Here is a 240,791-nt window from a genome sequence, read left to right as displayed (position 1 = left end):
TAAGACAAGTAACTTTAAGTGATGCATCTCTTAAAGTCAGTTATATGGGTTACAAGACCACTGCTCCCCACAATATAGATTTGTTACAGTTAGCCCTCATTGAAATAATTAGAACACTTAACCAGAATCTTTTTATGTAAAAATATATTCCTGTAGTTATATACAAAGAATATACAAAAATTACATCGAATAGGGTTAGAATCAGCATTCAAATATAACATATTAAACATAAGGCATTGGTTGTCAACGTTACATTAGCAAAATATAATATTTAAAGGGACTCTGAGCAGTGCAGAAACTATGGAAGGATGCATACCATTTTGAAGCTCTCTTTCTCCTCTTTCAGACGACACATAAACCGCCACCCTATGCCTTTTAGTTTTCGATATTTTCGTGATCGAAATTGCAGCTGCCGCGATTTTGATCGCGAAAATATTGAAAACTAAAAAGGCGTAGGGTGGCGGCTTATGTGTCGTTGGAAAGAGGAGAAAGAGAGCTTCTAAATGGTATGCATCCTTCCATAGTTTCTGCACTGCTCGGAGTCCCTTTAAAGGGAACCTAAACTGAGAGGGATATGGATTTTTACTTTCAAAATAATACCAGTTGTCCAACTCTCCTGCCGATCCTGTGTCTCTAATACTTTTAGCCACAGCCCCTGAACAAGCATGTAGATCAGGTGCTCTGACTGAAGTCAGACTGGATTAGCTGCATGCTGGTTTCCGGTGTGTGATTCAGCCACTACAGACAAAGAGATCAGCAGGGCTGCCGGGCAACTGGTATTGTTTTAAAGAAAATATCCATATCCCTCTCAGTTTGGGTTCCCTTTAACATTACTAGCCCCTCTGTTACTCTGACTGTCTGTCTGTCTCTTTTGCTCTCCTTCTCTGGCCCTTATGCATTTCGCTTTTTCTCCTGATAGTTCTTTGACATAAAATGCCTTTTAAAACACAAGCAAGCAAGAAAATACTCAAAATAATTTTGGCATACGTTTTTCATCTACTTTTTTTTATTTTTATAATTTCACAGTGCTAAAAAGTTTTTTTTTAAAGAAAATGAAAAAATATCTCCTAGGAGAAAACCTAGGGAAAAAGGGAATTGAATAAAGGCTCTCTTTCAGTCTCATTTCACTTTCTGAATGTATCAGTCCCCACTGAATTTAACTTTCTATCTTTATACTTGCTCCATCAAAAGGATACTTTGTTTCAAATCAGGAAAAAATGGCGCAGGAGCCCTTACGGAAGAAAAAGCGCCCCATAGGCGCCTATGATAAATGGCGTGATTAGAGGCAGAAAGGGAAGATTTGTACGCATGGTGGCAGCCAATATCAGACTTACAATTTTTGACTAGAATTGTGTGTACCGCACAGCAGCGATAAGTGGCTATGATGTAGGTCAATTTGGGTGCCTGGAGTTGCCCAATTACTGACAAAAGGGGGACATTTAGCACACAAAAACTTGCAGAAAAGAAAATGGCTTGCAGATAACTAAATTGCAGCATTGCAAAGCAGGCGAGGAGCACCACCAGGGGGGAGTCTTAAGGTTAGGCACCACTGGGGGGGGGGGGAGGATTAGGGTTAGGCACCACCAGGGGAGGGTTCTGTGTGAGAGTAGGGTTACATTAAAGAGACACTGAAGCGAAAAAAAAATATGATATAGTGAATTGGTTTTGTACTATGAATAATTACTAGAAGATTAGCAGCAAAGAAAATATTCTCATACTTTTATTTTTAGGTATATAGTGTTTTTTCTAACATTGCATCATTCTATATTATGTGCAGATTACACAACACTCAGCATTCAAAATGAGTCTTTCAGAGCAGTCTGTGAAGTAATGAACTCTCCTCTGCCAGAGGAAAAGTAAATAGTCCAGGAACAGTTGAGATAATAAAAGTCAGATAACAGCCCTCTCCATGACTAACTTAGTCGGCGAGCTTAATGGCTTGTTTGCATAGAGATAACAACTGGAGTTTCTCAACTCTTCCTGTACTGGAAACAATTACACTGATGTATCTGATCTTAATGTTTTATTTCTTAGCTGTGCTACACATACAAATCATAATATCATCATTTTTTTTTCGCTTCAGTGTCTCTTTAAGCCATGCTAAAATATCGGCAAATATTACCGATATTCTACTATGCAAATTCCATAGTTGAATATAGCTATTCTCAGCGCCATTCTACTACTGACAAACCCTGTGCCTTTTTTTCCAGGCACCTTTTTTCATGAATACACTTTGTTTCTAATAACAGACTTGCTACTTTAATTTCTCTTACTTTTCCACACTCTTATCAAGCTGTCCCTGATTCAGTTCACTTTTTTTTTACTAAGTATTCTCCTAGGTGACACTTTTACACCTTAACAATAAAATGCTTTTCAAGCCTCAAGCGAGAAAGAACATTCTCAGAATAATTTGGCACTACTTTTGCCCCTACTTTCTGGCACTTTTTCAGTTGCAAAAGGCTGAAATGTATTTTAAACAATGAAAAATTATCTCCTAGGAGAACTTAGGATAAAAGGTGAATTGAATGGCATTGAATGGCAAGGGTCCATATGCAATTCACATTTTCTCCTGGCTTTTCACTTAGATTATATTTTCGCAAGTTGTAAACAAGATGCCACCCTAAGCAAAGAAATACTATAATTTTGATAGTATTTTTTCGGGGCGGCGGCGATCGGTGTGCTGACGTAGCTAGCAAAGTGCTAGCTGCGTGCAGCAAAAAAAAAAATTAAGCAAATCGGCCCAGCAGGGCCTGAGAAAACCTCCTGCGCAGCTTACCCCGAACTACGTTCGGGGTTACCGCCAAGAAGGTTAAGGAGAAAATGAAAATTATCTCCTAGGAGACAACTCAGGAGAAAATGTTAATTGCATAGAAACCAATCAGTCATTCAGAAATGTAACTGCTAAAGCCACGATTCTCCCTCTGCCTGGGAGATGCAGAACTTTTTTTTACAGGCTGGCTATTTTCACACTGATTTATATAAATCAGTCAGACAGTGTTTTAACAATGTTACAACATTTTGGAAAAAAGAAAAACAATAAAGCAAAAACCATAACAATAAAGAATGATAATACAATATTTCTGACACTTGGATTCATATGTTTATGCATTATCCCAGTCACTCTTAAAATAACTTAAGGGTTAATCTATGCTGATTTCGATTTTTTTTTTTGCAGAATCGTATTATGCTGGGAATACACGGGTCGATCCGGTGGCCGATTAGCCGCTGGATCGACCCCAGCCGCGTCCCCGCTCGTCCGTGCGGATCGATTACCGCTCGTCCCCGCCGGCGGGGATCGAGCGGGCGATGGTCGAGCGGCTTGATCGGGCTAGCTGAATATTATCAGCTGGCCGGTAGGGATGTTCATTCAGATTCCGCGGAAATGCAATTTCCGAAATTGCGATCGGAATTTGCATTTCCGCATCGGAATGCGGAAATCGGTAATGCAAGTGTGTTAGGCGGATTTCCTGTGTTAGGCGGATAACTAAAGTCGGCGGATTTTTACTGTAAAGTAAAATGCAGAAAATCTGCATCTGCCTATTTTCTGCATTTATATTACTGTAAAAATCCGCCGACTTTAGTGGTTAATAGCAAAGCCCCCGTAGGTCCTAGAAACACCAAATTTTCAGGGTTTCTTAAACAGAATCTTCTGAACAAGATGCAAAAAAAGTTTTCAAAAAGACCTTATAGTTTTTGAGAAAATCGATGTTAAATTCAGGCGGAATTTCCACGATTTCCGGTGGAAATTCCGCATTGGAATGCGGAAATTGGTACCAGAAAGCGGAATCGGTAATTGGCAATGGCGGAATGCAGATTTACCACGGAATCAGAAATTGGCATTTCCGACCATCCCTACTGGCCGGATGAGCAGGTCGATACACGGTACAGAAACCGTGTATCCCCAGCATTAGTCTGATAATAAAATTTAAGCTTTGGCAATTCTCTCCAACTCCATCAATTTGTTTGATGTTGCTTAGATTGCGGGTAAAAAAAAAAAAAAATCACTACAAATTGCAAACATTCATTTGCAAACATACAAACAACAGCATTATCATGCCGACTCGTTTAATCCTGTTTGCTAAATCCAGTGTCCTTCTTTAAATCATTATTCCAGGTTAGGTCTGTGTCAGACCAAAGAGTATTGCTGTAGAGGTCTGTCATGTCTTATTTTCAGGACTGCTGCGCGATACACACTTCTCTGCTGTGTGATACTGAATGATGAATTGTGGAGCGACTTTGTAGCTTTTACCAGTAGCAAACCTTCCGTAGATAGGAACCTACAACAGAATGTTTTTCAGGGTGAGAAATAATTTACAATAAAGAGATTAGTACTCAAGATAAATTATGTTAACCCAATTAATCTCAAATCCCCAAAAATAAATGAATTAACATCATTGCTTAAATTATGCTATCAGTGTGAGTAGGATGGAGACACCAAAGTGAAGTGGAACACATGAAATAAAAGTACAATTGTAACATTGTAAAAAAAAAAAGATATTCATCTAAGAGGAGGAAAGGCTCTGGATCACTTAGAGCAGGGGTCCCCAAACGTTTTGGGTCGAGGGCCGGGTCAACATACTTCAGACTGCTGGGGGGCCGGAACATACATAAAATTATGTCTTTGTGGGCCAGATAGTGAAGCATACCCAGGTGACAACCTGCAGTGGACAGCAGTGTCACCTGATGTGGAACTTGATTGGAAACCAGCGAATTACTGCTTTCTGGCTTCCATGTGGAAGGGTGGTGTCAGCACTGCTATTCTATATGCGGACCACCAATATTTAAAGATGTAACTGAGCACATCTATAAGTAATACATTTTGTGTGTGGGGGGCCGGTAAAAAAGCCTTAGGGGGCCACATTAGGCCCGCGGGCCTTAGTTTGAGGACCACTGACTTAGAGCCTTTCTGCTCCTCTCTGTGTCCTCTTGTTCCACCCCAGGGCCCCCCAATACATCCTACAACTTGAATGACACTTTGGATCTCCTCGGACTCCCTGACTTGCGCGTAGTACAGTACAGAGCCATTTTTCTTCGGAACAAATACAGAAGTACTTAGAGTACCAAGTGTTGTCCGTCACCACCCAGCACCCGTCCCTAATATGTTCCATGTATTACTTTTTGTTTGGCAAAGAAACTGCACAGTGTTGCCTGCCTACAAGTCTGCCTTTGCACAACGAAACAATAAACATTACTCATCAGCAGTGCCAGTATAACATACATCTCTCTCTTTGTCATTATACTTTAATGTTCTACATGCTTACAGTATATTTTACATTACACTTAAAACACACAATGCAAATGTTCAACCCCATTGCAGTGTGATCCTAACAACATGCATAGTGTGGAAGCTGCCTAATGGTTTTGCCTTGATTTCAGCTTTAATGCACTAATCCCAGACTCTAGAAACATTTTTTATTGTTCCTCCCTCAAAGCATGATCTTAATATACCATTAAACATGATTTATAAAATGTTTAATACTTTATTTTGTTTGTCCAACTGAGTTAACATTACTGGTATAGCACATCTATCTATCTATCTATCTATCTATCTATCTATCTATCTATCTATCTATCTATCTATCTATCGATCTATCTATCTATCTATCGATCTATCGATCTATCTTGGTCTTATATTTATCTTTGTCATGTAAGTTTACTAAACATATAGAGCAGATACTAAGCATTACCATTACTGATGAGTGAAAATGCTGATTTTTTTTTTTTTGCATTCATTCTAAGGACATTAATGTAAAAGAAAAAAAATTCTTATAAAGGAGTGATTGTTCACCTTTTTGCGATTTTTCACTTTAACCACTTCAGGACCACAGGCTTATAACCCCCTAGTGACCAGGTTATTTTTTACAATTCAGGCCACTGCAACTTTAAGGGCTCGCTGCAGGGCCGTACTACTCAGCACACAAGTGATTCCGCCCCCTTCCTGCCCACCAACAGAGAATTCTGTTGGTGGGCTCTGTTCGCTCCTGCGATGTTATATATATATATATATATATATATATATATATATAATTTTTTATAAATATGGCTATTTTTCTATTTATTCATTTATTCCATCCCCCCGTCATAGGCATCAGCCTATGAGAGCCAATCACTCTTGTGCCTCCCCGGGGACAGCCGAGTAACACGCCTGTCCCCAGCACAGCGCTGCCTTAGATCGTAGCGCTGTACATTGTAAATAGATGGCGGCTTTGTCATCTGACAGTCTCCTAGCGACGATCGCCGCTGGGAGACTGATGATGGAGCTCCATCATTCAAGCAGAGATACACATCGGCACATGCAATCTCCTGCAAAACACGCCCCTACGACTTTACTCTAATTGGCGTTAGGAAGTCCTGGAGAGCCGCCACGTTAACACCAATTGGCATGAGGTGGTCGGAAAGAAGTCTAGATGTGTAATTTGCTCTCAACTCAAGAATGACAATTTGAAGTTTTGGCAAAAATTTACATTGTTAAATGACAATGTATATTCGCGAATATATATTTGGAAACGAAAATATAATTTTCGATGCAAAAATGATTTGGGCAAAAATACACAAGCAGCACTAATTACCATTATCATCTGCGTTGGCCAGGCATCATTGTGTTGTACACAGCTGTATCTTCATGCTTCAGTTGCTGATAAAAGAGACACAAGATTTAGAAAACAATTCATAGAGAAAGCTATACCAAGAAACTGCAGGGGCCAGAGCCATTTAAAAAAAAAAAAGAATACACAGGAAATCCTTTGTAGGAAGTGAAAAGAGATACAAGTGTACCCTTGTACTAATTTATCGGGATGGGGAAAATTTCTGGGGGGGGGGGCATCTTTTTTTTAACGGGAGTTTCCAGATCCCATTATAAGCCCCCTATATTTTTACTCTTACCCCTACTTTGACAATAAAAATGGTGAAGAGTCCCTTGTCCTTAGCAGTAGACAAGATTTATTTGCAAAAGGTGTTTAGGATGAAGCAGGTAAAAAGGGCGCCAGAGGAGCATCATTAAAAACTGTGCCATCATACGTGGAAATGTTAAAAGCTGTGATTAGCAGCTATAAACTGTAATTTCAAAGACTGTTAGGGTCAGACGGCAGTTGTGGTCCATAGTGTTTTAGGCATTAAAAGGGGAGGGGTTAAGGTTGGGCATTACCAGGGTGATCTTACACACACACACACACACACACAAACACACACACACACACACACACACACACACACACACACACACACACACACACTGGTCGTTAGGTTTAGGCATCGCTAGAGGGAAGGTTATGTGTGAGAGTAGGGTTAGGTCATAGTAAAATATTGGGAAAAAAATCAATATTTTACTACTGAAAACAGATTGTAGACTATCAGTAATTTACCATTATTCTACTGGTAGCTATTTCTGACCCCTTTTTCACCAGGCTTTTTTTTTACATGTATGCTTTTGGGACCCCCCCCCCCCCCCCCCTTAAAAAATTACCTCCCCTCTTTTTAAGAACTATGTGAGCTGATACTGTCCAAGTGACAGAGCCCCACATTAGCATTACTATTTTAAAATTAGATAATGCAAAAATACACTTGCATGCATTACGCTATCACTAACCTTAACATCATTGAGCTTTGTAACTGACTCAGGCCCAAACTAAGCAAATATGCATATTTATAAGTTACAATATTCTTGGCACATTAATATATTCTCTAACTACACAAATCCCATAGAAAAGGTGTGCAATACCCACTTTCACTCACAGTTTCATTTTTTTTCTTTTTAACAATTAGCAGTGATCAGCCATATGTAACATGTTCCACTCACCTCGTAATGTGATTCTGGTGATTCAGCTGCTTTGTCCATCTGTTTAAAGAAAATGAATTACTATGATTTTGTAGCATATTTTGTGCAGTTTGCCATTAAAATCCCATGTCAGCTTAAAATGCAATTATATTTTTTTCAACTGTAGTGCCCACCCATTATAGTATAAAGTCACAGTTAAAATATTAAAGAAAATAATACTAATAATAACAATAATAATAATATATCTATAGCCATAGTTATTCAGGTTGAGAAAATACATAAATCCATTGAGTTCAACCATAAAATAAGGTATAACATGCATCTTCCCCTATCTCAGTTGATCCAGAGGAAGGTGTGAAACCCTTACAAGCCCTAAACTAATCAGCCTTAAAAGGGAAACAAGTTCCTTCCAGATTCCAGACGGCAATCAGGTAAAATTCCCAGATAAAAATATTTCTACATTTATTTTGGGAAGTTTGCTGGGAAAAAAAAAAATCATGCATTGTTGTTTATCACGGCCAGTCCCACCTTACACTAAAGTCCAAATTTTGGAAAAGCCACCAATGGTCCCCAGTGGACACAGTTTTTTGGTCTAGTAGTAATTATGAGCCCAAGTTGAAACTCCCCTGTTGAGTCCTTTTGGTCCAAGGAGGCATCTACCCTACGCCTCTGTACAACATGACCATTACTTTCTTACAGTATAATATACTAAGTGGTTCCATTTCAATGATAACACTTGATGACCACCTTTTTAAATTGTTGCGCCCTTTAAAGAATCTGGTGGAAACATTCTCTGAAGTCCACATTACCAGTAACAGTAAGAATAGTGTGGTGGACGAGTCTCTTAATACATTTTAATCTCAATATTTTTTATTGAAATTTTTTCAAATAAATGAACATACAGTCAAATTAATGACATAACATATAACAAATAGTTTTGTACATACAACATTTTGATCATATGCTTACTGGGTAAATAATAACATTCTGTATATTATGGTGACATTTAAGTGTTACACCATGTATTGTACCTACATATCATTAATAAAACAGGTAAATTAGTAGAAATATTGTTGTTGTTGCCAGATTTTCTCTAGCTGTTGGGAGCTGTACCTCCAGGAAATGGTGGAATAAAACCTACCTACAGAGATCCTGAACAGTGCTGGGCCGAAATTACGCATTAGCGTAATTACGCATCGTAATTCACTACAAATGCACCGTAAGCGTTACATGTAAGGTTACGGTATTACGCGTAATTAATTACGCGTAGACCGTGGGGTTACGTTTTACGCGTAACAAATTACGCGTAAGACAGTAAACTCCCATTGAAATTACACAGTTTGCCATAATCGCGTAATATTACGCTCCCGTATAATATAAAAAAGCCACCGACTTTAAGGGTTAATAGCAAAGCCCCCTTAAGTGCTAAGAGCCTCAAATTTGGAGAATATATTAAGGAGATCAGAAGGAATAAGAGGAAAAAAAAATTTTCAAACAGACCTTATAGTTTTTGAGAAAATCGATGTTAAAGTTTCAAAGGAAAAATATATACATTTAAAAACCCGTCGACTTTAACGGTTAATAGCAAAGCCTGCTTAAAATTTAGGAACACCAAATTCACAGGGTATATTAAGGGGATCAGTGGGAATAAGAGGAAAAAAATTTTTTCAAAAAGACCTTATAGTTTTTGAGAAAATCGATTTTTAAGTTTCAAAGGCGAAAATGTCTTTTAAATGCGGAAAAAGTCAGTTTTTTTTGCACAGGTAACAATAGTGTTTTATTTTCATAGATTCCCCCAAGTGGGAAGAGTTTTACTTACTTCGTTCTGAGTGTGGGAAATATAAAAAAAAACGACGTGGGGTCCCCCCTCCCAGACCTCTTTAACCCCTTGTCCCCCATGCAGACTGGGATAGCCAGAATGCGGAGCACCGGCCGCGTGGGGCTCCGCACCCTGACTATACCAGCCCGCATGGTCCATGGATTGGGGGGTCTCGGAAGGGGAGGGGCAGCCAAGCTTTCCCCTCCCCCTCTGAGCCCTTGTCCAATCCAAGGACAAGGGGCTCTTCTCCACCTCCGATGGGCGGTGGAGGTGGAAGCCGCGATTTCCTGGGGAGGGGTTCATGGTGGCATCTGGGAGTCCCCTTTAAAAAGGGGTCCCCCAGATGCCCACCCCCCTCCCAGGAGAAATGAGTATAGAGGTACTTGTACCCCTTACCCATTTCCTTTAAGAGTTAAAAGTAAATAAACACACAAACACATAGAAAAAGTATTTTAATTGAACAAAAAACATAACCACGAAAAAAGTCCTTTAATATTCTTAATTAACCATTAATACTTACCTGTCCCTTTAAAAGCCAGTTCCCACGCAATATCCTCGGAAATATACTAATCAGTTACAATGTAACAAAGTTATTACAATGTAACAACTTTGTTACTTTGTAACACCACCGCATCCGACGTCACTCGCCGCTCACCCGCCGGCCGCCGCATACACGCTAAGTCCCCGCCGGCTCCCGCCGTCCACTCCGCCCACACCTGTCACCCATATACATGCTGGCACCCATGGGTGCCAGCATGTATATAGGTGACATGTGGGAGAGGCGGGGAGGGCAGCGGAGCCGGCGGGGACTTAGCGTCCCTTCACCCGACAGAGCTCTGAGCTATATTAGCCCAGAGCTCTCGAAAGCATCTTTGTATGTGGGCTCCAAGGAGCCCCATTGGTCCTTAGCAGACCAATGGGGTTCCTTCAAATCAGAAGGAACCCCATTGGTCTGCTAAGGACCAATGGGGCTCCTTGGAGCCCAAATACAAAGATGCTTTCGAGAGCTCTGAGCTAATATAGCTCAGAGCTCTGTCGGGTGAAGGGACACTAAGTCCCCGCCGGCTCCGCTGCCCTCCCCGCCTCTCCCACATGTCACCTATATACATGCTGGCACCCATGGGTGCCAGCATGTATATGGGTGACAGGTGTGGGCGGAGTGGACGGCGGGAACCGGCGGGGACTTAGCGTGTATGCGGCGGCGGGCGGGTGAGCGGCGAGTGACGTCGGGTGCGGTGGTGTTACAAAGTAACAAAGTTGTTACATTGTAATAACTTTGTTACATTGTAACTGATTAGTATATTTCCGAGGATATTGCGTGGGAACTGGCTTTTAAAGGGCCAGGTAAGTATTAATGGTTAATTAAGAATATTAAAGGACTTTTTTCGTGGTTATGTTTTTTGTTCAATTAAAATACTTTTTCTATGTGTTTGTGTGTTTATTTACTTTTAACTCTTAAAGGAAATGGGTAAGGGGTACAAGTACCTCTATACTCATTTCTCCTGGGAGGGGGATTGGGCATCTGGGGGACCCCTTTTTAAAGGGGACTCCCAGATGCCACCATGAACCCCTCCCCAGGAAATCGCGGCCTCCACCTCCACCGCCCATCGGAAGTGGAGAAGAGCCCCTTGTCCATGGATTGGACAAGGGCTCAGAGGGGGAGGGGAAAGCTTGGCTGCCCCTCCCCTTCCGAGACCCCCCAATCCATGGACCATGCGGGCTGGTATAGTCAGGGTGCGGAGCCCCACGCGGCCGGTGCTCCGCATTCTGGCTATCCCAGTCTGCATGGGGGACAAGGGGTTAAAGAGGTCTGGGAGGGGGGACCCCACGTCGTTTTTTTTTATATTTCCCACACTCAGAATGAATTAAGTAAAACTCTTCCCACTTGGGGGAATCTATGAAAATAAAACACTATTGTTACCTGTGCAAAAAAAACTGACATTTTCCGCATTTAAAAGACATTTTCGCCCTTGAAACTTAAAAATCGATTTTCTCAAAAACTATAAGGTCTTTTTGAAAAAAAAAATGTCCTCTTATTTCCACTGATCCCCTTAATATACCCTGTGAATTTGGTGTTCCTGAATTTTAAGCAGGCTTTGCTATTAACCGTTAAAGTCGGCGGGTTTTTAAATGTATATATTTTTCCTTTGAAACTTTAACATCGATTTTCTCAAAAACTATAAGGTCTTTTTGAAAAATTTTTTTTCCTCTTATTCCTTCTGATCTCCTTAATATATTCTCCAAATTTGAGGCTCTTAGCACTTAAGGGGGCTTTGCTATTAACCTTTAAAGTCGGCGGCTACCTAACATTGATCCATGCGTCAACTTTTCCGCTTGGCAGCATGACCTTACGCATTAATTGCTAGTAGGATTTTACGCGTAAGCCTATAACGTAATAACCTGAATTACGGTATACTTACGCGTAATTGCGTAAGTGCTATGCGTAATTACAGACATGTTCCGAAATTGAATGTCTATGCCGTAAGCATAATTTCGTAATGCGTAATAGCGTAAAATTACGCGTAATGATCCGTAAGCGTAGCTTTCTCCATTACGACCAGCACTGATCCTGAAGGATGCATCCCTGATATCTATCTAATCTCCTTAAAGCAACAACTAGGATATAGTATAGTATATTCTGTTTTGTGATATCTGCACTATGGATATGTCACTAATGTGCAGTAAATTGTTTCTTTTATTATTAAAAGATTAGTAGCATTCAGGTATTTCAGTTAACATTAACAAAACTAGTTTACACTAGTCTAACTACACTACACTAATCTACACTACTCAAAGAGTGGAATGACTCTCTCTTATATTTAGCTTTCACTTAAGGTATCAGGTTTTGAAGCCTTTGTTACGGGTATCATATAGTATCTAATACAGCAGGATTAGCCATCTATCATATCATAAATGTGAGAAGAGTCTTAATACATTTTAAAGGTAAGTTGTACATCAAGCAGTACAATCAAAATATACATGGCAGTTGTGTAAATTTCTATAAGCTGTGCAAAGTCAGCACAAGATACTACTGATTTTGGCTGTATGAAGTTAGGAACTGGGAACTGGTTCCTCCAGGATGCTCGTCACATATGGGCATTAATAGAGGAAAAAACATGTGGGATTCATTATAGTCCCTCCTAAACTAGCTGGACCTGGATAGCTACAATGCCAATGCCAATCTTTTTAAACATGAACACAAGATGACAGGACCCAAAGAGAATATTTCTTGGAGTGATGACAGCATGTACAACATAAAACATGGCAGTAATAAATAGAAGCGCTCACAAATGCAAACGTTGCTGTTCGTTTATTACCGAACCAGAAAGCCTACCACATACAGACATTGCTGCAAGATCTGCACATACTGGTTCCAGCAACCCCCATTCTCCGTCATCATCTGTATACTGAGCCCACAGAGCATCTAGACCAATACCAGCTGCTGCAACTCAGCAAGGAGATGGAAACTGACAATGCAGGCTGCGCATGTGCATGAGGAGTTAAGGCATACAATATGGGGGATTTTTCCATCCTGGATCAGGGATGAGATCAAACAGCCAAGTTTCCTTTTGTGGGACCTTCTATTAAAAAAAAAAAAAAAAAGCTAGACGTTGTTCATTGCCACCATTGTTGGAAAGTCCAACATTCTAAGTAAAAAGGCAAGTTATTCCCACAGTCAGCCACTTTGCGTATTGGGTGGCTATAACTCAAGTGGCCATTTTCGGGGTTCTGGCTGTAACACACACACACACACACACACACACACACACACACACACACACACACACACACACACACACACACACACACACACACACACACACACACACACTTATATACAGAGGGTGGTACTGCTTGCTTGGGAGTTGGCATCAGCATGGTTTCTCCACAGCCACAAAGGGATGATGGAAACTGCCATAGCCATGGCTAAAACACTACAGTGTGGGGTTTCCCCTAAATATCATCTACATGGACATCCCTGGTGAACTACTACACAAAAGGTAAGGAAAGATTTATTGTGGGAAGGGGGGGAAGGCTACATATTGGGTTGAATTCAATTCTTCTTCCAATTTGATGGATACAGTAGTATTTATGTCTAGTTTTCAAGATTGAATCAGGCAGTTAAATAAATGCAAGAAAAAAAATTAAAACTTATGGATTTTCAGTTTTCAAATGTGTAAAATGCACACTATTTATTGGCCAACTCTTGGAAACTATGTGATTATTCACCTTATCTATATATTTTCATACAGCAGTAGTTCCAGAAAAATTCCCTTTTGAAAATTCTGTGTCACATGGCCCAGAGATTTGTACACAGAGTATGGTGCCCAAAGCACAAACCCCTCACCTGGCTTTTATTCCTCCCCAGCCCCATTTTTGGATCAGGGTCAGCTTTGAGCACACCAAAAAAGACTGATTGCTGCCCCCTTCCACCTTTTTGACTAACACCTGTGGGTGATCAAGTGTTACAGGGCAGACTCTAAATAGAAAACAGACTGTCATTCAGTTCAGCCAAGCTGCATCTGACAATCATACCGGAAGTCACCACAACAAATACACATAGGACAGAAGTCCCGTGTGTCTCATGTAGAGAACAGTTGGCCAAAAACTTGTGTCCTTTGTGTCCTTAGCATGTGCAAGAATGAGGACTTGGGTTAAAGGTTACCACAAATATCTATCTTTGCAAATGCAAAAGGCTTGACATTTTATATTTCTTTTACACATTTCAAGATACCGTATATACTTGCATATAAGCCGACCCGCATATAAGCCTATCCCCCCACTAGGGATGCTCATTCGGATTCCACGGAAATGCAATTTCCAAAATTCCGATCGGAAATTGCATTTCCGCATCGGAATGCGGAAATCGGCAATGCAAGTGCGTTTCCGCCGGAAATCACGGAAATTACCGCCGGAAATCGCGGAAATTCCGCCCGACTTTAACATTGATTTTCTCAAAAACTATAAGGTCTTTTTGAAAACTTTTTTTTGCATTTTGTTCACAAGATTTACTTTAATAACCCCTGAAAAATTGGTGTTTCTAGGACTTACGGGGGCTTTGCTATTAACCACTAAAGTTGGCAGATTTTTACTGAAATGTAAAATGCAGAAAATCTGCTTCTGCCTATTTTCTGCATTTACATTACAGGAAAAATCCGCCGACTTTAACGGTTAATAGCAAAGCCCCCGTACGTCCTAGAACCACCAAATTTTCAGGGTTTATTAAACAGAATCTACTGAACAAGATGCAAACATTTTTCAAAAAGACCTTATAGTTTTTGAGAAAATCGATGTTAAAGTCGGGCGGAATTTCCGCAATTTCCGGAATGTGGAAATTGGTAGCGGAAACCGGAATCGGTATTTGGCAATGGCGGAATGTGGAATTACCACGGAATCGGAAATTGGCATTTCCGACCATCCCTACCCCCACGTTTAGCAAAAAAAAACAGTAAAAAATTATTCACCCCCATATAAGCCAGGGGTAGGAAATGCTGGCCGCCTTATTCTCCTAGTGTGCCCCAGTATAGCTAGTAAAGTGCCCAGTATAGCTAGTATAGTGCCGAGTATGGCTAGTATAGTGCCCAGTATGGGTAGGTAGTGCCCCAATATATCTAGTATAATGCTTAGTATAGCTAGTATAGTGCCCAGTATAGCTAGTAAAGTGCCCCAGTATAGCTAGTATACCCAGTATAGGTAGGTAGTGTGCTCATAATAATCACCTCTATAGATACTTTGAATAGTGGTAATCATTAACTAACTGTTACCCATCCCCTTCTTGCACCTCTGACACTGTAGTTGCCATTGGCATGTTTTGGTGCGCCGTATCAATTGTTATGTATAGAGTGCTTGGGCGCTCCATTGTAAAACTTCTTAGCTACACCACTGCGGATACCTTCATGAAAATGGCAATTGGTAAACACTGACAACAAGTAAGATTTAAACTAGCAGGTAGATGATATGTTGGTGCTATTGATAAGTTGGTCTCTGTGTGTGTAGAGTTTGTTAGGGAAGTAGCAAATGCATGATGGGACATCTTACTTCAAATGCTGGCATGGTCCTTTCATAGATGTTCGGAGGCATGTTATCTGCATTCTCGTAAATAGATCCCTTGACTGGTTCTGCAAAATAAATTAAATGAAAAATGTGTTTTCAGAGAATAATTTATTCAATGGCTAGTTATACCTAACTAGATAAAGAAATAGAGATAAGTAATTATAAGCAGTACAATCCATTAACTTCAATGCTATGTAAATCAGAAATCATGACCCTTCCTAACCCATAAATACAAAACCCTCTTCTGAAATCACTAGTAGGTCAAATAAATGAGTCATCATACATTTGTAATAAGTGAAATATATTCCAAAGACACTCATTAATTTCACATAGGAGACAAACTCGGGCTAGCACATGACTTAAAAGAAGCACAGGTGTTTGGTAAAGGGGCCCTATGGTGGAAATTGTAAAATTTAAAATATGTGCAAACATATACACATAAGAAGTGCATTTTTTCCAGAGTAAAATGAGCCATAATTTCCTTTTCTCCTATGTTGCTGTCACTTACAGTAGGTAGTAGAAATCTGACAGAAGCGACAGGTTTTGGACTAGTCCATTTCTTCATGGAGATTCTCAACAAGGCTTTCATTCTTTATAAAGATATTCTCTAAAAAGGATTTAAACAATGATGTTGGCCAGCATCCCTGCTCACTAGACAGTTTTTTTGGCAGTTGGACAGAACAACTGCCATTCAGTAAGTGCTTTTGACAAGAAATAAATCCCAGAGAATCCCCAACATAGGAGAAAAGTAATTTATGGCTCATTTTACTCTAGAAAAAACGTATTTCTTATTTGTATATGTTTGCACATATTTTAAATTTTGCAATTTTTCACCACAGTGCCTCTTTAAATGGATCAACTACTACAACAGTGTTTAAACCTGCCCTCGTGACTCCCCAGTGGTGCATGTTTTGCAGGCAGCCTCCTCTATACACCGGTGCGTTAATTGGTATCTCAACTTGGTAAATTCCATGAAGCTGAGATACTAAATATCTCACATGTGCATAGGTGAGGTTGCCTGCAAAATATGCACCATTGGGGAGTCACAAGGACAGGTTTGAGAAACACTGCACTAGAAGCTTTACTTTCTAATACCAGCTTGTGCCTGATTGGTAGCGCTTAAGCATTTTAGGTAATGTTTTTATCATAATTATTCCTCAAGTTAAAGCTTATCTCCAGGAAAATTGGGGTCAGAACCTTATTTAATTTTTTTCCCTTTCTGTGTCCTCATTGAGGAAACTTTGTGTCCCTTGCTCTTCCTGAGATCTCCTTGGCTTGATCAGGAACCTGATAGTCCTGGATACAATAAATGAGAAACATCAATAAAAACTTGGTAGGGGCTCTAATTCTGAGGCATGTGGTTTTGGTGTAGTGGCAGTAGTCCCTATTCACTACTTCCATAGACTGCAATGTAAAATAGCAACTATGGTGCACCAGTGGTTATTTTGGATGTAGGGATTTGACTATGATATAGAAGAGTGTATGAATGGTATTAAATCCAAAATCACACTGGCAGGGTCAGGGCATGGATCAGTTCGGAGTTTGTATAGGTGTGCTCAATAGGTCAATCTCGATCTACAAGTAGATTGCGACTGCCTCCTGAGTAGATCACAGCAATGTGGCGGCATTCTGTCAAATTTTGCTGCTGCATAGCCGCGGCTGTCAACATTTGCTACCGGCATCATCTCCTCCCCCTTCCCACTGTGTGAGACATGCACAGTGATGTGGCCAACACCCCCTTTAACCCCCCCCCCCCCCCAGGTCAGGAGAGGAAACAGAGACTGAACGTATTTCTGGTCTTGGTGGTGGGTCCGGGAGAGTGAAAGGGGGAGATTCGTTGACTCTGTATGCCAATATATATGGTTGTGGTGCAATTCAAACTGCAGAATCCAAGAGATCTAACAACATTTTAAATGTTAAACTTAGCACTTATAATGTTGGTATATTACTATATAAGTGTAACGCTCGGTGAAGCACAGAGAGGTCTGATTACCGGTGAACTGCAGTATCACGGGAAATACAGACGTATATCAGATTATATGTGATCTGCAGTATCACCGATAATCCAATATACTAGCTAACCTCTGGCCACCTGAGTAGAGTGTAGTGATTGGTGCAACAGTAATATGGAGGACAAGCCTCAGTGCAGCAAGGAGAACTGCACAGATTCCTTCCACAGGTCTGAGCTCTCCGAGACGGGAGGAGTCAGACTTACAGTGGGAAGGAAAGTCCGAAAGTGACACTCAGGCGCAAGTGTCACTAACGGGACAAGGAACCGCCTCCAATCGTGAGGTCGGTTCTCGAGGTCGGGCAAGCCAAGTCGTAAACACACTGACAGATAAGGTACAGATACAGTAGGCAGAGGCGGAGTCTAGGTGCAGGCAGGGTTTGGCAACAGGTATCAGAACTATCGGAGTACAAAATCAGGAGGCAGAGGTGGAGTCTAGGTACAGGCAGGGTTCGGCAACAGGTATCAGAATAACGAGGTACAAGGTCAGAGTTCAGAAGGATAGTCGAGGCAGGCAAAGGTCATAACATATAATCACAATCAAACTAGTACTTTAAGCTATCAACAAAATCTAGCTTAGTGTAGGATTACAGCTCCAGCTGGTCCCGGCACACTAACGGATCTGACTAACGGATCTGGGTGCTCCCACGTATGTGAACGCAACGCCAGACAAGGAACAAATGAACAGCTGGCAATATATATACCTAAATGCCTTTCAGCACCTCCCTAAGTGCTGAACGAATAGGGAGAGGTGCTGGCGTCAGCTGACCAGCCTGGTCAGCTGACTCTCCTCAGGAAGTCATAAATTATGTCTGAGTGCGCGCGCGCGCGTCACTCTTACTCCTGAGGGACTACATGTCCCAGCTCCAGCTGCCCCGCTCTGCGGAGTCTCCGCAGCGGGGTTATGGGCAGCAACCGCCGCGTCCCACGCGGCGGTTTCTGCGTGCCCTGCCGACGCTTGCCCGGAGAGAGCCGCCTCATGCAGAGGAGAGGCGGCAGCCTCTCCGTGTGTGGCAAGCATCTGTACGCGGAAGGAGCCGCCTGCCGCCGGATCATGGCGGCGGCTCTTCCGCGTTCTCACAGTACCCCCCCCCCCCGAGGAGTGGACTCCGGACAGCTCCTTCCAGGTTTCCCTGGATGTAAAGCATGAAATTCCCTAACCAAGTCATCCGCATGCATACGGTTCCCAGGTACCCATTGCCTTTCCTCAATGCCGTACCCCTTCCAATGTACGAGATACTGCACCGAGTACAGTACAGTACGTGAGTCAATGATCTTCTCCACCTCATACTCGGGTTGGGCATCGACTAAGACAGGAGGAGGAGGAGTGGGGCCCACCTGGACTGCGGGTTTGAGAAGTGATACGTGAAAGGACCTCACTCCACGCATGCTGGTAGGAAGATTAATGGTATATGTGACATTGTTGATCTTCCTATTAACTGGGAATGGGCCCACGAACCTGGGACCAAGTTTGTCAGAGGGTTGTTTCAGGGTCAGGTGACGGGTTGACACCCAAACCAAATCTCCTGGTTGGAATTTCCACTCTAACGAGCGTCTCTTGTCAGCCTGACTTTTCTGACTCTGAAATGCTCTCACAAGGTTGTCTTTTATGGTCCTCCACATGACCCTAAATGTCCTCTGCCAGGCCTCCAAGGCTGGGAACGGACTGGACGCAACCGGCAGCGGAGAAAACTTAGGTAACTTCCCGGTCACTATCTGGAACGGACAGAACCCCGAGGAAGAACTCTTTAAGTTATTGTGCGCAAATTCTGCGTAAGGTAAGAATTTAACCCAATCATTCTGTGCTTCAGCCACGTAACATCGTAAGAATTGCTCTAAAGACTGGTTGACCCTCTCAGTTTGGCCATTAGTCTGTGGGTGGTAACCCGACGAAAATGACAGTCCCATGCCCATTTGGCGACAGAATGCCCTCCAAAATTTTGAGACAAACTGGACTCCCCGATCGGAAACTATGTCCTCCGGAATGCCATGCAACCGGAAAATATGAGTGATGAACAGGTCGGCCAATTCCTGGGCCGAGGGGAGTCCTTTCAAGGGCACGAAATGGGCCATTTTACTAAAGCGGTCGACTACCACCCAGATGACCGACATGCCCTCCGACCTCGGAAGCTCCCCTACAAAATCCATGGACAAGTGGGTCCATGGCTCACTCGGGGTGGGCAAAGGCTGTAAAGTACCAACAGACGCCAGCCGGGAGGGCTTGCTTTTTGCGCACACCGCACATTCCCTGACAAACTCCTTGCAGTCGGCTGCCAGAGAGGGCCACCACGCACACCTTGCCACGAGATCTTGTGTCCTAGACGTAGTGTTGGGCGAACAGTGTTCGCCACTGTTCGGGTTCTGCAGAACATCACCCTGTTCGGGTGATGTTCGAGTTCGGCCGAACACCTGACGGTGCTCGGCCAAACCGTTCGGCCATATGGCCGAACTAAGAGCGCATGGCCGAACGTTCCCCGAACGTTCGGCTAGCGCTGTGATTGGCCGAACGGGTCACGTGGTTCGGACCCGAACGCTCTCTGATTGGCCGAACGGTCACGTGGTTCGGGTAAATAAATACCCGAACCACGTCATATCTCCGCCATTTGTCTGTGGGTTTAGCTTTGGGTAGGCAGGCAGGGTAGTTCGCGCTCCAGCCACGCTAGCCAGGGTCCCCCCTGTCATTGTGTCACTGCTGGGAACAGTAGTACACCGCTTGCTCAGCCACACTATATAGCATTCTGTTTACTGCCACTCTGTGTACCTCGCTCAGCCACACTATATAGCATTCTGTTTACTGCCACTCTGTGTCTGCTGGGAATAGTAGTACACCGCTTGCTCAGCCACACTATATAGCATTCTGTTTACTGCCACTCTGTGTACCTCGCTCAGCCACACTATATAGCATTCTGTTTACTGCCACTCTGTGTCTGCTGGGAATAGTGGTACACCGCTCGCTCAGCCACACTATATAGCATTCTGTTCACTGTTCTGTGTCTGCTTGGAATAGTGGTACACCGCTCGCTCAGCCACACTATATAGCATTCTGTTTACTGTTCTGTGTCTGCTGGGAATAGTGGTACACCGCTCGCTCAGCCACACTATATAGCATTCTGTTTACTGTTCTGTGTCTGCTGGGAATAGTGGTACACCGCTCGCTCAGCCACACTATATAGCATTCTGTGCACTGTTCTGTGTCTGCTGGGAATAGTGGTACACCGCTCGCTCAGCCACACTATATAGCATTCTGTTCACTGTTCTGTGTCTGCTGGGAATAGTGGTACACCGCTCGCTCAGCCACACTATATAGCATTCTGTTTACTGTTCTGTGTCTGCTGGGAATAGTGGTACACCGCTCGCTCATCCACACTATATAGCATTCTGTTCACTGTTCTGTGTCTGCTGGGAATAGTGGTACACCGCCCGCTCAGCCACACTATATAGCATTCTGTTCACTGTTCTGTGTCTGCTGGGAATAGTGGTACACCGCTCGCTCAGCCACACTATATAGCATTCTGTTCACTGTTCTGTGTCTGCTGGGAACAGTAGTACACCGCTCGCTCAGCCAGAGTATATAGCATTGTGTTTACTGCCACTCTGTGTACACCGCTCAGCCAGACTATATACCATTGTTTACTGACACTCTGTGTACACCGCTCAGCCAGACTATATACCATTGTTTACTGACACTCTGTGTACACCGCTCAGCCAGACTATATACCATTGTTTACTGCCACTCTGATTCTGCTGGGAACAGTAGTACACCGCTCGCTCAGCCAGACTATATAGCATTGTGTTTACTGCCACTCTGTGTACACCGCTCAGCCAGACTATATACCATTGTTTACTGACACTCTGTGTACACCGCTCAGCCAGACTATATACCATTGTTTACTGAAACTCTGTGTACACCGCTCAGCCAGACTATATACCATTGTTTACTGCCACTCTGATTCTGCTGGGAACAGTAGTACACCGCTCGCTCAGCCAGACTATATACCATTGTTTACTGACACTATATAGCAGACTATATAGCATTGTGTGTACACCGCTCAGCCAGACTATATACCATTGTTTACTGACACTCTGTGTACACCGCTCAGCCAGACTATATACCATTGTTTACTGCCACTCTGATTCTGCTGGGAACAGTAGTACACCGCTCGCTCAGCCAGACTATATACCATTGTTTACTGACACTCTGTGTACACCGCTCAGCCAGACTATATACCATTGTTTACTGCCACTCTGATTCTGCTGGGAACAGTAGTACACCGCTCGCTCAGCCAGACTATATACCATTGTTTACTGACACTCTGTGTACACCGCTCAGCCAGACTATATACCATTGTTTACTGCCACTCTGATTCTGCTGGGAACAGTAGTACCCCGCTCGCTCAGCCAGACTATATAGCATTGTGTTTACTGCCACTCTGTGTACACCGCTCAGCCACACTATATAGCATTGCGTACTCTGCCAGTCAGTGTGTATATTGCTGGGATCAGTAATACTCCACTCACCGTCAACCACTATATGAGCTCAACATGAGTTCCCCAGAGACCTCCGCTGTGAGCAGCACTCCCAACAACAGCAACAGCCAACGCCCCACGCAAGCTATAACATCCACCCCAGCAGCCAGTGGTCAGCAGCAGCCCTCCCCGGAGGAGAACGTTGTGTCCATCAGTCCGTCGCCAGAGCGATTAATGAGGGCTGCCATTGAGGAGATGATGGGGCCTGATGTGGAGGAGGAGGTCTGGCTCAGGCCAGCATCCCAAGTTAATGTTGAGGACGATGAGGGGTCTGTGTCTGGGGATGTTGGGGTGGCAGAGGTGGTGGGTGGGTCAGACTCAGGAGAAGAGTTGTATGATGAGGATGATGATCGGGACCATCTGTATGTGCCTCAGAGTCCGACCCCGGAAAACATGTTGTATCGTGTGTTTAGGTACTAAAATCTGCGTTCCCTCCCAGTAGTGTTGGGCGAACAGTGTTTGCCACTGTTCGGGTTCTGCAGAACATCACCCTGTTCGGGGTGACTATATAGCAGACTATATAGCATTGTGTTTAATGCCACTCTGTGTACACGGCTCAGCCACACTATATAGCATTGTGTTTACTTCCACTCTGTGTCTGCTGGGAACAGTAGTACACCGCTCACCCGCCACTGTATAGCATTGTGCTCTGTGTCACTGCTGACAATAGTGGTACACCGCTCACCCACCACTGTATAGCATTTCTGTACTGCCACTGTACTGCTGCCAGTCAGCGTGTACTTTAAGGATAAGTGAAATGAGGAAGAAATCCGGTGAAAGAGGGAGGGGCAAGGGAAGAGGTGTTTCCCCTGACGGTTCACGTACAGGCCACAGGGGAGCACCCAAGAAAACCCACTCAATACTGCCCATGTTGTCCAGGACAACAACCCTCACAGATCCAAAAGAACAGGACCAGATAATTACTTGGATGACCTCTCAAGCGTCCAGCAGTGGGTTAAGCAGCACCAGCACATCACGCACGAGGTCCGAGTCCTCAGCCAGTTAAAGTCTGGGCTTTCTTTGAAGACTGCACTGAGGATGTTACCATGGCGATTTGCAAGGTGTGCAAGACCCGCCTGAGCAGGGGGAAAAGTATTAACAACCTCTCCACCACCAGCATGAGCCGCCACATTCTATCCAAACATCCCACTCTGTGGGCAAACGCGGCAGGACAGGGTACCACCAGCAACACTGCCTCCCTTGGGTTCACCAGACTCACCACCAGACCCGCCTCAGCAGCAGCAGTAGCCCAGCCATTGCGTGGTTCACAACATTCACAAACATCAGACGATGCTGACACTGTCACTTTCCGGACTAGTGCTCTTGAGGTCTCCCAGTGTTCATCAAACACAACAACCAACAGCCCTTCGGTGTGCAGCGCTACGGTTGAGTTGTCTGTCTCTGAGATGTTTGAGCACAAGAGGAAATTGCCAGCAAATGACCCCCGGGCCGTGGCAGTAACAGCCAGCCAGCATAGCCAAGCTTCTGGCCTGCGAAATGCTGCCATATCGAGTGGTGGAGACAAACAGCTTCAAGGGCATGATGTCAGTGGCCATCCCACGTTACGTTGTTCCCAGCCGCTACCACTTTGCGCGCTCTGCAGTGCCTGAGTTGCATGAGCACGTGGTCAGCTAAATAACCCGAAGCTTGAAGAATGCCGTTGCCTGCAAGGTTCACCTCACCACTGACACCTGGACGAGTGCGTTCGGCCAGGGTCGATACATCTCCCTTACCGCGCACTGGGTGAACCTTGTGGAGCCTGGCAGCGATTCCTCACCTGCTACGGCGCGGGTGTTGCCCACGCCGCAAACAGCTGGATAACAACAGCAGCACCTACCTCTCTGACTCCTTCTCCTCCAACGCATCTCAAAGCTGTACCTCATCCGGAAATGCTAACCCAGCACCAGCAGCAGTAGGATCGTGGAAGCAGTGCAGCACAGCTGTTGGCATGCGTCAGCAAGCGTTGCTGAAGCTGATCTGCCTTGGGGATAAGCAGCACACAGGGGAGGAAATTTGGAGGGGAATAAAGGAACAGACGGATTTGTGGCTGGCACCGCTGGACCTGAAACCGGGCATGAAGCTAGACACCTGGCACGAACTGGCAATGTACGCAATAGAGGTGCTGGCTTGCCCGGCAGCCAGCGTTATGTCGGAACGCTGTTTCAGTGCTGCCGGAGGCATCATCACAGATCGGCGTATCCGCCTCTCCACAGAAAATGCAGACCGTCTGACTCAAATTAAAATGAATCAATCCTGGATTGGAAACGACTACGCAACACTCCTGGACCCCAACCAAGTAACATGACCGATGAACATCTGGGATGGTTTAGCGTTTCCGGTCCCTGTTTATTGAACCTCTCATCTGTATTACATTTATGACTGCATGGCGGCAAAAAGCATTGCTGCTATATCCGCACGCTTTTTGTCCTCATGCAAGGCCTGGGTTGTTGTGTCTCACAAAGCGTGGCCTTCTCCTCCTGCGCCTCCTCCTGTTCCATCACGTGTGCTGCTGCTGCTGCTGCTGCTGCTGGGTTACCGTTGCCGCGTGGTCCCTGTTTATGGAACCTCTTATCTTTATTACATTTATGACTACATGGCGGTACAAAGCATGCTATCCGCACGCTTTTTGTCCTCATGCAAGGCCTGGGTTGTTGTGTCTCACAAAGCGTGGCCTTCTCCTCCTGCGCCTCCTCCTGTTCCATCACGTGTGCTGCTGCTGCTGCTGCTGCTGGGTTAGCGTTGCCGGTCCCTGTTTATGGAACCTCTTATCTTTATTACATTTATGACTACATGGCGGTACAAAGCATGCTATCCGCACGCTTTTTGTCCTCATGCAAGGCCTGGGTTGTTGTGTCTCACAAAGCGTGGCCTTCTCCTCCTGCGCCTCCTCCTGTTCCATCACGTGTGCTGCTGCTGCTGCTGCTGCTGGGTTAGCGTTGCCGCGTGGTCCCTGTTTATTGAACCTCTTATCTTTATTACATTTATGACTACATGGCGGTACAAAGCATGCTCTCCGCACGCTTTTTGTCCTCATGCAAGGCCTGGGTTGTTGTGTCTCACAAAGCGTGGCCTTCTCCTCCTGCGCCTCCTCCTGTTCCATCACGTGTGCTGCTGCTGGGTTAGCGTTGCCGCGTGGTCCCTGTTTATTGAACCACTTATCTTTATTACATTTATGACTGCATGGTGGTACAAAGCATGCTATCCGCACGCTTCTTGTCCTCATGCAAGGCCTGGGTTGTTGTGTCTCAAAGCGTGGCCTTCTCCTCCTGCGCCACCCTCCTCCTGTTCCATCACGTGTGCTGCTGCTGGGTTAGCATTACCGGTCCCTTTTCCTGGAACCTCTTATATGTATTACATTTATGACTGCATGCCGACAAAAAGCATGTTACCTGTGCAAAGAAAACAGACATTTCCCGCATTTAAAAGACAGTTTTCCCTTTGAAACTTTAAAATCGATTTTCTCAAAAACTATAAGCTCTTTTTGCTAAATTTTTTTTTCCTCTTGTACCCACTCCCAAGGTGCACATACCCTGTAAATTTGGGGTATGTAGCATGTAAGGAGGCTTTACAAAGCACAAAAGTTCGGGTCCCCATTGACTTCCATTATGTTCGGAGTTCGGGTCGAACACCCGAACATCGCGGACATGTTCGGCCTGTTCGGCCCGAACCCGAACATCTAGATGTTCGCCCAACACTACCTAGACGCCCCAGGATGTCCCGCATTCTTGTGTGAGTGAACCAACTCCAAGATCTGGAGCCGAAAGGGCAGCGGGATAAACAAAACCCCCTCAGGTTTTCCTTCTGGGACATCCTGCTGGAAAGGACCCAAAGTTTCCTTCCAGTTCTCCCACGTCTCGGTAGCGGCTAGCACCAACTTCCGTGGAACAATGGTCTCAGGAACAGAGGGCTGTGCTGTTTCTGGTTCAAAACACCTAGAGAGTGCATCTGCATTGGTATTTTTACTACCAGGAGTGTATGTAATCAAGAATGTGAACCTCGAAAAAAATAACGACCATCGAGCCTGTCGGGGGCTTAATCTTTTAGCCCCCTCGATGTACTCGAGATTCTTGTGGTCGGTATAAACCATGATCGTGTGCTCCGCTCCTTCCAGCCAATGACGCCACTCCTCGAAGGCTAATTTGATGGCAAGGAGCTCCCTATTACCTATATCATAGTTTTTCTCTGCCGGAGAGAACCTTCGGGAGAAATAGGCACACGGGTGTAATCTCCCCTGAAGACCTGAACGTTGGGACAGCACAGCCCCCACTCCAACTTCTGAGGCGTCTACCTCAACTATAAATGGAAAAGAAGTGTTCACATGCCTCAATATGGGTGCCGAACAGAACAATCTTTTTAGAACGGTGAATGCCTGTACGGCCTCGGGAGACCAGTGAGTGGTGTCTGCCCCCTTCTTAGTAAGACTGGTGAGGGGTGCAACTACTGTAGAGTACCCCTTAATAAACCTTCTATAGTAGTTTGCAAACCCCAAGAAACGTTGTAAAGACTTTAACCCCACCGGCTGCGGCCACTCCAAGACTGCGGAGACCTTAGCAGGGTCCATAGACAGGCCCGAGGTAGAGATTATATATCCCAGGAAAGCTACCGACGTGACCTCGAAAATGCATTTTTCCAACTTAGCATATAATAAATTCTGCCTCAGCTTGTTCAATACCCATCTGACATGAGTTCTGTGATCAGAAAGATTGTTAGAAAATATAAGAATGTCGTCGAGGTAAACCAGAACGAACTTCCCCAACACTTCTCTAAAGACCTCATTAATAAGTTCCTGAAAAACGGCCGGGGCATTACATAACCCAAAGGGCATCACCAGGTACTCGTAATGCCCGTCCGGAGTATTGAAGGCCGTTTTCCATTCGTCACCCTTTCTGATCCGTACAAGATTGTATGCCCCCCTTAAATCCAGTTTCGAGAATATCCTAGCCTCCGTGACCTGTGTAAAAAGGTCATCTATTAAGGGCAACGGGTAGCGATTCTTTACTGTGATCTTATTAAGCCCCCGGTAGTCGATACATGGCCGTAAACCCCCATCTTTTTTCTTAACAAAAAAGAACCCTGCCCCGGCGGGTGACCGAGATGGCCGAATGAAGCCCTTGGCTAGGTTCTCACGAATATATTCTCCCATGGCCACTTTCTCGGGTCCCGACAAATTATACAGATGGCCCCGGGGAGGAACACAACCTGAACGGAGGTCGATGGGACAGTCGAATGGCCGATGTGGGGGCAGTTTGTCAGCTGCCTTGGGACAAAATACGTCAGCATATTCAGAGTACTGATCTGGCACACCTCCCACCTGAACTTGGGTTTGCCCCAATGTCAATTTTCCCAAACACTGTTGGAAACACTGCGGTGACCAGGAGGTTAACTGCCCCGTGGCCCAGTCTATTTGCGGCGAATGGGTTTGCAACCACGGCATGCCTAGGATAATAGTGGAGGTGGACATGTGTAACACAAAAAAACGTAATAGTTCCCCATGCAGTACCCCTATGGTGACTTTCACCTCCGGAGTCTGTGACAGTGGGCATTCCCGTTGCAGCGGGGAATCGTCCACTGCCGTGACCTGAATGGGGGGATTCACTGGAATGAGGGGAATACCCAACTCCTGAGCAAATGCAAGATTCATAAAATTAGCCGCTGAGCCGGAATCAATAAATGCTTCAGTGGCTACTGACTTATTCTCCCATGTAATCGTACAGGGGAGAAGCAGTTTTTTCTCCTTAAGGGGTGAAAATTGTGTGCCTAGGGTGTCACCCCCCACTACTCCTAGGCAGACCCGTTTCCCGACCTGTTAGGACAGTTTCGCACCCTATGCCCTGCCTCTGCACAGTATAGGCACAGTTGTTCCGTCATTCTCCTCCTCCGCTCCACCTGGGTCAGCTTAGATCGACCAATTTGCATTGGCTCTGGTGGAGGCAAGGCCGGAGAGGTCGAGACAGACGGAGTTGTTGTTACGGGGGATGCAACAGCCGGTACTGTGTACGAAGTCACCCTGACCCGGTGACTACTCCTAGCCTGCCTCTGATGGCGTAGCCTGCGATCTACTCGAATGGCTGACGATATGGCTTCGTCAACTGTCTTGGGCTCGGGCACAGTCAACATTAGGTCGGAAACCTCTTCCGACAACCCAGACAGGAAGTAGTCCATGAGGGCAAAATTATCAAATCTCGAGGTGACCGACCACCTACGAAACTCTGCCGCATAATCCTCGACCGACCCTCTGCCTTGCCGTAAGAGTTTGAGCTTCCGCTCTGAGGACGCAGCAAGATCAGGGTCGTCATAGATTATGGCCATGGCCTTAAAGAATTCCTCCACTGAGGTCAAGGCAGTATCGGTAGCGGGCAGGTTGTATGCCCACGACTGGGAGTCCCCAGTCAACAAAGTTTTAACGAAAATGACCCGTTGGGTCTCAGTCCCCGAGGATCGGGGCCTTAACTCAAAATATGACAACACTCTACTCCTGAAATTCCGGAAGTCAGACTTGTGGCCGGAAAATTTATCAGGGACAGGCATACGGATGTCATCACTAGGAGGGGATCGCACTTAATCAACTGATGTCTGGAGGGTTCTCACAGAGCCTGATAAGGCATCAATTAAGGCTTTATGCTGGCCTAGTGCTTGATGAATGCTATCCACCGAAGTGGCAAGCACAGTCAGAGGATCAGTGCGTTCCATCAGTATTTTTGGTCTGGCGTTCTGTAACGCTCGGTGAAGCACAGAGAGGTCTGATTACCGGTGAACTGCAGTATCACGGGAAATACAGACGTATATCAGATTATATGTGATCTGCAGTATCACCGATAATCCAATATACTAGCTAACCTCTGGCCACCTGAGTAGAGTGTAGTGATTGGTGCAACAGTAATATGGAGGACAAGCCTCAGTGCAGCAAGGAGAACTGCACAGATTCCTTCCACAGGTCTGAGCTCTCCGAGACGGGAGGAGTCAGACTTACAGTGGGAAGGAAAGTCCGAAAGTGACACTCAGGCGCAAGTGTCACTAACGGGACAAGGAACCGCCTCCAATCGTGAGGTCGGTTCTCGAGGTCGGGCAAGCCAAGTCGTAAACACACTGACAGATAAGGTACAGATACAGTAGGCAGAGGCGGAGTCTAGGTGCAGGCAGGGTTTGGCAACAGGTATCAGAACTATCGGAGTACAAAATCAGGAGGCAGAGGTGGAGTCTAGGTACAGGCAGGGTTCGGCAACAGGTATCAGAATAACGAGGTACAAGGTCAGAGTTCAGAAGGATAGTCGAGGCAGGCAAAGGTCATAACATATAATCACAATCAAACTAGTACTTTAAGCTATCAACAAAATCTAGCTTAGTGTAGGATTACAGCTCCAGCTGGTCCCGGCACACTAACGGATCTGACTAACGGATCTGGGTGCTCCCACGTATGTGAACGCAACACCAGACAAGGAACAAATGAACAGCCGGCAATATATATACCTAAATGCCTTTCAGCACCTCCCTAAGTGCTGAACGAATAGGGAGAGGTGCTGGCGTCAGCTGACCAGCCTGGTCAGCTGACTCTCCTCAGGAAGTCATAAATTATGTCTGAGTGCGCGCGCGCGCGTCACTCTTACTCCTGAGGGACTACATGTCCCAGCTCCAGCTGCCCCGCTCTGCGGAGACTCCGCAGCGGGGTTATGGGCAGCAACCGACGCTTGCCCGGAGAGAGCCGCCTCATGCAGAGGAGAGGCGGCAGCCTCTCCGTGTGTGGCAAGCGTCTGTACGCGGAAGGAGCCGCCTGCCGCCGGATCATGGCGGCGGCTCTTCCGCGTTCTCACAATAAGACTTATATAGTAATACTATCTGATTGCCCGGCGTTGCCCGGGTATGTATTTGGCTGGTGTTGGTTCCGCCTACTTTTTCTAACCCTAACACACAATTACTCACTGACCAAGTTTGTGAGCTTTGTGGTCTTTGGTATCAATAATCTGCATTGAAATGAAACAAATCTGATTGGCTGTGTGGCTCCACCCCCTTTTCTGAATTTGAACCCCAGTCACCCAATAACCAACTGTACCAGGTTTGAGGCCTGTGCCATTAACGGTTCAAGAATGGTAGCAATTAAATATTCCCCTTGAAAAGCAACAGGTGAAGTTTGATTCACTTTTGTAGGCTCCACCCACTTTTCTGAATATTAATCCCAGTCACCCAGTGACCAACTGCGCAAAGTTTAAAAACCCTGCCATTAACAGTGTAAGAATGGCTGCAGTTTACATTTTCCCAGTGAAATTTGTATTGTCTCCACCCACTGATGACCCGGCGTTGGCCAGGTGTGTATTTGACTGGTGTTGGCTCCACCCACTTTCTAACCCTAACACACAAACACTCAATGACCAAGTTTGTGAGCTTTGGGGCCCTTGGCATCAATAATTTGTATATTCCCATAGAAATTAAACAAATCAGATAGGCTGTTTGTGGCTCCGCCCCTCTCCAGCATTTGAACCCCAGTCACCCAATGACCAACTGTAGCAGGTTTGAGGCATCTGCTATTAACAGTGTAAAAATGGAAGGAATTTAAATATTCCACTTGAAAATCAACAGGTGAATTTTGATTGGCTATTATAGGCCCCACCCACTTCTCTGAATATTAATCTCAGTCACTCAGTGACCATCTGGGCAAAGTTTGGGAACCCTGAAATAAACAGTGTAAGAAGGGCTGCAGTTTACACTTTCCCAGTGAAATTTGTTTTTGGCTCTGCCCACTTTTTGTAACCTGGACACAGAGTCACTCAATGCCCAAGTTTGTGAGTTTTGGGGTCCTTGGCATCAAGAATTTGTATTTTCCCATGAAATGAAACCAATCTGATTCACTGTTTGTGGCTCTGTCCCCTTTTCTGAATTTGAACCTCAGTGACCCAATGACCAACTGTACCAGGTTTGAGGCTTGTGCCATTAACAGTGCAAGAATGGCAGCAATTTTAATATTCTCCTTGAAAAGTGACATGTGATTTTTGATTGGCATTTTTAGGCTCCACCCACTTTTCTGAATATTAATCCCAGTCACCCAGTAACCAGCTATGCTAAGTTTGAGAACCCTGCCATTAACAGCGAAGAAGGGCTGCAATTTACAATTTCCCATATAAATCTAGTAGTAGCAGTAGGGTATTGTACCGTGTTAGCCATCAGTAAAAGCAAGAAGTTTTAAATCAGGATGATACCATTAATTGGCTAACTACAAATGAATAAGAATAAACAAGCTTTTGGCCTTGCAGCCTTCGTCAGGTTTATATCCTGTTAGTTTGCAAGCTGGTGGTACAGACAGCTTATATACATGCAACATCAAAAAGGGAAAACAGATATTTTTTTCAAGCATAAATACATCATTAAGATGCCTTAATACAAACAGACCATCTAAATGGGGTAAGATAAGGATCCTTGTTTACTTTATTGCTCACAGAGCTGGTATTAGGATTGACCCAGAGGTATCGTAAATTCTTAGTTCACAAGTTCAGCTAGGGTGGCTGAGACAGTTCATATATCATCAATCTCATACCAATATAGAAAGTTGTTGTCCTTATTCAGACCCTTCTGCACAGCTTTGAAACAATTTATAAATGTTGTTTCTGCTATTAATCGGTCATTTGAGGTTTTGAAGCCGCCCTTCAGGGCAGTGACACGAAGATCATCCATGCTGTGTCCGTTGGACTGAAAGTGTGTAGCAACTGGGAGTCCAGGACTGAACTCCTGAAATGTAAGCAAAACCAGAAAGAGGAACGTGTCCCTTTGGTTGTCACCTACAACCCACACCTGGAAATCTTAAGGAGGATTGCTAAGGAACTTCATCCCATTTTACACAAGGATCACAGACTGAGAACGATATTCCCTAAACCTCCACTCTTGTCATATCGGCAACCACACAATCTAAAACAGATGATTGTCAGGAGCTCTTTGAATAGGCCTCAACAAAACGGAACATCACCCTGCTGACAAAAAATATGTGGGACCTGCAGACACATTTACTCCACTGACAGGGTAACGATACCAGGTTCACAACAGGAGTACAGAATACAAGGTAAATTTTCTTGTGGGTCCACCAATCTGGTATATCTGATCATGTGTGCTAAATGCCCCAATGTTATGTAAGTGGGAGAAACTGGACAAACTCTGCGCAAACGTATGAATGGACACAGGCACACTATTAATGATACCAAATCTGGACTCCCAGTTGCTACACACTTTCGGTCCAACGGACACAGCATGTATGATCTTCGTGTCACTGCCCTGAAGGGCGGCTTCAAAACGTCAAATGATCGATTAATAGCAGAAACAAAATTTACAAATTGTTTCAAAGCTGTGCAGAAGGGTCTGAATAAGGACAACAACTTTCTATATTGGTATGAGATTGATGATATATGAACTGTCTCAGCCACCCTGGCTGAACTTGTGAACTAAGAATTTACGATACCTCTGGGTCAATCCTAATACCAGCTCTGTGAGCAATAAAGTAAACAAGGATCCTTATCTTACCCCATTTAGATGGTCTGTTTGTATTAAGGCATCTTAATGATGTATTTATGCTTGAAAAAAATATCTGTTTTCCCTTTTTGATGTTGCATGTATATAAGCTGTCTGTACCACCAGCTTGCAAACTAACAGGATATAAACCTGACGAAGGCTGCAAGGCCGAAAGCTTGTTTATTCTTATTCATTTGTAGTTAGCCAATAAATGGTATCATCCTGATTTAAAACTTCTTCCATATAAATCTGTTTTTAACTCCACCCACTTTTTGTAAGCTTGACACACAGTCACTACTCAATGACCAAGTTTGTGAGCTTTTGGGTTCCTGGCATCAAAATTGTGCTAATGGAAGCAGTTTATTAAAGAAATCTGGCTGTTTTTAGCTCCGCCCTTTTACTGAATTTGAACCCCATACACTTAATGACCGACTGTAGCAGGTTTGAGGCCTCTGCTATTAACAGTGTGACAATGGCTGCAGTTTCAATATTCCCCTTGAAAATCAATAGGTGAATTTTGATTGGCTCTTGTAGGCTCCACCTACTTTTCCGAATATTAATCCTAGTCACCCAGTGACCAACTGTGTGAAGTTTGAGAACCCTGCCATTAACAGTGTAAGAAAATCTGCAGTTTACATTTCCCCATGTAAAAAGTTAGTTGTTTTTGGCTCCGCCCACTATTTCTAATCTTGACATACAGTCACTTAATGACCAAGTTTATGAGCTTTGGGGTCTTCGGCATCAATAAGTTGCATTTTACCATTGAAATTAAACAAATTTGATTGGCTGTTTTTGGTCCACTCCCTTCAGAATTTAAACCCCAGTCTCCCAGTGACTGACTGTAGCAGATTTTAGGCCTCTGCCATTAAGAGTGCATGAAAGGCAGCAATGTAAATATTCCCCTTGAAAATCAAAAGGTGAATTTTGATTGGCTGCTGTAGGCTCCACCCACTTTTCTGAATATTAGTCCCAGTCACCCAGTGGCCAACTGTGTCACGTTTGAGAACTCTGCCAATAACAGTATGGCTGAAATCAATCAAACAAATGTGATTGGCTGTTTGTGGCTCCACCCCTTTAGTGAATTTGGACCCCAGTCACCCAATGACTGACTGTATCAGGTTTGAGGCCTCTGCCACTAACAGTGTAAGAATGGTAGCAATGTGAATATTTCCCTTGAAAATCAATAGGTACATTTTGATTGGCTGTTTTAGGCTCCACCCACATTTCTGAATATTCATCCCAGTCAACCAGTGGCCAATTGTGTAAAGTTTGGGAACCCTGCAATGTAAAAAATGAAGTTGTTGGCACCGCCCACTTTTTCTAACCTTGACATACAGTCACTCAATTATCAAGTTTATCAGCTTTGGGGTCCTTGGTATCAATACTTTGTATATTTCCATTGAAAAATAAACAAATCTGGCTGTTTGTGGCTTCGCCCCCTTCCTGAATTTGGACCCTAGTCACCCAGTGACCAACGGTACCAGGTTTGAGGCATCTGCTTTTACCAGTATAAGAGAAGCAGATGAAATATTCCCTTTGAAAATCAAAAGGTGAATTTTTATTGGCTGTTGTAGGCTCTACCCACCTTCCAAAATCTTAATCTGTCACCCAATGACCAACTGTGCAAAGTTTGAGAACCCTGCCATTAACGATGTAAGAATGGCTGCAGTTTATATTTTCCCAGTAAAAGTTGTTTTGGCTCCGCCCACTTTTTGTAACCTTGACACACAGTCACTCAATGACCAAGTTTGTGAGCTGTCAGGTTCCTGGCATCAAAAATGTGTGAATGGAAGCAGTTTATCCACCAAGGAACTCTGATTGGCTGTATGTGGCCCCACCCCTTTAGTGAATTTGGACCCCAGTCACCCAATGACCAACTGTAGCAAGTTTGAAGCCTCTGCCATTAAAAGTGTAAGAATAGCAGCAGTTTAAATATTCCCCTTGAAAACCAATAGGTGAATTTTGATTGGCAGTTGTAGGCTCCACCCATTTTCTTGAATCTTAATCACGTTCACCCAGTGACCAAGTGTGCCAAGTTTGAGAACCCTGCGATTAACAGTCTAAGAATGGCTGCAGTTTACATTTTCCCATTTAAAATGAACGGCTGAAATTTGATTGGCTGTTTTATGCTCCGCCCACTTTTCCTGGATTTGTAACCTCGGTCACCAAGTGACCAACTGTGCCATGTGTGGGGACTCTGGCTTGATTACTGTGAGAATGGCAGCCTTTTACATTTTTTCCATTGACTTGAATGGGTGGAATCTGATTTGCTGTTTGTAGCTCCGCCCAGGTGTGCAGGGGGGACCCAAGACCCCCATAACCTATCATCCCAGGTAGTAAGGGATCTGTGTACCAAGTTTCGTTCAAATCGGTCAAGCCGTTTTCGCGTGATCACGGCACACACACACACACACACACACACACACACACACACACACACACACACACACACACACACACACACACACACACACACACACACACACACACACACACACACACACACACACACACACACACACACACACACACACACACACACACACACACACACACACACACACACACACACACACACACACATCCGATTTTATATATATAGATACCAGCATTATAAATGCTAAGTTTAGCATTTGAAATGTTGGTAGAGCTCTTAGGACTCAGCAATTTGAATTGCACCACACTACTCCAAAAAGAGGTATCCCCCAGAGTGGGGTGTAACTATCCCACAGGTCCCTAACAACAACTAATACCGATAAAAACAAAAATGTAAAATTGACTCGTTGGTGGTGGGGTTGTACAATTTTCATAAATTTAGTGACCCACCACAAACTACTAATGAGACAATTACACTGAATGGCTTGTCAGCCGGGGTGGTGTAGTGCAAAGTGCCACCTACTGTACATACATATATACACTATAATACACATTATATCCCACACAGCATATCACCACCTGACGATGATGCCCTTTGGGGTGAAACATGTTGAGTCACAGGTTTTGATGGCGCCCTTCAGGGTGAAACATGTCGAGTCACGGCCAGGTTTTATTCTCTGTTCACTGTATATATGTATGATGAGCAAGTTGAGTATTTGTGTATCCTCTACACCTCATTAGTAGTTTGTGCTCACTAGACAAAGGCCTATTTGTCTAGTGAGTGCCACAAACTATCCATGTATACTGAATGTCTTCTAAGAACTAAACAAGCCCCACAAGGTGCCTTCACTTATGCAGTATATTTATTTTGTTCACACTGTGTGACATTACACGTTATTAAAACTGAAATATACAATAATGTATAAGTAGACTATCCTTTACAGCTTGAAAGGCTGCCCACAACTTGAAGAACCTGTAAATGAACTTGTGTTGCTTACATGGCCAGAATGGGTTAAAGGGTGTCCTCTGTGGGATGGAGACATAGAAAAAGAAACAATCTTATATACTTTAACAGCTCTGGTTAGGTTGTCATACGTTTTCTTCTTCTTAGTAAAAACAGCACAAGGAGGATGATAATGGTGATAGCCGCTAACACTCCAATTACAATTCCAGCTATTGCTCCACCATCTAGTCCTCCAGAAGGTTTAGGAATAGGATTTGCAGCTGTGAAAGAAAGAACAAAGCAGTAACTTAGGAGTGTGTTCAGTGGCGTAGCTAAGGAGTTGTGGGCCCCGATGCAAGTTTTACAATGGGGCCCCCCAAGCACTCTATACATAACAATTGATACGGCGCACCAAAACCTGCCAATGGCAACTACAGTGTCAGAGGTGCAAGCAGGGGATGGGAAATAGCTTGTTAATGATTACTACTATTCAAAGTATCTATAGAAGTGAGTATTATGAGCACAGGACCAAAAGAGAGCAAATACTGCAGTTGAGGGAGGGCCCCGCGGGGCCTCCCTAGCCCAAGGGCCCCGATGCGGTCGCAACCTCTGCACCCCCTATTGCTACGCCCCTGATTTCCCTGCATGGAGAAAAAAGCCAGTTTTTTTAGAATATATAATAGGGATATTGAATTCCAGTCTTCAATAGAGATGGGCCGAACCTCCGATTTTAGGTTCGCGAACTTTCGCGTAACGTTCGGTTTGCGTTAAAGTTCGCGAACCGCAATAGACTTCAATGGGGATGCGAACTTTGAAAAAAAAAATAATTATGCTGGCCACAAAACTGATGGAAAATATGTTTCAAGGGGTCTAACACCTGGAGGGGGGCATGGCGGAGTGGGATACATGCCAAAAGTCCCGGGGAAAAAATCTGGATTTGACGCAAAGCAGCGTTTTAAGGGCAGAAATCACATTGAATGCTAAATGACAGGCCTAAAGTGCTTTAAAACATCTTGCATGTGTATACATCAATCAGGTAGTGTAATTAAGGTACTGCTTCACACTGACACACCAAACTCACCGTGTAACGCACCGCAAACAGCTGTTTGTGTAGTGATGGCCGTGCTGGACTGGTGCGCACCATGGCGAGAGTGCAGGTTTTGGTGGCTTTACAGCCCATATGGTCGCCTGGCTGATGTAGCTGAATGACAGAACAGTGACTGTCCAGCTGATCAAATTTGGTCTGACCACAATGAAGCAACGACCTTATTATCTTTTGTGTGCCCCCCGAGACACTCATCTAGGCGCCGGTCATTGCTTCATTGTGATACGCAAGCCCCTTTACCACGGCAAGGTAATGATCACGAAGGGGAATGGGCGCATGTACATGCCTTTTCTTTTGTTGTTGCAGCTGCCCGCAGTGCAGCCAGAAAAATTAGGCGGTCATGTACACGCACCAGAAAAATTATTACAGCGGCCGCTGCTAGCAGCGGCCTAAAAAATTCAGCAATCCGCCTGGAGTCCCGGACCCTGTTGGTGGTGGCGGAGAAGGTAGTCAAGCGGCCTGCAGGCAGACATGCTGTGTGGAGGGACTGGGAGCGACTTAGTCTTCTTGGGGCAGGCCAGGCAGCCAGTCACACGGCGTGCAGGCAGAGATGCTGTGTGTGCGGGGACTGACTTAGTCTTGGGGCGAGCAGCAGCCCTCCGGGATCCATGCCTCATTCATTTTGATAAAGGTGAGGTACTTAACACTTTTGTGATTTAGGCGACTTCTCTTCTCTGTGACAATGCCTCCAGCTGCGCTGAAGGTCCTTTCTGACAGGACGCTTGCGGCAGGGCAGGAGAGATGTTGGATGGCAAATTGGGACAGCTCTGGCCACAGGTCAAGCCTGCGCACCCAGTAGTTCAAGGGTTCCTCATCGCTGTTCACAGCAGTGTCTACATCCACACTTAAGGCCAGGTAGTCGGCTACCTGCCGTTCCAGGCGTTGGTGGAGGGTGGATCCGGAAGGGCTACGGTGAGGCGTTGGACTAAAGAACGTCCGCATGTCCGACATCACCATGAGATCGCTGGAGCGTCCTGTCTTTGACTGCGTGGACACGGGAGGAGGATTAGTGGCAGTGGAACCTTGCTGGCGTTGTGCTGTCACATCACCCTTAAAGGCATTGTAAAGCATAGTTGACAGCTGGTTCTGCATGTGCTGCATCCTTTCCACCTTCCGGTGAGTTGGTAAGAGGTCCGCCACTTTGTGCCTGTACCGAGGGTCTAGTAGTGTGGCCACCCAGTACAGCTCATTCCCCTTGAGGTTTTTTATACGGGGGTCCCTCAACAGGCAGGACAGCATAAAAGACGACATCTGCACAAAGTCGGATCCAGTACCCTCCATCTCCTCTTGCTCTTCCTCAGTGATGTCACGTAAGTCAACCTCCTCCCCCCAGCCGCGAACAATACCACGGGAAGGTTGAGCAGCACAAGCCCCCTGCGACGCCTGCTGCGGGTGTTCTCCTGCCGCCGTCCCCTCCTCATCCTCCCCTCCTCCTCCTCCCCCAAAGAAACACCTTGCTCATCATCCTCTGAGTCTGACTCGTCTTCTGCACACGACTTCTCTTCTTCCTCCTCCTCCCCCCTTTGTGCTGCCGCAGGTGTTGAGGAAACAGCTGGGTCTGATGAAAATTGGTCCCATGCCTGTTCCTGCCGTAACGGTTCCTGGTCACGCTCATTCACAGCTTCATCCGCCACTCTACGCACAGCACGCTCCAAGAAGTAAGCGTAGGGAATTAAGTCGCTGATGGTGCCCTCACTGCGGCTCACCAGGTTGGTCACCTCCTCAAACGGCCGCATGAGCCTGCATGCATTTTTCATCAGTGTCCAGTTGTCGGGCCAGAACATCCCCATCTTCCCAGACTGTTTCATTCTACTGTAGTTGTAGAGGTAGTGGGTGATGGCTTTCTTCTGTTCTAGCAGGCGGGAGAACATGAGCAGGGTCGAATTCCAGCGAGTCAGGCTATCGCAAATGAGGCGTCTCACCGGCATGTTGTTTTTCCGCTGAATTTCTGCAAATCGTGCCATGGCTGTGTAAGACCGCCTCAAATGCCCACAGAACTTCCTGGCCTGCTTTAGGACATCCGCTAAGCCAGGGTACTTTGCCACAAATCTTTGAACAACTAGATTCATGACATGTGCCATGCAGGGTATGTGTGTCAGCTTCCCCATATGCAAAGCGGCAAGCAGATTGCTGCCGTTGTTGCACACCACGTTGCCTATCTCCAGGTGGTGAGGGGTCAGCCACTCATCCACCTGTTTCTTAAGAGCAGCCAGGAGAGCTGCTCCAGTGTGACTCTCTGCTTTGAGACAAGACATGTCTAAGATGGCGTGACAGCGTCGTACCTGGCATGCAGCATAGGCCCTGCGGAGCTGGGGCTGTGTAGATGGAGAGGAGAACTGCCACTCAGCCAAGGAGGAGGAGGACAGCGAAGAGCATGTAGCAGGAGGAGAGGAGGTGGCAGGAGGCCTGCCTGCAAGCCGTGGAGGTGTCACAATTTGGTCCGCTGCGCCCTGCTTGCCATCGTTCACCACCAGGTTCACCCAATGGGCTGTGTACGTAATGTAGCGGCCCTGCCCGTGCTTGGCAGACCAGGCATCCGTGGTCAGGTGTACCCTTGACCCAACGCTCTTCGCAAGAGATGACACCACTTGCCTCTCAACTTCACGGTGCAGTTGGGGTGTGGCCTTTCTCGAAAAATAAGTGCGGCCTGGCATCTTCCACTGCGGTGTTCCGATGGCCACAAATTTACGGAAGGCCTCAGAGTCCACCAGCTGGTATGGTAACAGCTGCCGAGCTAACAGTTCCGCCACGCCAGCTGTCAGACGCCGGGCAAGGGGGTGACTGGCCGAAATTGGCTTCTTCCACTCAAACATTTCCTTCACGGACACCTGACTGCTGCTGTGGGCAGAGGAGCAGGAAACGCTCAAGGGCAGAGGCGGAGTGGAGGAGGGTGCCTGTGAAGGTGCAAGGGAGAAAGCGGCAGAAGCAGATGATGCACCTGAAGGAGGAAGAGGAGAAGGAGGGTGACTTTTCTTTTGTGTGCTGCTGCTGCTTTTGCTCAGGTGGCCATCCCATTGCTGTTTGTGCCTTTTCTCCAGGTGCCTTCGTAAGGCACTTGTCCCTACGTGAGTGTTGGCCTTTCCACGGCTCAGTTTTTGTTGGCAGAGCGAACAGATGGCTTTGGTCCGATCTGAGGCACACACATTAAAAAATGTCCACACCGCTGAGCCACCCTGGGATGTGGGCACTATGGGGATCTCAGCAGCTGATGCTGAATGGCAAGTTGGCTGGCTGTACATAGGTGGCGATACATGGTGCCGGACACTGCCACCAGCTGTTTCTGACGAAGAGCTGCCCGAGCTTCTTTCAGCAACTTCTCTCCTCCTACTACTCTCTGACTCCCCCTCTGAACTGTCCCCCTCTTCATCTCCTCTATTGGGAACATACAGAGGATCCCTATCATTGTCATCATCGTAATCATCCTGCCCAGCTTCGCTTGCCTCAGACAAATCCAAACATGCACCATCAGTAGGTCCTTCATCCTCCTTACACGTTACATCCATAGTGTTGCCGGGTAACTCAAATATATGAGCTGGTGAAAATTCATCTGGCTGTAACAACAATGGCTGTGCATCAGTGATTTCAACACTAAATAATTCTTGCGAAGTGTCAAATGCAGCGGAAGTGGTGCTAGTAGTAGCGCTGGTGGCTGAGCAAGATGAGGTGTTCTGTGTCGCTAAATACTCAACCACGTCCTGACAATCTTGGGAGGTGATGGGACGTGCCTTCTTCCGAGCACTGTACTGTGGGCCAGGTCCACACGAAATTACATTTACACGACCTCGCGCAGACCTGCCGGGTGGCCTTCCTCTGGCTCTGGCACTACCTCTTCCTCTACCTGTTTTGTCCATATCGGGTATGCACGGAGTGGTATATCACACTGCGTGCACTCACGTAGGTAGGTGGGTTCACTTAACTGCACAGGTATGTGCACTGATGCGGTGGGTTCACTGAACACAACAGGTATGCAGTGGCGGGTTCACTGAACACAACAGGTATGCAGTGGCGGGTTCACTGAACAGGTATGCAGTGGCGGGTTCACTGAACAGTACAGGTATACAGTGGCGGGTTCACTGAACACAACAGGTATGCAGTGGCGGGTTCACTGAACAGGTATACAGTGGCGGGTTCACTGAACACAACAGGTATGCAGTGGCGGGTTCACTGAACACAACAGGTATGCAGTGGCGGGTTCACTGAACAGGTATGCAGTGGCGGGTTCACTGAACAGTACAGGTATACAGTGGCGGGTTCACTGAACACAACAGGTATGCAGTAGCGGGTTCACAGAACAGGTATGCAGTGGCAGGTTCACTGAACACAACAGGTATGCAGTGGCGGGTTCACTAAACAGGTATACAGTGGCGGGTCCACTGAACAGAACAGGTATGCAGTGGCGGGTTCACTGAACACAACAGGTATGCAGTGGCAGGTTCACTGAACACAACAGGTATGCAGTGGCGGGTTCACTGAACAGGTATACAGTGGCGGGTTCACTGAACAGTACAGGTATACAGTGGCGGGTTCACTGAACACAACAGGTATGCAGTGGCGGGTTCACTGAACAGGTATGCAGTGGCGGGTTCACTGAACAGTACAGGTATACAGTGGCAGGTTCACTGAACAGAACAGGTATGCAGTGGCGGGTTCACTGAACACAACAGGTATGCAGTGGCGGGTTCAATGAACACAACAGGTATGCAGTGGCGGGTTCACTGAACACAACAGGTATGCAGTGGCGGGTTCACTGAACAGGTATACAGTGGCGGGTTCACTGAACAGAACAGGTATACAGTGGCGGGTTCACAGAACAGGTATGCAGTGGTGGGTTCACAGCACAGGTATGCAGTGGCAGGTTCACTGAACAGGTATGCAGTGATGGGTTCACAGCACAGGTGTGCAGTGGCAGGTTCACTGAACAGGTATACAGTGATGGGTTCACAGAACAGGTATGCAGTGGTGGGTTCACAGCACAGGTATGCAGTGGCAGGTTCACTGAACAGGTATGCAGTGATGGGTTCACAGCACAGGTATGCAGTGGCAGGTTCACTGAACAGGTATGCAGTGATGGGTTCACAGAACAGGTATGCAGTGGTGGGTTCACAGCACAGGTATGCAGTGGCAGGTTCACTGAACAGGTATGCAGTGATGGTTTCACAGCACAGGTATGCAGTGGCAGGTTCACTGAACAGGTATGCAGTGACGGGTTCACAGAACAGGTATGCAGTGGTGGGTTCACAGCACAGGTATGCAGTGGCAGGTTCACTGAACAGGTATGCAGTGATGGGTTCACAGCACAGGTATGCAGTGGCAGGTTCACTGAACAGGTATGCAGTGATGGGTTCACAGAACAGGTATGCAGTGATGGGTTCACAGAACAGGTATGCAGTGGTGGGTTCACAGCACAGGTATGCAGTGGCAGGTTCACTGAACAGGTATGCAGTGATGGGTTCACAGCACAGGTATGCAGTGGCAGGTTCACTGAATAGGTATGCAGTGATGGGTTCACAGAACAGGTATGCAGTGGTGGGTTCACAGCACAGGTATGCAGTGGCAGGTTCACTGAACAGGTATGCAGTGATGGTTTCACAGCACAGGTATGCAGTGGCAGGTTCACTGAACAGGTATGCAGTGATGGGTTCACAGAACAGGTATGCAGTGGTGGGTTCACAGCACAGGTATGCAGTGGCAGGTTCACTGAACAGGTATGCAGTGATGGGTTCACAGAACAGGTATGCAGTGGCAGGTTCACTGAACAGGTATGCAGTGGTGGGTTCACAGTACAGGTATGCAGTGGTGGGTTCACAGCACAGGTATGCAGTGGTGGGTTCACAGTACAGGTATGCAGTGGTGGGTTCACAGCACAGGTATGCAGCCAGCCAGGAACAAGTTAAGCCTAACTAATCTTTCCCTGAGAGACAGTCTGCAGCAGCTCGCCCTACTCTCACTAACGCAGGCAGCACACGAGTGACCGTAATGGCCGCCGCTGCCTGCCTTATATAAGGGGGGGTGGGGCTCCAGGGGCTAGTGTAGCCTAATTGGCTACACTGGGCCTGCTGACTGTGATGTAGAGGGTCAAAGTTGACCCTCAAGGTGCATTATGGGGCGAACCGAACTTCCGCAAAGGTTCGCCAGCGGGACGCGAACGCGAACCACCGAAGTTCGCGTGGAACCGTTCGCCGGCGAACCATTCGGCCCATCTCTAGTCTTCAAGGGCTGAGGTCATATCGCATTTTTGGCACAGTTCAATTTCATTGATAGGGCTGAATCAGGACAGGCAAGGTTGATCAGGTAGAACACATTTCTCATTGTTCTGTTTATCCTAAACACTGGCATGGATATGGCTCTCTAGGATTGGAATTCAGCTTAATCTTTTAAGGCATCTATATGCTCCCAAAATCTAAATTCTGTCTTCCACCAAGACTCAAACCCAAACTGAGGAAGATATCCTCAGCAATAGAAACACAATAATGCTGCCCCAGGACATGAAGTAGCTATACACTGATAGGCAATGTCACCAGAAGAAGGTGGGAACAAGTGGGTGGAGGACAGAAACTCCTATGGGAGGGTAGCAATGAAGTGGCATCCAGCCAATGTGTTATCTGTGGGTCCTTGCTGATTAAAGCGGTATTAAACTCTGACATAATATTCAATAAACATGAGTTTTACTACTTTTTATAGCCCAAACAGTTATCGTATTTGATTTTGAGCACAATTATTATTATTCATTTAGAAATTACAAGTTCCTAAAGTACAGTTTATTTGCTCTGAAAGCTGCCATTGCATTTTATTGATTACTGGTGTATTTATATTGTAATGTACGCAGTAATGATTTCTGAGCTGGTGTCTGTGTTCTGGACACACTAGAAGGAGTTTCTGCACTGCCAGGGAATTCCTTTCTTGCTACAATTAAGTAAACACAAGATGATGTTATCACCTATTCGGATTCAGAGCTCACTGCAGGGAGCTTTCCATTGAAAAAGTAAGTCCTGTGTTTAACTGTTTGAATGCTGTTCGGCTTAAAAAAAAATGTTGTAGTATATTATATGCTGTAAATAATCTTTTAGAGCAGAGAAGAAATGCTGGATTCCATACCACTTTAACATAGCAGAGGGCGAGGAGCTGACACATCATAACCGCACAGTGCTGTGTAAGAAATATAACTTCCTCTCACTGAATTTGTCAGCTGTGAGATCATAGCTTAGTCCTATATGTAAATTAAGATTTTGGATGGCTTACATCTGGTATGATCTGTGGTTCATAGTTTTAGTTAACAATACTGATATTGAGGTCATCTCTCTCTACAGACTTTGTTTCTCAGCGCAGGTTATTTATTTTCCTTTGTGATGTGAAGCATTACAACCTGAAGCAGACATAAGGGAGTATATTGGTGACCCAGAATCATATTTGTATGTTTGTATTACACTCTCTTTAGATTGTAAGCCTTTGGCAGGGCCCTCCCACCTACTGTATCCTACCTGATCGAGCATCCTGCCCACAGAATAACGTTACCTTGAATTACTGAGACTACTTCTCCAGTGCTTGATCCCCCATTGTGTACCTAGCTGCTCATTGCCTGTATTGTGTTGTCCTTCACCCCTATTATTATTGTCTGCAACCTTATTTATTGCCCAGCACTGCGTTATATGTCGAGGCTATATAAATCCAATAAATAATAAAAAAATAATAATGCCTTTTTTTTCTGTTAAAGGACACCTGAACTGAGAGGGATATGGGGCCTGCTGTATTTATTTTGTTTTAAACAATACCAGTTGCCTGGAAGTCATGCCTCTAATGCTTTCAGCCATAGACCTTGAACAAGCATGCAGATCAGGTGTTTCTGACTGAAGTCTGTGGCCGGCTTGGTGCGGTGTAGCGCCCGCACCACATCACCAAAAACAGACCTTCAGGGATCCCAGCGTTAGTAAGCTGTAATCCCCTTCTGGCATCCAGCCAAAGAGGAAGTGACGCTCACTTCCTGTTTGGCAATCTGATCACGTGCGCAGAAGCATATTTCTAAAATAAGCTTCCGTGCCTGCACGGCGCTGATAACTGATTTTTAAATGTACCCGTGTTACCATAGTAATGTATATCATTTTTAATCATTTTGCAATAACCTCTTTTTAATTGTCAGTATTGAATTGGTATGTTATATTGGTGGAAAGTGCGAGTTCTGGCATAAAAGTAAACTATAACAGCCCGAAAAGATTGTGTTTACTATTTCAGATTTTTTTTTCAGTTTTCTTTATACAGCATATAAAATACAGATATTGGAAAAACAGATTGTATGGTATATGACCAACATTATAATGATGATGTGTTCAATGTGTGTTCCAAAAAATATACATTATTTTTGGAAATCATAGCTGCGGCATCCTCTGGACTAAAAAGGAGGAAAAACATTTGGTGGGTTATTAGTATGGATGAGCAGGTACATTTTGCCACAAAGAACAGAACATTTGTGTAAATGAGATTTTTTTGTGAATAGGAGACCAAAATTTGAAGATGAAATTGCATAGAGAGTTGGCTAATTCCTTTTTTACATCCAACAGAGTGATAGGCTGTGGCATAAAATACTGATGGAGTTTTTAGAGAAAAATATAAAACCTATACGTGTATTGCAGATTGTTTCACATTTCAAACAATACATTCAATATAGAAAATTGATTTCATTTAAATATCTAAAGATACAAGAAAAATGTTGTATGGTATATGGCCTCCTTTAGCCTAGTTGTTTTACTTGCAAATTGTATTGTCATATATACCTCTTATAGTATTTTCTTACTTTTGATATGATAACATTTTAGTGATCTAAGGAACTTTATTTATTGAAGCTTCCTACGAAAGACCGGATTCATGTAATGTTTTGTACCTTGCTATTGTTTTTGACCAACCTACCTTTTTCAGTGATATTCACAGTGAAGAAAAAGCTTTGAGTTCCAACAACGTTATTAGCTGTACATTCATATTTTCCAGAATCATTCACCGTTGCATCAGCAATCTGGAGACTGGAGCTATAAGAGGTGGACATCACTATGTAAGATTTTCTGGTGCTTTGCATGGGACCAGGGTTTAGAGTGAAACGGTACCAGCTGAACTTAGAGGGGAGTCCTTCTCTCAAGACAACAGTTAAGATGACTGTATCTCCAGCTTCTGCTTCTGTGATTGAATTATTGTCATGTCCAATGGCCTCTGGAGGTTCTGGTGAAGAAACACAAATAAAGGGCACATAAGTAAATCACATTGTTACACCATAGTTTTTTCATGTTTTACGGTATGAAACTCTTTGGGCATAATCAGTGGCGCAGCTAAGGGGCTATGGTCCCCGAAGCAAGGTTTACATGGGGCCGCCACAAACACCCTATACATAAAAATTGATACGGCACACCAAAACCTGCCAAGAACAACCGCAGTGTTAGAGGTGCAAGAAGGGGAAGGGGAACAGTTTGTTAATGATTACTACTATTCAAAGCATCTATAGAAGTGAATGTTTAGGCACCCAAACAGCGATGACATTTAATGATAAAGTGGGAAATGTTTTGTCAATCAACCCCATAATGTTTTCTCAGGTATACACTACTTTATGAAAATTGGGCATAGATTTGCTGTAATGATTGATATTGAACCTCACCAAGTGGCAATGTACATTCAGATGTTCTACCCAGCTGATCTCCATGGCAGGTGAGATTTGATCCCTGGATGTTACTACTTGTGGACACACTCCTGGTTACGTTGTTCTGCTCTGTTGTTGTCTGATTGTTGAAGATCAGGGACACATTAGCAGCTGGATTACCTCCTAGCCAGCTACACATAAGGTTAACATTATTACCACTGGTCTCTGCAGAGCAGCTTATGTTTCCTTCTGGTCTCCCTGTAAAATGAAGAATGATAGCAGCACAGCTTGTAAATTTTATTTTAGGTGTTATACATTGTCAGCTCATATATAATGTTCAGTAGTGTGAATAGTGTAGATGCAATTACTGTATATTATCTACTGCAAGATGCTACAGAGAATTTCTTAAAGCATCAGGGTCAGCCATACTATGCAAGGATAAAAAAAAAAAAACTTTCTGCACAGGTCAACTGAGAACCAATGTTATTCAAATGGCTAGTGCTCACTTGAATGTGTTTTTCCCAAGTAGATAGAAACTAACAGCAGTGAAGCACTACACGCATTTTCTCTACCTATTACATTAGCTTCTGTGATAAAACATGCAAGCTTTCACACATACAGAAACATGTGGTGTGCAGAAAATGCATGCAGAAAACCAACAGATGAGTGTGCTCCCAGCCTCAGCTTATTACACTCACTCTGTCCATCTATGATGGAGCATAACTGGCTCTGCAGGCTTACAATCTAAGGGGAGGCTGAGGGACACATAAGGTAGGGCTGTGGAAAAGGGTCTCGGGTGAGAGAATTAAAGTTTGGTAGATGGAGGGTGGGCCATTCTAAAGAAGTGTGTTTTGAGGGCTTGCTTGAAGGTGTTGAAGGAATGGGTGAGTCTGAGGGGGTGGGAGGGAGTTCCATAGGGTCTGGGCAGCTCTTGAGAAATCCTTTAGGCATGAATGGGAGTGAGAAATGTGTGGATAGGTCAAGTGGGGATCACTGGAGGACCGGAGGGGGCTGGCAGGTATATATCTGTGATTGAGCTCAGAGATGTAGTTTGAGCAGGTCTTGTGTACAGATTTGAAGCCCTGTGCAAAGCAAAGATGTGGAGGTGTTACATATTTATAGTAAAGTATCCAAGTCTTTGAGAAGGTTTTTTGCATACCAATTCATACAGAAAAAAAAACTGCCCGGTTCACACTGACCTGGTTCCACTGGATTAAGAACTGATACGTGGCAAAACTCATCCGGGAAACGGATGCGTTTTTATTAAGCATCAGTTTTTGATTCATTTGTTAATGAGCACTCAATGTGACATGTCCTTCGTGCCAAAATTATTAAAGCCTCCTCAAACTTTCAGTCTGTTCATCAGAACTTGTATAAATGGATCCTTTCTAATGTACCAATGTAAATGGGTCCATGGGTTAACATTAAATCCATTTGCATCCATTGAGATTCATTCGAGCATGGTCCGCTAAATGGACCGTTTTAACTGTTCATGTGAACCGGGCCTTAGTGATCCTAAAAAGTTTGTGCAATACTTTTGTCATTGCTTTCACTGATAAATAAATGGATGTACAAATAAATGCAAAATAATTACTCACAGCCTAGGTTAAAGGTTGTACTTTTGCTTTCCTTGCTGATGAGATTTGATGCTTCACATGTGAAAGATCCAGTATCATTCTTAGAAATGGGGCTGATGGTAAGATTGGAGGATGGGGGGGAAACACTTGTTGTTATATGATAATGAGGATCATTGGATAATGGTTTTCCATTTAGTGTCCAAGAGAAGTGAACTTCTGTACCCTCAGCTGAGCAGTGTAGATACACAGAACCCTCTTCAGCCCAAATACGTGACTCTCCTGATGGGTTACTAGTCAGGTTCACATTAGAGACCTTAGCTGCAAAAAAGAACATACATTGAGACAGGGGTTTAAACTAGAAATCATTGGGCCCACCTTCAAAACTTTGGATGCCCCCCCATCCTCTTCCCTCAAAACAGAAAATGGAAAAGCATGAACCGCCATAAACTTCAATGGGCAGGAGAATTCTAAAAACTAGAGCGACTGTTTCTGACCCAAAAAGTTATGGAAAAGTTGTTTCAAGGAGCCTAACACCTGGTTTGTGGCATGCCAGAGGGGGATCCATGGCAAAAATCCCACCAAAAATTACATAGCTTTCACAGGCTTGTGTTTTAATCACTAAAGGGCAAAAATCACATTACATTCCAAAATTGATGAAATAAATGCTTTAAAATGCCCGGCATGCGTACATGTCCACCAAGTAGTGTAAAGGTCAGGCCCGCTTCACACTGACAGATGAAATGCAGCGTTTAATACACCACAAACAAACACAAAGACCTTTAGTGATTACGTCAGATTAACATATCTTTGTTTTTACTAGTTGATACCTCCAGGACATAAATGTTAGTCTTCTTGGTGGCATCTTTATATAGTGGCTGCCATGCTTGTGTGTACATTCATGGGAGTACAGGCAATCAAGGTTTCCCAGCCTTTATAGTCAGGCTGAGGTAGTTTACTGAAAGTTAAGTGACCAAAAATACACTGATTCTGCACTGAGGCCTTATACAGGGGCAATAGTGGATACTAGATGCCAGTAGTGGTGGTAAAGGATTAATGGGTTATGGTTGGTACACTACTAGGACCAGCAGACCTGTCTCCAACAGCTAACATGTGCACTGGACCCAGAAAGGCAATACAATAGCAAGGAAAACAATGCATCAGCCTTAAGAAGGACTTAGCTGTTTAGGACAATGTGGTAGCAGCAAGAATCTGCACTGAGGACACAGAACACAGGCCTACCTGACTCTCTCCCTGTCAGTATCACACTGTCCCTGATCTGCCCAGCACATAAACCAAACCCAGACTGTGCTGGCGTTCTGATAGGTGAGGGGGGCAGTCCAGGTGGGAGAGATAGCTGATTGGCTCCCATGTGTCAGCTGACTCTGGGGTGAGGGGTCAAATTTTGGCTTCATTATAATGTATAGGGGGCTGGGCTGGTCACATGCCAAGTGTTTGCCTGCCGATGTGAATGTGAACACCCCTTGTTCACAGTAAACTATTCACTGGGCAAACAGCTTGGGCCATCTCTAGATAGGTATAGGTGCCCCCAGTATAGGTAGCCAGATATAAGTGCTCCCAGTATATGTAGCCAGGTACAGGTGCCCCCAGTATAGATTAGCCTGGTATAGATACCCCCAGTATAGGTAGCCTGGTATAGGTGCCCCAGTAGAGGTAGCCTGGTATAGGTGCCTCCAATATGGGTAGCCTGTTATAGGTGTCCTCAAAATAGGTAGCCTGGTATAGGTGCCCCCAATATAGGTAGACAGGTATAGGTGCCTCCAGTAAAGCTATCCAAGTATACATAGCCTGGTATAGGTTCCCCCAAGGTAGATGGCCTGGAGGGGGAGCAGCCGGCACACACATTTGATTTCACAGGGGCATAACAACCACCTCCACAGTGGATGCAACTGCAGGGAAGCCCTTGGGGATAAGCCTGGGTGGCCCAGCAGCTCTGGGGCCCACCCAGGGCCATTTTTAGGGGTGGGCAATGTGCAGCGCAGGAGGGGGGAGCAGCGGACACACAGGGCACACATGCCATGGGGAGGGGGGCCTGACTCCCCCCTACCTCAGCTCAGGCCCCCCATCAGTGCCCCTCTCCAGAAATTCGCACACAGACTCGCCTCTTCCTGGTCCCATGTGCTGGAGCTTCATGGTCTTCTCTGTCTACAACGCCGTTCACTCTGTCTCACGCTCATGCTGGAGACAGAGGAGACTGGCAGCGCGTGAAGCTCCAGTGCATGGAACCTGGAAGAGGTGAGCCTCCCTGGATGCAACAGCAGGAGGGCCGGGGGGGGGGGGGGGTGAGGGAGGGGCGCTCCTGCATTGAGAACTATGAAATCAACTTGAAGAGAAAAAAAAAAAAACATAAGATTTTCTGCTATTGCTAGCATAAACTTTTATCCAAAGTGTATATTGTACATTTAAGAGCTGGACAATTCTTTGCCATACAGTATGTAATATGTAAGGAAAGCCCTCCAGCTCATGTAAATATGAGATGCAAAAAAGTAGAGGGAGCCAGGAACATCCATTAGATAGAGACGCCAGTTCAAAAGGACCCATAAAATAGTCGGTAGTTGAATGTTAGTAAATTTACTGATATTCTACTACTTCATTCTTTTAGTAAAATATCAATAATTTACTGATATTTTACTATGAACTAACCTCTGCCTACTCTCACACAGAACCCCAGCCCTCATGGTACCCAACCTTAACCCCTGGTGTCCTGTTGAAAAAATTAGTGAGGGGAAGAGCTTCAAAAAGGCGAGGTCCGTGGCAAGAACTTTTTGAAAGGTAAGTACTTTTTTACCCTGTATATAAGTTAGTGGAGAGGGGTTTAGCCTCGATCCACCAAAAAGTAAGAAAGTTCAAGAGACACTACACAGAAGCAAGATCAATCATGGAACATATTGATCAATCTAAATTGTAAAAATGGAAGGTCCGCAGGGCTAAGCCCAAATCATTAATACAAATTGATTTGTTTGGGTTTCTGTTTCAGGAGTTTGGAAATATAGAACCGAGAAAGCTGAGTTGCTGGCAGCATAGGCAGAGATGGAGATGTCAGTCGGATAAACGAAAGTTTCCAGAGGCTATAAAACGCAAGATAATACTTCAGATTCCTGCTTTGCTGAGGCACCCTTAAATACATACTGTATGCTTGCATTCCCTTTCTGATGTGCATCTGTATTGCTAAATAAATCTACTTAGATATTTGAAGACATTTGTGAGTTGCCTCCATTGTCTGATGCTTCTGTGAGGATGTCAACTTATCACACTATCTGTGATATGGTGCTGAATGGTGTGTAACTCCTAGAAACCACCCATTACATTTTAACACTTTGCATAGAATTTGGCCCTCTACTATAGCGGGTGCCCTTTTCAACACAACGCATCTTTTACCCTTTTTAATTGCTCTCGGAGCCAAGTAATATGCAATCCTATGACTTTATTCTTGCAGCTGAGAACAGCATATAGAAATGCAGGCTGTGCAAACACAATATTAGTGTAGTGCAACCGTCAAGTTAGGCATGGGGGGAACAACATCAGGGATGCTTGCGCATGTGTTGTGTAGGCTCTGTTATGTGGCACTTGATTTCTTTAAACAGCTGCATGTAGAGCAGGCAGGGGTGCTACTAGAGGGGAGCAGCACCTGTGATTCCAGAAGGGCCCAGAGTCAAGGAGGGCCCCAACTACAAACCTTCCCTTCCCAATACAGGTGGCTATACTTCACCAGGTTCATCAGGTGTTTTTGTGGCTACACATGTTATGGGTGTGAAGATCATGATGGCCCCACTTGTTTTATGACCCTTGTGAGATGGGCCTCCAGGCTGTGAAGGGCACCAAGGGGAGGCAAGGGAAGGGGTGTGACCATTGAGGGGCCCCATCAAAGTTTCACTGGGGGGCCCATAAATTGTAGTTACGCCACTAAGAGCAGGGATGTATTTAGTGGTTATGCTGTTGTAGATTAGTCTTAACAATAAAAAGGCTATATGAGAGAATGAAGAGCAACAACCTGTGCAAAATGTGAGAGTGGCGAACATACACAAAAATAAAATAAGAGGTTTAAGAGCAAGTTAGGACTGGCATGATGATACATTTAGTAGGTGACCCTTCCTTCAGTTTTGTGGTGGTGCAATAATAAAGTTGTTATGCATCCTAGTTTATGGGCTTAACATATACCATAGGTTGGGAAAAGTGCATATGCATATTAAGCTATTGATTTCCAGTTTAGTCATAATAGAGGGCGTCTCTGCTAATATGACATCCATTTTTTCCTAGTACAAGACACACACTTGCAAGTAATCACAATTAATTTAAGAAGCTTGAATAAACTACCTCTGCATTGGAGTGCCGGAGTCCGTTATCCTTCATTTCAGATTACAATTAATTTAATGCTCACCTGCCAGACTGAAGGTTAGATTGTTGCTGGTCATATTGTTTATCCAGTTTGAGGCTGTACATGTGAAAGGTCCATCATCATTATCAGAGACAGGACTGATTGTAAGCACTGAGTTACCCTGTGTGAGCTGGTACCGGGGGTCCTGGGGTAGTGGCGCCCCCTTCAGGCTCCATGTGTAACTGACTTCTGTGCCAAGAGCTGAACAAGTCAGAGATGTTGCATTTATTCCTGGCCAGAGATATCCGGATGCATTACTGGTTAGCCTCACATCAGAGACCGGCACTGCCAAACCAAAGAGAAATGTGTGACTGCCACAGAAAACAAGTAGTGAAATTACAATTATTATTTTTATTATTTTTAAATAATAGTCTTCTCTTTCTGTCCTCTTTCTGACCTTTGGATACTGAGTCTTGATTTTCTAATTTTGCAAATGCTCTTATACTTTTACTCCATATATGTTTTCAACCACAGGCCTAAAGTCTGTATGTTTGGTAAAAATGTGCCCCCTACTTCTAGTGCTCAAAATATGAGACCATCAGAACTGTCTGATCTCAGTGCATCTATTTAACTTTGCAGATGACTTAAAATTTCAGCTCATGGGCAGGGTGTTAGTGGAATATACTGTATATACTCGAAAATAAGTCGACCTCATGTATAAGTCGACCCCAACATTTTACCCCTTTAACCTCTTGAGGACCGCGGTCTTAAATCCCTCTAGTTTAACAAAATAGGCCACTGCAGCTTTAAGGCCTCACTGCAGGGCTGCACAACTCAGCACACTAGTGATTTCCCCCCCCTTTTCTGCCCACCAACAGAGCTCTCTGTTGGTGGGGTCTGATCGCTCCCCAGATGTTGTTTTTTTATTATTTTATAAATAAATGTAACTATTTTTTAATTTATTTTATACCCCACCCTCTCTCCCTCCCCCGCCATCCAATCAGCGTGTTAGGCTGTCATAGGCTTCAGCCTATGACAGGGGATCACTTTTTTGCCTCCCAGGGGGACAGCCGTGTCTCACGGTTGTCCCCACTCCCCAGTACAGCGCTGCTGTAGATCCCAGTGCTATACAATGTTAATAGATGGTGGTTTCACCGTCTAACAGTCTCCGAGCGGTGATAGCCGCTGGGAGGCTGAAGGTGGAGCGGCAGGGGCGTAGCAATAGGGGGTGCAGAGGTAGCGACCGCATCGGGGCCCTTGGGCCAGAGGGGCCCCGAAGGGCCCTCCCTTAACTACAGAATTAGCTCTCTATTGGTCCTATGCTCATAATAATGACTTCTGTAGATACTTTGAATAGTGGTAATCATTAACAAACTGTTCCCCACCCCCTTCTTGCACCTCTGACACTGTAGTTGCCACTGGCAGATTTTGGTGCGCCGTATAAATTGTTATGTATAGAGTGCTTGGGGGGCCCCATTGTAAAACTTGCATCGGGGCCCACAGCTCCTTAGCTACGCCACTGTGGAGCGGAGCTCCGTCATTCATGCGGAGATGCATGCGCATCGGCTAGCATGCTCTCCTGCAATCCCCATTCCAGGCCATTCACGCCAATTGGTGCGGAGTGGTCCTGGGGCTGCCACGCTGCTCACGCCAATCGGCATGGAGCAGTTGTGACTCGTTAGGCAGTTAAGCTGGACTTTTTAAAAACTCAAGTACTGTATTACTGGCTCTTCACTCGGGGAGGGATTAATGTCCGCACTTTGGGACCAGGAGAGGCTAACATCTGTACTGCAGATATTAACCCTTCCTGGTCCTCAAGTGAAGACATTAACCCCTCCTGATCCCATCCCCAAGTAAAGACATTAACATCTCCTGGACTGGTCCCCAATTGCAGCCAGCACCTGTCCAGTATTGATCCCATGCCCTGTATTGCTGCAGCTGTGTCCTCCCTGCTCTGTATTCTGTGTTCATCCTCCAGCCTCTCTCTTGATCAATCCCCCACCTCTCTCCCCTGGCTCCTGCCTCTCCCTTTCCCCGACACTTGCTTCTTCCTTTCCCCTAATAATGCTGCAGTGGACCAGGTCTCTCTTTTCTCCCTCCCTCCCTCCTCCTTGTAATTGCAGGAGTGTTTGCGTGCCTATAAAATGCCCCCCCCCCCCCACACACACACACACACACACACTCCCAGTCACCAGTGTGCACGCCTCTCCCTTTCCTGCCTCACTCCCCCAGGTGCCGTGTAGATACGACTAGTGCAGTGTTGCAGATATACGTTACCAAGTCCACCCAGCTGCATCCTCTGCTCTCCTCTTCACTCATGCCGCTGCCCGTCCATATAATAGCGTTTTTCCAGCTCCCGGTGTCCTGTGACTCCCGAGGACATATGACACCGGGAGCTGGAAAGACGCTATTATACGGACACAATTTAAAACCAGGAGCCATCTTATCTCCTAAATCATATGCTCTTGTTTACATGGAAGTTGGTCAAATCAATTGACTCCCATGCTCCATGCATCCAAGGTTTATTCCCCCCACCCCCAGGCAATTCACTCAGCACACAACCAGCAGCTGCCTCACTCTGAGGGCTGGAACCCACTAGAGCGATTTTGTGAGCATTTAGGGAGAGATTCAAACTGCTATCGATTTCCCTAAATGCTCAACTAATGTTAATGAATGGGCCAAATTCCACTGGAGAGATTGCGATTACCAAAATCGCAAACGCAGGATATGAGCATTTTTGAGCGTTAGCGTTTCTGCAATGTAAAGTATATAAACGCTGGCATAATCGCTCGTCAAAACCTACACAGAGCGATTTGCTAGCATTTTACATTACTGCACACTGTAACAAAATTAAAATTAATTGAAAGGACCAATCAGAATTAAAAAAAGTTAATCGCTAATCGCTACACAACCGCTGGCAAATTGATTACACTTTTTAAAATTGCTACTGAAAATGCTCATGAAATTGCTTAAAAACCGCCCATACAAAATGCTAGCGATTGCGATTAGAGATTTTGTAGTGGGCTCCAGCCCTTAAAGGGATAAGTGCTTATGTTTCAAAGTAAGTGTGCATATTTAGGTTGGCCGGCTATTTTGCAAAAGCAGGTAGCTTCAAACCATAATTCATGCAAAATGCTTCTTTCCCTTATGAGGTCTGGCTGGCACATATTTAAATGGATATAGCTTACCAGCAGTGTATATAATGTATACTTGTGATCAGGGGTCTAGTCCTGGGAAAAGAAGTGAGTGGACTCACTTGGAAAACCCCTGCGCCGCGCGTAGCGCACAAAAATGGGCGTGGTCAAGCATACAGTGGGAGTGGTCATGGGTGGGGCCAAATATACATAACCTTAGCAGTGATGTAAAAGGTCTGCCGAGGAAGTTTGAGCTCTGCCGTAGTGTATTCCCCAAAAATAGATGTAATCTGACAACATTTCACCAAAAAGACGCATAATCTGGTAAAAGGTCCTCCAAAATACAGATAATATGGCAGTGCTTCCCCCAAAATAGACAATGTGGCAGCAGCAGTTCCCCCAACATACGAATAATTTGGAAGCAGTTCCCCAAAATACGCGACACCTGGCAGCGGAACACCCAAAATACACGTAACACCCCAAATGCATATAATCTGGCAGCAGTGGTCCCCCAAACATACACAATCTGGCAGCAGTTCCCCAAAATACACGTAATCTGGCAGCAGCCGTTCCCCTAACATACACATAATCTGGCAGCTGTTACCCAAAATACATAACAGCGGTTCCACAAAATGCAGCAGTTCCCCCAAAATAGGTACCCCCAGCATAGGTAGCCATGACTATAGGTGTCCCCAGTATAAGTAGCCATGAGTATAGTAGTCCCCAGTATATAAAGCCAGAGTTATAGTTGCCTAGTATATGTAGCCAGGGGTATATGTGTCCAGTATATGTAGCCAGGGGTATATGTGCCCAGTATATGTAGCCAGTGGTATATGTGCCCAGTATATGTAGTCAGGGGTATATGTGCCCAGTATATATAGCCAGTGGGATATGTGCCCAGTATATATAGGCAGAGGTATATGTGCCCAGTGTATGTAGCCAGTGGGATATGTGCCCAGTATATATAGGCAGGGGTATATGTAGCCAGGGGTATATGTGCCCAGTATATATGGCCAGTGGGATATGTGCCCAGTATATATAGCCAGTGGAATTTGTGCCCAGTATATATAGGCAGAGGTATATGTGCCCAGTATATGTAGCCAGTGGGATATGTGACCAGTATATATAGGCAGGGGTATATGTGCCCAGTATATATAGCCAGGGGTATAAGTGCCCAGTATATGTAGCCAGTGGGATATGTGCCCAGTATATATAGGCAGGGGTATATGTAGCCAGGGGTATATGTGCCCAGTATATATGGCCAGTGGGATATGTGCCCAGTATATATAGCCAATGGGATTTGTGCCCAGTATATATAGGCAGAGGTATATGTGCCCAGTATATGTAGCCAGTGGGATATGTGACCAGTATATATAGGCAGGGGTATATGTGCCCAGTATATATAGCCAGGGGTATATGTGCCCAGTATATATAGCCAGTGGGATATGTGCCCAGTATATATAGCCAGTGGGATATGTGTCCAGCATATATAGCCAGTGGGATATGTACCCAGTGTATATAGCCAGTGGGATATGTGCCTAGGCCCGGCCCGCTCATGAGGCGGGGTGAAACTTTTGCCTCAGGCGGCAAATTTCCAGGGGCGGCACCCACCCGTCCGTGGGTGCGGGGAGCCGGCCGCCAAGCTGGAGGGGTAGCTGGCAGGATGGGGGTATTGGGCCTAGCGGCGGGGAGGGGGGTCGGACCGCTATTTGTAAGAGGCACGGGCGGGGAGGACTCACCTCTTCCTCGTTCCAGTTTTTTCTAAATTTGCCTCAGGCGGCAAAAAGTCTAGGGCCGGCTCTGTATGTGCCCAGTATATATAGCCAATGGGATATGTGCCCAGTATACATAGGCAGAGGTATATGTGCCCAGTATATATATCCAGTGGGATATGTGCCCAGTATATATAGCCAGTGGGATATGTGCCCAGTATATATAGGCAGAGGTATATGTGCCAGTATATGTAGCCAGTGGGATATGCCCCCAGTATATATAGCTAGTGGGATAGGTGCCCAGTATATATAGGCAGAGGTATATGTGCCAGTATATGTAGCCAGTGGGATATGTCCCCAGTATATGTAGGATACTAGTCTGGTCTTCTAGCCGCACACAGAGCGGAGCGTCCCTTGCGGCTGGAAGAAGGCGGTAAGTCTCCGGCCACTTTCGCCGCCGGCCCGACACTTGAAAACACCGGAGGGGAGAGGCAGGAAGGGGAGCACGAAGGTGAGGGAAGGGGGGGGAGACGTCCGCCCTTCCCCGCTGTCCCCATAGCTTGCCTTCTCTGCGCTGCTCCCCTCCACACAAGCCAGCGTGGACGACGTTCAATCTCTGGAAAAAGTAAGTGGACGCCGTCCACCCGCGTCCACGCAGAACTCGACCCCTGCTTGTGATACTTCAGCTTTGCATGACACCACTCTGCTTTCAGGATGAAACAGCATTGAGTTTCATTGCTCCCTCCCATGCTACAGTGGCAGCTGGGCCTCCCACTGTGAGTCCCAGATTGAAATCTGAGCACCTTACTGGAGGCATGCAAGGCAAGTGGTTACCGCAGGGCTTGTCACCAGGTTTGTGTAGTGTCAACTTGTGGGCTTAGCGAGCGGAACATGTGCATGCTTGCATAGATGGCTCCTCCCAGCTACGTGTTTTGCATTATCTGACACTTCCTCTGGGTGTGGTCAGTGCTAGAGATGGCCCGAACCTCCGATTTTTGGTTCGCGAACTTTCGCGGAAGGTTCGGTTCGCGTGAACTTTCACAAATCACAATAGACTTCAATGGGGAGGCGAACTTTGAAAACTAGAAAAAATTATGCTGGCCACAAAAGTGATGGAAAAAATGTTTGAAGGGGTCTAACACCTGGAGGGGCATGGCGGAGTGGGATAAATGTCAAAAGTCCCGGGGGAAAATCTGGATTTGACGTAAAGCAGCGTTTTAAGGGCAGAAATCACATTGCATGCTAAATTGCAGGTCTAAAGTACTTTAAAACATCTTGCATGTGTATACATCAATCAGGGAGTGTAATTAGAGTGTAATTAGAGTACTGCTTTACACTGACACACCAAACTCACTGTGTAATGCACCGCAAACAGCTGTTTGTGTAGTGACGGCCGTGCTGGACTGGTGCGCACGATGGCGAGAGTGAAGGCCGTGGCGGTGTTCAAGCCCATATGGTCGCTGGGCTGTGGTAGCTCAATGATAGAACAACAGTGACTGTCCAGCTGATCAAATTTGCTCTGTCCACAATGAAGCAACGACCTTATTATCTTCTTGTATGTAGGTAGGCATAGGTAGGAGTCCCAGTATAGGTAGGTAGGCATAGGTAGGTGTCCCAGTAGTTAGCTAGGCATAGATAGGAGTCCCAGTATAGGTAGGTAGGCATAGGTAGGTGTCCATGTAGTTAGCTAGGCATAGGTAGGTGTCCCAGTATGGATACAGTGGGTTGCAAAAGTATTCGGCCCCCTTGAAGTTTTCCACATTTTGTCACATTACTGCCACAAACATGCATCAATTTTATTGGAATTCCATGTGAAAGACCAATACAAAGTGGTGTACATACATCATTCCAAACATTTTTTACATATAAATAACTGCAAAGCGGGGTGTGTGTAATTATTCGGCCCCCTGAGTCAATACTTTGTAGAACCACCTTTTGCTGCAATTACAGCTGCCAGTCTTTTTAGGGTATGTCTCTACCAGCTTTGCACATCTAGAGACTAAAATCCTTGCCCATTCTTCTTTGCAAAACAGCTCCAGCTCAGTCAGATTAGATGGGCAGCGTTTGTGAACCGCAGTTTTCAGATCTTGCCACAGATTCTCGATTGGATTTAGATCTGGACTTTGACTGGGCCATTCTAACACATAGATATGTTTTGTTTTAAACCATTCCATTGTTGCCCTGGCTTTATGTTTAGGGTCATTGTTCTGCTGGAAGGTGAACCTCCGCCCCAGTCTCAAGTCTTTTGCAGTCTCCAAGAGGTTGTCTTCGAAGTTTGCCCTGCATTTGGCTCCATCCATCTTCCCATCAACTCTGACCAGCTTCCCTGTCCCTGCTGAAGAGATGCACCCAGAGCATGATGCTGCCACCACCATATTTGACAGTGGGGATGGTGTGTTCAGAGTGATGTGCAGTGTTAGTTTTCTGCCACACATAGCGTCTTGCATTTTGGCCAAAAAGTTCCATTTTGGTCTCATCTGACCAGAGCACCTTCTTCCACATGGTTGCTGTGTCCCCCACATGGCTTGTGGCAAACTGCAAACGGGACTTCTTATGCTTTCTGTTAACAATGCCTTTCTTCTTGCCACTCTTCCATAAAGGCCAACTTTGTACAGTGCATGACTAATAGTTGTCCTATGGACAGAGTCTCCCACCTGAGCTGTAGATCTCTGCAACTCGTCCAGAGTCACCATGGGCCTCTTGACTGCATTTCTGATCAGCGCTCTCCTTGTTCGGCCTGTGAGTTTAGGTGGATGGCCTTGTCTTGGTAGGTGTACAGTTGTGCCATACTCCTTCCATTTCTGAATGATCGCTTGAACAGTGCTCCGTGGGATGTTCAAGGCTTTGGAAATCTTTTTGTAGCCTAAGCCTGTTTTAAATTTCTCAATAACTTGATCCCTGACCTGTCTTGTGTGTTCTTTGGACTTCACAGTGTTGTTGCTCCCAATATTCTCTTAGACAACCTCTGAGGCCCTCACAGAGCAGCTGTATTTGTACTGACATTAGATTAAACACAGCTGCATTCTATTTAGTTATTAGCACTCATCAGGCAATGTCTATAGGCAACTGACTGCACTCAGATCAAAGGGGGACGAATAATTATGCACATACCACTTTGCAGTTATTTATTTGTAAAAAAAATGTTTGGAATCATGTATGATTTTCGTTCCACTTCTCATGTGTACACCACTTTGTGTTGGTCTTTCATGTGGAATTCCAATAAAATTGATTCATGTTTGTGGCAGTAATATGACAAAATGTTGAAAACTTCAAGGGGGCCGAATACTTTTGCAACATACTGTAGTTAGGCAGAGCCTGGCTGGCACAGTAATAACAATTACCAAGGTCCAGCTGCAACAGAGAGGGCTGTATAATGTCAGTGTCAGTGGGCAACACAAAAAAAAAACACATCAGGAGGACATTAGCTCTCAAAAGAGCTGTTGAGGGGTGCTATTATAGCAATAAGATTCAGCCAGGAGCAAGCTAACAAGCCAAAAGCCTAACTAATCTTTCCCTATGAGAAACAGTCTGAAGCAGCTGAGCTCACCCTACTCTCACTATTGCCGGTACACGAGTGAGTGTAATGGCTGGCAGAGCCTGCCTTATATAAGGGGGGGAGTGGCTCCAGGACTGACTGTAGCCTGATTGGCTACAATGTGCCTGCTGACTGTGATGTGGAGGGTCAATGTTGACCCTAATGGAGCATTATGGGGCGAATCGAACTTCCGGGAAAGTTTGCCTTCGCCGGCGAAGGCGAAGCACCCAAAGTTCGCCTGGAAACGTTCGCCGGCGAACCGTTCGGCCCATCTCTAGTCAGTGCCTGACACGTATTTCTTTTTGTAGTCCTCCGTTTCCCCTCCTTCATTTTACTTTGCCTTTTATGGTAATTACACTATCAGCAGACACTTGATAGTCTTACACTGTAACAGTTTCTTCTAATGCAAATAATCATACATCACACCGTGAGTGCCTAAAGACGTATTGGGTACAGGCTCTTCCCAACACTTACAAATCACTGCTGTGTATATTTTGAGTAGTGGTGATCGTAATCAGCTAATTATGATTACACTAAATTTCACATACATTTTTGCAGTTACGCCTGTAACTGCTAAAAATCACTTGTAAACCCAAAATCACATGTAACCAGCAAGTCATTCAAGTTGGTGCATCGTTTTTCTGCCATATGGGGATGGTCACCCATAATGTGCTTCAGGATAGGATTTCTGTAAAGTAAGTGCCAGTGTCTTCCAAGTATATTTCATACTTCATTATAGTGGGTGCCATAGGTGGTAACCATGCGTGTATAACCAGTAGGCTTCAAGGTGCATTATTTATCCTGCCTTTTCCTATTTTTTCTTATTTTGAGGGTATCTTGAGAGGAAAAAATACAAACAAAAATAAAAATTGCTTTAGACCATAAAAAAGACTAGGAGAAAAACAGGAAGGAACTCCTTGTGGATAATAAGAAAAATAGGAAAAGGCAGAATAAACGATGCAGGTAATTATGACAAAGAACTCCTTAAAAAAGAATCATACTGGATTTATAAATGCACTGCCATGCAAACCGAATGGTTTAAATAGCGATATGAACTTAAAAGTATTTCTATATACAACACTGGAGGGAGCCTGTTTGTTCTCAATGGAATTATCTAACCTTTTAAAATGTTTGTTCCTTTAACTAACGTCACTGATCCCCGCTCAACATTATAAAGAGAAGGGGAGGGATTGTGATGTCACGTCTGATGAAACCCGAAGAACGGGTGAAACGCATCACGTGCGGCTGCAGTCATGTGACTAGTCCCTACATCGCCTCTGCTCTCTACCCGACATCTGAATTCCAAGTACCTTAGTTGGGCAGAAAATTGAGTTCATTTGAGTAAACGACAGGCACGCAGGTAACCCGTCTTGAGAGCTGAATGCTGTACCAGTAGTAACCGCCTTTTCAATGCTGACTGTGAGCTGTAAAGGACACGTGAGTCCCGGCGAGTGCCGGTTTGCTACAATTACAGATTGCCGGGTATGCTATAGCTAAGGCTATGCAGGTAATGAGGAGCCTGTTGATGAAATAGAGGCTAACCTTGACATTTACTTATAAGATCTTATAAGGGGACAGAAGAAATATATATATCTACTAGGCCTAAGGCCCGTTTAGAGGCCCCTAGTAAGGGGGTTTATTTGTAAGTTTCCCGCCTCTTTTAAATTTCTCTGAAGAATAGCAACATGGGGGTCTCAAAACAACTCTCAAATGACCTGAAGACAAAGATTGTTCACCATTATGGTTTAGAGGAAGGATACAGAAAGTTTTCTCAGAGATTTCAGCTGTCTGTTTCCACAGTTAGGAACATATTGAGGAAATGGAAGACCACAGGCTCAGTTCAAGTTAACCCACAGACCAACACCAAGGACCTAGAACATCATCTTGCTGCAGATGGAGTCACTGTGCATCATTCAACCATTCAGTGCACTTTACACAAGGAGATGCTGTATGCGAGAATGATGCAGAGGAAGCCTTTTCTCCGCTCACAGCACAAACAGAGCCGCTTGAGATATGCTAAAGCACATTTGGACAAGCCAGCTTCATTTTGGAATAAGCTGCTGTGTACTGATGAAACTAAAATTGAGTTATTTGGGCATAACAAGGGGTGTTAAGCATGGAGGAAAAACACAGCATTTCAAGAAAAACACCTGCTACCTACAGTAAAATATGGTGGTGGTTTCATCATGCTGTGGGGCTGTGTGGCCAGTTCAGGGACTGGGAATCTTGTAAAAGTTGAGGGACGTATGGATTACACTCAGTATCAGCAGATTCTAGAGACCAATGTCCAGGAATCAGTGATAAAGCTGGAGCTGCGCCGGGGCTGGATCTTTGAACAAGACAACAATCCTAAACACTGTTCAAAATCCACTAAGGCATTCATGCAGAGGAACGAGTACAATGTTCTGGAATGACCATCTCAGTCCTCAGACCTGAATATAACTGAAAATCAGTGGTGTGAGTTAGGGCTGGTTCAGACGGACGTTTGGAGGCGTTGCGTTTGCTGGCGTCGCGTTCAGCAGCGTTCGTGTGCGTTTGGATGCGGTCGCGTTTTTTCTTCCCCTAGGGGGACATTAGCCGTCGCGGTTAACCTCCCCTGGAAGCTACATGTAGCTTCCAGGGGCTCCTTGAAAGCCAGGGAAAATCGGGACCCAAACGCCGCGTTTGTGTAAACGCGCTTGAAAGCTTGGTACAAACGCTCCCATTCACTTGAATGGGAGCGTTTAACACCAAGCCCTGAACGCTGGCTGTAAACGCTCTGCAAGCGTCCGTCTGAACCAGCCCTTAAAGAGAGCTGTCCATGTTCGGAAGCCATCAAACCTGAATGAACTAGAGATGTTTTGTAAAGAGGAATGGTCCAAAATACCTTCAACCAGAATCCAGACTCTCATTGGAACCTACAGGAAGAGTTTAGAGGCTGTAATTTCTGCAGAAGGAGGATCTACTAAATGTTGATTTCATTTCTTTTTTGTGGTGCCCAAATTTATACATCTGCCTAATTTTGTTTAAACACTTATTGCACACTTTCTGTAAATCCAATAAACTTCATTTCACTTCTCAAATATCACTGTGTGTGTCTCCTATATGATATATTTAACTAACATTTTTTTATCGTAACAACCAACAATTTATATAAAAAAATCATGACGATTAACAAAATTGCCCAAACTTTCGCATCCCACTGTATCTGTTTCATCTTTTCATATCTATTTTTATCCATATATTTGCAATACATAGAAGTATATTTTTGTTAGATCCCTACTATGCACAAGGCATCACTCATTTTGGACATGATAGATTGTTTACATCCACAGACAGGCAGACATCCTTTCCCAATGTCCCTTACACTTTGTATTTTTTTATATATCTTTTTCTCACACCATTTAACAGGTGTTTCATGCAATAACATCCTAATGATAGGACACTAGATACATATCACACCTATCCATAGAGGTCCACCAATGGTCAGATATCCATTAAATAGATGCTCTTTTGTTTAGCGATTATATGTCAAGGGGGTTAGATCGAGATTGGTATTGAAACCATGTGGCTCAAGAGTGTTTAATCTGTATAGCCGCATGGTGTCTATTGATTAGAGGTGTAGCGAACGGTTCGCCGGCGAACGGTTCCAGGCGAACTTCGGGGGTTTGCGTTCGCCTGCACCAGGCGAACTTTTGCGGAAGTTCGATTCGCCCCATAATGCACCATGAGGGTCAACTTTGACCCTCTGCATCAGTCAGCAGGCACATTGTAGCCATTCAGGCTACACTAAGCCCTGGAGCCCCACCCCCCCTTATATAAGGCAGCCTCCGGCGGCCATTACAGTCACTCGTCTGCCTGCTATTAGACAGACTAGGGAGAGCTGCTGCAGACTTGTTCTTCTAGGGACAGATTAGTTAGGTTCTTGGCTGCTTAGCTTGCTCCTGGCTGATTGTTATTGCTTTTATAGCACCCAGCAACAGCTCTTGTAAGAGCTCATCCTGTACTTTTTTTTTTTTTTTCTGTGTGTCAAACTGACACTTTTGTTGCATGCACAGCATTGCTAATTGATAGTGTGTGTGCCACTGCCAGCAGCCCAGCACATTCAGTGACTACCTGTGTGTGTGACAGGGAGCTGCACATTGTACTACCCAGTACTGCATATACCCCAGTACCTGTTGTGTATACTTAACCCACCTCATCACTGCATATACCTAGCTTTGTGTTGAGTGAACCCAGCTCACTGCATCTAAATACCTGTTGTGTTGAGTGAGAACCCACCTGGCCACCTCACTGCATCTAACTACCGGTTGTGTTGAGTGAGAACCCACCTCACTGCATCTTAAGTACCTTCACTGTTCAGTGAACCCAGCTCACTGCATCTAACTACCCAGTACCTGTTGTGTATACTTAACCCACCTCATCACTGCATATACCTAGTGTTGTGTTGAGTGAACCCAGCTCACTGCATCTAAATACCTGTTGTGTTGAGTGAGAACCCACCTGGCCACCTCACTGCATCTAACTACCGGTTGTGTTGAGTGAGAACCCACCTCACTGCATCTTAAGTACCTTCACTGTTCAGTGAACCCAGCTCACTGCATCTAACTACCCAGTACCTGTTGTGTATACTTAACCCACCTCATCACTGCATATACCTAGCTTTGTGTTGAGTGAACCCAGCTCACTGCATCTAAATACCTGTTGTGTTGAGTGAGAACCCACCTGGCCACCTCACTGCATCTAACTACCGGTTGTGTTGAGTGAGAACCCACCTCACTGCATATAGCTAGCATCCCCCCGAGATGGACAAAATGGACAAACCAGGTAGAGGAAGAGGTAGAGGCAGGCCCAGAGGAAGGCCACCAGGCACCGGCTGGTCTGTGCGAGGTGGTGTTTCTGTGATTTCGTGCAGACTTGTCCCAAAATACAGTGCTCAGAAGAAGGCACGTGCCATCACTTCCCAAAATCGTGAGGAGGTGATTGAGTTTTTAACACAGAACACCTCATCTCCCGCAGCCACCAGCGCTACAACAAGCACCACATCCGCTGCATTTGACACTTCGCAGGAGTTATTTGGTGGTGGTGGTAAAATCACTGATTCCCAGCCACTACTGCCATAACAACAAGAAGGCGCAGGTACACCACCTCATACGTCTGAGTTAGGTGGCGATAATATGGACGTAACGTGTGTGGATGGGGATGATGGTGGACCACCTGAAGTTGGTGCACTTGAGGAGGTGTCTGATGAAAGCACAGCTGGCCAGGAGGATTATGATGACGATTATACGGATACCACATATGTTCCCGGTAGAGGAGATGACCAGGGGGACAGTTCAGAGGAGGAGTCAGAGAGGAGTAGGAGGAGACGACTCCATGATAGAAGCAGAGGGAGCTCATCCTCAGAAACAGCTGGGGGCAGTGTCCGGCGCCATGCATCGCCAGCTATGGCCAGCCAGCACACATGCCCTTCAACGTCAGCTGCTGATGCCACCGTAGCGCCATCAGCCCAGGGGGGCTCAGCGGTTTGGAAATTTTTTCACGTGTGTGTCTCAGATCGGAGCAAAGCCATCTGTTGTCTCTGCCAGCAAAAATTGAGCCGTGGAAAGGCCAACTCTCACGTAGGGACAAGTGCCTTACGAAGGCACCTGGAGAGAAGGCACAAACAGCTATGGCAAGAACACCTGAGGAAAAGCAGCACCCCTCAAAAAACAAGCCACCCTCCTTCTCCTCTTCCTCCTTCAGGTGCATCGTCTTCATCCACTTTCTCCCTTGCACCTTCACAGCCACCCTCCTCCACACCGCCTCTTCCCTTGAGCGGTTCCTTCTCCTCTGCCCACAGCAGTACCCAGCTGTCCGTGAAGGAAGTATTTGAGCGGAAGAAGCAAATGTCTGCCAGTCACCCTCTTGCCAGGCGTCTGACAGCTGGCGTGGCGGAACTATTAGCTCGCCAGCTATTACCATACAAGCTGGTGGAGTCGGAGGCTTTCCGTAAGTTTGTGGCCATTGGTACACCGCAGTGGAAGATACCAGGCCGCAATTATTTTTCTCAAAAGGCCATACCCAAACTGTACCGTGCAGTTGAGAGGCAAGTGGTGTCATCTCTGGCACACAGCGTTGGGTCAAGGGTCCACCTGACCACGGATGCCTGGTCTGCCAAGCACGGGCAGGGCCACTACATTACATACACAGCCCATTGGGTCAACCTGGTGACCGATGGCAGCAAGCAGGGAGTACGTGGCTGCGCAGCAGACCGACTTGTCACACCTCCACGGCTTGCAGGCAGGCCTCCAGCCACCTCCTCTCCACCTGCTACCACCGCTTCGCTGTCGTCATCCTCCTCCTCCTCCTTGGCTGGTGCCACGATCTCCTCTCCAGCTACACAGCCCCAGCACCCCAGGGCCTATGCTGCATGCCAGGTATGACGGTGTCACGCAGTGTTAGACATGTCTTGCCTGAAAGCAGAGAGTCACACTGGAGCAGCTCTCCTGGCTGCTCTTAACAAACAGGTGGAGCAAAGGCTGACCCGCACAAGCTTGAGATCGGCAACGTGGTGTGTGACAACGGCAGCAATCTGATTGCTGCGTTGAATTTGGGAAAGCTGACACACATACCCTGCATGGCACATGTGCTGAATCTGGTCGTGCAAAGATTTGTGTCCAAGTACCCAGGCTTAGAGGATGTCCTGAAGCAGGCCAGGAAGTTGTGTGGGCATTTCAGGCACTCTTACAAGGCCATGGCACGCTTTGCGGAGATTCAGCGTAGAAACAACTTGCCGGTGAGACGCCTGATTTGTGATAGCCCGACTCGCTGGAATTCCACCCTGCTGATGTTCTCTCGCCTGCTAGACCAGGAGAAAGCCGTCACCCACTACCTGTATCATTACAGTACAAGGACACAATCTGGGAGGATGGGGATGTTGTAGCCCAACAACTGGACACTGATGCGAAATGCATGCAGGGTCATGGAGCCCTTTGAGGAGGTGACCAAACTGGTGAGTCGCGATGAGGGCACCATCAGCGACTTGATCCCCTACGCCTACTTCCTGGAGTGTGCTGTGCGTAGAGTGGTGGATACAGCTGTGGAGGAGCGTGAACGAGAAGAGTTACGGCAGCAGGAGTCGTGGGAGCCATTTACACACGAACCCGATGTTCCCACAACACCTGCGGCAGCACAGAGGGGGGGAAGAGGAGGAAGAGGAGGAGGAGGAAGAAGAGGAGTCGTGTGGGGAAGGAGAGGAGTCAGACTCTGATGATGGTGATGATGAGGAAGGTGTTTCTGTGAAGGAGGAAGAGGCGGCGGAAGAAGAACAACCGCGGCAGCCGTCACAGGGGGCTTCTGCTGCTCCACGTTCCCGTGGTATTGTTCGTGGCTGGGGGAGGAAGAGGAGTTGCGTCCCGTCACTGAGGAAGAGCAAGAGGAGATGGAGAGTACGTCTGCATCCAGCTTTGTGCAGATGTCCTCTTTCATGTTGTCCAGCCTGTTGAGGGACCCCCGTATCAAAAAACTCAAGATGAATGAACTGTTCTGGGTGGCCACGCTACTAGACCTTCGGTACAGGCACAAAGTGGCGGACCTCTTAGCAACTCAACAAAAGGCGGAAAGGATGCAGCACTTGCAGAACAAGCTGTCGATGATGCTTTACAATGCATTTAAGGGTGATGTGGCTGCAAAACGCAATCAAGGTACCACTGGCAGTAACCCTCCTCCTCCCAAGTCCACGCAGGCAAGGACAGGATGCTCCAACGATCTCAGGGTGATGTCGGACATGCGGACGTTCTTTAGTCCAACTCCTCGCCATAATCCTTCCGGATCCACCCTCCAACAACGCCTGGAGCGGCAGGTAGCCGACTACCTGGCCTTGAGTGTGGATGTAGACTCTGCGAAAAGCGACGATGAACCCTTGGACTACTGGTTGCGCAGGCTTGACCTGTGGCCAGAGCTGTCCCAATTTGCCATACAACTTCTCTCTTGCCCTGCCGCAAGCGTCCTGTCAGAAAGGACCTTCAGTGCAGCTGGAGGCATAGTTACTGAGAAGAGAAGTCGCCTAAGTCACGACAGTGTTCAGTACCTGACCTTTATCAAGATGAATGAGGAATGGATCCCGGAGGGCTACTGCACGACCGAAGACTAAGTCAGTCCCCACACACCACATCTCTGCCTGCAGGCCACTTGACTGCCTTCTCCGCCACCACCAACAGGGTCCAGGACTCTAGGCGGATTCCTGAATGTTTAAGGCCGCTGCTAGCAGCGGCCGCTACACTAATTTTTCTGGTGCGTGTACATGCCTGCCTAATTTTTCTGGCAGCACTGCGGGCGGCTGCAACAACAAAACAAAAGGCATGTACATGTGCCCATCCCCCTTCATGATCATTACCTTGCCGCGGTGAAGGGGCTTGCACATCACAATGAAGTAATGACCGCCGGCTATTTGAGTGTCTCGGGTGGGGGTGGCACACAAAAGATAATAAGGTCGTTGCTTCATTGTGGTCAGACCAAATTTGATCACCTGGACAGTCACTGTTGTTCTATCATTGAGCTACCACAGCCCGGCGACCATATGGGCTTGAAAAACGCCACGGCCTACACTCTGGCCACGGTGCACACCAGTCCAGTACGGCCATCACTACGCAAACAGCTGTTTGCGGTGCGTTACACAGTGAGTTTGGTGTGTCAGTGTGTAGCAGAACTCTAATTACACTCCCTGATTGATGTATACCCATGCGAGACGTTTTAAAGCACTTTAGGCCTGCAATTTAGCATTCAATGTGATTTCTGCCCTTAAAATGCTGCTTTGCGTCAAATCCAGATTTTTCCCCGGGACTTTGGGCATGTATCCCACTCCTCCATGCCCCCCTCCAGGTGTTAGACCCCTTGAAACATCTTTTCCATCACTTTTGTGGCCAGCATAATTTTTTCTATTTTTCAAAGTTCGCATCCCCATTGAAGTCTATTGCGGTTCGCGAACTTTTCCGCCAACCGAACCTTCCGCGGAAGTTCGCGAACCGAAAATCGGAGGTTCGCGACATCTCTACTATTGATAGAAGGATGTAATCAAAATCCCGCCTCCTTTCTGAAAGATTCAACTGATATCGTTTTTATCTTTGTGCCCTTGAGCGAGGCTCCATGATGCTCCCTATAGTGCTTGTATAATGGCATTTACATTTTTCCTTGTTCTATTTCCCTAAAATGCTCAAGTATGGGCCAGTGCACATCAAAAAGCGCTAGCGTAATTGCAAACGCTTACCGCTTTTTGAAGTGATTTTTCTAGGTGATTCTAGGCATGTGACCTAGTGATTTTCTATGCATGCCTAGCGATATTTGGAGCATTTTGGTGTAGCGTTTTTTATTATTTGTTACAGTAGTGCTGTAACTGAACAGCCTCTGTAACACAAACACTTGGAAAATCGCTCTGATCTAGCGCTTTTCAGAGCGATTTTCCACTTTGCGACACTTAACGTTGAGGCTGAATTGCTTCAGGTATCAGTGCAAATGCTGCAGAACCTGTATTTGCGCTTGGAAGCAAATCACATCGCTCTGGTGTGCTCTATCCCATTTAAATACATTAGCCAAGCGCTTTTCAAAGTGCAAGCATTTTAAAAAGCACTCAGAAGCGCTCTTGGTGTGCACCAGCCCTACCCTTGCTTTTAAATCCCTCTTAGTTTTACCTACATGCAGTATCTTGCAAGGACGCTCTATAAGATAGACTGTTCTTTATGTATTACAATTCATGAAACTGTTTATTTTATACACAGGTAGTCCCCAATTAACAACCAAGCTAGGTACCGTATGATCATTCATAACCTGAATCCGTTCTTAAGTCGGAACGCCATATCAGTTTCCTGTACCTCATTTGTACCCCCAGTGCCTCTAGTGTCCCCACCTGTGCCACCTCTGCCTCCACTGTGTCCCTCTACCTTCACTGTGTCCCTCTGTACCACTTCTGCCTACCTTCTGTCTCCATTTGTGCCTCTTTCTCTCCAAGTGATGATTGTAATGTGCTAATTTCGCTTACGAGCCAGAGAGAGATTAATCTACCTGGCTATCTGGGGTTCTCTTTGGACAACTGTTGAACACAAAAGGCAAGGCCATGCCTGGCTACAACTCCTTAAGCAGTGGCTGGATGGTGTAATGGTTAAGGGCTCTGCCTCTGACACAGGAGACCAGGGTTTGAATTTTGGCTCTGTCTGTTCAGTAAGCCAGCACATATTCAGTAGGAAACCTTAGGCAAGTCTTCCTGCTACTGCCTATAGGGCGTGCCCTAGTGGCTGCAGCTCTGGTGCTTTGAGTCTGCCAGGAGGAAAGTGTGGTATAAATGTTATTTGTCTTGTCTAATTTTTCTCTTGGATTGAGCATAAATGGTACATGCTAGGCTAGCTTCAGCTTGTAGTGTTGGTGGTATAATGGATATGGATAGTTACCTACTATACACTGAGACCTGGGTTCAATTCCCAGCCACGGTATGTAAGCTGGCTTTTGAAATACTATAATTCCCTGGCAGATGAGTCCCTCCTCCCTCTGGTAGGAGTGAGTAGGGATGGTGGAGGGCCTTCCTCCATGTATTAGATCTCTTGAAATGTGTTTTATATCATTTTTCCATTCAGTAGAAATTTTTCTAAATTTTTAAATTCGCCTCCCCATTGAAGTCTATTGCGGTTCGCGAATGTTTTCGCAAACCAAACTTTCTGCGGAGGTTCGCGAACAGTGTTCGCGAACTGAAAATCGGAGGTTCGCGACATCACTAAAGGTGTGTACCAAGTTTGGTGAATACTATGTTTAGTCACCAAGGTGGTAACAGAAACATATGACTCACAATCCTTATTAAAGACGGTAGTGGATTGTGCCCATAGTCCATCTAGTTCTTACCTGATACAGTCAGCTGCAGGGTGTTGCTGGTGTTGAAACTGACAGGATTCTGGATGACACAGGTGTAGCTTCCACTGTCACTCGCTGTGATTGGCTGGAAGTAGAGGTAGGAATCGCTGCAGGCCACATTATGCCCGGAACAGATATCCATCCCATCTCGAAAGAAGATGTAACGAGTTATAGACTGACCACTCCCATCACAATGGAGAGACACATAGGTATCACTGACAAGTTTATTGTCAGTGCCATTACTTGTGAGGATAGGGGCATTGAGGGGAGCTAAAAAAATAGAAGAAATTGTATGTTAAATTTATATGCATAAAGTGACCACAAGCAAATTTCCCTTTAATGCCCACAATTATCGAGAAATAATTTTTCTTTAAGTAATAGCATAAACAGCATGTTGAAGAGATGCTCAGCTGGGAACTAAGGGCTGGAACCCACTAGAGAGCTTTTTTGAGCATTTAGGGTTCGCTTTAAATTGCTAACGATTTCCCTAAACGCTCTGCCAATGTAAATAAATGTAACAAGTTCCACAGTAGCAAAAATTGCAATCGCAGGACATGCAGCATTTTGGGAGCATTTGCACTCCAATGTAAAGTATTGTAACGCTGGCAAATCGCTAATGAATCGCTACACATAGTGATTTGTGTGTGATTTTTAATTAATGCAAAGTGTAAAAATATAACAATTTGAAATGACAGAATTAAAATTGCAAATCGCTACACAAGCGCTGGCAAAAAGCTTACCCTTTTTAAAATCGGTACCAAAATTGCCAAAACAACGCTCATGAAATCGCCTACAAAACACAAATTCAAAACGCTAGCGATTGTGATAGTGATTTGCGATTTGCAGTTGGTTCCCGTTGCCCGATTAATTTGGTTTGGACTTGGCAACTATCCAGTATTTTGTGTAGGCATATTTCGATGGTAGGTGCACACATAACGTAACATGGAAGGCCACGTTTTATGTCATGCGTATACTTTTTTGTGTGCGTTTTGTACTGCGTTTTTGGTGCATTTGCGTTACCGTTTTTTTTTTTTTTTTACTGCAGATGTGTTTTTCAAGCATTTTGTGTGCTTTTTAATGTGTTTAATGTGTTTGCGCATACGTGTTTTGTATGCGTTTTTCATACGTTTTATGCAAATAATAGGAAGACAACAGGAAGCAAAAATACATTGCAAAACTTTTTTTTTTCCCAAAAAAAAGCATATAAAAACACATGAAAACCGCATACCATTGCGTTTCCATTGACTTTCATTATGTGCGTTTTTGATTCGTTTTGCATATTATGCAACAAAAACAGCCGTTTTTGAAAATGCACGCATAGTGTCAGACTGGGAGGTGGAAAAACTGAGGAAATCCACCTGCTGGCCAAGCAGGAGTAACCCTGTGATATCACTACCAATAGAAACCTGCAGCAAGGCTTCACTGTGAGCAGCAACACCTGATTACTGCTGCTTGGCCAGCAAGTGGATTTCCTCAGCTTTACCACCTCCCACTCCGACACTGCGCACGCATAGAAAACATATATGAGTTTTTACATGCATTTTTCCTGTGGCCCATAGATTTCTATTAGCGGCAAAAAGGCAGTGTTTTACGCAACGCTAGCATTTCTGCTAAGTGTGCACTTAGCCTGAGACATTTCCTGCTACAAATTGGGAAAATTGAAATATACCGCATTAGATTTTCTATGCTGATTGCTGTTGTTTTCTCTAACACAGAGTGGCAACAAGCACCAGTTTCTGTTTGTCACACTTCCAGTCACTGCACATTGCAATGAAAAGACAATTTCAGCCAAGAAGATAGGTCCTTATGCATAGTGGGAAAAAATTAGGTTTGCGGTTCGTGTTTTGCGAGAGCTAGCAGGATCCTGCCTGCATATCATTAGTGATGTCGTGAACATGAAATTTTCAGTTCAGAAACTCTAACTTGCTGCAAACATTACCGAACCGGCAAACCGCCATAGATTTCCATGGGCAGGTGAGTTCTAAAACCTATAGGCAGGCTGGCTTTACATCACAGGAGCCTATAGGCACAGATGTCCTGGTACATTAGACTCTATCCTCCATGGTCCTACAAACCCCCACCAAAATGTACCACAAGTGTGCTGGCTGCCCAGCTGTCATCTCTCCCCTACTTCACCTGCCTAGAGTACGTAGCCACAGGTGCCCCTTAGTATTAGAGTATTAGGTAGCCAGAGGTACCCACAGTATTAAGTAGCTAGAGGTGCCCCTGTGAAATGCCAAGAGCCAGGTGAGTAACCTTATTTATACTCTGCTCAGGACTCTGTATAAGTAAGGAGGGAGCAACTCAGGGAGGGAAGTGGACCGCCTTTCCATCAGGTGCCTGTAGGCACGAGCCTACAGTGCCTTATGGTAAATCCGGCCCTGCCTTTAGGGGCTGTTTCTGGCAACAAAAGTGATGGAAACGTTGTTTCAAAGGGCCTAACACCTGGACCGTGGCATTCCAGAGGGGGATCCAAGTCCCACCAAAAATTGCGTACTTGACGCAGAATCGTGTTTTAATTTCTAAAAGGCAGAAATCCCATTACATTCCTACATTTGTGGAATAAAGTGCTGCTTTAAATAAACTGGTGTGTGTACATGTCCATCAGGTAGTTACATATAGTTACATATAGTTATTTTGGTTGAAAAAAGACATACGTCCATCGAGTTCAACCAGAGAACAAAGTACAACACCAGCCTACTCCCTCACATATCCCTGTTGATCCAGAGGAAGACGAAAAAACCCCCACAAGGCATGGTCAAATTAGCCCCAAAAGGGAAAAATTCCTTCCCGACTCCAGATGGCAATCAGATAAAATCCCTGGATCAACTTAATTAGGCATTACCTAGTAATTGTAGCCATGGATGTTTTTCAACACAAGGAAAGCATGTAAGCCCCCTTTAAATGCAGGTATAGCGTTTGCCATAACGACTTCCTGTGGCAATGCATTCCACATCTTAATCACTCTTGCTGTAAAGAACCCTTTCCTAAATAAATGGTTAAACCGTTTTTCCTCCAGATGAAGATTTTTGATCCAGAGGAAGGCGAAAAACCCTTACACGGCATGGTCCAATTAGCCCCAAAAGGGAAAAAAATCCTCCCTGACTCCAGATGGCAATCAGATAAAATCCCTGGATCAACATCACTGGGCATTACCTAGTAATTGTAGCCATGGATGTCTTTCAACGCAAGGAATGCATCTAAGCCCCCTTTAAATGCAGCTATAGAATGTACCATTACTACTTCCTGTGGCAAAGCATTTCACATCTTAATCACTCTTACTGTAAAGAACCCTTTCCTAAATAAATGGCTAAAACATTTTTCCTTCATGAGCAAAGCATGTCCTCTAGTCCTTTGAGAAGGCCTAGGGACAAAAAGCTCATCCGCCAAGCTATTATATTGCCCTCTGATGTATTTATACATGTTAATTAGATCCCCTCTAAGGCGTCTTTTCTCTAGACTAAAGAAACCCAGTTTATCTAACCTTTCTTGGTAAGTGAGACCTTCCATCCCACGTATCAATTTTGTTGCTCGTCTCTGCACCTGCTCTAAAACTGCAATATCTTTTTTGTAATGTGGTGCCCAGAACTGAATTCCATATTCCAGATGTGGCCTTACTAGAGAGGGGCAATATTATGTTAGCATCTCAAGTTTTTATTTCCCTTGGTGTAAGGGTTAGGCCCACTTCACACTGACAGACAAAACGCTGTGATTATCGCACCGCAAACAATTGCAAAGAGCTTTAGTTTATGAAGTGCGCCCAGTAATGCGGCAAAAAAATCCCCAGCGCTGCAGAGCCTGTCTTAGCACACAGGTCATACAGATACTCATCGATGGCTCATTCTTGTTCTAACATCATGAGTAGGGATGGTCAGAAATGCAAATTTCTGCTTCCGCAGAAAATCCGGTTTCCGCCATTGCCATGGGGCTGGTAGAAGCCCCAGGTAAGTGAAACTCATTTTTTTATTTTGCTCGGACATTCCCTTTAATAGTAAAGCCCCTGTAGGTTCTAGAAGCACCAAGTTTTCAGGGTTTGTTAAACAGAAGAGTGTGAACAAGAGGAAAAATAATTTTTTCAAACAATTTCCACAAAAATCCGCCTAACACACTTGTATTACCGATTTTTGCATTCGCATGTGGAAATGCAATTTCCGATTGGAAATGCAGAAATTGCATGCCCGAAGAACGAGCATCCCTAATCATGAGTGCTGAATTGCAGCGAGTCTGGCTTTTGCAAATTAAGCACCTAACCTACATAAAAAAATATTTTTTTAAATATTTGTTGCAGCTGAGGTGACACTGACAAGAGATGCGGTGACTTGTCTCTGCACACGGTACAGGTTTACACATACAAAATTTTCATTTTGAAAAAAATATTTTTTTGCAGCCACTGTAGCAGAGGCCAGAACAATGTTGTCATGGCATATACATTTTAGGGAGGGGACCGTGTGGGAGATGTGCCTACACGGGGCGTCCCTGTTAAACAACGCAATTCACGATTGCGTCCAACCGAAGCCTCCCACCTGAATGCTAATCTATGTAATTCCTGCTAGGTATGGTACAGCAGGCAAAGGGTGTATGACAGTGCACCTGATTGGCTGACAAGCGTCTGCTGGCCAGATAGAGGCAGGATATTGCTCTGACTGGAAGTTAGCAATTGTGTTTGTTGCAGTTGGCATTCAGTTTAGAGGTGGTGAGGTGAGTTCCCTGGAGGTGAGAGGTCCAGGGCTTGCCCGCACTTCCCTCTAGGTGTCGCATGGTGGTTTGGGGGCCCCAGTGAGTGAGAGAGACCTGGGGCCCCTGGGCTGTCATGTGGACCAGTGTTTGTGATTTTAAATTTTATTTTTTGCAGCTTCTACGATGCGGTTGACAGGTGAGTGGTTAGGGAGGGGACCGTGTGGGAGATGTGCCTACACGGGGCGTCCCTGTTAAACGACGCAATTCACGATTGCGTCCAACCGAAGCCTCCCACCTGAATGCTAATCTATGTAATTCCTGCTAGGTATGGTACAGCAGGCAAAGGGTGTATGACAGTGCACCTGATTGGCTGACAAGCGTCTGCTGGCCAGATAGAGGCAGGATATTGCTCTGACTGGAAGTTAGCAATCGTGTTTGTTGCAGTTGGCATTCAGTTTAGAGGTGGTGGGGTGAGTTCCCTGGAGGTGAGAGGTCCAGGGCTTGCCCGCACTTCCCTCTAGGTGTCGCATGGTGGTTTGGGGGCCCCAGTGAGTGAGAGAGACCTGGGGCCCCTGGGCTGTCATGTGGACCAGTATTTGTGATTTTAAATTTTATTTTTTGCAGCTTCTACGATTCGGTTGACAGGTGAGTGGTTAGGGAGGGGACCGTGTGGGAGATGTGCCTACACGGGGCGTCCCTGTTAAACGACGCAATTCACGATTGCGTCCAACCGAAGCCTCCCACCTGAATGCTAATCTATGTAATTCCTGCTAGGTATGGTACAGCAGGCAAAGGGTGTATGACAGTGCACCTGATTGGCTGACAAGCGTCTGCTGGCCAGATAGAGGCAGGATATTGCTCTGACTGGAAGTTAGCAATTGTGTTTGTTGCAGTTGGCATTCAGTTTAGAGGTGGTGGGGTGAGTTCCCCGGAGGTGAGAGGTCCAGGGTTTGCCCGCACTTCCCTCTAGGTGTCGCATGGTGGTTTGGGGGCCCCAGTGAGTGAGAGAGACCTGGGGCCCCTGGGCTGTCATGTGGACCAGTGTTTGTGATTTTAAATTTTATTTTTTGCAGCTTCTACGATGCGGTTGACAGGTGAGTGGTTAGGGAGGGGACCGTGTGGGAGATGTGCCTACACGGGGCGTCCCTGTTAAACGACGCAATTCACGATTGCGTCCAACCGAAGCCTCCCACCTGAATGCTAATCTATGTAATTCCTGCTAGGTATGGTACAGCAGGCAAAGGGTGTATGACAGTGCACCTGATTGGCTGACAAGCGTCTGCTGGCCAGATAGAGGCAGGATATTGCTCTGACTGGAAGTTAGCAATTGTGTTTGTTGCAGTTGGCATTCAGTTTAGAGGTGGTGAGGTGAGTTCCCTGGAGGTGAGAGGTCCAGGGCTTGCCCGCACTTCCCTCTAGGTGTCGCATGGTGGTTTGGGGGCCCCAGTGAGTGAGAGAGACCTGGGGCCCCTGGGCTGTCATGTGGACCAGTGTTTGTGATTTTAAATTTTATTTTTTGCAGCTTCAACGATGCGGTTGACAGGTGAGTGGTTAGGGAGGGGACCGTGTGGGAGATGTGCCTACACGGGGCGTCCCTGTTAAACGACGCAATTCACGATTGCGTCCAACCGAAGCCTCCCACCTGAATGCTAATCTATGTAATTCCTGCTAGGTATGGTACAGCAGGCAAAGGGTGTATGACAGTGCACCTGATTGGCTGACAAGCGTCTGCTGGCCAGATAGAGGCAGGATATTGCTCTGACTGGAAGTTAGCAATTGTGTTTGTTGCAGTTGGCATTCAGTTTAGAGGTGGTGAGGTGAGTTCCCTGGAGGTGAGAGGTCCAGGGCTTGCCCGCACTTCCCTCTAGGTGTCGCATGGTGGTTTGGGGGCCCCAGTGAGTGAGAGAGACCTGGGGCCCCTGGGCTGTCATGTGGACCAGTGTTTGTGATTTTAAATTTTATTTTTTGCAGCTTCTACGATGCGGTTGACAGGTGAGTGGTTAGGGAGGGGACCGTGTGGGAGATGTGCCTACACGGGGCGTCCCTGTTAAACGACGCAATTCACGATTGCGTCCAACCGAAGCCTCCCACCTGAATGCTAATCTATGTAATTCCTGCTAGGTATGGTACAGCAGGCAAAGGGTGTATGACAGTGCACCTGATTGGCTGACAAGCGTCTGCTGGCCAGATAGAGGCAGGATATTGCTCTGACTGGAAGTTAGCAATTGTGTTTGTTGCAGTTGGCATTCAGTTTAGAGGTGGTGGGGTGAGTTCCCTGGAGGTGAGAGGTCCAGGGCTTGCCCGCACTTCCCTCTAGGTGTCGCATGGTGGTTTGGGGGCCCCAGTGAGTGAGAGAGACCTGGGGCCCCTGGGCTGTCATGTGGACCAGTGTTTGTGATTTTAAATTTTATTTTTTGCAGCTTCTACGATGCGGTTGACAGGTGAGTGGTTAGGGAGGGGACCGTGTGGGAGATGTGCCTACACGGGGCGTCCCTGTTAAACGACGCAATTCACGATTGCGTCCAACCGAAGCCTCCCACCTGAATGCTAATCTATGTAATTCCTGCTAGGTATGGTACAGCAGGCAAAGGGTGTATGACAGTGCACCTGATTGGCTGACAAGCGTCTGCTGGCCAGATAGAGGCAGGATATTGCTCTGACTGGAAGTTAGCAATTGTGTTTGTTGCAGTTGGCATTCAGTTTAGAGGTGGTGGGGTGAGTTCCCTGGAGGTGAGAGGTCCAGGGCTTGCCCGCACTTCCCTCTAGGTGTCGCATGGTGGTTTGGGGGCCCCAGTGAGTGAGAGAGACCTGGGGCCCCTGGGCTGTCATGTGGACCAGTGTTTGTGATTTTAAATTTTATTTTTTGCAGCTTCTACGATGCGGTTGACAGGTGAGTGGTTAGGGAGGGGACCGTGTGGGAGATGTGCCTACACGGGCGTCCCTGTTAAACGACGTAATTCACGATTGCGTCCAACCAAAGCCTCCCACCTGAATGCTAATCTATGTAATTCCTGCTAGGTATGGTACAGCAGGCAAAGGGTGTATGACAGTGCACCTGATTGGCTGACAAGCGTCTGCTGGCCAGATAGAGGCAGGATATTGCTCTGACTGGAAGTTAGCAATTGTGTTTGTTGCAGTTGGCATTCAGTTTAGAGGTGGTGGGGTGAGTTCCCTGGAGGTGAGAGGTCCAGGGCTTGCCCGCACTTCCCTCTAGGTGTCGCATGGTGGTTTGGGGGCCCCAGTGAGTGAGAGAGACCTGGGGCCCCTGGGCTGTCATGTGGACCAGTATTTGTGATTTTAAATTTTATTTTTTGCAGCTTCTACGATTCGGTTGACAGGTGAGTGGTTAGGGAGGGGACCGTGTGGGAGATGTGCCTACACGGGGCGTCCCTGTTAAACGACGCAATTCACGATTGCGTCCAACCGAAGCCTCCCACCTGAATGCTAATCTATGTAATTCCTGCTAGGTATGGTACAGCAGGCAAAGGGTGTATGACAGTGCACCTGATTGGCTGACGAGCGTCTGCTGGCCAGATAGAGGCAGGATATTGCTCTGACTGGAAGTTAGCAATTGTGTTTGTTGCAGTTGGCATTCAGTTTAGAGGTGGTGAGGTGAGTTCCCTGGAGGTGAGAGGTCCAGGGCTTGCCCGCACTTCCCTCTAGGTGTCGCATGGTGGTTTGGGGGCCCCAGTGAGTGAGAGAGACCTGGGGCCCCTGGGCTGTCATGTGGACCAGTGTTTGTGATTTTAAATTTTATTTTTTGCAGCTTCTATGATGCGGTTGACAGGTGAGTGGTTAGGGAGGGGACCGTGTGGGAGATGTGCCTACACGGGGCGTCCCTGTTAAACGACGCAATTCACGATTGCGTCCAACCGAAGCCTCCCACCTGAATGCTAATCTATGTAATTCCTGCTAGGTATGGTACAGCAGGCAAAGGGTGTATGACAGTGCACCTGATTGGCTGACAAGCGTCTGCTGGCCAGATAGAGGCAGGATATTGCTCTGACTGGAAGTTAGCAATTGTGTTTGTTGCAGTTGGCATTCAGTTTAGAGGTGGTGGGGTGAGTTCCCTGGAGGTGAGAGGTCCAGGGCTTGCCCGCACTTCCCTCTAGGTGTCGCATGGTGGTTTGGGGGCCCCAGTGAGTGAGAGAGACCTGGGGCCCCTGGGCTGTCATGTGGACCAGTGTTTGTGATTTTAAATTTTATTTTTTGCAGCTTCTACGATGCGGTTGACAGGTGAGTGGTTAGGGAGGGGACCATGTGGGAGATGTGCCTACACGGGCGTCCCTGTTAAACGACGCAATTCACGATTGCGTCCAACCGAAGCCTCCCACCTGAATGCTAAACGATGTAATTCCTGCTAGGTATGGTACAGCAGGCAAAGGGTGTATGACAGTGCACCTGATTGGCTGACAAGCGTCTGCTGGCCAGATAGAGGCAGGATATTGCTCTGACTGGAAGTTAGCAATTGTTTGTTGCAGTTGGCATTCAGTTTAGAGGTGGTGGGGTGAGTTCCCTGGAGGTGAGAGGTCCAGGGCTTGCCCGCACTTCCCTCTAGGTGTCGCATGGTGGTTTGGGGGCCCCAGTGAGTGAGAGAGACCTGGGGCCCCTGGGCTGTCATGTGGACCAGTGTTTGTGATTTTAAATTTTATTTTTTGCAGCTTCTACGATGCGGTTGACAGGTGAGTGGTTAGGGAGGGGACCGTGTGGGAGATGTGCCTACACGGGGCGTCCCTGTTAAACGACGCAATTCACGATTGCGTCCAACCGAAGCCTCCCACCTGAATGCTAATCTATGTAATTCCTGCTAGGTATGGTACAGCAGGCAAAGGGTGTATGACAGTGCACCTGATTGGCTGACAAGCGTCTGCTGGCCAGATAGAGGCAGGATATTGCTCTGACTGGAAGTTAGCAATTGTGTTTGTTGCAGTTGGCATTCAGTTTAGAGGTGGTGGGGTGAGTTCCCTGGAGGTGAGAGGTCCAGGGCTTGCCCGCACTTCCCTCTAGGTGTCGCATGGTGGTTTGGGGGCCCCAGTGAGTGAGAGAGACCTGGGGCCCCTGGGCTGTCATGTGGACCAGTGTTTGTGATTTTAAATTTTATTTTTTGCAGCTTCTACAATGCGGTTGACAGGTGAGTGGTTAGGGAGGGGACCGTGTGGGAGATGTGCCTACACGGGGCGTCCCTGTTAAACGACGCAATTCACGATTGCGTCCAACCGAAGCCTACCACCTGAATGCTAATCTATGTAATTCCTGCTAGGTATGGTACAGCAGGCAAAGGGTGTATGACAGTGCACCTGATTGGCTGACAAGCGTCTGCTGGCCAGATAGAGGCAGGATATTGCTCTGACTGGAAGTTAGCAATTGTGTTTGTTGCAGTTGGCATTCAGTTTAGAGGTGGTGGGGTGAGTTCCCTGGAGGTGAGAGGTCCAGGGCTTGCCCGCACTTCCCTCTAGGTGTCGCATGGTGGTTTGGGGGCCCCAGTGAGTGAGAGAGACCTGGGGCCCCTGGGCTGTCATGTGGACCAGTGTTTGTGATTTTAAATTTTATTTTTTGCAGCTTCTACGATGCGGTTGACAGGTGAGTGGTTAGGGAGGGGACCGTGTGGGAGATGTGCCTACACGGGCGTCCCTGTTAAACGACGTAATTCACGATTGCGTCCAACCAAAGCCTCCCACCTGAATGCTAATCTATGTAATTCCTGCTAGGTATGGTACAGCAGGCAAAGGGTGTATGACAGTGCACCTGATTGGCTGACAAGCGTCTGCTGGCCAGATAGAGGCAGGATATTGCTCTGACTGGAAGTTAGCAATTGTGTTTGTTGCAGTTGGCATTCAGTTTAGAGGTGGTGGGGTGAGTTCCCTGGAGGTGAGAGGTCCAGGGCTTGCCCGCACTTCCCTCTAGGTGTCGCATGGTGGTTTGGGGGCCCCAGTGAGTGAGAGAGACCTGGGGCCCCTGGGCTGTCATGTGGACCAGTATTTGTGATTTTAAATTTTATTTTTTGCAGCTTCTACGATTCGGTTGACAGGTGAGTGGTTAGGGAGAGGACCGTGTGGGAGATGTGCCTACACGGGGCGTCCCTGTTAAACGACGCAATTCACGATTGCGTCCAACCGAAGCCTCCCACCTGAATGCTAATCTATGTAATTCCTGCTAGGTATGGTACAGCAGGCAAAGGGTGTATGACAGTGCACCTGATTGGCTGACAAGCGTCTGCTGGCCAGATAGAGGCAGGATATTGCTCTGACTGGAAGTTAGCAATTGTGTTTGTTGCAGTTGGCATTCAGTTTAGAGGTGGTGGGGTGAGTTCCCTGGAGGTGAGAGGTCCAGGGTTTGCCCGCACTTCCCTCTAGGTGTCGCATGGTGGTTTGGGGGCCCCAGTGAGTGAGAGAGACCTGGGGCCCCTGGGCTTTCATGTGGACCAGTGTTTGTGATTTTAAATTTTATTTTTTGCAGCTTCTACGATGCGGTTGACAGGTGAGTGGTTAGGGAGGGGACCGTGTGGGAGATGTGCCTACACGGGGCGTCCCTGTTAAACGACGCAATTCACGATTGCGTCCAACCGAAGCCTCCCACCTGAATGCTAATCTATGTAATTCCTGCTAGGTATGGTACAGCAGGCAAAGGGTGTATGACAGTGCACCTGATTGGCTGACAAGCGTCTGCTGGCCAGATAGAGGCAGGATATTGCTCTGACTGGAAGTTAGCAATTGTGTTTGTTGCAGTTGGCATTCAGTTTAGAGGTGGTGGGGTGAGTTCCCTGGAGGTGAGAGGTCCAGGGCTTGCCCGCACTTCCCTCTAGGTGTCGCATGGTGGTTTGGGGGCCCCAGTGAGTGAGAGAGACCTGGGGCCCCTGGGCTGTCATGTGGACCAGTATTTGTGATTTTAAATTTTATTTTTTGCAGCTTCTACGATTCGGTTGACAGGTGAGTGGTTAGGGAGGGGACCGTGTGGGAGATGTGCCTACACGGGGCGTCCCTGTTAAACGACGCAATTCACGATTGCGTCCAACCGAAGCCTCCCACCTGAATGCTAATCTATGTAATTCCTGCTAGGTATGGTACAGCAGGCAAAGGGTGTATGACAGTGCACCTGATTGGCTGACAAGCGTCTGCTGGCCAGATAGAGGCAGGATATTGCTCTGACTGGAAGTTAGCAATTGTGTTTGTTGCAGTTGGCATTCAGTTTAGAGGTGGTGGGGTGAGTTCCCTGGAGGTGAGAGGTCCAGGGCTTGCCCGCACTTCCCTCTAGGTGTCGCATGGTGGTTTGGGGGCCCCAGTGAGTGAGAGAGACCTGGGGCCCCTGGGCTGTCATGTGGACCAGTGTTTGTGATTTTAAATTTTATTTTTTGCAGCTTCTACGATGCGGTTGACAGGTGAGTGGTTAGGGAGGGGACCGTGTGGGAGATGTGCCTACACGGGCGTCCCTGTTAAACGACGCAATTCACGATTGCGTCCAACCGAAGCCTCCCACCTGAATGCTAATCTATGTAATTCCTGCTAGGTATGGTACAGCAGGCAAAGGGTGTATGACAGTGCACCTGATTGGCTGACAAGCGTCTGCTGGCCAGATAGAGGCAGGATATTGCTCTGACTGGAAGTTAGCAATTGTGTTTGTTGCAGTTGGCATTCAGTTTAGAGGTGGTGGGGTTAGTTCCCTGGAGGTGAGAGGTCCAGGGTTTGCCCGCACTTCCCTCTAGGTGTCGCATGGTGGTTTGGGGGCCCCAGTGAGTGAGAGAGACCTGGGGCCCCTGGGCTGTCATGTGGACCAGTGTTTGTGATTTTAAATTTTATTTTTTGCAGCTTCCACGATGCGGTTGACAGGTGAGTGGTTAGGGAGGGGACCGTGTGGGAGATGTGCCTACACGGGGCGTCCCTGTTAAACGACGCAATTCACGATTGCGTCCAACCGAAGCCTTCCACCTGAATGCTAATCTATGTAATTCCTGCTAGGTATGGTACAGCAGGCAAAGGGTGTATGACAGTGCACCTGATTGGCTGACAAGCGTCTGCTGGCCAGATAGAGGCAGGATATTGCTCTGACTGGAAGTTAGCAATTGTGTTTGTTGCAGTTGGCATTCAGTTTAGAGGTGGTGGGGTGAGTTCCCTGGAGGTGAGAGGTCCAGGGCTTGCCCGCACTTCCCTCTAGGTGTCGCATGGTGGTTTGGGGGCCCCAGTGAGTGAGAGAGACCTGGGGCCCCTGGGCTGTCATGTGGACCAGTGTTTGTGATTTTAAATTTTATTTTTTGAAGCTTCTACGATGCGGTTGACAGGTGAGTGGTTAGGGAGGGGACCGTGTGGGAGATGTGCCTACATGGGGCGTCCCTGTTAAACAACGCAATTCACGATTGCGTCCAACCGAAGCCTCCCACCTGAATGCTAATCTATGTAATTCCTGCTAGGTATGGTACAGCAGGCAAAGGGTGTATGACAGTGCACCTGATTGGCTGACAAGCGTCTGCTGGCCAGATAGAGGCAGGATATTGCTCTGACTGGAAGTTAGCAATTGTGTTTGTTGCAGTTGGCATTCAGTTTAGAGGTGGTGGGGTGAGTTCCCTGGAGGTGAGAGGTCCAGGGCTTGCCCGCACTTCCCTCTAGGTGTCGCATGGTGGTTTGGGGGCCCCAGTGAGTGAGAGAGACCTGGGGCCCCTGGGCTGTCATGTGGACCAGTGTTTGTGATTTTAAATTTTATTTTTTGCAGCTTCTACGATGCGGTTGACAGGTGAGTGGTTAGGGAGGGGACCGTGTGGGAGATGTGCCTACACGGGCGTCCCTGTTAAACGACGCAATTCACGATTGCGTCCAACCGAAGCCTCCCACCTGAATGCTAATCTATGTAATTCCTGCTAGGTATGGTACAGCAGGCAAAGGGTGTATGACAGTGCACCTGATTGGCTAACAAGCGTCTGCTGGCCAGATAGAGGCAGGATATTGCTCTGACTGGAAGTTAGCAATTGTGTTTGTTGCAGTTGGCATTCAGTTTAGAGGTGGTGGGGTGAGTTCCCTGGAGGTGAGAGGTCCAGGGTTTGCCCGCACTTCCCTCTAGGTGTCGCATGGTGGTTTGGGGGCCCCAGTGAGTGAGAGAGACCTGGGGCCCCTGGGCTGTCATGTGGACCAGTATTTGTGATTTTAAATTTTATTTTTTGCAGCTTCTACAATTCGGTTGACAGGTGAGTGGTTAGGGAGGGGACCGTGTGGGAGATGTGCCTACACGGGGCGTCCCTGTTAAACGACGCAATTCACGATTGCGTCCAACCGAAGCCTCCCACCTGAATGCTAATCTATGTAATTCCTGCTAGGTATGGTACAGCAGGCAAAGGGTGTATGGCAGTGCACCTGATTGGATGACAAGCGTCTGCTGGCCAGATAGAGGCAGAATATTGCTCTGACTGGAAGTTAGCAATTGTGTTTGTTGCAGTTGGCATTCAGTTTAGAGGTGGTGGGGTGAGTTCCCTGGAGGTGAGAGGTCCAGGGCTTGCCCGCACTTCCCTCTAGGTGTCGCATGGTGGTTTGGGGGCCCCAGTGAGTGAGAGAGACCTGGGGCCCCTGGGCTGTCATGTGGACCAGTGTTTGTGATTTTAAATTTTATTTTTTGCAGCTTCTACGATGCGGTTGACAGGTGAGTGGTTAGGGAGGGGACCGTGTGGGAGATGTGCCTACACGGGCGTCCCTGTTAAACGACGCAATTCACGATTGCGTCCAACCGAAGCCTCCCACCTGAATGCTAATCTATGTAATTCCTGCTAGGTATGGTACAGCAGGCAAAGGGTGTATGACAGTGCACCTGATTGGCTAACAAGCGTCTGCTGGCCAGATAGAGGCAGGATATTGCTCTGACTGGAAGTTAGCAATTGTGTTTGTTGCAGTTGGCATTCAGTTTAGAGGTGGTGGGGTGAGTTCCCTGGAGGTGAGAGGTCCAGGGTTTGCCCGCACTTCCCTCTAGGTGTCGCATGGTGGTTTGGGGGCCCCAGTGAGTGAGAGAGACCTGGGGCCCCTGGGCTGTCATGTGGACCAGTGTTTGTGATTTTAAATTTTATTTTTTGCAGCTTCTACGATGCGGTTGACAGGTGAGTGGTTAGGGAGGGGACCGTGTGGGAGATGTGCCTACACGGGGCGTCCCTGTTAAACGACGCAATTCACGATTGCGTCCAACCGAAGCCTCCCACCTGAATGCTAATCTATGTAATTCCTGCTAGGTATGGTACAGCAGGCAAAGGGTGTATGACAGTGCACCTGATTGGCTGACAAGCGTCTGCTGGCCAGATAGAGGCAGGATATTGCTCTGACTGGAAGTTAGCAATTGTGTTTGTTGCAGTTGGCATTCAGTTTAGAGGTGGTGGGGTGAGTTCCCTGGAGGTGAGAGGTCCAGGGCTTGCCCGCACTTCCCTCTAGGTGTCGCATGGTGGTTTGGGGGCCCCAGTGAGTGAGAGAGACCTGGGGCCCCTGGGCTGTCATGTGGACCAGTGTTTGTGATTTTAAATTTTATTTTTTGAAGCTTCTACGATGCGGTTGACAGGTGAGTGGTTAGGGAGGGGACCGTGTGGGAGATGTGCCTACACGGGGCATCCCTGTTAAACAACGCAATTCACGATTGCGTCCAACCGAAGCCTCCCACCTGAATGCTAATCTATGTAATTCCTGCTAGGTATGGTACAGCAGGCAAAGGGTGTATGACAGTGCACCTGATTGGCTGACAAGCGTCTGCTGGCCAGATAGAGGCAGGATATTGCTCTGACTGGAAGTTAGCAATTGTGTTTGTTGCAGTTGGCATTCAGTTTAGAGGTGGTGGGGTGAGTTCCCTGGAGGTGAGAGGTCCAGGGCTTGCCCGCACTTCCCTCTAGGTGTCGCATGGTGGTTTGGGGGCCCCAGTGAGTGAGAGAGACCTGGGGCCCCTGGGCTGTCATGTGGACCAGTGTTTGTGATTTTAAATTTTATTTTTTGCAGCTTCTACGATGCGGTTGACAGGTGAGTGGTTAGGGAGGGGACCGTGTGGGAGATGTGCCTACACGGGCGTCCCTGTTAAACGACGCAATTCACGATTGCGTCCAACCGAAGCCTCCCACCTGAATGCTAATCTATGTAATTCCTGCTAGGTATGGTACAGCAGGCAAAGGGTGTATGACAGTGCACCTGATTGGCTAACAAGCGTCTGCTGGCCAGATAGAGGCAGGATATTGCTCTGACTGGAAGTTAGCAATTGTGTTTGTTGCAGTTGGCATTCAGTTTAGAGGTGGTGGGGTGAGTTCCCTGGAGGTGAGAGGTCCAGGGTTTGCCCGCACTTCCCTCTAGGTGTCGCATGGTGGTTTGGGGGCCCCAGTGAGTGAGAGAGACCTGGGGCCCCTGGGCTGTCATGTGGACCAGTATTTGTGATTTTAAATTTTATTTTTTGCAGCTTCTACGATTCGGTTGACAGGTGAGTGGTTAGGGAGGGGACCGTGTGGGAGATGTGCCTACACGGGGCGTCCCTGTTAAACGACGCAATTCACGATTGCGTCCAACCGAAGCCTCCCACCTGAATGCTAATCTATGTAATTCCTGCTAGGTATGGTACAGCAGGCAAAGGGTGTATGACAGTGCACCTGATTGGATGACAAGCGTCTGCTGGCCAGATAGAGGCAGAATATTGCTCTGACTGGAAGTTAGCAATTGTGTTTGTTGCAGTTGGCATTCAGTTTAGAGGTGGTGGGGTGAGTTCCCTGGAGGTGAGAGGTCCAGGGCTTGCCCGCACTTCCCTCTAGGTGTCGCATGGTGGTTTGGGGGCCCCAGTGAGTGAGAGAGACCTGGGGCCCCTGGGCTGTCATGTGGACCAGTGTTTGTGATTTTAAATTTTATTTTTTGCAGCTTCTACGATGCGGTTGACAGGTGAGTGGTTAGGGAGGGGACCATGTGGGAGATGTGCCTACACGGGCGTCCCTGTTAAACGACGCAATTCACGATTGCGTCCAACCGAAGCCTCCCACCTGAATGCTAATCTATGTAATTCCTGCTAGGTATGGTACAGCAGGCAAAGGGTGTATGACAGTGCACCTGATTGGCTGACAAGCGTCTGCTGGCCAGATAGAGGCAGGATATTGCTCTGACTGGAATTTAGCAATTGTGTTTGTTGCAGTTGGCATTAAGTTTAGAGGTGGTGAGGTGAGTTCCCTGGAGGTGAGAGGTCCAGGGCTTGCCCGCACTTCCCTCTAGGTGTCGCATGGTGGTTTGGGGGCCCCAGTGAGTGAGAGAGACCTGGGGCCCCTGGGCTGTCATGTGGACCAGTGTTTGTGATTTTAAATTTTATTTTTTGCAGCTTCTACGATGCGGTTGACAGGTGAGTGGTTAGGGAGGGGACCGTGTGGGAGATGTGCCTACACGGGGCGTCCCTGTTAAACGACGCAATTCACGATTGCGTCCAACCGAAGCCTCCCACCTGAATGCTAATCTATGTAATTCCTGCTAGGTATGGTACAGCAGGCAAAGGGTGTATGACAGTGCACCTGATTGGCTGACAAGCGTCTGCTGGCCAGATAGAGGCAGAATATTGCTCTGACTGGAAGTTAGCAATTGTGTTTGTTGCAGTTGGCATTCAGTTTAGAGGTGGTGGGGTGAGTTCCCTGGAGGTGAGAGGTCCAGGGCTTGCCCGCACTTCCCTCTAGGTGTCGCATGGTGGTTTGGGGGCCCCAGTGAGTGAGAGAGACCTGGGGCCCCTGGGCTGTCATGTGGACCAGTGTTTGTGATTTTAAATTTTATTTTTTGCAGCTTCTACGATGCGGTTGACAGGTGAGTGGTTAGGGAGGGGACCGTGTGGGAGATGTGCCTACACGGGGCGTCCCTGTTAAACGACGCAATTCACGATTGCGTCCAACCGAAGCCTCCCAACTGAATGCTAATCTATGTAATTCCTGCTAGGTATGGTACAGCAGGCAAAGGGTGTATGACAGTGCACCTGATTGGCTGACAAGCGTCTGCTGGCCAGATAGAGGCAGGATATTGCTCTGACTGGAATTTAGCAATTGTGTTTGTTGCAGTTGGCATTCAGTTTAGAGGTGGTGGGGTGAGTTCCCTGGAGGTGAGAGGTCCAGGGCTTGCCCGCACTTCCCTCTAGGTGTCGCATGGTGGTTTGGGGGCCCCAGTGAGTGAGAGAGACCTGGGGCCCCTGGGCTGTCATGTGGACCAGTGTTTGTGACACTAGGATCTTTGCCCGTGATAGCTTTGGCTGTGTGCTTGTTGCTGGGTGCTCTATTATTATTTTGATTGCTTGTGTACTGACCTCGGCCTGTAAAATGACTACTCTGATTTCCACCTGTATTGACCCTTGCCTGGAAACTGACTACTCTCTGATTGCCGCCTGTATTGACCCTTGCCTGGAAATCAACTACTCTTTGATTGCTGCCTGGATTTACCTTGGATTGGCTGACTCTGAAATTTCTTTCTCCTAGTGTACATCAATATCTCTGATCTTACATGTATGACCTTGGATTGTTACTGGACTTTGCTCTTTTTCTCCTTTTTGGGTTCTGATGAGTTATCTAGTTCACTCTACGTTCAGCTCCTATACCTTGCACCTACAACGCCTGGGTGTAACTGAAGTTGGGCAGGTGTTATTTCCTCACCTCCCATTCAAGCGGGATGCGCCACATAGGGTGAAGAAGGTGGAGATAGATTGGGGCATAGGAGCTGAGCTGTGAACTGATATCTTGTCAGGTCTGACCAGGGCTGGATTACTGACCAGGCAACAAAAACAGTCGCTTGGGCCCCATTCAGAGTTAAAGGGGCCCCATCAGCACATAAACTAGCCCTCGCCATCCTGTCAGCGGTGGCTGGATGGTATAATGGTTAAAGGGACTCTGAGCAGTGCAGTAACTATGGAAAGATGCATATCATTTTAAAGCTCTCTTTCTCCTCTTTCCAATTATATATAAACCGCCCTATGCCTTTAAGTTTTCGCTATTTTCGTGTTTGAAATTGCAGCCACTGCAATTTTGATCGCGAAAATAGCGAAAACTAAAAGGCATAGGGTGGCAGTTTATCTATAATTGGAAAGAGGAGAAAGAGAGCTTCAAAATGATATGCATCTTTCCATAGTTACATTGTATTACGCAGGATGACTTTTCTCCAAAGTCGGCAGCTCGATTCAGCACAATGCAATGAAATATAAGGAACCCAGGGGGATATAATTACAAACATCATGCTGGTAGGTGTGAGGATGTAATTAATTAGTTGTGGGTATGCTTAAAGGCATACCCACAGGCACTGCTCGGAGTCCCTTTAAGGGCTCTGCCTCTGACTAGAGATGGGCCGAACGGTTTGCCGGTGAACGGTTCCAGGCGAACTTCGGCGGTTCGCGTTCGCCTGGACCAGGCAAACTTTTGCGGAAGTACGATTCGTCCCATAATGCACTATGAGGGTCAAATTTGACCCTCTGCATCACAGTCAGCAGGCACATTGTAGCCATTCAGGCTACACTAAGCCCTGGAGCCCCCCCCCCCCCACCCCTTATATAAGGCAGGCTTGCCGGCCATGACACTCACTCGTGTGCCTGCTAGAGACAGACTAGGGACAGCTGCTGCAGACTTGTTCTCCTAGGGAAAGATTAGTTAGGCTCTTGGCTTGCTCCTGGATGATTGTTATTGCTAAAATAGCACCCCTCAACAGCTCTTTTGAGAGCTAATGTTTTCCAGATGTGGTTTTTTTTGTGTGTGTTGCTCACTGACATTATACAGCCCTATCTGTTGCAGCTGGACCTTGGTAATTGTTGTTACTGTGCCAGCCAGGCCCTGCCTAACTATCTATACTGGGACACCTACCTATGCCTACCTAACTACTGGTGCACCTACTTACCTATACGGGGACACCTAACCACCTACCTATACTAGGGGACCTACCTATGCCTACCTACCTATACTGGGACTCCTATGCCTAGCTAACTACTGGGACACCTACCTATGCCTACCTACCTATACTGGGTCTCCTACCTATGCCTAGCTAACTACTGGGACACCTACCTATGCCTACCTAACTACTAGGGCACCTACTTACCTATACGGAGACACCTACCTACCTACCTATACTAGGGGACCTACCTGTGCCTACCTACCTATACTGTGACTCCTACCTATGCCTACCTACCTATACTGGGACTCCTACCTATGCCTACCTACCTATACCGGGACTCCTACCTATGCCTAGCTAACTACTGAGGCACCTACCTATGCCTACCTACCTATACTGGGACTCCTACCTATGCCTACCTACCTATATTGGGTCTCCTACCTATGCCTAGCTAACTACTGAGGCACCTACCTATGCCTTCCTACCTATACTGGGACTCCTACCTATGCCTACCTACATACAAGAAGATAATATGGCCGTTGCTTCATCGTGGACAGACCAAATTTGATCAGCTGGACAGTCACTGTTGTTCTATCATTGAGCTACCACAGCCCGGCGACCATATGGGCTGGAAAACTGCCACGGCCTACACTCTCGCCATGGTGCGCACCAGTCCAGCACGGCCGTCACTACGCAAACAGCTGTTTGCGGTGCGTTACACAGTGAGTTTGGTGTGTCAGTGTGAAGCAGAACTCTAATTACACTCCCTGATTGATGTATACACATGCAACATGTTTTAAAGCACTTTAGGCCTGCAATTTAGCATTCAATGTGATTTCTGCCCTTAAAACGCTGCTTTGCGTCACATCCAGATTTTTCCCTGGGACTTTGGGCATGTATCCCACTCCGCCATGCCCCCCTCCAGGTGTTAGACCCCTTGAAACATCTTTTACATCACTTTTGTGGCCAGCATAATTTTTTCCATTTTTCAAAGTTCACATCCCCATTGAAGTCTATTGCAGTTCGCGAACTTTTCCGCAAACCAAACCTTCTGCGAAGGTTCGCGAACGGGTTCGCAAACCTAAAATCGGAGGTTCGGCCCATCTCTACCTCTGACACAGGAGACCAGGGTTCGAATCTCGGCTCTGCCTGTTCAGTAAGCCAGCACCTATTCAGTAGGAGACCTTAGGCAAGTCTCTCTAACACTGCTACTGCCTATAAGGCGTGTCCTAGTGGCTGCAGCTCTGGCGCTTTCAGTCCGCCAGGAGAAAAGCGTGATATAAATGTTATTTGTGTTGTCTAGTCAAATGATGCCATGCGCTGCTGATTGTCTTCTGAGCCAGGCTCTCCTCCTAGGTCCCCCTCCTGCTACTTTGCGCTCTGCCGCTGCCCACTCCTCCCTCCCTTCCCACAGAGAACCCCAGCTGCAGCAAGAATGATAGCAACAGATGGCAAACGCTCACTCACCTATCCATGATCCAAGCGATAGAGATCCCATCATCTGAAACCCATCTGTCTCTTCTACAGTGCAGCCGCTCGCTCTGAACTTCCTGATTCTCAGATCAGACAGGAAGTAGTAAGTAGTAAAAGTAGTAGTAGTAACAGAGCGGCAGCACTCTAGAGGAGACAGATGGGCTCCAGATGACAGGACCTCTATTGCTTGGATCGCAATAGGTGAATGTGAGTCATCTGGTGCTGTCATTCTCCCCCACTGTGGCTGCCTTCTCTGCTGGACTATCGTATTCACTGGGATGGAGGCTGCATGGTGGCTGTCTAGTTTGGGAGGAAATCGGTTGTTCAGTTGTGGGGGTGGTTATGTAATTCAGTCTGGGGAACGGCTTCTGGTTTGGCGGTGTCCAGAGCTTTCTGCTATTGCCAGGCTGGAGATGCAGGGGGAAAGTGCTGCTGCTGTGATATCTGGCGCCCTCTTCACAGGGGTGCCCCAGCCCTTGAGTGCAAATCAGTGCTGGTCGTAATGGAGAAAGCTACGCTTACGGATCATTACGCGTAATTTTACGCTATTACGCATTACGAAATTACGCTTACGGCATAGACAGTCAATTTCGGTAAATGTTTATAATTACGCATAGCACTTACGCAATTACGCGTAAGTATACCGTAATTCAAGTTATTACGTTATAGGTTTACGCGTAAAATCCTACTAGCAATTAATGCGTAAGGTCATGCTGCCAAGCGGAAAAGTTGACGCATGGATCAATGTTAGGTAGCCGCCGACTTTAAGGGTTAATAGCAAAGCCCCCTTAAGTGCTAAGAGCCTCAAATTTGGAGAATATATTAAGGAGATCAGAAGGAATAAGAGGACATTTTTTTTTTTCAAAAAGACCTTATAGTTTTTGAGAAAATCGATGTTAAAGTTTCAAAGGAAAAATATATACATTTAAAAACCCGCCGACTTTAACGGTTAATAGCAAAGCCTGCTTAAAATTTAGGAACACCAAATTCACAGGGTATATTAAGGGGATCAGTGGGAATAAGAGGGAAAATTTTTTTTTTCAAAAAGACCTTATAGTTTTTGAGAAAATCGATTTTTAAGTTTCAAGGGCGAAAATGTCTTTTAAATGCGGAAAATGTCAGTTTTTTTTGCACAGGTAACAATAGTGTTTTATTTTCATAGATTCCCCCAAGTGGGAAGAGTTTTACTTACTTCGTTCTGAGTGTGGGAAATATAAAAAAAAACGACGTGGGGTCCCCCCTCCCAGACCTCTTTAACCCCTTGTCCCCCATGCAGACTGGGATAGCCAGAATGCGGAGCACCGGCCGCGTGGGGCTCCGCACCCTGACTATACCAGCCCGCATGGTCTATGGATTGGGGGGTCTCGGAAGGGGAGGGGCAGCCAAGCTTTCCCCTCCCCCTCCGAGCCCTTGTCCAATCCAAGGACAAGGGGCTCTTCTCCACCTCCGATGGGCGGTGGAGGTGGAGGCCGCGATTTCCTGGGGAGGAGTTCATGGTGGCATCTGGGAGTCCCCTTTAAAAAGGGGTCCCCCAGATGCCCACCCCCCTCCCAGGAGAAATAAGTATAGAGGTACTTGTAGTACCCCTTACCCATTTCCTTTAAGAGTTAAAAGTAAATAAACACACAAACACATAGAAAAAGTATTTTAATTGAACAAAAAACATAACCACGAAAAAAGTCCTTTAATATTCTTAATTAACCATTAATACTTACCTGTCCCTTTAAAAGCCAGTTCCCACGCAATATCCTCGGAAATATACTAATCAGTTACAATGTAACAAAGTTATTACAATATAAGGTTAAACCAGGGCGCTCTACAGTAGACAATTACACTATTCCTCAACCATAAAAATGGACCTAATTAGACCTAATTAAAATAAAATACAGCATAAAATGGACATAGAGAGACCATATATAATAAGTCCCTGATGTTGAAGTCAAATAACAGTCCACAGGTTTCTTCCTCCAGACCTGTTTAGTGCATAGGTAATTTCCAACAGTTCCTGAATATTATAGTAACAGTATACGCTCACCAGATTCCACAGCTGCCCTTCTCAGGATCAGCCAAACACGCTTCTGGACAAGCCAGTACTCTCTCGATGTTCCAGCCTTTTCCTCCTCAGTAAGCCATGCAAACATAAGAGATAAAAAGCTCCAATAGTGAAATACTGTATGCCTTAGATCTGCTCCAATGCACCAGTGCTCCAACAAAAATAGTGTCAGCGCCTTGTGTTTCAGTGTGCTCCACCACCAAATGATCAATAAAGCCTCTCACCACATGAACTGGCTGACCCAGTACAGACCAGCATCAATCACTTTTGCCGCTTGCATCAAGCTCATGTTTTCATTGACAGCCTTCCTGGAACTCAAACAGGGCCATATATAGTGTAAAACCTTCTTTTATTAAAAAGATTAAAACGTAGTGCACTTACAATGTAGTAGAATCAAATGCGCATACAAAAAATCCTTGTGAGCTCTTTCCAGCGTCCCTCACTCCTCAGGCCACGCCCTACTAGTTTCGTCCTATGACTCATCAGGGGCTAGGGCCAATAGGAGCGAGAGGACGCTAAATACTTTTCTCCCAAATCACATGGTCAATGGAGGTCAGCATGGTTCACTCATCTACGCCTCAGCCTCCGCAATAGGCTAAGAATACTTGCGCTCCGCCCTCCCCACCGAAAGCGGGCTCATCATAGGTTACTCTCCGACTAAACTACATCTCCCATGATGCTGTTCACCTTCCCTGTCTTGAACGCGATAGGGTAATCGTTCTACATGTGATCTTCCGTGTTGACACGGAAAGCAATACCCATACAGCAGTTTCCGCCCATCTAGGACTACATTACCCATCTTTCCTCAGAATTACGGTGGCCCAAAGTTCTGACCTTTTAGAATTGAATTTTTACATAAACTAAATAGCTGAACTGACAAAACATCAGGTAGAACACCCACAGCTCCAGTTTTAAGACGGTGGTTGAACTCACTATGAAATATAGTATTGAGGAGATTGATTTTTTAGATATTGTAGTGATGAAGAGAAACGGGATTTTGGGGAGTAAAACTCACTTCAAGAAAACTGACAGGAACTCATATATACCTTTGCAGAGTTGCCACCACCCCAACTGGATGACTAATATTCCTAAGGGTCAGCTAAGTAGGATACGTAGGAATTGCTCCAACACCAGTGATTATATTATGCAGGCAGAAATGCTAATAGAGAGGTTTGTTGAAAAAGGATATAATAGACAATGGCTGGAGTCCATATCAGAGGATGTGATGCAGGAGAGGAGGCAGAAGTTTCTACAGAACTCCAGGAATGCTAATAGTTATAACAGTAACAAGTCCAGTGCCTTTGAACATGCGGTGTTTTTACAATTCAATTCTCAATATAAACAGGTTGAAAGAATATACAAAAAACATTGGGGTCTATTAAGGAATGACCCCGTTTTGGGGAAAGTACTCCCAGAACGACCAAAATTCATTTATCGGCGGGCGCAGAATCTGCAGCAAAGATTGGTTAAAACATTTGTGGAGGGTCCCAAGATAAACAACAAAACAGATGCATGGGGGAATGTGGGGTTTTACCCCTGCCGACAATGCACCACGTGTGAGATAGCACAGGGAGTAAAAATGAAAGAAATAGTCTCAAACCAGACAGGGAGAAACTATAAAATAGATGAATTTATTCACTGCTGCAGCACACATGTGGTTTACCTATTATGGTGCCCATGTGGGCTGCAGTACGTGGGGAGGACAAAAAGAGCCCTAAAAAAGCGCATAGGTGAACATATCGCTAATATAAAAAGAGGTTTCGAGGCACATAGTGTATCAAAACATTTTCGAGAAAAACATGAACGTGACCCTTCTTTATTGAAATTCTGTGGGATACAAAAGTTGACAACAAAGTGGCGAGGTTGCCACAAGATTAGAGAAATCTCACGAATGGAAACGAGATGGATCTATGAGTTACAAACAATGGTGCCGGGGGGATTAAATGTCGAGCTAGACATAAATTGCTTCATTGCTGACGACTAGAAACTGCGGTGATGTATTATCCACCACTGTACCCAGATGCCATCTGCAATGTGTGTTGGGGTGGCGGTACTCTGGAGTACAGGTGTGGAGAAACCACACATGCTGTAGATGTCTGTATGCAAATGAAATGAAAAACTACACAGGATACTGATGTATCCGAGGAAAATTTTTTGGCCTGCAGGCCGGCTACTACAAATCACCATCAGCCACCATGGAGTGAGGAGGTGTTCTCTTTGGGGTGCTATGGGAAAGGAATGTAAGATGGTTCTGCTAAGACTTGAGGACCTGCCAATAAAGTATATAAGGATCTGTTAATATATGAGGATGTGGTAAAAACTATGGGAGACATCTGCGCATGTGTGGTGAATATGCCCTAAATATGTGGAGAAGGGGAAACACTGCTGATATTGTACATATGTGAAGAGTTATTCAAACTGTTGTAAAATGGGGTTCAGCAGGGTTTATGAATCATGCAGCTGTGGGTGGCGATGCCACCGTCTTAAAACTGGAGCTGTGGGTGTTCTACCTGATGTTTTGTCAGTTCAGCTATTTAGTTTATGTAAAAATTCAATTCTAAAAGGTCAGAACTTTGGGCCACCGTAATTCTGAGGAAAGATGGGTAATGTAGTCCTAGATGGGCGGAAACTGCTGTATGGGTATTGCTTTCCGTGTCAACACGGAAGATCACATGTAGAACGATTACCCTATCGCGTTCAAGACAGGGAAGGTGAACAGCATCATGGGAGATGTAGTTTAGTCGGAGAGTAACCTATGATGAGCCCGCTTTCGGTGGGGAGGGCGGAGCGCAAGTATTCTTAGCCTATTGCGGAGGCTGAGGCGTAGATGAGTGAACCATGCTGACCTCCATTGACCATGTGATTTGGGAGAAAAGTATTTAGCGTCCTCTCGCTCCTATTGGCCCTAGCCCCTGATGAGTCATAGGACGAAACTAGTAGGGCGTGGCCTGAGGAGCGAGGGACGCTGGAAAGAGCTCACAAGGATTTTTTATATGCGCATTTGATTCTACTACATTGTAAGTGCACTACGTTTTAATCTTTTTAATAAAAGAAGGTTTTACACTATATATGGCCCTGTTTGAGTTCCAGGAAGGCTGTCAATGAAAACATGAGCTTGATGCAAGCGGCAAAAGTGATTGATGCTGGTCTGTACTGGGTCAGCCAGTTCATGTGGTGAGAGGCTTTATTGATCATTTGGTGGTGGAGCACACTGAAACACAAGGCGCTGACACTATTTTTGTTGGAGCACTGGTGCATTGGAGCAGATCTAAGGCATACAATATTTCACTATTGGAGCTTTTTATCTCTTATGTTTGCATGGCTTACTGAGGAGGAAAAGGCTGGAACATCGAGAGAGTACTGGCTTGTCCAGAAGCGTGTTTGGCTGATCCTGAGAAGGGCAGCTGTGGAATCTGGTGAGCGTATACTGTTACTATAATATTCAGGAACTGTTGGAAATTACCTATGCACTAAACAGGTCTGGAGGAAGAAACCTGTGGACTGTTATTTGACTTCAACATCAGGGACTTATTATATATGGTCTCTCTATGTCCATTTTATGCTGTATTTTATTTTAATTAGGTCTAATTAGGTCCATTTTTATGGTTGAGGAATAGTGTAATTGTCTACTGTAGAGCGCCCTGGTTTAACCTTATATTACTTGCAGAGTGGTACACACACTTTTTCAGGTGCGATCCAGGAATTGTTTAAAACGTTTTTAATCTGGTATTGTTACAGTAACTGTGAGGAGCGCACAAACAGGTCTTGTTTATTAAAAGTTATTACAATGTAACAACTTTGTTACTTTGTAACACCACCGCACCCGACGTCACTCGCCGCTCACCCGCCGGCCGCCGCATACACGCTAGTCCCCGCCGGCTCCCGCCGTCCGCTCCGCCCACACCTGTCACTCATATACATGCTGGCACCCATGGGTGCCAGCATGTATATAGGTGACATGTGGGAGAGGCGGGGAGGGCAGCGGAGCCGGCGGGGACTTAGCGTCCCTTCACCCGACAGAGCTCTGAGCTATATTAGCTCAGAGCTCTCGAAAGCATCTTTGTATTTGGGCTCCAAGGAGCCCCATTGGTCCTTAGCAGACCAATGGGGTTCCTTCAAATCAGAAGGAACCCCATTGGTCTGCTAAGGACCAATGGGGCTCCTTGGAGCCCAAATACAAAGATGCTTAGAGAGCTCTGAGCTATAGCTCAGAGCTCTGTCGGGTCCTGCAGCACAGACGCGGTGGCGGCGGCGGCGGTGAGTGACGTCGGGTGCGGCGTAGTTACAATGTAACAAAGTTGTTACATTGTAATAACTTTGTTACATTGTAACTGATTAGTATATTTCCGAGGATATTGCGTGGGAACTGGCTATTAAAGGGACAGGTAAGTATTAATGGTTAATTAAGAATATTAAAGGACTTTTTTCGTGGTTATGTTTTTTGTTCAATTCAAATAATTTTTCTATGTGTTTGTGTGTTTATTTACTTTTAACTCTTAAAGGAAATGGGTAAGGGGTACTACAAGTACCTCTATACTCATTTCTCCTGGGAGGGGGGTGGGCATCTGGGGGACCCCTTTTTAAAGGGGACTCCCAGATTCCACCATGAACCCCTCCCCAGGAAATCGCGGCCTCCACCTCCACCGCCCATCGGAGGTGGAGAAGAGCCCCTTGTCCTTGGATTGGACAAGGGCTCGGAGGGGGAGGGGAAAGCTTGGCTGCCCCTCCCCTTCCGAGACCCCCCAATCCATAGACCATGCGGGCTGGTATAGTCAGGGTGCGGAGCCCCACGCGGCCGGTGCTCCGCATTCTGGCTATCCCAGTCTGCATGGGGGACAAGGGGTTAAAGAGGTCTGGGAGGGGGGACCCCACGTCGTTTTTTTTTATATTTCCCACACTCAGAACGAAGTAAGTAAAACTCTTCCCACTTGGGGGAATCTATACAAATAAAACACTATTGTTACCTGTGCAAAAAAACCTGACATTTTCCGCATTTAAAAGACATTTTCGCCCTTGAAACTTAAAAATCGATTTTCTCAAAAACTATAAGGTCTTTTTGAAAAAAAATGTTTCCTCTTATTCCCACTGATCCCCTTAATATACCCTGTGAATTTGGTGTTCCTAAATTTTAAGCAGGCTTTGCTATTAACCGTTAAAGTCGGCGGGTTTTTAAATGTATATATTTTTCCTTTGAAACTTTAACATCGATTTTCTCAAAAACTATAAGGTCTTTTTGAAAAAAAAAATTTTTCCTCTTATTCCTTCTGATCTCCTTAATATATTCTCCAAATTTGAGGCTCTTAGCACTTAAGGGGGCTTTGCTATTAACCCTTAAAGTCGGCGGCTTTTTTTATATTATACGGGAGCGTAATATTACGCGATTACGGCAGACTGTGTAATTTCAATGGGAGTTTACTGTCTTACGCGTAATTTGTTACGCGTAAAACGTAACCCTACGGTCTACGCGTAATTAATTACGCGTAATACCGTAACCTTACACGTAACGCTTACGGTGCATTTGTAGTGAATTACGATGCGTAATTACGCTAATGCGTAATTTCGGCCCAGCACTGGTGCAAATGTCCCAGCCATTCATCTCTCACTCTGCATTTTGCCGCTACTATTCCCTGCATTGTGCACCCACAGAGGAAAGTGGAAAATTGAAAAGTTCATATACGCTCTACCCCCCCTCACCTCCAGCTAGTCGGTGCAGGATCTGGGAAGCCAAACCAGTCCAAGAGTACAAGCAAAGAAGGATCCGCAGGCCAGACCAGATAGAAGAAAAAAGCTGAAAATTTTTATTTGAAAAATTCCACAAACAGTGCAATAAATGGAAGACAGGATAAGCTAACGCGTGAGCCCGACACGTGTTAGCTTATCCTGTCTTCCATTTATTGCACTGTTTGTGGAATTTTTCAAATAAAAATTTTCAGCTTTTTTCTTCTATCTGGTCTGGCCTGCAGATCCTTCTTTGCATGTACACAGAGGAAAGTGGGCTGTTGCCATAATTGATTAGGCAGGCAGGCACACTACATAAGGCAGCATTCCCTTACCCTCATCAGTAATAAAAAAGACCACACAGAATGATGCTTCAAATAATTTTTATTAACAATACATCAGGGTGGGTAGTAAGGGTGCTGTCCTTCCGACTCCTGGAAAAGACCTTACCGCAAGTAAGTTTGTCTTTCCAGGACGTCTCAGGACAGCAACCCTGAGATGATAAACAAGACATAATTAGGGAGGGATTACAGCCTGCAAAACTCTTCTACCAAAAAATAAGTCAGAGTTAGAGGTTAAAATCAAGTCTATAATGCTTAACAAAGGTATTGTGGCTTGACCAGGTTGCCGCTTCACAGATTTATTAATAGTAGCCCCTGCTCTCTCTGCCCAGGAAGTAGAAACCGCTCTGGTTGAATGACCTTTCGCTAGTCCTGATAACTGCTTGCCCTGGTGCAAGTAAGATAAAGCAATAGCTTGTCTGATCCATCTTGCAATCGGTTTCTTTAGAAGGCGACTTTCCGGCAAAGAGAACCAACAAAGCATTGGACTTCCTCCAATTCTTGGATCTCGGAAGATTTTCATTCAATTAGACACCTTCTTAACACCTAGACAGTGCAACCTTTCTTCCTTTTGATTTGATGAATTACTGCAAAAAGATGGTAAAAAGATCTCTTGAGATCTATGGAATTTAGATACAATCTTAGGTTAGATAAACGTTTGTACATTTGATCAATAGGAAGAAGTCTTCTTGTTCCTTGGTAATGCCCATAGCCCTATGCATAGCTTCAAATAACTCATTCATAAATTCTGTGGAAAAGCAAATTTCTGAGACTTAACGCCTTTACCCTCAGATGCGTCTACTTCGCCCTGTGGTAACTCTTCCAATAATAGATATCCACTCTCCCTTTAGACGTCAAATTTATCTGAATCAACCTCGACTCTCTACCTCTTGAGGAGGTCTGTTAGGAGGATTTAGAAGGACCAGCAATAGGTGCATCAGAAGTAGAGGGGGTAAATGTCGGTGTAACATCTGAATTAGAAAGTATGAAAGCAGATTCTTCAATATCTTTAATAGCAAAGGACATCTCTGATCTCAACCATCCCATCAAATCTTTAAGCTATGTAGGGGATTCATCTTTCACTACCTTTTCGGTGCATAATTCACACAGGTGTTCTGCAGAATCAGGCATACGGTCACTGCACATTTCCTAGATTTAGACACCGCTTCAGAAGACGCTGCATGCTTATCAGGTTTGACAGCTTAGTCTTATCCAACTTGCCATTCTTGGAATCCGTTTTAACAGCTTCCTAACAGTTTCTCCTTTAAAGAGAAACCATGACCAAGAATTGAACTTCATCCCAATCAGTAGCTGATACCCACTTTTACATGAGAAATCTTTTCCTTTTCACAAATGGATCCTCATCAGGGGGCTCTGTATGTCTAATATTGTGGTGAAGCCCCTCCCACAGGAGACTGTGAAGACTATTTTCCTGGCAGTTTCCTGTCTGTGAACCTCATTGCATTGTGGGAAATAGCGGTTTACAGCTGTTTCCAACTGCCAGAACAAGCAGCATGTACTTCCAGCTACATCACCTGCCAACCGTAAAAACGTCACCATCTGATAAATGTCAGAATGTAAATAAAAGAGAGGGCAGCTTTTAAAATGGGCAAACACTGACTAAATTTATACATAATTATTGTCAAAATGAAGAATTTTCACTGGGAGTTCCTCTTTAAGTGGAAGACAACACCCACCGCTATGATAGCTCTAGGCTAGGATCACAGTGGATAAGCTTATAATGCAAGCATAGTAATGCAACATTATGAGTGTGAACTGCACTGGAGACCAGACATGGCCTTTTTACAAATCTGCATGCCGCTTTTTAGAATAATGCAATCAGGTACAACCCAGCACTGTGCACAGACCCATAGATTTATATGGGCAGTGAATTTCCATGCTGAATAAATCTGCCACACGACTAAGCACTGCCCTTTGTGCAGATTCAACAATTACTTATAATACTGGAAAAATATATTGTCCACATTGCTTAAGATTCCAGAATCTTGAAACCCTCTGCTTTACATTTACCTTTGCCAGAATATAGAGAGGGGATAAAACATACAGGGGAAATTACACGCTAAAATACTAAGAGTGTATCAACCTGAAAAATTGTCAATCTCTACAGCCAGTAGAGGTTTAAGTGCAGGCTTGACAAATCAAACAAAATTCAAAACAAATGCAATGCAGATCTGAAACCAATGCAGATCTGAAACCAATGCAATGTAGATCTGAAACAAATGCAATACAGATCAGAACAAATGCAATACAGATCTGAACCAAAGTAATGCAGATCTGAAACAAATGCAATACAGAACTGAACAAATGCAATGCAGATCAGAACAAATGCAACGCAGATCTGAAACAAAAGTAATGCAGATCTGAAACAAATGCTATGCAGATCTGAAACAAATGCTATGCAGATCTGAAACAAATGCTATGCAGATCTGAAACAAATGCTATGCAGATCTGAAACAAAAGTAATACAGATCTGAACCAAAAGTAATGCAGCTCTGAAACAAATGCAATGCAGATCTGAAACAAAAGCAATACAGATCAGAACAATGCAATGCAGATAAGAACAATGCAATGCAGATCTGAAACAAGTGCAATGCAGATCTGAAACAAATGCAATGCAGATCTGAAACAAATGCAATGCAGATCTGAAACAAATGCAATGCAGATCTGAAACAAATGCAATGCAGATCTGAAACAAATGCAATGCAGAACTGAACCAAATGCAATACAGAACTGAACCAAATGCAATACAGATCTGAACCAAATGCAATACAGATCTGAAACAAGTGCAATGCAGATCTGAAACAAATGCAATGCAGATCTGAAACAAAGTAATGCAGATCTGAAACAAGTGCAATGCAGATCTGAAACAAATGCTATGCAGATCTGAAACAAATGCAATACAGATCAGAACAAATGCAATACAGATCTGAACCAAAGTAATGCAGATCTGAAACAAATGCAATACAGAACTGAACAAATGCAATGCAGATCAGAACAAATGCAATGCAGATCTGAAACAAAAGTAATGCAGATCTAAAACAAATGCTATGCAGATCTGAAACAAATGCTATGCAGATCTGAAACAAATGCTATGCAGATCTGAAACAAATGCTATGCAGATCTGAAACAAATGCAATACAGATCAGAACAAATGCAATACAGATCTGAACCAAAGTAATGCAGATCTGAAACAAATGCAATACAGAACTGAACAAATGCAATGCAGATCAGAACAAAGGCAACGCAGATCTGAAACAAAAGTAATGCAGATCTGAAACAAATGTAATACAGATCTGAACCAAAAGCAATACAGATCAGAACAAATGCAATGCAGATCTGAAACAAAAGCAATACAGATCACAACAAATGCAACGCAGATCTGAAACAAAAGTAATGCAGATCAGAACAATGCAATGCAGATCTGAAAGAAATGCAATACAGATCTGAACCAAAGTAATGCAGATCTGAAACAAAGTAATGCAGATCTGAACCAATTGCAATGCAGATCTGAACCAAATGCAATGCAGATCTGAACCAAACGCAATGCAGATCTGAACCAAACGCAATGCACATCTGAACCAAATGCAATGCAGATCTGAACCAAATGCAATGCAGATCTGAACCAAATGCAATACAGATCTGAACCAAATGCAATGCAGATCTGAACCAAATGCAATGCAAATCTGAACCAAATGCAATGCAGATCTGAACAAGTTTGAAACAAGGAACTCCTTGAAACTACCCCGAGATTCACTTCCTGAAAATTTCCATAGATTGTCAATCACCATCGCTGCAGTTCAGGCTTGACAAATCATCTTATTATAACCCTGGGGAAGCCTATTGCTGCAATGGCAACAATTCACCTTCGCCTGCTGCTTTGCACCCACTGCTAGATTGCATGGACACAGAGGACAAGTATAAACTTATACCAGGGAAACATCACTCTCAAATCAACCATGTGAGTGCACATCCCTGCATTGATTGTCAGTCTCTACAGCTAGCATAGGTTTACTGCAGGCCTGACCAAATCAAATGGGAAGCAAATGACTCCTTGCAACTATCATTACCCTGAAAGTTTCCATTAGCTTACTAGATTATAGAGGAAACAAGAGAGAGGGTAAAACACACAGGGGAAAATCACACTCTAATGTGAACTATATGAGTGAATATCCCTGCTGCTGGAACAAGCTTGGAAGCTCTTGTCTGTGATCCCATCTTTCCAGCATAGGGGAGAACGTCAGGAACAGTACCATTTCTTATGCTGTCTAGTTCTCCTGTAATGGACTCCCCCACCAGCACCAGTCTCCCGACCATGGCTTGTGGCCCAGGGATTTCATGCATGAGCAGTGCTGCCAAGAGGACATCCATCTGGCAAAATAAACTCAGCAGTTATTCCTCTTGGGTGTTTCCAGGATGGAAACCCAAGTTAAAATTGAGGAACCAGGGGAGGGTGCTTGATAACCCTCAAATAATGGCCGGTATAAAGACATAACCAAAGACACATACCAGAGAGGGAGTGGAGCTTGACTCCTCAGAACTATGGGAGCAAGAGCCTGCGGACGCTTCCATGGCCAGCATACACAAGACTGACCAGGATGCACAACCCTTGAATAGGTCACCTGAAGGTTTCCGCTCAAACATAATGAAAAGGTTTGCTTTACCTTAGAAATCCACCGCCTTACCGAGCAGACTAGCTCAATCAGCGGCTAAATGCGGCGAGATGTCCGCTGGGATGCACGCCGAGCCATGGAAAGCATTCTACTTCCTCCTTGGTCACGTAATGTGGAAGTCACATGTCCTCCTGTGCGCGTCCTTCAGCGGAAGCCGCTCCGGCGTGTAACACAGACTGGGGGAGAAGCCGATGCAGACATCAAGCACCCGCGCTGGCTCGCCTGACCAGCGCTGACATAGGGGACACTTGTATGCCGCGGCTCCTGAAATCTATCATGGTTGGCCAGCTCTCCCCACACAACCAGCATCCTGATGGACAGGAAAACAACTGATGAGGGTAAGGGAATGCTGCCTTATGTAGTGTGCCTGCCTGCCTAATCAATTATGTTAATTCTTTTAACTAGTATCCTGTCCAGTTGGAAATGGAGGGAGACAAGTCTCAGGGTTGCTGTCCTTCCGACTCCTGGAAAAGACCTTACCGCAAGTAAGTTTGTCTTTCTTCTATCTGGTCTGGCCTGCAGATCCTTCTTTGCATGTACACAGAGGAAAGTGGGCTGTTGCCCATGGCAACCAGTAGCTTGGCTGCCCCAGTGTGTGCGGCATGTTGCTGTGCAGCTGCATCTTCTGATTCTATTACGACATGATGGGGAGGCCCAAATCAGTTACTTTGCTTAGGGCCCCATTTAGCCTTAATCCGGCTCTGGGTCTGACACTTGCATTTTTATAGGGCGGTGTGGTCCAGGAGGGAGTGCTAGCCGATTGGCCTCCATGTGCCTGCTGAGTGGTGTGAGGAGTCAAAATTTGGCTCCATGATGATGTATTGGGACGGGTCGAATGTGCCATGTGTTCGCCTGCTGACTCGGATACGAACATGCATTCTTTGCCGGGAACTCTCCACCAGTGAACATATCACTTGACACTGCTTGCAAGTCTGTATCTAGTGTAAAGCTAGTGGTGAAGATGGTAATCTGTTAATTACAATTTTGTTAAATTTTGCATATATTTTTCGCAATTATAGTAGCTATACATAATTTGGATTCAGACATTCAATTGTTAATGTTAAGGGGAATAGTGGGAACAAGACACAGACAAAAATAATTTTTCAAAATGATCTTTGAGAAAATAGATTTCCAAAATGCAATCTTAACGTTAAAGTGAACCTCTGGACTAAAAATCTACTCAGCAGAACTGAAAAGGCTTGGTGTTTCTTTCAGCATCAGAACTTTGGTTTTCTTACCAAAGCATCATTTTTAGCTGCATTTTTAGCTAAGCTCCACCCATCAAAGAAAACTGCCCCCTGATGCTGTGCAAAGCATGATGGGATTTCCTATGTTGTTGAATAGGGGAAGATGTACACGTATCCACTTCACATGTATTTCCCCATTCATTTCAATGTAGCCAAGCACAGCTACCGATGTGGAGAGCACCATGGCAGCAGCCAGTGACATATCTAGGGACAATAGCACCTAGAACAAGCACTGAAACTGTGCCTGGGGTATGTGAGGTGAATAGGCTTGAAGTGAGGCAGGAACAGTATGGACTTGTTTCCACTGCAACACAGAGCTGCACAGCTCTGAGTTGCGTGTCACTACTGGGAGGCAGAGATTGCGATCGCATTCATTATACTGAATGGGATCGCGGGCACAATCCCCCCGAAATGCAGGCAGCCATGAGCTGTGATTCAAAAGTGAATCTCAGCGCATGAATCAAAACAGCAGACAGTGTAGTCTATGCACTGTCTGCTATCCCTGCAGTCGCGTTTCCATAAGCATGCAGGAAAGCGCACTATATGGAAACGAGGCCTGAGAATGTGGTGAGGCAGTAGGTCAGTAGCGCAGTGATAGGAAAATGGGTCAGTGTACACATTTCCCAAAAACAGGCAGCATAATACCCCCCAAATAAAAACTACTGTAGGCAGCATGTCCTCAACATAACAAAATTAGGCACTGCTGCCTGGCCATGAGCTAAACCTCTTTGTCCATGCTGCCTCCCCATTACATCCCGAGATTCCGTCAGACCTAAGAGAGGAGAAGGTACACAGTACCCATGGACATGGAGTACCTCACATGAAGACGTCATTGATGACTGAAGAGATGAGAGGGCACTGTGTGGCCTCTCCTCTCTTCAGCCGTTGTGGGCAACAGGTTCTACTTCAAATGCTGAAACTAAGGAGAATAACGACACTGATTGTTTGCTATGGGTAAGCGCACATTAAATGGTGTGGGCTAATGAATGATGAGAACAAATGTTAAGCAGTGGCCAGAGGCAATGTAAATACTGATTATTTGCTGGGGTCAACTCTGTATTTGTTACCAAGTGGCAGGGATGTGTCCTGTTAGATGTTCTTTTATTTGGAACATTTTAATAGGATATATAGGTACATTGATTTGGTTAAATCTTGTCAGTGTGCAAAGTTGCTTATCCAATCTGCCATGCATTATAGAGAGCCCATACACACTTGCACAAAAACAATCGTTCACGAGCATTTATTTTCTCCACAGGGTAAAGCAGACTGATAGGTAGTCATCCAGATAGCATATCTGTCTAAGGATCTATATCACAAATTACAAACAAATGCAATGGTCATAATTATGCCCTGGGGTACTGGTATGAGTAAATTATGCTTAGATGTTAATGTTTTTATACAGGGCACACTTGGCTACTTATTTTTTTTCCCCTCCTAGAATCTGCACTTTCATAGTTAGCTTGCTTTGTCAACAAAACAGCACAGCAAGATCAGATTTCAGCAGTTTTACATTGAAGTGCCCTCAGCCAATTAGTGAGGATCAGGAATGTGGGAGGGGTGATAACAAACTTCCCTCTCATCGGTGATGGCAAAAATAGAGCCAGGCTGACTGAGATAAGCTTTATTAGAGCAGAGACATCTCTAAATAGATTGGAGTGCTTGCAATGCAGGAGGAAGTTCCAAGCTGCATAATTAACACAGTGAAGTGGGTAAATGTAGCCCGTGTGTGTGTCACTGCTCAGACACACACAGGCAATTGTGCCTGGCCAGAAGCTGCAGCCTGGAAAATGCTGCTGGCAAGAGAGAGTGGACAGCCAGGATCCAAAATGGCTACCAGCTGTAGAAGAGGCATCACCAAAGCTGTGAGGAAAAGAAAACATGCCCCCAGTGGGAGGACACAGAGAGCCTGTGGAGGACTCAGCTGTTATTTCTTTATTTATTTTTTTGAGCATGTTCGGTATGGAGTGGCAGTAAAAAAAACTGTTCTGAGGCAGCTTGAGCTGTGGTGCCAGTTTTTGCAGGCTGTGAATATGCTGAAACTATGAGGTATGACTGAGGCACTGTGTGAGAGGCTGAGAGAAGATGGAAGCAGTGGCAGCTGACAGGAACAGAGAAAAAAAAGACAGAAAGGAAAGTGAAGCAGTAAGGGAAAAAGAGAGAAGACAGGACAAATTCATGAACTCAGAAGTCAGATATTAAGGATCACACAGAAAAACAGCTGACAGGAGCCTGGAGAAAGAGACTTGGAGAGACAGAAAGCAAAGATGAAGAGATGATAGACTGTGTACAGTGATAGATCATCTATAAGGATGGAGCATACAGAAAAATATAAACCTGTCACAGAAGAAACAATAACAGAAGGCTGGTGAGGTATGTCTAACAAATTGTGCATGTACTGTTCCTAGCTCAAGCCAAAAGTTATGTCCCTGTGAGTGCAGAAGCTGGATAATATATATATGTGTGTGTGTGTGTGCGTATGTTTTAGCCTGATGAAAGAGGGTTGAGCCCTCTGAAACGAGTTGCTTGGATACAATAAAAGTTTTTTACTTTTGATTCATTTTTTTTCTACTTGCACACACTTGCACTTGCAAATTGCTAAAACGCTCTCGCTGGTTGTGTCCTGCTTGTATAGGTTCCACAGACTAGCGCAGAGCCTCTTCTGACCATTACACCACCAAGAAGCATCTGAGCTCCTGCTCCAGCCACCTGCGAGCTGATTATCTCACCTCAGCAGAGCGGCGTGGATCCAACAGTGCTTCAGGCATTATACACACTCTTCCCACCCACGATTGCCTTTAGCGGCATCACAGCACTCGGGTTAGATGGAAAATATACCAGAGTGGCCTGCCAGTACAGCTCTGAAGGAGGCTATCGTCTGCACGTCTTGTGGAGGAGGACTTCTGCCAAGACTTGGTCCCCGGTAGTGATGGGCCGAACCTCCGATTTTAGGTTCGTGAACTTCCGCGGAAGGTTCGGTTCGTGAAAAAGTTCGCGAACCGCAATAGACTTCAGTGGGGAGGCGAACTTTGAAATATAGAAAAAATTATGCTGGCCACAAAAGTGATGGAAAAGATGTTTCAAGGGGTCTAACACCTGGAGGGGGGCATAGCGGAGTGGGATACATGCCCAAAGTCCCGGGGGAAAATCTGGATGTGACGCAAAGCAGTGTTTTAAGGGCAGAAATCACATTGAATGCTAAATTGCAGGCCTAACGTGCTTTAAAACATCTTGCATGTGTATACATCAATCAGGGAGTGTAATTAGAGTTCTGCTTCACACTGACACACCAAACTCACTGTGTAACGCACCGCAAACAGCTGTTTGTGTAGTGACGGCCATGCTGGACTACTGCGCAACATGGCGAGATTGCTCTTCCTCACTCAGTGATGTCAGATAATGTGTGACTTCCTTCTCAACTTTCCATGGCATTGTTAAAAAGCTTACGTTTTGTTTTTAAATTTCATTTTCTACTTGCTGTGTACTTGTTCAGTACCGCTACAATAAGAATCCTGTGGAGGCGGGCAAGTCTGGCATTGTGACCCCGGGTAATGGCCGGGGAATGAGGGTTTGAATCTGGTGTGGAGCTTGAGCAACGGCTACCACTACACATCCAAGGAGGGCAGCAAGCAGGCATGCCCGCCCGCCCCGAGGTAGTGACCAAAAATAACAATACAGGAGGAGGACTTTCGAGGCCCTGCTGTGTATTTGAATGAATGTACTTTAAATCCTTTAACGAGAACCAGTAATGGCGGGCAAAGATGACACCACATTCCTTTCAGGAGAATCCTATGGAGGCGGGCAAGTCTGCCATTTGTGACCCCGGGTAATGGCCGGGGAATGAGGGATGGAATCCGGTGTGGAGCCTGAGCAACGGCTACCACTACACAAGCACAGATACAGGATGAATGTGTGTTCACCAATCTAGTCGCGACCCTGCGACGGTGAACACACATCAGCAGAAACAAAAGCAAGAACGCGATCGCGAGAAAGCCGATCGCCAGAAGTGACACAAGACAGATCAGAACAGAATACAAGAGTAGCAAAGGCACAGCAAACGACAATGAGAAAATAACGAAAACAACAAACGCTAACTAAACGCAAAAACTGCACTCATTCGCAACAGCGAATGCGTTCACAGCGCGGTCTCCACACGTTAAGTGCAACAGAGACAAGCACGCCACCCTAACTAACCAACGACAGACAAACACGAAACAGAGGACGTGAGCGCTTGCTTAACTGTTACCTCACCGAGCCTACAGCAAGCGTTCGTATCAGACGAGACAGACAAACGGAAAACAGGAATAAGAGAGGAGAGATCCACTGCTCTTTCCGTCAGAGCGAGTGCGATCTGGGTTCAGGAACAGGCTAGAGAAGATCCACTGCTCTTTCTGCCAGAGCGAGTGAGATCCAGGTACAGGAACACAGATCAGAAGGATCCACAGCCGCTACCGCCAGGGGCTAGTGCGATCCAAGCAAGACAGGCAGATGAGATTGCGGGTAGCAACCGCTGCTCCAGCTATACTCCAAGAAAGCAGATCAGAAGGATCCACAGCCGCTACCACTAGGGGCTAGTGCGATCCAAGCAAGACAGACAGATGAGATAGCAGGTAGCAACCGCTGCTCCAGCTATACTCCAAGAAAGCAGATCAGAAGGATCCACAGCGACTACCACTAGAGGCTAGTGCGATCAAAACAAGATGAACAGAAGGGGCTACCAGTAGCAACCGCTGCTCTGGTTAGCACCCCCAGACAGGCAGAACGATTTCCTGACGCCAACCGTTGGCGACAGGACAATCGCAGCAGAGAGGCAATACAGATAACAATCTAACTGCACTAGGGAAACTGCCTAGTGCAGTCCCAAGAATTACTCTAAGATAACTTTGACAAGAAATAGCATGGATGACACTCTAGGAGTGTTTCAACAAACCCTGAAGTGATGACCAGCAAAGGACTCTGGGAAAACATAGCTTTTTATACTGCCAGCCTACAAAGGAGGCAGCAAGGTGATTTGCATAACAAATGTATGCAAATCCCTCAGCAGCAGAACAGGTCTGGAACTTGCAAAGAAAAGACAGGTCTCTCTTCCAGAGACCTGCAGCCCACAGACTAGAGGAATGGTCAAACAGCTGTCTGCCTGTGCAGCCAGCTGAGCGGATCATTACAGTTGTATTTTTCAATTGTTTGAAACCGTAGATGGTTGTATTTTTCAATTGTTTGAAACTGTAGATGGTTGTATTGCATTCCGGAGTTGGAGCCTAAGAAACGGCTACCACCACACATCCAGACAAGGAGGGCAGCAGGCAGGCATGCACGCCCGCCCCGAGGTAGTGACCAAAAATAACAATACAGGACTCAGGAGGACTTTTGAGGCCCTAATTGTAATTAATCAACTTTAAATCCTTTAATGGGAATCCGTTATGGAGGGCAAGTCTGCCATCCATTCAAGTGCAAGTTCTGCACTGACTGCCAGGTATAATACAATGCGCAGTCACAGATACAGTGAAAGGTATGCAGTGACTGCAAACAGCCGTTTGTGTAGTGACGGCCGTGCTGGACTGTTGCGCACCATGATGAGAGTGCAGGTGATGGTGGCTTTTCAGCCCATATAGTCGCCCGGCTGATGTAGCTGAATGACAGAACAGTGACTGTCCAGCTGATCAAATTTGGTCTGACCACAATGAAACAACGACCTTATTATCTTTGGTGTGCCACCCCCACCCGAGACACTCATATAGCCGGCGGTCATTGCTTCATTGTGATACGCAAGCCCCTTCAAGGTAATGATCACGAAGGGGGATGGGCACATGTACATGCCTTTTGTTTTTTTGTTGCAGCCGTCTGCAGTTCATCCAGAAAAATTAGGCAGGCATGTGCACGCCCCAGAAACATTAGTATAGCGGCCGCTGCTAGCAGCAGCCTTAAAAATTCTGGAATCCGCCTAGAGTCCTGGACCCTGGTGGTGGTGGCGGAGAAGGCAGTCAAGCGGCCTGCAGGCAGAGATGCTGTGTGTGGGGACTGACTTAGTCTTCGGTCATGCAATAGCCCTCAGGGATCCATGCCTCATTCATTTTGATAAAGGTCAGGTACTGAACACTGTCATGACTTAGGCGACTTCTCTTCTCAGTGACAATGCCTCCAGCTGCACTGAAGGTTTCTGACAGGACACTTGCGGCAGGGCAAGAGAGAAGTTGTATGGCAAATTGGGACAGCTCTGGCCACAGGTCAAGCATGCGCAACCAGTAGAGCAAGGGTTCATCGTCGCTGCTCGCAGTCGCAGTGTATATATCCACACTTAAAGCTAGGTAGTCGGCTACCTGCCGGTCCAGGCGTTGGTGGAGGGTGGATCCCGAAGGGCTACTGCGAGGCATTGGACTAAAGAATGTCTGCATGTCCGACATCACCCCGAGATCGCTGGAGCGTCCTGTCCTTGCCTCCGTGGACTGGGGAGGAGGAGGAGGATTACTGCCAGTGGTACCTTTATTGCGTTGTACTGTCACATCACCCTTAAATGCATTGTAAAGCATCATTGACAGCTTGTTCTGCAAGTGCTGCATCCTTTCCGCCTTGTGTTGAGTTGGTAAAGGGTCTGCCACTTTGTGCCTGTACCGAGGGTCTAGTAGCGTGGCCACCCAGTACAGGTCATTCGCCTTGAGTTTTTTGATACGGGGGTCCCTCAACAGGCTGGACAACATGAAAGAGGCCATCTGCACAAAGTCGGATCCAGACGTACTCTCCATCTCCTCTTGCTCTTCCACCTTGACGTCACGCAAGTCCTCTTCCTCCCCCCAGCCACGAACAATACCACGGGAACATAGAGCAGCAGAAGCCCCCTGTGACGGCTGCTGCGGTTGTTCTTCTGCCGCCGCCTCTTCCTCCTCCACAGAAACACCTTCCTCATAATCGTCATCCGAGTCTGACTCCTCTCCTTCCCCACACGACTCCTCTTCTTCCTCCTCCTCCCCCCTCTGTGGTGCCGCAGGTGTCGAGGAAACATGTGGTTCGGATGAAAATCGCTCCCACGACTCCACCTGCCATAGCTGTTCCTGTTCATGCTCCTCCACAGCTTCAGCCACCACTCTACGCACGGCACGCTCCAGGAAGTAAGCGTAGGGGATCAAGTCGCTGATGGTGCCTTCAGCGCGCCTAACCAGGTTGGTCACCTCCTCAAGCGGCTGCATGGTCCTGCATGCATTTCGCATCAGTGTCCAGCTGTTGGGCCACAACATCCCCATCTTTCCAGATTGTGTCCTTCTACTGTAGTTGTACAGGTACTGGGTGACGGCTTTCTCCTGATCTAACAGGCGAGAGAACATGAGCAGGGTGGAATTCCAGCGAGTTGGGCTATCGCATATCAAGCGTCTCACCGGCAAGTTGTTTTTCCGCTGAATGTTCGCAAAGCGTGCCATGGCCGTATAAGACCACCTGAAATGTCCACACAACTTCCTGGTCTGCTTCAGGACGTCCTCTAAGCCTGGGTACTTTGAAACAAATCTTTGCACGACCAGATTCAGCACATGTGCCATGCAGAGTACATGTGTCAGCTTTACCAAATTCAAAGCGGAAAGGAGATTGCTGCCGTTGTCACACACCACGTTGCTGATCTCCAGCTGGTGCGAGGTCAGCCATTGCTCCACCTGTTTGTTAAGAGCAGCCAGGAGAGCTGCTCCAGTGTGACTCTCGGCTTTGAGGCAAGACATGTCTAAAATTGCGTGACACCGTCGTACCTGGCATGCAGCGTAGGCTCTGGGGAGATGGGGCTGTGTAGCTGGAGAGGAAGAGGAGATGGCAGCACCGCTAGAGTTCAACAGCCAAGCCAAGAGGAGGAGGTTGACAGTGAAGAGGATGTAGCTGGAGGAGAAGGAGAGGAGGTGGCAGGAGGCCTGCCTGCAAGCCGTGGAGGTGTGACAAGTCGGTCCGCTGCGCAGCCACGTACTCCCTGCTTGCTGCCATCGGTCACCAGGTTGACCCAATGGGCTGTGTACGTAATGTAGCGGCCCTGCCCGTGCTTTGCAGACCAGGCATCCGTGGTCAGGTGGACCCTTGACTCAACGCTCTTTGCAATAGATGACACCACTTGCCTCTGAAGTGCACAGTACAGTTTGGGTATGGCCTTTCGTGAAAAATAAGTGCGGCCTGGTATCTTCCACTGCGGTGTACCAATGGCCACAAATTTACGGAAAGCCTCTGACTCCACCAGCTTGTATGGTAATAGCTGGCGAGCTAATAGTTCCGCCACACCAGCTGTCAGACACCGGGCAAGAGGATGACTGGCCGAAATTGGCTTCTTCCGCTCAACGACTTCCTTTCACTGACATCTGGCTACTGCTGTGGGCAGAGGAGCAGGAACCTCTCAAGGGCAGAGGCGGTGTGAAGAAGGGTGGCTGTGAAGGTTCAAGGGAGAAAGCGGATGAAGACGATGCACCTGAAGGAGGAAGAGGAGAAGGAGGGTGGGTTGTCTTTTGAGGGGTGCTGCTTTTCCTCAGATGTTCTTCCCATAGCTGTTTGTGCTTTTTCTCCAGGTGCCTTCGTAAGGCACTTGTCCCTTCGTGAGTGTTGGCCTTTCCACGGCTCAATTTTCGGAGGCAGAGGGAACAGATGGCTTTTGCTTCTATCTAAGGCACACACGTTAAAATATTTCCAAACCGCTGAGCCCCCCTGGGGTGTGGCACTACGGTGGCATCAACAGCTAACCTTGAAGGGCATGTTGGCTGGCTGGCTATAGCTGGCGATACATGGCGCCGGACACTGCCCTCAGTTGTTTCTGAGGACGAGCTCCCTCTGCTTCTATCATGGAGTCGTCTCCTCCTACTCCTCTCTGGCTCCCCCTCTGAACTGTCCCCCTGGTCATCTCCTCTATTGGGAACATACGTGGCATCCGTATAATCATCATCATAATCCTCCTGCCCAGCTTTGCTTTCCTCAGACAACTCCACAACTGCACCAACTTCTGGTGGTTCAACATGCCCCTCCTCACATGTTACGTCCATACTATCGCCACCTAACTCAGACGTATGAGGTGGTGTACCTGCGCCTTCTTCTTGTTGTTGCAGTAGTGGCTGTGAATCAGTGATTTCACCACCACCACCAAATAACTCCTGCGAAGTGTCAAATGCAGCGGATGTGGTGCTTGTTGTAGTGCTGGTGGCTGCAGGAGATGAGGTGTTCTGTGTTAAACACTCAAGCACGTCCTCACAATTTTGGGAAGTGATAGCACGTGCCTTCTTCTGAGCACTGTACTTTGGGCCAGGTCCGCACGAAATCACAGCAACACCACCTCACACAGAACTGCCAGTGCCAGGTGGCCTTCCTCTGGGTCTGCCTCTACCTCTTCCTCTACCTGGTTTGTCCATTTTGTCCATCTCGGGGGGAAGCTAGGTATATGCAGTGAGGTGAGTTCACTGAACACAACAGGTAGTTATATGCAGAGAGGTGAGTTCACTGAACACAAAAGGTAGTTAGATGCAGTCAGCTGAGTTCACTCAACCCAAAGGTAGTTATATATGCAGTGAGGTGAGTTCACTGAACACAAAAGGTAGTTAGATGCAGTCAGCTGAGTTCACTCAACACAAAGGTAGTTATATATGCAGTGAGGTGCGTTCTCTAAACACAAAAGGTAGTTAGATGCAGTTAGCTGAGTTCACTCAACACAAAGGTAGTTAGATGCAGTGAGGTGAGTTCACTCAACCCAAAGGTAGTTATATATGCAGTGAGGTGAGTTCACTCAACCCAAAGGTAGTTATATATGCAGTGAGGTGAGTTCACTGAACACAAAAGGAAGCTACATGCATGAGGTGAGTTCACTCAACCCAAAGGTAGTTGTATATGCAGTGAGGTGAGTTCACTGAACACAAAAGGTAGTTAGATGCAGTGAGGTGAGTTCACTCAACACAAAGGTAGTTGTATATGCAGTGAGGTGAGTTCACTCAACCCAAAGGTAGTTATATATGCAGTGAGGTGAGTTCACTGAACACAAAAGGTAGCTACATGCAGTGAGGTGAGTTCACTCAACCCAAAGGTAGTTATATAAGCAGTGAGGTGAGTTCACTGAACACAAAAGGTAGTTAGATGCAGTCAGCTGAGTTCACTCAATACAAAGGTAGTTATATGCAGTGAGGTGAGTTCACTCAACCCAAAGGTAGTTATATATGCAGTGAGGTGAGTTCACTGAACACAAAAGGTAGCTACATGCAGTGAGGTGAGTTCACTCAACCCAAAGGTAGTTATATATGCAGTGAGGTGAGTTCACTGAACACAAAAGGTAGTTAGATGCAGTCAGCTGAGTTCACTCAACACAAAGGTAGTTATATATGCAGTTAGGTGAGTTCACTGAACACAACAGGTAGTTAGATGCAGTCAGCTGAGTTCACTCAACACAAAAAAGGTAGTTATATGCAGAGAGGTGAGTTCACTCAACACAAAAAAAGGTAGTTATATGCAGAGAGGTGAGTTCACTGAACACAAAAGGTAGCTATATGCAGTGAGGTGAGTTCACGCAACCCAAAGGTAGTTATATATGCAGTGAGGTGAGTTCACTGAACACAAAAGGTAGCTACATGCAGTGAGGTGAGTTCACTCAACCCAAAGGTAGTTATATAAGCAGTGAGGTGAGTTCACTGAACACAAAAGGTAGTTAGATGCAGTCAGCTGAGTTCACTCAATACAAAGGTAGTTATATGCAGTGAGGTGAGTTCACTCAACCCAAAGGTAGTTATATATGCAGTGAGGTGAGTTCACTGAACACAAAAGGTAGCTACATGCAGTGAGGTGAGTTCACTCAACCCAAAGGTAGTTATATATGCAGTGAGGTGAGTTCACTGAACACAAAAGGTAGTTAGATGCAGTCAGCTGAGTTCACTCAACACAAAGGTAGTTATATATGCAGTTAGGTGAGTTCACTGAACACAACAGGTAGTTAGATGCAGTCAGCTGAGTTCACTCAACACAAAAAAGGTAGTTATATGCAGAGAGGTGAGTTCACTCAACACAAAAAAAGGTAGTTATATGCAGAGAGGTGAGTTCACTGAACACAAAAGGTAGCTATATGCAGTGAGGTGAGTTCACGCAACCCAAAGGTAGTTATATATGCAGTGAGGTGAGTTCACTGAACACAAAAGGTAGCTATATGCAGTGAGGTGAGTTCACTCAACACAAAGGTAGTTATATATGCAGTGAGGTGAGTTCACTGAACACAAAAGGTAGTTAGATGCAGTCAGCTGAGTTTACTCAACACAAAGGTAGTTATATGCAGTGAGGTGAGTTCACTCAACAGAAAAGGTAGATATGCAGTGAGGCAAGTTCACTCTACACAAAAGGTAGTTATGTGCAGCGAGGTGGGTTCACTCAACACAAACGTAGGTGTATGCAGTGATGAGGTGGGTTAACTAAACACAACAGGTACTAGTAGTAGGTAAATGCAGTACTGGGTGGGTAGTACAATGTGCAGCTCTCTGTCACACACACAGGTAGTCACTGAATGTGCTGCTGATGCTGCTAGGCTGCTGGCAGTGGGACACACACAGTATGAATTAGCAATGCTGTCTAAGCAACACAAGTGTCTCACACACACAGGTAGTCACTGAATGTGCTGCTGCTGCTGCTGCTGCTGGCAGTGGGACACACAGTATGAATTAGCAATGCTGTCTAAGCAACACAAGTGTCAGTTTCAAACACAGAAAAAAAAATTTGATCACACGAGCAGGATGAGCTCTGAAAAGAGCTGTTCTGGGGCGCTATTATAGCAATAAGATTCAGCTAGGAGCAAACTAAGAAGGCAAGAGCCTGACTAATCTGTCCCTAGGAGAACAAGTCTGCAGCAGCTGTCCCTAGTCTGTCTCTAGCAGGCACACGAGTGAGGCTAATGGCCGCCGGAGCCTGCCTTATATAAGGGGGGGGGGGGTGAGGCTCCAGGGCTTAGTATAGCCGTATTGGCTACAATGCGCCTGCTGACTGTGATGCAGAGGGTCAAAGTTGACCCTCATAGAGCATTATGGGGCGAATCGAACTTCCGGGAAACCCACCCTGGGTTCGCCTGGAACCTTTCGCCGGCGAACACGTTCGGCCCATCTCTAGTCCCTGGTCCAAGTGGGACAAAGCTTTTCTGCTGGCCACCCCGTATGGGACAGTCAGCCACAGATCCAGGTGAGAATGCTTCTCGGACAGCTGGCCATTTTTATTGGATGACATCCTGAGTGCGCTCTCCCCCCACCCCTTGTTTTTTTCACCTATACCCCTGCATTCCATTGTCTACTGCAGATTATATACCACCTAGAGTGGCACCTAAGAGAGCAACATCATCTGACGACAACTACATAGACTTGCATACTATTGTCAAGATTGCTCCCTCTGCCCAGCACAGGAGTTTAGGCTTCTCTCCTCTTCACTATATGTGTATATGAGGCCTACCTACACTGATTCTGATGGAGCTATAGACTGTAACATATGAGGTAAACAGTCAATTGAATCTACAGAGTGAACAACCAGCACATAACGTTATAAAGAAATTCACAGACTGTGAAAATACACTAAACTGCTGACATCAGGTCTTGTGAATCTGTGAGAGAATGAATAGAAATTGTTTCCATAGAGTACTTTTGGTTTAATACTGTCTTGTGGATTACAGCTTTTGATTGACTAACAGGAAAACAGAGACTTTATTCCGAAAAGGAAGGAGTGATGGAAGTTATCCGCTAAGTTAAAATGCAAACTATGAGTACTTGAAGGTCAAGAAAGAGTGCTTACAGGGTATTTGGATTACATTTAAATCCTTATATCCAGTGGCAAAATCATACAGACTCAAAAAGTGGTGCTAAATATTCATCTGAGGGCTGATTCACACTCAGCAGTTGCCCGCGATCACTCGCCACACCTGGCGGGCAAAATATTGCGATTCTACGCAATTTGCACTTGTGATTCCTGTTGAATAGAATGATAATCACAGTGCAATTGCGCCCAAGACCCTTCCTGCAGCGCTTTTGCGATTGATCGCAAATGCTATAGTGTGAATGTGTCCATAGTGATACATTAGTAGCAGCGCTTTGATTATTGCCGGTGATCAGCAAAGCACTGAAAAAGCGTCCAGTGGGAACTAGCCCTGAAAAATGTGTGCCTCCTGCATTCATTAAGCCATTAGTGAGGAACTTGGTGCTAATGTAGAAACAAAACTCCTCTAGGATCACATAAGCCAACATTACATCCCTGAGGCTGGTCTCACAATGCAAAGTGGCGGTAGCGATGCGGTGCACTCGCTGCACCACATCACATCACAAAAAAAAAGCCTTCACAGAATACCGTGTTAGTAAAGGGTGTCTCCTGTTTGGCAATTTTCCAAAAAGTAAGTGACGTGCGCTTGCGGTTACTTCCTGCTTCGGGTGTGCGGAAGCGTATCGTAAAATACGCTTCTGGCACACCGCAATGCCAACTTTAAAAAAAAAAAACCTACGTCGCCAATGACAGATTGCCGCGGACCCCGCACGGTAGTGTAGTTCTGCGCTAGCGGTAAATTTTGCAGTTCCGGCACAGTGTACCGCAACATGGGAAGTATGAACTGCCCCATACGGTTTCATTAGGCTGCGGTAGCAGTGTGGCAATTTGCCGCACTGCACCGCGACAGTGTGAAAGGGCCAGGGCAGGGACAACACAGAGGCCGGAGAGGCGGGAGCCTCCTAGCGGCAGGTCATCAGGTCAGGATGGGGTGCTTTCAAAGACATTCCAATCCTCAGACAGTTAAGGAAAAAAAAGGTTTTTTTTCCACTATCCTGCAAGACACAGCTAAGGGAGGGGAGATAAAAAGCTCTTTGCACAGTTGTTCTGAAAGAATGCACCTAATAAGGAGTCATACATAGTTTAGACAGTACGATTGGTAGACAGTTCCTTGTTCGTTTTTTTTAACTCTTCTTAGCTGACTTCTGTCAGTGATGTCATCCAGCTGCTCCCCCAGCAAGCCGCCCAGTCAAGCATGGATGGCTGATGGAGTTCTAACACAGAAGGCAAAAGGTATTTGTGGTGTACGTGTGTATGTGAGAGAGAAGCCCTGCGCCCTGAACCTGTACTCTGGAAGTGAGGGAGACAGGCTGTAAAGCCATTCAGCCTTCTCCCCCCTCCCCCCCTTCACTCCCAGTACTGATAAGTACAGACTAACCAGCAAGCTCATGGTGACCCAGAACTCATTGGAGTGTGTAAGGGACTACAATGGTCCTAAAAGCCCCCTTACTAAGATGTTAAGAAAAACAAAAGTTTGCTTTCTTAAAACAGAAAGAATTTGCGATAATTCAGGTTGGAGTGAGCTCGAGATGTCTCCCAGTGCATCACTGTTGAATATATGCAAATTAACCATTGTACCCTTAGAAGCTAAACACACCTCCAGAACCACTGGAATGCAATGATTTGTCATCTTGTTAATTTGTACAGAGCCATAAAAATCCAACAGCCAAATTAATCCATGCCATGCACTGATGAGTACTGAAAAGGACCTGGACTTACAGAAATGACACTGCAGTGTCCTAATGCTGCCATGCTAGAGTAAAGGCAGCCATACATCTAGAGATGATGGGCAGATTTCACTAAGAGACAAATCTCTCTCTTATCCAATCTGATTAGAGAGAGATCTGTCAGGTGCCCATACACCTCATACCGATTCCCCATCGATTTTAGGATGACATCTCTTGGGAATCAGACGAGTCCCCTGCTTCTGCTGCATCCACCGCCACCCCCAGTGTATAAATGTGCCCCCAGTGTGTATTTATACATAACCTGTCCTGTGTTGCCCACCATGCTGTGCCCATACGTCTTCTGCTCCTCCATTTGTGCTTCACACACCGCTGGCATTTGGCACACGTGACATCACACATGCGTCACACACTATATGCTGGTGGCATGTGAGCCACAAATGGAACAGGAAGAAGCTGAAGACGGATGGGCACCATGTGGTATAAACAACACAGGACAGGTAATGTATAAATGCACACATGGGGGCACATTTATACATTTGGGGGAACAGTGCCAGGGGTATTGTCGCATCCATCACTCGCACCACTTTACAAAGTACATAGTCGTGTCACTGACTGCCCTCTGATGAGCTCACTTTCTATTCCCTGCCATAGTCATAATCTAATCTTCTACCATATTATTATTATGTATTTATAAATCACTGACCTCTTCTGCAGCACATTACAGAGTACATAGCCATGTTACTGACTGTCCTCAGAGGAGCTCACAATCTAATCCTACCATACTTATAGTCTAATGTCCTACCATATTAATATTATGTATTTATATAGCACTGACATCTTCTGCAGCACTTTACAGGGTACATAGTCATGTCACTGACTGTCCTCAGAGGCGCTCACAATCTAATCCCTGCCATAGTCATAGTCTAATGTCCTAACATATTATTATTATGTATTTATATAGCACTGACATCTTCTGCAGCACATTACAGAATACATAGTCATGTCACTGACTGTCCTCAGAGGAGCTCACTATCTAATCCCTGTCAAAGTCATAGTGTAATGTCCTAACATATTATTATTATTATGTATTTATATAGCACTGACATCTTCTGCAGCACTGTACAGAGTACATAGTCGTGTCACTGACTGTCCTCAGAGGAGCTCACAATCTAATCCCTGCCATAGCCATAGACTAATATTTTCACTCTAGGATTTTTTTGGGGAAAACATTTGACTTGTATGTTTTTGTACCAGTATGTTTTGAAGATGTAGGAGAATATCAAGTATCTGAATGAAATCTGGGGGCACTTATACCTGGCTTCCTATATTGGGGGAACCTATTCCTCGAGTGATACTGGGGGCCCCTATACCTGTACCTGGCTACCTAACCAGGGGGCACCTATACCTGCCTACCTAAAACTCATAGCAAAAAAAGACTTAAAGTGATCTCCAGTACTGTGATGATTACTGTATGTGTGCCAAATGCAGTCCTGTGGAGCAGCTCACTATAAACACCAGCCTGTAAAGAGGAACAATAACTGAGATGTGGCCGATGAAGGTGGGGGGGGGGGGCGCACTTGGGCAGTTCAGCCTCTGTTGGTGATAGACCTTGTCCCGGCCCTGGAAAGGGCCCTCAAGCTGATACATTATATCATAGAATATAAAGTTGTTACTTACGGAGGACATGGAGGTCATAGGTAGAAGTTGGTAAAGGAAATGGTGCTGGAGGACGCTGTACACTCATAGAGTAACTTCCATTATCAGCGAATGTCAGCCTGTCCAGCCTCAGAGTTCCATTCATATAAAGTGTGCATCTTCCATTATATGAATCATAACATTCAGCAATTCCATCTCTCCATAGTGCCACTGGTGTGCTAGCATTAAAAGCCCATGATATTACTGGATTGTCTTGGCTTGAAATGTTCTTATTAAAAGTAACAGATCCTCCCAATACTCCATTTGCTGTATGTGATGTTTGAGCAGCTACACCACCTGCAGGAAAACATAATATTATATACCTTTTAACACCATGACTTTTCAATACTATTCTTAAACACACGAGTCATTCCCACAGGTCTTCCCTGCTACTAATAATCAACAATGGTCATTACAAGCCCCCCATCACTTAAGTTTCATATAAATGCACTTATAATATGCATGATACAATAATGGAAGTGCAGCTGTCAAATATACAAATATGTACACAATTCTACAGGCTTAGGCGTGTCAGTACAGGCTTTATTGAAATGGTTCATTTTTAATCATCCAAAAATGACTTCAATTCTGCTTTGAAATACGCAAAAACGAATTTGGAAATAGATGCAAATTCGTACACATTTGAATGCAAATTTTAACATGAATTTGCTTAGGTTTTCACGTATTTTTGTAATTACGCAAATTTAACCATGTCAGTGCCTGTGTGCTTTTACATTGATTTTGGGCGAAAACGTATGCACATTCGCATAGAAAATTCGCATAGCGAAAACGCATGCAAATTTCCTATGATTTTCATTGTATGCAAATCGAATTCTGATGGCTCTGCCGATTTTTCCTGCACAGCAAACTGCACAGATTTCCTGACAAGTGGAAACAGGCCCATTTACTATCATTGGCTATGCGAATCTGCATACAGAAAACACATGCAGATACGCTATAGTGGAAACGGGCCCTAATGGTAGCACAGAGCCAGGCAAGTTCTCCTTATCACAATATAAGCAATAATCAATAGTGCCAACTTTAGCAGTGAAAGCAAAGCCCCCATATATCTATTGACACCAAAATTGCTACATCATACTCAGAAAAATGACCTTTACATTTTTTAAATCAATTTTGTTTTTGAAAAAACTTGTTTCCAGTATTTTCCTTTACATACGTAGCAATTTTTGTCATGATAACATGTATGGGGCTTTGCTATTAACTGCCAAAATCTGCACGAAATTACACAAAATGTCACGAAAATTATGCAAAATTATAAATGAATTACTTTTACATGTGAAATTTAGTAAGGATTTTCCCAAAATTTTGCATTAAAATTTTGCATCGTAATTTTGAATTACGGTGCAAAATTATGACTATGCGAAATTTGTGCTCATTACTAATAATTAATAATATTAAAAGTCTACATCACTGTGATACACACACAGTGGGATGCGAAAGTTTGGGCAACCTTGTTAATCATCATGATTTTCCTTGTATAAATCATTGGTTGATATGATAAAAAATGTCAGTTAAATCTATATATATAAAATTGTATGTATGTATGTACTGTATGTATGTATGTATGTGTGTGTGTATGTGTGTATGTGTGTATGTGCCGCGATCACTCGAAAACGCCTTGACCGATTTGAACAAAACTTGGTATACAGATCCCTGACTACCTGGGATGATATGTTCTGGGGGTCTCGCATCCCCCCTGCACACCTGGGCGGAGCTACAAACAGCAAATTTCAGATTTCACCCATTCATGTCAATGGAAAAAATGTAAAAGGCTGTGATTCCCACAGTAATCAAGCCAGACTCCCCACACTTGAAACAGGTGGTCACTTGGTGACCGAGGTTACAAATCCAGGAAAAGTGGGCAGAGTATAAAACAGCCAATCAAATTTCAGCCATTCATTTTACATTGGAAAATGTAAACTGCAGCGATTCAACTGTTAATCGCAGGGTTTTCAAACGTTGCACACTTGGTCACTGGGTGACTGGGATTAAGATTTTAGGAAAGTGGGTGGAGCCCACAAAAGCCAATCAAAATCCACCTATTGATTTTCAAGGGGAATATTTAAACTGCTGCCATTCTTAAACTGTTAATGGCAGGCTCTTCAAACTTGCTCAAACTTGCTACAGTCAGTCATTGGGTGACTGGGGTCCAAAATCACTAAAGGGGCGGGGCTAAAAACAGACTTCCTTGGTAGATAAACTCAGGGGCGTAGCAATAGGGGGTGCAGAGGTAGCGACCGCATCGGGGCCCTTGGGCCAGAGGGGCCCCGAAAGGGCCCTCCCTTAACTGCAGAATTAGCTCTCTATTGCTCCTGTGCTCATAATAATCACTTCTATAGATATTTTGAATAGTTGTAATCATTAACAAACTATTCCCCATCCCCTTCTTGCACCTCTGACACTGTAGTTGCCATTGGTAGGTTTTGGTGCGCCATATTAATTGTTATGTATAGAGTGCTTGGGGGGCCCCATTGTAAAACTTGCATCGGGGCCCACAGCTCCTTAGCTACGCCACTGGATAAACTGCTTCCATTCACACAGTTTTACATGCCAGGAACCTGAAAGCTCACAAACGTGGTCATTGAGTGACTGTGTGTGAAGGTTACAAAAAGTGGGCAGAGCCAAAAACAATTTTCACTCGGATAATATAAACTGCAGTCATTCTTATACTTTTAATGGCAGAGTTCTCAAACTTTGCACAGTTGGTCACTGAGTGACTGGAATTAATATTTAGGAAAATTGGTGGAGCCTACAACAGCCAATCAAAATTCATCTGTTGATTTTCAAGGGGAATATTTAAATTGTTGCCATTTTTACGTTTTTCAGTAGCTAATGCCTCAAATTCAGAAAGGGTATGGAACCACAAACAGCCAATAAAATTTGTTTAATTTCAATGGGAATATACAAATTATTGATACCACAGACCCCAAAGATCATAAACTTGGTGATTGAGTGACTGTATGTCAAGGTTAGAAAAAGTGGGTGGCGCCAACTAAATTTTTTACATGGGAAAATATAAATTGCAACCATTCTTACACTGTTAATGGCAGGGTTCCCAAACTTGACACAGTTGGTCACTGGGTGACTGGGATTAATATTCAGAAATGTGGTTGGAGCCTACAATAGCCAATCAAAATTCACCTATTCATTTTCAAGGGGAATATTTTCAATGCTACCATTCTTACACTGCTAATGGCAGAGGTCTCAAAACCAGGGCTTTGGAGTCGGAGTTGGAGTCGGAGTCGAGGAGTCTGAATAATTTTGGCTACTCTGAGTCGAAGTTGGAGACAGTGATTTTATAAACTGAGGAGTCGGGTGATTTTTGTACAAAATCCACAGCCCTTTTAAGTATTAGACTAAGGAGTCAGAGTTGAAGAGTCGGTGGTTTCATAAATTGAGGAGTTGGAGTCGGAAGATTTTTGTACCGACTCCACAGCCCTGCTCAAAACTGATACAGTCAGTCATTGGGTGACTAGGGTCCAAATTCACTAAAGGGGGTAGAGCCGCAAACAACAATTAAGATTTGTGAGATCAATATTAGCCATTCTGTTATTGGCAGGGTTCTTAAACTTGTTACATTGTTACCCATCTTACACTCTTAATGGCAGAGGCTTCAAATCTGGTACAGTTTATCACTGGGAGACCGGGGTTTAAATTCTAAAAAGGGGGCAGTCCACAAACAGCCAATCAGATTTGTTTAATTGCAATGGGAAAATGCAACGTATTGATGCCAAGGACCCCAAAGCTTATAAATTTGGTAATTGAGTGACTGTATGTCAAGGTTAGAAATAGTGGGCGGAGCCAAAAGCAACTAACTTTTTACTGTAATGATCTGCTCAGCTGCCTGTGCAGGCAGGCAGCTTTTTGACCATTGTTTAGGTTTGCATGTTGCAGGACTCTGGAAAGAAGAGCTTCTGTCAGTTTTGCAGCTTGTGCTTGCTCAGGAATTTGCATACGTTGTCATGCAAATTGCCTGGTCACATTCATTGGAGGCGTGTACTATAAGTACTATGTGTTTCCCACAATGCTCTGCTGGTCATAAGAATTCCTTCCTGTGAAACACTCCTGGAGGAGTGTCAGCCTTACTCTCTGTTTGAAGATCAGCTTAGAGTAATTTCTGAAACTGCGCTAGGCAGGTTCCCCTAGTGCAGTTAGGATTGCTTATCTGTTTTGTTTGTTCTGTTGCGATTGTCCTGTCCCAGCGGTGGTCGACAGGAAATCGTTCTGATCTCTGTTCTTGGAGTATAGCTGGTGCAGCGGTTGCTACCAGCTATCTCTTCTGATCTGTCTCACTTGGATCGCACTAGCATCTTGCGCTAGCGCTGTGGATCCTTCTGTTCTGTCTTCCTGGATCGAGCTAGCCACTTTCGCTAGTGCTGTGGATCCTATCTCTCGCTTGTCCCTGTTTTCGTGTGTCTGTCTTGTCTGCTACGAACGCTTGCTGGAGGCTCGGTGAGGTAACCGTTAAGCAAGCGCTCACGTCCTCTGTTACATGTTTGTCTGTCGATAGTTAGTTAGGCGTGCTTGTCTCTATTGTGCTTATCACGTGGAGACCGCGCATGAACGCGTGCACTGTTGCGAATGAGTGCGGTGTTCGCGTTCAGTTAGCGTTTGTTATTTTCCGTATCTCCTCATTGTATGATTTGCTGTGTCTTTGCTATCCTTGTATTCTGTTCTGATCTGCCTTGTGTCACTTTTGGCAATCGCCTTTCTTGCGGTTGCGTTTCTGTTTCGTATCTGCTGTTGTGTGTGCACTGTCGCGGGGTGGCGACTAGATTGGCGCACACACATACAACCTGTCCCTTTGCTCATTCTCATTCGCAATTGCTTCTCTTGCGATTGCGTTCTGCGCTTCGTACAATTCCTGTCTGGCATTTGTGGAGGTACAGAGGATTGGTTCCTCTGCACTCCTCAGCGCCATCTGCCGACAGGAATTTCCCTCTACGGGTGCGTAGCACCTTTTGCTGGGTTCCTGCAATTATACGCTTGTGGAGGATTCCCGCCGTATCGGCGCACACGTTGTGCGCCAATCACGGAGAAAGTTCCCCAATCGTTACAGTATGACCAGCCCAACCCAAAACCCCAGTGTAGACGGAATTTCCGATTTTGTACGATTTTGTTGAGTATGCATCTGCTGATCAGTTTCCAGGTTTTTTGCCCCAATCCAAAGCTTATGTGGATCCTACTATAGGTAGGATCGCACACTATATTAAAGCAGTTAAAAAAATCTGTTCTTGTTCCTGATCTCCACCCATATGGAGATTTTCTGGATACTGGCCTGTTTGAACCCCCATTTGCTTCCTGGGATGTTGGGGCCTTGCTGGAGGAATTTGATTTTGATTGGAAAGCCTTTTGCGATTTTTACATCGCAAAAAGCGAGGATGTCTTGAATGATTGTCTCGATTCTATGTACCTTTTGATTGATTCCGATGAATGTGACGAGGGTGATGTGGATCTGGTGATTTATGTGTGGCAGACGATTTTGGATGAGTTGCACACACACCAACCAATTGATTCCAATAAAGAGACATCGTTGTCGGATGATTGTTCCTGCCTTTCTGGGGTAAAGCATGTGAGTCTTGACTTTGTGCAATCTGAAATGAATGAGTGTGCCGCTGTGGTTGATTCCTGTGAGAATGCTGAAAAATTCGCTCCTGATAGTGTGCAGTTTGAATCTGTGCGATCTGATGCCTGTTTCTCGGATGTTCCTGCAGATTGTGATCGGCATGAGTCTGCCGGTTTTCTCAAGGATGTGTGGGATCCTTTGTCATTTAGAAACAGATCTTTGAGATCTTCCGTCTGTGACCCTGCTATGGGGAAAATTTCTCGACTATGCAGCGTCAAAAGTAAAATTAATATGCCTAATAAAGTTTATCCTGTTGATGTCGCTATTTCTTCTGCAAATGAGTCTCTGTCTCACCCTGTTCACACCTGTAGGGGCCTGTTGCCTGATGACAGTTGCGCCAGTGTTTCGGTCCCAGATGCCTTGCAGTCTGCTCTGCAGATCGCGGAGGTTTGCTCTATGGAAGCGTCAGTTTCACAACCTAAAGTGATTTTTGATTCGCAGGTTTTGCATTCTGATTCCTCGGATTCGACATTGTTAGCCGAATCTAAGAGTGAGACAGCACTTCGGTTTTGCGAATCTGATGCTGAACCTTCTTTGCCTTGTTCAGAGACGCTTTCTCTGAACCTGCCCTGTACCATGAATGAAAACATGTTTTCCTTTCACACTGACGTTTGTGAGTCCCTTTCTTGCTCTGAGGGAAGTGCTGATTCTGCACCCTGTACTCTGGATGAGTCAATGTGGCCTTGCTTAGAATCCCCTGCAGTGTCCCTAGAGGCTCGTCTAGGTATTGCCACTATACTCACCTGTTTTTCTGCAGTTTTGGAGTTACAAGCTAGTTTGACTGCCACACAGAATTCTTGGTACAGTGAGAATGAAGTTAGGGAGTCAGTGTGTGTTCCAGTAAATATTCCTGTACATCCCGCTAATTATGATGAAGTTCAGTCTCAGGTTATGGTGGAACCATTCCTGGGACATCTGCCCTGCCTGCAGGAGGTATTTAATGTTCAGCCCTGTAACATGGATAGTTCAGAATCCTTCTTAGAAAACCTGGAAAATGACGTTCCTGAGGTCTTGTTTGATGTTCTGGAGGTCTCCGAGTTCCTCCCGAAGGGTGCAGAACTTGTAGGAGATGTCTCCTGCCCCCCAAGTCCTTCTGAGGTGTTGCCCTCTTCCGTAGGCATTGCTGCCTTGCTGGCTACCTTTTCAGATCTGGTGGAGCTTCAGTCATGGGTAGTCAATGATGAATTTCTGTCAGATACCATTACAGTCATTGAGAATTCTAAGCCTGAGACCGAGTCTTCTTTTGAAATACCAGTACCTGTGACCTCTACTCGTGATGATTTTCTGCCCGGTCCTGGTTTTGGTCTGGTCGCGCCGGACTCTGAGGTTGGCAGTTCCCCGACGTGTCCTGAGGTTTCTCCTGTGCTAGTGTACCCCAGTGTGCTCTGTGACCCAGAAAGCCCAAGTGTGCCTCGGTTACCAGCGTACTCAGATGCTTCCTCGGTGGAGACATGTTCTGATTTAGCCTGCCTGCTTGCATGCCCAGAAGTGGTCCCTGAAAGTCCTGATCTTGATGGGTGTCCTGCTAATTCTGAATCTGGAACTGTCATAGGTTCCATGGGGGTGCTTGGTAGCTCTCCATGTGAGCCTGGTGAGCGTTCTGGCTTCTTGGAATCTCTGCGGAGCTTCAAGGTGTTCTGGGAGATTCTGAGAGAAGTTTTGCTTGGTACCCTGAATACGATCAACAGCGGCTTTTGTTTTGAAAGAGACACTTCGAACAGGTTTTGTGGCAGATTTGGTATTTTCGGACGCTCCTTGGAAGGTGGTGGGTATTGTCTGGAGGGTGTCGGTGGCTTCTTCTCTGGTATCCACAGTCCTGATAGGTGTTACGCTGAGACTTGTAGTGCTGATGGCCATGTTTCGGTGGCTTCTGTTTCCGATGAGGTCGGTTTCGGGTGGACTGACTCTGGAATTGGACCTTGTCGGGCTGTCCCGACCTTCATGAGTCTTCGGTTGGAGTCTTTTGCTAATAGCAGTTTGGAGGATCGTCTGGAATTCGACCCTGGAGGGGGGGGTACTGTAATGATCTGCTCAGCTGCCTGTGCAGGCAGGCAGCTTTTTGACCATTGTTTAGGTTTGCATGTTGCAGGACTCTGGAAAGAAGAGCTTCTGTCAGTTTTGCAGCTTGTGCTTGCTGAGGAATTTGCATACGTTGTCATGCAAATTGCCTGGTCACATTCATTGGAGGCGTGTACTATAAGTACTATGTGTTTCCCACAATGCTTGGCTGGTCATAAGGATTCCTTCCTGTGAAACACTCCTGGAGGAGTGTCAGCCTTACTCTCTGTTTGAAGATCAGCTTAGAGTAATTTCTGAAACTGCGCTAGGCAGGTTCCCCTAGTGCAGTTAGGATTGCTTATCTGTTTTGTTTGTTCTGTTGCGATTGTCCTGTCCCAGCGGTGGTCGACAGGAAATCGTTCTGATCTCTGTTCTTGGAGTATAGCTGGTGCAGCGGTTGCTACCAGCTATCTCTTCTGATCTGTCTCACTTGGATCGCACTAGCATCTTGCGCTAGCGCTGTGGATCCTTCTGTTCTGTCTACTTGGATCGCGCTAGCCACTTTCCGCTAGTGCTGTGGATCCTTCTGCCTTCCTGGATCGCACTAGCATCCTGAGCTAGTGCTGTGGATCCTTCTGTTCTGCTACTCTGTCTGCCTGGATCGCACTCGTCTAGCGCTAGTGCTGTGGATCCTTCTGTTCTGCTACTCTGTACCTGGATCGCACTAGCATCCTGCACTAGTACTGTGGATCCTTCTATTCTGTCTTTCTGGATCGCGCTAGCCACTTTCGCTAGTGCTGTGGATCCTATCTCTCGCTTGTCCCTGTTTTCGTGTGTCTGTCTTGTCTGCTACGAACGCTTGCTGGAGGCTCGGTGAGGTAACCGTTAAGCAAGCGCTCGCGTCCTCTGTTACATGTTTGTCTGTCGATGGTTAGTTAGGCGTGCTTGTCTCTATTGTGCTTATCACGTGGAGACCGCGCATGAACGCGTGCACTGTTGCGAATGAGTGCGGTGTTCGCGTTCAGTTAGCATTTGTTATTTTCCGTATCTCCTCATTGTATGATTTGCTGTGTCTTTGCTATCCTCGTATTCTGTTCTGATCTGCCTTGTGTCACTTTTGGCAATCGCCTTTCTTGCGGTTGCGTTTCTGTTTCGTATCTGCTGTTGTGTGTGCGCTGTTGCGGGGTGGCGACTAGATTGGCGCACACGCATACAACCTGTCCCTTTGCTCGTTCTCATTCGCAATCGCTTCTCTTGTGATTGCGTTCTGCGCTTTGTACAATTCCTGTCTGGCATTTGTGGAGGTACAGAGGATTGGTTCCTCTGCACTCCTCAGCGCCATCTGCCGACAGGAATTTCCCTCTACGGGTGCGTAGCACCTTTTGCTGGGTTCCTGCAATTATACGCTTGTGGAGGATTTCCGCCGCATCGGCGCACGCGTTGTGCGCCGATCATGGAGAAAGTTCCACAATCGTTACATTTACATGGGAAAATATAAACTGCAGCCATTCTTACTGTTAATGGCAGGGTTCTCAAACTTGACACAGTTAGTCACTGGATGACTGGGATCAGTATTCAGAAAAGTGGGTGACACCTACAACAGCCAATCAAAATTCACCTATTTATTTTCAAGGGGAATATGGAAACAGCTGCCATTCTTACACTGTTAATGGTAGAGGCCTCAAACCTGCTACAGTCGGTCACTAAGTGACTGGGGTTCAAATTCCCTTAGGGGGTGGAGCCACAGACATCCAATCAGATTTCTTTGCTGGATAAACTGCTTTCATTCACACAGTTTTGATGCCAGGAATCCAAAAGCTCAAAATCCAGTCATTGAATGACTGTGTGTCAAGGTTACAAAGAGTGGTGGAGTCAAAAAAACAGATTTTCCTGGGAAAATGTAAACTGCAACCCTTCTTCACTGTTAATGGCAGGGTTCTGAAACTTTGCACAGTTGGTTACTGGGTTACTGGGATTAATATTCAGAACAGTGGGTGGAGCCTAAAACAGCCAATCAACATTTACCTGGTGATTTTCAAGGGGAATATTAAAATGTATGTCATTTTTGCACTGTTAATAGCAGATGCCTCACACCTGCTACAGTTGGTCATTGGGTGACTGGGGTTCAAATGCTGGAGAGGGGCAGAGCCACAAACAGCTAATCTGATTTGTTTAATATCTATGGAAATATACAAATTATTGATGCCAAGGACCCCAAAGCTCACAAACTTGGTCATTGAGTGTTTGTGTGTTAGGGTTAGAAATAGTGGGCTGAGCAAACACCAGCCAAATACATACCCGGGCAACGCCGGGTCATCCGCTAGTATATCATATAGGAGACACACACAGTAATATTTGAGAAGTGAAATGAAGTTTATTGGATTTAAAGAAAGTGTGCAATAATTGTTTAAATAAAATTAGGCAGGTGCATAAATTTGGGCACCACAAAAAAGAAATGAAATCAATATTTAGTAGATCCTCTTTTTGAGCTCGTCAATACCGCTAAGGAAGTTAATAGACCAATATGTATCCTCCTGCTCTTTCCCACATATTTCCCACACTCTGAACAAAAAAAATGTTCCAAAAAATAGGTAAAATTGCCATGGATCCATATACTGTATAGTGATCCCTGGCCAAAGCAATGCCCCCTCCACGGGGTTTCCAGCGGGTCCACCCCCTGTGAACCCTGTCATGAAATTCACTGCTCTTTCTGCTCATACTGTATATGAAAATTTAAACTACCATTAGGTTGTCATTTACCACATTTACATGTATACTTTTTTCCTGTTATAACTTTAAAATAAATACATGTATATACAGTACATGTTAATACATTATCTGTCATTTTATCGCACTTAAATTACAACGTTTTTCTCTAACTTTAACATCGATTCTCTCCAAAACTATAAGGTCTTTTTGAAAAAATGGTTTTCCTCTTGTTCCCACTGTTTTCCTTAACATACCCTGAAAAATTGATGTTTGCAGCACGTACGGGGGTTTTGCTATTAACAGCTAATATCAGAGATCATAACGTTTTAAAATTAACCATTAAAAAATGTTTGCGCAAAATATGTATTTTTTGGTGACTATTTTGCAGTTGATTCTCTTCTGCCATGCCATTGTCCAGTTTTTGGTACAATGTTTACACCTTTTTTAAAGAAATTGTGGCTGCAGAGCTGCCCTGATAGTTTTGCTGTTCGTTTGCCATTAAAGTCTATGGAGCCCAATGCAAAATGGCCAGTTTGCAAACTTTTGGCAAAAATGTGCATTTACAAGCATGACATTTGATGTTTGCTACATCACTATCCATAACTGAAAACATTTGGGGTAATTAAACAACCTACAGGACATGTAACAGGACATCGGCAGCCATTGACTTTACAGGGGTTCTCCAGTACCTAAAAAAAAAAGCTAAAACTGATACTTACCTGGGGCTTCTATCGGCTCCCTGCAGCTGTAATGTCCAGTGCCGTCCTCCACCGATGCGCTGTTCACGGCTGGCGGCACCGGGCTAATTATTCATCTAACTATATGAATAGAACTGCGGCTGCGCGGCTATGGCCGCGCGTGTGCTCACTCCCGTGCGCGTCAGTGGAACCTTACTGTGCAGGCGCAGTACGAAGTTTTCGTGTACTGCGGATGCGGAGTACCCCTTTAATGGGAAAAATGCAAATGCAAATTTTCTTTACAAAGATTTGCGGTAAATGTGAACGGGGAGCAGCCCAAGTTCGCTAGGAACAAAATGTTGGCAAAATGTTCGGGCCATCTATTTATGGATAGGGAAATTTTGCTGTAGCCACCAAAGCAGGGGAAATCCCCCAGGCTACTCTAAGGCTGCTTTCACAGTAAGACGTTACAGGCACACGTTAGTGCAGCCTGTAATGCAGCCCACCGCACAGCAATGAAAGATCAATGGGCTGTTCACAGTGCCCACGTTGCGTTACATTGTAACGCAGCAGCTAAAAACAAAGTGCTGCATGCTGTGCGTTCTACGCGGCTAAGCCGCGTTAGACTGTTTGCACATGCTCAGTGATATTGGAGGTCTCCCCTCCTCCTCCACGGCCAGGCACATGGCTAATTAATATTCACTGCACGGTGTGACGTGCAGTGTTTACTTCCTGGAACGGCCGCTCTGTGCGGCGATTGGCCGGTGGGACCACGTGATGCCGCATGCATCCAAGAGTGCGCATCACGGCATCACAGGACGCATGAAGAGCCGCTTAACGCGGCTCGATCGGACGTCCAGCTTCTTGCCCTCTATGCGTTGCGTTAGGTGCACGTTATGCGACCTTAACGTAGCATCTAACGCAACGTCTTAGTGGGAAAGAAGCCTAAAAGAACGTCCATTAAATGTATAGGCCTGCCTGATGTTATAGATTTATTTTTTATATCATTTTGGCTCATTTGAGGTAAAATATGTTTTTGCTCATGTTCTCTCTTTCTTTAAATGTTGCTAGTTCACTCACATACCATATGCTTTCTGAATGGACTTGAGACCCCTCCCCTCACTTGCCCACCTACACAACTCGAGGCTGCAATCTAGGGCACTGAGGAACGCAAACGACCGTTCCCACCCAGGAAACCGCTATTTTAATCTGCTCCCATTGGGCCGGAGGCTTCGGGCCATCTCAACAAGGACTGCGAGGCACATGAACGCATTCTTCCCCTCGGCTGTCAGCCTCCTAAACTCCCTCCAAATACTCCCATCAGCACTACAACCCCAGCACAAATCACGATCCGAGCTGTGACACTGCTGAACTGATCGGTCCGTCCCTCAAGTCTGACTAACTCTACGTAAGACAGGATCTGAGGGCAGGATGCTTGGCGAAATAAATGATTCTGATTCTGATTCTTATGTATCTCTGATCAATACATTGTACTCTATTAAAAAAAATGTAGTTAGAAAGAATAAAAAAAAATGTTTTTCTCTTTCTATAAACACTAGCAGAAGCATTGCAATGCTTGCTCAGTGCAAAGCAGTCAAAAAACAGAACTAATTAGACATAAAGGTCAGGACACACTGTACATTGAACAAAATAATCAAATCACACTGGACCCCTGTCACACATACATAATGTGGCCTTTAAATTTAAGTTTTGATTTGTCACTTGAATGCATGTCACTCTTAGTAGTTACATTTGATGCTGATGAAATTCTTATTTTTCTAAAACAACTCATTTATACCGCATATAGTAAAAACATCCTACCTGAAAGTTCCAGCAGCAGTATAGAAGAGATGAATAAACTCATTGTTGCTGTTGTCTTTTCCATTTTCCTACTTTCAATGATGCCTGGATATAGCGACCCTTCTGTAGCTGTAACTCCTGGTTGAAGCTTTTGTGCTGTCTGTTCCTCTCCTGAGTTAATGCAGCTCTAGCCTCTAACCAGCGCAGATGGCTACAGAGAAGTCTGAGAAGAATTAATGTTTAACCTCATTCCCTGCTATAAAATGTGTGTGTTATCATATGCAGTTTCCTGGTATGCTCTACCTGAAAAAGCAGGGCAGTATTAGCAATAACAGCAAAACAAAAACTAGTCATGGGCAAATTGAATTGGGTTGTGGCCAAACTGAATATTTGGCAGGATATCCTGAAAATAAAAGTTGCAGAACCTGTGCACTTGGCATAATGTCTGGCCCACAAATCAGCAGCCAGTGCAGAACCACTGTAAACTCTTATTTGACTCTGATTAACAGTTTTAAATGCATCTGTACTGTGGACAAACTAAATGACCATGGAATTTATTTTCTCCCATTTTACTGAATATATAGCTTAATGAATAGAATTACTTATTTCATCAATATTACTTTAGAAATTATGTACACAGCGGAGAAAGGCAGTGCTACTTAAGACAAGCTGCATCCAAATGACTAAAAACATGCATATGCATAACTTGGGGGCATGTTTTTAATTTAGTTAGAGGTAGGGCCCCTCCCAGCAGAGGATGACCTCATTGTAGTGGGAAGGTCAAGTACTTGATAATTTGCATGCAAACTATTATGGAAACCAACATCCTCCAATGGTAATTTGGTGCACCTGATTTGAATGCAGAATATGCATGTTGTCTATAAGTAGGCTCTGCACACTCATGCAGCTAGTCATGTGGGTGCAGTTTGTCTCAAGTAGCACTGCCTTTCTCTGCTGTGTACATAAACTGCAATTTTCAGCATTTTACAATTCAAAAAGTACCCAAAAGTAGGCAAAAAAGTACTATCACAATTATTTTGAGTATGTTCTTGCTTGCTGGGGGTTTAAAGGGCATTTTATGATGAGGGCTTGATTCACTATACCGTGATAACTCATATTACGGCCACGCTAGTGTTTTTGCGTGTATTTTCGCTGTTTGAGTGCGTTTTCACGAAAACGCACACAAAATGCAAAAACGTATGTGAAAACACTAGGGGGACCGTGATACGAGTTATCACAGTTTAGTGAATCAAGCCCAAGGTGTGAAAATATCACCTAGGAGAAAACTCAGGAGAAAATGTAAACTGCATATTGGCCCTGGTGTCCCAGAATGATCTAGTAGGAGAGTTCTGCATAGCTAAACAGCCTTGGTTAAACAGCACTGGGAGTGCATGGTATCATGCCAATATACAGAAATACAGTATATGGAAAGTGTTTCTGACTAGAGATGTCGCGAACCTTCGATTTTCGGTTCGCGAAAACTTCGCGAACCGCAATAGACTTCAATGGGGATGCAAACTTTGAAAAATAGAAAAAATGATGCTGGCCACAAAAGTGATGGAAAAGATGTTTCAAGGGGTCTAACACCTGGAGGGGGTAATGGCGGAGTGGGATACACGCCCAAAGTCCCGGGGAAAAATCTGGATGTGACGCAAAGCAGCGTTTTAAGGGCAGAAATCACATTGAATGCTAAATTGCAGGCTTAAAGTGCTTTAAAACATCTTGCATGTGTATACATCAATCAGGTAGTGTAATTAGAGTACTGCTTCACACTGACACGCCAAACTTACTGTGTAACACACCGCAAAAAGCTGTTTGTGTAGTGACGGCCGCGCTGGACTGGTGCGCACCATGGCGAGAGTGCAGGCCGTGGCAGTTTTCCAGCCCATATGGTCGCCGGGCTGTGGTAGCTCAATGATAGAACAGTGACTGTCCACTGATCAAATTTGGTCTGTCCACAATGAAGCAACGACCTTATTATCTTCTTGTATGTAGGTAAGCATAGGTAGGAGTCCCAGTATAGGTAGGTAGGTAGGCATAGGTAGGTGTCCCAGTAGTTAGCTAGGCATAGGTAGGAGACCCAGTATAGGTAGGTAGGTGCCTCAGTAGTTAGCTAGGCAAAGGTAGGAGACCCAGTATAGGTAGGTAGGTGCCTCAGTAGTTAGCTAGGCATAGGTAGGAGACCCAGTATAGGTAGGTAGGCATAGGTAGGTGTCGCAGTAGTTAGCTAGGCGTAGGTAGGAGGCCCACTATAGGTAGGTAGGCATAGGTAGGTCCCCTAGTATAGGTAGGTAGGTAGGTGTCCCCGTATAGGTAGTTAGGTGCCCCAGTAGTTAGGTAGGCATAGGTAGGTGTCCCAGTATAGATAGTTAGGCAGGGCCCGGCTGGCACAGTAATAACAATTACCAAGGTCCAGCTGCAACAGATAGGGCTGTATAATGTCAGTGTCAGTGAGCAACACACACAAAAAAACACATCAGGAAAACATTAGCTCTCAAAAGAGCTGTTGAGGGGTGCTATTTTAGCAATAACAATCAGCCAGGAGCAAGCCAAAAGCCTAACTAATCTTTCCCTAGGAGAAAAAATCTGCAGCAGCTCTCCTAATGTCTGTCTATTTGCAACAGGCACACGAGTGAGTGTCATGGCCGCCGGAGGCTGCCTTATATAAGGGGGGTGGGGCTCCAGGGCTTAGTGTAGCCTGAATGGCTACAATGTGCCTGCTGACTGTGATGCAGAGGGTCAAAGTTGACCCTCATAGTGCATTATGGGGCGAATCGAACTTACGAAAAAGTTCGCCTGCTGCAGGCGAACGCGAACCCACAACGTTCGCCTGGAACCGTTCGCCGGCGAACCGTTCGCTACATCTCTATTTCTGACAGACTTGCCCTTATGCAATTAACTTTTTCTGCGTTTTTACACCTCATCAATAAAATTAATTTTAAGCCATTATCAAGCAAAAAAATACTCTGAATAATTTTGGCGGTACTTTTTCACCTACTTTATGGTACTTTTGCAATTGAATAGGGACTAGATTGTGTGCTCCTCTGAGGGACAGTTAGTGGCAAGACAATATACTCTGTATAGCGTTGCGTAATATGTCGGTGCTATATAAATAAATAAAATAAATTGAAGAGAAATTAAAACTTATTTTAAACAGAGGATGAAAAATAATCTCCTAGGAGAAAACTTAAATTGATTAAGGGCCAGTGTCACTTTAAGATAAAAATGGGTATGCAGAATTATTTTTTATGTTCAGCTTTATGTCATTATGGCTTGGCACCTCTTTAAAGGGAACCTGAAGTGAGTAAAATTATATAAAATAAACACATGATGTAGCTGCAAATGAATATTACATACTAACCTCACCACCAGTTCCTCTCAGAAGCTCACCATTTTCTTCTACAGTGATCCCTTCCAGTTCTGACAACATTTTGTCAGAACTGAAATATACCAGTTGCTGTCAGTTATATATCAGCTGCTGTCAGCTACAACTGAATGTGCAAGGTAATGTCCATGTTTCCCAATGGCTCAAGTGGGCGATATTACAGTTTAACTGTGTTGCTGACCAGGAAGCTGTTATAGGGTAATGGGCATTTTTAAAATGGAGGACGGAGAATTCCATTGATCACAGTGATCAAATGCGACGCAGGAGAGGAGAAAGAGATTGAGGAGTAGACTACACAGGAGGTAAGTATGATGTGTGTATGGTTATTTTGACTTTTTATTTTCAGTTCAGGTTCTCTTTAAGGCCTCTTTTCCACGGGCAGTTGAACTGTGTGCTCAGCAAGCAGTTACCAGGCAGCAGCGAGCAGTTGTGAGAGTTTGAGAGGCATTTTACTGCCTATCAAAAGTATGTGGAAAAGAGGCCTAAGACTTAGGACCTCTTTTTGCTGTCTTTAAGGCCCCTTTTCCACGAGCAGTTGATCTGTGTGCTCAGCAAGCAGTTGTGAGAGTTTGAGAGACATTTCACTGCCACTGGAAAAGAGGCCTAGAGCCTTGTACACACCATCAATTATATTTGGCCAATTTTACAAACTTCCATGTAGTATGAGGGCCAAAAGATTCTGAATACTATGAGCAGACCGTGCAGGTAAGCTCCCATACTACATGGAGGTGGAAAAAATGACCAATCATTGGCCAATTATAATTGAAAGTGTGTACAAGGCTTAAAGGAAGCAAACATGAGACCCAATAATGAGAGCCCATCTAGATGCCCAGTACTTTCTACAGCAAAATACACATTCAGCATAATTCAGTGCCCACACTACCCCAGAAGAGAACTATACACAAAAAGAAAATGTCTATAGATTATGCCCCAGGAAGTAACATAAGGATATATGTGCTCTACTAAGAGCTTCTACAAGTACAAAGAGCATGGATAACTTTCCAGGCACTCCCTAGTTAACAGTTGATTATTTCTATGGAGGCAGGCATTGACATTGCATTTACTACTATGGAAGCATTTAAGAGGAACTTTGTTCCATAAATATTCCAGTAGATCTGATTGCCGATATTACAAATGGCTATTTTACACTTTTAAAAAGCTTACATGCCCAGATGTTTTGTTTCACAGAAATGTAAGTTCTCAAGAAAAGCATAACAAGGTTAATTTGTCCTTCAAAATAATAGAGGGTGTTAGCTGTACTAATCCAAAGAGTTTTAAATGTAAATTCTGCTTTAGGGTCCTTTTACACTTAGACCTCTTTTCCACGAGCAGTTCTCCCTATCAACTGCTCATGGAAAAGAGGCCCAAGAGGCTTAAATGTCTCTCAAGCTCTCACAACTGCTTGCAGATAGAGATGTCGCGAACCTCAGATTTTCGGTTCGCGAATCCTGTTCGCGAACTTCCGCGGAAGGTTCGGTTCGCGTAAAAGTTCGCGAACCGCAATAGACTTCAATGGGGAGGCGAACTTAAAAATTTAGAAAAATTTCTACCGGCTGGAAAAATGATAGAAAACATGTTTCAAGGGATCTAATACCTGGAGGAAGACATGATTGAGTGAAATACACATCAAAAGTCCCAGGCAAAAATCTGGATTTCACATAAACCCCTATTTTAAGGTCACAAATCTCATTCAGGCCTACACTGCTTTACAACATCAGGCAGTGTATCCCTCTCTACCTCGAGGGTCTCATCTTCCAGGGAATTGTAGAATTTCAAAAGCAAACTTATATACCTTGGCCAGGAACTGAACCCAGGTCTTGGCCAGGAATTGAACCCAGGTCTGAGTGCTTGGTAGATAGCTCTCTTAACCACTATACCACCACCAACACTACATGCTGAAGGCAGCCTAGCATGTACCATTATGATATACCCAAGAGAAACATGAGCTTGCTCTCTCTCTCCCTCTAGGACTTAATGGTTTTAAGCTGAAAATTCACTTCAATGGCATCAACGGATACCAGCAGAATTTCACAGGCAATTTCGGAATTCTGCCGGATTGAAAAAGCAATTCCGTTATGACCAAACGGAATGGAATGACCAATTTCCGCCCAAAATTGCGGAAAATATAATTCCGCGAAAAGCGGTGACCATCCCTACTAAAGAGAGAGAGAGAGATGAATCTACATGGCTATCTGGGGTTCTCTTTGGACAACTGTTGAACACAAAAGGCAAGGCCATGCCAGGGTGGGGTTGAAAAACCAACCTTTTAGTTAACAGCCAAACACGCTAACCAATTGTGCCACAGAGACTGTGTTCTATTCCTGGCCAATGTGAGTTGGCTTTTGACATACTACACATCCTTAAGCAAGCTCATTTTTCTCTAGGGTATATCATAATGGTACATGCTAGGCTGGTTTCAGAATGTAGTGGTGGTATAGCGGTTAAGAGAGCTATCTACCATGCACTCAGACCTGGGTTCAATTCCTGGCCAAGTTATGTAAGTTGGCTTTTGAAAGCTTACAAATCTTTAAGCAAGCTCATTTTTCTCTAGGCTATATCATAATGGTACATGCTAGGCTGCCTTCAGCATGTAGTGTTGGTGGTGGTATAGCGGTTAAGAGAGCTATCTACCACGCACTCAGACCTGGGTTCAATTCCCGGCCAAGGTATGTAAGCTGGCTTTTGAAAGCCTAAAAATCTTTAAGCAAGCTAATTTTTCTCTTGGATATATCATAATGGTACATGCTAGGCTGCCTTCAGCATGTAATGTTGGTGGTGGTATAGCGGTTAAGAGAGCTATCTACCAAGCACTCTAGACCTGGGTTCAATTCTTGGCCAAGGTATATAAGCTGGCTTTGAAATTCTACAATTCCCTGGAAGATGAGACCCTCCTCCCTCTGGGAGTAAAGATTGAGGGAAGTAATAACAATTAGCTAGGAACAAGCCTATAAGAGCCTAACTAAACTCTCCCTAGCAGAGTGTGTCAGCAGTTGTCCCTTAACTAATTAGTGCAGGCAGACTAGTGAGTAAAATGGCACAAGGACCTTGCCTTTTATAAGGGGGGTGGGGCTCCAGGAGTGGGTGCAGTCTGATTGGCAACAATGTGCCTACTGACTGTGATGTAGAGGGTCAAATTCTGCTCAATAGAGCATTATGGGACGAATCGAACTTCCGGGAAAATTCGCCTTCGCAGGCGAACGCGAACCACCCGAAGTTCGCCTGGAACCATTCGCCGGCGAACCGTTCTGGACATCTCTACTTGCAGATACCTAGTACAGTGTTTCTCAAACCTGTCCTCGTGACTCCCCAATGGTGCATGTTTTGCAGAAAACCTCACCTATGCACAGGTGAGGTAATTAGTGTCTCAGCCAGGTGTATTCCATGTAGATGAGACACTAATTACCCCATCTGTGCACAGGGGAGGCTGCCTGCAAAACATGCACTGTTGGGGAGTCAAAAGGACAGGTTTGATAAACACTGGCCTAGTAGTAACTTCTCACTGCTGCCTGGTAACTACTTGCTGAGAACACAGTTCAAGTGCCCATGGAAAAGAGGCCTAAAGGTGTCCACACACCATACAATTAAAAGATCCAATTTTTCACCAATTCGATAACTTCAATCAGTTGTCACGAAAAATCGAGAGCTTTTCTTTGTTTTCGATTGGACATGTCGGAAATTTCAGACCAACTTTATCAAGGATTGTATGGTGTGTGATGGATTGGAACTGTACATCAAGTAAATGACAATCAATTTTTTTTCTGAGCTTACGATTATTGTATTCATGATTGGGAAAAAATTGAACATAGGTGTGTGGTAAATTGGTCAGATTTTTGAATTGTTACAATCAGTCAGAAAAATGGATTGCTATTCTTGAATTGAACAGATATTTAAAAAGTTGTATGGTGTGTGGCCACCTTTAGTGTGATGCAATTTGCAAGTGGCAAAATGGCTATCGCAATGCATTTGTACTGCACTATTATACACACTTTAATATATGTGTTACACTGCATTGAGAGGGAAATTGGAAAAAACGTAATATTATAAATTGTATGGATAATTAATAGAACATGAGTAGAAAAGAAAAGAGATTCATATTATTATTTTTTCCAGTTATATAGCTTTTTTATGACATTGAATTATGCTTTCATTGCAGTTTACAAATGACACTCTGTATTTTAAATCATTAAACAGAGCAGAGCTAATGACCATTTGAACTTCCTGGCAGAAAAACCTTAAAAAAACAAGAAACAGTGAGAGACAGGTTGAGATAAGTGCTTCAGAAAAGAGCACTGCTCTCTGACTAAATTAGTCTGAGAGCGCAGAGATGCTCTTTTGCATAGATAACAACTGAAGTTTCTTAACTCTTCCTGCACTGGAAACAATATTAGACTCATATCTGTGCTACTAATGTTCTATTTCTTAGCTGTACTACACATACAAATCATTATCTCATAAGTTTATTTTCACTTCAGATTCCTTTTAAAAAGTCACACATTTCAGTCACATGTATACTGCTGGCCAGTAAGTACATCATCTGCAAGTCTACAGTCTCCATCTATGTATGCGCACCACACTGCAAAACATGCCCAAAATACAAGATGTTCACGTTACCATTGACTTTCATTGCTTTGGTGCTGCACACAGTGTGCGGTAATACAGGCTACCGAATCGCAGGAAGTGTGTCATATTCCATTGGCTTTAAAGTGAACCTGTAGTGAAAAAAGTGCCTCTAGGGGATACTTACCTCAGTAAGGGGGAAGTTTCTGGACCCTAAAGAGCCCCCATCCTCCACAGTAGAGGTGTTCCAGGGCTGGGATCCCCGAAGATGCCCTTGTTGGTCGTTTGTTGGCATGCATGCATGCTTACTAGCAGCTTCCAGCTTGGGTTCAGGCGGCAATAGATGAGCCTGATTTGGTCCGCTCTACTTTGCAGGCACAGGCCTCACAGCTGCGCAGTAGAGCAGATCAATCGGGCTCTGCATTTTCTGCCGGAGCCCAAGCTGGAAGCCACTAGTGCAAATGTGCGTTGTGGCGAATGGCAATGCTATTTTTTCCCCCCAATGCTGGTTCAGGCATTTTCAGGAGGACGGGGAAGCCTCATTAGGGTCCAAAGGCTTCCCCATCCTGAGGTAAGTACCCCCCAGAGGCTCTTTTTTCTGTACAGAACCTAAGGTTTACTTTACCATGACCATTGTGACGAGCTGTGGTAGTAAAATGTAACGCAACAAAACATGGTAAATGTTAAAAGGCCTTACCATCACAGTGTAGGGTGGGGAGAGATTTGGCTAAGGAGGAAAGTAGTGTTTCAGAGCTAATTCACACATATTGCACACTAGCTGATGGCCCGGCATTGCTTAGGTATGTATCTGGCTGGTGTTGGCTCCGACCACATTTTCTAACCCTAACACACAATTACTCAGTTACTCAATTACCTAATTTGTGAGCTTTGCGGTTGCATTGAAATGAAACAAATCTTATTGGCTGTGGCTCCACCCCCTTTTATGAATTTGAACCCCATTCACCCAATGGCCAACTGTACCAGGTTTGATGCTTGTGACATTAACAGTGCAAGAATGGCAGAAATTAAATATTCCCCTTGAAAATCAATAGGCAAATTTTGATTGGCTTGATTGGCTTTTGTAGGCTCCACCCATTTTTCTGAATATTAATCCCATTAATTCAGCGACCAAATGTTCAAAGTTTGAGAACCCTACCATTAACAGTGTAAGAATGGCTGCAGTTTATATTTTCCCAGTGAAATTTGTATTTGTCTCTGCCCACTGATGACCCAGCATTGCCCGGGTATGTATTTGGCTGGTGTTGGCTGCGCCCACTTTTTCTAACCCTAACACACAATTACTCAATTACTCAATGACAAAGTTTGTGAGCTTTGCGGTCTTTGGCATCAATGATTTGGATTGAAATGAAACAAGTCTGATTGGCTGTTTGTGGCTCCACACCCTTTTCTGAATTTGAACCCCAGTCACCCGATGACTAACTGTAATAGGTTTGAGGTTTGTGCCATTAACAGTGCAGGAATGGCAGCAATGAAATATTCCCCTTGAAAATCAATAGGTGCATTTTGATTGGCTTTTGTGGGCTCCACCCACTTTCCTGAATATTAATCTCAGTCACCCAGTGACCAACTGTGCAAAGTTTGAGAACCCTGCCATTAACAGTGTAAGAATGGCTGCAGTTTATATTATCCCAGTGACATTTGTATTTAGTTATGGGAATAACATGTACCCTTTATGTTATTCCAGGTAATATACTATGTGTGTGTCAAATTTCATTCAAATCCGTTAAGCCATTGTTACATCCAAACATCCAAACTTTCGCACTTTACTGGGATTTGGCTTCGTAGACCTCAGGTATAATTCTGCATTCAGGAACAGTCTCATTAGTATTCATTGGCATTAAGTCTAGGTGTTTGCTCAATATCTGAGAAACTGGGTCAGGTGATCAAAAACAGCTGCATACATCTCATGACAGTAATGTTGCTTAAAAACATATACGATTATGTACACCTAAACTGCTTTGGGGCCACCTGCAGTAAAATCTATGTGTGCCACACTTGTGGCTGCTTAAACCTAACGTCGTGTAGGTTTTACTACACTGGCTCCGTCCCATGGGCAGGGCTGGATTTGTACTTTTTTACCACCTAAGGCCAACTGTCACTAGCCGCCCCCAATCAACACTCCCCCACCCCTTCTAGTAGACGTGTGCAAATAACCTTCCAATTTTGTATAGGTAACCAGATGCTCCCTCTTCCCCTGCATTATAGGTAGCCAGCTGCTTCTCCCCCCACCCTCTCTCCCTGTAGTTAGCCAAATGATTCTTTCCCCCTCCCTCCCTGTAGGTAGGGTAGCCAAAGCTGTAGAAATGTGACAGAATCGACAGGTTTTGGACTTGTCCATCTCTTCATGTAGGGATTTTGGCCTTTATTTTTTCTAAAGAGACAATCCCTGAAAAGGATTTATATAAAAAAATGCAGACCGCCCCCCTACCGGTTTGCACACTTTTTTGGCAGTTGGGCAGAGCAACTGCCATTCACTAAGTGCTTTTGAAAATAAAGAAAACCCTAAGAATATCCCATAAGGAGCTGGGCTAGTCCAAAACCTGTCGGTTCTGTCAGATTTCTACTACCTACTGTAAGTGACAGAAACTTAGGAGAAAAGTAATTTATGTCTCATTCTGGAAGAAACATACTTCTTATTTGTATGTGTTTACGTAATTTAAAATTTTTACAATTTTCATGATAGTGGTCCTTTAAGGAACGAGCAGTCCTAAACGCTAACAGATAATCAAATAGCAGGACAGGGTAAAAAAAATATCCAAATATAAAAGTAATCAAACAATGCAAACACATTATTTGTTTTTATGCAACTTTTGTATTTTTCTACGCAAAAAAGTATTCCATACAATCTGTAAGCAAGATCAAAAATGCTTCATTGTATAGTGATGCCAATGGGTCGAAAATAGAATGTGGGGACATGTATATGAGTGTAACATCTTCTTACAACATCAAAAATGAATGAAATGCAAAACATCGGTCTACAGAAATTCAAATATAAATTGGTGAGGATGTTACTTCTGCCATGCACTGTATGGAAATCTACATGCTCTGCATATGGCAAGTGGCAAAGGCATAAATAGAGAATCAGTAACAGGAAAAAAAGGCGCCGGCTGAGGGTGGACGAGAAGGGTGCCGCCATAGACTCTAATGTAATTATTGTTGATACGCAAAAATACGGCGATAAATATAGTTAACAACATTAGAACATTAAAGTTTTTGAAATATGTTATCATTTTAGAAGCTTGCAATGTTATCGTTTTTGTCATATTATTTGGCAATATGTACAGACTTTTATGTTTTCAAAAATGTTATAATTTCTATGTGTAAAAGGGTGTTTCTGCAGAGGGAGTGGTTAGGGTTAGGCAACGCCAGCGGGAGTGGTTAGGGTTAGACACCACCTGGGCGGGGGTTAGTTTTAGGCAACACCGGGGGGTGGTTAGGGTTAGGCACGACCAGGGGGGTGGTGAGACACCACCGGGGGGGGGGGGGTTAGCATTGGGCACCACCAGGGGGGTGGTCAGTATAAGGCACCACCGGTGGGGTGGTTAGGGTTAGGCGTCACCAGGGGAGTGGTTAGTTTTAGGCACCACCAGGGGAGGGTTCTGTGTGAGAGTAGGGTTGGGTTAAGCTGTATTGTTGAATTACATAACGTTTGTTAACGTTAATATGTGTTCGTTATTAATTCCCGCCTGCTTTTACAACGGTATTTATCGTTGACCAAGTTTGACAACAATGTTTATCGTTATCAGATTTCGTTATCCACCGATGCCATTTCATTATCCAGCCGGGCCCTTTTTTTTCATGCCGCCCTTTTCTCATGCGCGCAGAGAATCAGCATGAGCACACCTTTGTGGCGCAAAAAAAATAATAAAAATAAACGGGTTGCATGCTTAGGGTGGAGCAGCTGGTGTGGGTTTTGTGGGGATTTTTGTACCTTTGCTTATGAACAGTATTATTTTGTATTTATTACTGACAGAGCACTTGAACTCATTTTAAGTGGTCATAATAGAATTGTATATGTTTCACTTATTTCAGCATTTTGTTGGTGCATTGTTTTTATGATGTGAGTGACTCCTCTTTAAAGCAAAAACCACTTCTACCACCCACTAGTGGCTGACGCAGATAAACATAACTCATAATTTCTTATGGAAAATGTAGGAAGACAAGATATCTATAGAAGCTATAGTCTCCTTCAATGCAATGCTATGTACAATAAGAGAAAATTGGCCAGTAGGAAGGAAAATATCTAACTGCCACAGTCTAGAGAAGTTGTTTGGAAATTTCTGCAATATGCCTGAGACAAATGTTTATTATCTCAGATTATTTTTTCACATTAGCTATATAAGAAGAGCTTATTCATAGGAAAAACAAATAAGGAGAGCTAACTGTAACGATTGCGGAATATCTCCGAGGTCAGCGCACAAGATGTGCGCCGACACTGCGGAAATCCTCCACAAACGTCTGAATAACAGAACCCAACTGCGGTGCAATGCACCTGTAGAGGGGAATTCCCACCGGCAGATGGAGCTGTGGAGTGCAGAGGAATAAACCCGCACACAGGAACAGGACTGAAAAGGATCCACTGCTCTTCCGCAAGAGCGAGTGCGATCCGCACAATAAGACAGACAGAAGGAGCAACCAGCAGCAACCGCAGCCGAGGGTATACTCCAAGATACAGATCAGAAAGATCCACCGCCTCTAACGCTAGGGCAAATGCGATCAAAGTTCAAGACAGAACGATTCACTATCGCCAACCGCTGGCATCAGTTCAATCGCACAGACAAGACAAGACCGAATAAGCAGTACAAATTATACACAAGCTGACTGCACTAAATAGGAATGCAAGGAGCACTCCCCAAGAATTAACTACACTAAGATGGCAATATAGCAAACAATAAGCAGAGGCTGAGACCCCAGGTAAGTTAGCAGGAACAAACCATCATGACCAGCAGGGAATTCTGGGAGGAAATGGCATTTATACTGCAAGCCATCAAAGGAAGCAGCTAAGCAATTTGCATGACAAGTGGATGCAAATTCCTCACCAGCAGAGCAACTCTGAAACTTGCAGAGTGAAGACAGGTCTCTTTTCCAGAGACCTGCAACACTCAGACCTAAAGAATGGTCAAAAAGCTGTCTGCCTGTGCAGACAGCTGAGCAGATCATTTCACTAACCTAATTCAAGAGATAAGAGGGTGAGGGAAGCTAATTCATGAGATAAACTGACAAGGAGGGATATATGAGTTAGGACACATTGGGCGTGATTCACTAACCGGCGCTAGTGCGGTTAGGATGCCCAAACAGTTTGTGCACACAAAAGAAAGCGTTATGTTGTTTGTGCTCAAGTTTGCGCGCACTAAGGTGCAACGATAATGGTGCGACAATAACGGCGTGCGGTGCGATGACATCGCACTGATCGCGCACTATATGGCCTTTGCGCGCACATGGATGCGACTTTATGCACACAAAGGCCATATAGCGCGCGATCAGTGCGACATTATCGTCGCACCGCACACCGTTATCATCGCACCTTAGTGCGCGCAAGCTGTTTGTGCCAATATTAGTGCGCGATCAGCTGTTTATTGCCCACAAACCCTCTGTTCACTCCGGCACTAGTACTTAGCGCCGGTTAGTGAATCAGGGCCATTGGGACAATTCCAATACTGAACTTTGTCTCTTAAGTTTTCTCCTAGGAAATAATTATTCATCTTCTGATTAATAACTTTTCAGCACTCTGCAATTGAAAAATTACCAATAAGTAGGTGAAATGTATTGTTGAAATATTTTGAGTATTTTCTTGCTTGCTGGGGGATTAAAGGGAAGGTTCAGGGAGGGATAAAAAAAAATAAAAATCCGCATCCACTTACCTGGGGCTTCCTCCAGCCCGTGGCAGGCAGGAGGTGCCCTCGGCGCCGCTCCGCAGGCTCCCAGTGGTCTCCGGTGGCCGACCCGACCTGGCAAGGCCGGTGGCCAGGTCGGGCTTCTTCTGCGTTCCAAAATGTGCCTCACGGCGGCGCGCTGACGTCATCGGACGTCCTCCGGGCTGTACTGCGCAGGCTCAGTAGTTGTGAGCCTGCGCAGTAAAGCCCGGAGGACGTCCGATGACGTCAGCGCGCCGCCGTGAGGCGCATTTTGGAACGCAGAAGAAGCCCGACCTGGCCGCCGGCCTGGCCAGGTCGGGTCGGCCACCGGGAGCCTGCGGAGCAGCGCCGAGGGCACCTCCTGCCTGCCACGGGCTGGAGGAAGCCCCAGGTAAGTGGATGCGGATTTTTATTGTTTTTCAACAGTCTCTGAACCTTCCCTTTAAAACCGCATTTATTCATAAGATGTGAAAATAACACCTAAGAGAAAAGTTAGGAGAAAAAGTTAGTTGGATTGGGCTTCTTGGTCTTGAGTTGATACATTAAACTCTGATTTAAAAAGCACATTTTTACAAGAGTTTCATCAATAAACCCCATAGGAAGAGATAAGTCAGGAGTTAAATCAGATAAGAAGAGCCAAATCATGAGTTTAGTCAGATAAGGAGAAATAGTGTGACAGCCAAAACAGGCTGCCTGCAAGTTGGGTTGATGTGGCTCTGTAAGATTTAAAGCAGAAGGATCAGCCATATTATGCCAGGAAGAAAACACATATATAAGTAGATACATACTTGATCTACTTACATAACCGATGTATTGTACTATCCATGTTTGGAATCTGTGAATTTTATATAGTAAATGAAGAGAATTCTGTTCCTGGCAGGGGCAATGTCTTTTTCTCACAGTTTGAGGCTAAATCGTTATGTCATTTCTTCCCTTAAGTTTTTTTTTCTTTTCTCCTCCAATCTGTTGTGTCATTCTGGCTTGCATTATAACCATGTGTCAGCACAGGATCATGTTTTATCCTAAACCTATCACACTGAAGTGTGCTCAGACCAATCCGTGAGAAGAATGAATGTGGGAGGGGAGATGACAAGCTTTCTCCACAGCAATGGCAGATAATAGTCAGGCTGACAGATAAGGTTTATTACAGCAGAAAGGCTTCTGAATAGATTGTAGAGCTTGCAAAGCAGGGTGAGATTCCTGGCAGCATTACAAACACATTTCAGTGTTTAAATAGAATTTGTTTTTGTGGCTGAAAATGCCTCTGTAAAGCTATAGGCTTGCTATACACCAGCGGTTCTGGATTTAAGCCGGGCAAATAGAGATAATTTGCATATTCTGCAGTGTACATTGTGGGTAACCACAGATGATAACCTAAATCTGAATTATCGCAAGTACCTTCTGTTTTAAGAAAGCAAACCACACTAAGCATTGTTTTTTTAGTGGGAAGGCTCACCAGTCTCTTTTAGACCCTTCTACTTTCCTATTGGTTTTGGGTCACCCCGAGCTGCTTGGAGAGATACACATTTTGTGAACCAACCCTATATTGTTCTACCAGCTGCCACATGTCACAGGCTTGGGGTGTCTGAAGTCTTGTGGTTATGTGCAATTCTGGCAATAATGTGCTCCTTCTATCTAGACCATTTCTACACAGAGGAGGTGTGAGGACAGGCACTTAAACATTCAGTAATCATGAGTAAAATTGGGTAAGTGGGGGAGAGAAGGGTTTGATTCCAGTAAGCACTTCTACTAATTGGCATTCTTTGTAAAATTGGCAATGTCTGCCCTCAACTCGTTAATGATGACTTGTAGTTCATTAACAGGGAGACTGTTTTTAAAATGGGCAAAGTCTGCCCTTAACTCTTTAATGGAGGTTTGGAGTCCTTTGACAGCCTCCATAAGGTCTTGGATGTCCTCTTCGTAGGTCTTCAATTTTTCCAGAATCCTGCAGTTATCAGCATTTTCTGTGGGGGAAACAGCACACATTAAAGCAATGCCAGACATCTTGCTCTATACATCTATAGCTATAAACAAAAACACTGGACCCATGCTGAACATGGTCAATAAATTACTATAAAAAAATCACAAGATTATGTGTCTATTCTCAAAAAGTATATTCACGGAATTGCCCTTAAAGAGGAGCTGTTAGGTATAGGGTCTCAGAGAAAATAAACACATATATCAGTAGCTAAATATTGGCTGTACTTACATTACATATGCATTTCACTGTCCACATTTGGATTTCACAGAATTTTTATATAGTATTTGCAGAGAATGATGCTCCTGACAGCTCATGGCAGGTTCCATGTTTGTCTGTCTCCTATGAAGCCAAATGTGTCGTCATGTCCTGCCTGCTTCCTGATCACAGAAAAGCTCGTACTGAATAACACTAGTGTGCAGTGAATATTAATTAGCCATGTAGCCAGGAACAATAGCGGACTCCTGCAGTGTACTCTGCCTGGAGATTTTTCAGTGCTGTGCGCTGGACTGAGTTACAAGCTGCTGAAACTTGATCCTGTAACTTCTCATTAGCAGCCGAGGGGAGGGCCCCAGAATGCTTTGCAGTATGGTATGCGGCTTGCGTCCTCTTAAGAGCTTGGGTCTAACAGCTTTGCTGATAAGAACACATCAAATGTAAGAGAGATTTTTAACTACAGTATTGCCTTTTTGGCTTCCTTCTAAACTGTTTAACACAGGAGAATAGAGGTTTAAATTAGCTTCTGCAGCCTGACAGTTACTCTTTAAACACAGATTAAGTCTATATGCCCTTTCATATTGCACCATCTATAGGGCAGAGTATTTTTTCGATGAAGCATGCCAAATTTTGTCAACATTAAGGTGAACATCAACAGGACTGTAGGTTTATACTTATCGGAGAGAGATGTTCTGTATTGGTAACCAGTATTCTGTAATGATGCAAATCCCCAGACAGTCCAAAGGGAACAAGTATTTCACAACTTTTCCAAAATTGAGCACTTAAAGAGACTCTGAAGTCTCATTAAAATCAAGTTTTTAGGGGGCGTGGCTTGATGCTGCAACGTGATGGCTGCTTAATCCCTAGCTCCTGCACAACGCCCACCTGAAGCGTCTATTCCTGCTTTCCCCAGAGACTATTTTCTGGATATGAGGAGCTCCCGCCGCTCACTAAACACTACCGCAGAACATAAGCTGATTCATCAGCAGAAGGGGAAGACCGTACCAGAACTTTTCCGTTCACAAAACTCCCGGGCCCAGATTTCCAAGATGGCGCCGACGAAAGACACACAACCCTCCCAGGCTTCTCCGGACATATCACCGCCAACTACTTCAAAGGTGGGTGACCTAACACGCATAGCCCCCACACTGGCTGATATGTATGCTATGGCAGAGGACATCAAAGCCTCGTTTCACACAGCCATAGCGGAGGTCCGCAATGATGTAGCCGCCATAGGAGTCCGTCTCCACCACTTGGAAGCAGCAGACTCAAATAAGGCCTCCCAACTGCAGTCCCTCCACCATACCTCAGATGACCATACCAACTGGCTAGCGGAACATACGCGTCAAATCGAAGATTTAGATAACCGTGGATGCAGATGCAACATAAGAGTTAAAGGCCTACCGGAGACTGTGGCGTCTGACCGTTTAGATCATGCACTCTCATCTATTTTCAACGAACTGTTAGAGCGCCCCGCAGAAACACAGATCGGATTCATAAGGGCCCACAGAGCGCTTAGGCCAAAAGGCTCGGATAACGACAAGCCAAGAGATGTAATATGCTGCTTGGACTCATTCCCACTTAAAGAGGAAATCATGTGTAAAGCAAGATCCCAAGACGCAATACTCTTCAATGAGACTCCAATCAATCTATATCAAGACCTTTCTGCTATTACTTTGGCTAAACGCAGGGCCTTGAAACCGCTGCTGACAGCGTTGAAAAATAAAGGCTTTATGTACCGCTGGCGCTTTCCTTTTGCACTGACAGTACAACAAGGGGGTAAACTCTTTACTCTCCGCAACGCAGATGGCGTAGAGGGTTTCTGTACTGACCTGGGCATTCCATCAATGACATTACCGGACTGGGACAGTAATCCACTGGTATGGAACGCTATCCCTAACAGAAACCAACGACGAAGGAAACAGCCAGAAAACGATGAGGACGAAGATCCCACTCTCCCACTACCTGACCCAATTATGCGGAAAGGATCTCTATCTTCACGAGACACCCGCAACTCATCCAATGAGGATTAAGCATTAATACCTGCCGCTACAGCTATCACAAGGCCCAACTTTCAAAGATCCTTTGAAACTCTAGATCCGCTGGGTTAAGATATGTATGCTTGATTCCAATATGATCACTTGGGTATCCGGGACCGTAACTACAGTCGCTCTACACAAAGCTTTGGAACATCACAGTGCAAGTATTTTTTGATCTGAGCAGCTTACCCTGTACACTTGATCTGACAGTCTTCCCTTTATGGTTAACATGTTTATTACTTTTCTCCTATCACTGATCCTCTTCTGGCTTCTGCACTATGTTTGGGCAAAAATGAGGGTGCCTTTAGCTGGGCGCAGGTTGATGGAAAAACTATGCTGGTTAACTGTTACTGTAAACATGGAAGGGACCTTATCCCTCTCTCCTCCCTTTAAGGAGATATGTTATGTTATTATAGATGGGTGGTTTTTGACTGTTATGTTTATCAGGGGGATGAATCGAGAGGGCATCGCTTTAAGGTTACGATATAACTATGTGTTACCACCTCTGCTTTTATCTTCTCTCCTTCCTAACTCAGTTGTTATTAGAACGATATGCATATAGATATATGGTGTTATGATTGGTGTGGTAATTCAGGAATGATCCTCCCTCTCCCCCCCCTCATGCTCTCCGTCCCCCCCACCCCTCCCCTCTACCCCTCCCCCCTTCCTCTTCCCTCAAGACCCTTCAAAACTATCTGCTACCATCATTCACTTAACAGACAATTGGCCTGAATCATAGATTGTGAAGTAAGATTGCTAATATGTAAGTTTAAATAGCTCCTCCTAGAACTAAACCATACCTAATAACTACTAAGGGGACACTCTCTAGAGAAATAATGGGCTAGATCATATAGTATATAATACTTTATACTCAAATAGTTTCTTCTAATACTATTGGGACATCCTGTTGCACGTTTCTCCATTTTCCCCTCACAGTGTATTTTTATACACTGAACAACAAACCCACATTGTAGGTGAGTACGTCCCTCCACGTCGTACTCACGTGGGTACCTTAATACTGCTCGACACATGTTGAGCACAACTTATTACTCACCCCTTCCATGCCTTCTTCTCTATTCCGCTACTAATATTCTCATCTCTTCTCTACTATCTGCCTTGCTTCAACCCACTCCTCACACTGACTACTCCTCTATAGGGAGCACCCCTGGACTGAGTGGGGGGTCGGGAACGGCCTCCTGGGAATCTTCATTCCTCAGCATGGCCCAACAAACTTACAGAGGTCCACTGAAGTGGAAATTCATGTCTCTAAATGTCAATGGAATTAACATTCCAGAAAAACGATCAGCTGTTTTTAATCTTCTTCATAAAGAGAAGGTTCATATCGCTTTCTTACAGGAAACACATTTGAGGACACAACACATTCCTAAATGATTTGATGGGAGGTATCCCCTGGCCTTCCACTCAACCATACCGAGCTCCAAAACTAAGGGGGTATCTATCTTTATTCACAGGGACATTCCCTTTGAGATGGAGGACATAGAGAGAGACAAAGAGGGTCGCTTCCTCTTTATTAAAGGAAAGATTGGTACATTTAGTGTCACTTTAGCAACGCTGTATGCCCCTAACAGCAAACAGCTATCCTTTGTCTCCTCTGTGGTCTCCAAGCTACTGGGGTTCTATCAAGGAATTTTGATACTTGGGGGAGATCTCAATCTCCCACTGCAGCCTCTTTTAGACTGTTCCAATGGCTCCTCTGTCCTCTCTTATAGAGTTCTAGGGAATATTAGGAAACAACTACAACAATTGACACTCACTGATCCATGGAGGTTAGCTCACCCAGCAGAAAAAGATTACACTTTTTTCTCCCCTATCCACAACAAATACACCCGCATCGACTACATTTTTGTATCACAAAGAGACCTGCCCTTAGTATATGACACAAAGATTGGAAATAAAACAATCTCAGATCATTCTCCAGTTTTCCTAACAATACAACTGCCTGAGATCTCTATGAAAACATGGAACTGGAGACTTAACCCAAACCTTCTGAATGACAAAGGTAGAACACAAGAAATCTTGAATACCCTGTCCTCATACTTTGACTTAAACACCACTCCAGAAGTGTCTGGATTAACGACCTGGGAAGCACATAAGGCGGTGGTAAGAGGCAGTTTTATTAGGCAGGGCGCTAAACTCAAAAAAGAGAAAGAGGAAGGTATCCTAACTCTATCAGCAGAGATCGCACGTTTAGAGGCCCTACATAAGCAATCATTAGCAAGCCAGACGTTAGAGGAACTGAACTTAGCCAGACAAAAACTAAACAACCTTGTTTTTGTAGATGCTAAAAGGAAAATTCTAGCTGGGAAAAAAATATTTTATGAAATGGGGAATAAAAGTGGGAAATATCTAGCAAAAACTCTTAGGAAACAAATGATGCACTCACAGATCCCCCATATAATTGACAACAAACAAAACAAGCTGGCAAAATCTGAAGAAATAACAGAGGAATTCAGAAAGTACTACCAAGCTCTATATAATATCCCAGTAAATAAATCCAACAATCACCCTTCCTCACATAGAGAGGAACAAATCACTAACTTCTTACATAAATACGGGAAACCACTAAACCTATCTCAAACAGACAAAGAGGACCTTGAGTCTCCTCTGACAAACAGATGAATTTCTCTTAGCTGTTAAAGATCTGAAGCCAGGCAAGGCGCCAGGACCTGACGGCCTAACCTCCCAATACTACAAGACCTTTAAAAACACACTGGCCCTACCATTCATCTCGGCATTTAACAAAATCACGGCCTCCACCATCCCTTCCCCACAATTCCTGGAGGCCCACATATCGGTTATCCCCAAGCCAGGGAAGGATGCCCAGCTGTGCTCAAGCTATAGACCGATTTCTTTGTTAAATTTAGATGCAAAATTGTTAGCAAAAATTTTAGCTAACAGAATTCTCCCATTCATTCCTGCACACATAGGAATGGACCAGGCAGGTTTTGTCCCCGGTAGGGAAGCTAAAGATAACGTAATGAGAACAGTGGGAATAATGGCCCATGTTAAAAGACGAGGCATCAAAGCGCTCATTCTGTCTACGGATGCAGAGAAGGCATTCGACAGGGTGGCTTGGGATTATATGCGAGCCACCCTGTCGAATTAGGCCTTGGTACATCCATGAAACAATGGATAGAACTGCTCTATACAAACCCATCGGCACATGTAAAGGCTAATGGTCTTTTATCAAACACACTAACCATAGGAAATGGGACAAGACAGGGCTGTCCCCTTTCCCCATTAATTTATATTCTTACCCTTGAACCCTTTCTTATCGCTGTTAGAGAAGATACATCCATTAAGGGTATTCAAATTGGGCCCTCCACTCATGTTGTCGCTGCCTTTGCTGACGATCTACTATTCTATCTCCAAGATCCAACGACCTCATTGCCTGCCCTCATCAAGAAATTCAAGGAATTTGGACATATCTCAAACCTTAAAATTAATTTCAGCAAATCCAAGGCACTCAATGTGTCACTTGATGAGCCTACAATTAAAAAATGCAAGTCTTCTTTTGCTTTTATATGGGCCACAGAGTCTCTTAGATACCTGGGTATTGATATACCCCACGATCTGAAAGACCTTTACCTTTTGAATTTTGTGAGAATAGGCAATGAGCTCAAGACAGACCTATTGAGATGGGGTCAGCAAAAAAATATCTCCTGGTTTGGCCGTCTGGCTTCAGTAAAAATGAACTTGTTGCCTCGCTTCTTGTACATCAGCCAGTGTCTACCTATCTCACTGCCTCCAGCCTTTCTTAGAGATCTGCAGAAACACATTAATAAATTTATATGGGGACAAAAACCACCAAGAATAAAGCGCCAAATCCTGATGCGCCCAAAAGAAGATGGGGGAATGGCACTGCCAGATTTACACAAGTATAATTTATCTGCACAACTCTGTCGTGTGGTGGAATGGGCTAACTATGATAAGCCTAAATCCTGGGTCCAGGTGGAACAGGAATCAGCAGGAATAAGATCATTCAATCTGGGATGGATAGAATGTCCTGGACATGATATTCGTCAATGGAACAACCCTCTAATCACAGCTTCCATTAAAGCACTACACAAGAACTTGGTCTCGCTGGATTTGGCATCCTTTCCTGGCAGATTAACTCCCTTATGTGAGAACCCTGCTTTTCCCCCAGAAGCTGACATTCCTTTCTTACAGAACTGGCCCTCTAACCAGGGTCCCAGAGTACATGACTTTATTACGCATGGCTCAGTCAAATTATTTACAGATATGTCCGCACTTCGGGACGACCTAAAACTAACGCAATGGCAATATTTTCAAATCAGGCACTACTTAAACTCATTAAAAAATAAAGTAAATTTGACTGGTCTAAAAATTTAACGACATTTGAGCACCTCGTTTTGGCCCAAAATAAACCTGACCATTTAATCTCACGGTTATACCAAATACTCTGGGGCAATGGGGGTTCAGATAAGTTAAAATTCCAGGAAAAATGGGAAGAGGATCTCGGGAAAACATTTGATAATGACCAGTGGCAAAAGATCTTCACGCTGAGTCATAAAGGATCAGTGAGTGTCAATACACAAGAATTAGGCTACAAAATTATCACTAGGTGGTATAAAACCCCCTCAATGCTACATAGGATCTTCCCATCTGTATCTAATCTATGTTGGAGATGTGGCCTACACGAGGGTACACTACTTCACATATTTTGGTCATGCCCGTTGATTGAACGCTTCTCGAGGCAGATCCATTTTTGGATGGAAAAGATCTTAGGAGATAAAATTGTTTTTGCACCAGAGACCTTTCTTCTCCATGACACCTTTGAACCTCTGAAAAGTTATATTATAAAGTTATTAATTCTCCTATCTCAAGATAGGAATGATCAATATTTGATCACCTGGTCGGTTTGGGTGGAATTCCAGTATTCACAGGACTGCAAGGCACTTCTGGAAGCTTAGGTTTAAAGACAAGTACCAAACCCTCTCTACTCCTCTCTCTATTCTATCTCACCTTTTCTCCTTTTATCTATATACTCTTGGCACGGAAGGATGTGCAAGCATCCTGGAAGATGTCACACGAGCAGGTTTAGAATTTCTGATATAAATCTGCAACTATAAGTCACTACTGGAATTTAGATGTTATATTGACTCATGCTTGACTCTGTCTGATTGATAACTGTATGTTCAATACTTTGTATGACTGCTTCTGCAGTGTTATGCTGATTATGCATTCGTTTAATATGTGTATTTCATACTTGTTCAATAAAAATCTTTTATTGTGAAAAAAAAAAATCAAGTTTTTATATTAAAAATGTCTTTAACATGATTGCCCCAACTCAAACTCTGCATCCCGGTGGCTGAAATCTAACTAAATCCCCCCAAACTTCCGGGGCACACTGCGCAGAAGCGCTTCTATGAGAGGCAGAGGTTTCAGCTGCAGCTCTGCCTCTACACATGTCTATCAGCGCGTATCTCTGCCTCTGCCCACACCTCTCAGTCTTCCTTCACTGAGAGGGGCGGGTGAGAGGCGGAGATACACGCAGATAGATGCGCATGGAGGCAGAGCTACAGCTGGAAGCTCTGCTTCCCACGGAAGTGCACAGGGCAGCAAAATCCACGACCAAGAAAGTTGTGGATTTTGCAAAGGAAATTTGGGGGGATTTAATTAGATTTCAGCCGTGGGGATGTGACGTTTTAGTTAGGGCAATAATGTTAACATTATTGCCCTAACTAAAACGTTTTTAATTTTTTAATGTAACAAAAAATGTTTTAATTTTTTTGTAATTTTTTAATGTTTTTTAATTTTAACATTTTTAATGTAAAAACTTGATTTTAATGAGACTTCAGAGTCTCTTTAAAGGTGGGAAAAAAATGATATTCCTCAGTTTATTTTAGGTCTAAGAAATGTTTATCCTGTGCTGGATAAAATAATGTATGCCTAGATTAATATCATTTTAGGTACTGGTGTGTGAAGGAGATTGAGCTTACACTTGATGGCAGCGATGATCGTAATTAACAAATTAAGGTTTTGCTAAATTTCACATACATTTTCACAATTACGCTTATACGTAATTACGATTTGCAAATTCAATTGATTTCGTGTAGTCATTCGTAATTTCACATAACATTTCGCTAAATTTCATGTAATTTCTTGCCGAATTTAGCAGTGAATAGCAAAGCCCCCATACATGCTATTGACACCAAAATTGCTACATATGTTAAGGAGAATCGTGGGTACAAGTAAAAAAAAAAAAGAATTTTGCAAAAAGACCTTATAGTTTTTGAGAAACTCGATTTTAAAAATGCAAGTAAAAAAAATTGTTTTTTAAACTTAGAAAAATCACAGTTTAAAACCCATTTTTCTTTCCATTTTTAAAATCGAGTTTCTCAAAAACTACAAGGTCTTTTTGAAAAATTATTTTTGTGACTTATACCCACTATTCTGCTTAACATATGTAGCAATTTTGATAGTAATAGCATGTATGGGGGCTTTGCTATTAACCTTTAAAGTTGGCATGAAATTATGCAAAATGTATCGAAAATTACGCAAAATTTTGAAATGCTACTTTTACATACGAAATTAATTACGACTTTCTCTGAAATTTCACATTACGATGCGTAATTGCGAATTGCGATGCGAAATTTCACATATGCAAAGTTTTGGCCCACCACTACTTGTTGGAAAATCTAAAGAAATCTCAGCAGATGCCTCTACTCACCTCACCATGGGTGGTGGACATCTGTGGTCTTCTTGGTATTAAAGCAGGGTTCAAAGTTCCACCACAGGTCTCTCTGGTGCTTACTACTATGTTTGGTGGTAGTTGTCCACAACCTCTTGTCCACAACCTTGTATAAGAGTGCTCGGCAAAGGGGGAGGTATCAAAGCATTCCCCTCAGAGGGCAACCCGCCCAGTCTTATGGACCATGTAGGTTAGCATTGCTCAGGAGGTCAGGAGTCTCACACTAGCAGAGTTACCTGGGAAATACCAGCTTGCATTGAGGACAGGGGGTTAAAAGCCCTTGGGAGGGAGGACCACACAATGTACTTTATTTTTCAAATCCATATTTAAAGTTATACTGTCTCCGACTCTATATTTTAAAGTTTCACCAATTAACTCAAAAAATAACTCTATTGTAGCCTGAAGCATGAGAAAACTAATGAGCTACACATTGCAATTCCAATCTCTGCAGTGTTGAAAGTAAGTTTGTATCTTGTATGTGTCATGATCCGCCCAGCTGCCTGCGCAGGCAGGCAGCCTTCTGACCACTGTTCAGGTCTGCATTCTGCAGGTCTCTGGAAGAGAGACCTTTTGTCAGTTTTGCAGCTTGCTGCTGCTGAGGAATTTGCATAAGTTTGTCATGCAAATTGCCTAGCCACATCCTTTGTAGGCTTGCTCTATATATACCATGTGATATCACAGATCTTTGCTGGTCATAAGGATTTGTCCTGTGGAACACTCCTGGAGTGTCAGCCTTGCTCTTTGTTTGAAGATTAGCTTAGAGTAGTTCCTGGGACTGCACTAGGCAGGTTCCCTAGTGCAGTTAGGATTGCATATCCGTTTGTTTGTCTGTTGCGATTGTCCTGTCCCAGCGGTGGCCGACAGGAATTCGTTCTGATCTTTCTTCTTGTAGTATAGCTGGAGCAGCTGTTGCTACCAGCTATCTCATCTGTTCTGTCTTGCCTGGATCGCACTCGCCTTGCGCTAGTGCTGTGGATCCGTCTCTCTTACTTATTCCTGTTTTCGTGTATCTGTCTTGTCTGCTACGAACGCTTGCTGGAGGCTCGGTGAGGTAACCGTTAAGCAAGCGCTCGCGTCCTCTGTTTCATGTATGTCTGTCGGTGGTTAGTTAGGCGTGCTTGTCTCTGTTGTGCTTATCATGCGGAGACCGCGCATAAATGCGTGCACTGTTGCGAATGAGTGCGGTGTTCGCGTTTAGTTAGCGTTTGTTATTTTCCTTATCTTCTCATTATATGATTTGCTGTGCCTTTGCTACTCTCGTGCTCTGCCTTGCTGTAGCCTTGTGTCACCTCTGGCAATCGCCTCTCTCGCGATTGCATTCCTACTTCATATCTGCTGTTGTGTGTGCACCGTCGCGGGTTGGCGACTAGTTTGGTGCACACACATTCAATCTGTCTCTGTGCTCATTCTCAATCACTTCTCTTGCGATTGCGTTTCTTCCCTTCGTACAATTCCTGTCTGGCGTCTGTGGTAGGGCAGAGGATCTGTTCCTCTGCACTCCACAGCTCCATCTGCCGACAGGAATTTCCCTCTACAGGTGCGTTGCACCTTGTGCTGGGTTCCCTCAAATTATACGCTTGTGGAGGATTTCTGCAGTGTCAGCGCACGTCCTGTGCGCTGATCACGAAGAGAATTCCACAATCGTTACAGTATGACCAGCCAAACCGAAATTCCCAGTGTAGAGGGCATTTCCGATTTGTACGATTTGGTCAAATATGGGTCCTTTATCTTTAAGAGGTTTAAGATACTGGACTCTGAAACCAGAGATGAGTTCATATCAGAATGTTCCAGATTCTTGGCAAATCCTGAATTTCAGGCCACCAATATTTCCACTTGGAGTGGTCAGATTGCTTACAATCTTTTCCAAGGGGATCTGTTCATGTGGGCTGATGAGTATGCCAGACACAAGAATCTGAGACATAACCCTCACAGATTTCTGGCTCATGTATTTTCTCGTAAGCTTGGAACTTGCATGCCAAGTTATTTCTATGAGATTTTTCCTGCAGTGCATGATGCTGATCAGATTAGGTTATGCAACATTTCTGTGTCATTACCATATGTTAATGAATTGGTGCTTGCAGGCCAATCTGCTGATTCGGCTTGTCACCCAAAAGATTCGTTGCCCATAGCAACCACAAATAAAGAGGTTATTTCTGTCAAATCTGAAATGTGCAAAACCATTCAGTATGATAATCAGTTCAATGTTTCTCTCGCCACTTCAGCTTCTAAGCAGATGCAAGAGAACTGCCTGGACACGTTTCTTGCATTTAAACAGACATGCAAAGTGGCTAAAAAGGGAAAAATTAAAAAGCGCAAGCATCTGAATAAAACACTCCCTATTGATGTTTACAATGATGTTACTCAGTTTCCGGGTTTTTTGCCCCAATCCAAAGCTTATGTGGATCCTACTATAGGTAGGATCGCACACTATATTAAAACAGTTAAAAAATCTGTTCTGGTTCCTGATCTCCACCCATATGGAGATTATCTAGATACTGGCTTGTTTGAACCTCCATTTGCCTCATGGGACATTGGGGCCTTGATGGAGGAATTTGATTTTGATTGGAAAGCCTTTTGCGATTTTTACATCGCAAAAAGCGAAGATGTCTTGAATGATTGTCTCGATTCTATGTACCTTTTGATTGATTCCGATGAATGTGACAAGGGTGATGTGGATCTGGTGATTTATGTATGGCAGACGATTTTGGATGAGTTGCACACACACCAATCGATTGATTCCAATAAAGAGACATCGTTGTCGGATGATTGTTCCTGCCTTTCTGGGGTAAAGCATGTAAGTCTTGACATTGTGCGATCTGAAATGGATGGGTGTACCACCGTGGTTGATTCCTGTGCGAATCCTGAAGGATTCTCTCCTGACTGTGTGCAGTTTGAATCTATGCGATCTAATGCCTGTTTCTCGGATGCTCCTGCAGATTGTGATCAGCATGAATGTGCCAGTTTTCTCAAGGATGTGTGGGTCCCCTTGTCATTTAGAGACAGACCTTTAAGATCTTCCATCTGTGATCCTGCTATGGGGAAAATTCCTAAATTATGCAGCATCAAAAGTAAAATGAATATGTCTAATAAAGTTTTTCCTGATGTTGTCGCTATTTCTACTGCAAATGTGTCTTTGTCTCACCCTGTTCACACCTGTAAGGGCCCGTTGCCTGGTGACAGTTGCTCCAGTGTTTCTGTCCCGAACACCTTACAGTCTGCCCCGCAGATCGCGGAGGTTTGCGCTATGGAAGCGTCAGTTTCACCACCTAAAGCGATTTTTGATTCGCAAGTTTTGCGTTCTGACTCCTCAGATTTGACATTGTTAGCCGAATCTAAGAGTGAGACAGCGCTTCGGTTTTGCGAATCTGATGCTGAAGCTTCTTTGCTTTGCCCAGAGAAGCTTTCTCTGAATCTGCCCTGTACCATGAATGAAAACATGATCTCCACTCGCACTGACATTTGTGAGTCCTTTTCTTGTTCTGAGGAAAATGCTGATTCTGCACCCTGTGCTCTGGATGAGTTAATATGGCCTTGTTTAGAGTCTCCTGCAGTGTCCCTAGAGGCTCGTTTAGGTATTGCTGCTATACTCACCTGTTTTTTTGCAGTTTTGGAGTTGAAAGCTAGGTTGACTGCTACGCAGAATTCTGAGTGCAGTGAGATTAAAGTTAGGGAGTCAGTGTGTGTTCCAGTAAATATTTCTGTACATTCCGCTCATGATGATGAAATTCAGTCTCAGTTTATGGTGGAACCTTCCCTGGGACATCTGCCCTGTCCACAAAATAAGGTTCCAGTTTTGCCCTGTAACATGGATAGTTCAGAATCCTTCTTAGAAAACTTGAAAAATGATGTTCCTGAGGTCTTGTCTGATGTCCTGGAGACCTCCGAGTTCCTCCCAAAGGGTGCAGAACTTGTAGGAGATGTCTCCTGCCCCCCAAGTCCTTCTGAGGTGTTGCTCACTTCAGTAGGCATTCCTGCCGTGCTGACTACTTCTGCAGCTCTTGTGGAGCTTCAGTTAGGCGTAGTCAATGATGAGTTTTTGTCAGACACCATTACAGTCACTGAGACTTCTAAGCCTGAGTCCGAGTCTTCTTTTGAGAGTCCAGTGCTTGAGACCACTGCTCGTGATGATTCTTTGCCCGGTTCTGGTTTTGGTCTTGTCGTAACGGACTCTGAGGTTGGCAGTTCCTCGACGTGTCCTGAGGTTCCCCTTGGGCTAGTGTACCCCGATGTGTTCTGTGACCCAGAAAGCCCAAGTATGTCTTGGTTGCCAGCCTGCTCAGATGCTTCCATGGTGGAAACCTGTTCTGATGTTGCCTGCCTGCCTGCATGCCCAGAGGTGGTCCCTGAAGGCCCTGATCTTGATGCTTGTCCTGGTAATTCTGAATCCGGAATTGTCATTGGTTTCATAGGGGTTCTTGATAGTTCTCCATGTGAGCCTGGTGATTGTTCTGCCCTCCTGGGATCTCTGCGGAGCTCCAAAGTGTTCTGGGAGATCCTGGGAGAAATATTTCCTGGTACCTTGGATGAGATCAGCAGTGGGTGCTTTTTGGAAAGGGACACTTCGAATGGGTATTGTGGCAGATTTGGTATTCTTGGACGGTCCCTGGAAGGTGGTGGGCATGGCTCGGTGGGTGTCGATGGCTTCTTCTCGGGCATTCACAGTCCTGATGGGTGTTACACTGAGACTTGTGGTTCTGATGGGCATGTTTCGGTGGCTTCTCCTTCCGAAGAGGTCGGTTTCGGGTGGGCTGACTCTGGAATTGGGCTTGGTCGGGCTGTCCCGACCTTCATGAGTCTTCAGTTAGAGTCTTTTGTAAATATCAGTTTAGAGGCTCATCTGGAATTCGACCCTAGAGGGGGGGGTATTGTAATGATCCGCAGGCAGGCAGCCTTTTGACCACTGTTCAGGTCTGCATTCTGCAGGTCTCTGGAAGAGAGACCTTTTGTCAGTTTTGCAGCTTGCTGCTGCTGAGGAATTTGCATACGTTTGTCATGCAAATTGCCTAGCCACATCCTTTGTAGGCTTGCTCTATATATACCATGTGATATCACAGATCTTTGCTGGTCATAAGGATTTGTCCTGTGGAACACTCCTGGAGTGTCAGCCTTGCTCTTTGTTTGAAGATTAGCTTAGAGTAATTCCTGGGACTGCACTAGGCAGGTTCCCTAGTGCAGTTAGGATTGCATATCCGTTTGTTTGTCTGTTGCGATTGTCCTGTCCCAGCGGTGGCCGACAGGAAGTCGTTCTGATCTTTCTTCTTGTAGTATAGCTGGAGCAGCTGTTGCTACCAGCTATCTCATCTGTTCTGTCTTGCCTGGATCGCACTTGCCTTGCGCTAGTGCTGTGGATCCGTCTCTCTCACTTATTCCTGTTTTCGTGTATCTGTCTTGTCTGCTACGAACGCTTGCTGGAGGCTGGGTGAGGTAACCGTTAAGCAAGCGCTCGCGTCCTCTGTTTCATGTTTGTCTGTCGGTGGTTAGTTAGGCGTGCTTGTCTCTGTTGTGCTTATCACGTGGAGACCGCGCATAAACGGGTGCACTGTTGCGAATGAGTGCGGTGTTCGCGTTTAGTTAGCGTTTGTTATTTTCCTTATCTTCTCATTGTATGATTTGCTGTGCCTTTGCTACTCTCGTGCTCTGCCTTGCTATAGCCTTGTGTCACCTCTGGCAATCGCCTCTCTCGCAATTGCGTTCCTACTTCATATCTGCTGTTGTGTGTGCACCGTCGCGGGTTGGCGACTAGTTTGGTGCACACACATTTAATCTGTCTCTGTGCTCATTCTCAATCGCTTCTCTTGCGATTGCGTTTCTTCCCTTCATACAATTCCTGTCTGTGGTAGGGCAGAGGATCTGTTCCTCTGCACTCCACAGCTCCATCTGCCGACAGGAATTTCCCTCTACAGGTGCGTTGCACCTTGTGCTGGGTTCCCTCAAATTATACGCTTGTGGAGGATTTCCGCAGTGTCAGCGCACGTCCTGTGCGCTGATCACAGAGAGAATTCCACAATCGTTACAGTATGCCAGCTGAAACCCCTCCGTATCTTTGCATCAGCTCCATATATGAGGGCACCTGCGCAGTAGCACGATATGCCATGACAAACCACATGCCCTCCAAATGATGAACCACACAGTAGTAATTCAGTATGGCACAGTGGTTATTCAGTTGATACCATACACACTACTGTGTATTGAAGAGTCTTTATTTACTGTACGGTTCACCTTTTTTCACCTTGGGTGTACCTGTCAATTTCCCAGGTATTTCTAATGTTATCATGGCTGCAGTGAAATTGACAAGAGGTGCAGACAATTTCACTGCAGCTCCCTGCACTCAGCAACTCCCTCAACTGTACAAAGTGACCATCTTTGAGTTTTCTCTATTCTTCTTGATAAGCATACAATTCTTTGGATAAGCAGTGTCCATATTTAATGTTTTTCATTGTCTGTATCATTAAGTATATAATTGTCTATATCATTTTGTTTATCATTGTCTGTATCATTATGTACCCCTTGTTTATTTTTTTACTTTGTGCAGTGCCACGGAATATGTTGGTGCTTTATAAATCAATTATTAATCATAATAATAATAACTATATGTGTTACATTGAGGCTACCTTACACCTGTTTCCAAGCGTAGATAAACAGTAATTAACATTACATCTCACTCTGCCCTTAATACAAGCTTGAGGAAACTTCTTCCATATTATATGGGAATGTCCCGAATTTCAAGTAGTCTGTGCAGATACGGATTGAGGTGAAATGGAAAAGTAACAACTTTGGGTGCACCCTTAATGGCCCGATGGCTTCTTTTTGCTAAGATTTGGTGGTGGTTAGTATCAACTAGGCCCCTAGTCTCTCTACAGGACATAGGTAACTGCCTAAGTTGCCTTGTGAATCATCCAGTTCTGGTACCAGTCAAGAGTATTGTATTTACTTGACTGTAAGTCTAGAAATGTAGGTCTGACACACTAAATCAGTGATTTTTTTCAAACTTTTTCTGGTGATGTCACCCTTGATGGTTTTGACATTTTTTGAAGGCACTCCTTGGCAAAAACTACTACTGAAATGCTGTTATGACCCTTATTAGGCAGCAACCCCCCCCCCCAACTCCCTTCAAACAGTCAGTGACGCCCACATTAGGAAGCAGTACCCCCTTCAAATAGTTATTGACACGGCATCAGGCAGCAATACCCTCCAAATAATCAGTGACCCCCCTCCCCCTAATTAGGCAGCAACCCCCACTCCAGTAAGCCAGTGAGGCAGCATTCCTCCATTATGTAGCATCCCCCCTAAATGAACATAACAAGGATAAAGAATCAACCCTGTAGAGCACATAGACATTTCACCACATGGGGACTGCAGTTAGTAACACCCCCTTAAATTATGCAGCATCACCTCAGCACCCATTCCAGATTGTAAAGGACCCCCTTTAGATAGACAAGCATTTCCTCACCTATCCAGGCCAAGGTCCACTGATCTGTCGCTCCAACCCAATTCCTCCGATGTCCAACTACAGCCACAGATGCCGTGACTAAAGGTTAATTAGCGCTTAATGCAGCCCCATTGTGGATCAATGTATGGTTGCATTACCTGACAGCAATGCACAAAGGATGGGATGATTGCTGAGGCACCTCTGGGAAGTGTTCAAGGTGCCCCAGGGTGCTGTGACACCCAGTTTGAGAGCCCCTGCTCTAAATACAAGTATAGGGGTTGACTTATACATGAGTTACAAGCAGCACTGAGCACACTGAGTAATGTGTGCGCTATTAGTGACATTCCTATTTTCCCCAATTTCTCCAGTCGTACGTGACACTTTCTTGATGTAGGAAATGTCAAGAAAACACTTGTCCTCCAATGACCTTCTCCTAACCACCCCACATATTTACCACTCACATGCATGCCTGCAAGATTTCTCAAGTGCCGCTGCCCCCCTGTAGAGCTCCCTTCCACCCCCCATCAGACTCACCCTCTCCTTCAACACATTCAAGCAAGCCTTCAAAACCCACTTCTTCAAGATTCCCTACCATGCAGTAACTCTCTCTGCTGAATACTTATTCTACAGCCGAACCTATTGTGTCCGTCCCCCTCCTCTTAGATTGTAAGGCTTTAGCAGGCTCCTCCCTTCCCTAGTGTATTCTACATGATCATGGGCTCCCATCATTGAGCTCCTTTTCTATAATTGCCTCATACTTGAATTTAGTGGGCCTACCTAACCAGACCCAGATTGCATTATCATGTATCTTGCACCCTCTTTGCCTTGTATAACTTTGTTCCAAGCTGTATAACCTTGTTACGTCTGCCATCCTCTGTATCATTGTACGTATTTATGGTACAGAGCTGCGTAATATGTTAGTCCTTTATTATAATGATGATGGTGATGATGATGATGATGATTATTTTTGTATTTATAATGTGTTACTAGTTTACTATATTACACAATAAAATCTTGTTTCAGTCAAAAAAAGGGTTATTTTTGTTTTTTTTAAAGGTGTCTGAAAGTATCAGTTAGTTTATTTTCATTTTCTTTGGAAGCAGCTAGTCACTGAACTTATACTATGGAATACATTGGTAGAGAGATTTTAAAGGTTTTTATTGTTTTGCCAGATTGTATTTCCATTTAAATTACGACTTATATAACAACTAGAATGTTCTTTTTTTCACACATCCTGGAGTCACCTTTAAAGGAACTCCGAGCAGTGCAAAAACTATGGAAAGATGCATATCATTTTAAAGCTCTCTTTCTCCTCTTTCCAATGATATATAAACCGCCACCCTACGCCTTTTAGTTTTCGCTATTTTCGCGATTGAAATTGCAGCGGCTGCGATTTCGATCTCGAAAATAGAGAAAACTAAAAGGCATAGGGTGACGATTTAGGGGTCGTCAGAAAGAGGAGAAAGAGAGCTTTAAAATGATATCCATCTTTCCATAGTTACATTGTATTACACAGGGCGACTTTTTCAGCAGAATGGAGCCGCTGACTTTAGGAAAAAGTCGAATTAGAGTTAAGAGTGGAAAGTGGAATTAGAACTTAAGTATGCACAGGAAGGGATACAAGTTGGTGGTCTTAGCCTTCAAATAACAGAATAGTTAAACAGTACCAAGGAAGGACATGATAGGACATACCTTTGACAATGAAAGATGAGACACCCCTAAGGATTACACCAGGAAAGAGAGTCACTTCACACGTATAATTTCCCTCATCCTTGGTACGGACTTGCATGATGCTGAGTGTTCCGTTTTTCTGTGATGGTTGCAAAAACTTAAAATTGAAGTCCATAACATGAGTTCCATGCTGAGGACTGTAAACTGCAATATTTTGCCCATCCTTAATCCATGAGATCTGGCTGACACGGATGTTGAGGTCGTTGCTGTGTATAGTACATGGCAAAAGAACTTCCTGGCCAATGAAGCCGGTCAGCTTGTCTTGGACATCGACTTGTGTCTGCAGACCCAAAACTGAAGAATCTGGTAAGTATGGTGAGCTTTGTACCACCCACCCACCCACCTGTGTCAATATATTGTAGACTGAGAGGTTTGGGAGTGACCAACATATGTCACTAACAGTAAATTCAGGGTCAGGTCCTAACGGACAAAGTGTGTTGTAAATTATCACCCGTAGCATACTCGGACAGTGTGTGTTTACTACGGTAAGTATGGTGAGCTTGACAAACACAGAAGGATAAGGCTAAATAATATATTTAACAAGCACTGTGCCTAATAGAAGAATCCTACCCACCAACATTTAGTAGCTTGGGTGGAGGTAAATGCAGGTATGCATAAAATAATTTTTTATTGGTCTAAAAAATAGGTAAAGTGGTCAGGGAATATTTTACAGCCATATTGAGGCTGTCGGTAGTGATCCCTGGCCAAACAGTGATTGGAATTTCATTATAAGTAAAAATTACTAGTATGGACAAGGGCTTTTGGGGTGAGGGGAGGCTTTGCCCACATTCTCTTCCAGAGCTTCTCCACCCATATTATGCACTATGCAGGCTGGTATAGCTCAGGAAGCAAAGCCCCACTCAGTCCAGGCTTTAAATGGCATTTAACCTGCTTGTGACCACCTAACGCCAATTAGCGGCCGCAAGGTGGCTCCCCCAGGACTGCAAAACACCAATTAGCATTAAGTCCTGGGGGAGTAGTTTGCAGGGGATCATCTTCTAGCAGCGATCAACTTTAGTAGTTAACAGCAAAGCACCCCATGCCACTTGGCTGTCCCCTGGAGAGGCTCAGAGAGCGACCTGCTCTCATAGGCTGATGCCTAGGAGAGCTAATCGTTGTGATTGCCTGGTGGGGGGGGGAGCAGATTAGCAAAAATTAATATGAAAACAGCAACATTTATTAAAAATAAACAAAAATAGCAGCAGCGATCAGAGCCCACCAACAGAAACCTCTGCTGGTGGGCAGAAAGGGGGGGGGTCATTTGTGTGCTAAGTGTTAATGCGCTGTGGCAAGCTTTTAAAGCTGCAGAGTACTGGGGGGGGGGGGGGGGGGGGTGAAAGCCTGTGGTCCTGAAGTGGTTAAAATAAAATGATGCAAATAATATCTATACTTGCCAGGGAATCTTACACAGCAGTATTTAGGCTGTACAGCATTTCCCAGCGAAAGGGTTGCATCTTGCCCCAGGGTTTCAGGAACTTCACTGCTATTTTTGGGATATATGTAAGTTTTCAGTACCAATGGTTACATACCTCATTTAAAGACTATTTTTCCTATCATAACGTTAACATTTATTTTCTGAAAAACTCTTTAAAAAAAAAAAATAATCCCCCTTATTCCCACCATTCTTTACCCAGCAATTCTGGTGATCATAGCATGTATGGGCACTTTGCTATTAACTGCTAAAGTTGGCACCATTGACTTGAATGCAATTCGCAAATCTATTTTTGCGAAATATTTTTGGAAAATTCTTGGAATATGGAGGCTGACAGTTATTTCTATGTAGATGATACCACTTGCCTGGCTGTCCTGCTAATAGTCTCCCTCTAATGTGTTTAGCTATAAACCCTGAACAAGCATGCAGATTAGATGTTTCTGAAACAAATTTTTCTCAAAATTAGCTGCATGCTTGTTTCAGGTGTGTGATTCAAACACTACAGCAGCCACAGAGATCAGCAGGACTGCCAAGCAACCAATATTGTTTGAAAGGAAATAAAGATGCCAGCCCCAATATACCGCCCACCTCAGTTTTCCTTTAAATCTCTGGAAAGACAGAGATAATTTTTTAGAAAGTCAAAACATGCTGGGGGGGGGGGGGGGGTACAAAACAGCTAAAACTGCCAGCTGTGCGAGTCAACTTTTTAAATGCCTTTTCTTTTAGCTATTAATCACAAATAAGGCTGTGGGATTCCAAGTATATGGAATTTCTGAGTAGACCTATGGATAATATCGCAAATCTGATCTGTTTATTTTCTGTTTAGATGTGCTTGAAGTAAAAGCGGTTCAAACTTTTTTTTTTTCATTTACAAGGATCCTGCCCCTGGAGTTGAGCCTCTGTGTGCCAGCTAGACTGATAGGAAGCAGCACATTCAGAAGTAATGTGCACAATAAAACACAATGGTTGCTTCCAGTTCTTTTTTTTACAAAGATGACATTGGGCCAAAACCCAGCAGGATAACTTTATACTCATTAAGATGGGCAAAAGGCTTGTGCAGTAAAATCTCACTGCAAGACAATAATAATAATTCCTATGTTTGTATATATCGCTTTTCTCCTGTCGGACTCAAAGCGCTTGCAAGGCAGCCACTAGAGCGCACTCAGTAGGCAGTAGCAGTGTTAGGGAGTCTCACCTAAAGAACTACTTACTGAACAGGTAACTGGCTTACTGAAGTAGGAAAAGTCAACATTTGAACCCAGGTCACGTGTGTCAGAGGCAGAGCCCTTAACCACTACACTATCCAGCCATTGCATAAAGATACAGCAACCAGCAGGAATTAGTACCTGATCCTCACAGGGTACACAAGTGCGTAGTCTAGCATTTACACAAAACAAATGTGAATGTACTGTACCTAGGACTCTTTAGAACTTACCTTTAACAGTCAGAGTTGAAACAGCAGAATGGATTCCATCAGAATAGACAGTCACTTGACAAGTGTAATCTCCACCATCTTTAGCATGGACTTGAATGATGCGGAGTGTTGCGCTTTTCTGGGATGGTTGTAGTAACTGAAAATTGGAGTCTTCCACATATGTTCCATGCTGAGGACTGTAAACTGCAATACTGCGCCCTTCTTTCAGCCACATGATCTGGCTGACGCGGATGTTGGGATCTCTGCTGCGGAAAGTGCATGGCAAAATGACTTCCTGGCCAATGAGACCGGTCACCTTCTCTTGGACATTTACCTGTGCAAGTAGGCCTGAAATAGAAGAACACACGATTGGTTCACACAATGGCCAGGGGCCCCGGACCTCTCTCACTGGCCGGGGCCCCAAGGCCAACACGTGATACCTGGAGGGGAGTGCAGGTGGGCCTGGACCTCTCACACTAAGCCTCTGGACCTCTCACATCCAGAAAACCCACCAACACTGCCTCCATACTGAATGCTAAATTCAACACACACAAGCAATAGAACACAGCAGTACATGCATCCAGCTACATTTAAAAGTGGCCAGAAGGTGCTCGTCAGCCAATCAGGATGCACTGCCATACACCCTTTACCTGCCATACCACATCTAGCAGCCATTAGCATTCAGGTGGGAGGCTTCAGTTGGACGCCATCGCAAGATTGCATCACTAGCAGGACCGCCCCGTGCAGGCATCCCTCCCACAGGGGTCCCTCCCTAACCGCTCACCTGTCCGCCATGTCCTAGAGCTGAAAGAAAACGTTTAAAAACACACGATTGGTTCACACGATGGCCAGGGGCCCCGGACCTCTCTCACTGGCCGGGGCCCCAAGGCCAACACGTGATACCTGGAGGGGAGTGCAGGTGGGCCTGGACCTCTCACACCCAGCCTCTGGACCTCTCACATCCAGAAAACCCACCAACACTGCCTCCATACTGAATGCTAAATTCAACACACACAAGCAATAGAACACAGCAGTACATGCATCCAGCTACATTTACTGAAATAGAAGAACCCAATAATTGTGGTAAAAAATCATCAACTTGTAAGGAACTAGAGTAAATAAAACATTCAACGGAAACAACTACCCTTTAGGAGCTTGGGTGGAGGTAAATGCAGGTATGGGTCTCATATATAGTATATCTGATAGCTATCGCTTTATGGAAGACATATGGTTGACTGTAGACTCCTATGGGAGCCTGAAGTCTATCAACAAAGTTGATTCAAATAATTTAGAAAACAGGAGGATCAGTGTGAGCATACGTGGCAATGGGGGTAATGTTAACTTCAGTCGAGTGGGTCTACCACCAACTGGTATATATTGAAAGTATGCTGTACCTGCATTCGCATCCTATTCATAGTGCCAGCCGAATAGGTAGGTGGATGTGTCTTTTAACTACTTGCTGACTGCTCCACGCCAATTGGCATGAACGTGGTGGCAGCCCCAGGACCACTCCAAGCCGATTGGCGTGAATGGCTGGGAATGGGGCTAGCAGGAGATCTCCACTTGGAAGATCACCGCTCAGAGACTGTTAGATGGTGAAACCGTCATCTAATATACCTGTAAAGCGCTGCAATCTAAGACAGCGATGTACTGGGGACAGCCGTGTGACACGGCTGTCCCCTCTGTGGTCCAGGAAGTGATCAGCTGAAGCCTATGACAGCTGATCATGCTGATTGGCTGGCGGGGGGGGGGGGGGAATATAAAATAAATAAAAAATAGTTACATTTATTCAAAAAATAATAAAATAAATATTTATATAAAAAAAACCTGTGGAGTGATCAGACCCCACAAACAGAGAGCTCTGTTGGTGGGAAGAAAAGGGGGGGAATCACTTGTGTGCTGAGTTGTGTGGCGGCCCTGTAGCTAGGCCTTAAAGAGAGTCTGAAGCGAGAATAGATCTCACTTCAGACCTCATATATAGCAGGGGCACGTGTGCCCCTGCTAAAACTCCGCTATGCCGCGGCTTAACGGGGGTCCCTGTCCCCCCAAATCCCCTCCGTAATGCGGGGGAGTGCTTCTGCATTGGGGCAGGGCTAACCGCCGCAGCCCTGCCCCACGCGTGTCTGTCAGCGCGTATCTCCACCTCTCCCCCGCCCCTCTCAGTCTTCCTTCAGTGAGAGGGGCGGGGGAGAGGCGGCGATGCGCGTCTGATAGATGCACTGGGAGGCTGGGCTGCAGCCATTAGCCCTTGCCTCCAGGAAGCAGAATCTGCGACCAAGAAGAAGACCAAGGTTCGCGGGGTGGTGGATTGGGGGGTCAGGGACCCTCGTGCAGCCGCGGGATAGCGGCGTTTTAGCAGGGGCACACATGCCCCTGCTATATATGAGAGCTGAAGCGAGATTTAGTCTCGCTTCAGTGTCTCTTTAAAGCTGCAGTGGCCCAATTGGTAAAAAATGGCCTGGTCACTAGGGGGTTTAACACCGCTGTCCTCAAGTGGTTAAAGCCCCAGTTCATACCTTGTAGTAATGAATGCCAACAGCTCTGTTCAAGCTGGATTTTATTGCTTTGTCAAATTAATAAGCAATAGGGGCACAATATGTCAGAGGTTCTAGATATATAGATTTCAGAGGCATAATAAGATTTGCTTATTCACTCACTGACCAGAGATGAGACATACAGTAATAGGAGTTTTTTTAAAGAGAACCCGAGGCGTTTTTTTACTAAAGATAATAGGACACAGAGGCACGTTCTCTGCACAATGACATGCCTCTGTGTCCTTGTATTGCCGCTAATCCTGGTTAGTGGGCTTAGCTTTTGAATAAAACAAATATAAAGTAAAATAGCACCAAGGATCATTTGAACTTACTTTTGACCGTCAGAGAGGAGACAGCCCTGTGAATTCCATCAGGAAAGACTGTCGCTTCACAAGTGTAATCTCCCTCATCTTTGGCATTGACTTGCATGATGCGGAGCGTCGCACTTCTCTGGGATGGGTCCGGTAGCTGAAAATTAGAGTCAGTCACGTAATTTCCATGCTGAGGACTGTAAATTGCCACACTGCGCCCATCCTTCATCCACTGGATCTGGCTGACGCGGATATTGGGGTCCTTGCTTTGGAAAGTGCATGGCAAAAGTACTTCCTGGCCAATGAAGCCGGTCAACTTGTCTAGGACAGTTACCTGTGCCTGTAGGCCTGAAATGGAAGGGCCCAGTCATTATGGTAGGAAATAATGGACACAGAAGAAGCAAGATAAAATATTAAACAAACACTACAGACTTACATAGCATTCTACTTCCGGCCACTGAATTAAGGCATGCTTGCCAAATATAGTGTGTTTAGTAACTGTAATGTTAACCACTTGAATTTATTTTTTTCCCCTTAAAGTGGACCTGAACTCTTGCACAGAACAGAAGGAAAACAGAAAGAACTGCATCCTGTGTATGAATGTATTTAGAGCATTTAGCCTGTCTAATTCCCCCATCATCACCACTGCAATTTGATATGTCAGCTGTGTCAGCTCAGGAATCTCCTCAGCCACGGCAGAGCAGCTAATTTGTAAACACAGGATGTTAACAATATGTCTGCTTCCATGAAAGCAGGAAGTAGACACACTGCAGATTTATTGCAGGATTATAAATCCTGTGCATTAAAACTTTATATATAGCATGCAATTTGGAAATATCCAAAGCTTGGCGGTCAACAGACACTTTACCACTCTGGGCAACACTAGAGACTAAGCTGCTAAAAGGCCTCTAAAACATTTCCTAAATGCTAGCTATATAGACCCAAAAAGATGTCCTCCATACCCCACTATTCAAACAATTAGAGCATGGCAATACCTATTAAAGCACCTGCCTCAAAATATAATCAAATTTCAACTACCAATTCCCCTGGAATGTATTCCCTTATTAATAAGCAATATTACTATCCACCCATGGCACAGAGCAGGAATAACCCACATTCGTGATCTAATGTCCAACAATAAGATACAATCCTTCCAGAACATCAAGGATGAATTTGGTGTCGAAAATTCTGAATTCCACACATACTTACAATTACGCCACTGTATCCAACATAGTCTTAGGCCCAGTGCACACCAGAACCGCTAGCAGATCCACAAAACGCTAGCGGTTTTGGGTGCAGAGTAGGAGATACAGGCGCAGTGCACACCAAGCGGATTTTAATGCGATCCGCCGGCCGCATCCGCCTGTTAATCCGCGTGGCTATTTTATTTCAATGGGCTGGTGCACACCGGCGGTTTGAGGTTTTTAGCAAACCGCAAATGTGCAGCAGGAGGCACGTTTGCGGTTTGCTAAAAACCTCAAACCGCCAGTGTGCACCAGCCCATTGAAATACAATAGCCACGCGGATTTTTAGGCGGATGCGGCCGGAGGATCCGCCCGGTGTGCACTGGGCCTTACCCAGGTTTCCCTATGGCCCAAATCATTTATTAACTCATTCATTAATGGCTCAATATAAAAAAAGGTATTTCTACTTGCTATGACATGCTCACACAAAACAAAACAAATACTCTGATGAAATGCATCAACACTTGATCAGATACACTTCAGAAAAAAATTTCACTAGACCAATGGCAGAAGGCATCAGAGCAGATATGTAAATACTCAAAATGTATATCCCATTGGGAAACATTAAAAAAAAGTACATCACTCCAATCAAATTGTCAAAATATAATAAAGATTGCTCCAGTAAATGCTGGAGAGAGTGTGGAGAGACTGGCAATTTAGTCCATATACTTTGGTTTTGTCCAAAAATCCAGCCAATCTTGGTATACGTTTTTGAACAGATCTCCCATATGCAAATTGAATAATACCCTTGGACCCACTATTAGCTCTATTACACATAGGCCTCACAAATATTCCAAGGGAGGTTTGCCTAAAAACCACACACCTTCTCCGTGCAACCAGACAAGCCATTTGCGCAAACTGGAAAGATGCCAATTCACCTACAACAGATTCAATTGTGCGCATTTTCAAACTAAATTTAGATATGGAGCACAAATTACGAGGTTATAAGCATGTAATTTAACTAGTATTCACGTTATTCCACGTGGTTTCAAATACTAATTAATTTCTTATTGTAACGATTGTGGAATTCTCTCTGTGGTCAGCGCACAGGATGCGCGCTGACACTGCGGAAATCCTCCACAAGCGTATAATCTGAGGGAACCCAGCAAAAGGTGCAATGCACCTGTAGAGGGGAATTCCTGCCAGCAGATGAAACCGTGGAGTGCATCCTCTGCACAGCCACAGATGCCAGATAGGAATTGTACGAGGAGAAGCAATGCAGGGCAAGATAGCCCTTAAAGAGAGAGAGCACAGCGACAGGGCGTATGTGTGCCCACCAATCTAATTGCCATCCAGCGACGATGAACACACAACTGTGAAGATAAGGTTGGAAAGCAATCGCAAGAGATGGCGATTGCTAACAGCGACACAAGACTGAATAAGCACAAATTGGTGTATGTCCACCAATCTTGTCGCCAACTTGCGACGATCAACACACAACAGAGGAAACCAAGTGAGAACGCAATCGCAGGAGAAGCGATTGCGAATGAGAATGAGCACAGGGACAGAATGTATGTGTGTGTACCAATCTAGTCGCCAACCCGCGACGGTGCACACACAACAGCAGAAACAAAGTAGGAACGCAATCGTGAGAAAGGCGATTGCCAGAAGTGACACAAGACTTAAGCAAAACAGAGCACGAGAGTAGCAAAGGCACAGCAAACAACAATGAGAAGATAAGAAAAATAACAAATGCTAACTAAACGCGAACACCGCACTCATTCGCAACAGCGAACGCGTTCCCGGCGCGGTCTCCGCACGTTAAGCACAACAGAGACAAGCACACCACCCTAACTAACCAATGACACACAAACACAAAATAGAGAACGTGAGCACTTGCTTAACGGTTACCTCACCGAGCCTACAGCAAGCGTTCATATCAGACAAAACAGACAGACGGACGGAAAACAGGAATAGGACAGATAAGATCCACCGCTCTTCCGCCAGAGCGAGTGTGATCCGGTTTCAGGGACAGGAAAGATCCACTGCTCTTTCCGCCAGAGCGAGTGCGAACCAAGTACTGAAACTGAGCTAGCAGGATCCACTGCTCTTTCCGCCAGAGCGAGTGTGAACCAAGTACTGAAACAGAGCTAGCAGGATCCACTGCTCTTTCCGCCAGAGCGAGTGCGAACCAAGTACTGAAACAGAGCTAGCAGGATCCACTGCTCTTTCCGCCAGAGCGAGTGCGAACCAAGTACAGAATAGGTTTAGCAGGATTCACTGCAAGAGAGATAGGTTAGGTAGCTAGTAGCAACCGCTGCTCTAGCTTACACTCCAGTAATACAGATGAGAAGGATCCACAGCCACTACCGCTAGAGGCTAGTGAGATCCAAACAGATGAACAGAAGGGGCTAGCAACCGCTGCTCTGGTTAGCACCCCCAGACAGACAGAACGATTTCCTGTCGACCACCGCCTGCGACACGACAATCACAGCAAAGAGACAACACAGACAGAACAGATAAAGCAACCTGACTAGCACTAGAGGAGTTGCCTAGTGCAGTCCCAAGAATACTCTAAGATAACTTTAGCAACAAATAGCAGGGCTGACACTCCAGGAGTGTTTTAACAGTAACAAACCAGGATGACCAGCGAAGGACTGTGGAATCACATGGTATTTATGCTGCAAGTCTTCAAGGGAGGCGACTAGGGAATTTGCATAATCAGTATATGCAAATTCCTTAGCAGAGCAGGTCTGAAGCTTGCAAAGCAAAGACAGGTCTCTTATCCAGAGACCTGCACCCCACAGAGTCAAGGAATGGTCAAACAGCCGTCTGCCTGTGCAGCCAGCTGAGCGGATCATTACACTTATATGCATAGATTACCTAAAGTAAGGGACAAATTGTTACTGTTACTGTTTATAGAAAGTTATTGTTTATAAATCATATCTTCATTCCATGGTAACATACATATGATGTTAATCATCTTCTTCTTATTCAATGCAACAACGATCATTATGCTTACAATGTCTATATATGTAACATTTTATTTTATATGCTTCATTTTCTTCAAAAATAAATAAAATTTTAAGTTTAAAGATTTTTTGCAGGATTTGTATCAGCTGTAACAAAGAAATGTTTTTCTTTAAAGGTTATAATGTGTATCTTTTAGAGCAGAGAGAAACAGGGATGGGCAGAAACGCTGATTTCCAATTCGGTGGAAAATCCAATTCCTGCCATTGCCAATTACCAGAACTTGGAAGCAATGGACCAATCAGAGAATGCAAAGTCAACCCAGAAGTATTTGGCCAATCAGAGAATGCAAAAAAATGACCCCCCCCCCCCCAAAAAAAAACTACTCGGAAATCTGAACTCTGAAAACAATCAGAAATCAGTGGAATCGGGAATCGGCATTGGTGGAAGCCGAAATTTCGAAGGCATTCACAATTGCCATTTCTGACCATCCCATCTAAGGTTCTCTTTAACCCCTAAATGACTGCTCCACGCGGCAGCCCCAGAACCACTCCATGCCAATTGTCGTGAAGTGCTAGGGGCAGGGTTTGCAGGAGATCGCTCACCGATGTGCGTGCATCTCCGCATGAATGACGGAGCTCCGCTCCACCATCAGTCTCCAAGCGGCAATTGCTGCTAGGAGACTGTGAGATGGTGAAACCGCCATCTATTTACTATGTACAGCGCTGCGATCTATGACAGCGCTGTACTGAGTGGGGACAGCCGTGTCACTTGGCTGTCCCCTGGGGAGGCAAGACAGCGATCCGCTGTCAAAAGCTGAAGCCTATGACAGCGGACCACGCTGATTGGCTGGCAGGGGGAGGGAGGGAGAAAAAATATAAATAAGATCGGGAAATTTATATTAAAAAAAAATAATAGAATAAATATTTGTAAAAAAAAAAAAACAACAGTCTGGCAGCAATCATAGCCCAACAACACAGAGATCTGTTGGTGGACAGAAAAAGGGGGGGGGGGGGGACACTTGTGTGCTGAGTTGTATGGCCCTGCAGCGAGGACTTAAAGCTGCAGTAGCCTAACAATGGCCTGGTCACTAAAGGAGTTCAGGACGGCAGTCCTCAAGTGGTTAAAGTGATATGAAGCTCCATGTTACCTGGAAAAAAAAATCAGCCAATTAAAATCTATTTCAGTTAGCTTACCTATCCTGTTGTTTTTAGTGTTCACTGTCAGATTTAAGGGCAAATGAAAAAAAAAAAAAAAAGAAATATTGCTGCTGATTTCCATTTTACGTTTTTTCCTGCAAAGTCAAAATTGCTATCACTTTTGCCTTTTTTTTTACCCAGCTCGGTGTTAATTTAATGCTTACTTTACGGATAACTGTCCCTCCCATGGCAAACATCACCTACATTACAACAGGTTTACATCACTGTGCAAACTCTTCAAAGTCATAATGTTGTTATTTTATCTGAAATGGAATGTTTCTGTTGTTTGCATTTTGAGATAAGCTTGTTACTGTAGTAGGTAAAAAGGAAAAAAAAAAAAAGACTTCCCACAATCGTGTTGGCACTACACAGTTTTGCACAGTTCAGCAAAGGCACACAGACAAGGTACAAAAAAAAAAAAAAAAAAAAAAAGGACATATAGGGACCTATTTTAGAAAAAAAGGGTATTTTCACAATAAGGTCAAAGGAGACTTTTTTCTGATGTGAAAATTTATGAAAAAATAGAAAAATCTGTCATTTTACTGCAAAAAACAAACAAAAATAGTTTGTTTTAGCACAAAAATTCTTGAAAAATTTGAAATATTACAAACATATTACAAAATGTTTTTTGATGGCATCTTTGATCAAAAGTCAAGTTTTACATTATTTTCTCAAAAACTAACGCAAAAAGAATATTGGCATTTTCGCTTATCACTGCTGCTATTTGTAGACATTTTTTTTTTTAATTTTTGGATGTTACAACCCCCTTGCATCCTAAGTAGATGTGTAGCAATAGGAAATGTAGAGGCTGTGACTCCTGGAGCAGAAGAGCCCACTGAAGCCCCCTTTTAAATGTTGTATTATCTCTTGACTGGGACTATGCTAGTATCACTGTACTGCCACAATACTGCTGTATAAAGATCCCTGGAAAATATACCTGTTATTTGTATGTAAAAAAAAGTAATAAAACTGAGAGAAGGAAGTTTTGCTGAGCCTCTCTTTCAGAGCCTCCCCATATCATTGACCACATTGACTGGTATTATACCAACTTGCATAGATGGCAAGGGGTTAAAGAGGCTTCGGGGGGACCCCACATCATTTTTTATTCCAAAAATAGGTATATTCACCAAGGATCATATATATTGTGGCTGCACAGTGATCCCTGGCAAAAGAATTGCAACTTGCCCACCCCGGCAGGAATTCACTGCTGTTTCTGGGGATATATGTACATTTTAAATACTGATGGGTAAAAGCATTGGGCCTGATTCATCAATCTGCACTGCTTAGCAGCTCAGCTTAATATGAATGAGCGCCGACTTTCCCCCACCTTACATAGTAGCACTCGCTGTTATGTAAGGCATGTGCCTTCCCTTAGTTACGTGTGTTGCTTACATAGCATAACTTTAACTGTAGTCCTGTGAAGTATTCTTACCGCAATACTTCACGCGGTCGCTACTATGTTAATTTACATAGTTTCAACCCCATTTATGGGCACATCCCTTTTCTCTTACCCCTCCAAATATATAACCAGGAAAAGAGTTTGTTCTTGTGTATAGTTTCCTCCAAACAACATAACCGAGATGTACACTGTAGGATATTGCATCAACCTCCACAGTACTGTAAGATAGGAGGTGATGAGGCGCCCAGTTTGTGTATAAAACACTTTAAAAACAATACAATTTGAAAGAAGGAGGTGGCTTACCTCATAGACGACAAATCACTTTGGATAAAGAAGTTTAATAATAATTAAGCACAGGCAACGCGTTTCATTGGATCTAGCCCACTTCCTCAGGCCAAATAAAGTGCCGATCTGTCTATAAAACCACATTTGGGGCGCCTCATACAGTACCCCATAGTACTGTAAGATGTTCCAGGAATGAAGCTCGGGCTGAACAGCGGACCAACCACTGAATGTTCTCCAGTGTTCGTTTCCACGGTTCTGATACTCTGCTGCACTTCTGTTTATGTCACTAGGGAAGGCAGGCCGGCCAGACCTAGGCAAGCAGGGAGGATAGAAGCCCAGGCACTTAATGCAGACTGCGCTTGCATTTGAAAATGCGCACACCACAAGTACTTACTAGAAAATGTCTTGTTTAATAGTACATCACAATACAGGGAAGTTCCTAGCCTTCAACAGGGTATATTGTGAGCATAAAAACACATACTTAAAGGAAACCAGAGCTGGAGAGGACCCGCTCATGTGCAGAAGACCACGACTGGCGAGACTGAGCCAGATACCTGGCTGATCGCAGCTGAACAGCAGACCACGGAAGGACGGCAAGGGACTCACGTGTGCTTATTGAGCTGGAGCAAGTATCGATCCTTTCTTATTCTCCAGCTCTGCTACAATTTAAAGGGAACCTAAATTGAAAGTGATATGGATGTTTCCTTTTAAACAATATCATTTGCTTGCCAGTTCTGATCTCTTTGGAGGCAGTAGTGGCTGAATCACACACCTGAAACAAGCATGTAGCTAATCCAGTCTGACTTCAGTCAGAGCACCTGACCTGCATGCTTGTTCAGGGGCTGTGGCTGAAAGAATTAGAGACACAGGATCAGCAGGAGAGTGAGGGAACTGGTATGATTTTCAAAGGAAAAATCCAAATCCTTCTCAGTTTAGGTTCACTTTAAACCATTTAACAGCCCCACCCTTTATCCTGTGTGAGATAACGAAGGGTAAGGCATCTGCCATACATGAGTTTTCTCCATCCATGACACTACACTCCCAACATCCTCTTCTGAGTCCCGATCACATGTTATGACGTGATCGGAACCCAGAGAATGGTGTCAGTGTTGCAGTGCCACCAGGTGGTGAAAAAGGGGTTATTAAAGAGTCTGTTTCATCACCCCTCTTGCCCCACTTGGAAACCTTGCTAGGCTGACACCATCCTCTGGAGATCTTCATTCCAGTACCATATTACAGTACTGTGGAGATTGATGCAATATCCTCTAGTGTACATTGTGGGAACATTGTTTGGAGGAAACTGTAGGCATGAACAAACTCTGTTCCTGGTAACCTACTTTGTAGGAGTAAGTGAGACCAACCATTAAAGTTGACACCAGTTATTTCAAAGCAATTTGCAGAAAAATCTGCCTGCAAATTAGAAAAAAATAAAATGTGAAGAACGTCAATTCTGCAAAAAGTTTAGTAAGCAAAAACAGCCTAATTCTCCACAAGATCAAACTTTAGAAATGTTTCTGCTTATCGCCTGATTACACGTGATCAATAAACAATCTGTTCCCCTCCCCCTGCTTAAACCTTTCTGCGGCTGTCCTGGGTTTTTTTTTTCTATTCAAATGAGCAATCTTATCAAATTTCCCATTTTTTTTCATAGAAGACATTCGGGAGTAGTGGATTTTTCTGATTATTTTTTTTTTTGAAAATTGAATGGCGTAGGGTAGATTGTCAATTTCTTGATGTGTAGACCCAAGCAATTTTCTCAGAGTTTTCAATCATTTTATTTCATCATTGGGTGAAAATTGAACACATGTGTGTGGTACATTTGTCAGATTTTGCAAATGTTACAATCAATCAGAAATATTGATTATAATTCTCAAATTGAAAAAAAAATACACAAAATCGTATGGTGTGTGGCCACCATTAGGTTCAGCTTACTTCATGGAATGCACTGTGCATGGAATCCTCCCACTCCCCAATTAAACTATGTATACTCAAACAGGGTTAGATTCAACAAGGTACAGGGTACAAAGCAATCAGCTGGCAGCTGGATCCCCACTACAGATTCTAACAAATAAACATATGACAAGATCTATCAACTTACCAATGCTGTTCAGCAATAAGAAACAGGAGAACAAAACCCATGTGCAGTCCATTCTGCTTTCTCCGAGTATGAAAACTTCAGCTTTCATTCGTGTTTGTTTGTTTGTAACTTATTAACTTTCCCAATTGTGTCACAGGAAAGTTACAATGTCTAAAGGTTACTCTTCCAAAAGATCTAGTACAGCTGTTTTTTTTATGCCCACAGGTAGTAGAAACCTAAACACATGTACATACTCCTCCTGCTACATACCACCACGCCAACCCTAAATAGCATTTTCACATATTCTGAATCCCAAATTCTCTAAGGTGAAGACATCTAGGTTTCAAAATGCTACTGCATCATTGTAAATCCTTGAAACTTTTTATGTTTTTTCATTTTTTTTCAGCCTTCATACAGATGAATAATGATGGATTCGGACCAGGGATAAGACAACATTTTGTGTTCTTGTAATTAAGGACACACAATTTGCAAATATGACACAAAATTGTAATTCGTAATTATCAGAAAAATTGTAATTTGGAATTACAAGGAAAGCATTTATACAAATACACTGCAACAAGTTGAATAACCTCTTTGGCCAATTCTTCCTCCTACAGTTACTGACTGCCATTTTCTACACGCACCCACAAACACGATATCACTGAAACCATCTCAAGTCAATATGTATATTAAGTCCATTATCAACTAACCCTCCCACTAATCAAGACTAATAGTTAGAGATGAGCCCAAATTTCACATAGACGTAATTTCTCATCAAAATTCACAATTATGATGAGAAATTATTATTTGAAACTTCAGGGAAAACCATTATTAATTTTGTCGGTAATTGTAATGATTCTTAATTTCACGTAATGTTCAGGTCATTTTGTGCCAATTTTAGTGGTTAATAGAAAGCCCCCATACATGCTATTGTTACTAAAATTGCTAAATATCTTGAGGAGAATATTGAGTACAAGTCAAAAAAAATTCAAAAAGACCTTGAAGTTTTTTTTTTTGAGAAAATAGATTTTTTGAAATGCATAGGAAAATTTTAATTTTTCAAAGTTTTAAAAACATTTTTCCTTTGCATTTTTAAAATTGATTTTCTCAAAAGCTTCAAAGTCTTTTTGAAAAAATATTTTTAGCTTGTACCCACTATTCTCCTTAAAGAGAACCAGAGACGAAGCACCCTCATGTATTTTATTACATTTATCAGTGGGAACATGACAGTAAACACCTACCCTGCTTTTAGTTTTATTCTTCTCAGTCTAATCTATCTGTTATCAACTGTGATAAGAATCCACCGACTATTCAGTCGAGGTTTGACCTGGAATCATTATAGCCGAGTCACTCTTCTGTGGAGTCTTTTCAAGCCCAAGCCTGCCCCCTTCCTGGCTCAGATTTCATACTCAGAGCTGTTGACATGGGACGGGCTGCTGCTGCCGAGAATGAAGCTCTGAAACAGACAGTGTATCTGTGTGCAGCCAGTCATTATCTACTGTATGCAGTTTCATCTCTATGAGAGACACTTCCTACAGGCAGCCACACAGCATACCAGAATAATAAAGTTGAAAGCAGACAGGTGAAAGGCTGCAGCAGCCCTGCTTGTCTATAGTCTATAGAAAGCACATCCAGAACAGTTTATAACCTGGAAGCAGAAGAGATATGAGCCGGCGGCCATATTGGATATTTCCTGGAGCAATAATGGATAAAAAACACTCAAAATATCAGGTAGAGCATTTATTCTTTACAAGCTATCAACTGATATGTTTATTTTGTGTGAATCGTTCATCTCTGGTTCCCTTTAACATAATAACACATTATTATTATAATTTATAAAAATAGATTTTATTTCTGAAATCTTGTATTTTTAATTTGGGTCCACTTGAAATATGCCCTTGCTGTGAATATTGCATGTGACTGGAGCAACATGAACTCTAATATGACCCAGGCAAGCATTCCAAGCCTTTGCCACTTTTTATATCAATATATTTTACTAGCCGACCCGCGGCGTAGCATACGCCGCATAAAGGGGTAGCGGGTAGGAAAGGGGTATTGGGCACAGCGGCGGGAGGGGGGTTGGACCCCCCCTCCCTCACCTGGGTCTCCCATGTGCGCTCCCCCTCCAGTTTAAGCTCAGCAGGACCCCCCTCCCTCACCTGGGTCCCCCATGTGCGCTCCTCCTCCAGCTTAAGCTGAGCAGAAGCCACCGCTATTAGTAAGAGGTAGCGGGCAGGGATGACTCACCTCTTCCGTGTTCCATCGTGCGTTCCACTGTCGTAACTTCCTGCAATGCCGCCAGTTGTATTGTAAGTAGACGGCATTGCAGGAAGTGACGACAGTGGAACACACGCTGGAACGCGGAAGAGATGAGTCATCCCCGCCACTGCCTCTTACTAATAGCGGCGGCTGCTGCTGAACTTAATCTAGAGGGGGAATATAGATGGAGGATCCAGGTGAGGGGCGGGGGGGTCCGACCTCCCTTCCTGCCGCTGTACCCAATACCCCCCTTCCTGCCCGCTACGCCCTCCAGCTCGGCGGCATGTCTAGGACCTCCCCTGGGGGCTGGGCGTTACTTATTCTTCTTGCTTGGACCGGCCCCTTCTTCTTGCCTGGACCGGCCCTGGGGGACTTCTTCTTCATTCTTGAAGGTTGAGGCACTTAATCTATTATATATATAGATTTTATTTTGCAAAATACAGTATATAACACAAAAAGTAGCAAATAAAATGTCTTGAGAGCTCTTTGAACATCGAAGGTATTTTGTCAAGCATAGGGTTAAGCATGGGTCAGGCCTATACCTACTGTTAACAAAGAGAACAGTACTGCATGCCGTAGTGATTGAAACAGATAACTTACATGACTAGGTTTTATTTAATGTGGTCTTGATTCAGACTATACCTTATAGTGGCTAATTACATCAATAAGCAATTCATTTGAAGGACTTGTATACAATCATGAATTTAGTACCATACAATTATCCATGCCAAATTCTGTCTCTAAGAATTCCAAATAACAATATCAACATAACCTAACATAACATATTTAACTGTGTTATCTTCTACTTCTGGTTTAACCCACTAGAGATTTTGGCCTAAGTAGAAGTTGTGTCCGTCTTATTAGTGGGATATTAGTGGGATGGGGAAGCACAGGAAGATAGGCAGATGGGGTACTTTGGTACTGGTACTGTTTAGGTCTACCACTTTTTTAAAAGATTGCTTGTTTTCAGAAGATATCATCATGTGTGTACAAGAACCTGAAGGATGAAATATATTTAGGGATTTAATAGTTATTGTGACCCTGCAATTAATTTACAACCTGCCAAATGTGGTCTGAATAGGCCCTGATTTGTAAGGGCAGCTTTTGTTAAATACAAGACACACACCAATGTTCTTGTTTTGTTTTCTTAAAGCAAGTCCATACCATCATCACTAAAAGCAAGGTCAGTTTTATGCAAAATCTCTAACTGATCCAATACTCAGTGAATATGACAATTCTGACACATCTGCAAACAGTCCTGGATAAACAAGGAAGAAGTCAAAGTTCCTGAGGTAGGACATTGTATAGCAAGCTGATTGTTCCATCCAAATTTTTCCGATCTCTCGCTATCGTTTTAGTGTATTTTTTGTTTTCTTTTGTTTTCGACCCCTGTGCTATGTCATGTTTCAGCAGCAAGGATGACTTAAAGAGGAACTCCAGTGAACATTTTTACTGTTGGCAGGTGATGTAGCTACTGCATGGTTTTTGACAGTTGGAAAAAGCTGTAAACAGCTATTTCCTTCAATGCAGCAAGCTTCACAGACAGGAAACTGCCAAAAGTACGTACTTTTCTTGTTTCTTGTGGGAGAGGTTTCACCACAATATCAGTCATACAGCGCTCCCTGATGGTCTGTTTGTGAAAAGGAATAGATTTCTCATGTAAAAGGGGGTATCAGCTACTGATTGGGATAAAGTTCAATTCTTGGTCTGAGTTTCTCTTTAAGTTGGTTAATCAGTAATGATGAGTGTCCTTGATTTTGAGGAAAACAGGTCACACAATGTACTCTTTAACCACTTCCACCTAGACCTGTTTTCCCCTTATAGACTTGAGCAGTTTTGATGGTTTAGCTATGCCCCTATTTAATCTGCAATAACTGTATCACTGCTTATTATGACACCTTAGTGATTTTGTCTTTGGGTGCTTTTCTTCCCCAGGAACTATTTTATATCCTATACATTTGTAAACCAGCCCTTAAGTTAAAAAGAAAAAAGAAAAAAAAAAGAAAAAAAAATGGAAAACCAAATACACTATTTTCATGCATTATTTTTTTTATTTTAAATGTACTACTGTAGTTAAAAAAACACACACATTCAATTTGGATATGTATTCCATTTATCATAACACTTACATTGTGTTGCTACTACAATGTAGTCTAGAGAGGTTCCTTCAACCCCAACAGACCCAGATTTAGATCAAAGGGACCTATAGGCACAGATGTTCTGGCACTCTAGACTACGCCTTCCATGAAATTACAAACTCCCACCAAACTGCACTGCAAGTGTGCTGGCTGTCTCAGCTGTCACTTCTGCCTTATTTCCCTTGCTAATCATAAGTAGCTATAGGTGTCCCTTAGCATTAGGTAGCCAGAGGTACCCTCAGTATTAAGTGGCGAGAGGTGCCCCAGACTGAAGGGAGATCTCATCATGGAATGCCAAGAGCTGGGTGAATAAGCTATTATTTATGCTCTGCTCGTGCACAGGACTCTATATAGGAAAGGAGGGAGGGAGGCACTAGGTGTGGGGGAGGCACTAGTGAGCTGCCTTTTCATCATTAGGTGCCTGTAGACACGTGCCTACATGGTATAGCTCTAGCCACTAGCCCGATGCCGACGCAAACTCACAATCAGCAGGTAAACAAGGCATTTTTTTTCCACACTCACAGGCTGTGATAGGAGACCTCTGGAAAGCTTTCTATTGTTGCTGGTTAAAATCTCTATAGGTATGTCGGGTTTACAGAAGAACAGTTTATTTGATAGTTGTTCTTTAATACACAGACAAGAATTATTTATGGATTGAGCAGATTGCAGGTGAAAACATTATCATTACATTATATGTATTAATTTAGGCTAATTTCACACTTACAGCGTTGCCACTGATGTAGCTCGTTGAGAGGGCAATGTAAGTCTATGGAGACTTGCATACTATTGCGATGCAATGCGGTGTGATGGAAGGATCAAAATCACTGCAAGATCACCACAAACTCAGCAGTGCATTGACGCATGATGCGTGCCTACCGTGTGCAATATCCAGCAATGCAAGTCTATGGCGTCACAGTAAATGTAAATGGTCGATCGAGGCAGTGGTGCAGTATGCATGCACATAGCAATGATATACCAGTACATCACTGAGTGGGGGGGAGGGGGGCACTATGCATATTACAGTGTCAGGGAACTCAGATACAGAGTAATTTGCATGGAGTAATAGTGTGGTGCAATGGCCCTGCCCCAGGCTCTTCTGCTGCAGGAGGTATGCACTACTACAAGTGTGAAACCAGCCTTAATAATTGTCCCAGTGGCCTTTCGTTTAAAGTGAACTCGAGGTGAAAATAAACTAATGAGATAAAGAATTTTATTTATCCTCCTACTCCTAAAATTACTTGTTTTAAGTATCCCAGGGTTTTCTTTTATATTTAAACATTTACAAAGTAGATTGAATGTTTTACTGTCTCTAATCAGTGGCAGCCTATTAAGCGTCCCAGAGTTAGAAAAAGGTCAATAGTTCATGTATTTTATCTCTCCCTGCGCACAGGAGTTGTATTCTGCCAGAAAAACCTTTATAGCTGTAATTTGATTATCAGTGATGTTTACTATATTCCTGACAAGGTACCGACAAGACAGAAGCTGTCACTTCCATGCCTAGAAATTAACTCTTTTAGGCAGCAAAATAAAACAAGTAAAATGGATTGGTTATTAACATGCTTTGTACTGTACATACACGTTTATCTCATCATGTCACATATCTCCTCGGTTACGCTTTAACTGTTGTTTTTGGCTAAATACAGAGACCTTCTTTAAGTCATTTTTCCATTTTGTGTCTGTGTCAGACCATAGACCCTTGCTGTAGAGGTCTGTGATGTCTTTATCCCTGAAGGGCTGAGCGATTCACACTTCTCTGGTGTCTGGTTAGGTACTGAATGATGAGATGTGGAGTGACTTTGTAGCTTTTGCATGTAGCGATCCTTCTGTACACCATTTCACAAAAATCAACTCTATTCTATGAGAAAAATAAATTACAATACAGAAATTAATATACAAAATAAATTATGTGAACCCTATAATGGCTTTTTTGGTGCCCCAGATGGAGTTAAACATCAAAGGTGGAGCCACCTCAATAGTATTACTATACTCAGCCATGTCAAATACTGAAAGAAATGGTAGTCCAATCAGGCTAATAACTAACATATGAAGCGTTCCAGAGACAGAAAAATAAATAGCCAACATTAAGAGGACATTAGCTCAAAAGCCAGTGGATATTAAAATACCTTCTAAAAAAAGAAGAAAAAAAAACACAGATTGTTGTTTCCATATATCCACAGACGCGTGGGTGATTCTCTCTGTAGTGAGAGGTATATGGAGGCTGCCATATTTATTTCTTCACATATCATATCTTGCAGAAAAATGCTTGCAAAGAATTGTCTGCAGTGTTCCCTCACTGAGGGGTTGAATCCTACATGCACAGTGAGCATAGCCAAGAGCAGCCATCAGCACTAGTGACTAGTTGCTGTGATTATTTGCTGTGATTCAGTCACCCTTGTGGCATGGCCTGTAGAGTAGCTGCAGTCACATGACCTTCAGGTGCAAAAGTAAGGTATGATCAGCCCTCCAGAAACATGCGAGTAAATGTCCAGGGTTCGAATCTTAAACTTCTTTGGCGCCTGAGGACAGAATATCTTCGCCCTGCCAGGCTTCCGCTCCTGGGGAGTAGATATATGCATTGCCGCCACCACCGATACTGTTCGTGCTCGTGCACACACTCCCACACTCATTCACATGTCCACCTGTTCGCCCGGAGATAAATTAATGGGAATGCAGTTGATAATTTATCGAAGTCCCCATTGCAATGATCGCTGGCTTTAATGAAAAGATCACTATGAAAAAAGTTACACATCCACAGTTTGCTTCCTGAAACCATACATAGTACGCATACAGGACACATTGAAAAAAAAAAGATTCAAATAGTAAAATTACACCTACAAACAAGTTATTTTAATAAAAGACCCACAATTACATTTAAAATTAACTCCTTCCTTCCCACACTCTCCCATAGTACCCCCCCCCCCCCAAAAAAAAAAAAAAAAACTGCATAAAAAAAAAGAAATTACAATTGAAAAATACTCAAATAGTTATATTAGAGACTGAACTTTTTTAATATGTATATAAAGGGGTATATTAATGTTATTTTTTAAAATGATGGGCTTGTAAATAGTGATGGATGCAAAACTGAAAAAAAGTACCTTAATTTCCAAATAAAATTTTGGCCCCAGACATTCTGATAGGGACATCATTTGAACAGTGTAATAACCGGGACAAATGGGCAAATAAAATACATGGATTTTAATTATGGTAGCATATATTATTTAGAAATAATAATGGCCCTAATACTGAAAAATAATGGGTTTTTTTTTCCATTTTTTTCGTATTTTCCCGATAAAAAACATTTAGAATAAAATAATTCTCTGCAAAATGTACGACCCAAAAATAGCCTAATTGGTGATGAAAAAAAAAACCAAGATATAGATCATTTCATTGTAATTAGTAGTGATAAAGTTATTGGCGAATGAATGAAAGGATCTATGAAATCGTGAAAATTGCTCTGGTGCTTAAGGAAAATCCCCTCCGTGGTGAAGTGGTTAACTATCTTCACATCTATGTGATTTTTGAAAGCGTTTGTTTGGTGGGACAAAAATTTGCATGGTGATGCATGCTAATAGCATCCAAAGTTTAGTTTCCATGTCTGATGCATTTGTTTTTGCATTACACATGCCTTTGGATCAATATTTTGCATGGCTCCGCATATGAAATGCAAAAAAAAAAATCCTATACAATAAAACCTAACTGTCCCTGCATCATTCACTTTCCCTGTCTGTCCGTCTGTCTGAAGGTTTTTTGTACTGCGCATCTGCGCAGTACAGAGAGCTGTTGGGACGGGAGGCCAGGGAGCAGGGCGGCAGTGTGCAGAGCTGAGATGAGCTGGCTCATTGTTCAAGGCCGATGAGCCGGCTGTAGTTGCTCTGCGGGTGTCCCTGTAGTTGTCTGGCAACCTGGATGCACTGCACAGAGCTGAAATGAGCCGACTCATTATTCCAGGCCGTTGAGCCGGCTGTAATTGCTCTGCGGGTGTCCCTGTAGTTGTCTGGCAACCTGGACGCACTGCACAGAGCTAAGATGAGCCAGCTCATTGTTTAATGCTGTTGAGCCGCCTCATTTTTCAGTCAGTGAAAAAAAAAAAAAGAGCAGAGAGGCTCTGACTTAAGGGAAAAAAAAATACATAAAAACGCTGCTCAGAGCTGTGACAGATGACAGCGGCTCTGTCATTTTTCAGAGTCAGTGAAAAAAAAAAAAAGAGCAGTACAGCCTTTTGTTTCCGTTAAGCCAGCTCTCATTGCTCTGCGTGAGTGGTGGCGGGCGCGCACCCAGAAACACAGTCCTAGAGCCTGTTTTTAAACGGGCTTAGGTCTACTAGTATATGAATAAATAAAAAATCACATACATTTCACATAGAGAGGAATGCAGCTGGAATTGTCCAATTTGCTAGCCGTCTACAAAAAATAGCATAAAATTTGCATGTTTCTCTTTCTTACCATGTGAAGATTTGAATGCAAATTCTCACACAAATAACATAATTGTGTGGTGGAAACTTAGGCAGGGACCACACTTTAAAAATGATGTGCACATTAGTGTGAAACAATATGATGTTTCTTGCGCGTGTGCCTGCTGCATAAAAATCGCACACCACATGCAACTCCCATAAACTGCCTGTAGGGGCAGACTAAATGTGAGAACTCATCAGCAGAAAACCGAGCGCATTTTCCACTGACAAAAGTGTGGTCCTAGCCTGACCCATAATCTTTATTTTCTATATTGAAACTAACCTTACATACAGAATAAATACAAGCTATTACCAAGCTATTATCTTCTCCCTTGGCCAGGCATCAATATGTAGTACACAGAGGTATCCGAATGCTTCAGTTGCTGACGAAAAGAGATAGAAGTGTTAGAAAATGCTGCGTGGAGAAACATACACAGACAGAGAGAGAGTCTGATTCATTTGAAAATGAATAATATTGCACCTCATCACATTTGGTCCACAACAATAGACCAACTGGAAGCCCGGTGGAAAATTCAAAGAGTCTTGCTTCCATCCCAGTTAGGGCTGATGCACACCTAGAGTGCTTTTGAGCACCTTTCAAAATGCTAGTGCTTTGAAAAGCGCTTGGCTAATGTATTTGAACGGGATGGATCACACCAGAGCGATATGATTTTTTTCCAAACGCAAATGTGAGTTGTGCAGCATTTCTGTGGCGATTTCGCCTCAATGTTAAGCATAGGAAAGTGGAAAATCACTCTAAAAAGCGCTATAACAGCAATTTTCCAAGGGGTTCTTTAACCTCCTTGCCGGTTTTCCCGACCTGAGCTCGGGGTAGAAAAAACAAGCTATTAGCGGTGATCCCGAGCTCAGGTCGGGGTATGCATTGCAGAGCCTTACTTGTGGTTGTGGAGTCCCGCGCGCAATCTCGCTGCACAGCGGGACTCCAGCCTCTCTCCCCGGCAGTGTGGGGTCTTTCCCTGGCCGCCGGGATCCCCCATGTCCCCCGCTATTCTTCCGGGGACCCGGCAGCCAGTTGGAGCAGCGCAGCCGTGGTGGTGGCAGCAGAGCGGTGGTGGCAGCGTGATGTCATCGGGGGCGGGGCTAATATTGAAAACGAACTTCTCTATATTAGAGAAATATAGAGAAGTTCGTTTATATGTATATTAGCGCCATCTTGTGGACAAAGAGAAAACTGCAGCACAGGAGCCCAGGAAGGTACATTTTTTTTTATTTTGCTGCAGATCTCACTGCCAGAATAATTTTTTTCAGGTTTTAGGGTCTGAAAGAGTGAAAAAAAAATTGCACCGCTTTTAGACCCTAAAATCTGGAAAGAATCAGACCGCCAAGGAGGTTAACAAAAGCTGTGTACTTCCAGCTCTACTGTAGAAAAAAGAATGCCACACCAAAATGCTTCAAAAATCGATAGGCAATTAGGCATAAATGAAAATCGCTAGACACATGCCTAGAATCGCTTAGAAAATTCACTTCTAAAAGCGCTGAGCGTTTGCAATTACACTAGTGCTTCTAGGTGTGCACCGGCCCAGAGTGTTGCCTTTAGGATGTGTTAGTGCAAACATAGCAACAGGGGCTCCACAATCAGTTTTGTTGGAGGCCTGCTTTAATGTTCAGTTCCCTGGCTTCATTTGGTTACTTTTAGGTATAATCAGAAAAGCAATAGATGGGGAGCTGTTTTTCTTTTATGTTACCTTTCCCTTCTCTCCATCAGATTGCTGATGATGTAACAATAAGCGATACATAAGATTTAATTTAATACATGCGTATACAAAATTTGTATATGAAGACATATAACATATTTATCTCTGCCCACCTCATAATGTGATTCTAGTGCTACAGATCTATCTTCTACCTGTAAGAAGAAAAAAAAAACATATAATTCAATATTATTTTGCAATACATTTTAAGTAGTTTGCAAATAATATCCTATTTCAGTGTGAACCCAATTCCAGACACACAAAAAAAAACGATTTTCCTACACAACTCATTATAGCATCCATTTAACAGTTACATTAAAATATTTGTTTAAAAAAATACCTGACTAAAGCACCTAGGATCTGTGCTTTTTTCGATTAGCCAACTATCAGGCCAATAACAGCACCTTGGCAGTCCAGGACACATCCCAGGGCCATATATATTCATAGACCTTTGTGGCAGCAGCCCAGGATACCACTTGGTGGTCAGTGCACCATACTGCTGTCCAGGGGTGTAACTGCCATGATAGTATGGGGCCCCCAAACCGCATGAAGGTCACGTGATTGGGAGCTTCTAGAAGCAGGAAAAATCACACATGCTCCTGCACATGGTTTTTGTGAGTGAACCCGGGAGGTTTTTTTATTAATTGGCTGCACTTGTGGTTGAGGAGAGGTAGGAGGGGGCCCCCAAAGCCTCTGGCCCCCCCTGCGATGGAAAGGGGTCGCAGGGTGATTGCTACGCCTATGCTGCTGTCAGAGTCTGAATATGTGTGTTTGTTTTGTTTAACTTTTCTAGTATATCTCTCCTACCTATTCATTCTGCTATGGCAGCTAAGCAGGGCCGGATTTGTACTCTTTACCGCCCAAGGCCAATGTCACCAGCCACCCCCTGCAGTATAGGTAACAAGATGACCCCTCCCCTCTTCCCTCCAGTATAGGTAGCCAGATGACCCCTTCCCTCTAGTATAGGTAGCCAGATGACCCCTTCCCTCTAGTATAGGTAGCCTGATGACCCCCCCCCCTTTTCCCCCCAGTAGAGGTAGCCAGATGACTCCCTTAATCCCCCCCTTTTCCTACCCCCCTTTCAGTATAGGTAGCCAGCTCATCTTCACACTGCAGCAGTTATCAGTGTCACTCATTTCTCCACTTGTTTCAGTGCAAAAGCTTCCCCTTCCTTTCCATCTCCAATGCTGCCCAAGTCCATAGCCGATGGCCACAATGAAAACGTGCACAGAGAGCAAGGTGGCTGCTGCACAGGCGGCTAGCAGCAGATTACCATGGTCAGGCGCTTGCCTGATCTCCCTGCATTGCAGCATTTGCAAGCTTGCACCAGTTTTGCCTGCTGCTTTGGTGCCCTTGCTCCTGTGGTGCCCTAGGCCATGGCCTAGTGGCCTTGGCCTAAATCCGGCCCTGCAGCTAAGCAAGAAAGAGGGAATTGCTGGTTCTGTTGACATGGCTAGTTATATGGGCATACATCAAAATGGGGCCCTCATAACACATATTATCATTATTATTTATCTGAAAATTACATAATTACAGTAGACTTAGCAAACTCGAGGCAATCTGCTGCCATCTTTTTTAGACAGTTGATTGTAGTGGTTGATCAGGAATGACAAAGCAACGTTCACACATGTATGATGATATAATCAACCAAATATTTGTATCCGAGCAACTTCCTGAGTTGCAGTTCTTGACATGTTAGGTTGATCTGTTCTTTGCACATATACATAAATAGCCAAGCATGTGCCTGACAGATCCACATACACCAGCCCATGCCATCTCTCAATAACCAATGAAGCAATCATTTTATTAATTGTGTGAGATCAGCTTGCAAAATAATTGTTTTCCAGTCACCAGACAATCTGGTTGGAAACAGTTTTATTTTTATTTTTTTTTAGTTTTTATTTTTGCATGCTAGGCTTTTTGCAGCATCCAATCAAATAACAATCTGGCAGCCTCAGCATGTTCTCCAAACATAAATACAGTAGATGGGATCAGCATGTCCCCAAAATAATCTAAATAGGTAGCATGGCCCTCAAGTAGCAATTAGGAAGAATAGCCACCAAACAAGCTAATTATGCAGCATATCTCCCGAATAATGATTAGGCAACAAGAACCACAACTAGGCAATATGAGCACATAATAACAATTAGGCAGCATGACCTCAAAATAACACAACCTGGCGCAATGATCCCAAATAATAATAATATAATTAGGCTCCATAACAAGTATTGGTGAAATCTGACTGAATTTGGTTTAGCAACAACAGTTCATCCAAATAGGTTCTAAGGTTGTTGTGAATTTGGAAACAAAAGACTGATCACATTGAAGTCAATGGGTGGTGGTGGGGGGAGGATTTGCTTTGTATTCTGGTCTCTGGAGAGCTTGAACAGCTTCTAAGAGAAGCCCCTCACACATGTGAAGAAGAAATGTAGGAAGAGCTGGGGAAAATTCTGATTTATGTTTTGGTCTCAGGAGAACTTGTACAGCAGCCAAATGCAGCAAAAGAGGCATTAAAAGACCCCCCCATGTGTGAAGAGCAAAACCACAGTTGAAAAAATGGGGAGGAATCTTTATATCCATTGGAAGGGGTATTGTATGTGTCTTCAAGGCCATTATAGGATGGAGAGATTAGTTTGTCAAAGAGCCTGCCACAGTGTCTGCTTCCTCCTCCCTAAGTGTCAGGCACACCCTGGAGACAGGAAGCTGGCTAGGAGGTGGGCATACTTGGTTCATAGTGCATGCTGCCCACAGTGCATGCTGCCCATACTAGAGGCTTGTCCCATCTGTGGATACAGGCTGCATAAAGGTAACCACGCCTTCCTTGTAAAAGCCGGTAGAAGACCGGCGAGACATGCTCGGTAATCCCTATGGTAGGGACTAGATTGTGAGCCCCTTTGAGGGACAGTTATTGACAAGACAATATACTCTGTACAGCGCTGCGTAATATGTTGGCGCTATATAAATATTTAAATAAATAAATAGCAGCAGTCAGTGCATACCTTTTCACTGCACCTGTGTAACTGCACATTGTCTTATCCCACCAGTAGTCACTGCATACCTTTTCACTGCACCTGTGTGCCTGCACATTGTATACCAGCAGTCAATGCATACCTTTTCACTGCACCTGTGTAACTGCACATTGTCTTATACCACCAGCAGTCAGGTCAAAGTGCTCAGTACCTCACCTTTATCAAAATGAAAGAGGCATGGATCCCGGAGGGCTACTGCCTACACGAAGACTAAGCCAGTCCCCACACACAGCATCTCTGCCTGCACGCCATGTGTCTGCCTGCCCCAAGACTAAATCAGTACCCACACAGCATCTCTGCCTGCAGGCCGTTTGACTGCCTTCACTGCCACCACCAACAGGGTCCAGGACTCCATGTGGGTTCCTGAATTTTGCTACCAAACATAATAATAATTTTTCTGGTGCGTGCACATGCCTAATTTTTCTGGCTGCACTGTGGCTGCAATAACAAAACAAAAGGCATGTACATGTGTCAATTTCCCTTCGTGATCATTACTTTGCCGCAGTGAAGAGGCTTGCATATCACAATGAAGCAATGACCTATATGAGTGAGTGTGTGTGTGTGTGTGGGGGGGGGGGCACACCCAAGATAATAAGGTTGTTGCTTCATTGTGGACAGACCAAATTTGATCAGCTGGACAATCACTGTTGTTCTGTCATTGAGCTACCTCAGCCCGGCCGTATGGGCATGAAAACTGCCATCGCCTGCACTCTCACCATCATGCGCACCAGTTCAGCACGGCCATCACTACACAAACAGCTGTTTGCGGTGCGTTACACAGTGAGTTTGGTCTGTCAGTGTGAAACAGTACACTGCTTACACTAACTGCTGATCTATGTATACACACGCAAGATGTTTTCAAGCACTTTAGGCCTCCAATTTAACAATGCAATGTGATTTTTGCCTTTTAGGGATTATAACCATGCAGTGTGTCAAATCTGTAATTTTCCCGGGACTTTTGGCATGTATCTCACTCCGCCATGCCAATCTCAAGGTGTTAGACCCCTTGAAACATCTTTTCTATCCCTTTTGTAGACAGAAACAGTGTTTGTAGTTTTGAACGTTCACCTGCCCATTGAAGTCTATTGCGGTTCGAAAAATTTGCAGGTTCGCAAACTTTTTCAGAAGTTCGAGTTTGAGGTTCACGAACCAAACATCGGAGGTTCGAGCCATCACTAGTAACAAGATACTGGATTAAATGTTTAGCCTTGCAATTGTGGAATACAGAGAACTTTTAGCAGGATTTTGAGTACCAACAAATTATCTGAATATATTATAGTCACTTGGAACTTTAGCTTTCATTGCTGAGAATATTGCAGATTAGGTCCAGTGTGAGTGTGTTTTGCATGCAATGTGTGATTTTGTGATAGTACCATGTTTGATGTGGGGTGGCCACCTTGCAACTTTTTAGAAATAAATATGTTTTTTTATGTTTTTTTTTCTAGATAGATTTTTTTTATATGTCAGAGCGCAGATGGAAAACTGTGTGTACATGTCTCTGTGTCCCATTTATGGTCTTTAATCAGCCTCAGGCTAACTTTAACAGCTTTTAGGACAGTTTCTAAGCAATCATCCATAAGTTCTTTAGGTCCAAAGTGGAGAAGAGTCTCCAGTAATCCTTACGGTCCCTGGCATATGCGAAGAGAGATACTAATTTTCACACAGGTCCTCATTTGCAGTTGAAAAAACAGAATGAAGAGAATGCAGCGAGACACTGTTCCTTTTAAAAACCCTTCCTTCCAGTTGGGTATACAGGTCCAGTTGCATATTGTGATAAATTTCATTATTTTCTGTAATTTACTGATAAACATTAGACTTTCATATATTTTAGATTCATTACACACAACTGAAGTAGTTCAGGCCTTTTATTGTTTTAATATTGATGATTTTGGCACACAGCTCATGAAAACCCAAAATACCTATCTCAAAAAATTTGCATATTTCATCCGACCAATAACAGAAAAGTGTTTTTAAAACTAAAGTCAACCTTTAAATAATTATGTTCAGTTATGCACTCAATACTTGGTTGGGAATCCTTTTACAGAAATGACTGCTTCAATGCGGCGTGGCATGGAGGCAATCAGCCTGTGGCACTGCTCAGGTGTTATGGAGGCCCAGGATGCTTCGATAGCGGCCTTAAGCTCATCAAGAGTGTTGGGTCTTGCATCTCTCAACTTTCTCTTCACAATATCCCACAGATTCTCTATGGGGTTCAGGTCAGGAAGGTTGGCAGGCCAATTGAGCACAGTAATACCATGGTCAGTAAACCATTTACTAGTGGTTTTGGCACTGTGAGCAGGTGCCAAGTCGTGCTGAAAAATGAAATTTTCATCTCCATAAAGCTTTTCAGCAGATGGAAGCATGAAGTGCTCCAAAATCTCCTGATAGCTAGCTGCATTGACCCTGCCCTTGATAAAACAGTGGACCTACACCAGCAGCTGACATGGCACCTCAGACCATCACTGACTGTGGGTACTTGACACTGGACTTCAGGCATTTTGGCATTTCCCTCTCCCCAGTCTTCCTCCAGACTCTGGCACCTCGATTTTCAAATGACATGCAAAAGTTGCTTTCATCTGAAAAAAGTACTTTGGACCACTGAGGAACAGTCCTGCTTCTCTGTAGCCCAGGTCAGGTGCTTCTGCCCTTGTTTCTAGTTAAAAAGTGGCTTGACCTGGGGAATGCGGCACCTGTAGCCCATTTCCTGCACATGCCTATACACGGTGGCTCTGGATGTTTCTACTCCAGACTCAGTCCACTGCTTCCACAGGTCCCCCAAGGTCTGGAATCGGTCATTTTCCACAATCTTCCTCAGGGTCCGGTCACCTTTTCTCGTTGTGCAGCGTTTTCTGACACACTTTTTCCTTCCCACTGAGGTGCCTTGATACAGCTCTCTGGGAACAACCTATTTGTTCAGAAATTTCTTTCTGTGTCTTACCCTCTTGCTTGAGGGTGTCAATGATGGTCTTCTGGACAGCAGTCAAGTCGGCAGTCTTACCCATGATTGCGGTTTTGAGTAATGGACCAGGCTGGGAGTTTTTCAAAGCCTCAGGAATCTTTTGCAGGTGTTTAGAGTTAACAAGTTGATTCAGATGATTAGGTTAATAGCTCGTTTAGAGAACCTTTTCATAATATGCTAATTTTTGAGATAGGAATTTGGGGTTTTCATGAGCTGTATGCCAAAAAATTATCAATATTAAAACAATAAAAGGCTTGAACTACTTCAGTTGTGTGTAATGAATCTAAAATATATGAAAGTCTAATGTTTATCAGTACATTACAGAAAATAATGAACTTTATCACAATATGCTAATTTTTTGAGAAGGACCTGTATATAGAGGTGCAGGACAGTGGGGGTATCAAGTGCCTGACAGGCGGTTTTGCAGGCTAAACCTGCTTCTTCACAGGCAAAAAGTTGTAATAAAGTGTTTTTAAAAGGAGCAGTGCCTCGCTGCATTCTCTGTTTTTTCAACTTCAATTTTCTTTTGGATGAGAACGCTCCGGTTGATCAACCCCTGCTGCATTTGGGGCCAGGTACTGTTTCTTTTTTTCTCTCCACATAGATTCTCATTTGCAAATGGAAAGCAGCAAATATATGTGGCTGAGAAAACTTACTTGAAATGTTGGCATGGTCCTTTCATAGGTGTTTGACGGAGGCATATCATCTGCATATTCTAATTCCATAATTGGTTCTGTAAAAAAACAAAAAAAAAACAAACAAAAAAAAATGTGTTTTACAGAACGATTTACATTTCTGTCTCTGGGACCACCATAGTTTGCATTAGGACCCTGTTGGTCCAGGAAAAAGTAAACTACATACAGTATATCATTAATAATGTCATAATACACATGGATAAAATCACTGTGGCTGCCTCCGCTCCCACTGACCGGTTTCAATATAACTTTGTTTGGGAGCCCAGTCGGGTGGAGCTGAGGTGGTGATTTTATTAATTTGTATACTTGAAGTGCTGGTATTGATGCTGAATCATTTGCTAAATGGATCTGTTATCATGTAAGTAATGTCTGTATGCACTTATGGGGCCATATGCAATTCACTTTTTCACCTGAATTTTCTCCTAGGAGATGCTTTTGTATCTTCAATGTAAAATACCTTCCAAATAACCAGCACTTTTCAACTAAAAAATGAGAACAAGTATTATCAAAATAAGTATTTTTTTGCTTTCTGATTGGTTAAAAGGCATTTTATTGACACGTTTAAGGCTATCACCCAGGAGATAACTCAGGAGAAAAAGTTACTTGCATACAAGCCATGGGCCCATATGCAATTCATTTTTTTTCACCAAAGTTATCTCCTAGGAAGTACATTTCATGTTCTCTTTAAACTACATTATCAGCATTTTACAGTTAAAAAGGTTCCCAAAAGTAGGTGAAAAAGTACTATAAAATGTATTTTAAGTATTTTCTTGCTTGCTGGTGGCTTAAAGAGACTCCGTAACAAAAATTGCATCCTGTTTTTTATCATCCTACAAGTTCCAAAAGCTATTCTAATGTGTTCTGGCTTACTGCAGCACTTTGTACTATCACAGTCTCTGTAATAAATCAATGTATCTTTCCCCTGTCAGACTTGTCAGCCTGTGTCTGGAAGGCTGCCAAGTTCTTCAGTGTTGTGGTTCTGCTATGCACTCCCCCTTCCAGGCCCCTCTATGCACACTGCCTGTGTATTATTTAGATTAGGGCAGCTTCTCTCTTATCTTTTACAAGCTGGATAAATCATCCTCTGAGCTGGCTGGGCTTTCACATACTGAGGAATTACAGACAGGCAGAGCTGTCTGCACTCTGCAGGAAGAAACGAGCAGCCTGAAACTTCAGTGGAAGATAGATGCAGGGGGAAAGAAACACACAATGATCTCTTGAGATTCAAAAGGAAGGCTGTATACAGCCTGCTTGTGTATGGATGTATTTTCTATGTGTGGACATACTGTACATCAACCTACTTCCTGTTTTGGTGGCCATTTTGTTTGTTTATAAACAAACTTTTTAAAACTGTTTTTAACCACTTTTAATGCGGCGAGGAGCGGTGAAATTGTGACAGAGGGCAATAGGAGATGTCCCCTAACGCACTGGTATGTTTACTTTTGTGCGATTTTAACAATACAGATTCTCTTTAAAAAGTGTTTTATGACAAGGTGTGAAAATATTGCCTAGGAGAAAGCTCGGGAGAAAAAGTTAATTGAATATGGGCCATGAGTTTTCTCCTAGGCGATATTTTCACAACTTGCAAATAAAATGCCTTTCACACTCCCAGCAAGCAGACAAATACTCAAAATAATTCTGACAGTACTTTTTCACCTACTTTTTGGTACTTTTCCATTGCAAAGTGCTAAAAAGTTAATTTAAATTGAAAATTTTCTTCCACAATAAAACTTAGGAGAAAAAGTGAAACTTAAAAGGGGTTCTATTTTTTTCAACGTTTCAAACATTTCTGGTGGAATTAAACGTGAAATAAATTTTTTCTAGACGGGAAGGCAGAAAAGCATTAAAGCCAAGAGATCCTAACCCATTACCAAAATACCCCAAACAAAGCAATTTTCCCTGGCATTTCTGCCATTTTTCCTGTGGCGTGTGTGCAGGCATCAGCGGTGGTGGCTCATTTAAGTGATGCTAAATGCTTTTCTGTTACCAAGCATTATTTACCCATGTTTCATTATTCAGACAATGCTCTGTGAAATGCCATGTACTGATGAGGGCCAAAAACCTGAAACAGGCTGTCTACATGTGGGGTTGATGTGGCTGTGTAATATTTAAAGCTATAGGCTTGCTATACACCAGCGGATCTGGATGCTTGCCTGGCTTACAGGGGCGAAAAGAGATAATTTGCATCAGTAGTGGTGCATTGTGGGTAACCACAAATGTTCACTTATAGCTGAAATATTGCAAGTTTCCTTCTGTTTTAAGAAGGCAAATTTCCCAGAGCATTGCTTATTAGTAGGAGGGCTTTTTGGTCTCTTTTATCCCCCTATACATTCCTAGTGGTTTGGGTCACCCTGAGCTGCTTGGTTACTCTATCATCCAGACACATTCTGAGCCCATAGGGGGACATGGAACCGCCAAATGCAATTGACGGGGGAGGTTACATGTTGCATCTGAGATGAGCAGCTAGCAGCGAACGGCGGCAGAACACTTCCTATTCCGGTGCGGTAGGGAGATCTGTGCGCCGCTACTCTAGTGTTGTCACTGACTAGACCAGAGTAGCGGAGCACAGATCTCCCTACCGCGCCAGAATAGGAAGTGTTCTGCTCCCGCCCGCTGCCAGCCGCTTATATCTGGAGGGGAGAGCGAGGGAGGGGGAGCCCCAGGTGAGGGAAGAGGGGGGCATCCCCCCTTCTCTGCCCCTCTGCCGCTCTGCATCTTCTCTGCGCTGCCACGCCATCAGCTTGAGGGGGCATTACGATGCCCCCTCTTGCCCCAGCGTATAGCCGGCTCTGGTCTATGGTTATGTCCCTGGTTTCTATAGATGTATTTACACATAAATCTGTACATTTCCGTTCCAGTCCTGTCCATTTTGTATCAGATGTGTACAAGTTTCTATGGCTGTGTTCACACATAAATCTGTACATTTCCAGGCCAGTCCCGTACTGTTAGTTTTGTATCAGTTTTCTATGTGTGTGTTCACACATTAAGGCTCAGTTCCAATCTGTAGCTTCTGCTGCTGGATCACATGCAGTCAGTGGGAACAGACAGTGTAGTGTGGTCTGATGGTCTGCTGTGGTCAGGCTTGAGCCTGGGGAAGGTGTGTTACCCCCATAGGTTATATATGGGGAACGCATCCGCCTGTCCGGGATTATCGCTCTACTGCCCAGACATGCAGTCCGCTTACTGCAACACTGCAATATAAAATAGGAGCCACTTACTGTCAGTTTTACCATCAAGTGAGAACACAGCCAAATGGTGCCTGGTTCCAGTCCTGGCAGGTAATACTAATAGAAAACTGATGTGAAACTGACAGGATGGGACTGGACCAAAAATGTACAGATTTATGCAGAACAGGATCATCCACCAGGCACATAGGCAGGTGCTTGGGACATAGTAGATGTCAAGGGGCCCACCTGCCACCTTATTTGACCTCTCTCAACTTCAGCTTACCAAAAAAAAAACAAGGGGGGCCCAAATCGACTACCTTGCCTAGCGCCCTGTTACATCCTAATCCATCTCTGGATTTATGCAATAACTAAGCCTTACAGTCCAGATTTAAATGCGTTTTCCAGCTAAATCAACCTATAGTCATATTAAACACTACAACAGTAAGAGAAACAATAAGAGTAACAATAAATTACGATGACCAATCATTACAGCTTGACAAGCCACAACTAGGCTTATCCTGTTGATTGTCAAATTGTATAGCTTATGGCCAGAATGTGTAAGGAAGGGGTGATTGGCATGAGATGGAGGCATAAGCAAGGGAAAAAATCTTATCACATATTTCAAGTACACTGGTTAGCAGTAGCACAACATACTATTTGTAATTCTTAGTAGGAGCAGCACCAAGGCAATGATAATGGCGATGGCAAATCCTAATACTCCAGTTACAATTCCAGCTATTGCTCCTCCATCCAGTCCTCCAGAAGTATCTGCAATGGTGAAAGCAAGAACAAAGCTGTAAGCTGGGAATGAGCCAGATGTTCTCTATCTCTACCCCTCTTACCCCCCCCCCCCCCCCCTAAAGGGCCTTTTCATCATATCACAGTCAAGTTGGGCTTAGCTATCATGCCCTTTGCCTCCTTCTGTCCCCATTGTGCTTTTCTCTATCCCCCTAACCCCCCTCTGTCCCCTTGTCCTGGGTCTACATGAAAAGGGCGCCGGTAAAAAAGGGCGCCTGGTGGAGCCCATATATACCAGCTTTGGCTACAAAAAAGGCGCCTGGTGTAGCCCATATAAACTTCGGCTACAAAAAAGGCGCCTGGTGTAGCCCATATAAAAACTTCGGCTGCAAAAAAAGGCGCCTGGTGTAGCCCATATAAAAACTTCGGTTACAAAAAAAAGGCGCCTGGTGTAGCCCATATAAAAACTTCGGTTACAAAAAGACTCCGGGATGTGTAAATTACTATTCCCCCTCCAGGCCGCCATGGATAGTGGGGGAATGAAATAATTCGGCTTCCAGCACTTGTAGCCCATATAAAAACATAGGCTACAAAAAAACTCCAGGATGTGTAAATTACTATTCCCCCTCCAGGCCGCCATGGATAGTGGGGGAATGAAATAATTCGGCTTCCAGCACTTGTAGCCCATATAAAAACATAGGCTACAAAAAAAAAGGCAATAATATGGGCTACAAAGGGGCACCTTGCTGTAGCCGAAAACCTTGTAGCCGAAAAAAATATGGGCTACAAAGGGGTGCCCTACTGTAGCCGAAAACCTTGTAGCCGAAAAAATATGGGCTACAAAGGGGAGCCCGCTTGTAGCCTGTATCAAAACTTGGGCGCCCTTTTCTACACCTTGTAGCCCATATTTCCAGAAATAACATTGAAGTCTATGGCGGCGCCCTTTTCATACAGGCAGCTCGGGCGCCCTTTTCAACCGATCCCCTTGTCCTACTTCCTGTTCCCGTCCCCCGTCCCCCCCCTGCGCTCCCCCAGTCCAGTGTGTAAAGGCAGAAGCTGTGCTCCTACCTTCCCTCTGGAGTCCAGTGCTGTGCCTATGCTACCATCCTGTCTGTCTCCAGCTGCCTCTAGTGCTCGCACCTCACTCTTCTCATGTCACTCGTAATCATGCTAAAAGAAGTGGGAGATGCTGGGTACTAAGCCGAGCGGTGAGCAGACAGGCAAAAGCACAGCACTAGGGATGCTCATTCGCAATCTGCTGAACTGAAATGTCTACATTTTTCACATTTTCGGAAAATGGAATTCCACTGAAATCCGATTTACCGCAACTCAGTAATGTTAGCCCAATCAAAGAACTAGAAAGTGTTGGACCGATCAGAGAATACAGAATTTTTCTGCAACATTTTAATCGTAGACTAATCACAAGACGTTTTCCATCTTTCCGATTTCTGTTTTTGTGACTTCCGTAAAAGTGGAAAATCGGGAATCAGAAAATATGAAAACCATAAAAGCGCATTTTGGAACAACGAAAAACAGAATTTCCGTGGAATCGGAAATGGCCATTTCTAACCATCCCTACACAGCAGCACCGGACTCCAGCAAAGAGGTGAGAGCTATACTCTGCATTTACACACTTATTGGGGCGAGTGCAGGAAGGGTTTTTTTTTTTTTTTGGAGGGGGGGAGACACAGGACTCCTTTCCTGGAGTGACAAAAAGTCTGGAAACGGCCCTTAAATACAGTATGTCACAATGTCACAGTAGCAACAAATTTAGGAGTCATAGACATGTTATCTAGCGGCTAAAATTGTTTGTTACAGCCAGAGGCGGATTTTTACATGTTACCTCCCAAGGCCCACTGTCAAACCCACCGCACCCTCTGTGTCTCCCCTGGTCTTGCGCACCCCCATCCTATGCTACTCTGACCTGTGTTTCCCCCATCCTGTACTGTGCTCAACTTCTCTGTTCTGTGGAAGCAGGGCAGCCACAGACAAGGTTTGTCACCGCTGTTGTTTACAAATCTGGCAATCTATTTGCCTAAGTGTGCCAGTCCACTTCCCACCCCTTGCTTTCTGGTGCCCTAGGCCATGGCCTTTGTGGCCTTGCCTCAAATCCGGCTATGGCTACAGCAGCAGACGTGTGCAAGTCAACTGACTGCTTCATGCAGACAACAACAGAAGCTGCAGCGCAAATGCTACTACTGTTACTGTTCATTATTCAAGCAGATACTAAAGTTATCCTTGAAAGTTGGCACAGTATGTAAGATTTTTTTTTTCTGAAAAAAAAACAACAGGTACCCATAGACATATCATATGTTAAACATAAGATAGACTGTGGAAAACTGGATCCATACTCACACAATACAGATAATTTAAGTGGAATACTGGTGTTAATCAAGTCATGGTTTATAATGCAGGTGATTGGCAATTTATTAGCATAGGACGTTGGGACCATTGCATACTGGCTGACCACCGTGTACGTTCCATTAGTATTGCTGGTCATGGTAGTCATTACATTTCCAGGTATACTTGTCTGCCATGTGATCTGGGAAGGAGGCCTTCCATTGGCTGACACGCAAGTGGCTACTGTCTGCTCCTCTCCATTCGCTATCACCTCAGTGTTGGCCTCGGCAGAATTCTGAGGCATAGCTGCAAAATGGAAAATAGACAAAAGTTAGCAAGACAGCAAAGGTTATCTTTAAAGATAGTATAAATGTCACTGGCTGTGTTGCTCAGAGTCCAGAACCATTTTTCAGCTTTCATGATTAAAAATGACTACGGCTAATCCAATGCCTTTTTGCTTTTCAGTTTGAAGCCTCAGATCTAAGTGTAGTATTTTTCTGGTATTTTATGTACCTGTACAAACAAATTGGGTTCAAACTCTATGTTGAGCCTTCATCATTAAGTCAATGTGTTGCTAAATAATTACTAACACTGCAGAGTTGGAAAATCCAAGATCTTGGCTCCCTCTTCTTTCACTACCACCAGCTTTCAGAAATTCATTGTGAACTCCTACTGACCACCAGGGACATTTCTAGGTTGCTGGGAGATCCGGGGTACTCCTGGGCACCAAGAGGGAATGATTGTGCAGCAAAAAAATGGGCGTGGTCATGCCACGGAAAGTGGGCGTAGTCATAGGTGGGGCCAAATGTACATGAACATAACAGTTGCGTAACTTAAATATATTCAATAGGCAGTATTTCACATTTCACAGGTCTTGTCTTCGGCTGGCTGGCCTGTGTGCTGTACTAGGCTGGCGGTTATGCTGGGCTGCCTGTCTGGTGGTTATGCTATGCTAGGCTGGCATTGCTGGCAGTGATGCTGTGGCGGCTTCACTGATAGTGATGCTGTGCCAGCTTGGCTGGCGGTGATGTTTACTGGGGGCATTTTTTTTTGGGGGGGGGGGGGGCTTTGCTGGGCTGGGTAGTTTACTAGGCTTTGCTTGGCTGTATGCTTTGCTGGGCTGAGACCTGGTGGCTTTGCTAGGCTGGGGGTTTGCTTTGCTGGGGGCTGTGCTTTGCTGGGCTGGGGCCCTGGGGCTTTGCTTGGTAGCTTCCCCAGTGTTAACTAGATAGGTAGCTTCCCCCAGTATAGGTTAGATAGGTAGCTCCCCAGCGTAGGTTAGATAGGGTGCTTCCCGCAGTATAGATTAGATAGGTAGCTCCCCAGTGTAGGTTAGATAGGTAGATGACTCCAGTATAGATTAGATAGGTAGCTTCCCCTAGTATAGGTTAGATTGGTAGCTTTCCCCAGTGTAGGTTAGATAGGTAGCTTTCCCAGTATACATTAGATAGGTAGCTTCCCAGGGTAGGTTAGATAGATAGCTTTCCCTAGTATAGATCAGATAGGTAGCTCCCCCGCGTAGGTTAGATTGGTAGCTTCCCCCATTGTAGGTTAGAAAGGCAGCTTCCCCAGTGTAGGTTAGATAGGTAGGTCCCCAGTGTAGGTTAGAGAGTGAGGTGTCCCGAGTAAGGAGGCAGGGCACTGGGCATAGCGGCTGGGGTGAGCGGGCAGTTAAAAACTCACCTTCCTTTAGATCAACGCAGGCACAGTTTCCATGTACTTCCAACTTCCTCCTTCGGTGTCCCTCGCCTTGGTAACAGCGCCCGCTGTGATGACATCGGTCACGTCATCACAGGGAGCGCTGTAACTAAGACGACGGATGCCGGAGGAGGAAGTCAGAAGCACATGGAAGCTGTGCCTGCGTCGATCTGAAGGAAGGTGAGTTTTTAACTGCCTGCTCCCCCCGTCACCCCCCACCCCACCCCCGCCGCTACGCCCAGTTCCCCCTCTTGCCGCTTAATCTGATCCGGGGCACCATGGCAACAGGTTCAGGGGCGGTGCCTTGGATCAAAGGCCCTAGCTACACCACTTCTGACCACTAATATTCTGACTTTAGATTGGGCTGTTAAATGAATCGGGCTGGGTGCACGCATAACAGAGCGTGAAAGGTCGCATTTTCTGTCATGTGCAGGTTTTTTTTGTGTGTGTGTTTTTAGTTCATTTGCGTTTTTCTCCGCATATATGTTTTTCTAGTATTTAGTGTGAGTTTTTATGCATTTGCGGTTCGCATATACAAAACCTACATGCGTTTTGTATGCATTTTCAATGTGTGTTTACATTGCGTTTGAATGCAAATCACAAGAAAGACAACAGGAAGTGGAAATAAATCACAAAACATTTTAAAAGAAAAAAAAAACGCATATAAAAATGCATGAAAAACACAATACATTGCATTTCCATTGACTTTCATTATGTGCATTGTTGATGCATTTTTGAATATCATGCAACAAAATCAGCGTTTTATCATGCGGCCCATAGACTCTGCAAAAATGCAGCGTTTTCTGCAACGCTTGTGTTTCTTCTAGGTGTGCACCTAGCCTCAAGGAGAATGCAATGAAGTGTAATTGCACTGGCCAGCCACTAAAAATGTGTATTTTATACCTAATAAACCATTTTATCCTTCAAAAGTGATCTGGACATATGCTAACACTGTCTTCACCCAGCCTCTCAACTCATCTATTTGAGCTGGGAAAAAGTTACAGATTGCCCAGCATGCTCATGGTGAACCAGCTCAGAACTAATAGGAGTGTATAAGGGGCTATAAAGGACCAAAATCCCTCTTACTAAAACGCTATGCAAAATGGAAAGTTGCCTTCTTAAAACAGAAGGTATTTGTGATTATTCAGGTTGGAGTGAACTCTGAGGGCTTTTTCACACTAGGAGCTGACCTGAGCCGTTTTGACAGATCACTCCTAGTTTGCGTTTAGAAAGTGAACATAAAAGTCTATTTGACTTTCATGTTAACTTTCACATTAGACAAAGTGCTCCAGAACATTACATTACAACGCATCTGGGTTCTTCGTAACGTCCAGTCGTTGTGTTTTCCTGTCGAGTAAATTAGAACTACGGCTGCTAATTAGCATCCCACCACAACTTCCCTACGTCACACTGCAGGCCATTAAAGCGTGCAGGAAATTGGCTCCTGCACGTGTTCTCTGATGTGTAAAAGCCCTGAGGTCTCCCCAATGCATCACCGCTGAATATCTTAAATGTGCTTTTGTTGACCCAGAACCGCTGTCATGCAATGACTGTCAGCTTGTTAATTGTACAGAGCCATACTAATCCAGCATACATACAGACTGTTTTGCACTGGTTGGTCCTCATCAGTGCGTGCATGGATTAATATGGCTCTATGGGGTATGACTTGAAACACTTGCAACACCCAGAGTTACAGATTGCCAAGCAAGCTCATGGTGAAACAGAATAAAATGAACAAGCTGACACATCATTGTATCCCAGTGGTTCTGGAGGTGTGTTCGGCTTTCAAGGAAAATGAAGGGACAATTAGCATTTTCAGTAGTGTTGATCAAACAGTGCTCGGCACTGTTCATTATTCCCCGAACATTGGCGTGTTCGGGTCGAGCACAGCCGAGCACCGCATTGTGCTCGGCCACGCTGTTCGGTCTCCTCCCCATCGCTTATTGGCGCCTTTGCAGGCAGCCAATAAGCGGTGACGATGCTTTTTCCACAGCTATGGTCACACAGCCTAGCTGGCTGTGACCATAGCTGTGATTGGCCAAGCGGATCACGTGGTTCGGGTATATAAATACCCGAACGCGCGCTGGCTCCGCCATTTGCATGGGGTTTAGTAGGTAGGAGACAGAACTAGCGGTTAGGTGCCAGCACTGCCAGACAGGCCAGCCACAGAGCCCCAGCCTCACCACTGCCAGCAGCAGCCATAGAGTCCCAGCCTCACCACTGCCAGCAGCAGCCACAGAGCCCCAGCCTCGCCCACTGCCAGCAGCAGCCACATAGTCCCTGGCTCACCACTGCCAGTCCACTGCCAGCAGGCACTGCCAGCAGCCACTGTGCCCATTGTTTTTGTTGCCAGGCCAGCCACAGTGCACCTGCCTCACCACTGCCAGCAGCCACAGTGCCCATCTTTTTTGTTGCCAGCCACAGTGCACCTGCCTCACCACTGCCAGCAGGCACTGCCAGCAGCCACCGTGCCCACCATATTTGGTCCCAGTTTCAGTGCCAGCTGGGAACAGTTGTGCCCATAAAAAAACAGAGTTTATTGAATTTTACTGTTGCTTATTGTTGAAAAAAAAAACAGTACTTTCAGTGCCAGCTGGGAACAGTTGTGCCCATAAAAAAACACAGTTTATTGAGTTTTACTGTTGTTTATTGTTGAAAAAAACACAAAACAGTACTTTCAGTGCCAGCTGGGAACAGTTAAGCGTGCAGTTTTTCCCCATATATGTATGCCTGTTTTGGGCAGTTTTATTTGTTTTATTGGCAGTCAAGTATAATTGGCGCACTGCTCTGCAAACACGAGTCCCTGCTTTTATTCTGAGCCTAAGATCTATGTGTAAATGCCCCCCACCCCCACTATTTCCAACCCATTTTGCAGAGGTTTCCCTCATTTTGCAAGTTTTTTCAGGCCTGCAAAGCAGGCATGCTCGGGTCCCCATTGACTTCAATTAGGCTTGGTGTTCGGCCGAATATCCCGAACATGCGGACCATGTTCGGCCGAGCCGACCCGAGCCCGAATATCTGGGTGTTCGATCAACACTAATTTTCAGCAGTGATGCATTGTGGGAGACCTCATATGCTCATTCCAACCTGAATAATGGCAAAAACCTGTTTTGCATAGGTAGGAAAAAAGCAGAGAAACAGGTTATTTGCAATAGAGTCAGGGTATAACTGTTGTGTTTGAAGACAAAAAAAAAATATCTGTAGTGGCCATGTATCATTGTTTATACATTAGAGGGTATTAAAAACTCTGAAAGTGAATTTAAGCATAACGCAGTGATTTACATATTCACTCACAACACCTATGTAGCATTTCGTGGGGTACTTCCTGTTCATATAACACTAAAATACCATTAAACTTCCGGGCCCGTATGCAATTAACTTTTTCACCTGAGTTTTCTCCTAGGAGATAATTTTTCATCTTGTATTTAAAATATTTTTAGCACTTGGTGAAAAGATACGCACAAAATTATTATTTTTTTTTTTTTTTTTTTTTTGCTTGCACTTGGTGGTTTAAAAAGCATTTTATTGATGATTGTTAAGATATCACGTAGGAGAAAACTAAGAAGAAATAGTGAATTGCATATGGCCCCCTGTGTTTTGGGAAGTTTATGTAACGATTGTGGGATATCTCCGTGGTCAGCGCACAAGATGTGCGCTGACACTGCGGAAGTCCTCCACAAGCGTGTCAAAATGATAGAACCCAGCTTTTGGTGCTAAGCACCAGTAGAGGGGAATTCCCACCGGCAGATGGAGCTGTGGAGTGCAGAGGAATAAACCCTCTACACTGCCACAGATGCCAGATGGAAATTGTACAAAGAGAAGCAACACAGGGCAAAATAGCCCCTAAAGAGAGAGAGCACAGAGACAGAATCAATGTGTGTCCACCAAACTAGTCGCCACCCAGCGACGGTGAACACACAACAGCAGAAACGAAGTGGGAACGCAATCGCAAGAATGGCGATTGCCAAACAGTGACACCAGACTGAGCAGGACAGAGCACGAGAGTAGCAAAGGCACAGCAAACAACAATCAGAGGATAAGGAAAATAACAAATGCTAGCTAAACGCGAACACCGCACTCATTCGCAACAGCGAACGCGGTTTCTGCACGATCACCACGCGTTAGGCGCCCAGTGATAAGTGTGCCACCCTAACTAGCCACAAGTAACACAAATTAGCACAAACAGACAAGACAGACAAATGAGGTAGCCAGTAGCAACCGCTGCTCCAGCTTACACTCCAAGAATACAGATCAGAAGGATCCACAGCCTCTACCGCTAGAGTCTAGTGCGATCTAAACAAGACAGACAGATGAGGTAGCCAGTAGCAACCGCTGCTCCAGCTTACACTCCAAGAGTACAGATCAGAAGGATCCACAGCTGCTACCGCTAGAGGCTAGTGCGATCCAAACAAGTCAGAGCAATTCGCTATCAACCGCCGCTGGCGACAGCGCAATCGCGACAGACAAGACAGGACAGAATAGGCAGTACAAATTATACACAAACTGACTGCACTAAATAGGAATGCAAGGAGCACTCCCCAAGAATTAACTATACCAAGATAGCAGTCGCTGACACTCGAGGTGAGTCCAGCAGGAACAAACCTCTATGAGCAGCAAAGGATTCTGGGATCACATGGTATTTATACTGCAAGCCTTCAAAGGAGGCAACCAGGCCGTTTGCATGACAAGTGTATGCAAATTGCTCAGCAGCAGAACAGGTCTGAAACTTGTAAAGCACAGGCAGGTCTCTTTTCCAGAGACCTGCAGCCCTCAGACTTAAAGGAATACTATCGATTCACATGTTTTTTTGAATTGACACAGGAATTGTTTGGGAAGTGCTGCTAAGTACTGGTGTATACATTTTAGTAGCAACTTCTTTGTTTACTGTTAGCAAAATACATTCAAAGTTTACTGACGCCAAAACTGATGGCTGACTGAGCCATGAGGAGAGGGGAAATTCCCCTCACACTTGATCAGTTAACTCTATGTGTAGCTCTGTGTGTGACAGAGAGAGACAGGACACAGGAGCTGCAGCTGTTGGGAGCTCTGTTTCTGACTGAAGTGTCTGAAGAGAGCAGAGGAAATGTAACTAATTGTCACAGCTTTTTCATATTGTTTTTGCTTTCAGAGTTTGATGTGTTTGATATTTGCTTTCTGTAGTCTGATATGCAACTCTGGCTGTGCATTGAAGTAGACACCCCTTCTGCAATTAATTTGTCTCAATATAGCTAAATCCTACCCTCAATAAATTACAGCTTTTGCCTCTGATATTTAACATGAAAAGTAGGAAAATGTTTACACAGCTACTTAGACATTATTTGTACATTTATGTAGTATAACAACAGAGGCGCCAAGTAGAGTAAAATTAGTTAAAATTTTTAAAAAGGGGGAAGTGGGTGGACTCACCTCCCTTCTGAAAAAATGGCCAGACAACGGGCAGGTTACTTCAAGTTTAAAGTAACATTTATTATGAGCTCCAAAAGTGCAACGCGTTTCACGGGTAACAGTCCCGCTTCTTCAGGCAAACAATTTTTGGAGGGAGCAAAGTCGGGTCAAGAGCCAGATATAGCGCCACAGAGGCGCTATATCTGGCTCTTGACCCGACTTTGCTCCCTCCAAAAATTGTTTGCCTGAAGAAGCGGGACTGTTACCCGTGAAACGCGTTGCACTTTTGGAGCTCATAATAAATGTTACTTTAAACTTGAAGTAACCTGCCCGTTGTCTGGCCATTTTTTCAGAAGGGAGGTGAGTCCACCCACTTCCCCCTTTTTAAAAATTTTAACTAATTTTACTCTACTTGGCGCCTCTGTTGTTATACCACATAACTGTTTAGTCCACCCTTGGTGGAGGGGTGTATCCCCATTTTCTTCTATCTACAGAGAGCGACTTCTTAACCCTGAGCGGGGTCAGGTTACAATTCTCCCCGCCTGCTTATCCAGTGGTTGTCTTGGAGGCGACCCGTCCTTGTGAGTATAACCATTGTGTGTGTTTGCATCAGACATCACCTCATTAACATACTACACCATATTGGGCTCTCGGTTCTCCCCCTTTCTTTCAAGATTATTTGTACATTGTCATTTTAGAACACTTGGGTATCGATAGTATTCCTTTAAGGAATGGACAAACAGCCGTCTGCCCATGCAGACAGCTGAGCAGATCGTTACAGTTTATACCTGACTTAAAGAGACAGGGTAGTGAAAAAATGAATATGATATAATGAATTGGTTGCGTAGTACGGATAATTACTAGAACATTAGTAGCAAAGAAAATATTCTCAGAGTTTTATTTTCAGTTATATAGGTTTTTTTTATAACATTGCATCATTCTCTAATATTTGCAGTTTACACTACTCAGCATTCTAAATGATTTTACAGAGCAGGCTAGTGAACTTTTGAACTTTTCTCTGCAGGAAAAAGGAAGAAAAAAATACAGTGTCATATACTTGAAATAACAAGCTTCAGAAGACAGAGCACTCTGTAACTTTGAAAGTTGTGGAGCTCAATGGCTCTTTTGCATAGATAACAACTGGAGTTTCCTAACCCTTCCTGTACTGGAAACAATATTAGACTTATGTCTCTGCTCCTAATGTTTTATTTCTTAGCTGTACTACACAGTGGTGCTCGGATAATTTTCATAATCACGGAATAGACATTATTCAGTAGCATTTTTCCACTATTCGACTGCCAAATCCGAATTCATGTTCGATTTTGGATCACTGAAACCGGCCACGGAAATTCCGTGATTGCAAGTACAGGTCCTTCTCAAAAAATTAGCATATTGTGATAAAGTTCATTATTTTCTGTAATGTACTGATAAACATTAGAATTTCATATATTTTACATTCACTACACACAACTGAAGTAGTTCAAGCCTTTTATTGTTTTAATATTGATGATTTTGGCATATGAAAACTCAAAAATCGACCAATAAAAGAAAAGTGTTTTTAAAACAAAAAAAGTCAACCTTCAAATAATTATGTTCAGTTATGCACTCAATACTTGGTCGGGAATCCTTTTGCAGAAATTACTGCTTCAATGCGGCGTGGCATGGAGCAATCAGCCTGTGGCACTGCTTAGGTGTTATGGAGGCCCAGGATGCTTCAATAGCGGCCTCAAGCTCATCCAGAGTGTTGGATCTTGCGTCTCAACTCTTTCTTCACAATATCCCACAGATTCTCTATGGGGTTCAGGTCAGGAGAGTTGGCAGGCCAATTGAGCACAGTAATACCATGGTCAGTAAACCATTTACCAGTGGTTTTGGCACTGTGAGCAGATGCCAGGTTGTGCTGAAAAATGAAATCTTCATCTCCATAAAGCTTTTCAGCAGATGGAAGCATGAAGTGCTCCAAAATCTCCTGATAGCTAGTTGCATTGACCCTGCCCTTGTTAAAACACAGTGGACCAACACCAGTAGCTGACATGGCACCCCAGACCATCACTGACTGTGGGTACTGGACACTGGACTTCAGGCATTTTGGCATTTCCCTCTCCCCAGTCTTCCTCCAGACCTTGATTTCCGAATGACATGCAAAAGTTGCTTTCATGTGAAAAATGTACTTTGGGCCACTGAGCAACAGTCCAGTGCTGCTTCTCTGTAGCCCAGGTGAGGTGCTTCTGCCGCTGTTTCTGGTTCAAAAGTGGCTTGACCTAGGGAATGCGGCACCTGTAGCCTATTTCCTGCACACGCCTGTACACGGTGGCTCTGGATGTTTCTACTCCAGACTCAGTCCACTGCTTCCGCAGGTCCCCCAAGGTCTGGAATCGGTCCTTCTCCACAATCTTCCTCAGGGTCCGGTCAGTAATGAACCAGGCTGGGAGTTTTTAACAGCCTCAGGAATTTTTTGCAGGTGTTTAGAGTTAATTAGTTGATTCAGATGATTAGGTTAATAAACTCGTTTAGAGAAGCTTTTCATGATATGCTAATTTTTTTGAGATAGGAATTTGGGGTTTTCATGAGCTGTAGGCCAAAATCATCAATATTAAAACAATAAAAGGCTTGAACTACTTCAGTTGTGTGTAATGAATCTAAAATATATGAAAGTCAATGTTTATCAGTACATTACAGAAAATAATGAACTTCATCACAATATGCTAATTTTTTGAGAAGGACCTGTATTTGGAATTCGGTTACGGACATAATTGCGGTGGAAATCCGAGATTAGGTTGTGATTGTCAGAAATGGGCAGAATTGACATCCCTGGGCCAATCAGAGGCCCCCAGCCAGGCCCTAGCAACCAATCATAGGAGGGGAGGCTCTGCCCTCCCGTCCCCTCCTGTATATAAAGTGGGGGCCATTCCCAGAGCTCCATCCTTGCTAGACTAACCAGATTGTCTAGAGGAAACACACACAGACACGGACATACAAATCAAATGCTGTATTTCTGCTTTAATTACAACAGACTGGTACAGCTTGAGTTTAGAGAGTACATTTATTTTGTAGATTCCGGAGTCTCCATTTATGTACATTTCCTTTAAAGGACTTACGAGGCGAACACACGAAAAAAAAGTTAATTACCTTATGGCTATTGCAGTGGTCATAGCAGATTATCAGCGCCTGGCCTGTCACTGTGTGGCCCTCTGTTAGCATTATCCAAGCTGTAGTTCAGGCCCCGACCCTGCCCAGGGTCGCCCTATCAATTTGCGATCAAAATCGCCGCTTTAAAAAAATCCTACATCTGCGCAGTTCTTAGCCGCTAGTGCGGCTGCGCAGGCTCTCTGGCCTGTCCCCGGCCCGTCCTCGGTCCCTTCACTCAGCTCTGTACGTCATGTGGATTATTTTAAAGTGGCGATTTTGATCGCAAATCTGTAGTCGGGGCCTGAACTACAGCTTGGATAATGCTAACAGAGGGCCACACAGTGACAGGCCAGGCGCTGATAGTCTGCTATGACCACTGCAATGGCCATAAGGTAATTAACTTTTTTTCGTGTGTTTGCCTCGTAAGTCCTTTAAGGGCAAGGCTTGCCCTGTGAAGATATGGATATTATCAAAGTAAGGGGAAGGGTCTCCCCTACATTCAGCATTATATCCTGGGGGATAAAAACAGTTAATGTTCTGTAGGCATGTGACTCACAGAGGCCCCAGCAATAATATCTTACCACTTTACCTACCACCTAACTGTACAGGTTTAGGGCTCTATAGCAGTGAAAAGAAAGTTCAGTGGATGGTGCTCATCCAGTATTCTTGACATAATGTTTATACAAATGGTAAAGGCTGTAGCACAGGTTGGGCAGGAGGTTCCTGCAGCAAAATCTCATAGCAAAGTCTTTTAAGAGTCAGCAACTGGAGTGTTGCGTGTGAATTTTTGTAAAAGTTATCTTCTCATCAAAAGTGTTATTCTTTGATTTTGAGATAATGTTCACAAAAAAATGGAGTGTCAATTATATTTTAGTGCATAAATTTAACTGCAAAAATGCAAACAATCGAGATTTTCTTTTTTTTTTGCGAGCAGGAATTTTCGCTCAAAATATCGAATTTAACATTATTTTTGCAAAAATTAGTGCAAAAAGAATATTGGAATTTAAGCTCATTCCTGGTGATAATGGTGTGTGGTATTAGTTTTTAAATAAACCAAATATACAAGTAAAGAGAACAACGTACCTTTGACAAAAAGAGATGAGCTGCTTCTAAAGATTTCATCAGGAGAGACAGTGACTTTACACATATAATCTCCCTCATCCTTGGCATGGACTTGCAGGATTTGCAGTGCTGCATTGCTCCAGGATGGTTCCAGTAACTTAAAATTGGGGTCACTCACAAATGTTTCAGACTTAAACTTGAAAGCTACAACAAGACCATCCCCATCTTTGATCCACAAAATTTTGACGATGCGTTTATTGGGGTCACTTCTATGGAAAGTGCATGGCAAAATTACTTCCTGGCCAATGAGACCAGTCACCTGGACATTCACCTGTGCCTGTAGTCCTGAAATTAAAGTACCCAGTAAGTATAGTGAACTAGATGCACACCAAAGGAACAAGAGTTTAGAAAATGTTTAAGGACAACCGGGGTGACATGTGACATGATGAGATAGACACATGTATGTACAGTGCCAAGTACACAAATAACTAGGCTGCATGCCTTTTTTTTTTCTTTCTCTGCCTGAAAAAAGTTAAACATCAGGCATGCAAGTGACAGTTTCTGTCTGGGTCAGACTATAGCATAACCCTCAATGATAAGTAATTACAGCCATAAAACACTTTCCTGTCAGTAAATGGCTTCTGAGAGCAGGATAGAGATAAAAAGGGTCATACGTTCATAGATTTGAGCTTTGACATACTTCAAAGAAGGTGTCATTGAGCAGAGACAATGAAAGAGCAAAAACGTAAACACTAGAAAAACTGTGGGATATCTAAAAAAAAGTCATTTTTAGGAGACTGAGGATGGCTCCATTTTTTTTTCTCATCAGTTTATTTTCACCTTGGATGTCCTTTAAGTAGACACTAGGCCTTACAGAAGAGCCAAACCCACTATCATTTGAGAACTTCAGTGGAAGTTAGTGGAGGTATGCTTGTCACAGATACTGTAGCTTGTTTGATTGTTATCATTATAACCACTTGCTTGAAACACTATCCTAGAGCTTTTGCCCATGTTTGAGCCATATTTCTGGATTAAGGCTCCAGACCGAACCACTCTTTGATTGACTATGGACTTCTGTAGGAGACGTAGTCCACAATTAAAATTGTTTAAATAACTTTGAAAACAAAGAAATTAGTAGGAGTACATGTGTCTGCTAGGGGACTGCCATCCCAATCAAGTAGATCTACTTCCAGCAGGTATGTATGGCACGTATACCAGCACTATTTCCACCCATGCTGCCAAATTGAGTGAACTTCTCTCTTAACCTTTTAGCAGCCCTGCACGCATTATATCAAGACAGATAATGCATGCCAGGGCATCTTCAAATGGCATATGCCATTTAGCTGCCTAATGCAGCTACACAGAGAGGCAGCTGGATGACGTTTCTTCTCCTCAACAGGCGGCACTGCAATCTCTGCATCCTCTTTGCAGTTCAGATCTCATGATATGACTGTAACCCAGGGGATGGTGTCAGCGGGGGCCTGTGGTGGAAGAGGGGTGATGGGAGAGACTCTTCCATTACCCCTCTTCCATCACTGGGTGGCGCTGCAATGCTGACACCATCCCCTCGGTTATGATCACATGTCGCATCATGTGATTGGAACTCCGAAAAGGATGCAGTGATTGCAGCGCCGCCAGTGGAGGAGAGGAGACGCTGTCCAGCCACCCAGAGCAATTAAATATGAGTGCTCCCTGCACCGCTCATCACACCCTACCAGGCTGGGGAAGCACACTATAGCTGTGCTGTATGTGGCCACAGTTCAGGCAACATTTTATAAATGAATTTAAAAAAAAGCCTAAAAGTTCTTTCAATTAAAAAGCTATACCAAGTAAATTAAGCTTTTTTTTTTTTTTTAGAAACACAAGACATTTGCAAGTATTCAGTTTAGTAAAATGTTTAATTACCCAAGGCCCATTTTCACCAATCACCTCTCTCACACCTAAATAGAATCTGCACATGAGCCTCAGTACAGCATACAGGATCTAAGCTGGTGACAAATCTAAAACTGCATTTAATGTGGTTGATTCACTAAGCTTTCCTCTTTAATTATTTCACCTTACTTATGTTTCACGTCAACTATAAGGAGAACAAATTAATTAGATAAACAGATGATGCATATTCACTAAATTGCTGTAAAATTGCCCTGATAGGGGTAGCACACATTAAAGTGGTTTGAAGCTCAGCATTTCTTCCATGTTTCTTCTTTGTTCTAAAAGATTATTTACAGCATAAAATCTACAACCACAAAAAAATTGTAGTAGAACAGCATTCAAGCAGTTAAACACAGCACTTTGTTCTACGGTGGAAAGCTCCTTAAAGTGTACCTGAGATGGTGCGATTACAAAAAACATACATACCTGAGGCTTCCTCCAGCCCCCTCCAGCCTGATTGCTTCCAAGCTGTCCTCTTCTGCCTCTTCGTTCACCTGCACTCGCAGCTGGCCCTGGAAAAGCATCCAGTAGGGGCCATTCGGCGCAGGCTCAGTCCGGCCAGGTGTGCACCTTGCTCCCTTTTTCTGCGCCTGTGCAGAATGCTCCCGGTGAAGTGAAGACGGCTGGAGCGCACATGCGCAGTTGGCCCCAGACCAGAGGACATTTTGGGGACAATTGCGGGCAAACAGAGAGGCAGAAGAGGATGGCATGGGAGCGATCAGACTGGAAGGGGCTGGAGGAAGCCCCAGGTATGTATGTTTTCTTTATAATCTCCTATCCCAGGTTCCTTTTAAGGTTCTGGCAGTTTCTACAATTAGTATATAGCCAGCAGCCTGCTGAAACTGACTACATGCATTGTAGAACCAGAAAGAACTGAGAAGTGCTCACTGGATATATTGTACTGTATAAATATAGCAACTATGCAGTAAAATGCAGCTTTCAGAACAAATAAACTGTTCTTTGAGAACTTGTAATTTGTAAACAGACTTGTACACAAAACTTGTAATTTGTAAAACTTTTAATTTGTAAAACTTGTAATTTGTAAAACTTCAGTAGAGTAGGAGTGGAGGCGCCCGAAGTAAACGTAACTAGTGTAGCTGGATAATGCTATGTAGTATTAGATGTATAAAATGTATAAATAATAGATGGTCCTACCTTAAAAAGTAGTCCATTCACTTGGTTAAACAATAAACGTTTTTATTAGGCACTTTTTGAAAGACAACACGTTTTGCGGAAAAAACGCTTTTTTCCGCGAAACGCTTTGTCTTTCAAAAAGTGCCTAATAAAAACTTTTATTGTTTAACCAAGTGAATGGACTACTTTTTAAGGTAGGACCATCTATTATTTATACATTTTATACATCTAATACTACATAACATTATCCAGCTATACTAGTTACGTTTACTTCGGGCGCCTCCACTCCTACTCTACTGACGAATTACCCCTATTTGGGGTCACCACTTCTAGCAAGTGGAACTTTTTAAGGAGCTGCGACCACTGGTAGACAAGGCCGAGCGAGGACGGCACTTCCTCGCATGTGCATTGAATGGTTGCCTGGCTTGCAACCTAATCTTGTGAGTATAATCACCTAAGAACTATATTTACTGAATTCCAACTCTAATCTGCAATACTACACCAGATTGGGCTCCCGGTTCTCTTCCCGTCCTTTTTTTATCTACCCTACCCAATTTGTAAAACTTGTAATTTGTAAAACGTGTAATGTGTAAATTTGCGCACAAAACTTGTAATTTGTAAACATACTTGTGCACAAAAGAAAATTAGATAACTGTATGGGTAATACAAAGAAGGAAAACACTTTTTATTGAATGTCTTATAATAGTTTTATCCCACTTTAACTACAGCATGTGTCCTGAAATGTTACCACAAATTTAGTCACGTGGCGGGCAAGCAGCAAGAACAATGCAAACGGTCATCGCTTGTTCGTCATATTGTCCAGAAAAACCATAATGGTAGATGAACCAGGACCAGACTGATTCTACATGTTCTCCAAAGCCCAAATGGACAAATATAGACTAGTCATGACCCATATTGTATAGCAACTGACACCAAAGAGAGAGGTAATTTTTTGAGTGTGTCGGGTGCAGTGTGGCTTGGAAATTTAAGCCAAAGTTATTTTCGCATTAACATGCTATTTTCGATTTTGAAAAAATATTTACAAAAATACAGTGTATTTTCGCAAAATTGTCAAAGGAAACAAATTTACAAAAATTGATGAAAAATATGAAAATTGTTAATTTTTACCCCCAAAAATTGTGAATATCCCAAACATATTTATTTTTAAGCACTAAAATTGATGAAAAATGTGAAAAATCACAAACTTATTACAAAATATTTTTCAATGGCCTTGAAGACGAATTTAACACTATTTTCACAAAAATGAATGCAAGAAGATTATCGGCATTTTTGCCCATCACTGGTCGGGTGTTATTGCCCTCCATTGTTCACATACTGCACATTTCTAGGAATACACAAAGCCTGGCAGACTCATGACTCAATCTCTTTCTTTGGCTGCTGTACATAATATGGGCCTTGGTTGTTCTGTATATATATATATATATATATATATATATATATATATATATATATATATATATATATATATACTAGCTGGTCACTCGGCGTTGCCCGGGTATGTAATTGGCTAGTGTTAGCTCTGCCCACTTTTTCTAATCCTAACACACAATTACTCAAGGATGACCTAGTTTGTGAGCTTTGCGGTCTTTGGCATCAATAATTGGCATTGAAATGAAATAAATCTAATTGGCTGTGGCTCCACTCCTTTGAAAATCAATAGGTGAATTTTGATTAGCTTTTGTAGGCTTCACCCACTTTTCTGAATATTAATCCCAGTCACCCAGTGACCAACTGTGAAAAGTTTAAGAAACCTGCCATTGACAGTGTAAGAAAAACAAAAGTTTGCTTTCTTAAAACAGAAAGAATTTGCGATAATTCAGGTTTGAGTGAGCTTAAAATGTCGCCCAGTGCATCACTGTTGAATATATACAAATTAACCATTGTTACCCTTAAAAGCTAAACACACCTCCAGAACTGCTAGAATGCAATGATGTGTCATTTTGTTAATTTGTACAGAGCCATAATAATCCAACATGCATACAGACTGTTTTTGATTGTTTGATCCTCATCAGGGCATGTCATGGATTAATTTAGCTCTATGCTCATGGTGACCCAGAACTCATTGGAGTGTGTAAGGGACTACAATGGTCCTAAAAGCACCCTCACTAAGATGTTAAGAAAAACAAAAGTTTGCTTTCTTAAAACAGAAAGAATTTGCGATAATTCTGGTTGGAGTGAGCTTGAGATGTCTCCCAGTGCATCACTGCTGAATATATGCAAATTAACCATTCTACCCTTAGAAGCTAAACACACCTCCAGTGTAACAGTGTAAGAATGTCTGCAGTTTACATTTTCCAGTGAAATTTGTATTTGTCTCTTTTTGGTTATGGGAATAAAAAGTATCCTATACTTTATTCCAGGTAATGTACTATGTGTGTGCCAAATTTCATTCAAATCCGTTCAGCCGTTTTTGCGTGATCGAGTAACAAACATCCAAACATCCAAACATCCAAACATCCGAACTTTCCCATTTATTATATTAGTAGGATATATATATATATATATATATATATATATATATATATATATATATATACATACCCATTAGGGGAGAGTGCCTGAAGGACATATATATAAATGGGAGAAATACATACAAACTTAGTGCAGATAGAGCCCTTGTTCTGGTACTCTAAATCCTGGAACTCTATCACTGCGAGACAAGAACACTGGCAATGTCGACACTTTGCTTTCCTTGCAACCCTTACCTTTAGCTCATGATAACCAATAGGAGTACATTTCTTATACCACCCCTTTTTAATATCATATAATGCTGCCTCTGAAGATTATACAAGTCGGTGTATATACAAAAGAAATTATATCAGCTTCAACTGGACTGACTTTCTTTTGTCTCTTAGATGATGTTTCGGTAATCATAAAGCAGACTTCTCAGTTCAAATGAGATGAAGGAATAATGAGCAACATTTACAAGTATAAATACTGTATTTTCCGGCGCATAAGATGACTCGTGTATAAGACCACCCACAACTTTTCCAGTTAAAATATACGTTTTGGGATATACTCGCCGTATAAGACTACCCCTTTTGACTGTAAGACATTTGTATACTGTACTGTATGTACTGGTGCTATACTGTATAAACAGGTACAGATACTGGTGCTGTATTGTATGGGCTACCCAGTATACAACAACCAGCCAATCACGGCAAGCAATGTACCTTGCTGGTGATTGGCTGGTTGTTGTATACAAAGCCTGCTTGGATTGGTCAGCTATCCCTGTCCCCATCAGAATGGTAGCGCAAACACGCCTCTTTCACATGTCTGGCCTGCCCTTGTATACTATTACCTTCTTCTCTCCCTATCAGATATTGCACGCACATGTGCACTTGTGCTGCTTCACTGCAGTCCTCAGGTGGGAGATCTTAAAGGCAGAGAAGAAGGTATGGTATTGGGATACAAAATCAGTCCAAACGGGTGAAAGAGGCGTGTTTTTCTGGGCACATCGCTGCTTTATCTCTTTTTTCCATACCCTGGGCGTCCCGGATGCCTGCAGCTTGCTGCGCCCTTCACTTACACCTTCCCAGTAAGGTGCGCCCTCAACTAATCATTGGGACCGCTTTAAGCCACTTCTTTCCAGGAATCCTGGTGAGTGGATTCTTCTATAGGGATGCTCGCTGGATTCCGCGGAATTCTTAATTCCGCGATTCCGGCCGGAATTAGGTCAATTTTGATCCCGGCGGTCGGAACGGAATTGCAAAACCTGTAAAACGGAATTTTTTTATTTCCACGGAATTAAAAATCTCTCTCAATCTCTCTCTCTCTCCTCTTCCAGGGAATTGTAGTGTTTCAGAAGCCAGCTTATATACCATGGCTGGGAATTGAACCCAGGTCTCAGTGTGTGTTAGGCAACTGACTTATCTGCTATACCACCAACAACACTACATGCTGAAGCCAGCCTAGCATGTACCATTATGATCAATCCAAGAGAAAAATTAGCTTGGAGGAGGAGGGAGATGTTTTTTTCTGACGGAATCCGGAATTCCGTGGAATTTCGTACAAATCCGGAGGAATTTTCATAGTGACAGAATTTAACACTGGCGGAATCCGTGATTTCCGGCGGAACGGAATTTGCTGGTTCCGATCATCCCTATTCTTCTACCATACATGTACAGCACCACCCTTGCTGCTTTCATACAGTTGCCACATATGGTGAGGATGCAGCCACGGATGTTTTTGAGCTCCCCCCACCATATGCAGCAACCGCAGATTCTCCGGTCTGGCTCGGAAGTTTCCGCACCCGCCCTATTAGACGACACCCGGCATATAAGACAACCCCCAAATTTTGAGAAGATTTTCCTGGGTTAAAAAGTAGTCTTATACGCCGGAGAATACAAATACAAAAAAATGTTGTCACTTACAGGTGGAACTCTAAAAATTTGAATATCATGCAAAAGTTAATTTACGTCAGTAATTAAACTTAGGAGGTGAAACTAATATATGAAATAGACTCATTACATGCAAAACAAGATACTTCAAGCCTTTATTTGTTATAATTTGGATAATGAGAGCTTATAGCTTTTGAAAACCCCAAAATCAAAATCTCAAACCATTAGAATATTGTGAAAATTCTCAAGGCTCAAAGTGTCAGACTCTAATCAGCTAATTCATCCAAAATACCTGCAAATGGTTCCTGAGCCTTTTAATGCATACATTAAAAAAAGGTAAACAACAATTTCATTGCGGTAGTAGAATAGCGGTAGATTTACCGATATTCTACAACTTGATTGGTATATTGAAATATCAGCAATATTTGCAGATATATCACAATAACCTAACCTTTCCCTACTCTCACACAGAACTCTCCTTCCCCGACAACTAATAACCCCCCCACCCCCGGGCAAATAATAACCCTCCCCAGACAACTAATAGCTCTCCTCCACAACCAATAACCCTCATTTCCCGGGCAACTAAAAACCCTCCCCCCACAATTATTAACACCCAGCACCAAAACATGGTAAATAGCAATTTAACTGAAGCCAGCCGCTAAATAACAAAAAATGGTAAATAAAGAGACAGTAAATGACAATTTTACCAAAGCCACCCGTTATATAACAAAAAAAAAAATGTAAAAAGCAGTACATGACAATAACCGGAGCCCTCGTATGCGTCATCACGTAGAGGACGTGAGGTCAGAGAAAGGGCGGAAGTACCACAAGGGTACTACCGCTGAACCGCCCGCTGCCCGGCCTCAACGCGTCATACTCGGACTCCTCCTCCTAGTCCTCACTCACACCACTGCCAGCCAGCCACTGCAGCAGCCACCACCGGTAATATTTAACTTTACGCCAACTTTTTTATGGGGAAGCGGGCAGAGGGGGGAGCGCTAGCGGAGGGGGTGGGGGGAATTTCCGCCCCCCCCCCCCCCGCGATCGGGGCATGCTCCCCCCTTATGCCTGCGACCCCATAGGGGGGCCGTATTGCGGCATGTTCGGGTCCCCATTGACTTGCATTGAGTTCTGGGTTCGGGCCTAACATGCCGAACATCTGGCCCATGTTCGGCCTGTTCGGCCCGAACCCGAACATCCAGGTGTTCGCCCATCACTAGTTGTTAACCCCGCGATCGCCGCTACAAAGTGTATAATACACTTTGTAATGTATACAAAGTGTATTATACAGGCTGCCTCCTGCCCTGGTGGTCCCAGTATCCGACGGACCACCAGGGCAGGCTGCAGCCACCCTAGTCTGTACCTAAACACACTGATCTGCCCCCCCCGCCCCCTGATCACCCACAGCACCCCTCAGAACCCCCCCTGCCCACCCCACAGACCACTGTTTGCACCCAATCACCCCCCTAATAACCCATCAATCACTCCCTGTCACTATCTGTCAACGCTATTTTTTTTAAAATTCCCTAAACTGCCCCCTGGGGATTCCTGATCACCCCCCCACCCCTCAGATTCTCCCCAGACCCCCCCCAGACCCCCTCCCCTGTGTACTGTATGCATCTATCCCCCCTGATCACCTGTCAATCACCTGTCAATCACCCATCAATCACCCGTCAATCACCCATCAATCACCCATCAATCAGCCCCTAACCTGCCCCTTGCGGGCAATCTGATCACCCACCCACACCATTAGATCGCTCGCAAACCCGCCGTCAAATCACCTCCCAAGTGTATTGTTTACATCTGTTCTCTTCTCTAAACACCCACTAATTACCCGTCAATCACCCATCAATCACCCCCTATCACCACCTGTCACTGTTACCTATCAGATCAGACCCTAATCTGCCCCTCGCGGGCACCCAATCACCCGCCCACACGCTTAGATTGCCCTCAGACCCCCCTTATCAATTCGCCAGTGCATTATTTACATCTGTTCTTCCCTGTAATAACCCACTGATCACCTGTCAATCACCCACCAATCACCCCCTGTCACTGCCACCCATCAATCACCCCCTGTCACTGCCACCCATCAATCAGCCCCTAACCTGCCCCTTGCGGGCAATCTGATCACCCACCCACACCAATAGATTGCCCGCAGATCCGACGTCAGATCACCTCCCAAGTGCATTGCATCTGTTCTCTCCTCTAAACACCCACTAATTACCCATCAATCACCCCCTGTCACCACCTGTCACTGCTACCCATCAGATTAGACCCCTATGTGCCCCTAGGGCACCCAATCACCCACCCACACCCTCAGACCCCAGCCCTGATCACCTCGCCAGTGCATTGCTTGCATCTATTCCCCCCGCTAATCACACCTTGAGACACCCATCAATCACCTCCTGTCACCCCCTAGCACACCTACCCATCAGATCAGGCCCTAATTTGCCCCGTGTGGGCTCCTGATCACTCGGCCAAACCCTCAGATCCCCTCAGACCCCCTTCCGATCACCTCCCCAGTGCATTGATTGCATCTATTTTCCCCTCTAACCACCCCCTGAGACACACATCAATCACCTCCTGTCACCCCCCTAGCACTCCTATCCATCAGATCAGGCCCAATACAACCTGTCATCTAAAAGGCCACCCTGCTTATGACCGGTTCCACAAAATTCGCCCCGTCATAGACCACCTGTCATCAAAATTTGCAGATGCTTATACCCCTGAACAGTCATTTTGAGACCTTTGGTTTCCAGACTACTCACGGTTTTGGGCCCGTAAAATGCCAGGGCAGTATAGGAACCCCACAAGTGACCCCTTTTTAGAAAAGACACCCCAAGGTATTCTGTTAGATGTATGACGAGTTCATAGAAGATTTTATTTTTGTCAAAAGTTAACGGAAATTGATTTTTATAGTTTTTTCACAAAGTGTCATTTTTCACTAACTTTTGACAAAAAATAAAATCTTCTATGAACTCACCATACACCTAACGGAATAGCTTGGGGTGTCTTCTTTCTAAAATGGGGTCACTTGTGGGGTTCCTATACTGCCCTGGCATTTTAGGGGCCCTAAACCGTGAGGAATAGTTTAGAAAACAAATGCCTCAAAATGACCTGTGAATAGGACGTTTAGCCCCTTAGCGCACCTAGGCTGCAAAAAAGTGTCACACATGTGGTATCGCCGTACTCAGGAGAAGTAGTATAATGTGTTTTGGGCTGTATTTTTACACATACCCATGCTGGGTGGGAGAAATCTCTCTGTAAATGGACAATTGTGTGTAAAAAAAATCAAAAAATTGTCATTTACAGAGATATTTCTCCCACCCAGCATGGGTATGTGTAAAAATACACCACAAAACACATTATACTACTTCTCCTGAGTACAGCGGTACCTCATGTGTGGCACTTTTTTGCGCCCTAAGTGTGCTAAGGGGCCTAAAGTCCAATGAGTACCTTTAGGATTTCACAGGTCATTTTGCGACATTTGGTTTCAAGACTACTCCTCACAGTTTAGGGCCCCTAAAATGCCAGGGCAGTATAGGAACCCCACAAATGACCCCATTTTAGAAAGAAGACACCAAAAGGTATTCTGTTAGGAGTATGGTGAGTTCATAGAAGATTTTATTTTTTGTCACAAGTTAGCGGAAAATGACACTTTGTGAAAAAAGACAATTAAAATCAATTTCCGCTTACTTGTGACAAAAAATAAAATCTTCTATGAACTCACCATACTCCTAACGGAATACCTTGGGGTGTCTTCTTTCTAAAATGGGGTCATTTGTGGGGTTCCTATACTGCCCTGGCATTTTAGGGGCCCTAAACCGTGAGGAGTAGTCTTGAAACCAAATGTCGCAAAATGACCTGTGAAATCCTAAAGGTACTCATTGGACTTTGGGGCCCTTAGCGCAGTTAGGGTGCAAAAAAGTGCCACACATGTGGTATCACCGTACTCAGGAGAAGTAGTATAATGTGTTTTGGGGTGTATTTTTACACATACCCATGCTGAGTGGGAGAAATATCTCTGTAAATGGACAATTGTGTGTAAAAAAAATAAATAAAAATGTCATTTACAAAGAGATTTCTCCCACCCAGCATGGGTATGTGTAAAAATACAGCCCAAAACACATTATACTACTTCTCCTGAGTACGGCAATACCACATGTGTGGCACTTTTTTGCAGCCTAACTGCGCTAAGGGGCCCAAAGTCCAATGAGCACCTTTAGGCTTTACAGGGGTGCTTACAATTTAGCACCCCCCAAAATGCCAGGACAGTAAACACACCCCACAAATGACCCCATTTTGGAAAGTAGACCATTCAAGGTATTCAGAGAGGAGCATAGTGAGTCCGTGGCAGATTTCATTTTTTTTTGTCGCAAGTTAGAAGAAATGGAAACTTTTTTCCATTTTTTTTTTGTCACAAAGTGTCATTTTTCGCTAACTTGTGACAAAAAATAAAATCTTCTATGAACTCACCATGCCTCTCAGTGAATACTTTGGGATGTCTTCTTTCCAAAATGGGGTCATTTGGGGGGTATTTATACTATCCTGGAATTTTAGCACCTCATGAAACATGACAGGTGGTCAGAAGAGTCAGTGATGCTTCAAAATGGGAAAATTCACTTTTGGCACCATAGTTTGTAAACACTATAACTTTTACCCAATCCAATAAATATACACTGAATGTTTTTTTTTTTATCAAAGACATGTAGCAGAATAACTTTCGCGCTCAAATGTACAGGAAATTTTACTTTATTTGAAAAATGTCAGCACAGAAAGTTAAAAAAGTCATTTTTTTGACAAAATTCATGTTTTTTTTGATGAATATAATAAAAACTAAAACTCGCAGCAGCAATCAAATAGCACCAAAAGAAAGCTGTATTAGTGACAAGAAAAGGAGGTAAAATTCATTTAGGTGGTAGGTTGTATGACTGAGCAATAAACCGTGAAAGCTGCAGTGGTCTGAATGGAGAAAAAGGCTCTGGTCCTTAAGGGGTAGAAAGACTGTGGTCCTCAAGTGGTTAAATGGTTCTTCAGTCTGGTTCAGATTTACTAACAGAAATGAACTTTTGCATGGTATTCAAATTGTTTGAGTTTCTGTTCTGTACTGTACTTTAGGCGCAAAGTATGGATAGAGCCTAAAATGTGGCAAAAGAAATGCCCAGGATCATAAGAGGAGGAGCAGCTTCTGTGACCAAGAGTGATATCTAGCAGTTTAAAGCAGTACTGTCCGTTCCCTACTATTAGATCATGAGAATGAGCAGTCTGCTGAATCCCCACTATAGTCTTTAACATACATTTCTTTATGACAAATCCTATCATTTCATATAGCTTACCGATGCTGTGCAGTAATAGGAAGCAGGAGGACAAAATCCATGCGCAATCCATGCTGCTATGTCAGAGTCTGCAAAATCCCTAAGTTATAATGACAACATTTGGGTGTCTTTGTTAAATATTAACTTTCCCAACGGTATCACAGGGAAGTTAAATTGTCTAAATGTTTCTGTGCCCGAGCAAACAAAATTGATCAAAAATCAATGCAAAGCAGAAGAAAAAAAATGCATGAAAATACTCTTCCTCCTGTTGCATACCACCACTGACAACCCACAACTTAGCATCTTCCCACGTACGGAACACCTAACAGTCAGGCCCACAGGGGCATTTGCCACGGATCTATTCTGGGGCGTCCAAAATGTCCCCCAGGCAGAGTCAGGCAGCAGTACTCACCTCTGGCCTCTCTGGTGCTTCAATGATAGGCATGCTGGAAACTGTGGTTAATCAATGGGGGGCATGTTGGGTGCTGTGGTGCCTCTATGGGGGGCTGTGGTTCTTCATGCTGGGAGTTGTGGTGCCGCCATGGGAGTTCCATGGGAGAATGTGAGGGGTTCCACTAGAGGATCAACCTGGCAACAGTCCATCCCGCCCAGCAGAAAGCCAGACCAACCAGTACTGAAGCCAGGCAACTGCCTATTTATATAATATTTTTCATTTTTGTATTAATGGAGAAGGGGCCTTCATTCAACATTTTGCTGGGAAGGCCTACTTAGACCGCCTTTAAGTTCATGTAAATATCCCTCTAACCATGACCACACCTACATTCTGGTAAGGGGCCACGCCCTTTTTTGGGGGGCTGGAGTGCCCAAAAGTGCCCCAGATGTCTTAGGATCCTAACAACACCCGTGCAGGCCCATATATATTTTACCTTTTCTCCTAAGTTTTATCCTAGGAGACAATTTTCAATCATCTGTTTAAAATAACTATTTAGCACTTTGTAATTGGAAAGAATACTAAAAGTAGGTGAAAAAGTACTGTCAAAATTATTCACTGAATTTTCTTGCTTCCTGGTGGCTTACAAGGCATTTTATTGACAAGGTGGAGAAATATTAACTTGGAGTTTAGGGAAATACTCTGTGTAATTATTATGATGTGAGGGAGACTCTGTATGATTAAGCTTGTGCAGACAACCTGTTCAATTCTCTTGCTTGGATGTTCGTGGAGGCACGCTGTGCAGATGTATTATTTTGAGGGAAATTATGCTGCTTCAGTGGCCTCTCTTCGCATTACTTGGAAGATGCTATACTCTTAGCAGAGAGGATTTAGCACTGGGTGGGCAACACTTTGCACCTCACTGGCACAATAATTCATTGTACTTTCTAAAGTGCGAAAGATCATTTGCATTGGCACCCCCGGTGTTGACCCAGAGAACCAATCTATTTTATCCACAAGAATTGCATCTTAGCATACAATTTGATAAATGATATGGTAGAAGAAGAAAGCCCTTAAAAAAATAGCACCTCCCACAGCAAAATTTGAAAAAGTATAACAAAAATCTTTATTCAACATTAGGTATAATAATAATCACAATATTGATGATTCAATAAAAAATAAAACCATTTAAAAAACAAGCAAATATTCCAACATGATCCCTGCTGCATATGAAACAATTACTCTAAATGCAATATATTGTATAATGACATAATGCTGCTGTCAGATATAATACCCCACAGTAGGCTCAATATTGAGCCCAACAGGGGGAGAACCCGGGTTCAGAATACAACCTAGTGTAATGCGATTTCTGTGCGTTGGGCATTTTTGGTAAGCGTTTTAGTAAGCGCTTTTTTGGGTGTTTGCTATTTCTAAATGTCCTAGGCCTTATTATTAACCTCCCTGGCGTTCTATTAAGATCGCCAGGGAGGCTGCGGGAGGGGTTTTTTTTAATTAAAAACTGAAAGTTGGCTGCATGAAAGCCCACTAGAGGGCGCTCCGGATGCGTTCTTCTGATCGCCTCCGGCAACCAGGAGTAACACGGAAGGCCGCAATGAGCCATGGCGACGAGCGGAGTGACGTCATGGACGTCAGCCGACATCCTGACGTCAGCCGCCTCCGATCCAGCCCTTAGCGCTCGCCGGAACTTTTTGTTCCGGCTACGCTGGGCTCAGGCGGCTGGGGGGACCCTCTTTCGCCGCTGCATGCGGCGGATCGCCGCGCTGCAGCGGCGATCAGGTAGCACACGCGGCTGGCAAAGTGCCGGCTGCGTGTGCTGCTTTTTATTTGAGCCAAATCGGCCCAGCAGGGCCTGAGCGGCAGGCTCCGGCGGAGCTCGTCCAGACCGCCCAGCAGGTTAAAGGGAAAAGGATCTTCAAAACACTTCACATTTCAATTGACAGGGAAAATAACGCCCACAAAATCGCTGGCAAAAGGGCCACTGCAGGGCCGTACAATCACAGCACACAAGTGATTCCCCCCTCTCTTTTCTGCCCACCAACAGAGCTTTCTGTTGGTGGGCGAGGATCCCTGCTCCTGTATTTGTTTGTTTTTTTATATAAATATTTATTTGTTTACTTTTTAATAAATATTCCCTTTTTTGTATTATTTACATATCATTCCCTCTCTCCCCTTGCCAGCCAATCAGCGCGATCAGCTGTCATTGGCATCAGCTCGTCCTCTTGCCTCGTAGGGGGACAACCATGTCACACAGTTGTCCACAGTACAGCGCTGCCATAGATCGCAGCACTGTACAGAGTAAATAGACATCGGTTTCGACGTCTAACAGTCTCCTAGGGGCGATCGCAGCTGGGAGGCTGATGACGGAAGCGGCTCGCGAGATCCCCTGCATTTTCTGACCCTAGCACTTCATGCCAATCGGTGTGGAGCGGTCGTTTAGCGGTTAAAAGGGGGAAACTATGGTGGACTTACCTCCCTTGTAGATCAACAGACAGAAAGAAAGCCAATATTTTAATTAAAACATAACATTTATTAGAAGCTCCACAATGCTACGCATTTCACAGGTAACAATCCCGCTTCGTCAGGCAAATAATGGAGAACACAAGAATTGATTTGTACCGCAGCCAGGTGCCAATGGTCTTTGTGGACAGAGTTCATTACCTGTTACGTTTTCTTAAAGTGAATGGGAACCGCATTTAAAAAAACGAGACAGATACTTACCCAAGGAGAGGGAAGGCTCTGGGTCCTATAGAGCCTTCCGGCTCCTCTTCTGGTCCCCTCGATCCAGTGCTGGCTCGCCCGGTAGCAGTATTTGACTAAATTAGTCAAATACTGCTTTATCCGGCCGAAGGAGGCTTCAGAAGTCTTCAGGGAGCCCGAGTGCTCCTGAAGAAGGGCAGCCCTGTACTGCGCCTGCGCAAGCATGCTCTCTTGCACGCTCACGCCTGTACAGTATGGAGCCGCACGTCTTCGGGAGGACACGGCTCCTGAAGACTTCCTAATACCCTTTCGGTGGGGGATTGAAATGTAGGGGAGCCAGCACAGGATAGAGAGCACCGAGAGAGGAGACGGAAGGCTCTATACGACCCAGAGCTTTCCCTCTCCTTAGGTAAGTATTTGCTTCATTTTTTTTAAATGCGGTTCCCATTCACTTTAAGTCTGTGGTATATTTACTTTTATCTGTGGACAACATTGTGCTTACACTCATAGTTGAATGAATGTATGGTTGAGGGACTCTGAATGGTGGCATTATTATGCACAGTGTTGCAACTACAGGGAAGCAGCCACTGCGACCACCAGCTGCCACTTCACTGCCTCCAATAAAGGTATCCATTCTTCAGATCAGGTGTTTCCGTGGCTACACTTTACGTGGGTGTGAAGATTATGGTGTCCGCACTTGTTTTATGACCCTTGAAAGATGTACCCCAATATTGTGAGGGTCATCAAGGGCAGGCAAGGGACATGGTGTGAACATTGGGGGCCCCATTAAAGTTTTTGATTTGCAGTTTTTGTTGTAAAAGTTATCAAGCGCTCCACCCCAATACAACTCGCTGCCAGAGGTAAATCCCAATCCACAGTGGAACCGTAACAGAATGTAAATCTGTATTCCTCAGCGCTGAGACATCACCCTCTTCTGTTGTTATAGCCTGTAGTAGTCACCCAGTGCTTGTTAGGTACACAGTGTCCACCACCAAGGGACAAACAACAAGCCAGGCTCAGTAGTTTTCAGCAACAGGGGGTTACAATCTTTATTCAACAATTTTCATAGAAAATAAAATCCATTACTTACATTGTGGGTCCATGCAAACTGGACCCAAACTGCATAAAAAAGCATATAAGGTTTTTGCACTGACTAATGTCGAAGTGCACCTTATCACACCATTCAATGGTCGTTCACAGAGATAGCCCGTCTCTCCTTCCCTACCAGGTTTCGGCATTATGCCGTCATCAGGGGATACTGGGTGACTACAGGCTATAACAACAGAAGAGGGTGATGTCTCAGCGCTGAGGAATACAGATTTACATTGATTTGCAGTTTTGCCACTGATTATGCATGTATATCCAGTTTTGGATTAAAGGACGATTGTAGTGAGAGGGATATGGAGGCGGCCATATTTATTTTCTTTTAAGCAATACCATTTGCCTGGCTATCCTGCTGATCCTCTGCCTCTGATACCTTTAGCCACAGACCCTGAACAAGCATGCAGCAGATCAAGGGCCTGATTCACAAAGCGGTGCAAACTTTTTCGCGGACTTTTGCGCGCGCAAAGTGCGGCGATTCGCGTGATCGCGGACTTTTGCGCGCACAATTTGTGGCAAATTGCGCGCGCAAAAGTCTGCGATCGTGCGAATCAGACCCACAGCCCCGCTACCCGCACCCAGATAAAAATCAAAACAGGCATACACTGCAATTAAGCCGCATGGAGAAATGGGCGCGGCTATTCACAACATGTGAATTATCGTTAACTCACGTTAATTAGGTTGCGGCTTATAAACAGTTTTTAGTGAAACTGGTTTCTCGGCTACAATATCGGTTACAAGTGTTGGCCTGTGTCAATTATCGTAATAAAGGTGGTTTGTGTGACACTGACTTTAAAGAGACTCCGTAACAAAAATTGCATCCTGTTTTTTATCATCCTACAAGTTCCAAAAGCTATTCTAATGTGTTCTGGCTTACTGCAGCACTTTCTGCTATCACAGTCTCTGCAATAAATCAATGTATCTTTCCCTTGTCAGACTTGTCAGCCTGTGTCTGGAAGGCTGCCAAGTTCTTCAGTGTTGTGGTTCTGCTATGAATTCCCCCTTCCAGGCCCCTCTATGCACACTGCCTGTGTATTATTTAGATTAGAGCAGCTTCTCTCTTCTCTCTTATCTTTATAAGCTGGATAAATCGTCCTCTGAGCTGGCTGGGCTTTCACATACTGAAGAATTACAGACAAGGGCAACGCTGTTTGCAGGAGAAAAAAGAGCAGCCTGAAACTTCAGTGCATGAGAACTGCAGGGAGAAAGAAACACACAAATGATCTCTTGAGATTCAAAAGGAAGGCTGTATACAGCCTGCTTGTGTATGGTTGTATTTTCTATGTGTGGACATACAGTACATCAACCTACTTCCTGTTATGGTGTCCATTTTGTTTGTTTATAAACAAACTTTTTAAAACTGTTTTTAACCACTTTTAATGCGGCGAGGAGCGGCGAAATTGTGACAGAGGGTAATAGGAGATGTCCCCTAACGCACTGGTATGTTTACTTTTGTGCGATTTTAACAATACAGATTCTCTTTAATTATCGTTTTATCGCTATGTCTGTAATAAGTGCTGGTTTGTATCAAACTAACTTGTCAATTATCGTAATAAAGGAGGTTTGTGTGACACTGACTTTAATTATCGTTTTATTGCTATATCTGTAATAAGTGCTGGTTTGTATCAAACTAACTTGTCAATTATTGTAATAAAGGAGGTTTGTGTGAAATTGACATTAATTATTGTTACAAGCTATATCGGTAATAACTGCTGGTTTGTGTCAAACTAACTTGGTAATCATCGTAATAAAGATGGTTTGTGTCAAACCTAATTATTATAATTATTAAGTTATTACCAATATATCTTTGAAACAATAATTAATGTCAGTTTCCCACAAACCACACACAAACTACCTTTATTACGATAATGACCAAGTTAGTTTGATACAAACCAGCACTTATTATTGATGTAGCTTTGAAACGATAATTATCTGGAGGTAAATTTTGGCGAAGCGCACAATTTAAACTTGGTCATTATCGTAATAAAGATGGTTTGTGTCAAACTAAAGTTAATTATCATCATTTCAAAGCTACCATTTTTACCAAAATTTACCTCCAGAGCACAAATGGTAGCTTTGAACCGATAATTACCTTAAGTTTGACACAAACCATCTTTATTACGATCATTACCAAGTTGACACAAACCAGCAGTTATTACCGATATAGCTTCGAAACAATAATTAATGTCAGTTTCACACAAACCACCTTTATTACGATAATGACCAAGTTAGTTTGATACAAAACAGCACTTATTACCCATATAGCTTGAAAACGATAATTATCTGTAGGTAAATTTTGGTGCAGCGCATAATTTAAATAGATCGAGTAAATAGTGGTGGCTTTGTATCACGGATACAATGAAGGTTGCGGCTTTTAATATTATTTCTGTCAAAATGTGGCATCATGGCTCCAATATTGGTTATAAGTGCTGGTTTATATCAAACTCACTTGTTCATTATCGTATTAACCTATTTTGGTTCCTGGACGTAGAAACTACGTCCAGGAACCATGTGCGCTACCGCGCGCCCCCGCGGCCGATCGCGCGCGTGCACGCGCACTCCCGGCCGCAGATTCGGTAGCCAGGGAATCAATGTATCGGGCTATGGTGCCCGATCACTGATTCCTCTCCCCCGCTAAAAAAGCGACAGCTTCTCTCGGAAGCTGTGCCTTTTCTGGCCGTTCCCTCCCCGATGCGCCACTCTAAGCGTGTGTTACGCTTAGAGTGACGTCATGTAAACAAACTCATGGCCGCCATCTTGTGGCCAAAAAGTAATACTACAATTGAAAATAAAAATAAATTAAAATGAACACACATTTACATTATAAATCCCCCCACCCTCCCAAAACTACCCAAATAAAATGTTTACTATAAAAAAAAAAACCATTACAGTATAAAAAAAAAACAAAACATGTAAATATTTACCTAAGGGTCTAAACTTTTTAAATATCAATGTAAAGATGAAATATTTCTATATTTTTTTATTTTAAACTTGTTAATAGTGATAGATGTAAAATGGAAAAAAATGCACCTTTATTTCAAAATAAAATATTGTCGCCATACATTGTGATAGGGACATAATTTTAACGGTGTAATAACCGGGACATATGGGCAAATACAATACGTGAGTTTTAATCATGGAGGCATGTATTATTTTAAAACTATAATGGCTGAAAACTGAGAAATAATGAATTTTTCCATTTTTTCTTATTCTTCCTGTTAAAATGCGTTTACAGTAAAGTGGCTCTTAGCAAAATGTACCCCCCAATGAAAGCCTAATTGGTGACGGAAAAAACAAGATATAGATCAGTTCATTGTGATTAGTAGTGATAAAGTTATAGGCTAATGAATGGGAGGTGAACATTTCTCTTGTGAAAACCACGGAACCTGAATGGGTTAAAGCTGGTTTGTGTCAAACTCCTGTTAATTGTCATACTAAAGGTGGGTTGTGTCAAACTCAATGTAATACTCACTCGGTAATTATCGTATTAATGGCAGGTTGGATCAAACAGAATGTAAAACTCACTTGTTAACCACTTAAGGACCGCCCCCAGCCGATGGGCGGCGGCAAAGTCCGGGCCTAAATGACCGCAATACGCCCATCGGCGGGGGCGGCTGAGGGCGTGGTTTTGCGGCGATTGCGTCATTAGTGACGCGATCAGCTGCTGGCGACTGGCTCCGCCCCCCTCGCGCTGTAACCCGCCAGCCGTTCAGAAGCGCCGGCGTGTTACTAGCACCCGGATCGCCGCACGGATAGTGTATAATAGGCTTTGTAATGTATACAAAGCCTATTATACTGGCTACCTCCTGCCCTGGTGGTCCCAGTGTCCGAGGGACCACCAGGGCAGGCTGCAGCCACCCTAGTCTGCACCAAGCACACTGATCCTGCCCCCCCTTCCCTCTGATCGCCCAAAGCAGAGTTCAGGAGGATAGTCAAGGCAGGCAAAGGTCATAACAGATAATCACAATCAAACTAGTACTTTAGCTATCAACAGAATCTAGCTAAGTGTAGGATTACAGCTCCAGCTGGTCCCGGCACACTTGCGGATCTGACTACGGATCTGGGTGCTCCCACGTATGTGATCGCAACGCCAGACAAGGAACAAGTGAACAGCCAGCAGTATATATACCCAAGGACCTTTTCAGGACCTCCCTAATTGCTGGACCAATGAAAGTTGTGGAAAATGTCAGCTGACCAGCCTGGTCAGCTGACTCACTTCTGACTGTTATATAAGCTCTGTCTCTGCGCGCGCGCGCGTGTCACTCTGAATCCGGGTGGACTATCAGTCCCAGCCATACTAAAACTGTCTTGCAATGTATCTTGAGAACCGCGTGCGGGGGCCGCCTCCAAAGCGGATTCCGCCGTTCTCAATGCAGATTCCGCCGTTCCCAATGCGGATTCCGCCGCTCTGCCTGAGCGGCTTGCGGCGGTACTTCCGCGTTGAGACGCGCTGCTGGACGCGGAAACAGCCGCCTCACCTCGAGAGACGGCGGC

At 44.6% G+C, this 240,791-nt stretch overlaps 3 protein-coding genes across 8 annotated transcripts; all 3 read right to left on the bottom strand.

Moving 5' to 3' along the window:
* Positions 1–4,048: 4,048 nt before the first annotated feature.
* Positions 4,049–135,994, bottom strand: LOC137522901 (carcinoembryonic antigen-related cell adhesion molecule 6-like). 4 transcript variants are annotated; one of them, XM_068243039.1, is made up of 12 exons: positions 135,854–135,994; positions 122,984–123,298; positions 71,841–72,119; positions 52,678–52,959; positions 48,303–48,599; positions 46,723–46,962; positions 45,990–46,292; positions 36,139–36,267; positions 15,633–15,712; positions 7,796–7,834; positions 6,570–6,634; positions 4,049–4,277 (listed from the first exon to the last, which is right to left on the bottom strand). In XM_068243039.1, the coding sequence occupies exons 1-11, from the start codon at positions 135,915–135,917 to the stop codon at positions 6,575–6,577; spliced, it is 2,088 nt and encodes a 695-aa protein (XP_068099140.1). In that variant the 5' UTR covers positions 135,918–135,994; the 3' UTR covers positions 4,049–4,277; positions 6,570–6,574. The 4 variants fall into 4 exon arrangements, with proteins under 4 accessions (XP_068099140.1, XP_068099141.1, XP_068099142.1 ...); XM_068243040.1 differs by lacking the exon at positions 36,139–36,267; XM_068243041.1 differs by lacking the exon at positions 48,303–48,599.
* Positions 135,995–150,778: 14,784 nt separating this feature from the next.
* LOC137522900 (nectin-2-like) lies at positions 150,779–184,713 on the bottom strand. Of its 2 annotated transcripts, none has more exons than XM_068243036.1 (5): positions 184,606–184,713; positions 175,492–175,818; positions 172,647–172,973; positions 169,741–170,082; positions 150,779–151,614 (listed from the first exon to the last, which is right to left on the bottom strand). In XM_068243036.1, exons 1-5 carry the CDS (start codon positions 184,691–184,693, stop codon positions 151,400–151,402), a joined length of 1,299 nt encoding a protein of 432 aa, XP_068099137.1. In that variant the 5' UTR covers positions 184,694–184,713; the 3' UTR covers positions 150,779–151,399. The 2 variants fall into 2 exon arrangements, with proteins under 2 accessions (XP_068099137.1, XP_068099138.1); XM_068243037.1 differs by having other exon boundaries at positions 169,741–170,073.
* A 4,161-nt stretch (positions 184,714–188,874) lies between these two features.
* Positions 188,875–232,182, bottom strand: LOC137522899 (nectin-1-like). Of its 2 annotated transcripts, none has more exons than XM_068243035.1 (8): positions 232,109–232,182; positions 219,367–219,690; positions 208,087–208,377; positions 205,648–205,761; positions 201,788–201,864; positions 195,260–195,298; positions 193,715–193,814; positions 188,875–190,836 (listed from the first exon to the last, which is right to left on the bottom strand). In XM_068243035.1, exons 1-7 carry the CDS (start codon positions 232,158–232,160, stop codon positions 193,752–193,754), a joined length of 960 nt encoding a protein of 319 aa, XP_068099136.1. In that variant the 5' UTR covers positions 232,161–232,182; the 3' UTR covers positions 188,875–190,836; positions 193,715–193,751. The 2 variants fall into 2 exon arrangements, with proteins under 2 accessions (XP_068099136.1, XP_068099135.1); XM_068243034.1 differs by having other exon boundaries at positions 193,745–193,814.
* Between the last annotated feature and the right edge of the window lie 8,609 nt (positions 232,183–240,791).

This window comes from Hyperolius riggenbachi, chromosome 6 (genome assembly GCF_040937935.1).
Source record: "Hyperolius riggenbachi isolate aHypRig1 chromosome 6, aHypRig1.pri, whole genome shotgun sequence".
Classification (NCBI taxonomy): Eukaryota; Metazoa; Chordata; class Amphibia; order Anura; family Hyperoliidae; genus Hyperolius; species Hyperolius riggenbachi.
Note: the sequence above shows the minus strand (reverse complement) of the source record. Positions and strands in the feature narration are given on the sequence as shown.

Excerpts from the sequence above, each read along its gene's own strand:
- LOC137522899 (XM_068243035.1), bottom strand. The coding sequence starts at position 232,160 with ATGGATTGCGCATGGATTTTGTCCTCCTGCTTCCTATTACTGCACAGC. Across the intron at positions 205,762-208,086 it reads ACTTAAATTATCTGTATTGT|ATACTTCTGGAGGACTGGAT; the intron begins GTGAGTATGGAT and ends TCACCATTGCAG. Across the intron at positions 193,815-195,259 it reads CACTAGAATCACATTATGAG|CAACTGAAGCATTCGGATAC; the intron begins GTGGGCAGAGAT and ends TCTTTTCGTCAG.
- LOC137522901 (XM_068243039.1), bottom strand. The coding sequence starts at position 135,917 with ATGGAAAAGACAACAGCAACAATGAGTTTATTCATCTCTTCTATACTG. Across the intron at positions 7,835-15,632 it reads GGACCATGCCAGCATTTGAA|ATGGACAAAGCAGCTGAATC; the intron begins GTAAGATGTCCC and ends TTCTTTAAACAG. Across the intron at positions 6,635-7,795 it reads CACCAGAATCACATTACGAG|CAACTGAAGCATGAAGATAC; the intron begins GTGAGTGGAACA and ends CTCTTTTATCAG.
- LOC137522900 (XM_068243036.1), bottom strand. The coding sequence starts at position 184,693 with ATGAAAGCTGAAGTTTTCATACTCGGAGAAAGCAGAATGGACTGCACA. Across the intron at positions 175,819-184,605 it reads CTTATTGCTGAACAGCATTG|GCCTACAGGCACAGGTAACT; the intron begins GTAAGTTGATAG and ends CTTCCATTTCAG. Across the intron at positions 172,974-175,491 it reads CTCCTCTCTGACGGTCAAAA|GCCTACTTGCACAGGTAAAT; the intron begins GTAAGTTCAAAT and ends CTTCTATTTCAG.